At 37.9% G+C, this 288358-nt stretch overlaps 1 protein-coding gene and 1 pseudogene across 1 annotated transcript; one reads left to right on the forward strand and one right to left on the reverse strand.

The window, feature by feature from the left end:
- Positions 1 to 7001: 7001 nt before the first annotated feature.
- On the forward strand, positions 7002 to 7997 carry LOC122738147 (transforming protein RhoA-like). Its single transcript, XM_043980211.1, has 2 exons — positions 7002 to 7043; positions 7413 to 7997. The coding sequence occupies exons 1-2, from the start codon at positions 7002 to 7004 to the stop codon at positions 7995 to 7997; spliced, it is 627 nt and encodes a 208-aa protein (XP_043836146.1).
- Positions 7998 to 273183: 265186 nt separating this feature from the next.
- LOC122740393 lies at positions 273184 to 274407 on the reverse strand (annotated as a pseudogene).
- Positions 274408 to 288358: the final 13951 nt, after the last annotated feature.

Genomic DNA, 288358 nt, shown 5'->3' on the forward strand with positions numbered 1-288358 from the left:
TTAACTATTGTTATTATCATCTCAGATAAGTCCCATACATAATCTGACAGTATTCCCACAAACATCCTCCTTCAAGGCATCAGCCTGGCTGGGGATCTGTGACTCCGGGCTCTCACAGGAGATATTACGCAAGGGCCACACACACTTATTAAGCAACAACTATGTTTGAGGTGCCAGGGATATAAGGAAACATCAGCCATGGCTCTCAAGGAGCTGACATTCTGTCATGGAAGATAATGTGTATAGATCTTTCAGGCCAAGGAGGAGGTGGTAGCAGGGGCAGCAGTTCCCAGCCTCCTTAGCACCAGGTAAGAAAGGCCCTACTGCACTGTCCTCCCCAGATCCTGGGGTCTCTCACCCCCTCACCTTCTTACCTAGAGACCCACAGCAGTTCATGTTCCTCATTCAAACTCATCCAGGAAGGAAGCCAACCAAATTGCCCCTCAGGAGGCCTTCATATGCAAACCTAGTTCTGGCTCAGCAGCCAATCTTACCCTCAAAACCTGCCGGGGGGACTGCATCTGGCCAAATTTGCTGTGCATGCTCCTAAGGGTTTGGTTCTCATTGGCCAACTCTTTTTAAATATGCAAAAAAGATGCAAAATATATTCAAGGTAATATCAGGCAGAGGCTCCCTTGCCTTTCTGGGTTGAAACAACAGACTCTATTTTTATCTTCCAGGGAGCAGTGCCCAGGTTCCTATTAATGTGTTGGTCACTCTCAAAAGCCTGCTTCAGAGACTTGAAATGCAACCGCTATGGCAGGCTGGTACCATTCATCATGTAGCCTGTAAAAAGGAAAAACATTACCCACCTAGGAATTCTCTTGTCCTTGACATAGACACTAAAACACCTAAAAGTAAAAATAAAATTATCATGATTCTCATAATTGTATAAGTTATAAATTAAGTGTTTCCATTAAATGACAAAGCATTTCATTTTTCTCAATTTATTTCTGACCCTGTTCAACAACCTGGATAAAGCAGGGACCAATGGACCCCTGCACTGACCACCATACTCAGTATTTCTGAAGCATTGGTGGAATGAAACAAAAAATTGATTTGAACGTCCCTTTTTGTCTACATGAAAAATCTACTATCTTATCCTAGGCTCAGGAAAATTGATTGTGCTATTAATATGCAACTTATTGTGGAAACAGTATCTATGGCATTCCATTTTTACTTAGTTAAAAAAAAAACTTGGAAAAATTTAAACTAATGATTCAAAATGGTTTACCCAGTTTCCTGGAGAAAAAAATGTGTTGAGTAGGAAAGGAAAGGGAAGTAATCCTACTTTCCCCTAAGTTACCAAAAAAGGGATGAGATCTTGACCAAATAATTTACAGAAAGATAAATATTAAAATACATTCAATTAATGCACTAGTGGAAGTAATTAAACCAGACAGTAGTAATAAAAGAGTTAAAAATAAAAACAAATTTTCCCTAGAGCCAGACAATGCTACAAAATGCTATACAAAAATTCTCTTTTTTTTTTGGTGAGGCAATTGGGGTTAAGTGACTTTTCCAGGGTCACACAGCTAGTAAGTGTTAAGTGTCTAGGGCCAGATTTGAACTCAGGTCCTCCTGACTCCAGGGCCAGTGCTCTATCCACTGTGCCACCTGGCTGCCCCCAAAATTCTCCTTTTGTTGATGTAGATCAAAGATACTATAGGAATTAACCCTTGATCAATTTTACACCTATTCCAGGTGGCCCAGAATCATAGCCAAGCTCATAATCAACACATTCCCATCTGTGGTTTCCTGACCTTTAACCAGTGCTAGACCATGTAGATCCAGTTTTTTGAAGCATATTGTCAAACACAAATCCTTTTTCTGCAATTGACTGAATCACTGGGGCTCTATAGAGGTCTTGAGAACACAGAAGAGGGTTTCCTCATTGCCCTTCCAGCCAGTAAATCAATGATGTTATGGGTTTTCAATATCCAATTTTCAGTTACAGGAATATATAAATTTAACTAGCCTGGAATTCAATTACTATCAGCTAAAAATGTTGGAAAATTATAACAAATGATCTCCATTCTGGCAAACCTGTCAAAAGGGCTTTTTTTTTTTCTGCATGGGTTAAAGATTGATTACTAATTCTGGTCATCTGTCTTTTGTGTTGAAAAGGCATTTATTTTCCTTTTTTCTTTTCTTTTATTTTTCTGAGGGGCAATGAGGTTTAAGTGACTTGCCCAGGATCACACAGCTAGTAAGTGTCAAATGTCTGAAGCCAGATTTGAACTCAGGTCCTCCTGAATGCAAGGCCCCAGTGCTTTATCCACTGTGCCACCTAGCTGCCCTGAAAAGGCATTTATTTTCAAGGCCCACTCAGTTGCTATGAGAGATATTATTTCTGCATGGCCCAAAGTTTTCTTGCTTCTTGTATCCATCTAGCTAACTCCACAAATAACTTCCCTTGTAATCACTGTGTTTATGGGCTGGCTCCAGAGGCTTCCCACTCTGAACTGTTTCCTCTATCCACCTCCTCAGGATGATTCTACTTGGACAGTCTCTGGTCCCCTCAAACAAGCTGGCATAGACAGAGGTCCATACCTTCACCGTCCATGCCTTTCCTCTGTCAGTATCCCCACTAATGGAGGCAGCACCTCCCTATCTTTGAGGCTTCCAAGCTATCCCACCTCTGTCTTTCAAGACATAATAGTCAGCCATAAGCCAAGCTGACCCATTTCTTCACTATATCTGCACTACTCTTTCCTTTGCCACAGTGAAGTCAAAATCTACCCAAAGAGAAACTGGCTGGGAGTCACAAGACCTAGGATCCAATCCAGTCCTGATACAAAATGTTTGACTGTTCTTTAGTTAAGCCATTTCTCTAAGACTCAGTTTCTTCACCTGCTAAATGGGAAAGGCAATGCTATTATTCTCAGGGAATGGTTATTAGCTCCACATAAGCTAACCTTTCTAAATTACTTTAGACGATGTGAAGCTATGCACACCAAAAACTACAGTTCAATCCCATATATATTATGTGTTTACTACACTGCGCTAAGCACTAGGAATACACATAAGTAAAAGAGAGACAGTCCCTGACTTCCAGGACATTATAATGGGGAATAAAGAACCCAAACGAAGCTGAAAGGGCTGGGGAGCAACCACCATGGGGTCCCCACTGAAGGGGTTTGGAGAAGCCAAGCAGAGAGACAGAAAATTTACATTTCCCCTATAAACCAAAGCACTTGCCTTTCATTGCATTGTCATTGAAAAGGCTGTGGGATGGGGCAGCTAGGTGTCACAGTGGATAGAGCACCAGCCCTGGAGTCAGGAGTACCTGAGTTCAAATCCGGCCTCAGACACTTAACACTTACTAGCTGTGTGACCCTGGGCAAATTTCTTAACCCCAATTGCCTCACTAAAAAAAAAAAAAAAAGAAAAGAAAAGTCAATGGGCTGCGGTGGGCATTTCCTCATTACCTAATCCCCTCATTTCTTTTGAAGGCACCATGCATACAATAGATATGGTCTCTATTGTTAACAATCCGCCCTCCTAATGAACTATCAACATCTTTGCCCACTAGGCTTGGGTGAGATCTAAGCATTTATAATGGTCTAGATAAAGAGATTTGTTGGAACTTGTCAAAACTCTGTCCCCATTTCCTATTGTTTTCCCTCATCTCTAAGTATATATAACTTATTTGATTATATATTTATCCCGAGCCCAGCACAGTGCCTAGCACATAGTAAGGATTTAAAGAAATGTGCTTTTTTTGTTTCCTTCCTTCTTTCTTCTTTCCCCCCTTCCTTATTAGTTTTCTTCTTCCTTCCTTCTCTCTTCCCTATTATAAGCTCTGCTTTCTTTAAATTAGTCCAAACTTACGTAAGAATTTTTGGTTTCCACACCATACTATTGACCCCCAAATCTTTTGTTTTTCAAATATAATGGTATCTGTCTCTGTCTCCCTTGACATGTACTTGAGAAGTCCATTTATTTTTTAATCCAAGCACAAGACTTTATATTTATTTCTACTGACTTTTGTTCTATTTTATTCATCTTAAAGCTCCAGCCTGGGAAGAACTGTTTTGATCTTGACTCTGTCATCCCGTATGCTAACTCCCCCTTCCAAGTCTGCATCATAAACAAATTTAAAGACATGGCACCTAAGACTTTATGCAAGTAATTAAAAAAAAAGGCTAAATAGCTCCATTTCAAGTTCACTGTTCCTACACATCAAATTATTTACAGCTATTCTTTGAATCTGGCCATTCGATTATATTTTAATACATTTAATTATATTATGACTTCATCCATGTCTCTCAATCTTCTCTACATAAACAGCTCACTCTAATTTATAAAAAAAATTCCTAAAATCTAGGCAAATGAAGTCCACAGATTTCCTTTCACTACTAGTTTAATAATGCTATTAAAAAATAAAATGAGTTTTCCCCTGCATGATATGTTCTTGATGCTTGTCAATCATCCCTTTAACGATCTACTATGGAAGTTAGTAATTTATTAAGAGAGCTCATACTGCCCTTCTAAGAAAAGACTTTTTAGTCAGTATGCCTTCAGAGTTATGCTTCAATAACCTAGCAAGTGAGGCTGAAGATTCTTGAAGAGAAAAGGAAGGTGACCCCAAGAAAATGAGAGGTGCCCAGCAAAGATATTGTGATAAGCAAATGCTACAACTGGAAGAAGCAATGTGCAACACCAACAGAGGACATCGAGCACTTTGCTTCCTGAGAGGCGTCATTCACCAACTATACGGATTTTCTATGGCCAGAGGCATTCTTGGTGTGTGCCCCTTCATGTGTAGTCCATAGTCTACCACCTTCATTGCCATTCCCTCCATCAGAAGTGTTATGACTGACCCCAATTATATTTGTACATGGGGGGGGATTCTTGTCACCTGCTATAATGCTTTATTAAATATCTCATGTTTTGAGCCATTGTTTTCCTTTGCCTGCTTGGTAAAAGTAAAGACATATTTTTGGGGGATCACTAGCCACGATTTTGAATGAGTGCTGACCCATAGAGTCCCTCAAACTGGAGTTGACGTTCTTAGGAGCCTACATATATGGATGATCCTTTTTTATTTTTTACAAACAATGAAGTGTGCTAATGCAAACACATGGAATTCATCTTGTCCCTATCACTTCATATTCACATTCTTCCCTGGTCCAGTGCAGGGAGATTGATACATGGTACATACATATTGACAAAAGCACTGGAAGAAGAACATTCTTCTTTCAATTCAAGAGATGTGATGCCATTGGATCACAGCCCTTGAAAATAGCACATGATGGAATCCATGGAAGTGGGAATCGGAATGTGAAGTTTGAGCAACACCTAATTTGCCCAGCGCATGGCATGGATGAAGAAGAGTGTTGAACAAAATTAGAGACCATAATCAGAAGAGAATAGAGGAAACATAAGTCAGCCAACAGATATTTTCTGAGCACATCCAGTATCTTGTTGAGAACTGTGCAGGTATACATAATTGTGTCTTGGTGAATAACTGGTGCTTTAGAGGGGATCTTCTCTGGCCATATCCTGGCCAATCTTGAGGCTTTAAGATTTTGTGAAATAGAAAGAAGGTGAAATGGGTTTGTTATACAACACATTCAAAGGAAATGTCAAGAAGTAACATGGAATTCACAATGAATAATTTCCTCCAGAGGAATTGTTATGTGTTAGATTGGGTTTCAATGGGGCCATCATTGAAAAGTCACATTTTGAAATGTGTTCTGTTTTTTAACTATAAAGGGATTTTGAGTATAAATGAAAAAAAGAAGGATTTCTTTAAGTGGATATTGGAGGATTACTCTCTGAACCAGGATTGGAATGAGATTGGCTTTTGTTTGTTTGAACTTGACAGCTGCAGACATTCCATTTTGAAATGACAAGGTCTCAGCATGGATCTGTGCCTGTGTCCTGGGAAACTTCTGTTCTCCAGAGGAAAAATCGGTTTCTTACTTTAATTTCAGTGGGAGAAGACAGCCACATACCACAGTAATCATGTTGGACATTGATAGGCTTCCTTCCATAAATATGAGCCTTTTCTCTTGATACAGTGAGGAGGGTCAGCATCCAAAGAAACCTGGGGCACTAGCCTCTGTCAGTGGTCAGGGAAATGCAAGCACATTTGAATTTGAGGGGATGAAGATTATTTTCTTATTGATTAAATACCAAATTTCTTCAGTCACCTTACTTTCTGATGATCATTATTGATGGATACCCTATAGCCAATAACCAAGGCCTCTGAATCTTATTAAAAAAGTAATGCCAAATCATTGTTTTTAGAATAAAGACACTAATTCACAGCACACACACACACACACACACACACACACACACACACGCACGCACACATGCACGCACGCACACACCTACTTATGCATATTTTGTCATGGAGAACATTAGCAAACATGATACTTTTATTTTCATGACTCCAGCTGCTGAAGGGATTATTTAGTTTGCTTTATTTCATTAATGATTTAACAATACTTAGACTGAAAGATAAAAATATAACAGAGAATAGTTCTTTCATGGAATATAATGCTTTCTATTTCAAGACTCTTAGATTTTGAAGGCCCAGGAATAGGCATGTGTATGTGTGGGTGGAGGGAGGTTATATTTATTTCCAGAGGGAAAAATTTGACCATAGAACTGATAAGAATAGAGAGCCTTGTAGTAGCTCAGAAATTTTTGCAATCTGTTTGAGGGATCTGGGATCATCCTCATTTATCAAAAGTCGATGGTTACAGTAGGAAGTAGTTACATGTCTCCCATGTCCAACCTTATATGGGAAGTGACATAGGAGAGTGGAAAGAGGAAGGAGGGACTGACTTTTGTAAAGTGACATTTAAAGCAGAATCGAACATTGACATCATAAGGTGGAAGGTGAAGCCAAAAACACTGGAATCTGTGTGGAAGAAGTGATAGCTAGAAGGGTTACAGAAAAGCAGCAAGTGGTCATACCAAATCTAAAACTATACTGTAAAGTGGCAGTCATCAAACGTATTTGACACTGACTACCAGATAGAATGGTGGATCGGTGGAGTAGGTTAGGCACAGGAGACACCGTGGTAAGTTACTATAGTCATCTATTGTTTGCTAAACCCAAGGACTCCAGCTTCTGGGATAAGAACTTAGTATTTTACAAAAATTACTGGGAAAACTGGAAGATAGTATGGCAGAAAGTAGGCACAGACCAACATCTTACACTATATACCAAAATAAGGTCCAAATGGGTAGATGGGGCTGCCTGTGCTACTGCTCCCCACCTGTCTGCCCACTGGTTTCTTCTGTAGAATCTGCCTGAGTCCTAGAATGCATGGCTTACAGAACAGCTCGATGGGTGCAGAGGGATGTGAGAACTGCCTGAGTGCCTTTCCTCTAAGAAGTTCAAGACACCTGACAGAACCTATCTGCTATACAGGTTGTATTTCTCACAGCATCTCTGGGAGTTACGACCACCATCTGAAAAAAATTTGGTTACAGTTGGTGATGGTGCATGTGGGAAGACATGTTTGTCTATTGTATTTAGCAAAGACCAATTCGCTGAAGTTTATGTGCCCACAGTATTTGAAAATTATGTAGCAGATATTGAAGTGGATGGAAAACAGGTGGAGTTGGCTTTGTGGGACACAGCTGGTCAAGGTTATGATCACCTTAGACTGCTTTCCTACCCAGATACTGGTGTTATGTGTTTTTCCTGTTACCCTGTTAGTGTAGGAAACATCCCAGAGAAATGGACCCCAGAGGTGAAGCACTTCTGTCCCAATACACCCATTATCCTGGCTCTGAACAAGAAGGATCATCGAAATGATGAGCGCACCAGGCCAGAACTGGACAAGATGAAGCAAGAGCCAGAGAAACCTGAAGAAGGAAGAGATATGACAAATCAGATGGGTGCATTTGGTTATATGGAGTGTTCAGCAAAGACCAAAGTTGGTGTAAGGGAGGTTTTTGAAATGGCCAAAAAAGTGGCTTTGCAAGCCAGAAGTACAAAGAAAATATCTGGGTGCCTTGTCTTGTAAACACAGTGGAAAGCCCCAGCCCTCACTTGGTTAATTTGTGAAGTGCTGTTTATTAATCTTAGTGTATGGTGACTGGCCTTTTTTCATTTGTCTATAATTTAAGAGATTCACAAATCACAAATCATCTTGCTACCAGTATTTAGAAGCCAACCATGATTGTTTAATGATGATCTGTTTCCAACACATCTGTGCTCACAAGGGTCCCTCTGACATTACTCTTAATAACTTTCTTCATTCTCCCAACCAGCACATCTGGCACTAATTCAAGGGAATTCTTAACTTCTTGCCTCTTTCTAGAAAGAGGGAAAAACAAGGTGCTAACTTTTGTGAATCAAGCTTTAACTACTTTTATACCTAATATGTTCTGTTGCTATCAGCTACAGGGCCCTCTGGGGAATAAATATGGAGTCACTTCACAGCAGGACCTCTTATAAGTCTTTTATGGGTATAGCTCTGGGTATTAGTCAATTGTTTGAAAATGGGACCCATCCAGAGACAACAAGTCCCCTTGCAGCTGTGGCAAAGCCACAGTTCTGTGGTTCCATGTTAGTTACCTTATAGTTAGTGTGATCAGTGCTACTTAATGTAAGCTACTAAAAATAAATATACAGCTCAGATGTAGTATTTTTTGTATAATTGGATTTCCTAATACTGATGTAGTATCTCTACAGAAGGTCTCTCTGGGTTATTGTTTATGGGTTTTTTTCCGTGTGTGTGTGGGGGGGTGGGGGTGGGGGTGTGTTTTAAAGAAAGTACATCATTTTGGGCCAGCTAGGTGGTGCAGTGGATAGAGCACCAAAGCTGGATTCAGGAGGACCTGAGTTGAAATCCAGCCTCGGACACTTGACACTGCCTAGCTATGTGACCCCGGACAAGTCACTGAACCCTAATTGCCCCACAAAAAAAGGTAGTGTATTAGTTGTGATACTAATAATAATGACTGGTAAAAATAACAAAATAGATTTGATGGAGAATTTTAAGTTTTATAAAGCAATTTACACATTTTATCTCAGTTGATCCTTAAACAACATAGAAATATGGTGTTATTATTATTTCCATTTTATAGATGAAGTTGAGAAAGGCTATGAAGTTTGCCCAAGATCACACAGACAGCAAGTTTCTGAGTCAGTATTCAAACTCATGTTTTCTTGATTCTGAGTCCATCACTATATACTGATCTACTAGTCTACCATTAAATTCATCTTATAAAGCAAGTGATGCTGTATCCAAAGCAGATTTAAATTAAATGCTGGGATTTAAAGTCCTCCATTATTAGGGTCCCACTTTCCTTCCAGTCTCAATGATGGTATTCAATTTCATTCTCCATTCCAGACAAATTAACCTATTACTTACTTGTTATGCATGCTGCCCTTGTACTGGATGTCTCCCATGCCTGGAATTTTCACTTTCTGTATCTTTTCCTCATAAACTTGCTAGCTCCTTTCAAAGGAGAATTCAGGTGCTACCTCTGACATGTCATTTCTTGATCCTTTCAGATGTGCATATTCACTAACTCTTAAAGTTATTTTATGGGCACTTCATATTTCCTCCTCAGGACATGCTATGGGATGTGTTATACCAGCAAAGGAAGGACAATTTCTTGAGAGCACAGGCTTTTGCATAACCTCATATTTGCAGTACATATAATGGTAATATAAATACATACATACACACATCTATATGTACACAAATGTGTGCAGAAATGCATACACAAATGGATATGTTCCTATGTATTTTCATTGTTTTTATAAGATTTCTAGTTTCAAATTTTTCTCCCCCCCCCTCCCCTCCCTCCTTCCTCCCCAAGATAGCAAGCAATCTGATATAGGTAATATGTGTACAATCACACTAAACATATCTCCGCAATAGCCATGCTGTTAAAGAAGAATCAGAGCAAAAGGGAAAAACCTCAAAAAGGGAAAAAAGTAGAAATAGTATTGGTCAATCTGCATCTACATCCCCCAGCTCTCTCTCTCTCTCTTTTTTTGATTTGGAGAACATTTTCCATCATGAACTCTTTGGAAATATCTTGGACCACTGTATTGCTGAGAAGGGTTAAGTTTATCACAGTTGATCAACACACAATGTTGTTGATACTATGTACAATGTTCTCCTGGTTATGATCATCTCACTCAGCATCAGTTCAGTCCTTCCAGATTTCTCATCATTTCTTCACATTGATTGTTTTAAAACTTTGTGTTCTAAATTTTCTTCCCTCCTCGCTCCTCAACCCTCTCTATGGAATCAAGCAATTCAATATGTCATACACGGGCAGTTATGCCAAGCATCTTCATATTAGTCAAGTTGTGAAAGAAAATAGAATAACTTTAGAAAGAGGAACTAATAGAATTATACTTCAATCTGTATTCAAATACCATCAGTTCTTCCTCTGTTGATGGTTTGCATTTTTCATACGTCCTTCTGGTATCTTCCTGCTCATCATTTCTTTCACAGTTACTATTGCTAACTGTGTTACCCTCCATTTTATTCCCTCCCCTTGATATTTACTCAATTTTCTATCTTCTTTCACCCTATCCCTTCTCAAAAGTGCTTTGCTTTTTACTGCCCCCTGCCCCAATCTGATCTTTCTTCCTTCACCTCTCCCCCATCTTTTCCCTTCCCCTCACACTTTCCCTCAGAGGAAAATATATTACTATACCATTTGAGTGTTTATGTTATTCCCTCTTTGAACCAATTCTGATGAAAATAAGGCTCACTCACTCCCCCACTCCTTCCCCATTTTCCCCTTCAATCCATAAGCTTTATCTTGTTTCTTTGTGAGCTTCTACACACCCTTGCACCTGTCCCTTTCCCTTTCTTCCAGTGCTTTTCTCTTACTCCTTAACTTTATTTTAAAGATGTCACCATGGGTCTGCTAGGTGATACAGTGAACAAAGCACCAGCCCTTGATCCAGGAGGCCCTGCTCCCAAATCCAGCCCAGAGATAAGACACTCCATCCTGCCTGCCCCACAAAAAGCAAGGACAAATGCTTTACAGATACCATCCCTTCATATTCAGTTCACACCTGTGGCCTCTGTCTATGTATATTCCTTTCAGCTGCCCTAAAGAATGTAAACAGTTTAACCTTTTAATGTCCCTGATGATTTCTTTATCCTGTTTACCTTTTTATGCTTCTCTAGGGCCTTGTATTTTAAAGTCAAATTTTCTATTCAGTTCAGGTATTTTCATCACAAATGCCTGGAAGTCCTCTTTTTTATTGATGTCCCATTTTTCCCCTCAAACATTATACAAAGTTTTGCTGGGTAGGTTAATTTAGGTTGTAATCCCAGTTCCTTTGCCCTCCAGAATATCATATTCCATGTCCTCTGGTCCTTTAATGTAGAAGCTGCTAAATTCTGTGTTATCCTGACTGTGGCTCCACAGTATATGAATTCCTTTTTTCTAGCTGCTTCTAATATTTTCTCCTTGACCTGGGATCTCTGGAATGTGGCTATAATATTCCTGGAAGCTTTCCTTTTTGGATCTCCTTCCAGAGGTGATCAGTGCGTTCTTTCAATTTATATTTTACCCTCTGCATCTAGAATATCAAGGCAATTTTCCAAGACAATTTCTTAGAAGATGATGTCAATGTTCTTATGTTGGTCATGGTTTTCAGGTAGTCCAATGATTTTCAAATTATCTCTCCTGGATCTATTTTCTAGGTCAGTTCTTTTTCTAAGGAGATATTTCATATTGCCCTCTGTTTCATTCAATTGGATTTACTTTACTGTGTCTTGATTTCTCATAAAGTCACTAGCTTCCATTTGTTCAGTCCTAATTCTTAAGCAATTATTTTCTTCTATCTCCTTTTCCATTTGACTTTTCAAGCTGTTGACTTTTTTCTCATGATTCTTCTGCATTTCTCTCATTTATCTTTCTATTATTTCCTCCCTCTCCCTAAATCTTCCTTCTATCTCTCCTGCTTTCTCTTCAAAGTTTCTTTTGAGTGCTTCCAAGGCCTGAGACCAATTCATATTTTTCTTGTAAGCTTTGGATGTTGGAGCTTTGACTTTGTTATTATCTTCTTCTGAGGGTGTATTCTGGTCTACCCCAACCCCAAAGAAGCTGTCTATTGTCCACTGTTTTCTTTACTGACTCATCTCAAGTCAGAAGTAGATCTCTGATTAAAATCTGATTCTCTATGGTGGGAAGCTTGCTGTGCCTGTGCCCCTTCTCCACTGGGCCACCAACACTCAATTTGGTCCACTGGTTCAGAACCAGGGCATTTCTTCCTAACTCCAGCAGAGTCTGCAGCCACTTCACTCCAGCCAACCACCGAACCCCCTCTCCAGTATGTGCACGAGCCTCAGGAGAGGCCGCTGGCCCTGAAGACTTGGAGCCATCTGTTCTTGGATGGGTCCAATCCATGAGCTGAGTGCCTCTTTCTGCTTGATCAACAGGTGATCTCAATTGCCCTTTCTGGCTGGCAAATCTCGCTCTGTTCTTACTGCAAAAGTGGAATCAACTGGCCTTAGCACCAGCTTGGATATGGAGAAAGACAGACAGTGAGGAATCTAGAATGACTTCTAGTTTTTAAATCTAAGGAACTGGGATTATATTAGTGCCTTTTACAGGGTAGGAGGTAGAGAGGGTTTAGAGGGAAAGATAATGAGTTTTGTTTCGGCTATATTTATACTGGTGGGGGCAGCTAGGTGGCACAGTGGATAAAGCACTGTCCCTGGGTTCAGGAGGACTTAAGTTCAAATCTGGCCTCAGACACTTGACACTTCCTAGCAGTGTGACCCTGGGCAAGTCACTTAACCCCCATTGCCCCACAGAAAACAAAAACAAAAACAAAAACAAAACAAAAACAAGATTTCTACTGGACATCTAGTTTGAGATGTCTGAAAGACAGTTGGAATTGTTAGATTGGAGGTCAGCAAAAAGTTTACCACAGGGCAGGTAGTTTTGAGAATCATCAGGATAATGGTGGTAATTAAATCCATTGGAGTTGATGAGACCACAGTGAAGTACTATAGATGCAAAACAGACCTCTGAGGTACACCTGCAAACGAATTTGTGATCTGCATGAGTACTCAGCAAAAATGACTGTGGAGGAGCACTCAGAGAGGTAGAAGGAAAACCAGGAAAGAGTATAGTCCAAAAAACCTAGAAAGAACAGAGTAGAAAGCAAAGGGTGATCAAAGTCTCAAAGGTCAAGACTAAGGAGAATACAGATAGAGGGAAAGCCATTGGATTTGGCAACTAAGAGATCACCAATAAATTTGGAGAGAGAAGTTTCAACGAAGGGATAAGATTGGAAGCTGAACTATAAGGAGTTAAGAGGAGACAGAGAGGATAGAAAGTGGAGGTACCTATAGTAGATGGCCAGTGTGTGGGCTGCATGAAAATGGAAAGAAATTTATATTCCTTGTCCAGTAAGAACCATGGAAGTAGGTAAGGGATGAAGAGACATAGATTAACAATTAAAGGTATATGAATCAGAATACAACATCACACACATACACACACACACACACACACACACAAACACATGCAAATGCATTATCTTGTCAAGGATTCTATCTGCCAGACCAAGTTCTAGATATCAAATATTTCCTCTTGAGAGATTAAAACAGAACACAACATAATCTTCTAGTTTTTTGTGTGTTCTTTGATTTGCAAAAGGTAACTCCCAGGTTAAATGACATATACAGGGGTGTAGGAAATGCTCACTTTTAAAAGACTGACATGAAACACTTGCAGAACATCTATGTAAAAGAGTCCAGATGATCAGAGCCCCTTCATGGAGCTGACCAGAAGAACAACAAAAACTGAGGACAGTTTTCCCATGTGATGCTTAAAAATCTGTGATGTCTAATAATCTAATGAGTGGTCGCCTTAAATTAGAAATGCATAGCACCAATCTTTGGGCATTAAGTATCTATTAAAGTATATTAGGGGTTAGTAAAAAGAACATGTGGAGAAAGAAAGAAAAGACCCTCACTCCCTGCACCTGCAGCTGCTCCTCTCACAACCTCCAACAGACAGAGAGATCCCCTGTGGAAGCTCCCCGTGGGCCCACCCAGGCTTGGTCCCTACACACACAGCTCCAAGCTAATTGGCTGGTAGCGGTGATTGACATGATTTATAGGCATTTCTATGAAGAGATGTAACTGCTCAGATGATGGTCACATGCTTTTTCCTCAGGGTGGTGCTGCCCTGGTTCTCACAATGTCTTTCTCAGCAGATTCTCACAGCCAGCTATTCTATTTGAGAATGGTGCTGGGAGACCAGTGACCAGGTAGATCAGTAGAAAGGTAGTTGTGGGACCATGTGTTGTTGGTCCCTCTTGTTTAATAAAACTTGAAAATGAAAACTTTGGCTGATTGAGTGATAGCTGAGTGGCTCAGTATATATAAAAGTGCACCTAGAGTCAGGTGACCATAAGCAAATGATTGGACTTCTCTCTGCCTCAATTTCCTCATCTGTAAAATTGCAATTATGATAATACCTACCTTCCAGAGTTGTTGTGAGGATCAAACAAGGTATTTGGTTTTGTTTTTTGTTTTTTGTTTTTAATAAGGTATTTGTTATAAAGTGCTTTCCAAATCTTGAACAGCCACACAAATGCTGATTTTGGTCATTACGTAAATAAGCATGGCTAATATGACACCATAAGTAAAACATTATATGCACTATATGTAGAGGCTTTAAGTATATACGTTTATGCTGTGTGTATGGTTAAACTCTTAGTTTCCAATATTGCAGATTGGAATTTAATGAGGAAACTCAGGACTGTGTCCTGGGAAAATACAAAAAGCCAATAAAAAGAGGCCAAAGACCTAAGTTCAAATTCTGACTTTATCACTGGTTACCTGTGTAACCATTGACAAGTCACTTGCCTTCTCTAAGCCTCAGTTTCCTTATCTATACAATGAGGGTTGAGATTAAATGACCTTGGAGGGGTTTGGGAGGGGGGGGGCGGGAGAGAACCCAGAAGAATTTACTGAAAAACAATGACTTCTAAAGAAACATGTACTGTTTGTAATTTTGGCATGCCCTGAGAGCATTTCACAAATCCTACTCTTTAGCAATCATAATTCTTAGCTTCTTCATAAAGAAAAATTATTTTATCTTCATCTTTAATTTTCATAAGAGGAATTTCTCTACCATGAACAAGGTAAGAAAAAAACTGCATCCCAATTAGGTTTGGGAATAGATGCATTAAAAAGGCACTTACTTCATGTTCCTGAACTGAAATCTGTTGAATTCAATTCAAATATGTATGAAGCACGTTCTATGTGTAGGGCACTGTGACTCACCATAGGGACACAAAGATGAAACATGGCTGTCCTGCCTTTGTAAAGTCATGAGTGTCTAGGAACCTTACATGTGGTCTCATCTAATGGCCTTACTTTGAAGGTGAGGAAATCACCATCATGGCGTCAACAAACATTTTTTTTTCTTTTTTCTTTTAATATTTTTGTTTTTCCAGTTGTAAGTAACAAGTTTAACCTTAATTTTCCAAATGGTCAAATTCCCAATTCTCTCACTCCCACGTCATTGAGAAGGCAATTTGATAGAAAACATATTTCTGAATTGATCACACTGTGAAATAAAGCTTAGACAAAACACCCAAGAAAAATGAAATTTAAAAAACCCAGCATGCTTCAATTTGCATTCAGACTCCATAATTTCTTTATCCGGAGGTAGAGAGCACTTTGCACCATAAGTCTTGCAGAATTGTTTTGGCTCTTTGTATTGCTGAGAGTAGCTAAGTCCTTTACAATTAGTTTATCATTGTACAATATCACTCTTCCAGTATACAGTGTTATTCATGTTCTGCTCATTTCACTTTTCATTGGTTCATGTAAGACTTTCCCTGTTTTTCTGAAAGCATCTTGCTCATTATTTCTTTAAGTACAATAACATTCCATTGCAATCTTAAAGCACATCAATTGTACATATATATATATATATATATACATATATATATACATATATATATATATATATATTCTGTTAAGGCTAAAATTCTAGCTAGTCTGTCTAAAATATCTAATGAGTGGTCGCCAATAAATTATAAGCTTTAGCAAGAGTTAGGCTTTTAAGCATTTATTAAGGAGAATAAGAATTTGGTAAAGAGAGAGAGAAAGGCCTACATTCATCTATCTATTAAAGGGAGAGTGCATTTCTAGCTCTGCTCTCTGCCAGAGTCCTCAGGAAAAAGCCCCAGTCAGAGCACCAGGCTCCCCCCTTCTTCCTCTCAGAAGCAAACATCACTTCCTGATGCCATGGAAAAGACTCCTGGTCTTGCCCTCAAAGACCTCCAATTCATGGCAGAGCTTTCCCATAGTAAATCTCCAGTAGGTGGCATCATTTCAATCATTACAATATATAGTACAATTGATGAGAATCCCCTTAATTTCTAGTTCTTGGCCAACACAAAAAAGTTGCTATAGAGGGGTGGAGACAAGATGTTGGAGAAAATGCAGGGACCTGGGGCAGCTAGGTGGCCCAATGGATAGAGCACTGGCCCTGGAGTCAGGAGGATCTGAGTTCAAATCTGGCCTTAGAAACTTGACACTTACTAGCTGTGTGACCCTAGGCAAATCACTTAGCCCCAATTGCCTCATAAAAAAAAAGAAAGAAAAGAAAATGCAGGGACTCACCTCACATCTCCTAAATCCCCTAAAAAAAAACAAAACAAACAAAAACAAAAAACAAAGCTTAAAGCTTCAAAACAAATTGTGGAGGAGTAGTACCCACAAAAGTATTGCATGAAACAATTTTCAAGCCCAAGACAATGTAGATGGTAGGAAAGGTCTGTCCTACTGGTGTAAGAATGGAGCATTGTCCAATGCAGGCAATGCTCCAACAGCAGGTCATGGGGACAAATGAGTTAGCAGCAGCAAATTCTGGAGCTCTCAACTAACAAATAGTAAGGGCATCAGACAACTGACCAGAAGAGTATGACAGGAAATGCTTTTCTGGCACTCTATTCAGAACTCTGTTGCATGATCTATAACCAGATCCTACTTGTAGTTCTGGATCGTGGTTCCAGGATGAAGTGTAACACTAGCACAGAAGAGCTTGCAGCTGTAGGAGCAGAGACCCTGGTTACAATTTCAAAATGGAAAAGAATGCTTGGGGATCATACACAGACCAGATCCAAGGCCAATAGAGTAGTAAAAACACCTCTTTTTAGATCATACTACATTGAAAGAACTGAAAACTTGCAGAGAGTCCCCACTCCTCAAACTAGCTCTGAAAAAACTGCAAAAAATTCTTGAAGGTTGGGACAGTGCCTACTTTACTCCTAGAACAGAACCCAACTTTAACATAAAGTAAAAACCTCAAGAAATAGGCTTAGGGAAATAAACAAATAACAACAGCAGCAGCAGCAGCAGCAACAACAACAACAACACAAACAAAAACAAAAACCTGACCATAGAAATATACTATGGTGACTAGGAAGATCAAAACACAAACTTAGAAGAGAGGAAAGTTGAAGCCCTCCATTAGTATAGTTGCATTTTCTATTTCCTTATGTGACATTTAATTTTTCCTCTTAAAATTTAGATATTATGCCACTAGGTGTGTATTTTTTAGTATTGATATTACTTCATTATGCATGGTATCTTTTTGTAAAATGCAGTTCCTTCCTTATCTCTTTCAATTAGATCTATTTTTGCTTTTGCTTTTTCTGATATCATGATCACTACCTATACTTTTTTCTTCACCAGCTGAAGCATAATTGATTTTGCATTTTACTTTTACTCTGTGTGTCTCTTTGCTTCAAGTGTTTTGTTTGGGTTTTTTTGTAAACAACATATTGTAGGATTTTTTGTGTTCTTTTTTTTTAAATCCACTCTGCTTTCACTTCTGTTTTATGGGTGAGTTCATCTCATTCACATTTATGACAAACTGTGGATTTGACTCCTATTCTTTTCTTGTTTCCTTCTCTCTGTCCTTTCACCCTTTCCCTCCTCAAAAGTGTTTGTTTTTGACCACAGCTTCACTTATTCTACTATCCCTTCTAACCCCACACCATCAACACATGTTTATTAAGAACTTTCTATGCAACAGATTCTGTGCAAGGAATAGGAGGGGGACAAAAATTGTGGCAAAAAGTGTGGTTGTTGTCTTCAAAGACTTAATATTCAAATGAGGAAAACCACATGTAAATAACTATGTACTAACAAGATGTGTGATATAAATAGAAGCTCCTGTCAGAAGAAAGGAACCAGAAAAGGCCTATTGTCAAGGGTAAGATTTGAGCTTTACCCTGAAGAAAGCCAGAAAACCCAGAATGTAAAGGTGACTAGAGAAAATGGCAGGCATACAGGTAAGGGGAGGAGGAAGTCAATGAAAAGGCATGGACACAAAGCGTCCTGTATAAGAAATACAACATGGGGCAGCTAGGTGGTGCAGTGGATAGAGCACTGGCCCTGGAGTCAGGAGTACCTGAGTTCAAATCCGGCCTCAGACACTTAACACTTACTAGCTGTGTGACCCTGGGCAAGTCACTTAACCCCAATTGCCTCACTAAAAAAACAAAAAACAAAAAAAAACAAAAAAAAATAAGAAATACAACAAGGCAAGTGTCACTGAATCCTGTGTGAAAGGTTATAAAATATAAGAAGACTGTAAAGGTAGAAGGGACTTTACGTGCCAAGGAGAGGATTTTCTGTTTTATCTCATAGGTAATAAGAAGACACTGATGTTTAATGAGGTGTGTGTGTGTATGTGTGTGTGTGTGTGTGTGTATTCATGTATGTGTGAAATTATAAGATACATTATTCAAAGAAGTGACTTTGGCAGGTCAGTGTAAAATGGATTGGAGTCTGTAGAGAGACTTGAGTCAAGGGGAACACTCAGAAGGCTACTGCAATATACTCCTGATGTCAGTTGATTGGAAAGCATTGGTTAAGTGTCTTATGCTGTTGTAGGCTGGTACTAAGCAATGGATATAATACAAAGAAAGGTTTCTGTTGTTGTTTGTTTGATTTTATGTCAAATGTCCTTGCTCTTAAGGAACTCTCAGTCAAAAAAAAAGGTGCATATGCATATAATACATTGGGAATGATTTCAGAAAGATGACATGAAGATGAAAGAGGACCAGGAAAGGCTTCTTCTAGAAGGCAGGACTTTAACTGGGATTTGAAGGAAGGTGGACTGGGATGATAGGAGAGAAAGGGAGAGAATTCTAATTATGCGGGGCTCCTGGAAAAGTGTTCAGAGGATAGAGATGGAGTTTTGTTTTTTTAATTAATCTCTTCAATAATAAACATTTTTATTTAAAGTTTTGAGTTACAAATGTTGTCCCTCCTTCCCTTCCTCCTCCTTTGGGGCAGTAAGCAATCAGATAGAGGTTATACATGTACAATTATGTAAAGCATGACCATTTTAGTCATTTTAATAAGAAAACTTGAACAAAAGAAAAAATGAAAGAAAGTGAAAAACAGCAGGCTTCAGTCTGTGTTCCATCAACATCAGTTATTTCTTTGGAAATGGATAGTATGCTTCATCATGAGTCCTTTGGGATTGTCTTGGATCATTGTATTGCTGAGAATAGTTAAGTCATTCACAGTTCTTCATCAAATAAGATTGTTGTCACTGTGCACAACATTCTCTTGGTTCTACTCACTTCACTATACATCAGTTCATATAAATCTTTCCAGGCCTTTCTGAAGTAATCCTGTTCCTCATTTCTTATAGGACAATAATATTCCATCCTGATCTTAAGCCAAAGTTTGTTTAGCCATTCCTCAATGGATGGACATTCCTTTGACTTCCAACTCTTAGCCACCACAAAAAGAGCTGCTATAAATATTTTGTACCAATAGGTCTTTTTTCTCTTTTTAGGGATGTCTCTGGGATATAAACCTCACAGTATAATTGCTGGATAAAAGGGTATGTACAGTTTTATAGCCCTTTAGGCATAGTTCCAAAGTGCTCTCCAGAATGGTTGGGATGGAGTTTCTTATACATAGAACAGCAAGTATATCAAGATCATTGAATGGCAGAACACATAGAAGGGAGTAAGAGGTAAGAAAACAGGAAAAGTAAAGAGGGGTCAGGTTGTAAAAGGCTTTTAAAGCTAAAAAAAAAAAGATTTTATATTTAATCCTGGAGAGAGTCATTGGAATTCATTGAATGTTAGTAGGAGGGGTAATATGGTGATATCTGTGCTTCAGGATGATCAATTTGGTGGATGAGTGGCAGATGGGTTTGGAATTGGAAGAGATGAGGCAAAGAAACCAACCAGCATGATAAGGTCTTGCACCAAGGTGGTTGATGTACAAAAGGAGAGAAGGGGACATATACAAGAAATATGATGAAAGTATAATTAACAATCCTTGGCAACAGATACATTATGGAAGAGAGGGTGAGAGAGAGAGTGAGGAGTTGAGGATAGTGCCTACGTTGGGAGTCTTGGTGACAAGGAAGATGCTGATACCCTTACCAGTAATAGAGACACATGAGATTCTGGGAAGATGGGGGATTGGGTCAGAAAATTCCAGGATCACCAAATTTCCTCAAAAAAGAGACAGAGCATTGCTTCAAAGTGAACATACAATGAGAAAAATAAAGGGGTAAATACATTGTCTACTTAAGACAACTTGAGAGGACCTCAGCAAAGGTATGACCACTAGGGGCCGAGGTTTGGCCTGAGTAAAGGGCACTTCTATGCCAACTCCACTGAACCAACAAATAATAAGCCCTGGAAGCAGCTGAGTCAAGAAGTAGCAAAGGCCCAAAGAACTTTCACCTCATGTCCTGAGGAACTTTCACTTCAAGAACTTTCATCTAACAAACAGCACAAGGATTGGAAGGCTGAGTAGAGGAAGATTGAAGGATACTTTTCTGTCTCTGGATGTCAGGCCTAGCAGACATAAGCCTGGCCTGTGGCTGTAAGTGAGGAGGAGCTCATGGTGGGTAAAGTACCACAAGAAGCAGGAACATTTTTTTTTGACAATGTGACTGCAAACTTCAAAAGTCAAATAAGAGAGATCAAGGGAAAATTAGGGGAAAAAATAAAAGCAATCCAAAAAAAATTATGAAAAGAAAGTCAACCAATTGCAAAAAAAGATCCAAAATCTTAAGGAATAAAAGAACTTCTTAAACACTATAATTGGACAAAGAGAAGAGAATGATGTTATATGACACAAAGAAACAATAAAATCAAATCAAAAGAATCTTTAAAAAGAGAATATGAGACATCTCATAAAAAAACGAGTGATCTAAAAGAAAGATAGAGAAGAGATAAGATAAGAATTATTGGACTTCCTGAAAATTACCATAAAAAAAGCATCTTAATATAGTATTACTAAAGAAAATTGCCCTGAAGTTCTAGAATCAGAGGGTAAAGCAGAGTTCTAAATTCTTTCCCTCTCTTATTCTCTCCCTCCCTTCCCCCTCCCCAAGGTTGCAAGCAATCAGTAAAGGTTAAACATGTTCAATTATGTAAAACCTTACCATATTTGTCATTTTGCATGAAAATACTCAAGTTAAAAAAGAGAAAGCACAAAATAGCATGATTCAGTCTGTATTCAATCAATATCAGTTATTTCTCTAGAGGTGGATAGTATGCTTCATCATTAGTCCTTTGGGATTGTCTTGGATCATTATATAGCTGAGAGTTGTTAAGTCATTCACAATTGCACATAGAGCTACAATGCTGTCACTGTGCACAGTGTTCCCCTGCTTCTGCTCATTTTCCTATACATCAGTTCATATGAGTCTTTCCAGGTTTTTCTGGAATCATCCTACTTGTCATTTCTTATAGCACAATAATTTTCCATTACAATAATATACCACGACTTGTTCAGTCAAGGAGGGTAAAGTAGAAATAAATTTTAAAATCCACTTTTCCCTACCTGAAAGAGATACAAGGAGAAACATTTGTAGGAATGCCATACCCAAGTTATAAAACTCCCAGGTTAAGGAAAAAATATTACAAGCATAAAGAAAATGTACTGTGGAACTATAATCAGAATTTCACAATACCAAGGAACTTTTACACTAAAGATTATATTTCAAAAAGCAAAAGAGCTGGGGTTATGACCAAAAATATCTTACCCAACAAAGTTGAGAATAATCCTGAATGAAAAAGAAATGGACATTTAACAAACTGAAAGACTTTCTGATATTTGTGATAAAAAGCCAGAATTCAATGGAAATTTTGATATGTAAAATCCAGAAGAAATGTAAGGAAAACATTAAAAATCAATTGTAAGGGACTCATTAAGGTCAAATGGTTCACTTATATGTGAAAATGTTATCTGCATTCTTAAAACTGTCATCATTGCTTGAGCAGTTCAAAACAAAAAGGTTGGGGATGAATTAAATATGTTGAGGTAAATCTTTAAAAATGTGTAGGAAAAGGTAAAAGGGATGAGTTATCTCATACAAATGAGGTGTGAAAGGAAGATCTGATAGAGAGGAAGCAAGTGGGGGTGGAGGGCTGGTAGTGCTAGAAACTTTCATTGAATCTGGGTTAATGAGGGAACAGTATATACATCTAAAAGGGCATAAAAGTCTTCTACACTTATAAAGAAATAAGAGGATGAGGGGATAGGATAAGGAAATGACTTTTAGAAGAGGGTATACATTAGGATTAAGAAGGGTAGGGGAAAGGTTAAGGAAGGAACACTTAGAGGGGTAGTTAGAGGAAGAAATAGGAGGTTAAGGGGAGAAGATATGGAAGGGAACCTTTACAGCAGTGTGGAATAGGGAGGTAATGGTTAGAAGTAAACTAGACTTATGAGGAGGGATAGGGTAATAAAAGGCTGAGAAGGACAATATTGAGGGAAAATAGGATGGAGGAAAACACATAAATAGGAATTATAATTTTGATTGTGAATGGGATGAGCTCACCCCCCAAATTAAAAAAATAGCAGAATGTATTAAAAATGAAACCTGATAATGTGTTTTGTACAAGAAAAATTTAAAAATGAGATAGACACAGAATTAAACGAGTGGAATAGAATTTATTATAATTCAGCTGATGCAAAAAAATAAAAGCAATTCTACCAATAATGATTTCAAAGTTAAAGCTAAAATAGATTTAATTAAAAGAGATAAACAGGATAACTACATTTTGATAAAAGGTACCATAGACAATGAAGGAATAACAATATTAAATCCATATGTGTGAAATACTATAGCAACTATATTTTAAGAAAAAAGTTAAGTGAATAACAGATGGAAATAGATAGTACTATTATAATAGTAAGGAACTTTAATCTTCTCTTCTCAGAACTTGAGAAATCTAACAAAAAAAATGAGAAAGTAGTCAAAGAAGTTAAAAGAATTTTAGATTACTTGGATATGATTGATATATAGAAAGAATTACATGGTAATAAAAAGGAAGACACGTTTTATTTTTTCTCAGCTGTTCATCTTAGCTTTACAAAGACATATTAGGGCATATTTTTTGGTACTTAAAAGCTTTTGATAAATTACAATACTCATTTTAGTAAAACACTTGAAAGTATTGCTATAAATGGATTTTTCCTTAAATTGATAAGAAGCAATTATCTATTTGTAATGGAAATAAGTTAGAAGCCTTTCCAGTAAGATCACATGTGAAACAAGGATGCCTGTGGTCAAAAATATTTTTCAATATTGTATTGGAAATCTTAATAATAGCCATAAGAGAAGAAAATAAATAAAAGGAATCAGAACAGAAAATGAGATAATGAAACTACCTCTTTTTTAAAAATATGCTGATATACTTGGAAAATCCCAAAGACTCAACTAAAAAGGTAATTGAAACAATTAATAATTTTAGCAAAGTAGCATGACATAAAGTAAATCACAAAATCATTGGTATCCCTATATATCACTAACAAAACCCTGCAATAAGAAATGGTAAGAGATACCCCACTCAAAATAATTAGATAGTATAAAATACCTGGGAGTAAATCTGCCAAAACAAACCAGGAACTGTATGAGCAAAATTATTAAAAAAAAACTTTTATAGAAACAAAATTAAATTTAAATAACTGAATAAATAGTGTGTGGGACTAATATAATAAAAATAAATATTTTCCTAAATTAATTTATATATTCAACCCTATCCCAATTAAATTACCAAAAGTTATTTTTCTGAGTTAGAAAAAATGACAAAATCCATTTGGAAAAACAAAAGGTCAAGAATATCAAAGGAACTCATGAGAAAAATGTAAAAGAAAAGGGGTTAAGCAGTACCAGATCTTAAATTATATTATAGGGCAATAATTATTAAAACTACTTGGTAATGGCTAAGAAACAGAGAAGTTGATTGTGGAACAGAGTAGACATGCAATTTGTAGAAGTAAATGAGCACAGTAAACTTTTGTTTAAAAAGTGTAAGTTTTTGAGATAAGAATTAATTATTTGGTAAAATTGTTGGGAAAACTAAAAACAGTCTGGCAGAAATTAAGCATAAATGCATATGTTACATCATTTACCAAGATAAAGTTTAAAAAATGGATACATAACTTGGATATAAAAAGAGAGATTACAAGGATATTTGAAGAATATGGAACACATTACCTACCAGATTTATGGATAGGTTAAAAATGTATGAATAAAAAAGAGCAATATATGGTATAAAATGGATATTTTTGATTACATTAAATTAAAAAGATTTTGTAGAAATAAAACAAATGCAGCAAAGACCCGAAGGAAAGCAGAAAATTAGGGGGAAAATATAGACTGTTTCTTACATAAAGGTCCCTTATCTCAAATACATAAAGAACTTTGTCAAATCTATAATGATATGAATTATTCCTCAACTGATAAATGAAAAGATATGAACAGGCAGTTTTTCATGGAAGAAATCAAAATAATATATAGTCATGGGAAAATTCTCTAAATCATTATTGACTGGAAATTGATTTGAAATGCGAATTAAAACAATCTTGAGATATCATCATATACCTAGCACATTGGCTAAAATGATTCAAGGGAAAAGTGATAAGTGTTGGAGGGGATGTGGAAAATTTGGGATATTAATTCATTGTTGGTGGAACTGTGAACTGATCCACCCATTTTAGAGAGGAATCTTCAATAATTCCCAAACAGTTATTAAATTGCCTATATCCTTTGACCCAGTAATACCAGTACATGGTCTCTTTCCAAAGATGATTAAGGAAAAATGAAAAGATCCTATATATTCTAAAATACTTACAGGAGCTCCCTTTGTGGTGGCAAAGAATGGGAAATTGAAGAGATGCCCATCAATTGGGTATTGGCTAAACAAGTTGTAATATGTGATTGTGATGGAATATTACTCTGCTATAAGAAATTAACTCAATGATTTTAGAAAATCAAATGGATAGACTTGAATGAAATAATGAAGAGCAAAATGAGCAGCACCAAGACAACATTGTATACAGTAACACCAATATTGTATTAAGAATGACCTTGAGTAACTAAGTCATTGTGACTATTATGAGTACAACAATTAACTACAAATGACCTATAAGGAAAGACACTATCTGCATCTAGGGAAAGAAGTGATGCATAGAAATATCTATAGAGTGATTTTACGAACACACATATCTGTGTTTCAAGTGACCATCTCTAGGGCTGGGGTGGGGTGTGGAGGGAAAAAAAAAACAGGAGAAAAAGGTTATATAACTGTATTACCTATTTAAAAGGAATAGCAAGTTGTATATATCAACTTGCAGTTTGATGATCAATCATCTTTTTTTCTATTCTACTATGTTATGGAAATGCTTGTTTTATTTCTTAAGTTCAAAATAAAATACATATATGTGTAAAAAAGAAAAAAAACAGTCATAGGGAAGTTATGAAGGCAGGAGGGTTTTGGGGGGAAGATAATCAGTTCAGTTTGGGATGTGTTGAGGTTAGAATGTCTATGAGACATTCAGTTCAATGGACAGTTGACGGTGTGAGACTGGGGGCTGAGAGAGACTTGGCCTAGACATGTAGGTCTGAGTCTGAGATCATTGAAACCTTGGGAGCTGATGAGATCATCCAGCAGGATAGTATAGAGGAGGAAGGGAAGATGGCCCTGGATAAAGCTTTGAAAGACACTCCCAGTTATTGAAGATGATATGGGTGAAGATTCAGTAAAGGCAACAGAGTAGTAATGTTAAGACAAGTCAGTAGAGAAGTCAAGATGTATGAAGATTGAGAAATGATTACCAGATTTGACAATGAAGAAATCATTGGCAACTTTAGAGATCACAATTTCAGGTGAACACTAAGATCAAAAACCACAATTCATAGAATATAGAAAAAGACAGGGGACAGAAAATGGAGATACTACCATAGTTGACTTTCTTGTAGAGTTGATCGAGGGGAAAGCTGGAAAGGCTCAAGACGAGACAGCTGCTTGTCTTCCCTGGAATGGTACTGTCTGCTATCACATTATCTAGTAATGACCAGAGGAAGACATGAAGAGGAATGATACTTATGGATTCCCTATTTAAGAGACCCAAGGCAGCAATTTATAGGTGACTTATCCATTGTAATAATGGAGGTGTTGCCTGAGGGCCTATGGGATGTGGATGGAGATTAGATGGATTTCACTGATGTAAAGAACTCTCAGGGTAGAAGCTCCCTTTACTGATGAAGGTCATCACTAATCTGTAACATATAATTTCAGAGAATCTCCTAGACCCTGATAGGTTAAGTGACTTACTTGGGTAACATAGCCAGTATGTGCCAGAGGCAGCGCTTGAACCCATGTGATCCCCAGCTCCCGGGTCAGCTTTCTATCCACTATACTCTAGATACATATCAAAGGCATAATTGGAAAGTTCCAAAGACATGATAATTAACATAAATGATACTGTTGGAAAGAACATACATCTAGTCCTGAAGCTAATAAAGCCTCTGTCAAGAAACCAAAGATAATAAGAGCACAGTGGCTCACTGTGCTTTTCTCAGTCTTACCTTTTGTAAGGTAATAACAATGACTAACATTTATATAGGGCACTTTATTTGCCAGACACTGTGCACTTTACAAATATTATCTAATTTGACCCTCACAACAACTCAGAGAGGTGGCTACTATTATTATCTCCATTTTACAAATGAGGAAACTGAGGCAAAAATGGTAAATGACTAGCCCACAGTCACTCAGTAGCTAATAAAAGCCGACATAAAGTCCTTACTATGTGCCAGACATTCTGCCAAATGCTTTACAAGTTTAACCTCCTTTTATCGTCACAAAAATCCTGGGAGATAGATGTTATTGTTTTCTCCATTTTACAGATGAGGAAATTGAGGCAGAGAGCAGTTTTGTGACTTAACCAGGGTTACTCAGCTAGTAAGTGTGTGAGGTCAAATTTGAACTCAGATCTTTCTGACTCCAGGCCCAGCACTCTATCCACTGTGAGAAGTAGGGAAGATGTATCTAACTATCGAACTTGACTTTCTGAACCATAGGTTAAAACATAGAAATTACAGACTCAGGAAGAACAATTCCCCACTTGTCTTGCAAATCCCATTCAAAGAGACTTTTACCAAAAAGTTCAGGAGAAATAAAAAGAATTAAATTCATCAAAGTTTACACTATAAAATGGTCAAACTAATAGAAGAAAAATAGCAATTTGATGAAAAACTAGTATCATCATGTATGTTTGTTGGGTTACAACAAATTGAGGTTTCTTTGCATAAAACATCTACTTGGGAGCCATTGTTGGGGTATACAACCTGACAAAATAAAATTTAGACACCCTGTTTTCCAGAGGTAAGACCCAGTGGACAAGTTGTGTCCTGAGCTTGGCAGGACAATAATCCCTTGGGATCACCCTCTGGATTATCTCACCACCACCACCCCCCAGGCTAGTAACACAATTCACCAGGTATTCTTTGATCGAAGAGAAGCACTGGACAAACTCAGAATGTCTGTCAATGAATCAAACTTCTCATATGCTTGCTACTCCTTCATTGTCAGGGCCACTGCTCACTAGGAATCCAGTAGTATAAGCATTGTGTGGTAAAAAAATGAAAGCTTTTAACTAACATTTAAGAGTTGGCTAAATAATAACTGAAGGACGCCAGTTTTTGAAGGGTCACCCTTTTGGAGAGGAGACCGTGAAGAACAGCTGTGCACATGCTAATACTCGGGAGAGTGTGACTGAGCACTCCACTTCGGGCTGCGAGTTTAAAAGGAAGGAGAGAACAGAAGTGGACTCTCTCTCTCACTCTCTGGCTCTCACTCTCGCTCTGCACACACACACTGACTCAGGTTTGATGGCGTGGTCTGGTGATTGGCCTGGTCCTCGGTAACAGCACATGCTTGGCGCGGTTCTCAGCCTCAGAGGTGGCTTTGGGATTTGGTGTGTTTTATAAGGAATATAGACTAAGCTTAGATCTAAGACTATATATTTGTATTTCTACTTTCCTATTTCTCTAATCAGCATCGCCTTGTTTGTTGGCTAACTAATTCCCAAACAATAAAAGTTAAGTAATCCATCTCTAACTAAAGCTCAGAGGCTTCTTTCTCTTACTGGTCTGGGAGATATATAAGGGGAAGGTTAAAAGGGAGTTTAATGATCTTATATCCAATTTTAAATCTCACAGTTGTGATCTTTCCATACTACCTCGGGCATCCCCACTAGGGGCAGGCCCCCAGCACATGTGTCTATAGTTCTTCCTTGCTTGCAAGCCTTATTCCTCACTCTGAAAGTAAAGCTTCTCTTCCATTCCTGACTTACCTGTCTCTAGCCTGCTCTATTCAGCTCTGGCCATTCACAGGTTAGAAAGTGGGTCTGTTCAGTTGACATTTTGGTGTCAGAAGTGGGATTAGACATGAAACAGGACCAACTGGACCTTCTAGAACCAGAATCAGTGGACCAGGTGCCACTGGAGATTTAACCAGAGTCCAGTTCCTCCTTGTCTGGAGAGTCTTTGAGGCCTCTTGCTGCTCCAATCCATCCTGAGCCTTTGATTGAGCCTGCCTTTCTTTATGAGGAAAAACCCCTGTGGCTCTCCAGTGGTTCATCTCAGATCACTCTAGTAAGATGGATATCACTTCTAATAGTGCACCAACACATGTTTGGTTAAATTTACAAACCTAATGCCAGCACATTTCTGGTTAAATTTGCAAATTAAGTATCTCTGATGTCATCTGAAGTGTTGTTTCATGTTTTAAATACATGATACTATTTATATTATTATTACATCTCTAAATTTTCTTATATTGTGAAATTTGAGAGACTGCTGTTACAGGATTGCTGTTAGACAAAATAACATTTTTAATCTGGATACTGTTACACATCAATTAGGCTTTTAAAAGGATGTGATAAAATATAGATATTTGAAGACTGTTAAATATTTAAAATATAATAGTGAATTTTTATTTGAAAACTTTGGCTATTATGAAAGTGTATGAAGTAGTTTAAAGATGTAGCTTCAACATATTAATAAGTCAATTATAAGGTATTTGCTATGTCTGAAGCCCCAGTATATAGGTAGATTTAATTTATATGTAAAGGATAAATGAAATGTTAACTGTTAGGGAAATATGAGGAAAGATACTCAAGTCTAAGTTGTGGTTAGTAAAATTTTGCTATATAAGGTAATAATTGCTGGGACTGTAACTTACTATTATTTTGAGCTTTTATTACAGGGATAGTTGTATTGCCATGAAGTCAATAGTAGAAAATAGCAAGTGGGGGCAGCTAGGTGGCACAGTGGATAGAGCACCGGCTCTGGAGTCAGGAGGACCTGAGTTCAAATCCGGCCTCAGACACTTAACATTTACTAGCTGTGTGACCCTGGGCAAGTCACTTAACCCCAATTGCCTCACTAAAAGGAAAAAAAGAAAAAGAAAATAGCAAGCGCTGAAGTCTGGGAACTGCTAAAAGCGTATGGCATGTGATAGAATCTGTGGACTGCTAAAGGTGGGTATCTCTGGCTTGGAAAGGTTTTGAGGGTGACTTTGGCCTGACCCAAGGTAGGATGCACATGACTCTATTTTCCCATTGTGGTATTTCCTTTTTGTAAAGGAAAATTCCTACCTGGTTCATTCCAAGCCTTTCTTTTAACACCCTGTGAATACATGATTAGCTGTCAGCTCTGACTCATGCCTGGAATCAAAGAGAGCTAAGGACATTTTTCCCCATTGTGATACATTATTATAACTTTGTCCTTCTTTTTACTTTTATAGCAAATTTCTATAATCAAGGAGTTTTTCTTTTTAGTATAATACTAAATCTATTGAGTAAAGATTGATACTGGAACATCTCTGAGTTAATACTATAAGATACAAGTGTGAACATTTTCAAATTTTAATCTATATTTGTGGTCAAAGTATAATATAGGGATAACATAATCCTAAGGGGAAAATAATTAGGCAAAGTAATAAGATAAAGATGTAATGTAAAAGTTTTATAATTAAATGGAAGAATAAATTTTGAGAAAAGCAACAGGATTAGACTTTTTTCTAGAAACTATATACAGATGAATATGATTGGCTTCTAAATTTATCTGTCATGAAAATTCCAGCTTTGAATATGTTTTAGTAAGAGGTTCTCAAAATTGTATTGAGAATTTATTAATTGAGGATTAACTTGATTTTACACATATATTGTATTGATAATGGATAATAGTCAAGAAAGTAAAATTATTTTCCCATTTTTAAAGTATCTGATAATATTAAAAGACAGGAGAGTTCATTTTATACTTGGATCTTCATAAATTTTTTTAAAAGATTTTTATTTTAGGTACAGGACTTAGGTAAGGATAGAAACAGCAAGTGGAATATATAAGCTGAAATTCTTCTAAATTTCAAGAATGAGGAACCAGATTTAAGTGATTGTATCCAGGAACCTGTAGGTTTGGAAATGAAGAAGTAGAACCCCTTCACAGCTGTCCTGAGAATAAAACCTATTGTCCCAGAAAAGATATCTGAGGACCAGATAACTACATGAAACATCTGGATCTGAAAACGTGCTTATTAAATAGACATTGAGAATGGGTCACTAAGGTACAAGGAGATGATATTAGTTAATATTGGTGATGATTGTTGCCTTGTTCTGGTCTTTTCTTTCAAGATATTTTATGTTAAAGTTTTCTTGGTTACCTTGGTGACATGTAAATTTCCTTTCTTAACCAGTCCATCATGAGCCCTCTAAGTAGTTTGATCTGTAATCTGAAATTAATGTAATTATGCTTATGAATTGATGAAAAACCTTATTACATTATTTGAACCTATCCCTGTGTGACTAGGAAACTGAACCATCTCTGTATGCAATCAATCATTGTTTCTTAGGGCTCCCACCAGGTCCTTCCAAACTTGTGGGTGTATACCTCTGTTTCATCTAAAGAAAGTTCTGCTCCTGAATGAATAACAGAACCCTCCTGGGACCTCAGGGTTTGTCTAGTATGGACCCAGAGTCAGGTGACACCCAGATTAGACAGTTGGCCCAAAATTCCAAACAAGGGCTGAATATACCATCCTAGTTTTTTCTTCTTTTTGTTATGTTGCCCAGTTAGCAAGCCCCTGATTCTGGTGTTTTGGCATTTCCTCCCTTTACATTCTTGTCTCCTCCCCTTTTCTGCTTGCAAATGTGATGAAATAATGAGATTTAGCAGATACTCAAACACCCACCTGGAGATTAATCTAGACTGATTGAATCAACTTTCTGAACTCCTTGTAAATATCTGTATGCTTTAATAAATGTTTAATGTCCAAGGACTGGTGCTAAAGCTTCTAATGCAAGGCGACCACAATTTAGATTTTAAATATCACACCAGAAAACAACGGCTAGCAATGATCACTGGGACACACATCCCCAATAGGTCCACTCAAGGAACTGACTCCCTGGACACCATCTCATCTTGACCTAACTGGCCTCTTTTAGTTATTGACCAGAAGTATAGGGGTTCTTTCAGACCCCCTCCTTTTGGCCAAAAAGGGGAAATGACAAAATAAAACAGATGCTTCTGTTTTCCAGAGCTAAGGCCTAGCAGGCAAGCTACACCCTGAGCTTGGCAGGACAACAATCCCTAGCAATCAATCACCCTCTGGATGATCTCACCCCATGGGCTAGTCACATCATTCATCAGGTATTCTCTGATCAAACACAAGCACTGAGCAAATTTAGAAAATCCTGCAATGAATCAAACTTGTTGCATGTTTGCTGCTCCCTCATTGTCAGGGCTCCCACTCACTGAGCACTTATTGAGATTTCCCCCATACTCTCTTGGGCCCCCCCACTAGGGGCGGGGCCCCAGCACATGTGTCTATAGCTCCTTCTTGCTTCCAAGTCTTCCTCACTTTGAAAAGAAAACTTCTCTCTAATTTCTTACTCACCTGTCTCCAGCCTGCTCTGTGTAGCTCCAACCATCCACAAGTTAGAGACTAGTTTGGTCTGGTTGGCACACCTTTGTACGATTGGAAAGTGATTACTTTTGCTTTATAGCTGCTGATTCATTGGCCATTAGACTGACTTTGAACATCAGTCCAATGTGGTAGAGAAGTAAGAGAGAGAAAGCTGGGCCTAGAGGCTAGGGCCCACTTGGAAAGGATGAAAAGTCAAACACCAGCCTAAGATCTCTAAGCACCGTTTTCAGCAGTTGTTTTTGCTGCTCCAGCACTCTGTTCTCTGTCCCTGAAGGATGATTTATTGGGAAGGTAGCTTAGGATCAGGAATAGCCTTGTCGATCATCACAGAAGCAATCAAACTGCCCAGATACATGAGGTGCCTGGATTTCCATCTTCTAAATGTCAAAATGAATGGTTCTTTCTTTGGGAAGATGAAAAGGTTGAATCTAATTACCTCAATTTCATCTCAAGGGGCAGTTTCAGAAGGAAAAATGGAAGAGGCATGAGCCACTGGTGCACTCGTGGAAGGCACCATTTCTTTGTTCCTCCTGGTGGACCATTACTTTCTTCACAAGAACACTGCCCTACTTTGAATGCAAGTAAATTATCACTAAGCATGGAGTGTATGCTCTCCCCCCTCAGAAATCACATTGAAATCTTTCAAAAGACTTTGGGGTGGAGATGGGTGCCTTTAGTGCAAGGTAGAGGTAGATATCCATGGTTTTCTAGAAGTGAGCTCTAGGCTCACAATAAAAAGAGGAAAGACGGAATAAATATTTATGTAGTATACACACATATATATGTGTGTGTATAATAAACATACACGCATATACACATGCATGCATCTACACATGTATATATGCACATATACCTATATATGTGCACATACATGTGTATATGCATGTGTATACTCACATATGTGTGTGCGTGCCTCCTAGGTGGCACAGTGACCAGAGCACTGTATCTCATTTAATCTTCACAAAAATCCTGAGACATTCATTCTTTTACTCTCCCCACTTCACCACTGTGGAAACTGAGGCAGGCAGAGGGCAAGTGACTTGCCCAGGGTTCCACATCTAGGACTCGCATCTTCCTGACTCCAGCTGTAGGGTTCTATGCTCTGTGCTGTCACCTTGCTTCCATTAGGAATCCATTCCCTGCCTAGGATGCCTCCATTACAAGCTTCAGCACTCTTGGCAGCTTCTGGGCTCTTCTCAGGGGCAATCTCTCTCCGGGACGAGTACAGCCATTGTTTCCTGGGCCCATCTTGAGAAGGCGAGCAAAATGCTGTTGATGCGAAGTCATGCCAGACATATTTCCACATTTGTCATGTCGCAACCTCCCCACCCCTGACACACACATTCAAATAAAGAGAACAAAACCAGTCCTGGGCTCCTTTTTCCATGGATAAATGCCCCCTCGTATCCTCTTTCGCCATGACTGGAAAACCAGGAGCGTTGGTTAGCACAAAGCTCTTTCAGACAGGGCAAGGACCCAGCTTCATATGTAGACAAGGTTCTTTCCTTTGCCTCCTTCTCTCCTTTGCCTCCCTCTCTTACTTTTTCCCTCAGAGCTACAGGTTGAAGATGTTTTAAGTTCTGTCAGGAAGTGAGAGTAGGCTGGCTTTGACCATCCGTTTATCAAATTCTTCCTCTAAAAGTCTATCATATGGCACTGGGATGATTAGTTTCAGTTCAGCCATTTTCAACTCCAATACTCCTTTGGAAATGTTATGAAGATGAGGAACAAGGGACCTAGGTGGCCCGGGCCTGGAGATAAGCTCATGGTCTTGCAGTCTCTTCCTATGTAGTTAATATGTTCAAGCTTCCAACCTTCTCTAGGGTGGGGAATATCTGTATGCACAAAGTGATTTCCCTTTTGCCTTTCAATGCTTGTATTTTAGCAAATGCAAACCTGCATTTTCTGAGGGTCCTGCAGTGCCTTCCCTACACACACACACACACACACACACACACACACACACACACACACACACACATGCAAGTGTGTAAATTAATATACATAGATAGGAATTTACCAAGAATGGAAATCTGCATAAATGGGGCAGGGGCAAGGGGAGAACCAGAGGAGATCTCAGCTCAGAAGCAGCCCCAGGGCTGGGCTTTGAAGGAAGCCAACTGAGGAACGGGGGGCATTCTCCACAGGGGAGGTATCCTATGCAAACATGGAAGGCTTTCTGACTGATAATTGCAAGCCAGAGAACAAGCCCAGTTTAGGAGGCACAGAGGGGCTGTTTATAGTCTGGGGGAGTATTGCTCAAGCCCCACATGCTTTTTTGCATCCCAGCACATCTTTCCTGGAATGTGGGTCCGATTTTTCTAAGTCTTGACATTCTCACAACATGAAAGCCTTTCTACAGGCAGAGAGAAATCTATTCTGACAACTGATCTTTGCAGCACATGGTGCCTCAGATCTACTCCTTCAGGACTTCCAAAGCCACACAGAAGCTAAGTATGGTAGCCTGGGGCCTGGGGGGCCTCATGTTTGACTGCAATACCTTCTGGTATCATATGATTTAGTAAGAAGGAAAACAGCAACCCAGAACCGCCAGGTGGGCTGGAGCATAGAGAAGTGGGTGCCAAAGCAAACTCCCTCTGCCAGCTGCCAGCAGCAAGCAGTGCTTCTGGCTTTCATCCTCGCTGATTCTGCTTCCTGGCCCTGTGTTTTGCCATCACAGAAATGTTTTGGGCAACAGTCAAGAAGGAGCTGGAGGTAGGAAGAGGGGACAAAATAGAGAGGCAGAAAAAGTCAAAAGGTATGGCTGACAGGCAGGGAATCTGGGCCCAAGTTTAACTACTCTGCCAGTCCCTTGCCCTGAGATCTTGGGGAGGTCACTGAACTCCCCTGGTACTCTTGGGTCTGCACCTGTGACAGAAAAGAAGGAAAGAAGCAAGCAAGAAAGGAAAGAGAAAGGGAGGGAGGAAGGAAACACATTTATAAAGCCCCTACTTTGTGTCAGGCAGATGGAAAAATGCTGGACAAATATTCTCTCATTTGATCCACATAACCACACTGGGAGGCTGATTCTATTATTGTCCCAATTTTACAGTTGAGGGAACTGAGGCAGACAGAGGGTAAGTGACTTGCTCAGAGTCACACTGCTAGTAAGTATCTGAGGCTAAATTTGAACTTGAGTCTTTCTGACTGCAGGACAGGAGCTTTGTGTACTCATTGAACCACTGTGCTAACTCTATGAAGGAACAAGGTGATATGATCTGGAGCTTTCTCTCCTCATTTCCCACCATGCCACACTCCTCTGGACTTCTTCAAAAAGCCCTACAATGGGCACTTTCCCTTCCCCCTACCCACACTCCCTAGCTTCCTCTTTTGGGTTGTCTTCTTTATTAGACTGGGAGCTCTTTGAAGGCAGAGTCTGTCTTGTGACTTTCTATGTATCCTCAGAGTTTAACAAAGTACTTGACATATAATAGACACTAAAATGGTTTATTTTGTTTTACTTACTGCCTTACTACTTCTGAAGTTCAATATTTCAATTAAAAGAAGTCCATCATTATTCCAATCACAGTGGCTATTATGATGCAAGCAGCAATGGGATTTGGAAATTCTGTTCTTAGGATCAATGAGGGGAGAGAGGGGAAAATTCTCTTTTTATCTCTGGTTCAGACATTAGTGGGCTTCCAGCTGTGAAATGCCATTTACCAAAAGAGATTAGCATGTACTAAGGAAATTTTAGTCTTAGAGAAATGATGGATACTGAAAAGTTGGGGGACTTTTCCATGGTCAGTTAAGAAATATTGATTAAGCGCTTACCATGTGCCAGGCCATGGCTACATTACTGGAAAGTGCTACAGAGAGGACTCCAACCCAAGCCTTTTTGACTCTGAAACGATCTCTCTGTCCACTACACATACCGCTGTCAACTTCATCACCATCCTTATGACTTGGTAACATTCATGCCTCGGGTGCCTTCCTCAGAGTAAACAGAAGCAGATTTGAAAACCTCTTGGAGCTTTATAGGGCCTCATATTTCTTATCAGCATGCTACTAATAAAACCAGATTTTTAATGTCCCAGACAGGTTGCATGCTTTCTTCCATTTCTTGTGTCTAGTTGATGTGGGGAATGCTAAGCAGAAAATCTAAATCATTTTCATTTTCTAGGTCCAGCTTGGTTGATCAGTTGGTGACTAAGTATTTATTATTAGAAGGAGGTTCATGTCCAATACTGTTTAAAAAAATTTTCCCAACTTGCTTTCCTCTTTTCCTCTCTGACTCTTCCCCTCCCTCCTTACTTCCTTTCCTTTCCTTTCCTTTCCTTTCCTTTCCTTTCCTTTCCTTTCCTTTCCTTTCCTTTCCTTTCCTTTCCTTTCCTTTCCTTTCCTTTCCTTTCCTTTCCTTTCCTTTCCTTTCCTTTCCTTTCCTTTCCTTTCCTTTCCTTTCCTTTCCTTTCCTTTCCTTTCCTTTCCTTTCCTTTCCTTTCCTTTCCTTTCCTTTCCTTTCCTTTCCTTTCCTTTCCTTTCCTTTCCTTTCCTTTCCTTTCCTTTCCTTTCCTTCCTTCCTTCCTTCCTTCCTTCCTTCCTTCCTTCCTTCCTTCCTTCCTTCTTTCCTTCCTTCTTTTTTCCTGGGCTGGGGAGACAGGCAAAGATATACAGGTCTCCTCTGCTCCATCTCTTTTGGGATGATTGTTTGAAAGGCTTCATCTCATATTAGAGATCACACTACAACCTATCTATTTAATTTATAAAACAAATTTTGTTGCTTTGTTTTGTTTCAAAGCTAAGTCAATTTTGAAAAGAAAAATACTCCCATTCTCCCCTCCCTGTCACTGAAATGGGATATCCTCTTTTTACAAAGAAAAATATAAACAGAAACACGTAATAGTGGTACCTTGTGTGACCACATAAATAACACTTAATGTTCATTCGCATCTTCCCACCTCTGCTAAGCAGAATCTTTCTTTTCAACACCAGCATTCTCTCTCTGTTACCACATGAATTATAGAGTACTATGATGTCCCAAGAATCAGATATCAAGGTTCTTTCAGTTTAATAAGGAGAAGATCGATTGCTGAAGGAGAAGACAGTTGTAACCTACACTCAGGAAGTGACAGAAAAGACATTACCATGGAAAAGAAGACAACTACCATTAGAACCTCCAGTGACCTACAAGACTCTCAAAGCTTTGTCTTCTCCAAGGTCAACATTAATAGCTCCTACTAATGCCCATATCACCAGTCCTGGATGACTTTCCCTACCAGGAATGCTCTCCTCTGGATACTCTACAGTCTATAAATGACCTTAGAATTAATCTGCTTTTTAATTTCCATTTATCTATTTATTATTGGTTAATTTGTTCATCTATTTGGTCACCTATTTATCTATACCATTATCTATCTATCTATCTATCTATCTATCTATCTATCTATCTATCTATCTATCTATCTATCTATCTACCATCCATCCATCTATTATTTATCATCTATTGCCTATATTCTATCATCTATCTTTCTACTTATGTGTCATCTATTTATTGATCAATCATGCATCATCTATCTATCTATCTATCTATCTATCTGTCTGTCTGTCTGTCTGTCTGTCTGTCTATCCATCATCTATCTCAGGAATTTGACACCCCGCTGTAACATGTTCTCACCACACCAGCTTTAAGCTGGGTCATCATCTCCTTATTCCTCCAGCTTAGGCCTCTCCTATATCAGGCTAAGCTGGTCTTCAACTTTTGGGTGCCATGTGACACAGCTGAAGCAACAGATGTTTGCAATTCATAAACTCTGTTTTCAGATGGTTGTTCAGTTATGCTGCACCTATCATATGCATATAAGGATATTTGTTTATTTCTAGTAGGATATTTCAAACTAAGTTATATTAAATTGTTCTTATTAGAGGTGGCCCAATATTTTCTAATTGTTTGAGATACTTATGGTCATGCTCTCATAACTACCTCTCCCCACACCTAGCTGGGTATCATCTCCAAATTTAATCAATATGCTATATATGCATTTTTCCAATTCATTGATTAAATTGTAAAACAAAGCAAAACAAAATGAAAAGAAAACCAGGTTCAGGCACAAGTCCCCTGAATATTTCATTGGTGTTTCTTTGAAAGTGACATCACAGTTTTTAAAAATTAAATTTTCTTGGGGCAGGTAGGTAGTGCAGTGGATAAAGCACCGGCCCTGGAGTCAGGAGTACCTGAGTTCAAATCCAGTCTCAGACACTTAACACTTACTAGCTGTGTGACCCTGGGCACTTAACCCCAATTGCCTCACTAAAAAAAAAAAATTAAATTTTCTTGTTACATTTTAAATTCTCAATTATCTCCCTCCCTCTCTCCAAATCCCACATGAGAAAAGGCCCCTGTTTGATACAAATTTATAAGTAAATGCAAAATCATGCTACTCATACTCTTATTTAGCTGTTCTTTCTCTGCATGTGGATAACATCTTTCTTAAGTCCTTAATAGTTGATTTGAATATGTTTAGTGCTCAGAATAACTTGGTTGTTCACAATTATTCTTTGAATGATATTGATGTTACTGCGTACAATATTGTCTTAGTTCTACGCATTTCACTCTTCATTATTTCATGCAAGTCTTTCCCTGTTTTTTCTAAAATCAACCTGCTCATCATTTCTTAGAATACAGTAGTATTCCATCATGATCATACCACAACTTGTTTAGACATTCCGCAGTTGATGGGCATCCCTGAAATTTCCATTTCATTGCTATCACAAAGAGGGCTGTTATAAATACTTTAGAACATATAGGTTCTTTTTTCTTTTTCCCTGGTCACCTTGGGAAACAAAATTATTTAATAGGGGTATAACTGGGTCAAAAGGTATACACAATTTTCTAACTCTTTGTGAATGATTTCAGATTTCTTCCCAAAATGACTGATTAGTACACAGTTCACCAACAGTGAATTAACGTCTGAATTTTTTCTGTATCCCCTCCAACATTTGTCACTTTCTCTTCCAATCATTTTAGGCATTTTGATAGGTGTGAGACCATATCTCAAAGTTCTTTTAATTTGCATTTCTCTAATCAATAATGATTTAGAGCATTTTATATAAGTATGTATATATATATATGTGTATATATGTATGTATGTGTTGTGTGTATATAAGTATATACATATATATGCAATTTATTAATTGGGGAATGACTCATATTCTTATAACAAAATTCTCTATATTTGAGATATGAGACAAAGGGCTTTATCTGAGAAAATGTTGTGGTAAAATATGAAAGTTTTTAACAGTCGGTTAGGATAACTGAAAGACGCCAGTTTTTCAAGGACCACCCTTTTGGGGAGGAGACGAACAGTCCACCTGCTGCGCACGTCAGACTGCCTGCGGGACTCGACTTCTGGGGTGGAGAGAACGGAAGTGGGGCTTTTGCCTGCTTGGCGGGACTCCTGACGGCGCGGCACAGACTCTCTCTCTCCAAAGGTGGCCTTTTCGGTTTGGTGAGTTTTTATAAGGAATATAGACTAAGCTTAGACTTAAGACGATTTGTATTGTGTTTCTACTTTCCTATCCTTCTAATCAACATCACCTTGTGACTACCATAACAATAAATAAAAAGGTCTATCTAGAAAACCAAAAGCTTCTTCCATCTACTAGTTTGGGAGATAAATTAAGGGAAAGGTTAAGTAGGGGAGATTTATGATCTAATATCCAATTTTAAATCTCACAGTTTGGCGACCCCGAAGGGACCTTAAGGACCCTCCCACCCTCCCTAGTTTGGCCATAAGCCGGCTAATTCGGTGGATTTTCCAAATACCCCCCCCCCACGGACTTTCCCTTTGTCTAATCTCCCTTAAAGACTTTAAGCCTCTAAAAGCCTTGTTTTAAAGGAAAAAGCCAGCCCAGTTTAAAATATGATCAAATATGTCATTTTCCCTTTGGTTTTTTCGTTTTTTTGCATTGGAGCATGTTGGGGTACCATATTGTCCAAACTTAGACATCTAGTTTACTCGGTATTCCTTCATTGTGTTATAGGTCTCCTCCTCACTCACACAGCAAAATCTTTTTGGTATAATGGTATGAGTGTAACTGTCTCCACTGAAAATGTGTTTAATATTAGTAGGAATTTTATGCCTGCAGTTGAAATAAATTGTAATACCATACTCACGATAGTTCACATGACTATAACTCTCATTATGGGTATTACCATGGTTGTAATGTGGAAAGAGATTAAAGGTAGACCACGTGGCGAGGGAGACACTAAGATGGCTCCCTTTGCTGAAGGTAACCCAGCCTCACCACGTGGCGAGGGAGACGCTAAGATAGCTCCCCCTACTGGAGGTAACCCAGTTACAGAAATGGATCTTGGCCAGTCTTTAGAATCAAATCAGCTGAAACTACTTCCCTTGCAGGAAGATATAGAATTTAATAAAAAGGGAGTATCAGTTCAGGTTAGAAAATATCACCCCTTTATAGCAACTGACTTGAGCTCATGGAAAACAATCTTCCCTAGTTTTGAGAAACATCCAAATGGTGTAGTTTCACAGTTAAGGACTATATTTAATATATATCAACCCACTTTGGCTGATGTTACTTGCCTTATGGAAACTTTACTGTCCCCAACTGAGATGACAGATATTATCTCGGCAGGAAATGCCCTTGTTGCGAAGGGTAAGGCCGATGAGGAATGGCCTCTAAAGGATCCAGAGTGGAATTATAATAATGACAGGGATTTCCAAAGATTAAAGGATGCTAGGGAAACACTTCTGAAGGGAATGGAATTATGCTCTAGAAAACCTGAAAACTGGACGAAATTTATGAGCACATTTCAGGAGGCTAATGAAAGACCAAGCAGATTTTACGATAGGCTTTGTGAGACCGCCAGGCAATACACCAGATTAGATCCAATTGATTCAAAAGATTCTTATATTATTCTCAACATGTTTATTTGTAATTCACTGCCAGAAGTACGCAAATATTTTCTGACCCAATGTCCAGATTAGAGGAGCTTAACAGCTGATAGACTTAAGGAACTTGCAAATTATGTCTTTGACTCACGTGAGACAGGTCCAGATCACCCCAAACAGAGCATTATGGCACCGGTGATTCCTAGTCAGCCATGTGAACACCAGAACAAGGGCACTAAGGTGTGTTGTTCCTGTCAGCCATGTGAACACCGGAACAAGGACACTAAGGTGTGTTGTTACTGTCATAAGGAGGGGCATGAGTTGAGAGAATGTAGGACTTGGAGAAGAAATTCTAATTCTAATTACAGGCGAAATCAAAATAGGAATAGATCTTTTTGGAGGAATACAGAAAGGCAGTACCAGAATAATGGTGACCAAGGTCCCTCTCAGAGGAGGGCACAGGATTGATGGGGTCTTGGGGAGGAATGGAACATAGATAATGAAAGCCATATATTCCCAGATCCAGATTTTTTGAATGCCCTTGTACCAGTCCATTCACCTCCCCAGAGTAAAGAACCACATGTCACCCTAAAAGTGGGGGAGACTTATTATGATTGTCTGCTAGACACAGGAGCCTCTAAATCAGTGTTAGTAAGCAAACCAGATGCTGGGTGTAGACCTGTAGGATTTTTGAATGTAGTGGGAGTCTCAGGAAAGAGCCAGAGAGTGGCAAAATTGAATCCTCGCATGGTATCTATGGGGCCCTTAACAGTAGAACATTCATTTTTACTCATGCCTGATGCCCCTGTAAATTTATTAGGTCGTGATCTCCTTTGTAAGCTTAGAGCAACCATATCTTGTGCTCCAGATGGGGCTGTCTCCCTACAATTGCCAGAGGATACTGTTCATTTATTACCAATTTTACTTACAGAAGCTCAAGGAACAGCAGGGGAGGTATCCAAAATCCCCTCTGACATTCCTGAGTCTTTATGGGCCTCATCCCCTAATGAGGTGGGGCTCCTTAAGTCTGCCATGCCTGTTACCTTTAAAGTTAAGGGGGGGGGCACCCCCCTCCATTCCACAGTATCCATTGTCTAGGGAAGCAATAGAAGGGATCACCCCTATAATTGAGGCTTTGAAAAGCCAGGGTATTATTATTCCATGTCATCACTCTCCATGCAATACTCCCATTTTGCCAGTTAAAAAACCCAAGCTTGGGCCAGATGGTAAACCTGTTTATCGCTTTGTGCAAGATCTTAGAGCGATTAATAATTATGTTATTCCTAGACATTCTATAGTCGCAAACCCGGCTACGATAATTTCATCAATTCCCTATGAATCTACATGTTTCACAGTGGTAGACCTCTGCTCTGCCTTTTTCTCCATACCAGTACATGAGAACTTCCAATATTTATTTGCTTTTACCTGGAAAAATAGACAGTGGACCTGGACTAGACTCCCACAGGGATTTGTAGACAGTCCCACATTATTTTCCCAAATTTTACAGCAGGATCTGGCCTCTATTACCTTTAAAGGCTCCATACTAGTACAATATGTTGATGACTTACTTTTGGCCTCTCCTAATGCTGAAATTTGTCAGGAAGATAGCCATCACTTACTGCTGGAGCTGCACAAGAGAGGACACAAGGTTTCCAAGACAAAGGTACAATGGTGTTTGCCCCAGGTAAAATATTTAGGATTTATTTTGGCTGCTGGAACTCGCTCTGTCTCTTCTAAGCGAGTCTCACAATGTCCATGAAAAGTTTTTTCCCCTCAATTTTCTAATTTTCGTATTCTATGGCTATATTGGTTTTATTTGTACAAAACCTTTTAAATTTAATTTAATCAAAATTATTCAATTTACATCTCACAATGAAGTCTATCTCTTCTTGATTCATAAATTCTTCTCCTATCCATAAGTCTGATAGGTAATGTGTTTGTTCCATGTTCTAGTTTTTGTGTCTCTATCTTTATATGTAGGTCATGTGTCCATATTGTACCTTATCTTGGAAAATGGCATAAGATATTGATCTGTACCCAATATCTACCAGACTACTCTTTCCTATAATCCTCCCAACTTGTCTTAGGCAGACAATTGCTTTACTCCAACCTTTAATTATTTCTGCTGCTCAAAGTTCACTTTGAGACATTATTTTCTATTGTTTGTTGGTAGAAGAACCAAGTAATGTCCTGTCTTATTCTGCCATCTTCTCCAAATTCCTCCCCAACATCAAACTATTAATGATTCTTCTTTGATTCTACCTGTCCCACCAATATAAATCAACAATTTGTCCCAATCATTTAAAAAAGAATATAATAAAAGCCTATCTCCAAAGTTTGTTTTTCTGTTTTATTTCATTTTGTTTTTTTTTTTTTTGCAAATTCTAGGTAAATTATTTTCAGAATATCCTAAACTACCAGTGAAATACCATTGTCAAAAAGGGTAATGGGGTTATCCTGGCATTATCTGTTCTTGATCGAGCCATATGGGGTCTTTGTAATTCCTTTCTGATTCTTTATCTATATACTCATTGATCACCCTTTTAATAACATGCCTAGAACTGAGGCTGGAATTAAAGTCATGTTCACTCAGCTGGAGTTGGAATATGCCACACTCTTATAATTAACATTTATCCAGATAGCAATGTGGTTCCTGACAAGTCTTGGCATGATCTCTGCTCTACCTTGAAGAAATGCCCTGGTTGGATAGGAGCCCTCTCTGATGACCTCATCACACCATCAAAAAACTGCTTCTATCTTCCTAAGCAGGGAATCATCCCATACTTCTATGTAACTCTGCTCTTTCTGGACTTTGATGGACAATCTCTCACACAGCTGTATCTTCTGTGACTATGTAATATTGCCCCTTACAGGACTAGTGATGGCCTTCTCTCAGGAAGAGTCTTTTCCTTTGTTCTGAACTCCAAGTTGTCAGTGGTCTCTTTCCTTTCCTATTCTCTGCTCAGTGGAATTCTTCTACCCACTCACCTGCAGACACAGACCAGGATTGCCTTCTGACTACCTTCCCAGATACTTTTTATTCTTTGCTTGCACATGAAAAACATTTCATTTTTAAAGTATCCCCTTATTTCATCTAATAATCTGGACTGTGGAAGGCTATTCCTCAAATACCATCACCCTTTCATTCAGGAGGGAGATCACCCTGTACTTCGAGTATCACCAGAGTAATTTGGTAAAACCAAACCAAACCAAAGAAAAACAACAAAAGACAGGATTTATGCCAAAAATGACATTACAACATCCCCTTTTTTCCTCCATACTTACTACACATGAGAGTCTCCGTCCTTTTATATTTTTCTCAAGTTAACTACTGGTGGGAATCTTTACCTTGGGAGTGGGCACCCTCTTTCTCTGCCATTAAGAGTTCTTTCTTTGAGGAGATCTAGATGAGTGTTGAGGCTCTTCCTAATTTTTAGATTCTGTAATTCTTGTTTACCCAGTTGACAATTACATTCAACTCACTTTCCTTCTCTTACTAAATTCTTGCCTTACTTTTACAAATATATTCTCCCCTACAAGCTCCCCACTCCACTATCTTCTTGACTTTAACATCTTCTTCTTCTACTCCTTAAGTCCTTATCTTCTGTCCATTTCAGGCTTCTTCCTTCTTCAGTTTGAATAATTATTTCTCCTTTTCCTTTCATTTATTCTCAAGTTCTCCCCAATTGTTTCCCCTCCAAGACTAATCCCATTCCCCCATGCTCACAACTCAGCAGTCATCCTGGAATCCTCACTCTCTATTTCACCTCTGTAACACCTCTCAGATAGGCCTCCTTCTCTCCTCTGATGCTGTCCCCACCATAATTCAGACTCTCATCACCTCATGCTTAGACTATTGCAATAGCTGCCAATGGATCTGCCTACCTTAGGTTTCTCCCCACTCCAGTCCACCCTCCATTCACCTGTCAAAATGATCTTCCTATAGTTCAAGTATCTTCATGTCACCCCAATGTTTAATAAATTTCAGTGTCTCCCTATGATATTCATGATAAAAATAAAATCATCTATGGCATTCAATGCCATTCATAACCTCCCCCTCCATTTTCCAGTCTTCTTATCCCTTGCCTTCCATAATCTTGGATCCAGTGACAATGGCATGCTGCTTCTTATACAAAACAATCCATTGCCCAACTCCAACCCTTTTGACTGGCTGTTTCCCATTCCTGGAATTTTCCTCTTCCTCATCTCTATCTACTACCTTTCCTGGGTTCCTTCAAATCAAAGCTAAAATCACACCTCCTCCAGGAAACCTTTTCCAATCCTTCTTAATTCTAGTGCCTTCCCTCTATTGATTATTTCCAATGTGTTCTGACTATTACTTCTCTATATATAGCTATTTACCTGATGTTTCTCCCAGTAGATCATGAGTTCCTCAAAAGTAGGTACTTTTTCTTGCCTTTGTATTCTCAGCACTTAATACAGTCCCTGGCATGCAATAGATGATTAGTAAATATTTATCAACTGATTGTTCTTCACATACCCTAAAATCTACAAACATCTTCTCAAGAGCTGATGTGCTTCTCTTTTCTCCCATCACTTTTTTTTTTCTCAAGAAGTCTAGAACTAGGGTCTCACCATCAAAGGTATATAAAAATGTGAGCATATGTTACAAAGTTAATATGTAGCCCCAGGAAGAATGAGACTCTAGTTTTCTGTATTTCTAAAATGGATTCACTATTCAAATAGCTCCTTTCATTGCCTGAGGATATAGATTTCATTACAGATTTTAATTCTTCATGCTAAAGTCACAATTTTTTTCAAAGCATCTGTTGGTTTGTAATCTGTAGGAGTCTTCAGTGTTGAAAGCAAAATATTATGAAATCTTAACCATTCCTCTGATGTGTTTTTATTTTTTAAATTAATAACCTACTGGAAATTCATTGCCAATATTTGTGAAACACTAAAAGATGCTGTTTCCCAGTCACTGCTACACCTGTATTCATGAATATCTTTAATTGTAAGATAACTCAGCAGTTCAATTATTAAAATATATGAAATAATCCATGGGAAAAATAAAAATCTGCTGTTTTTTTTCTTTTTCGAAACTCAAGGAAAATAGACACCCCATGTTTTCTCTATATTTATTATGTTTGCCATTTAATTCAAGAAATGCAGAAAAGTAATAGAAAGTCTAACCCCTAAAAATACAACACAATGAAAACTGAGGCCAGGTGGCTGAACGCAATACGGTCTTTGGGTAGGCAGCACACGGTTTCTTCCTGAAAGGAGTTTCATTATCATCTCTGAATTCAGTCAATCAGTGATACTGAGGAAGTATCTAATACTGGCTGTAGCTGAATGCAATTCCATATACATTAAAGAGCCTCATCTGTGAAATGCACAGAGCTGGGTTCTGGATTTACATGGCAAAAACAAGCAAACAAACAATAACAATATAGCACTTGATATGGAAAATCTTACTGTCTAATATGCACAGATAATATACAGTAAAGAATGGTGAAGTGGAGTGGGGTATGTATAGGGAAGCTGTGATCAAGTGGGTTAAAGGACTTTATACTCATGCCACCCATTGTAGAGGAAGACTTGAGGAGAATTTCATGAGGACTCCGCACAAGAAGAAAAAGGACTTCCAGAAATCATTGCCACTTCCAGGTTCACTCCCTGCCACCATGATTCTTTACTTCCTCCTTTGAGGAACATGCTATTCATCTCTACCATCTAATCAAATGCCAGGTAGCCAAAGCAGGACTCATGATCTTTGCCCACAAATGTTCCTATCTCGTACCTACTGTAGAGGGCACCACCATTATCTCAGTTCCTCAGGTTTGCAATTTAGTCATCCTGGAATCCTCACTCTCTCACCCTATATACTGAAGCTCTCACTAAGTCCTGGTGATTTCATTTTCATAACATTCCTCAAATGAACCCTACCTTTCTCTGACACTGCCAAGGCCCTTCTGCTGTCCATCAACTAATCATTTTTGGACCATGACACTAGACTGCTGGTGGATACGCCTTATTCAAGTCTCTCTTCCAACTCTAATTCATTCTCCACTCAGTCACTATAATGACTTCTCTAAAGTGTAAGCCCAACCATGTCACTTCCCTACTCAATAGTTTATTTCTTCCATGATTCTCTCCTCTTCAAAGCCCTAACTGGAGCCCCTCCTATCTTATTAGTTTCCTTGGACTTACTTTCTGACATGTACTCTTCAATCCAGTAACACTGGTATCCTAGCTGCTCCACCAACAAGCCAATCTATCTTTTATCATTAAGCATTTTCTCTGGCTGCCCACGGTGCCCAGAGTGCTCTCCCTCTTTATATCCACCTACTGACATATGTTTGTTTATTTTTTAAGTCCTAAATGAAAGCCCACATTCTACAGTGTCTTTCAACTTCTCCTAATTCTAGTACTGTCCCAGTTAATTTCATTTTTATCCTGTATATAACATATTTATACATGCTTGCTTGCTTTTTGTCTCCTCTATTAGATTGGGAGCTCATTGAGTACAGGGATTGTCTTTGGCTTATTTTTGTGTCCCCAACACTTAGCATGAGAGTTAGTAAATAATATACATTTAATAAATAAATCCTTTTTGACTGATTATTTTCCAAGATGTCTTGTCCAATGCACAGCACTACAGGAGTAATCTCTCTGTCTCTCCATCTCTATCTGTCTCTCTCCTTGTGTCTGTCTCCCTCTCTCTCTCTCTCTCTCTCTCTCACACACACACACACACACACACACACACAAACACAGGGACACATCATACATATACACATATATACATATACAAAGATATAAACACATACATATATATTTATGAATAAGAAATCGAGTAAGAAATTTGCTGCCATCATGACAGATATCCAAACAATCTCAATAAAAAAAATACTTTGTATAGATGAAGATGGCCTCCAGATGAGATGATGTAGACTACATTAAATCTGGACACTCTCAAAAACCTCTGAAAAAATGATACATGACCACTGAAAAGAGTTCAATGCAGAATGCCTCTTATCTACCATTCAATATGCAACTAGATGGGAAAATCACTAAGTCTATTCACTGGGCTGCATGTATGTCCATATGTGTGTGTGCGTGTGTGTGGATTATTTTAAGCATGTGTATGTCAATCATTCAATAAGCAGGTATTTAGTTCCTCCTGTGTCTATCTCCTTTCACCTGGGGAAATTCAATAATGAATTTGCATGGTTTCAGAAGACCCCTTTCTCATGAGACATGGGATAGAAGGGGAGCTGTTTCTTCAAGCTTATTTTATAAAAGTGAAGGATTTCATCTGAGCTGAGTAAGTAAAGAAGGGATGCAGAAAGCATCACCTTAAAACTGAGAACCGGGGGCAGCTCGGCAGTGCAGTAAGTAGATAAAGCACTGACCCTGGACTCAGGAGGACCTGAGTTCAAATCCGGTCTCAGACACTTGATACTTACTAGCTGTGTGACCTTGGACAAGTCACTTAATGCTCATTGACCCTCAGGAAAAACAAATGAGAACTAAGAGAGCATATGACTGGTTTGTCCTGTCTGAGCTTCAGGGAGGTGACTTGTGGTGTGGAATGGGCAGCTGTCCCTCCTAATCAAGTACCTGCTATTCACCCCTTATTCAGTTATGTTTGGCCCAGTCTGGCGTGTGTGGGGATAAAGTCTCCCCTTCTCTTGCCATTTCTATTATTACCTGAGGTGACTGTATGCTTGCTATAATTATCTTATATTTCTCTATGGCACTTCCCGCATGTAATTTCATTCTCCTCTTAATATCACGCATGGATCTGCATCTGCATTCAGTTGCCTCGTCAATGTGGACTAGCCCTCACATAGGAGGTGAAGGTAAAAGTAAACCAGAAAAGAAGGTTTGTGCCTTTTGGGGTTAGAGTTTCAGTCTTTGGAGGCTAACATTTATAAAAGCAGAGCAAGGATTCCCATGCATCTGACTCTTCTAGAAGATTCATTTGATGTAAATGCATTCATACTCGCCTAAATGTTTTCCATCTTGCTAGACATCTTGGTCACTGAGTGAAGCAAGCTCTCCTGATTTCCTTGCCAAAGTCTCTCTCCTCTCCTAAGAGGATTGTCTAACCTTCATTATTCAATGTCACCTCTAGTGGTTGGTATGAAGTGACTACAGATCTATCCAGGAACATATGGGACATAGGTGCCTTGCTATAAATCGAGTATGTATGCAGTGATATCATGTTCACGGAGAAGACTTAAGCTAAAGAAAGAGTATGTCCAGAGAACTCTATTAAAAAGTTAACTCTGGGGCAGCTAGGTGGCACAATGCATAGAGCACCACCCCTGGCTTCAGGAGGACTTGAGTCCAAATCTGGCCTCAGACACTTAACACTTACTAGCTGTGTGACCCTGGGCAAGTCACTTAACCCCAATTGCCTCACCAAAAAAAAGTTAACTCTTAAAAAATGGTGGAGGAGGAGGGGAGCTAGTTGGCACAGTGGATAAAGCACTAGCCCTGGATTCAAGGGGACCAGAGTTCAAATCTGTCCTCAGACACTTGACACTGAATAACTGTGTGACCCTGGGCAAGTCACTCAACCTTCATTGCCCCACCAAAAAAAAAAAAAGAACTCAGTAGAATGTTTATTTTATTATTCAAAAAATATCCCTTTGGGCACAGTTCAATTAGCTAGTTGGGAGGCTAGAGAGACTTTTTTGTAAGATGGACAGCAAAGCCAGAGGTAATTGAATGGGGTGTCAGTTACTGTCCTGGTCTTCCTCATGCACTGACAATCATAGATTCTTAGAGGTGAAAACACAACTAGAAGGCCATTGAGCTGAAAATATGCCTAAACAGGGATGTATTCTACAAGGTTCCCAGAGAGTGCTCATCTGGCATGCTCTTGAATATTATCTTAGGAGAGATACTCCTCCAGAAGCAGCTCATTTCATTTTGGAATAGCTCTAATTCTGAAGAAATTCTTCATTCTATCAACCTCAGATCTGCAAATTCATAATTATGCCAACTGTGCCTTTATCCACGTCATTGATATGCACATTAAGCAAAAGAAAATCATGCAGATTCCTAAGGGACTTCACTAGGGGCCTCCCTTCAAATTCCTTTCAGCTCTTTGGGGCAGCTAGTTGGCATAGTGAATAGAGCAGTGTTCCTGAAGTTAGAGGACTTGAATTCAAATCTGACCTCAGATTCTTACTAGCAGTGTGACCCTGGGCAAGTCACTTCACCCCAATTGCCTTAAAACATCCAGAGCCATCACCAGTTGTCCTGATGTATATCTTGCTACTGGACCCAAATGGCTCTTGAGGAGAGAGTGAGGTTAATGACTTTGCAGAGCCCTCCCTCACTTAAATCCAATTTACTGTTAGTCATGTCCTCTTCAAGACTGAAAAAACAACAGAAACAACAACAGCTCTGTAATGACTGCTCCTTAAGTTCTCTCATTCAACTAGTTCTGAATGCAAGTTAATGTACTGCTTTATAGCCCACATTTTTCCATATTACCCAGGATCTTTGAAAGACTCTGTCAAATGTCTATGAAAATAATATCTATAGCATTTCTGAACAGGAGATAAAAAGGAAGGAAAGGAGGGAGGAGAAAAAAGTTGTTTTAATGATTCCATTAGTTCTGGCTATAGTCAATTGATAAAGGCTGCTCCCAACTATATTGAAGGCCAACACAAAATGTTCACACCTTCACCAGTCCTCTTTTCTCTGCTTCTCTTTCTTTTTGTTAATAAAACATTTATTTTGAATTTTATACAGAACTTGAAGTTTCCAACAGGACTTTTGACAATTACCAGGGATTCATAGATAGTGTATCCATCTCAACACCTTGGTTCTAGGGATAAGGAATCCACACAAACACATGCAGTATGAGAAAGGTTGGATGAAAGGACAACAATGAAAGGAGGTATCTGGCATTTCCACTTGGATGCCTCTGTTTTAGGTGTTCTTCCATATTCCAAACAATCCCATTATACATCCTTTTTTTCTATCCAGTCCTGAGAAACTTATCATCATATATAACATGATTTCTATAACAAAATGCACTGAGTCCTTAAAAATTGACTTGTTGGGGACTGGTCACAAGGTACAAAGGTAATTTCCTAATTACAGCATTGGTCCTGAGAAAAGGAAGACTTACAGTGAGATTCTGTACAATCTTAAAGCCCTCATGGAAGGAAGGTTAGCAAACAAGTCTTTACAATGATGAACAACAAGCATTCTCAAGAGGAGAGAAAGGCATGTAACACAGGAGGAGAATTGATGGGCAGAATCCAAAAATGGAATCCACAAATAGACTGATCTGAAAAGAATAGAAGCACTCTATTATGGAGTAACAAAAGAATATCTCAGAGAATCTGGATGTCACAATAGTATTGTGTGATTGTGGATGGGTGTAATTAGATTTGAAATGACCATCATCTTGAGCATCTCTTCTGTGTTTGTATGTGTGTGTGTTTGTGTGTGTATGTGTGTGTGACTTACAGGATAATAAGGCCAGAGGCAGCCTATTTTAGCTCAAGGAAAGATCTGAGGATAGGTGTGTGTGTGTGTGTGTGTGTGTGTGCATGAGCTGCAAAGTTTTCAGAATTTTGAAGATATCACAATGTCTGTGACTGAAAGGTGAGAAAAGAACAATTGAAAGTGATCTTTACTTTCAAGTTTTCTCCTAGTAAAAACTTCCTGCCTCATTCTCCAAGCACTTGATGCTTCGAGTAAAATAATGTTAGGGGGTGGGGTGGGAATTGGAACAGAACTTCTGTTTGATGTACAAATTCAGGTTAGACTGGGAACGACTTGGAGCAAAGAGGAGTTGGAAACATACTCACCATAATTTCCTTCATCACAGAACAGGGGACTGTTTTCTCTGAAACCAGTTCTTCCAAATGTTCCCTCCAAGAATATAGTAAGTCGAATGACTTAACATGGTAGGAAGGATGTATATATCTATGTGTGTGCATGTATCATATATGTGTATTTATGTATATATAGCATGTCTATATATGCATATACATACATGTGTGTATATATATTATATATATATATATATATATATATATATATATATATAGAGAGAGAGAGAGAGAGAGAGAGAGAGAGAGAGAGAGAGAGAGAGAGAGAAGGAATCCAAAATAAAACAAGAGACAACCATGGAATCAAGATGAAGACTTTAAACTTATGAAATCTAAAAGGCAGAGCCAAGATGGTGGAGTAAAGGAAGGTTCTTGTCTGAGGGCAGAACCAACAAAAGGACATTGTGAAATAATAGAAAGCATTACAAAACGTAAAATGGATTATTTTGATTAAGTAAAATTAAAAGTTTTTTTCCCCACAACCAAAACCAATGCAACACAAATAAGAAGTGAAGCAGAAATCTGGAGAAACATTTGACATTATTTCACTGATAAAGGATTCATTCTCAAATATATAGAGAACTAACTCAATTTTTTAAGAATGCAAATCATTACCCAATTAATAAATGGTAAAAGGATATGAATAGTCAGTTTTGTGATAAAGAAATTGAAAGACTCTAAAGTCATTTGAAAAAATGCTCTAAATCACTATTCATTAGAGAAATGCAAGTTAAAACAACTCTGAGGCACCACTCACATCCATGAAATTGGCTAATGTGACAGAAAAGAGAAAGAATGAATGTTGGAGGGGATGTGGGAAAACTGGCACACTAATGCACTTTTGGGGGAATGGTGAACTGATTCGACTATTCTGGAGAGCAACATGGAACTACATTCAAAGGACTATAAATCTTTGCATACTTTTGGCCCAGCAATACCTCTATTATGTCTGTATCCCAAAGAGACCTACCCCCCCCAAAAAAAAAAGGAGAGGACCTGTATGTGCAAAAATATTTGTCACTAGTCTTTTTGTAGTGGTAAGAAAGTAGAAGTTGAAGGGATGCACTTCAGTTGGGAAACTAGTTGTTGTATGTGGTTGTCATAGAATCCTATTGTGATTTAAGAAATGATGAGCAGAATGTTTTCAGAAAAACCTGGGAAGGCTTACAGGAACTGATGTAGGATGAAGTGAGCATAACCAAGAGAACATTTTCTACAGCAGCAGCAATATTGTACAATGATCACCTATGACTGACTTAGCCATTCTCAGAAATTCAAACTCTTAGGGACTTATAATGAAAGATGCTATCCATCTATAGAGAAAGAACAGATGGAATTTAAATGTAGATTGAAACAGACTTTTTTCAATTTTTGGTCTGTTTGTTTAGTTTTGTTTTTTGCAACATGCCTATTATAGAAATATGTTTTGCATGAGTCCATATGTGTAACCTATATAAAACTTTGTTTTTTCCTTCTCAGTGAGGAGGGAATGGAGGAAGGGAGAAAGAGAATTTGGAACTCAAATTTTTTTTAAAAATTGTCAAAAATTTCTTTGACATGTAATGGGGAAAATAAATTATTAAAACAATATTCCATGAAGGCTAATCCTTTTATTATACATATAGAGATACTGAGACCCAGTAAATTAAGTGACTTTCCCAAAGACAGCATTAATTATTGGCAAAGCCAAGATTAGAATAAATTCTAATTGCTTTGATTTTCTCCACTAGACCCTCTGTCACAGTAGGTCACCTCAAATCTAATTCGCAGACTGCATTGTAATAAAACCTGGTGGGGAGGCACAGGATGCATGGTTTCCATTACCGCTTAAGTCATCCTATTTTCTTTGCTGGTAGCAAACATGACTCTGTAAATATGTTGAGAAAGGCAAAAATAAAAATTCAGTTGACATTAACATTTATACATGAGTCTAAGTGGAATTGGCCTGACATTCAGTGATGAAAGATAACTCCTGACAGGTGAAGAAATGCATGATTTAAGCTGGAGGAGGTAGAGTTTCCATAACAGCTTCAACTCACAAGCTTATGACTATTATAAGACAGATCAATGAATGGAAAGGACAATTTTCTCAAGCTAGAAAAAAGAGTTATAATTTTTGGACTGTTCAAAAAATTTTAATTCTTTTTTGAGATTGAAAAAAACTGGGGTTTTTTTGTACATTTCTTGAACATTCTGAAAAGACCCATTTAACATCTTACTAAGGTTTTCTTTCCATTAACATGGAGTTTCAGAAGAAAGGGATCATTCTGTGGTAATCAATCAGTCTCTCAGTCACTTAACAGGCACTTATTAACCTCCAGTTATGAGCTAGGCATTGTCCCAGACACTGAAGATATAAATATGAAGGAGGAAATGATCTTTTTTTTTTTAAACAAGGATCACAGTGCCTGGTACATAATAAGAACTATATAAGTGTTAGCTCTTAATATTCATTATTATTATGATGCTTGGGGAACCATTTGTTCACTGATAACTTTGGGCAGAGGAGTGTCATTGGAGTGATGAAGCAACATCTTCTGGCAGGTCATATTGATGGGGTTGAGGAGTGAATGAGAGCAGAAGCTGAAGCAACAAGTATAGATGCTGTTTTATAGAAGTCTGGCTGAGATAGGACAAAGAGGCATTCGATAATAATTTGAGGGGTTAGAAGGTTGTTGTTGTTCATAGTAGTAGTAGTAGTAGTAGTAGTTGGAGGAGGAGGAGGAGGGAAGGAAGAGGTGGGGGAGGAGGGAGATGAGTAGAGGAATTGGTAGGAATAATCCAAGACTGAGATTTGGAAAGAAATAGTCAGATCAGGGCTAGAGAGTAATTTAGGAGAACTATCAGTTTGAAATTGGAAAGGGAAGCAAAGGAAGTCAGAGTAAAGGTGAGAGAAATCCCGAGAATAGGAGGGATACAAATTTACCAGGAGGCCAAAGAACAGGTGTAGAAGGGATGAAGCATATGAAAAGGTTAAATAATAGAAGGCTGAGGTCATATAGGATAATTTCAGAGTTTCTAATTAGGGGAGTAGAATGCTACTTAGGGTTTGTTTGATCCAGTGTGTGACTATCCCTATATTGGATTATAGTTAAATAGATTAAAAGTTTATGGGATTGAGGAACCTAGGTGGTGCAGTGGATTGAGTACCAGCCCTGGAGTCAGGAGGGCCTGAGTTCAAATCCGAAACTAAGACACTTAACACTTACTAGCTGTGTGACCCTAGGCAAGTCATTTAACCCCAATTGCCTCACCAAAAAAAAAAAAAAGAAAAAGAAAAAGAAAAAAGTTTATGAGATTGAAGGCATCTGAAGAATTGAGTTGTTGGAAAGTTTGAGGGAACATCTCTGGGAATAATGGTATTTTGAGGTCCACTAAACGAGCGTATTCAGGTATCTAATAGATTCCAAGAGAACTAAGCCGATATGTGAGGATACATACAAAAAAAAAAAGTGAAACAGCCTCTGACCTCTAGATGAATGGAATCTCCTGATGAAAATCACCTTTTACTATATATATATATATATATATATATATATATATATATATATATATATATATATATATGTACACTAATATAAAGAAATTTATTTGCTAAATAAACTGATGTTTGGTATTTAAATTACCTTCAGTCTTGAATATGTTGTTCTTCATTCATCCCCACCTGACCAAGCCCTTGATGGTAGGAAATAATAAAAAAAAAGGTGTGTGTGTGTGGGAGGGAGGGTTAGTATAACCTGCCAATATATCAACCAAAGCTGATAGTAGCAGGGTTTAGATCTGAGTCAAGTCATCAAGGGAGAGAGAGGGAGAGAGAAAGAGAGAGGCAGCTAGGTTTCTCAGTGGGATAAAGTACTGGACCTGGAGTCAGGAAGACCTGAGTGAAAATCTGGATTCACTTATTAGCGGTGTTACCCTGGGCAAATCACTTACCTTCTGTTTGCCTCATTTTCTTCATCTATAAAATGTGGATAATAATAGCACTTATTAGGGGCAGCTAGGTGGCACAGTGGATAAAGCACTGGCCTTGGATTCAGGAGGACTTGAGTTCAAATCCAGCCTCAGGCACTTGACAATTACTAGCTGTGTGACCCTGGGCAAGTCACTTAACCCCCATTGCACACACAAAAAAAAACAAAACCAAAACCAAAACCAAAAACCAAAAAAAAAAAATTGTACTTATTACTCAGGGTTGTTGTGAGTATTAAATGAAAGAAGAATTGTAAAGCCTTTAAGCTTGAAAGAATAGAAAGATAGGGGCAAAATTGTAATTGGGGGAAGGTTGGCAAAACAAGAAGTTTGTTCTCCAAGATCAGTATGAAAATAGAGAACACCTGATCTGAGGTAATTCCATTATTGGATACTAATAGAATTGACAGATGTAATTTTTCAATCACTGTCCATTCAAGTAAAAATCATGAACAATTTGAGGCATCTTGCAGAAATGAAAAGAGAAAATGCCTCACTTTTAAAAATAGTCACAGACTGAGTCACCAAATTCATTCATTAAACATGGCCTCCATATCTTACACAAGTCCAGAACATATTACTGAAGAGATACATAGTGAGCACCTAAAATAGAAGCAGTCATCTCACACACACACACACACACACACACACACAGACTTACTCAACAATATGGGTCTTTATAAAGAATAGGGGATGATACGTGACCACATTTTTTTTACTCTCAACAGGATTACTGGATTGTCAGATAGAGAAATATCATATATAGCATTTACTTACATGGTAGAGAAATATTTGACAGTATGTATCACACCATTCTCACAAAAAAAGAAATGTTGCTCAGCAAATAGTAGAGTTAGGTAGACTGAGAAGTGATTTACTGACTGAGTAAAAACTGGTTTGACCCACAGATTAATGCCAACTCTGAAAACTCTGTCTACCGATAGTCTTAGGCAAGTGTGCTTGGTCATATACTGTTTAATATTTGTATCAATATATTGAGTAAAAGTATGGATCGTGTGCTTACTAAGATTATAAATGACACAAAACTAGAGGGTGTGGGGTAGAGATAGAAACTTGACCAAGAGAGTCAAGATTCGAAAAAGGATTATCACAGACTAGAAATTTTTATTAAATTTTAAAAAAAATCAAATTTGCTAAGAATAAATGTAAAGTCTTATATTCAGGTCCCAAATGTCATCTTGATAATTTAGAAAAAGAGAGAGAGAAAATAGAAGCAATCCAAGAAAGTTATAAAAAGAAAGTTAACCAATTTACCAAATTGTAAAGAAAAAAAAATAAAAAGGAATTTAAAAATCAAAGAATGACTAAAAATAGAAAAAAATCTATCTGAAAAAATTATGAAAAGAAAGTTAATCAATTCTAAAAAGTAGATACAAAATCTTAAGAAAGAAAATAACTCGGAGGCAGCTAGGTGTCACAGTGGATAAAGCACAGGCCCTAGATTCAAGATGGCCTGAGTTCAAATCTGACCTCAAACACTTGACACTTACTAGCTGTGTGACCCTGGACAAGTCACTTAACCCTTATTGCCCCATGAAAAACAAAGAAAGAAAAAAGAAAGAAAAAGAAAGAAAGAAAGAAAGAAAGAAAGAAAGAAAGAAAGAAAGAAAGAAAGAAAGAAAGAAAGAAAGAAAGAAAGAAAGAAAGAAAATAACTCCTTGAAAACTAGAATTGAGCAAGTGGAATAGAATGAGGTTATGAAATACCAAAATATAATAAAAGTAGAAAAAATAGAAGAGAATTTGAAACATCTTATTGGAAAATCAACTGATCTGAAGAAGAGATTGAGGAGAGACAACTACCCAAACATTATTATAAAAAAAAATAAAAGAAATTATTAAGGAAAATTTCCCTGAAGTTCTAGAACAAGATAAAGTAGAAAGAGAAATAGATGATCGCCTGACTGACATCCTAGTAAGAAAAGTTACAGGAATGTCATACACAAGTTTCAAAATTCTCAGGTTAAAAGAAAATATTTCAAGCAATGAGGAAAAAGAAAATACTGAGAAAAACAATCAGGATTTCACAAGACCTAAAAGCTTCTACAATAAAAGGCCATAGGTCTTAGATCATTATATTTCAAAGAGCAAAAGATGTGGGTTTGCATCTAAGAATAACTTATCCAGAAAAGTTGATTATAATCATGAATGGGGAGGCAGGGGAGAAGGACATTCAATGAACTGAAAGACTTTCAGTTATTTGTAACCAAAAAAAATTTTTTTTTTAACTGTTACCCTTACTAAGGTACTTTGAAAGAAAGATTGGAACTCAGTTGTGTATATTGACATCATTCATAAAACAAAATTTTGTGGGAAATGGTTAAAAAGAGAAATTATATTATGAAGAAAATTTATGATTTTTGTCTTTCGTTCTAGAAGAGGAGCATGATATCTGGCAGTGAAGTCATGAGGTGTAGTGAATAGGATTTAAGTTAGGCAGGGTTTTGCAAAGTCACCAGCCTCACTCTCTCCATCAGAGCCATCTGGGTCCAGTGGCAATACATGTATCAAGATGAATGGAGATGGCCTCAGATGTTTGAGGCAATTGAGTAAGTGACTTGAACAAGGTCACACAGCTAGTATTGTCAATTTTCTGAGTCCTGCTTTGAACTTGGGTCTTTCTGACTCCAGGACTAATGTTATATCTACTGTGCCACCTAGCTGCCCCATCTCATGAAAATGGGGTGTGAAAGGGAGAAGTAATACAAAGGAAGCAAGTTGGAGTGGAGGGCTTGTAATATTGAAACCTTAACTCTCATCTAGGTTGAAGATGAAATAAATCTATACATCTGAAGAAATTTAGAAGTTTTCTGAACTATAGAGGTTTTACAAGAAATTTAGAACAGAAAATATTTTACTTATTGGACTTGTGGATAGGTGAACAATTTATCAACAAACAAGAAATAGCAAAGTACAGGTTAAATGGATAATTTTGATTACATGAAATTAAAAAGGTTTTGTATAAATAAAAGAAATACAACCAAGATGAGAAGGAAAGCAAAAAATTGTTAGGAAGGGAATATAAAAAGTTTTTCAAATAAATGTCCCTTATCTAAAATATATAAATAACTCTGTCAAATATCTAAGAATATAATTCATTCCTCAATTTATAAATAGTCAAAGGATATGGACAAGCAGTTTTCCAATGAAGAAATCAAAAGAATTTATAGTCATATTGGTGGAACAGGCTGAAAGGGGTTAATAGATAATCTATTAATTCTAACTAAAAGGGGTTGACAGGTAAACTGAGACTTGAGTCCTTATCAATAGTACCTAAAAGGGTTAATAGAGGAACTAAGGTTTGTTTTCTTACAGTAACCATAGAGTGTTCAATTCCCACCAACCCTCACCATCAACAGAAACAGTAACCAGGGACCATTAACCACTAATAGCCATTAATAGTAAATAAATAAAAATAAGTAGGCATAGACAAACAACTTACATCATTTACCAAGATAAGGTCAAAATGGATATTCACCTTTGACATATTTTCTATGTCAACCTGGGCAACTCAAGAATCTAGGAAATTCTAAGGACTTTAGAAAACTCTTTATGACTACAAATTTCAGAGAAGGAACCACAGTATAATGGCTGCTGGTTTCTTCAAATGGGAGTTCCTTACACCAATAAAACTTTATGCACAGGTGCAATCATTTATCCCTTATAAGGATGGCAAATCCCATTTGTATCAGAGGTGGGTAAAGGTAACTGAGGAACCTAATATGAACTGAATCTGCTTTAAAGACTCATTGTATTCCACACTAGAACATGGATGGTTTCATGACTTTCTACTCCATTTCGTTGTTGTTGTTTAGTCATTCAGTCACTTCTAACTCTTTGTGATTCCTGGATGTTCATGAGGTTTTCTTGGCACAGATACTGAAGTGCTTTGACATTTGTTCCTCCAGTGGATTAAGGCAAACAAAGGTTAAGTGACTTGCCAAGGGTCGCACAGCTGGTATGTATTTGAGGCCAGATTTGAACTACATCTTGACTAGAAGCCCAGTACTCTATACAGTGAGTCCCCTAGCTATGCCCTAGTCCACACAGTACACATACATAATATTGAATCTATAGGTTAGGGAAGCTATTGATAAGCTGAATAGCATACAGAGAAAGACAACAAAGTTAAGTAAGGGCCTTGAGTTTAATCCATTTGGTGATCAGTTGAAAGCAATAGATTTAGTGGAAACATAATAACTATTTTCAAATATTTGATATCCATATTTGAAGATATGGTGGAGAACTAAGCCTTTGATTGTTTTACTTGGTTACAGAGGGAATGATTAGGAGCAAAAGGTAGACTTTTCAGAGGCAAATTAGGTTGGGGAAAACTATGTAACAATTATGTAAAAAGTAATTTTAATTTCTACAAGAATTTCCTCAGTTTAGGTTAGAGTGAAGCTCCCATTGGTGACAATACTAAAAGCTGCACAGTGTGGGAACTCCCACAGTGTATAGCACAAAATGACTATAAATACCTCTTGTTGACTTAGTGACATTTTTTATAGCACTTAAAGGTTTTCAAAGTAATTCTGCTAGGAAGATTAAATGCATTCTTCTTAAATCATAATGCAATAAAAATGACATCAAATAAAGGTCTATGGAAAACTAGATTCCAAATTAATTCAAAAGTAAATGGTTGGTTCTTGTGCTTCATACTTGAAGAGGACCAAAAATGACATCACTATGTCTGCGTGAAGTTAAAATATTTCTAACTGTGGTTGACTAACCAATATGAGCTCAGAAGTCTCTATCACAGATCAAGCACAAACAGTTCATGTGAACTATTTGCATATCACAGTATTCAAAATTTCTCCATTTCCTGCAACTGATAGTTCCACATATGGATGTTGTGGGGCTGGCTGATGGAGAGTATGTGTGTTCTTGGTATTAATTTAAAGACATATTTTGTTGCATCTCAGTCTCAGAAGCTACATTAAACACACAATTATCTACAAACAAAAAGTCACTCACAAAATTTCCCTACACTTTAGTCTTGGCTTGTCATCTTTTCAAGTTAAATAATTATAATAAAATAAGGTCAAAATGGATATATGATTTAGACATAAGAGGTGATACCATAGGTAAATTAGGAGAGAAAGGAATAGTCTACCTATCAGATCTTTGGAAAGGAAAACAGTTTATGACCAAACAAGAGATAGAGAATATTATAAAATACAAAATGGATGATTTTGATTACATTAAATTAAAAAAAAAATTGTACAAACAGAAGCAATGCATCCAAAATTAGAAGGGAGGCAGAAAGCTGGGAAATAATTTTTATGGTCAGTACTTCTGATAAAGGCCTCATCTCTAAAATATATAGGGAACTAAATCAAATTTATAAGAATACAAGTCATTCCCCAATTGAGAAATGGTCAAAGGATCTGAACAGGCAGTTTTCTGATGAAGAAACCAAAGCTATCTATTCCCATAAGAAAAAATACTCTAAATCTCTAAGGATTAGAGAGATGCAAATTAAAACATCTCTGAGGTACCACCTGACACCTATCAGATTGGCTAAAATGACAAAAAAGGAAAATAATAAATGTGGAGAAGCTGTGGAAAAATTGGAACACTAATGCATTGTTGGTGGAGCTGTGAACTGATCCAACCATTCTGGAGAGCAATTTGGAATTATGCCCAAAGGGCGATAAAGCTGTGCATACCCTTTGACCCAGCAATACCACTTTTGGGTCTTTTTCCCAAAGAGATCATGGTATGGGGAGAGGGACCCACATGTACAAAAATATTTATAGCTGCTCTTTACGTGGTAGCAAGGAATTGGAAGTTGAGGGTATGCCCATCCAGTGCGGAATGGCTGGACAAGTTGTGGTATGTGAATACAATGGAATACTATTGTGCTGTAAGAAACGATGAGCAGGAGGAGTTCAGAGAAACCTGGAGGGTCTTGCGTGGGCTGATGATGAGTGAGATGAGCAGAACCAGAAGAACATTGTACACAGTATCATCAACATTGTGTGTTGATCTACTGTGATGGACTATATTCTTCTTCTTTTTTTTTAAATGAATAATTTTATTTTTATTTTTATTTATTTATTTATTTATTTATTTAGGCAATAGGGGTTAAGTGACTTGCCCAGGGTCACACAGCTAGTAAGTGTCAAGTGTCTGAGGCCAGATCTGAACTCAGGTACTCCTGAATCCAGGGCCGGTGTTTTAACCACTGTGCCATCTAGCTGCCCCGACTATATTCTTCTCACCAATGCAATGGTACAGAAGAGCTCCAGGGAACTCATGATAGAAGAGGATCTCCAAATCCAAGGAAAAAAAAAAAAAAGAACTGTGGAGTATAGATGCTGAATGAGCCATACTATTTCTTTTGTTTTGGGGGCTGTTGCTTTTCTATTTTGAGGTTTTTCATCATTGCTCTGATTTTTCTCTTATAACATGACTAATGCAGAAATATGTTGGGGCAGCTAGGTGGCTCAGTGAATAGAGCACCGGCCATGGAGTCAGGAGTACCTGAGTTCAAATCCGGCCTTAGACCCTTAACACTTACTAGCTGTGTGACCCTGGGCAAGTCACTTAACCCCAATTGCCTCACTAAAAAAAGAATAAAGAAAATAAAGAAATATGTTTAATGTTATTATGTGTGTGTATATATACAAAACCTATATCAGATTACCTGCTGTCTAGGGGAGGGGGGAGGGAGGGGAGGGAGGGAGAAAAATCTGAAATTGGAAAGCTTGTATAAATAAAAGTTGAGAACTATCTTTATATGTAATGGGAAAGAATACTTTATTAATTTAAAAAAAAAGTTAAATAATTTACCATCACTGTGGTAACTTACCTTGATGCCATTTTGATGCTCATTGAAGGTGTCTTACAACATTGCTGAAAACATTATGCTTAAAAAGCACAGGAGCAAGAGCACAGCCCTGATTTACTACATTGTTGACTAGAAAAGTATGAGAGGATCATTTATTTACCAGGAATAGATTTCCAGAAAGGAAGGCAATCCCCCCACCCCTTTCAGGATCTCAAAGAAAGAAAGTTGATGGTACCTTTAAAGGAATAAGTCCTGTGTAGCTTTAAGACTGTAGAAAAAAAAAAAAAGAATATCCATTTCAATTTGATATGGGGAGAGAGATAGGAGAAAGCACGTGGGTCCTTAGGATTCCTCTGTAAAGAATTACACTCTCGCACAAGACCTAATCAGGAATAAGAGAACAGGTTTATTGGGGTACAAGAGAAACCGGCCGGGAGGAAGGTTTTGCCAGAACAAAACGCTTCCCCCCAACTGACTTGTGGGGTGCCATTTTATAGGGTTTCGATGGGGGGTGGGTAAGAGTCTCTTATTGGGTGAGGGGCTGGTGGTCTTCCTGCGGTGCGCTGTGGTAGGAAGAATCCCTCGTGAGAGATCTGGTGGTGGGTGTCAACTTTGTCCTGATGGGTCTAAGCAGTCTGCTGATGGGCGGTTCCAGGTGGTCTTCTCCTGGATTACCTCATCCAGATGCTTAGGAGGACTGGAATGTGGGGTGATGGTCCTGGAGCATGCTCAGTTCAATCTGTGCCGCTTATCTCTGTTAGGTGAGTGTGTGTGTCCTTGATTGTGTTCAAGGAGAGGCCTACTTGATTTCAAGGGAAAACCCCTGAGGTTTCAAGGAAAAGGTTCCTTGAACCCCCCAGAGAATTGTTGGGGTGACCGGGGCCCATAATCCTCCCATGACAAATTGAATTGTCTCATTGTGCTTATGCACATACATGGAAATTCACACACTTACACATGTACTTAAGAGTGGGCTTCTACCTTCACTCCAATTAATGTAATTATAAGATCTGTTAGATGGTTATTCATAATGAAGTTTTAAGTGTGGGACCAGGATGGTTTACCACCCAGTAATCTTTGAGAAGTTTAACTCTTCTTTGAGTGAGTCAGGAAGAAAGCAGTAATTAGCAATCAAAATAGGCTAGCCACACTCCCTGGGGGTGGGGGTGGGGTGGGGTTTAGTTAGTGTGGGAATTTCACTAGTTAAATCAATTCAACTGTGAATCAGTCAAGTGGTTAACCAGAGGTGGAGTAAGACCTCCTTAGAGGGAATCACTTAAGGGTTGGGTACAGGGGGAATGAGAGGAGAGTTTCTCTGTCTCTTTATTTTTCCCATCATTGACCATGTCATTGGAGGGACAGAATCAGACAATGTATCCAGTCAGAATCAGCAAGAAACACATCAAGAACATACATAGACATAGGAAGCGAAGTCTTCATGGTAGAAAGAAGTTTTAGCTATTATTTGGAGCCATTAGAGAGCTAGAGAGAAGGGGAACCTCATGAGGATTGTAAAGAGTGAGAAGGATTTCCAGCAGAAGGAGCTATCAGTGGGCTTTTTTTTTCCTTATTTGTGTCAAAATATGAGGAGAGGACATGGCTCATCTTGTTCGCACCTGTTCTTGATCTCCTTTCCTAACTCTTCATTTTAAAAGGGTTTACCTATGGCTTGAACATTCTGAGGTACTTCATTTCTGATATGGCAACATCTATTAAATCCATGGTTCTTAATGATATTTCAAAATTCATTAATATTATACCATGGTGACATGGAGACATTACTTCTTCCATCATAATGCTCTAGTTGTAGTGTGTTTGATAGGCTGAGGTTAAGGGCCTTTTCGAGGCCTGTATTTTCAGAATGAGGATCAGTAGGTATTGCTGTGTGCCTTTACCATCCACTAGGCCCATCTTACTAGGCCTTCCAGAGCTCCTGACCATTTATAGCCTACAGGGAAGTAGGGAACAACTAACACTGGTCACCCATCCAGACTCCTTCAGGATGACTGTTCCATACTTCCTGGTGTCAATGACCTGAGACTGAGTCGCGGTCAAATCAAACACCATCATGTCACCAGTGTCCACACCTTCATCACCTGCACAGTATCTTTGGATTCCTCTCCTGGACCTTTGACATTTCATAAGTGCCATGCAGAGGTCAGTCAGTCAATGAAAATTTATGCAGTGCTAACGTCTGGGTGAGTCATCTTGTGTTACAGACAACACATCCAATAGCTTACACTAATTAGTAGCCTTTACTCTGCTTGGGGAAGTGATATTAGCTTATTACAAAAAAACATTTCAATAGAGATATTTGTCATATGTTCTAGGAGGCAGCTGGAGGTGCCACAGAGCCTAGAACACTGGACCTAAAATCAGGAAGACATGAGTTCAAATTTGGCCCCAGACACTTGTTACCTGTGCAAGTCATTTAACTTCTCTTTGACTTAGTTTCCTGATCCATAAAATGAAATTACAAATAGGCCTAGCCCACAGATTTAGGAGGATCAAATAAGACAATATTTGTAAAATGCTTGATTAACACAGTGCCTGGTACACATCTGGTGCTTAATAAATGTTTTCTTCCTTTTTTCTACCTAGAGGCTTAATAAACATTTTCTTCTTTTTGACACAGGAGGGTCCACCTTGATTTCGATATCCTGAGGAAATGGGCCCTGTGCTTTTTAATATTTTATAGGATGTTATTAAGGTGTTTGCTTAATGTGTTATGATTCTAAAAGTAAATATGAAGTCTGCTATCAAGCAGGTGTCAAGTGTTTAGAATATGTTAGTCTCATTTACCTTTGGTTTCTGAATGTTCATGGAGTCCAACTGTGCTTTGTGATTGGCTGTTGTTATCACCATCATTGCTCTTACAAAGCTGAAAAGGAGCCTGAGAATATCATTTTATCACCGGTTGGTGCTGTTCTTAGGTCTTCCAAGCCAGTGACTATATCAGAGCTTTAGCCAGTGAACCCAGCTTTGCTCAACAGCAATAATTTCCCTCATTGTTGAACAACTGACATGCCAAAGAATGCCTTTTTCCCATACCTCAACCTCTCTGTCTCTCTCTCTCTGTCTCTCTCTCTCTCTGTCTCTCTCTCTCTGTCTCTCTCTCTCTCTGTCTCTCTCTCTCTCTCTCTCACACACACACACACACACACACACACACACACACACATGAAATGGTGCTCTGTCCCCCAAAGTCCACTAGTCCACTGCTGCCTTTATCTGGAGCCAGGTTCTAGATTCATTGGTGGGTTTAGCTCAAAATATTCTCAAAATCACCCTAATATAGAATTTCTTCCTCTCTGGTTTGAGCTCTGTTCTACTTTGACACACACTCCCTCTTTCACTTTTAGAGACTTCCCTTGAATTCCTGGCCAGGAATTCACTCTGGGCCAGGATAGAGAGTACAGAGTGATGGCAGAGGTTATAAACAGAACCAGGAGAACAATTTGTGTGATTCATTTTTCAATGAAAATGTCTAGTTACATTTTAGCACCTCTTCTCCAAAACTTTGGTTAATAAAAATGACTGTTGAAATCTTAACTTCAATAACAAACTGAATGTAGAAATGCCAAAGTCCATCATACGTTCAAGTCAGGGCACAAAAGCCCAAGTGGATGTTTGCCTACCCAGGCTGTGGCAGGATGAGATGGTCTCTGGCAGCTGGACCTGGTCACATGCCAGTGGGAGCTCACAGAGTAGGGTCCAACTGCTGGCAAGAGTGGGTGGGGATGTCTTTCAGATCTCCTCTGTGATAGTTCAGGAAGGTTGCCTTAGATATGGGCACTTAGATTTTGTTTGAGGAAAGCAAAGAAGCAATGAAAGCTGCAAAGTGTCATAGAAATGATAGCAGATCCAGGAAGCCATTCATTGGCCACAGAGACCACATGAGAGAAGCCTTCTCTTCAGCCATTTCCCATTAGGGAAGCATTTTTCCCTTTGTTTCTGGACTCCTCAATCAGAGAGGAAGAATGAGGTATTGATGATTGAAATGATGGATAATCATCCTAGACACTAATTGAGGTTAAAGAAAAAAAGAGAGGTAGGGGATAAAAGAGGAACATTTCACATCAGAAAAAGTCTTTGAGAGGAAAAACTCCAGTGTTATGGATACCCTATTGTTCACCATCCTCTCCCCCACCCCCTACCTGCTTCTCAGACGCTACTTACCTCAGACTGCCTGAAACCAGCTGCATAACAAGTTCCCTTGATTGATCTGTGTTGATTTTGTTTCCTCCCACAGAGCATAAGCTTCTTGAGGGCAAGGACTATGGAATGAGTCTGAGATTCATGGAATTAACACCATAGGAAGGTTCTTAAAATGTGTCACATGAAGTTTTACACCTGAAAGGGAATTCCTCCTTTATCTTGTCTGTCTCTCTCCATTTACAGGTGACAAAGGACAGACTTCCCTGTGGTCTTCCCATGCTTTGGAGTCTATTGGCCAGAGTCTAGAAGGAAGGGAAAGAGAAGGGAAGAGGCTTAGAATTGTACCCAGGATCACAAAGCTACTTAATGTGGAAGAAAAAATTGGAACTCATTTCTCATTACTTAAATGCCTATCCACCCCTACCATGCACTGTAGAAAAATTCCATGCAGAACAAGAAGCCATCTTTGTACACATCTGATTGTATAAAGGCCTGAGTCTGTATCCAATTCTATCCATCTAATCTATCTATCTATCTATCTATCTATCTATCTATCTATCTATCTATCTATCTATCTTTCTTTCTTTCTTTCTTTCTTTCTTTCTTTCTTTCTTTCTTTCTTTCTATATCTGCTGCTCTCTAGGAGACTGACCATTAGATAATAATTCCTTTGATGCAAACAATGACCTGAGAGTGAGTAGGAAGGGGCACAATCATCAAAACTATTATTACAGGAAAGGGAAGGAAATCAGAATTTATATAAGACCCACTATGTTCTAGGTCCTGGTCTAAATGCTTTACAAATATTATCTCATTTGATTCCTGGGAGGTAGGTGCAATTATTATTCCCATTTTCCAGTTGAGGAAACTGAGGCAAACAGAAAATAAATGATTTGCCCATGGTCATACAGCTAGAAAGTGTCTAAGTCTTGATTTGAATTCAGGTCTCCCTGACTCCAGACCTAGCACTCTATCTAGCACTCTACCACATGGTCCTCCTCCTCCTTTTTTTTCTTCCTTCTCCTTCTCCTCCATATTTGTATTAGGATTTCATTCTATTCTTTCTCATTCACATTTTCTGATATTTCTGCTTCCCCAGACATCATGCTTTGGTAAACAAAGGCATGATGACCCTTTAATTGAGATGACAGTGTCTAGCACTTCTTGACAAATTTATTTCTCATTTCCTATACCTTTAGGCAAGGAAGCAAGCATATTTTCAAAATCATTGTGTGAGCATCTCACTTTGTCTTCCTCAATCCTATTCAATCTCGACATTTGCAAAAATGCAAACCCCAATAAACCAAGTTACAAAAATTGCTGACGACATTTAAAAGAAAACCATACTTTACATGAATGTGACATTTTGCAAATGTTCCTTCCCATTTAGAGCCAGCTTCCTTTGGCTTAGAGAGGCACACAGAGCAATGACATTGGATCAGTGACCTCTGCAAAGAAAGGAACATGGGGAGGCAGAAGAAAGAATCACAGAGTCTGACACCTCAGAGTCACATCATCATAGAGTATCAAACTTCAAAGAGGCCCCAGAGGCCATATGCTCCTTCCCAGACCTAGGCAAGGATCCCCTTTTTAATATCTCTAGCAAGGGTTTGGAAGATCTCCAATGAGTAGAACCCATTCAATTAATCAGTCAAAGAAAACTCATTTATTAATCATTTGTAATAAGCCATGATCTATGTTGGAAGGGGAAGAAACAAAGGCAAAAATGAAAGACATTTTCAGGGAGATGGTATTTTAGTAGGAAAATAAGTTGTCCGCAGATAATAATCACATGTGTACACACGTGTGTACATTCATGCTCACATGTATGTCCATATACATTGAATGCATGTGCGTGTATGCAATATTTCTACATGTATGGAGTGTCGGGTGTTTTCAGGAAAGATAGTCCTTCTGATTCGGAGGGCAGCTGAGCCCTTTTCAGGGCTGTTTTTCATGTTTGTTTTTTCAATTTAAAATTTTCTTTTTCCTTTTTTTTTTCACTTTTGATGTTCGCCTGATTCACCCAGCTCTCACCTGGGACTCCAAGAAGCTGTAGCCTGCACAGTGGCCACACCTCAGTAAAGTGTGTGAAGACTTCCCCTGGAAGAATAGGCAGAAGAGAACAATTTGTTCCATGGTGGCTGAAGCAGGCACAGTGTGCCCCTTAGAGCTTGGTCAGACATGCAAGACAACATGGTCACCCGCTACATCCCAAACCATCACCAGTCATTTTGACTGTCTTGCCATTGGACTTTGAGGAGGGAAAGTAGATGCATGATTTTTTGTTTGTTTGTTTGCATATTATTGTGTACTTGATGTAATTAGCTGAGATACAATAAAGTGGATTGATTCTCCATTGCTTATGCTAATTTTGGCCTATAAACACCATAAAAACAAGGATTCTATCCCAACAAGCACCACACCATCCATACATAGAGCCATCCATTGCAGTAAATGGATAAATTGTTCATATTGTGGAGAAGTTCACTCACCTTGGCAGTATACTTTCCAAGAATGTCCCTATAGATGATGAAGTTGATGCACACATTGCCAGAACTATCTCAGCATTTAAGGGGCAACGAAGGAAAGTATGGGAGGGAAAAACTATTAAACTGTTTACCAAGCTGAAGGGCTGCAACCCATTGTGCTTACCCCATTTTTGTATGCTTGTGAAACCTGCACAGTCTGCCAGAGCCATGCCAGAAAATTGAATTACTTCCACTAGAATTGCTTTAAGAAGAGTCTGAAGATCACCTGGCAAGATCAGGTACCAGAGACTGAGGTCCTATCTTGATCTGAACTACCAAGCATTACAGGTCTGCTGTAGAGAACACAACTCTCTTGGGCTGGCCATGTTGGTCAAATGCCAAACACGTTTGCCTAGAAGATGATTTTAGAGAGAACTCACCCAAGGCAAGTGCTTAGAGAGAACACAAAGAGAAAACTGAAATGATCCTCTCCTTCAGGGAGCTTATATTCAGTTGGAGGAAATGGCTTATACAGAGATAAGAATGGACAAAAAGGTCTGCAAAGTGAATCCAAAATAATTAAGGGTGATGGAGTCAGACAGACAAATAAAGAGGGGGTCAGAAAAGATCTCCCATTGAAGGCAGTGTTTGAGCTGAGCTGACCTTTGAAGGGTGGCAGATGCTTTTGTTTTGTTTTGTTTTGTTTTGTTTTCCAGATGTTTCTTAGTAACAGAGGTGAGGAGTGAGGGTTGATGCTGGGATCAGGGTGATCTTGGCTCCATCATTTCTTGAGCTCTTGATATTTGATGTTATTTTCCTCCTTTAAAGTCTGAACAAGGGGGCAGCTAGGTGTTGCAGTGAATAGAGCACTGGCCCTGGATTCAGGAGGACCTGAGTTCAAATCCAGGCTCAGACACTTGACACTTACTAGCTGTGTGACCCTGGGCAAGTCACTTAACCCTCATTTCCCTGCTAAAACAAAACAAACAAAACAAAAAACAAACAAAAAAAAACAAACAAAAAATCAAGTCTAAACAAATTGGTGGAGGGACGGTAAAAAGCAAAACACTTTTGATGAAGGATAGGGTGAAAGAAGATAGAAAATAGAGTAAATACCAAGGGAAGGGAATAAGATGGAGAGTAATATGGTTAGCAATATTAACTGAAAGAAATGATAAGCAGCATGCTATCAAAAGGAATCCTGAAAAATGCAATTCATCTACAGAGAAAGAACTTATAGTATCTTAATACAGATTGAAGTATAACTTTTTAAAAATTCCTCTTTCTAAAGTTATTTTGTCTGTTTTCTTTCACAACCTGACTAATGTGGAGATGTTTTGCATGACTGTAGATGTATATCATGTTGAATTGCTTGATTTCTTAGGGAACAGCAAGGAGGGCAGGAGGAAGAAAATTTGGAACACCAAGTTTTAAAAAATCAATGTGAAAAAAATTTGTTTTTTTACATGTAACTAGGGGAAAATCAAATATATATAACTCTGAACCAAGATATCTCTTTACTGTAGTAGGGAGAGCTTCCATCTTGGAATCAGAAAAACCGAAGTGAGGCTTGGCTTATATGACACATACTGATTGTTTGAGCCTGAAAAAGTCACTGAACCTCTTGATACCTAGACAACCTTTCTAAAGAATTAGCTACAGAATGGTTACTGATTTGTACCAGGGCTGGATTTCCCTGCACTTTGGAAATCATAGGTTTAGAATCTTGATCAGGCTTGAGCTCAGCTGTTTTTCCCTTATAGAGCAGGCAGGTAGGTGGTACAGTGGATAGAACATTGACCCTAGAGTCAAGAGAACCTGAATTCCAGACTCACCAAAGACCTGTACTAGCTGTGTAACTTGGGTCAAGTTACTTAACCCCTATTGCCTTAAAAAACATACTGGGCCATCTTCAGTCATCCTGATATATATCTTTTCACTGGACACAGATGGCTCTGGAGTAGAGAGTGAGGCTGGTGACCTTGCACAGCCATCCCTCACTTCAATTCATTCCAGTGGAAGTCATGACATCACCCCGCTGTCATGGTTCTCTTCTAGAACAAAGGACAAACAACAACAGGCGGCTCCGCCAATGCTCCTATGGAAACACCCTGTTCCAAATAGGGATACCAACTTTTTCAAAGGCTCTACAGGTACAGTCACTCATCAATAGGGAGTGTGCAGATGGAACTATATCCACTTAAGACTGTGAGGAATGGAATGGCATGAGATCTCCCCATTGACTAAGTCAAAGAATTGCCTAGAAAAGAATGCCAGGTTTGAAGTTAGACTCATCATTTTTCTGAGTTCAAATCTGGCCTCAGACACTTCCTAGGTATGTGACCCTGGGCAAGTCACTTAACCCTGTTTGCCTCAGCTTCTTCATTTATAAAATAAGCTGGGAAAGGAAATGGCAAACCACTCTAGTATTTTTGCCAAGAAAACCCCAAATTGAGTAACAAAGAATTGAACACAACTGAAAAACTATTGAATAACAAAAGTTGTGTTAGTGGGTGCTATTTATCTATTCTCTCTCCTCATCCCAAACCTGCTCCAACCCTGACTGTAGGTGGCTGCATGGTCAAGCTCCAAGCTCAGAGAAAAAACTCCTGAAAGAGGACTATCTAAGCCTTAGGACTATCAGGCAGGCCTGGCTAGATCTCAGATACACTACAATTCCTTCTTCTAAGTGGAACATTGATGAAGTTCAGTCCAAGAACTTTTTTTCTTTTTTTCTGAAACATCAAAACAGACTTAAATGAAGCAGACCTCTTTTTGGGGTGATTAAGAGTGATATCTTTCAGTTCTCACAGTACCTCTGAGCCTAGAATGTGGAGAAAGCTTTGGATGGCTTTGTGGGACATTTTCAATTCATCAGAGTTGGGTTGGATTTTCTGCCGAACACCATCAAGCCCATTACACGGATGTCTCACTGTTCTCTTCCAGCTGTCCTGTCCATATGCTCCTCCCAATCTCCAACAGCATTGGGTTTTGCATGAAAAGAAGTTATTTCCTAATGTTTCCATATTCTAATGCACAACTAAACCTGGAGCCTCCCAGGGAGAATAAGTATATTCAACTATTTATGGCTTAAGCTCCTGCTGGGAAAATCTACTTTGAAAGAAGAAAACCTAGAGTCTCTAACTAAAGTAGAGATTTTAAATTTGCACTGGGGAGTCTAGAGCAGTGCTCAAAAAGCCCTGAAGGCAGTTCCTTGGAATACCTCTTTGTTTCTGTCTGTCTTCCCGTTTTCTCTCTGTCTCAGTTGCTCGCTTTCTGCCTCTGTCTCTGCCATCTCTCTCTGTCTCTCTCTCATGTCTGTGTGTGTGTGTGTGTGTGTGTGTGTGTGTGTGTGTGTGGCTCTGCATCATCCTGTCTTTCTGACAAAAGCCTTTCTGGTTTCTATCAATAGCTGAAATCTGGCATTAAGACTAGCAAGGCTTTGCAATCAGTTTCCAATTTGACAGCACTTTTGATAGAAAATGGAGGGGATGCTGGGGCCACAGTCCTGCCATGTTCAAAGTGACTGAAGCTGGACATGGACTTATTTTATCCCAGGGATTTTCTGAGTCACTCATTGTTTGGATAAAATTATCCCCACCCAACCAGATGGGTACATGGCTGTGAAATACTTCAGTCACCATGCCTCTCACTTTGAAATTAATTGATATCACCAGGAACTCTTCTGCTGAACTCCTGCCAGACAAGGCTAGGGCTGGGGGGACTCCTGTAGGCTTCAGATGGAACAGATCAATGGGGTGAATTCCCGATAAACCATGGCTGTGCACGAGTGCAGGGTTTCAAGGAAAAATGCAGAGAAGGAAAAAAAAAAACTCCCCCCTCATAAAGCTCCTTTGAAAAGGTGATTAGATTCCCCACCTGTTCCTTTTTATATCCAGTTGCCCAAGGACCTTGATCTTCATGCCTAAAGAAAACTAATAAGTAGAAATACAGTCATCGTAATCCCAAACATATAGCCTGTGATTCTTTCAGTATAAACTAATAAATATTACTAAATACTAACATTAAAACTAATAATTAGAAGTATAGTCCTGTAATCTCACATGCAAGAAGTTTGACTTTGGAATCTAGAGTACCAAAGCAACTGGTAAAGTATTTCCATTATAACCAAGCTGTGTTGGCTAATAGAAAGGAATCTGTAAACTTATAATGAAGGACAAGAAGTGACAGAGGAGCTACATCCCTAGAAGATGAGGACCCTAAGTAACTAGGACTAACATGCCAGAAGCACAGAGAGGACAGTGCATATTCAACAGCTTGGGCCAAGTCAGATAATCAAAGGAAGCAGACTACTAATAATAGAGACCCTTGTGAAAGAGGTGACCTGAGATCATGCAGAAACTTGATTCACAACAGTGAGGGGGAAAGGTCTTTCCTACAAGCCTGTGCAGCATTCTGGCTTATTTCTGGAAGATGACAACAGGCAGGCATTTCTTGATTAGTTCTGCTAATGAGCAGAAGCAGATGTTGTTTATAAGGACCAGACACATTTCAAGATAAACAGAGACACAATTTACATCAACTTTCCCACTATTAATGATATTAACAATCACTTTCATTAATCACAATAATTACAGCTTTTCATATTCACAATTTATAGAGGGTTTTCCTCACAATGATCATGGGGGAAGGGTATGTTGCCCAAATATCTTCATTTGGCAAATGAGGAAACAGAAAGATGAGAGAATTTGCCCAGAACAAGTCAGCTGGACATTTTCAGAATCAACTAATCAATCAATAAACATTTCTGAAGCCCTTGCTATATTCTGGGGACTTTGCTAAGCTCTGGGGATAAAAAAGAGGCTAAAAAAAACCAGTCCTTGTATTCAAGAAGCTTACAATCTAATGGGGGAGACCACATGTAAACAAATATGTATAAAGCAAATTATATGCAAGATAAATAGAAAATAAGAGAGGGAACTAAAATTAGAAGGGACTGGGGGAAATCTTCCTGTCAAAAATAAGGGGGGGGGAATGTTAGCAAGGATTTAAAGGAAGTCAGGGAGATCAATAGATGATCAGGAAGGAGAATGTTCTAGACATGGGGGATAGTCAAAGAAAATGCCCAGAGACAAGAAACAGAATGTATTGTTTGGGATTAGCTAGGAGACATCTTCATCCCAGAGAAGAGAAGATGCAGGGAGAGAGGGAATATGACACCTATTTGCACATAGGAGAAGGCCTATCATATGGAGGGGTGATTCAATTTATTATGATTGGATCCAGAGAGCTGAAGCAGTAGAAATAGAAATGTACAAATGGGCACACTTAGTGTTGAAAAGCTTACTACAATTGGGGCCATCCAAAAGTAGAATTGTGTACATCAGGACACAGAGGGCTCCTCCTACCCAGGGGTGTTTAAATACCAGCCAGATGCCTCCATTTGGACTGTGTAGACAGAGAATTCTTATACAGACAAGGATTTGAACACAACCTTCTCAGATCCCATCAAAATATGTATGACTGTGGGTCTGTAAATCCACATTGTAACTCTGCAGACCTCCCTGGAGGACTTGTCAAATGCCATTCTATCTTTGTACACCTAGAACCTTGTAGTGTCCAGAATATAGCAGGTGTTCAATAAAAGATTGTTTGAGTTGAATTTAAATTTTTATGAACCCATTCATATCTTAAAATTAGCCACAGAGACAGATTGATTCTTTTTTTAAAGTAATAAACAGTCTGGGGGGTGGAGCCAAGATGGTGGAGAGAAAACAGGAAGTTGTCTGAACTTTCCTGTGTTTCCATCAAAAACAACATTAAATCAAGCCTCTAACAGATTCTGGAACTACGGAAACCACAAAAAGATAGTGAGACACAATCATCCTACTTGAGATAATTTATAAGACTTCAGGAAAGTTCTGTCACACCTGGGTGGAAGTGGAGGGTGGGGTAGCTAGGTGGTGCAGTGGATAGAGCAAAGGCCCTGGATTCAGAAGGACCTGAGTTCAAATCCAGCCTCAGACACTTAACACATACTAGCTGTGTGACCCTGGACAAGTCACTTGACTCCAGTTGCCTCGCCAAAAAAAAGAAAAAAAGAAAGTGGAGGGTGGCTTAGCACTGCTCATCTCAGCACAACTCATCTCACCTGGTAGCTCAGCTCAGCACCGCTCATCTCAGCTGGCAGCTTGACACTGCTGTAGTTCAACACAGCTGAGAGTAGGGCAGCTGAGAGTGGTAAGAAACTTGCAACAGTGACCCCTGTGCTCCAGGAGCAGAATTCAACTTTATAAGTTTAAAAATAGGCTACAACATAAGCGAGAAACAAAAAAAGGACCCTTAGCATTGACAGCTTCTATGGGGAAAGGGAAGACGAAAACTCAAACTCAGTTGAATTTGTCGAAATGCTTACAATTGAAGACTCAAGAGGAAAGATGATCTTGTCTCAAGATCAAAAATCCTTTGAAGAGCTCAAAAAGGCTTTTAAAAACCAAATGAGAGGGGCAGCTAGGTGGCACAGTGGATAGCACTGGCCCTGGATTCAGGAGGACCTGAGTTCAAATCCAGCCTCTGACACTTAACACTTACTAGTAGTGTGACCCTGGGCAAGTCACAACATCAATTGCCTCACCAAGAAAAACAAACAAACAAACAAACAAACAATAATAACAACAAATGAGAGAGATAGAATAAAAAATGGAAAAAGAAATGAGAGAAATGAGAGTTAAGCTGGAAAAAGAAGCACAAAAAATGACTGAGGAAAACAATTCCTCAAAAAATACAATTGGCTAAATGAGAGGAAAAATGGCCAAATAGGAGGAAAAAAATGGCCAAATGGAAAAAGAAGTGCAAAAGCTTACTGAGGAAAATAAGGCCTTAAAAATTAAAATTGAGCAGATGGAAGTTGATAATTCCATGAGACACCAAAAATCTGCCAACCAAAATCAAAAGACTGAAAAAATAGAAGAAAATGTGAAATACTTCATTGGAAAGCAACTGACCTGGAAAATAGATCCAGGAGACATAATCTGAGAATTATTGGACTACCTGAAAGCCATGATCAAGAAAAGAGTCTAGACACCATATTTGAGGAAATTATCAAGGAGAACTGCCCTGAAATTGTAGCATCAGAGGATAAAATCATCATTGAAAGAATCCAAAAATCACCTCCTGAAAAAGACACCAAAAGGAACACTTCAAGGAATATTGTACCCAAACTCCAGAATTCTCAGGTGAAGGAGAAAATATTCCAAGCAGCCAGAAAGAAACCACTTAAATATCATTGATCCACAGTCAGGATTTCACAGGACCTGGCAGCTTAAACATTAAAGGATTGAAGGGCTTGGAATAGGATATTCAGGAAAGCAAAGGAGCTTGGGTTACAAGCCATGATCAACTACTCAGCAAAACTGATCATTCTCTTTCAGAGGAAAAGATGGATATTTAATAAATTAGGGGACATCCAAGGCTTCCTGAGAAAAAGACAAGAACTGAACAGAAAATTTGATCTCCAAATACAAGACTCTAGAGAAATATAAACAGGTAAACAAGGTGGGGGGGGAGGGAGGGGGATGTTGTTCAATGATGTTAAACTGCTTGCATCCCTATGAGTGAGGATAATACTTTTAACTCTTGGGATCTGTATCTCTGTTAAGGTAATATTATTATTAATTCGACTTTAATGTGATGATATAAAGAAATTTAAGGGGCAGAATAAAAGAAGACTAGGGGAGGAGAGGAAGGGAGAGGTGGAATGGTGTTCATTACATCATATGGAGAGGCAGAAAAAGAATGCATTACAATAGAGGGAAATAAGGGAGGAGTGGGCATTGTTGCAACCTTACACTCATCAGATTTCGTTCAGGGAGGGAATAAAATACCCCCCCATTTGTATAAAGAAACTTAGCTTACTCTTTAAGGAAACAAAAGGGGAAGGGGGAAGGATGCTATTGATAGAAGGGAGGGCACAAGTGAGGGGTAAAGGGGCAAGAAAAAGAAGGGCAGTTGAAAAAAGGGAGGGCAGATTGAGGGAGGCAGTGGTCAGAAGCAAAACATGGGTCAAGAGGAATAGGGTGAAAGAAGTGAAAAAAGAGTACAAAGGGGAAAAGAATATGGAGGGAAATAAACAGTTAATAATTTTAACTGTGAATGTGAATGGGATGAACTCTACCATAAAATAGAAGTGAATAAAAGAGTGGATTAAAAATGAGAATCCTACATTATGCTGTTCACAAGAAATACATTTGAAGCAGAGTAATACACACAGAATAAAGGTAAAATGTTGGAACAAAATATATTGTGCTTCAGCTGATGTCAAAAAAGCAGAGGTAGCAATTCTGATCTAAGACAAAGCAAAAGTAAAAATAGATCTAATAAAAAGAGATAAGGAAAGAAACTACATCTTTCTAAAAGGTATGATAGATAATGAAGTAATATCAATACTAAACATGTATGCACCAAGTAGTATAGCATCTAAATTCTTAGGGTAGAAGTTAAATGAATTACAAGAGTAAATAGACAACAAAACTATACTAGTGAGGATATGAACCTTCCTGTTTCAGAATTAGATAAATCTAGCCACAAAACAAATAAGAAAGAAGTTAAAGAGGTGTATAGACTATTAGAAAAGGTAGATATTAGAGGTAGCTGGAGAAAACTGAATGGGGATAGAAAGGAATATACCTTCTTCTCAGAAGTACATGGCACTTACTCAAAAATTGACCATATATTAGGGCATAAAACCTCATAGTCAAATGTAGAAAGGCAGAAATAGCAAATGCATCCTTCTCAGACCAGGATGCAATAAAAATTACATGTAATAAAGAGCCAGGGAAAGGTAGACTGACAATTAATTGGAAACTAAACAGTCTCATCTTGAAGTATGAGTGGATCAAATAACAAATCATAGAAACAATCAATAACTTCATCCAAGAGAATGAAAATAATGATACAATATACCCAAATCCATGGGATGCAGCCAAAGCAGTGTTTAGGGGAAATTTTATATGGCTAACTGCTTACATCAATAAAAAAGAAAAAGAGGAGATCAATGAATTGGGCATGCAACTCAAAAAGCTAGAAAAAGAACAAATTAAATATCCCCAACTAAAAACTAAATTAGAAATCCTTAAAATCTAAGGAGAAATTAATAAAATTGAATGCAAGAAAACTGTAGAACTCATCAATAAAACTAAGAGCTGGTTCTATGAAAAAAAATAAATAAATAAACCTTTGGCTAATCTGATTTAAAAAGAAGAAAGAAGTAAACCAAATTACAAGTATCAAAAATGAAACTGGTGATTTCACCACCAATGAAGCGGAAATTAAAGGAATAATTAGGAGCTATTTTGCCCAACTGTATGCCAATAAATTTGATAATATAAATAAAATGGATGAATATTTACAAAAATAAAAATTTCCCAAGTTAACTGAAGAGGAAATACAATCCTTAAATAGGTGCATTTTAGAAAAAGAAATTGAACAAGTCAGTGAACTCCTTAAGAAAAAATCTCCAGGGTCAGATGGGTTTACAAGTGAATTCTACCAAATATCTAAAGAACAATTAATTCCAATACTATACAAAGTATTTGGAAAAATAGGTGAAGATGGAGTCCTACCATCCTCCTTTGGTGACAGAAATATGGTGCTGATATCTAAACCAGCCAGAGCCAAAACAGAGAAAGAAAATTACAGACCAATTTCCCTACTGAGTATCGATGCAAAAATCTCAAATAAAATATTCACAAAGAGATTGCAGAAAGTGATCACCAGGATAATACACTATGTCCAGGTGGGATTTATACCAGGAATGCAAGGCTGGTTCAACATTAGAAAAAACTATTATTATAATCAACTGCATCAATAAAAAAAAAAAAACTAACCAAAATCATTTGATTATTTCAATAGATGCAGAGAAAACATTTGAAAAAATAAAACCCTCATACCTATTAATACACTGGAGAGCATAGAAATCGGTGGAATTTTCCTTAAAATAATAAGCAGTACCGACCTAAAACCATCAGCAAACATTATATATAATGGGGATAAGTTATAGGACTTCCCAATAAGATCAGGGGTGAAAAAGATATGTCCATTATCACCACTATTATTTAATATTGTATTAGAAATGTTAGGGGCAGCTAGGTGGCACAGTGGATAGAGCACCGGCCCTGGAGTCAGGAGTACCTGAGTTCAAATCCGGCCTCAGACACTTAACACTTACTAGCTGTGTGACTCTGGGCAAGTCACTTAACTCCAACTGCCTCACTATAAACAAACAAACAAACAAATAAATAAATAAACAAACAAACAAATAAACAAACAAACAAATAAATAAATGAATGAATGAATGAATGAATGAATGAATAGATAGATAGATAGATAGATAAATGAATAAATAAATAAATAAATAAATAAATAAATAAATAAATAAATAAATAAATAAATAACTGTTAGCTATAGCCATGAGAGAAGATAAAAGAATGAAAGGAATTAGAATAGTCAAGGAGGAAACAAAACTTTCACTCTTTGCAGATGATATGATGGTATACTTAGAGAATTCTAAAGAATCAACTAAAAAACTGCTTGAAACAATGAACAACATTACCAAAGTTGCAGTATATAAATAAACCCACATAAATCATCAGCATTTCTATGCATGACCAACAAAGCTCAGCAGCAAGAGGTAGAAAGAGAAATTCCCTTTAAAGTAATAGTAGATGATACAACATACTTGGGAGTCTACCTGCCAAGACAAAGTCAGGAACTCTATGAACACAATTACAAAATACTTTTCAGACAAATAAAATCTAATCTATGTAATTGGAAAAATATCAATTGCTCATGGATAGGCTGAGTTAATATAATAAAAATGACAACTCTACCTAAATTAATTTAACTATTCAGTGCCATAACAATCACACAACCAAAAAAATTCTTTTATAGAGCTAGAAAAAATAATAAAATTCATCTTGACAAACAAGAGGTCAAGAATATCAAGGGAATTAATGAAAAAAATGCTCCGGAAGGTGGGATAACTGGACCATATTTGAAGTCATCAAAACTATGTGGTACTGTCTAAGAAATAGAGTGGTGGATCAATGAAATAGGTTAGGCATAGGAGACACAGTTGTAAATGACTATAGTAATCTACTGTTTGTTAAACCCAAAGACTCCTACTTCTGGGATAGGAAAAAAGTATTTGACAATAACTGCTGGGAAAACTGGACAATAGTATGGCAAAAACTAGGCATAGACCAACATCTTACACCTTATACCAAAATAAGGTCAAAATGGGCACAAGATTTAGACATAAAGGGTGATCCCATAGGTAAATTAGTAGAGGAAGGAACAGTTTACCTCTCAGACCTATGGAGAGGAAAACAATTTATGTCCAAACAAGATATAGTGAATATTATGAAATGCGAGATGGAAGACTTTGATAATATTAAATTAAAATTTTTTATACAAACTGATGTAATGCAGCCAAAATTAGAATGAAGGCAGAAAGCTGGGAAACAAATTTTACAGCCAGTACTTCTGATAAAGACCTCATTTCTAAAATATATGGGTAACTAAATCAAATTTATAAGAATGTAAGTCATTCCCCAATTGAGAAATGGTCAAAGGGTATGAAAAGGCAGTTTTCAGATGAAGAAATCAAAGTTATATATTTCCATATGAAAAAATGCTCTAGGGGGGTGGAACCAAGATGGCAGAGGAAAGACATTAAACACACAGAGCTAATGATACAATCACCCCCAAAACAACAATAAAAGAACCCCTGGAGCAGAAAAGCACACAACAATATGGGCTGAGATTATTCTCTATCTATAGATAGATTTCAGGGGGCTGTGCTGGACCATGAGTAAAGTATAATCCTGTGATTGAGCTGACAGACACACCAGTCACACTGCTGGAGGAATTTTCCCCAGAGCCTCTGAATTGGATACAGCACTGGCATCTTCTAGAGTTGAGCATGTGGTCTGGTGAGAGGGCATATCGGCTGGATGGGGGTGGGCAGAAACTGAAGGGATACCAGTGGGATGGGGAAGAATTCAGCTGTCCCACCCCAGCAGGGAACAAGGAAGAAATCCTGAGCAGCAGGAGGCTCAGGTTGGGGAGGTGCACAGACTCGTCAAAGCTAAGAACCACACCACAGAAAGATTTTCTGGTTGCTTGTTTAACAAGTAGGCTTGAGGTTATCTCCGGACCAGAGAATAGGCCAGGCAAGAGCAAAACCTGTCCTCCCTCAAACCAAAACACATGGGACCCTCTGAAACTGGAAACAGGAGTAGAGCCAAGAAGCAGTCCCCACATACACACACACACCCAGTGGAGAGTTTAAAATCAGTTAAAAGATGAGAAAACAAAGCAAGTTCAAAACTATGGAAAGCTTTTTTCTGTGACAAGGAAGGTCAACTTACAGCCTCAGATGAGGAAATCAACCACAGGGCCCCTACATCCAAAGGTTCCAAGAAAAAATATGAACTGGTCTCAGGCCATGGAAGCTCTCAAAAGAGATTTTGAAGAGAAAATAGGAGAGATAGAAGTAAGATATATAGATATATGAACATACATACATATATGTATGTATATACATGTATATATATGTATGTATATACATGTATATATATGTATGTATATACATGTATATATATGTGTGTATATGTGTATATATATATATATATAAAGAGAGAGAGAGAGGAAAGAATGGAAAGAGAAATGAGAGTGATGCAGCAGAGTCATGAGAAAAAGTCAACAGCTTGAAAAACCAAATGAAAAAGGAGATTAAAATACTGTCTGCTGAAAATAATTGTCTAAGAATTAGGATTGAATAAATGGAAGCTAGTGACCCTATGAGAAACCAAGACACAGTAAAGCAAATCCAACTGAATTAAAAAATAGAGGGCAATGTGAAATATCTCTTTGGAAAACCAGCTGACCTGGAAAATAAAATCAGGAGAGATAATTTGAAAATCATTGGATTACCTGAAAACCATAACCAAAACAAGAGGATAGACACCATCTTCCAAGAGATTGTGGGGGAAAATTGTCCTGATATTCTAGAAGCAGGAGCTAAAATAGAAATTGAAAGAATCCACCGGTCACCACCTGAAAGAGATCCCAAAAGGAAAACCTCCAGGAATATTAGAGCCAAATTCCAGAACTCCCAGGTCACGGAGAAAATATTGCAAGCAGCTAGAAAAAAAAAGGATTTCAAATACTGTGGAGCTCCAATAAGGATAAAGAAATATCTAGCAGCTTCTACAGTAAAGGACAGGAGGGCATGGAATATGATATTCCAGAGGGCAAAGGAACTGGGACTACAGTCCAAATCAAGTACCTAGCAAAACTTACATAATTTTCAGGGGAAAACATGGAATTTCAATGAAAAAGAGGACCTGCAGGCACTTGTGATGAAAAGACCTGAACTGAATATAAAATTTGACTTTCAAATACAAGACCCTGGAGAAGCATAAAAAGGTAAACAGGAAAAAGAAACCAGGAGGGACATTAAAAGATTAAACTGTTTACAGTCATACATGAGAAAATAATGCTTCCAACTCCTAAGAACTTTTTCAGCAAGGAACACACAGAGGACCCAGGTCTGAAACGAATATGAAGGGATGGTATTTGTAAAGAATATATTTTTTATATACCCTTGTTCTTTTTGGAGCAAGCAATATGGGTTTTTTGGTGTCTAGGGCCAGATTTGGACTCTGGGCCTCCTGGGCTCAGGGCTGGTTCTTTGTCCACTGTGCCATATAGCTAACCCATGATGATATCTTTTTTTTTTTTTAATTTTTTTTTTTTTTAGTGAGGCAATTGGGGTTAAGTGACTTGCCCAGGGTCACACAGCTAGTAAGTTTTAAGTGTCTGAGGCCGGATTTGAACTCAGGTACTCCTGACTCCAGGGTCGGTGCTCTATCCACTGTGCCACCTAGCTGCCCCCATGATGATATCTTTAAAATAATAGTGAGGGGTAGGAGGAATATACTGGAGGATGGGGGAGGGGAGAAGTGATATGGGGAAAAGTAGCTCATAGGAAGGAAACAAGAAAAAAGCCTATGGAGGGGAGGGGAAGAGGGGGAGTGAGTGAACTTCACTATCATCAGAATTGGCTCAAAGACAAATAACATATATACTCAAGTGGGTATAGTAACATATTTTTGTCCTGAGGAAAAGTGGGAGAAAGAGATGGGGGGGGAGAAGAGGGGAAAGAGGGAAGGGAAGTTTGGAGGAGGGAGCTGTAAAAAGCAAAACACTTTAGGGCAGCTAGGTGGCACAGTGGATAAAAGCACCGGCCCTGGATTTAGGAGGACCTGAGTTCAAATATGGCCTCAGACACTTGCTAGCTGTGTGACCCTGGGCAAGTCACTTAACCCTCATTGCCCCACAAAAAAAAAAAGAAAAAAAAAAGAAAAACACTTTAGAGGAAGGTGAAGATGTTCAGCATAACCCCACATATATGACATATATTGAATTGCTTGATTTCATAGGGAGAGTTGAGGAGGGAGGTAGGATGAAAAATTTAGAAAACAGAATTAACTCAAAGGCCTTAACCTCATCAGAGTGGGCTCAAGGAAGGAATAACACCCACACCCAATTGGGAAGAGTAAATAGAATTTAACGCTACAGGAAAGTAGGAGAGGAAGAGGATAAGGAGAGAAGGGTGAATGAAGGGAGGGTAGAGTGGGAGAGGGGACACTTAGGAGGATTAGGGCAAAATAAGGTGGACAATAATGGAATAAATATCATTGGAAGGGAATGGGATAGAGGGAAATATTTACGTTGATTGACTACAATGTCAAAATGTATGGTTCCTACTCTGCTGGGCTATTATGAAGAAAAGTCTCTGTCAAGTTCAAGGTACTATATAGAAATTGTGATGAACAAGATGCTATCAGAAAAACCTGGAAAGACACACATGAACTGAAGCAGAGAGAAATGTACTGTATACAAAATAACACATGATGATCTACTGGGAAGCATGTGGTTATTTTCAGCAAGGCAATGATCCAATATAACTCTGAAGAACCTAGGAAAATTGCAGTACATCTACAGAGAAAGAACTGATGGTATCTGAAAACAGACTGAAACACATTTTTTTGACAATTTCTTAATCTGAAATTTTGTTTTTATCTATTTCCACTCACAGCCTAGATAAGGTAGAAATATTTGCCATGACTATTCAAGTATAATTTATGTTTAATTGTTTGAGTTCTTGGGGTGGGAGTGGGAGGAGAGGGAGGAAGAGAAATTGGAACACAGAGTTTTAAAAAATTAGATGTCAAGGGGGAAGCTAGATGGCACAGTGGATAGAGCAAAAGCCCTGGAGTCAGGAGTACCTGAGTTCAAATCCGGCCTCAGACACTTAACACTTACTAGCTGTGTGACCCTGGGCAAGTCACTTAACCCCAGTTGCCTCACTTAAAAAAATGATATCAAAATTTACTTTTACATGTAATTTGGAAAATAAAACTCTAAAATAAAAAAAAAGAAAAAATGCTCTAAATCACTATTGATTAGGGAAAAGCAAGTAAAAACAACTCTCAGGTACCACCTGACACCTATCAAATTGGCTAATATGATAAAACAGGAAAATAAAAATGTTGGAGAAGCTGTGGAAAAATTGGAACACTAATGCATTGCTGGTGGAGCTGCAAATTGATCCAACCATTCTGGAGAGCAATTTGTAACTATGCCTAAAAGGCTTTGGGACTGTTCATACACTTCGATACAGTGGTACCACTCCTAGGTCTACATACCAAAGAGATCATAAAAGAGGGAAAAGGACCCACATGTACAAAAATATTTATAGCAGCTCTCTTTGTGGTGGCAAAAAGTTGTAAATTGAGAGAATGCCCGTCAATTGGGGATTGGCTAAACAAGTCTTGGTATATGTGCCATAAGAAACGATGACCAACAGGAAGGACTTACATGTATTGATGCTGAATGAGATGAGCAAGACCAGGGGAATATTGTACACAGTAACAGCAACATTGTGTGATGAACAATGGTGATAGACTTGGCTCCTCTCAGTAGTGCATTGACCCAAGACAATTTCAAAGAACTCATGATAGAAAGCGTTTTCAAAATCCAGAAAAAAGAACTGTGGATTATGAATGCACATTGAACTATACTGTTCTACTTTTAAGCTGCTTTTTTTCTTCTTTTTTGAGGTTTTTCCCTTGTGCTCTGATTCTTCTTTCACAGCACAACTAATGCAGAAATATGTTCAATATGATTGCACATATATAACCTATATCAGATTGCTTTCCATCTTGGAGAGAGGGGAGGGAAGGGAGGGTGGGCAAAAATTTGGAACTAACCATCCTATGAAAACAAATATTCAAAGCTATCCTTATATGTAACTGGATAATAATAAAATACTTAAAAATAAATAAAATAAAGCAATAAATATTTTTTCATTTATAGTTTCAGATTCCAATTTTTATCCCTTGTGCCCTCCCTCCCCTTTCTCCTCCCTGGGGTGGTAAGCAATCAGATATGGGTTTTACATGTACAATTATGTAAAATATTACCATATTAGTCCTTTTCTGTAAGAAAACTTAAATTAAAGAAAAATGAAAGAAAATAAAAAATAGTATTCTTCAGTTTATGTGCCCTTGATATCAGTCCTTTCTTTGGAGGTGGATAGTATTTTTCATTAATAGTCCTTTGGGATTGTCTTGGATCATTGTATTGCTCAGAATAGTTAAGTCATTCACAGTTCTTAATCAAACAATATTGCTGTCTCTGTGCACAAAGTTCTCTTGGTCACTATACAAGAGACAGATTGATTCTAATTCCAGAAATTGGAACTGAGGTACAGATGAGTTTTGCGTATATCAGGCTGTGATTACTATCCTGGTTCAGTGAGCACAATGTTCATGCTATCCCAGGTATGAGATCTTCCAGGGAACACTCTGTAACTGATCACACTGGCCTCAGGAAATCTCCTGCTATCTGAAGGTGGCATGAACAGAAATGTGTGGAAAGTGTGATGGATTCTCTACAAATATTGTAACCTCTCTTGTCCCTCCGAATCTCAATTCTTCCCTCCCTCCTCTTGGTATCTTAGAACTATTGCCAGAAGAAACTATTCATTGTCTCCTAATGTTTGCTATCACTTTACCATAGTGTACAAGGGAAGGAAACCCTGAGTTATTGATGTATATGCCAGGGCGAGCATGAAATTGGAAGGTCTTTTGTCACTTATAACTCTCCATGTGGTCTGCTTAAGGACAGCATGGCTGTCAATCAAGGAGCAGCAGCTAAACTAAGGTGGAGGAGGCTCATTATCAGAAATTTGCTCATAAAACCTTCCATTATTTTTGGTGGCTCCTTGTTGAGGATTGTCTTTTATAGAGATTCACTCCATAATTCACAGACAAAAGAATAAGAGGTTAAGAAAGCATGTTGTCCAAATGATGACCAAGCACATAGTCATGGTGGTGGTGGTCCATCAGAAATATGTCTTCAGTAGAAACTTCCAAAGAGCCTAGATTGGAATAGATAGAGGGCTGTGCATAAATTTGCATTTGTGGAGTACTGTGGGGCTTTTCTGTTGAATAAATTCTTCTCCTGGTTCTTTTAATAATTGAAAATTGGGAAATGAGCCTTCTCCCAAAAAGGAATGCAGGGAGGGAGGAAGGAAAGAGAAATGAAAACTAGGAGGCAGGGAGGGAGGGAGAGGGAAAAGAGGAAAGGGAGAAGGAAGTAAAGAAGGAAGAGAAGGGTGAAGAGACACAAAGGAAAGAGAAGAGGAGAGGGAAGGGGAGGGAAGAGGAGAGGAGAGAGGCACTGATTCTCAAAGTTAGAGGTGAACACAGCATTTCGAGCAAGGGCCATGGCTTGGGTGAATATACAGATTCAGGAGAAAAAATCGTGGAAAGTCATTCATAAGGGCCATTGATTAGGCAATTTTACCATGAATATACAGTGCCTGAAGAGGACAAATGAGTGATGATTTTGGAAAACTGGACTGAAGTTCTCTTGAAAAGAGCTTCAATCACATTAAAGAGGAGTTTCTATTTTCTCTTAGAGCCCATAAGAAGCCACTGGAACTTCTGGAAAATAATATGGGCATATTCATTCCTGTGCTTTAGATCTATTCGTTTGAGAGCTACATGGGGACTGTATGGGCAGGGGAAGATGGGAGGAATAAAGGAAGTAGATGTTTCATTAACCTCCACCCCATTGCTTTGATATTTTCCTGTTCTGTGATTTTACCACTAGAACTGGGGGCTCTACTTCCTAGATAGTTATATTATGAAACAAGAACCTTATTGCATAATATAGGTGCTGTAGAAATAAATGTAGCCCTTCTCGGTGGTGGTTTTAGTGTAAGAAAGGATCAGAAAACTGAGATTTAGGGATTGGCAGAGACAATGCACTTGCCACTTAGGAATAAATTACCTCAGTATGCGTTTTCTGCCTACTTATTACCTTAAAAGGATACAAGTTTAAAAATGGGGGTACAAACCCTGGTCGAGAGAGTTAAGAAAGGAGACAGCTGTGTGCCTTAAAGTGGAATACTACTGATTAGATGGCATACCCCAGAGCCTCAGTTTTTCTACTTGTATAATTGGGATAATAACCCCTCCCTTGACAATTCACAGGGTTGTTGTGAGAATAGCACTTTGTAAACCATAAATGGCTATAAAATGTATGAATATTATTCCCCTAGTCCTTTTCCTGGCTAGGCAGTTTCCTTCAATCCTCAAGTGTGTGCTAATGGGGTCTAAAATAAGTGAATCACTTTGCTACTTTGAGAAAATAATTTGTTAGCAAACACTCACCACCTCTGATTATCTGTCCCTTTCAGGTTTGCAGTCCCTGAAATATCAGACAAAACATGGGAAGAAGGATGGCATTGCCTCCGTGTTCTTGGCTTTAATTTCTAACATCACCAAGGAATTTTCTACTAGCACTAGAAGAATTATTAAGATGCTCAGGAAAATAAGCTGTTAAGAAAATGCATTTAGGGATAATAAAATGAAAAGGACATACTTATCTTTGCCAAAGGAATTATGTGCCTGCCTATAAAATATTATATTATGACCATAGCCTTCCAGCTACACATTTTCTGCTCAGCATTAGGGTAGAGGAATGATGATGCACTCAGAATCACTGAGGCTCCTTTGCTTCCACAGAGGTATTGAAAGGCTTGTCAAGTCGAGGGGCCATGGAATTGGTGCCCTTGGACATGGCTCTCATTGCTTTGTGTGCATGGAAACCTTCAGAGATACGCCAGGAGGATGGCAATTAGTCACGATTGACAAGGGGAATCTGTTAGTGACTTTGAAACCGTTGGGTCTGCAGTTTATTCCAAAGGCTGCTCCATGCTCTTTGTTTTGTACTTTGCAGGGGTGGAGAAGGTAGAGCATATATTGGTTTGCTGGCTTTCTGTGGAGCAAATTCAGCAGCTGCTTGTGGAGAAGGTTTTTAAAGCTGTGGAGGAGTAAATATTCAAGGCATTTTTAAAAGGCTCCCTGCTCAGGGCTAGTGATGTGAAGTTAGAAATAAACAAACAATTTGGCACCCTAGAAAAGCTTGGGAATTACTCCAGAGATATGAGAAATGCAGAGAGAGTCATTAGAAAAGGGAGCACTAAGATGAGGTGGGGGGATGGTTACCCAGACAAGTGATGCCATCTGAGAAGGCAGCCCCTGTACTGAACTTTGAATGAAGGTAAGAAATCTGAGAGAGGAAGTAAAGAAAAAGTTCGTGTATAATTTGTGAAACCCTGTGCAATAGCATTAAGAGGAGAGTCAAAATGAACAAGTTTGGAAGGCTAGTTTGGAGTAAGAAGCAGAAGACATAGAATGCCAGTAGAATTGGAATGCAGATACCTGTGGGTCCATCCTGACCACAAACTCCTCATTTCCTCATAAATAAAATGCAATTGTGTATTACCTACCTTAAGGAGATTTGGGAGAAATATAATGTAATGATGAATTTAAAATGCTTTATAAACCTTGAAATACTATGTAAAAGTACCAAATATTAAACTATTGTCATTATTAAAGCATACTGGATGTTAGGTATAAAGGAAATAGGATAATTTCTGAGTTTCTTCTCCAGAGATTAGAATAACAGAAGTCTTAGAAATAAAAGAAAGAGATCAAGGAAGGGAAAACATGAAGAAGGAGCATAAGGAAAGAAAGAAGGGGGAAGAAGGAAGCAAGGGACTTAGGAAGGAAGAAAGAAAAGAAGGAAGGAAGGAATGGTGGTGAGGTTCCTCACATGGGAAGGGTTTGTATTCCCATATAGATTATGGCAGTGTTACTGTGTGGCTTGAAAGGAGGCAAAATAGACATCTTTAGACTCTTCTCCCTGCATTTTTCTCCAAGGTGAATTTTAAACCTTTAATTCCTGCCAAGAGGGGAAACAGAAGGTTCGAACCAGAAGCTAGCCATCCCATGAGTTTATATGTATGCACACGAGTAGTATCTAGGTGGCTCAGTGGATAGAGCACTATGCTGAAGTTCAGGAAAACTCCTCTTCCTGAGTCCAGATCTGGTCTCAGATAATTATTAGTTATATGGACCTGGACAAGTCACTTAAATTTGTTTGCCTCAGTTCCTCATCTGTAAAATGAGCTGGAGAAAGAAATGGCAAACCACTTCAGTATCTTGACCTTTCTGCCACCAAATACATGTTCCATAATGAATATAAGTAAAATTTAACAAAGAAACACATTTATCCAAATCAGTAAAAAAACAGAAATAAGAGAAGATATATATAGGAAAATATATACTAGAGAGTATAGAGTGGAGTGAGATAACTCAACTCAAGCAACAGAGTCCCAGATCTCACCCACGGAGAAACTCCCAGCAGTCTCTAAAGTAGCAATCTGGGAATAGGGACATGATGGAAACTGCCTGCTCTTCTCATGTCTTCCCAGAACTTGAAGTAGGATTAGCCTCTTCCATCATTTTCTTTTGAAGCTCTAAGTCCACTCAGTGTTTGAAGAAAACATGAAGCTTGACCAGTCCCATGAGTGGACACTAGTCCTGAGGAGAGTCCCCAAAGGGGTTATCTGAGAACTGAAACTATAGCCTCTCCCCACCTCCACCCCACCCCTCGTGCAGGGCAAGACATTCATCTCCACCAATAAGGAGAACCCATACACATAGGCTTTGGGACAGGGGTTACATTTACATACAAATATATTCATATATGAATTTGCATACAAATGTATTATACAAGTGCATCTATTTGTCCACATATGTATACATACAAGCAAATGTGTGTATGTATTTAATAAAAATAAATCACTGATGTTGGTGATGGTAAATAGCTAACAGTGATACAGTGTCTACTGTATCCCAGGCACTGTGCTAAGTGCTTTAGAAACATCTCATTTGATCCTCACAACAAACCTAGGAGGTAGGTGCTATTTTTATCCCAATTTTATAGGTAAGGAAACTGAATCAAACAGAGGTGAAGTGACTTGCCCAGCATCACACAGATAGTTAGTGTCTAAGGCCAGATTTGAACTTATGTCTTCCTGACATAAGATTTAGTACTTTATACAATGTTTCTCTCTCTTTCTCTCTCTCTCTCTCTCTCTCTCTCTCTCTCTCTCTCTCTCTCTCTCTCTCTCTCTCTCTCTCTCTCTCTCCATTTCAGGTAGAGTGCCACTTCCTTCAATGTGCCATTTTTATTCCCCTGGTGTTGTGAATAACTCCTTCCTTTCCTGTTGAACCCTGACCTAGTTCTTTATTCTCCTTCCTCTGTTTTCACTCACTTCCTGAGTTTCTGCAGCCTCATTTTTGACCTCAGTCCAAAATGGACATTCTCAGTAAGCATATGATTCACAGATTAAGTCCAAGTTAGTAAAATATAGCCTGTAAATTCCCTTGCTTCATTTAATAGCATAGACACAAGCAAGAGACACATATAATATACTGCTATCATAACTTCCTATCAAGAAAGTCAGGGAAAGACATAGCAATGGCCTGCCCAGGATAATGGCTACATGTTCCCTCTGCATATTGCCTAAGAATAAGCCCTGTAATTTATAACCAACATCAAATATTTGATAAGGAGCCTAGTCATGGCATGCACTCTCTGTCATCAGTGTCATTACCACATTTCTTGCTGCATATCTGCATGAGCACCATTGTAGATATTGACTTCTGAAAGCTTCCCTCACTTCTCCCTTGACAGGGAGCAGAGACACTAATAATGACATGTGGGAGAGGATGCCTTCTTCTATCTGACTCCAGCCCAACCTCCAGACTGGGGTGACTATCAACTTCTTACTTACTGGGATAGTATCCCTATATAAGAGACTGAAAAACACCGACAGATTTCACAACCATTCTTTCTGTGTATCTTCTTTGACAGAGAAAATAACTTAGTTGTGAACTTCAAATATCTATCATCTATCTATCTATCATCTATCTTTATCTATAGATCTATCTATATAGCTATAGACCTATCTCTATATAGATATAGATCTATCTCTATCCATCCATCCATCCACCTATCTCTCTATAAATGTCACCCTGAATTTGTGATCTCAGAGATATGAAAGTTGTCTCCATTGATACACATTTCTCTCTATGTTTGCTCATACTATGGAACTACTGTCCAGGTTCTCCCACCAATGTTCCATATGGGGGACAGTAATATGTTGCACCTCTTCCTTTATTTCTCTTGACATACCAAGGAAACCAAGGAGCTCTAGAGCTAGCCATCAGTGATGTTTTGTTCTTAACATCTTTTTTTTTTTTTTTTTTTAGTGAGGCAATTGGGGTTAAGGGACTTGCCCAGGGTAACACAGCTAGTAAGTGTTAAGTGTCTGAGGCCGGATTTGAACTCAGGTCCTCCTGACTCCAGGACCAGTACTCTATCCACTGCACCACCTAGTTGCCCCTGTTCTGACATCTTAACAGAGATTTTTTCTTTTATTATAATGGGATTTTCTTAATTTTATAGTAACATTATAATCATTTAACCCAGCCTTTGCTTATATTAATTGTTTAGCGAATATACTTTGATCCCTTCATTTGTTACATCCTTGTTGATCATATTAATTTCTCTGATGAAGTAATCATTTTGCTGTATTTCTCCATTCTTAACTGGGGTTTATGTGTATAGGTATATATCAACATATGCATACATAATGCGTAGTTACATAGAGAGAGAGAGACATAGAGATAGAAAAATATACTGTAGAAAGATGGCCCACTTAGCCAATAGTCAGTGAGTTGGGTTCTACCTTGACTGAGTTATCAAGAAAGTCTGGGTTGCCTAAGAGAAACTCTAAAGTTCTTTTGTTGTCTCAACTTATCCCTGCAAGAAAGCTCTTTCTCTGGAATTCTAACATTTTGCTATTATTATTCTTGTATGACTATAAGTCAGGGAGCAAAGCTATCTTCAGAGAACTGAAAATTAATATCATAATGAGAGTCCTGGAAAGGAACTAAGTTAAATTCAATGGCTTCAATACATTTCTTTTTTTTATTTATTTAATAGGATTTAAGATATATCTTGTGTGTGTGTTTATTACCCCTGTATCCCTATCCTCACACCTAGAAAGGCATCATGTTTAACAATAGTTTTAAAAGAATAATAAAACCAGCAAAATTGATCTACATAATTGACATATCTACCAATATACAATATAGTCTACACCTATGGGCTTTGAATTCTTCAGAAGTACAAAAGGGGGGCAGCTAGGTGGCACAGTGGATAGACCACCGGCCCTGGAGTCAGGAGTACCTGAGTTCAAATCCAGCCTCAGACACTTAACACTTAACTAGCTCTGTGACCCTGGGCAAGTCACTTAACCCCAATTGCCTCACTTAAAAAAAAAAGTACAAAAGGATTGGTATTCTCATATCTCTTGTTTGGAACCAAGCTTCATTCATTCACTCACTCATTCACTCATTCATTTATTCATTCATTCATTCATTTATTTGCTTCTTCATTCATTCATTTATCTGATGGTTTATTTATTTATTTAGAGGCATTTAGTTTCAGTTGAGTTTTGGTAGTTATTCTTTCCAGTTACATTGTTGCAGTCATTATATTGTTTCTTTCCTCTGCTAATTTCACTTTGCATCAGTTCATCTGAATTCAATCTTCCATTGTTCTCTGTATTCACCATTGTAGAAATGGAATAAATAATGAGTTTACTAACCACCCTGATTTGCTTGAGCTCCCTTATTATCTAGAAGAAGCTGAAATAACCCAGGAATCAAAATCAGGCAATTATGAGGTGGAATGAGTGTGGTTCAGGTTTGACACCTCAATAACCCTTTGTAGTGTCCACTAGGTGAATCCAAAACACCTCTGTTTGCCAGCAACCATAGGGGTTGCTCAGACTGGTTCATATCAGCTCTAAATACGCAGAGCTTGCACAAATATTCTGACTCTGCATAGCTCCTTTTGTTGTAAAACCATATATACCACTCTCTAAACCCCCAATCTTTGGAGTAGCAGACTACATTCTACTATTTCTGCACACATGTGCTTTACTTGCCCAATAAATGCTTCTGGATTTTACAGTTGAACTGTGCCTCCCTCCCTGCCTGCTCAGGTGGATGTTCTACCCCAAATAATCATTCTGCCACAACTAATCAAAACATAGAATTTCTCAGAATTTTATAGAATATTTTCTTATATTTCATATACTCCATTTCTTTAGCCATTCCCCAATAAGTGGGCATATTCTTCTTTGTTGTCAGTTCTTTGCCACAACAAAAAGTGCTGCTACCATATTTTGATGCTTTAGTAGCTTTTATTTTTCTATATAATGTCCTTAGGTTTTATGCCTAGCAGTGAAATGTCTGGGCCAATTCCGAGGTCCACCAACAATTTATAAAAGTTTCTATCCCTATACAACCCCCAACTTTGAAAATACCTTTTTAGTCATCATGCTGGGTGTAAGGTGAAGGCTTAGGATTGTGTTGATTTGCTGTCCTCTTATTATTAGTGATTTGGAACATTATTTTATATGATTATTAATAGTTTGTAATTCTTTCAAAACTTCGCAAGATGCCTTCCCTAACCCTTCTTAACTTCAGTGCTTTCCCTCTTGTAATTATTTCCTATTTAGCTCATTTTCTCTCACATTAGCTTGTAATCTCCTTGAGGTCAGGAATTAAGTTATTTTGCCTCTTTGTCTATCTTTATCACTTAGCGTAGTTCCTGTCATATAATAGGCACTTAATAAATTTTGATTGGTTGATTCATCAATCCCTTTACCACTTTTCCATTGAGAAATGAATTTTGCCCTTAAAAACTTCCATTACTCTTCTATATGTTATGAATATAAAATCTCTAACAGAGATATTTCATAGAATTATTTCCCCATCTGATGGCTTACTTCCTTATTTAGCTAGATTAACATTTGTGCAAGAAATTAAAATTTTCATGTAATCAAAATTACATTTCACCCTCCTTAGGGTTTCCTTTTAGAATTATGGTGTCAGGGCAGCTAGGTGGTGCAGTGGAAAGAGCACTGGCCTTGGATTCAGGAGTACCTGAGTTCAAATCCGGCCTCAGACCCTTGACGGTACTAGCTGTGTGACCCTGAGCAAGTCACTTAACCCCAACTGCCTCACAAAAACAAAAAAAAAACCTTGGGGCAGCTAGGTGGAGCAGTGGTTAGAGCACCAGCCCTGGATTCAGGAGTACCTGAGTTCAAATCTGGCCTCAGACACTTGACACTTACTAGCTGTGTGACCCTGGGCAAGTCACTTAACCCCCATTGCCCCGCAAAAAAACAAAAAAACAAACAAACAAACAAAAAAAACCTTTATAGAATTATGGTGTCTCTGGATTAGGACATATAGGCTTTTCATGCAGTCAAGGTCCTGAGTCTCCCAGACTTATAAAGAATAAAAGAACTTACACAGGAAGCAGGAAGAATTATCATCAGCCAGGGGAAAAAAAGAATTTCTTCACATTAGGCTTTAAAACCAACAGTTATTCAAACGAAATATCTCCTATTTCCTCCTGCAACTGTCTTTATCTAAACCTCAACCAGACTTAATAAAAGATATTTAAGAAGCAAAAGGGAAAACAAATTAACTTTATGCAAATATCAGGCTTTTACTAATTTAAAATATCCAGGAGGAATTGGGGCTATGAACAAATCAAGGACAATGACCTTGTCAGAGGCCCTTAGAAATTAATCCTAAGAATAACTCACATGTAACTCTAATTTCTGATTCTTTTCTGAAAAAGAGAACAGGAAACTGGGAGGGGTGCCGCTTGGGAAACAAAATAATGTTGTCTCTAAGGAAAGTTTTCTTACTCTTTTTTTCAGTATTTTATTATTTTCCAGTTACATATAAGGATATTTTTCAACATTTGTTTTCATAGGATTTTCAGTTCCAAATTTTTCTCCCACCCTCCCCTCCCTCTCTCCTCCCCAGGACAGAAATCAATCTAATATAGGTTATGTATGTGCAATCACATTAAACATATTTCTGCATTAGTCATATTGTGACAGAAGAGTCAGAGCACAAGGGAAATACCTCACAAAACGAATTAAAAAAAAAAAAACCCAAAAGTAGAAACAGTATGGTTCAATCTGCATTCCTAAACCATAATTCTTTTTTCTGGATGTTGAGAACATTTTCTATTATGAAATTCTTTGACATTGTTTTGGACCATTGCATTGCTAAAAAGAGCCAAGTCTGTCACCATTGTTCATCACCCAATGCTGTTGTTACTGTATACAATGTTCTCCTGGTTCTGCTCCTCTCAGTCAGCATCAGCTCATTCATTTCTTTCCAGGTCTTCCCAAACTCCCCCTGCTCATCATTACTTTTCACATTGATTTTTTTAAACTTTGTGTTCTAAATTTTCTTCTTCCCTCCCTCCTCATCCCTCTCTATGAAATCCAGCAATTCAGTATAAGTAATACATGTATAGTTATGCAAATCATCTTCTCATTAGTCAGGTTGTGAAAGAAAATAGACAAAATATCTATAGAAAGAGGAGCTAACAAATAAAATTATACTTCAATCTGTATTCAAATACCATCAGTTCTATCTCAGTTTATAGTTTGCATTTTTCATACGTCCTTCTGATAGCATCCTGCTCATCATTACTTTCATGGTTACTATTGTTAATTGTATTACCCTCCATCTTAATTCCCCCCCTTGAAATTTACTCTATTATCTATCTTCTTTCACCCTATCCCTCCTTGAAAGTGTTTTTGCTTCTTACTTCCCCCTCCTCCAATCTGCTCTTCCTTCCATTGCCTCTCTGCCCATTCCTTATCCCCTTTCCCTCCCACTTTCCCACAGGGCAAGATATAATACTATCCCCTCTTGAGTGTGTAAATTATTCCCTCTTTGAGCCATTTCTGATGAGAGTTAGGCTCACTCACTCCCCTGCTTCTTCCCTATCTTCCCCTCTACTCCATAAGCTTTTTCTTATATTAATTATATTAATTACTTTTCCCCAATCTGCCTCTCCCTTTCCCTTTCTTCCAGTGCATTCCTCTTTACACCTTAACTTTATTTTGAAGATGTCTACATGGGGCAGCTAGGTGACACAGTGGGCAAAGCAACAGTCAGGCCCAGGAGGCCCTGAGCCCACATCTGTCCCCAGACATAAGTCCCCCCACCCTGCCTGCTCCACAAAAAAACAAGGATAAACAAAAAAATAAATAAATGCTTTACAGATATCATCTCTTCATATTCAATTCACACCCATGCCCTCTAAGTATATTCCTTTCAGCTGCCTTAATACTGAGAAACATCTTATGGGTTAGGAGTATTATCTTCCCAAGTAGGAATATAAACAAGTTTTCTTATTCTTAGTGAAATGATCAAATAAGGACAATATCTGACCTTTTCCCCCTCAGCTAGAATTTACTATCATTAATCAATTACATAAGTACCTCCTATGTGACAGGCGCTGCACTAAACACTTGAGATACAAAAACAAGAATAAAACAATCTTTGTTCTCAAGAAAATTATTTTCTAATAGAGGTAATTAATATGGAATTGACAAAGAACATTTAACATTTAGCTGACATTTGGTAAGATTTCCTCAGTTTCCTCATATGTAAAAAGAAGAGGAAGACAGAATAAATGACCTCAAAAGAATTTTCAGATCCAAATATCTTTTATCATCTATCTACAGAATAAATATCTGCAGAATAGATAGAGAGCCAGCCAGCCAGATGGATACAAGATAGACACATACATAGACAGAAAGAGATAGACAGATAGAATACAAGACATTTGAGGAGGGAGGATACCAGCAACTGGGGGAAGCAGGATCTGTATGCAGTGGGACATCTATGCTTTCCTACATCTATCACTATAAAACAGTAGTCTGAAACTAAACAAACTCTGGCCCCACCTGCTTTTTTTTTTGCTGGTGTTGGATTAGAAATTCCTTGATACCCTGTTACTCATTGTATCATACACCCATTTTTCTGCTCTGTCTCCTATTAGTCCAGGATCCAATAGGTGTCTAAGGAAGATTGGGATGTGGTTTCACTTTGTGTTACAGGGACTCTGTAACTGTACTCCAAAGCCTTAGGAGTAGGTCCAAATTCCGCAAGGGGTGGGTTTGGGGGAGTCTCATTCCTGGTACACACAGGAAGGAGCTTCCACTGAGAATGGGCAGTTGGCATGGGCTTTTTTCACGTTGTCAGAAAGGACAAAGGCTCATTCTGATAAAGTAGTTTACTGGGGTCTAAGCGTGTGGTAAAGAGCTTTAGAAACAGGGTCAACTGGTATTATCCTGGAAGGACAGAACAAGTTATGGAGTGGAGGAATGGCTCATTTCCATTCCTCAAGGGAAGACACAGGGCTTCCCAGATTTCCCAGATGATATCAGGAACACAAATACAAAACAAACAAACAAAAAATGGGATGATTTGTTGGAATGGTCCCACTAGGGATCACCAGGTAGGAGATCATGAGATGCAATCACTGATTGAAGAACTGAGGATGCTTTGTTTGAAGAAGATATGACTGGGCAAGGGTCTCATTACAGGGCTTGATACTTAATTAATGTTTCTTTATTGATCATTGTTTTTAAATATCTTTTCAAGTCTTTAGCATGGAAGAGGAAGTGGAAGAGGGAACAAAAGGAAGAGGGAAAGGAATAAGCATTTATACAAAGACAATAAAACCTACTATGTGTTAGGCACTGACAAGTGCTTTAAAAATATTATATGATCCTCAAAACAACCTTGAGAGGTAGGTGCTATTATCACTCTGGTTTATAGTTGGGAAAATTGAGGCAGACAGCAGTTAAGGGACTTGGCCATGTGTTCTTTCTTCTTTCCTTCCTTCCTTCCTTCCTTCCTTCCTTCCTTCCTTCCTTCCTTCCTTCCTTCCTTCCTTCCTTCCTTCCTTCCTTCCTTTCTTTTTGCAGGACAATGAGGGTTAAGTGACTTGCCCAGGTTCACACAGCTAGTAAGTGTCAAGTGTCTGAGGCCGGATTTGAACTCAGGTCCTCCTGAATCCAGGTCCAGTGCTTTATCCACTGCATCACCTAGCTGCCACTGGCCATGTGTTTTATAAAATTAATTGCTGTGGATATAGATATCAGTTTTGGGGGTTACCATATTATTATTTTATTAATGTTATATACCATAAGGGAATGACTGCATGTCTCCCTAGTTTCTCATGGTCTCAGGCCATGCGGTAGAGAAAACAGGGAGAGAGTTTCACCATTACAGTTGGCTTGAGGGGAGAAAAGCCCCAAATGACTAATGCTGTCCTTCAGAGACAGAACATATGGTCTCAAGGAGACCCAAGAGAGTTCAGAAGATGTACAAGCCAGAGAGCCAACTGAAAAACAGACAAATTGCTGGAGCCTCACAGAGACAAGAGCTTCCCAGTATTCAGCAGGAGCAAGGATTTATAAAAGCAGAACTGACCAAATGGGAAAGGAGGTACAGAAATTCACTGAAGAAAATAATTTCTTAAAAATTAGAATTGGGGGCTAGCTAGGTGGTGCAGTGGATAAAGCACCAGGCCTAGATTCAGGAGGACCTGAGTTCAAATCCGGCCTCAGACACTTGATACTTACTAGCTGTGTGACCCTGGGCAACTCACTTAACTCTCATTACCCCACAAAAAAAAAAAAAGAAAAGAAAAGAAAAGAAAGAACAACCAAGAAAAATGAGATGAGAATTGGGCAGGTGGAAACTAATGATTTTATGAGAAATCAAGAAACAGTAAACCAAACCAAAAGAATGACAAGATAAAAGATGATGTGAAATATCTCATTGGACAAACAAATGACCTGGAAAATAGAAGCAGAAGAGATCATTTTAAAATGATTGGACTATCTGAAAGCCACAATAAAAAAGAAAGAGCTTACACATCATTTTCCAAGAAATTGTCAGGGAAAATTGCCTTGATATTCTAGAACCAGAGGGGGAAAAAAACAGAAATTGAAGAAATCCACCTGAAAGAAATCTCAAAATGAAAACTCCCAGGAATATTATAGCCAAATTCAAGAGTGCCCAGGTCAAAGAGATGATCCTTGAAGCAGTCAGAAAAAAATAATTGAAGTATCATGGTACAGTGGGCGACTCTCTTGTGTCTGAGGCCAGGTTTTGATTGGGATCCCCCTGGGTCCAGGGATGATGCTTTGTCCACGGTGTCACCTAGCTAGGTGATGACATCTTTAGGGTTAAATTGAGGGGTGAGGGGAATTCACTGGGGGAGGGGGAAGGGCAGAGGTGAAATCCTACATGAAAGAAACAGGAAAAGGCTTATGGAGTGGGGTAGTAGATAGGAGAGGAGCAGGGCAGTAAATGAATTTTACACTCATCAGAAAAGGCTTGGGGGCAGGTAGGTGGCACAGTGAATAAAGCATTGGTCCTGGATTCAGGAGTACCTGAGTTCAAATTCAGCCTCAGACACTTGACACTTACTAGCTGTGTGACCCTGGGCAAGTCACTTAACCCCCATTGCCCGCACAAAAAAAAAAAAAAAAGAAAAGAAAAGAAAAATAAAGTAAAGTAAAAGAAAAGAAAAAGAAAAAGAAAAGAAAGAAAGGGCTCAAAGACCTTAAACTCATCAGAGTTGCCTCAAGGAGAGACACAACCAACTGGGTGGAGTAACCTATTTAATCTGGGCAGTAAATGAGCCTATTGCTCATCAGAATTGACTCAAAGACCTCAATCTCATTAGAATTGGCTCAAGGAGGGAATAATGTACACACTCAATTGAGTGGAGTAATCTCTCTAACCCTGCAGGAAAATAGGAAGGGAAGGGGATAAAGAGAGAGGGGCAAAAGAAGAAAAGGCAGAGTGGGGGAGGGGACAGACAGAAGCAAATCCCTTTTGAAGAGTGATAGGATGAAGGAAGATGGATAATAGAATAAATATCATGGGAATGGGAATAGGATGGAAGGGAAACAGTTAACAATAGTAATCATGAAAAAGAGAAAAGGGGGAAAAATTATACAAAAAGTATTTATAGCAACTCTTGGTGGAGGCTAAGAATTGAGAATCAAGGGAATGTCCATCAATTGAGGAATGATGGAAAAAGCTGTGTTATATGATTGTAGTGGAATGGTATTGTGCTACAGGAAATGACAAACAGAATGATCCCAGAAAAACCTGGAAAGACTAATGAACATCGATGTACAGTGAAGTGAGCAGAGCTAGGAGGACATTGTGCATAGTGACAGCAGTATTGTTCAATGAACAATTGTGAATGACTTAACTACTCTCAGCAATGCAATGGTCCAAGACAATCCCAAGGAACTAATGAGGAAACTTACTATGCACCCCTATAGAAAGAACTGATAAAAAGAACACTTGTGGATTGTACATATGTAACCTTGTTGAGATCTTGTGGAGGGGGGAGGAAAGGGAGGGAGGGAGGGAGGGAGAAAAATTTGGAACTCTAAATCTTATGAAAATGAATGTTGAAAACTACCCTTACATGTAACTGGAAAAAAATAAAATAAATAAAACAAATGTTTGTTGCTAAAAGAAAAAGAATGTTAAAATAGTTTTCACATGTAATTAGGGAAAAAGAAAACACTAAATAAACTTTAAAAAGCACGTTTATATTAAACTATTCTAATTCACTCCTTACTTTCTTAAAGGCTTTGTTAGTACCAAGTACTCCATTAGATGCTTCAAGAAAGTAGTTTTATCTCTAAAATCAAATAACTTCCTACTTTTTCTTTCAGCAATTTCACTGCCAACTTAAAATGCCAATAAATTGTCCTCCATGCACCACCATAATCTTTTCAGGACCCCACTTATGCCCAAGATAGAGCCTGATTCCCTACTGGGCCTTTACTCTTCACCTTTTCCTTTGATTCATGGAAAATAAACTGACCACTTGCAGCCTGAATGATGAATACAGATGATATAATTTAAAGACAGGTGTTAAAAGATGAGAAAATGTCTTAGCATCAATGTCTGCAGTTAATTCAAAAATCAAACATCATGGTTATTAGTCTCCCAGGGGAGGGCCAATGTGTCTGTGTCTCTCCTGGTACTACCCCCAACACAGTGCTTCGTGCGGGTGGGCATTCAGAAGCACTTAGTCATCATTTTATACAATGGGCATTTCAGCTCCAGTAGCAGAATGAGAAGCATAGAGCAAAGTGTGTATAAATGCTTCAGGAAGATTGCTCAACCTTTGGTGAACACTTAAGGCCCTGGCCCCTCCCTGATGTATGGTTCTGCAAACCTTCATTTATAAATAAGGCAGTCCTGACCCTTTAGCATCAGGACACATGTGGTGAGATGCTCTTTTATGTTGTTCCATCCAAGCTTTTCCCCAAGTTGGAATTGTGACCATAGCCAGATACTGGGCAGAATGGCACCGTCTGGGGCCTGGTGACAGAGCACTGCTCACTAGCCCATGAGGAGCCTAATCCCCAGCCTTGGCTCATTACTCTGGTGGTGCAGGCAGCTGAGCTAATTACACCAGGATCGGCAAGGTAAAATATCTTCGTGGGGCTGGGTCCTGCTGGGATGGAGCAAGCAGATTGTACACAACTGCCAAGTCACAGACGTGGAAGGGTGCGCAGTGACTCCCTAGGCCCAGCTATCTCATGTTAAAAGAGTCCCCTCTTGCTTGTCCCTGAGAAGGGGCCAACAGGCTCTTCTCTATGCCCTCTGCTGCCTCCTGCGGCACAGCATTTCCCTCCAAACAAGAACCAATTGGTAGCAGTTTGGACATTTTATAGGTTTTCCTCAAACTAAACCTAAAGGATTTTCTTTCCAACTCCTACCTTTTGCTCCTAGGTCAGCCTTCTGGGTCCCAACATAATGAGCCAATTTTTCTTCCATGTGATAGTCCTTCAGCCACTTAAAGGCAGCTACCCGGCCTTTCCTTTCTTCCCTTTCCTAGGATCAATGTTCCCAGCCCCTTCCTCCAGGCTTGCTGGGGTGTGCCTTCTATAGCCTCTCCTATTCTAGAGCTTCCTTGTCAGGAGAGTGCATTGCACCAATCAAATTGGATCTAACCAAGGAAGAACTGAGTGAGACTCTCCTCCTGCTAGACCATATAGCCCTGAAAACTCAGCTTCTTCTGTGTGTAAATAGGAGAGACAGGGAGAAGTGAAGGGAGATGGAGATGGAGAGGGAAAAAGAAAAGGAAAAGGAGATGGAGAGGGAGAGGGACAGAGAGAAGGAGAGGGAGAGGGAGAGGGAGAGGGAGAGGGAAAGGGAGAGGGAGAGGGAGAGGAGAGGGAGAGGGAAAGGGAGAGGGAGAGGGAGAGGGAGAGGGAAAGGGAGAGGGAGAGGGAGAGGAGAGGGAGAGGGAAAGGGAGAGGGAGAGGGAGAGGGAAAAAGAAAAGGAAAAGGAGATGGAGAGGGAGAGGGACAGAGAGAAGGAGAGGGAGAGGGAGAGGGAGAGGGAGAGGGAGAGGGAGAGGGAGAGGGAGAGGGAGAGGGAGAGGGAGAGGGAGAGGGAGAGGGAGAGGGAGAGGGAGAGGGAGAGGGAGAGGGAGAGGGAGAGGGAGAGGGAGAGGGAGAGGGAGAGGGAGAGGAGAGGGAGAGGGAGAGGGAGAGGGAGAGGGAGAGGGAAAAAGAAAAGGAAAAGGAGATGGAGAGGGAGAGGGACAGAGAGAAGGAGAGGGAGAGGGAGAGGGAGAGGGAGAGGGAGAGGGAGAGGGAGAGGGAGAGGGAGAGGGAGAGGGAGAGGGAGAGGGAGAGGGAGAGGGAGAGGGAGAGGGAGAGGGAGAGGGAGAGGGAGAGGGAGAGGGAGAGGGAGAGGGAGAGGAGAGGGAGATGGAGAGGGAGAGGGAGAGGGAGAGGGAGAGGGAGAGGGAGAGGGAGGAGTCCCTATTGACTCAGAGTCTATTTCCCTTCTAAAACAAATGCCAAAGCTACATGGAAGTGTATTATACACACATTAGCTAAAGAAATTGGGATATTTAGTTTGGAGGAAAGAAGAGTGAAAAGGAGGAGGGCGGCACTGCTTGCAGAGTACTCTTCCAAGAAGTCATAGCTAATTGGGAATACAATGTTAATGGGTGAACATTGAGCATCTTCTGTTCCTCTAAAACTGGACAAATGTCACCACCATCCGAGCCTTATCTCTGCGTGATAACTCAGGGCCCACAGGGAAGCACATTTTATAGGGAAGGAACTAAGGCACAGAGAAGTGAGTCCGGTAATGAGTCTCCATGCATTGATTAAGTACACGTTCTAAACACCGATTAATGCTGGGACTACAAATAGAAGCTGGGAGGTGGATGTGAGGTGTGGCGCTTACACCCTAATGGGGAAAGACAAACATAAAAGGAAGCCAAAGAGAGGGTGGAAAGGAGACTCTAAAGGGCATGATGGAGAAGTGCAGAGTGCAACCTGGTAAGAAATAAGGAAACACTGTCCTGGGAGCCCTCCTTAAATGGAAGTTCTGTCAAGAGCCAGGAAATCAGAGGAAGGGCCCCAGGGGTACAGAGAACTTTCAATGGAATTCCAGAGCTGAAGCAACTTTCGAGGATGAAGCGGCTTCTGGGACATGAAGGAAAGGCCCAGAGTCCAGCCTCCTGGTAAGTGAGTGGCTAACCTGTCCCAGATTCAAACCCAGATACTCTGATTCAAAATTTAATTGTCAAGACAGCTGGGTGGTGCAGTGAATAAAGCATTGGTCCTGGATTCAGGAGGACCTGAGTTCAAATCCAGCCGCAGACACTTGACACTTACTAGCTGTGTAACCCTCGGCAAGTCACTTAACCCTCATTGCCCTGACAAAAATAATTAATTAATTAATTAAAAATCAATTGTCTCCTCTTCATACTGTAGCCTATCCCAGAGTTGGCAAACCATCAGTGCCTCCCAAACCTATAGACCTAAACAGCTACCCAGGGTCCCGAGGAGTGATGGGATTTGTCAAACAGCCAGTTTGTGTCAGAAGTGGCACTTGAACCCCAGTCTTCCTGACTGAGGCCAGCTCTCCAGTCACCTCACTGTGACTCTCATCTAGTACACACCACTGAATACACATAGAGTCTGCCAAGAATGAAAAGTACACTGAATTTTCTGAACAAATTGCTCAGAATAACTTCCAACAAAAGTTCACTAAAAGAGGAAAACAAACTTTAGCATTCCCCCAGCCACCTGTGTGTTGGCAGAAGCCCAGTGTCACCTTTGCTGGACCCAGCCCCACAATGGGATATGTTTGCCAAGCTAGAATCCAGGAAACATCTGCTTTCCGTAAACAAACAACATAACTTACCCTTTCTGTACACTGGCACAATGTGGGTATTCCATTAAGCTTCTTACAAAAAGGCTTCTGCCTGTTTACACTGGCCAAAGTTCCCTAATGATGCATTCAGTAGGCGTTTAATAGAGGTTTGCTGAATAGAACACCAAAACATGTGAGCCCTCAGTGTCTCCCTTTGTACCAAGGCTTCCTACCTGTCATTCTTTCCACACCTGACACCTTCCCACATGCTCAGCAGTCCCTGATCCTGGCCTCTGAACGGCTCCTCAGGTGTGATGCCTCATCTCCCAACTCTGGGGATTTTCCCTGGTGCTCCCCATTGTTAGACTGCTCTCCCCCCTCATCTATACCTCCAAAGCTTCCTTGGCTTCCTTTAAATTTCTGCTCAGCACCCATGCATGCACGCATGTGCGCGTGCGCGTGTGCGCGCACACACACACACATACAAACACATACTAACACCATGATTTCTAGGAAATGTCATTGTTATGCTTTTTTTAAAATATGAAGTTGATGAGGTCCATCTGTTACATGGCCTCTCTTTGGAAGCTCTAAATAAATCACCTTTTTATTTTATTTATTTTTATTTTTCCTCAGTAAATTCTCCTTTATTTAAAATTTTGAATTCCAAATTTTATCCCTCCTTCCCTTCCTCCTCTGCCCCTCCCTAAGGAGGTAATAAATCACCTATTTTTAATTTGCTATTCTATGTTGAAACAAAGAAGAAATATTTCTTCCCCCTCCCCACCCCAGGCAAATCAAAGCCAGGAAAACAATCTCCCAAAGGTCATATGATCTCTTTTTTGTTAATTGAATGGAGTCTCCAAAGTCATTCTGTCAATACTTCAAGGGCAACAAAGGGTACCTCCTCAGTTATAATCACAGCCAATGTCTGGCTAAGTGGGTGTTGGTGTCACCATGAGTCAAGGCTAAGGGAAACCCATGCTTCTCATTATCCTAGAACAGCTTAAATCATTGGTGAGAGGGTTTTTTCTTAGATCCATGATTCCAGAGGTAGTCATCATTTAGAGAGGTGGGCAGTGGGAGGCAGAGATGGAGGAACAAAGAAAGAGGCAGGAGAGACAAGGAGACAGAGAGAAGAAAATGAGATGGAGTCATAAAGAGAAAAGTAGGGGACAAATGAGGAAGAGGGGAGTGAGAAAAGAGAGGAACGGAGAGAGGAAATCTTAGGAATCATCTTCAATTACATAGTTATGGACCTTCTTAGTGTCAGCGATGGGAGCATTCCCGCACTGCCATGCAAAAGAATCAGTGAAATGAAATGAGTCTAGTCTGCCTGCAATCAATGAACATTCATTAAGGGTCTTCTATGTGCCAGTCACTATGCTGGGGCCAAGGTGCTGGTGGGACACATGATGGCAAAAAAAAAAACCCAACAAATCTCTGCACTGAAGGAGCATATGCTCTATCAGAGGAGACAGCAAAATCCTCATTTTCCACCTGACTGCATGTGTCACTTTGGGTCTTCTCTGACTTCCCCATGCTCCGGGTAGCTCATCTTTGGAAAGAAGACCCTCCTTCAGAATTCAATCTGCCTCAGCACTCACACCTCATCAGTGCCTTCTGCATCCACAGTCAGAGGGCTAAGCCATGAATGCTAAGAGCTCCACTTAAGGACTACCCCCCACCCCCATTTGTATCCCTATGGGTCATACAGTAGCTGGCTACATGTGCTTAATAAATGCTTATTGACTATGTAAAATTATTTTTATAAAGTAATGTGAGATTTAAAATTGGATATTAGATCATAAATCTCCCCTCTTTAACCTTTCCCTTAATTTATCTCCCAGACTAGTAAATGGAAGAAGCTTCTGGTTTTCTAGTTAGAGCTTTTATTGTATGGTAGTCACAAGGTGATGTTGTTTAGAAGGATAGGAAAGTAGAAACACAATACAAATCTTCTTAAGTCTAAGCTTAGTCTATATTCCGTATAAAACTCACCAAAAACCGAAGGCCACCTTTGGGGAGAGAGACCGTGTCAAGAGAGTGCTGCTGCTAACAGCGAGCAGGGCCGAGTCAAACTCCTGTCAGCATCAGCCTGTGCAGTGCAGTCAGGAGACCAGCAGAGCAGGAAAAAGTCCCCACTTCCGTTCTCTCCTTGCCTTTTAAGCTCGAACCCCGGAAGTGGTGTGCTAGCAGGCAGTCTGAGGTGCGCAGCAGGCGGAATGGCGTGGGTAGCTCATGCCGTTGGTCTCCTCCCCGAAAGGGTGGTCCTTAAAAAACTGGAGTCGTTCAGTTATCCTAACCGACTGTTAAAAAACTTTCATTTTTTTTTTTTTTTTTACCACAGTAAAATGTTTGGAGGGAGGGCACAAGCAGATGGTGGAGGTCAGTAAAAGCTATGGAAATTGATACTTTGTTGTATATTTGAAAAGAATAGCAATTGTGGATAGGAATTTGTAGTTTCATGCCCAATCATTTTTTATTGCATTGTGCTATGGAAATGCTTGTTTTATTCCATAAATTAAAAATAAAATAAATGGTAAGATGAATAAAATAAGATAAAATACAATAAATGTTAAATAAAATAAATTGCAAAAAATGAAAGCAATGCCTAGACTTAAAAAAAAAAAAAACAACTTTACATGGAATATAGCACTTGAACATAGTTGTGAAGGATTCTAAGAGGTACAGATGAGGTACAATCCCAACACAGTGGAAAGGATGGAGCAGTGTATTCGAGGAAAAGGCAGAGGGCCATTTGGCTGTGTCATATATTATGGGCCAGTAATGTATGAGAATGTTGGCACGGATTCCTTGCCCTCACTTTTTTTAGCCTTTAAAAGCTAAAGAGTGGCTTAGATTTCATCTTAAAGCCAATAGGAGTCAATGGAATTTATTGAGTAAGGAAGTGACATGGTATTATTGGAACTTCAAGAAAATCCCTTGTAAAATGTGTAGAAGATAAATAGAAGAGGTGAGAAATTTGAGGCAGGGAGAACAGTGAGGAGGAGGCTGTTACAGTAGCTTCTCATTGGGGGAGAGGCTTAATGTGTGTGTGTGTGTATGTGTGTGTGTGTGTGTGTGTGTGTGTGTGTGTGAGAGAGAGAGAGAGAGAGAGAGGTTTAACAAGTTGACTATCTGGGCTGGAGAGCAGGGGAGTTGGGATAGGATGATCCTGGAGGACTAAGTTAGGGCCAGGTGGGGAAGGGTTTTTAATGTCCAGCAGAAGAGTTTGTGCTTAGCCATAGACACCAAAGGCAGACACTGGAAGTTATTGAGTAGAAGAGTAACATGATCAAAACTGAGCCTCGGCTGCCAAGTGACCTTGGGTTGGAGAAGGGACCAATGTTAGACAGGGAGGACACCTAAGAGAGAGTTGTCATAATAGTCCAGGTCGTGAAGGTCTGCATGAGATTTGGAGTCATGTGACTAGAGAGATGGGCATGGAGGCAAGAGATGACATGGAGGTAGACATAAAATTCACTACTGATCCAGCCACACTGAAGAGCAATTTGGAACTATGCCCACGGGTCTATAAAACCATTACTAGGTCTGTGTCCCAAAGAGATCATAGAGGAGGGAAAAGGACCCACATGTACAAAAATATGTAACGCAGCTCTTTCTGTGGTGGCAAAGCATTGAACACTGAGGGGAAGTCCATCTATTGGGGAGTGGCTGAACAAATCATGGTACATGAATGTGATGGAATACTATTGTGCTATAAGAAATGATGAGCAGGCAGATTTCAGGAAAACCTGGAAAGAATGATGTGAGCTGATGCTGAGTGAAGTGAGCAGAACCAGGAGAACAATGTACACAGTGACAGCAGCATTGTGTGATGATCAATTACGGGTTTTTTTGTTTTGTTTTGTTTTGTTTTTGCCTTTTTTCAGGGCAATGAGGGTTAAGTGACTTGCCCAGGGTCACACAGCTAGTATGTGTCAAGTGTCTGAGGCCGGATCTGAACTCAGGTCCTCCTGAATCCAGGGCTAGTGCTTCATCTACTGTGGGACCTAGCTGTCCCTGAGTAATGATCAATTGTGAAAGACTTAGCTTTTCTCAGAAATACAATGATCAAAGGCAATTTCAAAAGATTCATGATGGAAAATGCTCTCCACAGCCAGAGAAAGAACTATGGAATCTGAATGCCAATCAGAGCACATCATTTTCACTTGGAAAATAAAATTCATGGCTGGCAGGCCATCCTGTGGAACCAGCACAGATGCAAATTAGTCTTTCTACTACACCCCTTGGCAGTTGGGGACATCTCTATAAACATTAGCCCCTCCCCTTTTTCTTTTAGTATGATATGTGGCATAAATACCACTTTGCCATTCTGCCAACAAGGTAATGAAGGTTCAGCACACATCGGTGTTTGGCCTCCCAGTGCAGATTTACTTGTGTGCTTCGATGATACAATGAAGGTTATAGCAAGGCCTCTGATTCTGCCTTCCATGTCACCACTCTTCCCACTCTGGTAGCTAGGTGGCACAGTGGATAGAGCACTAGCCCTGAAGTTGAGAGGACCTGAGTTCAAATCTTACCTCAAACACTTTTAAAGCTGTGTGACCCTGGGCAAGTCACTTTACCCCAATCGTCTGAAACATTCAGGGCCATCTCCAGTCATCCTGATATATATCTTGTGGCTGTGGAAGAAAGACTGAGGTTGGTGATCTTGCACAGCCCTCCCTCACTTAAATCCAATCCAGTGCAGGTCATGACATCACCTCCCAATGTCATGGTCCTCTTTGGGAACAAAGGACAAACAATAACCTCCTTTCCCCTCTATGAGATATGGGAGTTGATTCCTCTGTAGGGGCATTTCTGTGGTACAGGCCTTCACTTAATAGGAATCTATATGTCATCCAATCATTCAGAATGTTGATGACACCCTTAATGGGGGCATCACTTCACTAATATCAATTCAGTCTTCCCCATATGAATAGGAGAAAATACAATGAGGTGCCATGAACTAGAGGAAAGTTTCATTGGGTGGGGCCATTTCCTGGGATGAATGCCCCCATACACTCTGGTCTGGATCACAGATAAAAGAAGAATGGCTACCCCTGTCCCAGAACATTGTAATATCAAGGAGCAGTAGATGGTCTAAGAGTCAGGAAGATGAAAGGACAAATTCTGCCTCAGATCCTTGGTATTATCTATGTGACCCCAGGAAAGCCACTTAACTAATCAACCTCTCTCTCTCTCTCTCTCTCTCTCTCTCTCTCTCTCTCTCTCTCTCTCTCTCTCTCTCTCTCTCTGTGTGTGTGTGTGTGAGCAAGAACTGATCAATAGAAATATGTATAGGATATTTTTACACACACACACACACACACACACACACACACACATCTTTCTGGGTTCAAATCTGGTTGCAGACATACTGAATCCTGTGCAAGCCACTTAACACTATTTGCCTTAGTTTCCTCATCTTTAAAACGAGCTAGAGAAGGAAATGGCAAACCAATCCTGAAACTTTGACAAGAAAATCACAAATGGGGTCACAGGGAGTCAGACATACCTAAGCACCAGGGACACAAACACACAGAAGAAAGATGATCCTTACTAATCGAATAGGGGATGATGGTACCCAAAAGGAAGCTGAGGAGCAGGGAGTGGAGGTGGAAGGAAGGCAGGGTCTTGGTGAAATCAGAAAAATCCTCAAGTGGGAAATGAAGAGAGGCTTGGCCTGGGAGTCCCCTCTGAAATCACATTTTTGGGATTCACAGCTTGACTTCCTGTCAGAAGAGTAGAGGGCAGTGATGAGGTGTGGGAATTTATAGATTTAACCTAGGGTGCTCTATTCTTATATTGTGGATTCAGTTCTAATTAAACTGTTTTGGGTACACAAGTCCTCTTTTTAGGATGTTAGTGTTTAATGGGGGCCTAGAGGAAGGTCTAGTCTGCCATCTTTTTTGGTACCGTGACCCTAATGACGTCCTCAGACTATTAATGAGTAGGCTTGAGTAGATGATGCCTTAGGGTCCTTCTCTTTTCAAATTTGTGATCCTACAAAATGGGGACTGTGGACAAGCAAGGAAACAGTAGAAAACATGCATCTATGTACATGATCCTGGCATTGGGTTAGGTGGTGTGGATTCAAAGGCCAAAAACATCTGCCATTTGCTGTGTTCAAAAAGTATACAATCTAGTAGAGGCAATAATCAATATATTGACAAAACATTTTCAAATATTCAAAATAAATTTAAAAACAAACCTCAATTGTAGAGTAGTGAGTTTAACCATTGGAGAAATTATAAAAGGTCTGGTGAAGAATGTGGCAGAATCCTCCCTCTTGAAGAAAGAACATTCTAGGCTTCTGGGAGAATCGAAGGCGACACGTAGAAAAGATGGCACATCTTGAAGAAAGAAAAGCATGCATATCGATCTGACTGGAAGCCAGAATGTAGGAAGGTGTGTCATGTGGAAATAGCCTTCAGGTACACACCACCAGATAAAGAAAGGCTCTCTGGGTGTCAGGGGCAGGCACATCTCCTTCAGAAAAGGCTTTGACTTGCCTTCATTAAGCTGATCCATGTTCCTAAAGACAGTGATGAAAAGCATTGTTCCATTGCCCAGGTACCAGCTGACAACCAGCAAAATGGAGGCCAAGTAGATCTATTTTTAACTTTGTCCATGGTGTCATTTCAAGGAAGTAAACAGGATGCTGCACTGGTGACCAAGGCATCAACGGTTTTAAGGATGGACAAGACCAATCTACATAGTTAGTTTTCAAGAGGAGAAAGCAAAAAACCCAGGGAGGGAAAGAGTCACACTATCACTTGATGCTGAGACCAGAATGAGGACCCAACTCTATACTAAAAAAGTCTGACTGGAGTAGCAAATGACAGTGGCTAATAATGTTTTGTTTGTTTTTTTTGTTTGTTTTTTAAGTAAAGACATAAAACAAAATTATGAAAATAGCCTTTCCCAATGGGGATGGGAAGACTATAGGCTCACCACAAGCCTTCAAGGGTAGGGAAGAAATATAAGATCACTTCTGGGGGGTTTCATCAGTCCAGTGCCCTGATGCACCTCGATCCAATCTGCCCTGCCTTTGTCTTTACATAGCCTCTCCCTTCACTTTTGGCCTCCATGAGTTTCAACTTTCCCTTGTGAATTCCTTTAGACCCATCAAAATCTGGCTTCCTTTTCCAGTCTCTTTCCTCAACACACTGACTGACTTTCAAAGAGCCCTCACATAGTGGTCTCTCATTCTTCATCCTATATTCTTGCTTCCTCCCTGATTAATCCAAGGGCCTAATTTGCAGTGCATCAAGGGATCACCTGGTGTGGCCACATTTTACCGGTATTTTAACAACTCATTACCCAACCATATTTCTTCAATTATGTCTGTAGAAACCTAACTTCTTTTCACTTGAATTTCATTATGATCACTGCCTTATCTACCCAGCAGGGACTGGCACATGCCCTGTGTCTATTTGGGCACCCAGGGTTAGTTAAATGGCTCATAGTTCAAACTTTGTAGACACCATTTTACTTAGTTTTATGAATCCTCATCCACTAAGTAGAAAATAAAGGTTGCTGCAGATTTCCTTGCCTGGGGTTGAAAAAGATCTGTAAGTACTGAGCACAGCACCTTGGAAGGAAACAGAGACAGCGCTGACCTTCCCTTGCTTAAAGCACACCAGGCCCAGCAATTCAGGGGCAAATATCTATTGTCTTTTCCAGCCTCATTTTGCTAAATTCCTTGGGCAAGTCTCTGCTTCTCCTTGGCTCATGTCTTTCCTTTCACACAGTGAGCAAGCATAGCACCTACAGAGAAAGTTTTGTTCAAGGCCTAAAACATGAGGAAGGGGATAAGCAAGGAAAGGCTCCTCTGTGTGGGAACCTTCTGGATACAGCTTACCTGCCTCTGGGCTCTACAGGCTCCCCATATTCAGAGGAGTCACCGTGAGTGACTGAGTTCTCTGCTTGATAATGCTAACATTGCTTATAACAATGGTTGGTGCTTCAACTCTGTATATGTGTGACTTCTAAAGGTCTTTGGGGAAGCTGATGTTTGGGGACGACGCCATTATGAGTTGACAGTATGTGGTAATGACAAGTGAATTATGTTTTGAGTCAAAGGACATTGGTTAGAATTCAGCATCTGTTGCTTCTTAGATGTGTGACTTTGGTTAAGTCTCTTCTCCTCTATGGGCTTCAGTTTTCTCTGAGATCCCTTCCAGTTTGAAATGTAGGCTATTTTGTCAGGGAGATGGATGGGATAGTTATCCTTTCAATCTTACTCATTTTTAAGTATCAGAATACAATCACATATTGGAAAGGCTATGATATAAAAGGAACAGAGGTGGCTGGGTACCTCTGAAGTACAAAAAACAAAATAAGAGGCAGAAGGAAAATGGTATGGGAGAGGCCAACTTCAGGTCTATATAAGGAAGAACTTACCAGAAATTAAAGCTGACCTATAACTAAATGAGTGGCCTTACTTAGGAGGGAGCTCATGGAGGTTTTCTTTCTTTCCTTCTATCTTTCTTTTTTCCTTTTTTTCCCAGGGTAATGAGGGTTAAGTGACTTGCCCAAGGTCACACGGCTATCAAGCGTCAAGTGTATGAGCTCAGATTTGAACTCAGGTCCTCCTGAATCCAGGGCCAGTGCTTTATCCACTGTACCACCCAGCTGCCCCCAATCATGGAGTTTTGAAGGTAGTTGGGATGTTGTTGAAGGAATAGACAAGCTCTCTCTGATTGCATATTTGACTTCATACTCACTCAGAACACCTTTCTTCTCTATGTCTAAGGTTCTATTTTTCTTGCTGAGTGATCATTCCTGTGGCCAGTTTAAAATTGTAGAAAAGGCTGGTCTAGTTTCCAGTGAGCTCCTTTCTTTTCTGGATTTTACTAGGCTGGCCTCAACTCCTAGTGAGAGGATGATTGATTTTGATGAAAGGTAGACCTTGTTCATGCATAGCAATAGGGCAAGTTTCTAGAAAGCTTAAGCAGAGAACCAGATTACTCATGACTCCTAGCTGCCCAACTCCTAGGACACTGTATCCCTGATACTAGTCTATATTTAGAAAAAGGAAAAGGTATAGAGTCAAGAGAAAAGAGAGCACTTACCTTCTCCCCCATATTATTGGTCCAGGTTGCTAAAGGAGCCCAGTGCCTTCCTTTCATATCCTCAATACCACCATCTCAGACTGGCCCGAAATGGGAAGTGCCCAAGATTCATGGTCAAGGACAAGGCTTCTGATGCTTAATACTCATATAATCTTAGCCATATCCTTACCAGGTTTGGACCCCAGTCTACCCATCTACAAAATGAGGGGTTCTAATAAGTTCCTGCTAAAACCATTTCAGCTCTAAATTCTCTGACCTGAGGACCTAGGCAGGGGATTTTGGGGGATAAGCACTGTTTAATTTAGTTTTATCTGTGTCAAGCTGTTAGACATGAGTAAGTTTAAAGGGCTCTATGATGGTTCCTAGCCTCTTCTGGATTAATTATGCACTTAAACAATATGCATATGTGTGCCCTCTATTGGAATCTTCAATGATCTCTGCTCAGAACTAATTGAATTTTTTGCTTTAAAAAATGAGGATGTTCTGATGAATCTAAAATTCAGATATCTCCCACTCCCCAGTCCTACCCTCCAGTCTAGTCTAAGGTAGCCTAGTGCCTCCCAGAGCATGGCTGTTAGTGCCTGGCAACTTGATCTGGGAAGTGACAAAGTGTGCCCAGCCCAACACTATCAACATTAAAGCTGAGCTGCTAATTAAACTAATTATACAAATGAGTCAGGCAAATTGCTGGAGCCTTGCAGCGAAAAGAGCCTCCCAGTGTTCAGCAGGAGCAAGGATTATTTTTATGAATAAAATGATTAGAAAAATTGATGTAAATGGAATGTAATAATCCATTAGCAAAAATTATACCCTTCCTTGTTCTAATCCAAGTGGGGGATAGCCAATGTAAGAGTGTCACTTAGAACAGATTTGGTGCTCCAGCATTGAGAAATGTGGCCAACACAGAGCACATTGTGTTTCTGATCTTGGATCAAGTCTTGGAACTTCCACAGGGGTTTTCTGTATTGTGTCAGGGAGATACCTGGGACTGATCTGGGAACTGGGAGGCAAGGCCTCTGGTCCTACTTCTCTTCATAACCACCCATCCGCTCTGATATGTCTCTTCCCTTTGTTCACCTGTAAAATGGGTCTAGGATAAGTGCCCCTAGATATGGCCTCAGTGGTTCCTGATAGGGTTGCTTACCATGGACAATGAGCACTTCCCCTCATGTCACTCAGCATCCATGTTAGTCAGGTGGGGGCTGGGGTAGGTGTTACTCCTGGGAATAAATTGGCCTCTTTGGGAACTGCAGTAACTTGTCCAGGCAGTGTGCTGCAATTAGATGCTTGGAGGCTAATAGAGTTCCCTGAATGATGGGTGCCTTCCAGATTCAGCCTGAGCAGGATGCTGTCCATAAATATGTTCAATCCAGGGAACAAGGCCTTCCCAACCTGCGGACACAGGCTCAGCAGTCAATGCCTAGCATGACAGATTATTCCTTGGATCATAGGGCCAACGTCAAAGAGACAGTATAGGGAGATATCCTAGAAAGCAGGTTACCCTTAGAATCAGTGAAGACTTATGGTTCACTCTAGTCTATGACATTCTTTGTTTATCCATGAGATAGTCACTTCTCCACTCTGTGCCTCAGTTCCCCCACCAGTAAAATTGAGATAAAATCAGTTGTATCACTGACTTCTCTGACTAGAGAAGCTGCTCAGTAATTAGAGACTGGCAAGTGAGATATAAATGCTGATAAGTATTTTTAGAGGACCTTGAAGGTGCTGGGATCCAGGTGAACTTTCTCTCCCTTATTTCACATTTGACTTATATACATATTCAATTCATAAAACAAACACTTATTCAGGGCTGACACTGTGCAGAGCCTGGTCCTAGATATTAGGAAAGCTAAAACATTTTTTAAAAATCCAGTCCCTTGTGGATAGAGCACCAGCCCTGGATTCAGGAGGCCCTGAGTTAAAAATCGTCCTCAGACACTTAACAATTACTAGCTGTGTGACCATAGGCAAGTCACTTAACCTCAATTGCCTCATCAAAAAAAAAATCCAGTCCCTGCCCTCATGAAGCTAAGAGTCAAGTGAGAAATACAGCAAGACTCAACACAGATGATTCAAACTATGACATAAAGAGTGCATCAGAGAGGGGAAAACACAGTACTTAGCATTGTTATGAGGGAAAGGACATTACTAATTAGGAAGGTTATCAAAGGCCTAGTGGAGGAAACTATCTTTGAGTTGAGTTTTAAGGATAAGGAAACATTGGTAAGGGAAAAAGGCTGGGAGAAGCATTTTGTTCACAGGGGACTACTATGAGTGAGACCCTGGGGTAAAAACACATGAGTTACCTTTGCAGACAAGAGAAGCAACTATGAGTCTTGAATATGGAATGAATGGAGAACATAAAAAGACTGGGAAGAAAGGGTGGAACCAGAATGGGAATGGCATTGAATGCAAAAAATGGCATTTGAATCTATTGCACAAGAATAAATAGGAACTCTACAGAATTTTTTTGAGCAGATAGTTGCCATAATCTAATCTTTTATAATCAATCAATAAACATTTATTAAGCTCTTACTATTGCCAGGTACTGTGTTTAGCACTGTGGTATACAAAAATAGTCAAAAGACTATATCTGACCACAAGGAGTTTACAATGTAATGGAGGAAGCAATATTCAAACAAATATATGCGAAGTTATATACAGGATAAATAGGAAGAAATTAACAAACAGAAAACACTGGAACTAAGAGGAGTCAGGGATAAAAAATAATAATAAATAAAGGATAATAAAGAATGATAAAAAATGATATGCTGGTAGTTGTTTTTTTCAAAGAATTGGGGGAAAAGGGGATGGAAGCAATAACTATTAGGAATCTTTTGCAACATTTCAGGAACATGGGAACCAGAGGGTGATGAATGTAGTAAAGGAGATGAAGGGGCAGACGCTGAAGATGTTGTAGGGATGAGATTAGCAGAGCTTAGTAACTATTTTGATATGAAAAGTAAGAAAGAAGGAAGATTAAAAAAATATTCTAAGATTATAAACAGTGGAAACTATTGTCAGCCACTCAATAAACATTTATTTAATACCTACTATGTGCCAGGCACTGTATTAAGCAAGTAGGATCCAAAGAAAGTCTAAATGGCAATCTCTGCTCACAAGAAATTCATAGTCTAACTGGGGAGACAATATGCAAACAACTATGTTTCTTTGGGATACAGAGCTAGCTGTATTGCTGGGTCAATGGGTATGCACAGATTTAGAGACCTGTGTATATACCAAATTGTTTTCCAGAATGATTGAATAAGTTCACAACTCCATGAACAGTACATTAGTGTTCTTATTTAACTACATCTTCTCCAACATTTATAATTTTCCTTTTTTGTCATATAAGCAAATCTGTTATGTGCAAGGTGGTACCTCAGAATTATTTTAATTTGCATTTCTCTAGTCAATAATGATTTAGAACATTTTTATATGATTATAGGTAGTTTTAATTTGTTCATCTCAAAACGGCCTGTTCATATCCTTTGATTATTTCTCATTTGGGGAATGACTTGTACTCTTATAAATTTGATACAGTTCTCCATATATTTGAGAAATGAGGAATTTATCAGAAACTGGCTATAAAAACATATTTCCCAGCTTTTGCTTTCCTTCTAATTTTGGTTGCATTGTTTTTGTTTGTGTAATCAAAATGATCCATTTTGCATTTCATAATATTCTCTATCTCATCTTTTGTCATAAATTCTTCTCCTCTCCATAGGTCTGACAGATAAATTATTCCTTCCTCTTCTAATTAGTCTATGCTATCACTCTTCATCTCTAAATCATGTACCCATTTGACCTAATTTTGGTACATGGTGTGAGATGTTGGTCTATGCCTAGTTTCTGCCATACGATTTTCCAGTTTTCCTAGCAGTTTTTGTCAAATAGTGAGTTCTTATCCCAGAAGGTGGAGTCTTTGGGTTTATCAAACAGTAGATCACTATAGTCATTCACTACTCTTTTGTGAACCTAAACTATTCTACTGATTCACCACTCTATTTATTAGCTAGTACCATATAGTTTGATGACTGCTGCTTTATAATATAGTGTTAGATGCTATATGACTAAGCCACCTTCCCTCGCATTTTTCCCATTAATTCCCTTGATAATCTTCATATTTTATTCTTCCAGATGAATTTTGTTATTATTTTGTCTAGCTCTATAAAATATTATTTGGTAGTTTGATTAGTATGTCACAGAATAAGTAAACTAATTTATGTAGAATTGTCATTTTTGTTATATTAGTTCAGCCTACCCATGAATAATTGATATTTTTCCAAATAACTATGTCTAAACAAGCTTTTACAAAGCATAAATTTGGAATAGTTTAAGAAAGAAGGTGGTTTGATTACAGAAGACAGGTTTCTTGCATAACATGAAATTTTAGCTGATTCTTGAAGGAAGTTAGGGAAGGCAGGAAGTAGAAATGAGAATGGAGAAAGTTCCAGAGTGGTGGACAGCCAATGAAAATTCATAGGATTTGGTAGATGGAGTTTTGAGTGTAAGCACATTAAGGAGCTTACTCTGAGTAATGTCTTGGAGATCACAATGAGAAGTCCAAGTGGAGAAACCCAATGGGAGTTGGAGATATATAAATTGTGGCTTATAAAAGAGGCAATTTATGATCATGCAACTTACATTATCATTAACTGTGTTTCTGATTTATCATTCCTTCTTGATTCCAAGCATCTTAAGCTTAGGAATCTCCTTGTCTTATTTTCTTTGTACCTATGGATGTTACACTTAATAATTATTATTGCATTATTGATAGATTGAATGAATGGATGGATTTTATATGATTAAATACCTTTTACTTATAAATATTTACTCCACTGACCAAATTACCTAAAATTACTAAAAGTAAAAATTAAATTGTTGTTTTAAGGCATCACGTACATATATAATTTTTAGGGCTAATACAATCCCTGGAAAGACTCCCTTGACCATCAGATTAGATGAAGCAGGGTTTCTGAAGGTGTTAGACTACATTAGAAATGGGTAAAGTGGACATTAGCCAAGGAGGTCTAAATTTACAGCAATAGCATTTATATTTTACCAAGACATTTCTGACACCAACTATTGTTAAGGTGTTACAAATATCCCTAATTCACATCCCTATTTTATAGATGAGGGAACTGAGATGCAAAAAGAGGAAGTAAATGGTCCAGTCACTTACTAAGGAAATGTTCACGCCAGGACTTATAAGAGATCTCCTAGCTTCAAGTCCATTGTTCTTGGATTGAGTGGGTGGAGAGAGGAGGGGAATGTCTAGAGCTGGTAATGTTAAGTAGGTGTAATGGATTCAGCTTTATATGGCCATTGGCCATGACAAAGGGTGCTAGTACTTCTGTACATGGATTGGAGGCTGACATGTCAAAAGGAAAATATTTGTCCTCGGAGGGAATGGATGGAGGAGTGGGTGGAGGACAGAGTGAATGCTAAAGATAAAATTGCCTCCAGAATTTTCTCAAAGCAAACTCATATTGGACAATTTGGGGACTCCATTTTTCATGTTTCTTAGGGTCATTTCCCTTATAGCCAAGGGATAGATAGCCTGGGGCAGGGCAATGAACACCCAGAACAATGTAAGCAGAGTGGGCATTCCCATGCACATGGTTGATTAAGGTTATTGTCCCCTGCTCCAATCAACAATCATTCTGTGACTCAGGAAGAAAAGAACCTGCCACCTGGCTGACCTCAAATCACAGCACCATTTACCCCCTGAAAGGCTGTGCTTTCTGGGACATCTTGGGAAACCACACAGTCCATCAGTGTTAGAGGTCATGCTTACCTTGTTCATTTACACAAATTTCTGGAAAAGTCATTCTTTGGGTTAGTCAAATAAACCCCACACCAAATCCCATGTGTAAGCAGTGATTCCTTCACTCAGCAATCTGGATCTCAGCCCAGAAAAGCTGCCCTCCAAGGGAGAGAAAACCAAAGAGCCTTTGGCATATTTGGGATCAGACACTTTTTTTCAGAAAAAAATTCACAAAAAGCTGACTCTACTGTTTTTGAAAGAGAAAAAGTTTATTCTTTTTGGGAGCCTTATTCCCAACATAGATCTTTTATTAGGGTGATGAAGGAGTCTGAGTCCAGAATCCTTCATCTGTTGAGGGTGAGCAGTGTCAGGATTTCAACAAGCTTAGTGTAAGCCACTATGTAGATCCTTTGTAAAAAAATATTTTCAGTTTCTTCAGTTTGCCTGAAGCTAAATCAGGATGATAAATAGAGAGTGACAAATCGCCCTAATTACCAAACATCCAAATGGAGGAGTCCTTATTCTAAAAAAACTCAAGTTCCCTCATTAGCATCCCATGCCAAGGAAGGGCTTGCCAAGCACTGGCCTCCATTAAGTACAAAGAGCGGGGGAGCAGGGATCTTGTCACATAAAAGTTGCATTTGGATCCTCAAAAATTTGTTGGGAGGTATGCCTATAGACCTATGAGTAAGGTTCAGGCCTCATGAAGATCTAGACATTAAATTAATGCCTCCATTTCAATTATGAGCCAGAAAAATAGTTGAGTTAGGCACTGTGCTGTGTCTCCAGGGACCAGTAATTATTTCCCTAGGAACTTAGACTTTGACAGCAGTAAGAATAGCATTGCATTTTGTCTTACTAATAAACGAATACCTTGCATAAACCAATGATGTTTTAATGTGTTATCTTCATGTGCATTTCCTTATGTACCTTATTTCATTAAAACCCACCTGTCCATCTGACCATCTCAGAAGAAGTCAAAAAGCATAAAGAAGACAAATCCTTCTCTTCTGTTCTAGGGATGGCCAGCTTCTGGTGCACTATGGAGAATGTAATAAGCAAACCAAGTTCATTAGCCAGGCATGCTCAGAGACTGAAGGCTACAGTGACCGTAGCTTGGAATTTCCCTGTCATGGTCTTGGAATCAATGTTCTCTCGTTCACCTCTGAGCATACAGGGGGTGGAGCTTGTGAGGCCTGAATGTAATCATGTGTGAACAGTGCTTTTGAAGGCTGATAGTTCTATACACATATTAGCATCATTAGTATTACCAGGTCTATTAGTATTGCCAGGTCCTGTAAGAAAATAATTCTTGATAATGGCTTTCTTGGGGGACACAGTCTTAGTTAGCTCTCTCTTCACCCCCACTTGCCCTTTTGGGACCAGCCCAGGTCCATGGGTGGATCAATAGAAATGGCGATTAAAACCACACCTATCTGGAAATGCCTTTGCCCTCAGAGCGTTTGTCTTTGCAGTAGGCCCTAATATCAGGGCAGTATAGCTTATTTTAATATGGATGACCCTCAGTTCACATCAACCAAAGGAATTGAATGATTCTAGCCAATTAGCTTTGAGCAGTGTGTAACAGCCGCTTCTGTTGAAGGAGGAAGGTGTCTGGACCACAAGAGGTTTGTTTTCTCTTGTGCCTGGGACCCTTGTGAATGAGCCATGTGTTCTCTCCCACTTGGCAAAATGTACTGGGTATGTAACAAGTGGGGAAGTTAGTCAGACATGCAGTCAACACTTTAGCAATATGTGATCTTAATAATAAATGCTTAGTACTCAAACTGGTGTAATAGCTATTAATTTATACGTACCAATATTTTAGAAAACCATAGCCTAGGTCCCCATAATTAAGACAGAAACAGGCTAGCACCCCAATATTTCATTTTTTGGTGAGGTAATTTGGGTTAAGTGGCTTGCCCAGGGTCACACAGCTAGTAAGTGTCAAGTGTCTGAGTTTGAATTTGAACTCAGTTCCTACGAATTCTAAGGCCAAGGCCAAGGTACATTCCATTGTGCCACCTAGCTTCCCCTGGAAATATTTTTTTGCATGTATAATTGACATTTCTGACCTTAACAATTGGGGGAGGGGAAAAAGGGGGGAGAGAATTCAGAGCTAATTTTTTTTAAAAGTTCAGTGTAAAAAATAAAGAAATAAGTATATTTTCAAAAGAAAAAATAGACAAGAAAAAAAATGTAAACTCTTTGAGGGTGGGAACTGTCTTGGCTTCCTATTTGTATCTTTACTGGTGAAGCATGGTGTTTGTCACTAGGTACTTAGTAAATATTTTATTTTTCAATCAATCAAAAAAAATTTCAACTAAAATTTAGGTAAATTCTAGACACAACACTCCACTCATCACAATTTAGTAGCACTCTCCTCCCATCTCATTGCTTGCTTTCATAAATGACCTCATGGCTGAAATCAACTATATCCCTCCCCCAACCTTGGTGAATCCTCAGTTGTTGTTTTGTTTGTTTGTTTTTAAAGCACAATTCAAATGGCTCCAATTCAGGAGCCCTCTTCTGCTCACTGAACTCCCCCCGCCCCCCCCCCAAATTAATGAGACTATTTCCTTGTAATGACATTGTGTATGCTTTATATTTACTTATTGGTATAAATTAAATGTCCCTTTGTAGAATGGAATCTCCTTGAGGGGAAAGGTTGTCTCATTTGTATCTATGATCCATCTATCCATCCATCCATCCATCCATCCATCCATCCATCCATCCATCCTATCTATTTTTCTATCTACATATATATTTATATACATATAATGTATGTATGTATATATATACAGATATGTGTATATATACATGTATATATATACATGTATATATATTAGAGAAATTTCTATTGAATTTAAGAATTTTTTTTTCTCACTGGATTTCAACTAAGCTTCAATAAATGCCTTTATTTCCAGACTCAGGAAGGATCTTTTAGATTTTTGTTATTGTTGTTTTCCTTTCAAACAAATGCCTCAGCCAACTTATTAACTTTGGGCATAACAGTCATTGAATGGAAATGGTGACTATCCTCTCAAATAAAATAAAATAGTACTGTATTTATTTTCATGATCAGTAACTTTTTCCTATAGTGAGAAAGTAATATTTTGGGCTTTCTGAATCACTAGTGTATATGAATTCCTTTTATATAAACTTGTCTGTTTTTCCCAGATCTAAAGAGAAAAAAATTCAGAGCTGTAGAGATAGGATTCGAGCCTTCATTTTAATCCTGGGAGGGTTCAGATGACTTTCAGGCTTGTAAGATATTTTTCAGTTGTACTTTCAAGGGGAATTGACCTGATAGCCATGAATTTCTCTTTTAGTCATTCCTCCTAAGGCCTAGGATTGGCTATGGAGCCATTGCTCTTCTTAACTGCTACAGACTTGTAGTTTCTGTTTCTGATAATTTAATTAATTTTCACTTTCCAATACCTTTCCTCAACAGATAGATGCTTCATTTAAAAAGGGTTACAGTCAGTATCCAATGAAGCATATTCTGTGTCTGATGCTTCTTTCATTGCTCAAAGAAAACCCAAGTGTGATTTAGAACTACTATTCCTTCCAACACCTTTTTATTTTTCTTTTCCAATGGTATATGTTTTGGGTACTGAAAATTCACCATCAATATTTTATATTCTGCTCATTCAATTTTTCTAGTGTGAGCTGAAACTCCAAATCTCATTATATTTTATAAAAAATAGGGATGTATTGATGGCACCTATTTCTGAGCTCAACAGAATCCCATCTCCTGGAAAAAGTCTCTCCTTGTGCCACTGTGGTTTCCTCTAAGAGACTCTGACACTGATTCATGAGTTAATAGCAGTAGGAAAAGTCAGCTTTGGCCTCTAGGTAAATGAAAGAATATTCCCTAGGCCAAGCCAGCTGGGCAAAGTTTGAGCAGAAAAGGCCTGCTTAGTGCTATAAACTAGGACATAGCTACTTGTGATGACATTCTAGCCATAAATAAAAAACTTCCCAGGTTGATACATTAGGGCAAATGGTGCATATCAACCAGCTTCTATGTTCCTAAGTCTTTAAGCAGTAATTATACAAAATAGGTGATAATGGAGAAATGTGTATTTAAGAACCTTAGAATCACTGGATTCCAATTGTCTAATAAGAATGCACAGACTATCTCTAGTGTGTTTTTTCAATGATTTGTGTTAAACTGTGTTTTTTTAAATTATTGCTATTTATATATTAATGGCTATTGCCCCCATTTTGGCAGTAAGCATTTATTATTAATGAATATATTTATATATAAATTCTAAAATATTAGTAAACTATTGACCTCATTTCTCCTGAACTTCTCCTAGTCTTAGGCCTTCAGGCCTACATACCTAAGAGCATGCACCAAGCAATAGCATTCAGAGCCAAGGGAACAGGTCCAGGAAGCCAAGAGAGCCAAAAGCAAAAGCCAAGATAGGGGCAAAGAGCTAGCTAAGATGGAGACGCTCCAAGGATTTTTATCCTCTTTTGATAGAGGTGGGTCATTATACATTGATCAAAGTTAATTGGTTAGCATCATTCAATTTCATTGGTTGATGTGACTGGAGGGTGGTTCAAGTTAAAATGAGCTCTATCAGATGACATCATGGAAAAGAATGCAAAAGACACTCACTTAAATGGCTCAAGGCAAAGTCCATTATCTAGGACTTTTAATTTCATTAGTCCTTCAAGGAGAATCTATCTCCATTTATCTTGTTCACCTGGACTCATCCCAGGTATGGGCTGAACTTTATGGGGCAAGGGGAAAAGAGAGCAACTAAACTAATCTCTGGGTCTCCCCTAGAAATTCATTATTAATAACTATTTTCTCATATTATGTCTCAATAATAAAACAGTTCTCATTACAGTCATAAATAGAAGGAAACATTTGGGTAGCTAATTCAAAGCATGAGATAATTCAAAATTACTTAAATTAGGTAGTTTACTGGATGGCATAGTGGAGAGTCAGGAAAACCCAAATTCAAATCCAGTTTTGGACACCAACTAGCTATGTGACTCTGGGCAAATCACTTAACTCTATTTTCCTCAGTTTTCTCATCTGTAAAATGATATGGAGAATGAAATGGCACAGCACTCCAGTATCTCTGCCAAGAAAACCCCAAATAGGGTCATGAAGTATTGGACATGACTGAAAGTATTTAATAACATCAAGTTTACTATAACCTATCTTTTTTAACCTTCATCATTTACTCAACAAACATTTATTGAAGGTCTATAATATCCAACCTCCACTAAAATACTATTTTAAAATGTCTCTGTGGAATAGAGGTGATCTTGGTTCATTGAAGGCTATTGCAGATTCTACTATGATGAAAAAGCTTCCAGTAGGGTACTTCTTGGTTATCCTCACATGACATCTCATCTCCCACCTCCATATCTTTATACTGTCTATGCCCCATTCCTAGAAAACTCTTCTCGCTTTGCCTCTCCCTTGTAGAATCCTTGATCTCATTCAAGATGCATCTTAAGCTCAATTTTGACATGAGGCCTTTCCTGCTTCCCTCAATTGCTGGTGCCTTTGTCCTCAAAATTACAGTGTATCTGCTCGGTATGGGCTTTATAGATACGTACAGGTATATATTCTCTCCAATTTTTTTTTTTTTTTTGTATTTCCAGGATAGGAACATGGGGTGAAGATGTCCAGGGAGCTGCATGCCGATGGATCACGTATCTTTTCTGGAAGAATAGTATGGGCCGTGTATGTCAGGTATTACATAAAAGCACACTGCATGGATTCCCCTCCCTAAAATGAAATGAGCACTATCATGATAAATATAAAAAGGCTGCTGCTTATGGAAATGGGGCTCATTTCAAAATCACCTGCCTTCGTTCAGTCAGTCCAACCATTGACTTCTTTTTTTTTTTTTTTTTTTTTTTTTTTTTTTTTTTTTTTTTTTTTAGATATTTTATTTTTTCCGTTACATGTAAAGATAGTTCTCAACTTTTGTTTATACATGCTTTACAATTTCAGATTTTTCTCCCTCCCTCCCTCCCCTCCCTCCCCCCTCCCCTAGACAGCAGGTAATCTGATATAGGTTATATCTATATATATCTATACATATACATATAGATATATATATACACACACATATATATACACATAATAACATTAATCCTATTTCTGCATTAATCCTGTTACAAGAGAAAGAATCAGAGCAGTGATGCAAAACCTCCAAATAGAAAAAGAAAAGAACAGCACCCAAAACAAAAGAAATAATATGGTTCAATCAGCATCTATACTCCACAGTTCTTTCTTTCTTTTTTTTTCTTGGATTTGGAGATCCTCTTCTATCATGAGTTCCCTGGAACTCTTCTGTACCATTGCATTGGTGAGAAGAATATAGTCCATCACAGTAGGTCAACACTCAATGTTGATGATACTGTGTACAATGTTCTTCTGGTTCTGCTCATCTCACTCATCATCAGCTCACGTAAGACCCTCCAGGTTTCTCTGAACTCTTCCTGCTCATCATTTCTTACAGCACAATAGTATTCCATTGTATTCATATACCACAACTTGTCCAGCCATTCCCCAATTGATGGGCACCCCCTCAACTTCCAATTCCTTGCTACCACGTAAAGAGCAGCTATAAATATTTTTGTACATGTGGGTCCCTTTCCCCCTTCCATGATTTCTTTGGGCAAAAGACCTAAAAGTGGGATTGCTGGGTCAAAGGGTATGCACAGCTTTATCACCCTTTGGGCATAATTCCAAATTGCTCTCCAGAATGGTTGGATCAGCTCACAGCTCCACCAACAATGCATTAGTGTTCCAATTTTCCCACAGCCTCTCCAACATTTATTATCTTCCTTTTTTGTCATTTTAGCCAATCTGATAGGTGTCAGGTGGTACCTCAGAGTTGTTTTAATTTGCATCTCTCTAATCATTAGAGATTTAGAGCATTTTTTCATATGGGAATAGATAGCTTTGCTTTCTTCATCAGAAAACTGCCTGTTCATATCCTTTGACCATTTCTCAATTGGGGAATGACTTGGATTCTTATAAATTTGATTTAATTCCCTATATATTTTAGAGATGAGGCCTTTATCAGAAGCACTGGCCTCAAAAATTGTTTCCCAGCTTTCTGCCTCCCTTCTAATTTTGGATGCATTGCTTCTGTTTGTACAAAAATTTTTTAATTTAATATAATCAAAATCATCCACTTTGCATTTTATAATATACTCTATCTCATGTTTGGTCAAAAACTGTTCTCCTTTCCAAAGATCTGATAGGTACACTATTCCTTTCTCTCCTAATTTACCTATGGTATCACCTCTTATGTCTAAATCATGTATCCATTTTGACCTTATTTTAGTATAAGGTGTAAGATGTTGGTCTAAGCCTAATTTCTGCCATACTATCTTCCAGTTTTCCCAGCAGTTTTTGTCAAATACTGAGTTCCTATCCCAGAAGCTGGAGTCTTTGGGTTTATCAAACACTACATTACTAGTGTCATTTACTACTGCATTTCCTGAGCCTAGCCTATTCCATTGATCTACCACTCTATTTTTTAGCCAGTACCAGATAGTTTTGATGACTGCCGCTTTATAGTAAAGCTCCAGGTTTGGTACCGCTAACCCACCTTCCTGTGAATTTTTTTTCATTATTTCCCTGGATAATCTTGATTTTTTGTTTTTCCAGATGAATTTTGTTATTATTTTTTCTAGCTGTATAAAATAATTTTTAGGTACCCTGATTGGTATGGCACTGAATAAGTAAATTAATTTAGGCAGTATTGTCATTTTTACTATATTAGCTCTGCCTATCCATGAGCAATTGATATCTTTCCAATTATTTAGATCTGATTTGATTTGTGTGAAGAGTGTTTGGTAGTTGTGTTCATAGAGTTCCTGGGTTTGTCTTGGCAAGTAGACTCCCAAGTATTTTATATTACCTACCGTTACTTTAAATGGAATTTCTCTTTCTATCTCTTGCTGCTGGACTTTGTTGGTCATGTATAGAAATGCTGATGATTTATGTGGATTTATTTTATATCCTGCTACTTTGCTAAAGTTGTTAATTGTTTCAAGTAATTTTTGACTTGATTCTCGAGGATTCCTTAAGTATACCATCATATCATCTGCAAAGAGTGATAGTTTTGTTTCCTCCTTGCCTATTCTAATTCCTTTAATTCCTTTCTCTTCTCTGATTGCTAAAGCTAACATTTCTAGGACAATATTAAATAATAGGGGTGATAATGGACATCCCTGTTTCACCCCTGATCTTATTGGGAAGGCCTCTAATTTATCTCCATTGCATATAATACTTGCTGATGGCTTTAGGTAGATACTGTTTATTATTCTAAGGAAAGCTCCCCCTATTCCTAAACTCTCTAGTGTTTTTATTAGGAATGGGTGCTGTACTTTGTCAAAAGCTTTCTCTGCATCTATTGAGATAATCATATGATTTTGGTTGGTTTTCTTATTGATGTGGTTGATTATGTTAATAGTTTTCCTAATGTTGAACCAGCCCTGCATTCCTGGTATAAATCCCACCTGGTCATAGTGTATTATCCTGGTGATCACTTGCTGTAATCTCCTTGCTAATATCTTATTTAAGATTTTAGCATCAATATTCATTAGGGAGATTGGTCTATAATTTTCTTTCTCTGTTTTTGCTTTGCCTGGTTTTGGTATCACCACCATATTTGTGTCATAAAACGAATTTGGTAGAACTCCTTCTTCACCTATTTTTCCAAATAATTTGTATAATATTGGAATTAATTGTTCTTTAAATGTTTGGTAAAATTCACCCGTAAACCCATCTGGCCCTGGGGATTTTTTCTTAGGGAGTTCATTAATAGCTTGTTCAATTTCTTTTTCTAATATGGGTTTATTTAAGGATTTTATTTCCTCTTCAGTTAACCTGGGCAGTTTGTATTTTTGTAAATATTCATCCATTTCATTTAGATTGTCAAATTTATTGGCATACAGTTGGGCAAAATATTTCCTAATTATTGCTTTAATTTCCACTTCATTGGTGGTAACATCACCCTTTTCATTTTTGATACTGGTAATTTGGTTTTCTTCTTTCTTTTTTTTAATCAAATTAACCAGTATTTTATCTATTTTATTGGTTTTTTCATAAAACCAGCTCTTAGTTTTATTGATTAGTTCTATAGTTTTTTTGCTTTCAATCTTATTGATTTCTCCTTTAATTTTCAGGATCTCTAATTTAGTGTCTAATTGGGGATTTCTAATTTGTTCTTTTTCTAGCTTTTTAAGTTGCATGCCCAATTCATTAATCTCCTCTTTCTCTTTTTTATTCATGTAAGCATTTAGAGCTATAAATTTTCCCCTAAGCACTGCTTTGGCTGCATCCCATAGATTTTGGTATGTTGTCTCATTATTGTCATTCTCTTGGATAAAGTTATTGATTGTTTCTATGATTTCTTGTTTGGCCCATTCATTCTTTAGAATGAAATTATTTAGTTTCCAATTGATTTTCATTCTACTTTTCCCTGGCTCTTTCTTACATGTAATTTTTATTGCATCATGATCTGAGAAGGATGCATTTACTATTTCTGCCTTTCTACATTTGACTATGATGTTTTTGTGCCCTAATACATGGTCAATTTTTGAAAATGTGCCATGTACTGCTGAGAAAAAGGTATATTCCTTTCTATCCCCATTCAATTTTCTCCAGACATCTATCATGTCTAACTTTTCTAGTAATCTATTCACCTCTTTCACTTCTTTCTTATTTATTTTTTGGCTAGATTTATCTAATTCTGAGAGGGGGAGATTCAGATCCCCCACTAGTATAGTATTACTATCTAATTCCTCTTGTAACTCATTTAACTTCTCCTCTAAGAACTTGGATGCTATACCACTTGGCGCATACATATTCAATATTGATATTACTTCATTATCTATAGTACCTTTAAGTAAGATGTAATTTCCTTCCTTATCTCTTTTAATGAGATCTATTTTTGCCTGCACTTTGTCTGAGATAAGGATTGCTACCCCTGCCTTTTTTACTTTAGCTGAGGCATAATATATTCTGCTCCAGCCTTTTACCTTTACTCTGTGTGTATCTCTCTGCTTCAAATGTGTTTCTTGTAAACAGCATATTGTAGGGTTCTGGTTTTTAATCCACTCTGCAATTCGCTTCCGTTTTATAGCAGAGTTCATCCCATTCACATTCACAGTTATTATTACTGACTGTCTATTCCCCTCCATTCTATTTACCCCCTTTGTACTTTTCCCCCCTTCTTTCACCCTATTCCTCCTCACCGACGTTTTACTTCTTACCCCTGCCTCCCCCAATCTGCCCTCCCTTTTTATCACCCCCCTCTCTTTTCTTTACCCTTTTCTCCCTTGCTTTTGTCCTCCCTTCTCAGTCCCCCCCTTTCCCTTCCCCTTTTGTTTCCCTAAAGAGTGAGTTAAGTTTCTTTATCCCAATGAACGTATATGTTATTCCCTCTTTGAGTCAAATCTAATGAGAATAGGGTTGAAACCATGTTCCCCCCTCCTTTCTTTCCCTCTATTATAATAGGTTTTTTTCCACCTCTTCATATGATATAATTCATCCCATTCCACCTCCCCTTTCCTCTCCTCCCCATAGACTCCCTTTTTATCTCCTTAATTCTTTTGTATCATCACATCAAAGACAATTTATATTTATACCCTCTATATAAAGTCCTTCTCTCTGCCCAAATACATTTACAGTTCTTAAGAGTTATGAGTATTATCTTCCTGTGTAGGGATATAAACAGTTTAACCTAATAGAGTAACTTTTTTTTTCCCCCCTCTGTTTACCTTTTTAAACTTCTCTTGAGTCTTGTATGTTGAGATCAAATTTTCTATTCAGTTCTGGTCTTTTCACCAGGAAAGATTGAAAGTCCCCAATGTCATTAAATGTCCATCTTTTCCCCTGAAAGAAAATGCACATTTTTGCTGGGTAATAGATTCTCGGCTGCAATCCAATCTCCTTTGCCTTCCGGAATATCATATTCCAAGCCTTGCGGTCCTTTAATGTTGAAGCTGCCAGGTCCTGAGCAATCCTGACTGTGGCTCCATGATATTTAAATTGCTTCTTTCTGGCTGCTTGGAGTATTTTCTCCTTCACCTGATAATTCTGGAATTTGGCTACAATATTCCTTGGAGTTTTCCTTTTGGGGTCTCTTTCAGGAGGTGATCGATGGATTCTTTCAATGATGATTTTATCCTCTGATTCTATGATATCAGGGCAGTTCTCCTTAATAATTTCCTGGAATATGGTATCTAGATTCTTTTTCTGGTCATGGCTTTCAGGCAGTCCAATGATTCTCAAATTGTCTCTCCTCGATCTGTTTTCCAGATCAGTTGTCTTTCCAATGAGGTATTTCACATTTTCTTCTATTTTTTCATTTTTTTTATTCTGCTTGACCGATTCTTGGTGTCTCATGGATTCCTTTTCTTCCAACTGTCCCACTTTAATTTTTAAGGCATTGTTTTCTTCAGTGAGATTATGCACCTTTTTTTCCATTTGGCTAAGTGAATTTTTTAAGGTATTGTTTTCTTCAGTGAGATTATGTACCTTTTTTTCCGTTTGGCTAAGTGAATTTTTTAAGGTATTGTTTTCTTCAGTGAGATTATGCAGCTTTTTTTCCATTTGGCCAAGTGAATTTTTTAAGGCTTTGTTTTCTTCAGCTTCCTTTTCTAAGCTGCTGATTCTTTTTTCATAGTTTTTTTGTGTTGCTTTCATTTCTCTCCCCATTTTTTCTTCTACCTCTTGCAATTGATTTTTAAAATCCTTTTTGAGCTCTTCCAGGAAGGCTTTTTGTTCTTGCGACCAATTCACCTTCCCTTGTGAGGCTTCAGATGTAGACAATTTGAGGCTATTGTCCTCATCTGAGTTTGTGTTGGCTTCTTCCCTATTGATACAGAAGCTCTCAATGGAGAGGGCTCTTTTTTGCTTCTTACTCATTATTGCAGCTTATTTATTTATTCTTTAAGTTGAGGTCTGCTCTGGGGGCACCAGGGTCCCTGTTTTGGGCTTCTTGTGCAGGTGTATAGGTGCTGTGTGACCGGGCTTTTACTCTGAGGCCTTTATGGTGTGTGGAGATCCCCTGTCCTGCACTTCCTGTCTGATTGTGCTCGGCCAGCCAGGCGCCAGACCCCGGCGTCTGAACCCGCCGTTCGTGGCCCTCTCGGCCGGTGCAGGTAAGTTTTTCCACTGTCCTTCTTGGCCACCAGATTTTTGAACCAGGTTCCGGGAGCCTCAGTTGTTCGGCTGTGACCCGCAGCTCCTGCTGATTTGCCCCGACCCCCTCGGCGCTGGGTTGCTGCCCTGCGCTGGGCCTCCCTTTTGCCCGAGTCAGACCGACCTTTTCCTGAAGTCTTCTAAATTATCTCTGGTTGGAGGACTGTGTCTCTCTGTCTCTTTGCAGGTTCTGTAGTTTCAGAATCCGTCCAGAGGCTTGATTTAATGTTCGTTTTGAGGGAACAGAAGGAGAGCTCAGGCAGCTTGCTGCTTCCTCTCCGCCATCTTGGCTCCGCCCCCCCATTGACTTCTTTAATATGACATCGACATCCAAACCAAATGAGTCAATAAAACAGCTCCAACTTGACATGGTAAGACAAGACAATGGTGCCAAGTGGATAAAATAAGAGCATTTATGAAATGCCTGCAATGTGCACTGGGCTAACTGCTGGGGATACAAGGAAAGACACAGAAAAGCAATGCATCAAGGAGCTCACAATCTAACTTGGGACATAACACATAATTATCGACAAAAAATACAGTTATGATAAATTGAAGGTAATAACAGAGTAACGGCACTAGCAATGAGGAGGCTTAGGAAAAGCTTTTTTGTAGAAGGTTTTTTTTCCGCTATAAACTGAAGAAAGTAGAGATGAGGAAGAAGAGCATTGCAGTCTGGGAGACAGCCAACCAAACCTTCTGGATCTCCAGATGGAGGTCCTGACATGAGAAACAACCAGAGAACCAGAGTCACTTGATTACAGAGCATAGGGGTGGGGAGAAAGGAGTAAAAGACTGGGAAGGTAAGAAAAGGCGAGGTGATAAAGGGCTGTGAAAGCCAAAGAGTGATCATCAGTGCAGCCTTGTCTGTTCTAGCCTGGCTTCTCTAGCTCAGTCATGGATACTTTGAAACTGATCACACGGCTCAAGGCACACTTTTGGTCAGCATCGACCCATGGTTCACATGTGGCAAGAACAAATATATGAAGTTTGTTGGGCCATAAATCTAGATTTCAAAAAGACCTCAAAGTTCATCTAGACTAAACCCCTCAACACAGAGATTAAAAAATGAGGCCTAAGAATGTTCAGCGACTTAATTGAGATCATCTGAGTAGTCAGGAGTAGAGGAAGAATTTGGACCCACATCTTCTGACTCCTGAGCCAGAAATGTTTACACTGTCAGTGAGTTAAGACACATTTATTAAATGGCTAGTATTTGCCAGGCACTGCGCTGAGCTCTGTTTTGTGGGTAGGGGAAAAGGTATGACATGGGCAATATTACAGATTAGCTCTGATCATACAAGTCTCAAATCTTATGCTCTCTCCTATGCTTCTCTGTACCGTCTGAATGGACTATTATCTGTTTTCTTTTTCTTTTTTTCTATTTTTTGTGGGGCAATGGGGGTTAAGTGACTTCCCCAGGGTCACACAGCTAGTAAGCGTCAAGTGTCTGAGGCTGGATTTGAACTCAGGTCCTCCTGAATCCAGGGCCGGTGCTTTATCCACTGTGCCACCTTGCTGCCCCTATTATCTGTTTTTAGTTGCCAGATCCCAGGATTGACTCAGAGGGGAAGCAACCATCTACCCCTCCTACCATTTCTCCAGATTAACTGTTCTCTCCCCATGTCACTGTGTGAACCTGATTCTTCAAGCCCTATGTAAATATAACCCTTATCCCAAGGCCCAGTAGTGTAGGAATCTCCCCTTATTGGTGGAGATGAAGGCCCTTCCTTGCATGAGGAACAGAGACTTTGATTTCTTAGAAGTGCCTCATTTGGGCTCTTCAAACAGGAGTCCCCACTATCACCTCTGGACTCTCTAAGTCAGAGTCTTCTCTGAGTATACCACCAAATAGATTTTCAGATCCAAATGAGAAGGGGGAAGGGACCAACACCACTTCAGGTGATGAAGGCTAAGACTCTGGAAAGATGTCCAAGGAGTGGGCAGCCTTTCTTATGTCCCTCCCCCTAGTTTGCTATTCTAGAGACTGTGGGAAGTTTCCCCTTGGGTGAGATCTTGGAAACTCTCTTGGTTGAGCTGAGTTATCTCACTCCCAAGGGGAGAGCTCCTTCATTCTCTGTTTTCTGGTGTATATTCTCCCAAGTATAATTTCTCTGATTTCTGTTTTGCTATGATTTGAGTAAAGTGGCTTCTTTGATATTCTATATGTGTGCTCATTATGGAACTGGTATTAGGCGGCAAAGGGGTCAAGTCTTGGATATAGAGTATGGGGGTCCCCTTCTAGCCAATTACAAAAAAATCAAAAGTTACATAGAACCACCCCTCAACTAATAATAATTAAGGGGAATAGATTGGCATACTTAATTAAGGGGAGTAAATTGTTATCATTAGAATCATATGTACCATCACTCTGAGAACAGAGTGGTGGACTTCATCCCCAATCTCCTGCTTCCCCTCCTGGCAGAAATGGAAGTATCCCTAAGAGATGGATGGGGGAAGAATAGGTTAGAGAGATCTATTCTACCTCCCTTTGAGCCATACACAAGAACACGCCCTTGCTACACTTGGGCTCCTCTACACATGGAGTTTGTTCCACTCCGTATCACTGCATAAGGTAAATTGATTTGAGAGGTGGTAGAAAGTTAAGTAAAGAAATGTATGAGTGAAAGCAAACAAATAAATAGGTAAGAAAAATGAGATGATAACAATAATACGTGGCATGCTTGTAGCACACTCAGCTTTGCAAAGCAGGCCATTGGGGCAGCTAGATGGCACAGTGGATAGAGCACCGGCCCTGGAGTCATGAGTACCTGAGTTCAAATCCGGCCTCAGACACTTAATACTTAACTAGCTGTGTGACCCTGGGCAAGTCACTTAACCCCAATAGCCTCACTAAAAAAAAAAAAAAAAGCAGGCCATTGACATGGCCTCACTTAATCATCACAACATATGAAAAACAAATACAGGAGACATCATAATCTCCATTTTACAGATGAGCAAATGAAGGCCCATGAAGTCACTTACACCAGGTCAGGAAGGTGTGAGGTGATATTAGAGAAGTGGTTTTTGATCCAAACATGATTTATATACCCATGCCAAATGCTCTTTTAATGAGATTCTATGACATAGAAAAGCTTAATCAACACTGTAGGATAGAATTAGTATCACTACTCACTAGAATCATCAAAACAATGCTCTTTTCTACTGTCCACAAACCCATGGTGCTTTTGTTTCTCTAGCATACATTATCACTCCAGTTGGCATAGCTGGATTTCAATATTGATTGGCAAAATGATGCCCAAGAATGTGACAGCAAGTATAGCAAAGTATTATTCCTATTCTCCTACAGTGGGATCAAAAAGAAAGATTTTTCACACAACAAAAGAAAGAGGTGAAATGAAAATAAGAATCGGGCAGCAAAATAACTTTAAATTTTATTTAGTTTTCCACTTTGAAACAACGGTAAGGCATCTTTGCTTACCCAGAAGCACCCTGCACTATGTTTTAAATCAATTATATTCTGAGAACAGTGCGAGAGGGTAATAGGTAATTAGACTGGAGGATTTTTTTTAGCTGAAAGGTTCCTTTGTGATTAGGGAATACCCATTTCATCCTACCCCTAATTTCCAGATGAACTGAAGCCAAGGAAGGCCAAAGCTTAAGAATTAAGATACCAAGCAAGAGATAGAAAGAGAAATTCCATTTAAAGTAACAGTAGACAATATAAAATACTTGGGAGTCAAACTTGCCAAGACAAAACCAGGAACTATATGAAAACAATCACTAAACACTTTTCACACAAATAAAATTAGATCTAAATAACTGGAAAAATATCAATTGCTCATGAATAGGCAGAGCTAATACAATAATGACAATTCTACCTAAATTAATTTACTTATTCAGTGCCATACCAATCAGATTACCTAAAAATTATTTTATAGAGCTAGAAAAAATAATAACAAAATTCATCTGGAAGAACAAAAGGTCAAGAATAGCAAGTGAACTAATAAAAAAGAAATGCACAGGAAGGTGGGCTAACTGTACCAAATCTGAAATTTCACTATAAAGTGGCAAACATCAAAACTATTTGGTACTGGCTTAAAAATAGAGTGGTGGATCAATGCAATAGGTTAGGCATAGGAGACACAGTAGTAAATGACTTTGGTAATGTACTGTTTGATAAACCCAAAGACTCCAGTTTCTGGGATAAGAACTCAATATTTGACAAAAACTGCTGGGGAAACTGGAAGATAGTATGGCAGAAATTAGGCCTATACCAACATCTTACACCTTATATTAAAATAAGGTCAAAATGGGTACATGATTTAGACATAAAAGGAAATTCCATAGGTAAATTAGGAGAGGAAGGAATAGTTTACCTCTGAGGTTTATGGAACTGCAAAAAAGTTTATAACAAAACAAGAGATAGAAAATATTATGAAATGCAAAATGGATGATTTTGATTACATTAAATTTAAAAAAATGTACAAACAGAAGCAATGCAGCCAAAATTAGAAGGGAGGAAGAAAGCTGGAAAATAATTTTTATGGCTAGTATTTCTGATAAAAGCCTCATTTCTAAAATATATCAGGAATTAAATCAAATTTGTAAGAATCCAAGCCATTCCCCAATTGAGAAAAGGCCAGAGGATATGAACAGGCAGTTTTCTGATGAAGAAATCAAAACTATCTATTGCCATATGAAAAAATGCTCTAAATCACTATTGATCAGAGAAATGAAAATCAAAACAACTTTGAGGTACCACCTGACATCCATCAAATTGGTTAATATAACAAAAAAGGAAAATAATAAATGTTGGAGAAGCTGTGGGAAAATTGGAACACTAATGCATCGTTGGTGGAGCTGTGAACTGATCCAACCATTCTGGAGAGCAATTTGGAACTATGCCCAAAGGGCTATAAAGCTGTGCATACCCTTTGATCCAGCAATACCACTATTAGGTCTTTTTTCCCAAATAGACCATAAAAAAGGGAAAAGGACCCATATGTACAAAAATATTTATAGCTGTTCTTTTTGTGCTGAGGAATTGGAAGTTCAGGGGATGCCCATCAATTGGGGAATGGTTGAAGAAGTTGTGGTATATAAATGTAATGGAATACTATTGTACTGTAAGAAATGATGAGCAGGTAGATTTCAGAAAAACCTTGAAGGACTTATATGAACTGATGTTGATTGAGATGAGCAGAACCAGGAGAACATTGTACACAGTATCAACAACATTATGTGTTGATCAACTATGGTAGACTTGACTCTTCTCAGCAATACAATGGTCCATGAGAGTTCCAAAGGGTTCATGATAGAAAATGCTCTCCACATCCAGAAAAAAAGAACTATGGAATCTAGATGCAGATTGAACCATACTATTTCTACTTTTTTTTTCTTTTTTGACATTTTTCGCTTTTTCTCTGATTCTTCTTTCACAGCATGACTAATGTAGAAATGTGTTTAATGTTATTGCACGTATATAACCTTTATCATATTGGTTGTTGTCTTGGGGAAGGGGTAAGGAGGGGAGGGAGGGAGAAAATTTTGAAACTAGAAATTTTATAAAAACAAATGTTAAAAATTATCTCTACAAGCAACTAGAAAATAATAAAATATTTTTTATTTTAAAATCCAGGATGGTAAAAAAATAATAATTTATATGGCACTGAGACATGGTATGTCCAACCACTGGAGAGTCACAACAGGTTGGCTCTAAATAAGTTAAGATGGATTTAAATGTTCAGGTTCATAGTGTGAGAAAATAATTTTTAATAGTGGATTTTGGGGGTAATCCAGGGACCCCACGTCATAAAGTATAGTTCTTAGAAACTAGCTAATCTCTTTTGAGACCAACCCAGGAGCCCAAGGTTGGATCCATAGAAGTGGAAATTGACTAGATGAGATTAGCCACACCTGGACTTCACCTGCCTTGCCCTTGACATATAGTCCTTTTGCATACTTACCCTTTAGGTCATAGATAAAACTCATTTTAAAAAACATAATGAACTTTTTTATTTATAGTTTGGGGTTTGAAATTGTATCTTTCTTTTCTGCCCTCCCCTCCCCATTCCTGAGGTGGCAAACAATCATATGTGGGTTCTACATGTATTATTATGTAAAACATCACCATATTTGTCATTTTGTACAAGAAAGTTTGATTAAAAGAAAAAAATGAAAGAAAGTGAAAAATAGCATGCCTCAGTCTGTTTGATCAATATCAGTTCTTTCTTTGGAAGTGGATCATATGTTTCATCAAAAGTCATTTGGGATTGTCTTTGATCATTATATTGTTGAGGGCAGTCAAGTCATTCACAGTTCTTCATCAAACATCATTACTGTCTCTGTGTATAATGTTCTCTTGGTTCTGCTCACTTCGCAATACATCACTTCATACATGTCTTTCTAGGTCTTTCTGAAGTCATCCTGCTTGTCACTTCTTAAAGCACAATAATATTCCATCACCATCATATACCACAGTGTGCTTAGCTATTCCACAATGGATGGACATTCCTTTGATTTCCAATTCTTAGCCACCACAAAAAGAGCTGCTATAAATATTTTTCTACAAATAGGTCTTTTTTCTCTTTGGGGGCATGTCTTTGGGACATAAACCTAGCAGTGTTATTGTTAGATCAAAGGGCATGCACAGTTCTATAGCCCTTTGGATAGAGTTCCAAATTGCTCTCAAGAATGGTGGGATCTTTTCACAACTCCACCAACAGTCGATTATCATCCCAGCTTTCCCACATCCCCTCCAACATCCAAAATTTTCTATTTCTGTTATATTTGCCACTCTGATATGTGTGAGGTGATACCTCAGAGTTGTTTTAATTTGCATTTCTCTGATTAGTAATGATCTAGAGAATTTTTCATATGATTATTGATAGCTTTGATTTCTTTGTCTGAAAACTACCTATTCATATTTTTTGATCATTTATCAATTGGGAAATGACTTATATTTTCACAAATGCTCTATATATTTGAGAGATTAGGTCTTTATCAGAGACATTTGTTTCAACAATTCTTTCCCAGTTTTCGACTTCCCTTGTAATCTTGGTTACCTTAGTTTAATATGGGTCACCCTCAAATATATCAATCAATTGGAATTGAATGACACTGACCAATTAGGTTTGATCAGTGTGTAGTGACACATCTCTATGAAAAGAGGATAAAAGTCAGGAGCAGAAGAGGCTCCAGGCCAGCACCATCTTGGAACTCACCTTTGGTCTGGACCCGAGGTTGGTTGCTATGTGCTCTCCTCATTAGGTAATGTAGGGCTTGAGGCCATATGCTCTCTCTCTTAGAAATATGACAATGTGTGGGGGCAGCTAGGTGGTGCAGTGGATAGAACACCGGCCCTGGAGTCAGGAGTACCTGAGTTCAAATCCAGCCTCAGATACTTAACACTTACTAGCTGTGTGACCCTGGGCAAGTCACTTAACCCCAATTGTCTCACTAAAAAAAAAAAAAAAGAAATATGACACCGGAGAGGGGGTCAGTTTGGGTTATATGCCATGTGATCAACTCTTTACTAACATTTAATATGATTTCATTATAATAAATGCTTAAGGCCAAAAAACTGGTGCAATGGACATTAATTTACAAGTAGTAATAATTTAGCTAACCCTCAGCCTAGTTCCCCAATAATTTAGCCAGAAATAGTTGGCCCCTAATAATTTATAAAATACAAGAGTAATTCTGCCCTTGGAAGTGTAGCCATGAGGCATATGGATGACCTATGATGAAGTTTCTGGTTAAAGGTAGAATGGCTCTCTACTGAGGTGGCTGGAGGAGTGAGGATTGGGGTCCTAGCCCCAGATTATATTGTGTGGTTCCCAAATATGCCCTTTGCCATCATACCATGAACAAGGGACAAAAGGAAATTAACAGGACAGATATTGGCAGGAAATCAGATTAGATGTATCAGAGGTGTTTTTCTTTCAAATGGCTCAGCCTAGAAATGAATGCCACTTGGACTTGTCTTAAGTAAGGCTAAGAAAGAGCAGAAGGACTGATAGTTCCTGTTTATCAGTTTTTTTTTATTTTTTATTTTGATTTTAATTTTGCTTCCTAGCCTCTAACCGAAAACGAAAACAGGTTCACACCTCCCCACTTTGATTTTGGCCTCTCCTACCTCCCAGGAGAAAGCATAAGTGAGGCTACCAGGGCAGCTGGCACAGGGTCTCTAATGGTCCACAAACCTGAGATGCTCTGCCACCCCCCCCCTTCTCCCTATAGTTTATCTCCTCTCTTAAGAGAAATCCTTAAGAATTCTGCTGTAGGGGGAATAGACAAAGAAACAAACAAAAAAACAAAACAAAACAAAACAAAAAACCCTCATCAATCCCTATCTCAGTTGTTTAGCTTCTTCTTTTCCCATTTGAGGAAGAAATTCAACTCCCAGCTATTTAGCACCCTAAATCTTCTTAGAAAGTAACCAGTCCAAAGCTTGACAGAAGAACTGATACCCAAGACCATAAGAAAATGCATGAACTCATGAATGAGAGCTCAAATCCTGGCTCTTCGCCTGGTTATCTCAGTGGCTGTGAACAAGTCATTTAACCTTCCAATTATTTTGCTTTCTTCTCAGGAAAATACAGCACTGATAGAAGGAATCTTTGAATACATTAAAGTGATATAGAAATTTGAGTTTTTTCTGTAATTAATGACACATTACATTAGTGTCACATGGGCACTAGGGCTTACAAAAACCAAATTAAATTTTGGAGGGATCTTGTAACTCACTCTCTTCAATTTATGGCCCCACTTAACCTTTATGCAGGGCAATAGAAGAATTTGCTTGAAGACTGGAGCTCCAAGGGGCAGCTAGGTGATGCAGTGGATAAAACACTGGCCCTAGATTCAGGAGGACCTGAGTTCAAATTCGACCTCAGACATTTGACACTTACTAGCTGTGTGACCCTGGGCAAGTCACTTAATCCACATTGCCCCCCCCCCAAAAAAAAAGACTGGCGTTCCAAGAAAAAGAAAAACAAAACAATGAATCAATGAACAAACAAAAGGAGAGAGATAGGGAGGGAGTAAGGGGGGAAGAGAGATCAATCTATGCAAGTGAGATAAAACAATATACTTAACCCCACTAAAAAACAAAAACAAAAAACAAAACAAAAACCACCTGTCTTTTTTTGTTTTGTTTTGCTTTTTTTTTTTTTTTGTGGGGCAATGGAGGTTAAGTGACTTGCCCAAGATAACACAGCTAGTGTCAAGTGTCTGAGGCCATATTTGAACTCAGGTCCTTCTGAATCAGGGCTGGTGCTTTATTCACTGTGCCACTTGGCTCCACCCCCCCCCCCAAAAAAAAAAACAACAACAACTTTCAAAGAATTTTTCCTATTCTTCTCTCTCCAGTGGAATGCTGTGGGAGGGAGCTGTATTACCCTATTCTTTTCACAAAAAATCCAACAAAAACCTAAGGAGACTGCCAGACCAGGTAGTAATGGTGAAATCTCAGGAGAAACCACAATGGGCTATTTTCCCAGCCCAAAATCATAAATTTCACCAAGGACAGGAAATGTGAAACAGAAGATGGGTCTCAATCTCTGTCTTTCTGACCTCAGACTATTATTATGAACTCAGAACATGGCTAGACCTACAGCATTCTTTTTCTGTGTCTCTGCCTCTCTCTCTATGTCTCTGTCAGTTTCTGTCTCTCTCTGTATATGTCTCTCTGTTTCTTTCTCTGTATCTCTGTCTTCCTTTGTTCCTCTGTCTCTGTGTTTCTCTGTCTGTCTCTCTCAGTTTCACTCTATATATCTTTGTGTGTCCCTGTTTCTCTTTTTTTGTCTCTCTGTCTCTCTCTCTCTGTCTCTGTTTCTCTGTCTATATCTCTGTCTCCATCTATCTTTCTCCCTCTGACTATCTCTCTTTCTCTCTCTCTCCCTCTACACAGAGTCCTCTAAGTAGCAGACAATGGCTTGGGCTAGCAAATCTCTACCAGAACTCCACCAAGGGGCCAATCTGGTTGTGTTCCTTAGGGCAAAACTAGTTTGTGAATCTTGGAAATGCAGGAGGCCAGAGAAAAAAGACTGTGCCCTAAATCATATTGCATAAGAGCTGGAAAAAAAAAAAAAGTTTGCGATCACCTCGACTGAACCACTCTTGTAATTGAAGAACACAATATGCAATTTCTAGAGGATTTAGTGTTGGGATACTAACTAACACAAACAAGGGCCATATAAGGCCATAGCAGTCCCTCCAGACGTGTGCTGAGCCTGGACCCAGCACAGAATCCCAATGTTGGAAAATAGGCTGAAAGAAAGAGTAATTTGAAAAAAAAGAAAGAGTCCCACCAAAAGCTAGCTATTTTGTCCACAAGGATGCCCAATATTCAAGTCCATAAAGAAAGAATAAATCCCAGTCCTCTACGAGTTAAGCTTCAAGGAAAAATATAGCTTGTCCACAAAGTCAACTAGAATTCCTAGAAGAAATGAAGTACAATTAAACTGTGAGATGCTAAATCAAACAAGAAAGGAGTTGGGATGACAGTTTGGGGTAAAAGGTCTGAAATGATAGCTAACAGCTTAACCAAACATAAAATATCTAAAAAATTAAAACAGATGAAACAAAAGTTAATAACTCAAAGAACTCTTCAAACAAATTTCAAAGATTAAAAAGTAGAAGAAAACGTAAGGTCTATCATAGCAGATTCATTCTATCAAGTTGAATATGCTTGCCCGTCACAACAGTGTTATTAGGGAAATAAGCAACCACTTCTATGGTGAACCCCTACCTTTCTCAGAAGCCTGTATAGTCATTGAATATTTAGAAAAGTGAGACCCCTCAAGCATAGTGTAACGACTGGAATGACGCCACCTGCTGGAGACTTACTGTAGGAAAGCTCTGCCATGAGGAGAAGGCACCTGAGGGCAAGACATGTGGCTTTTCTTTGGTGTCAGGAAGTGATGTTTGCTTGTGGGAGGAAGGGGGGCAAGGCTAGCCCTCTTGCTCTCTTTTGTCGGGACTCTGGTGGAGAGCAGAGCTAGAAATGCGCTCTCCCTTTAATAGATAGATGAATCTAGGCCTTTCTCATTCTCTTCACCAAATTCTTATTCTCCTTAATAAATGCTTAAAAGTCTAAATTCTTACTAAAGCTTATAATTTATTGGTGACCACTCATTAGATATTTTAGACAGACCAGCTAGAATTTTAGCCCCTTACAATAGGTAGTGGATGGTGGGGAACTCCAGACAGTCCACATTTCTGGACTTTCACAGTTCACAAGGCTCATTGTAGCATCCAAGGGCGACATCTTGGTGTGATTATCTTCATGGTCCTTTGACACATTAGCTATTGATTCTGAGCATAGCAGCAATCAGAGGAAAATACTATGTTTTGTTTGTTCAGGGATTCCTACATCACTCCACAACTATAGACTCACATTGTTGTGGTGTCCTGCTCAAGCTAGCAACTCCTAATCAGTCCACATTTGTTTCCATTAATAACAAACCATGATCCAGAGATTTTGTGTACAAATCTTCTCTGTGTACAAAGAGAAAGAAAAAGGAAGGAAGGAAGCATGGGAGGGAGGGGAAAAGGGAGGGAGGGAGAAAAAGAAGAGAATCAATCAAACTAAGGGATAAACCCTACTTTATCAGGAACTTTCAACTTTCTGTGTGACCTTGAGGATGGCAACTTAACATCTGGGCCCTCCATTCCTGCATCCCTAAAATTAGAAGATTAGACCAGATGATTGATCTATAGAGTCCATTCTAACTTCTCTCTCTCTCTCATATATATATGTATATGTATGTCTATACATGTATATATGTATATATGATATTTATGTGTATATATCTTTGAGTATATATATATATTGTATATATGTGTGTGTATATACACACATATATACATACACATACACACACTATTTTAATGAAGAGAGCAGAGAATATGACTAAGGCAGCAGGCATAGATCATATGGAAAGAATTTTAGGTACCTTTGAAGAAGGAAATATTTACATTTTCCTTCAGCTGGCTTCCATCTGCTACCTCCTATTTGGCTAGTAATCAAGGGTTGTTTTTTTGTTTGTTTGTTTTTTAAAAGCTGGTAAATACTGGGGCATTGAAGCAAAGCAGTTGTATGATTTTTTTTGTAAATTTGGGAGGCAATCTTTTCTAGACAGTATAGGTACCACAGTGTTTTATGCCTGGCAATTAGACCAGAGGACTGACTGATATCCCTCTCTACCTAATCTTCAGTTTGAATGTAATTTTTGGAATTATTAGTAATAACATTAAGGATAACAATAACACTTCTAAAGTACTTTAGGCTTTACCTACCTTTATAATAGTTCTTTGAAGTAGTCAGCCCAAGGAATGTTTTCCCCATTTTGCAGATGAGGGAAATGAGGCTTATAGTGATTACCAAACTTGCCCAGACATCTAGTAAAAGTTATAACCAGTACTATAAAAATGTGTCATGTGATAATTTTTTTTTAAATAGAATACATAAGTTTTCTATCAAAGACTTTTTCTTTAACCTGGTAAATCATAGAATCCCATCTGTTTTAAGTCTATCCTAAAACTGCAGATTTTCTTGAATTATAAGATTGGGAACTAAGAAAGCCCAAAGATCATTTTATCCAAATCTCAGAACAGCTTAGTCCCTGGCCAAGGACATACAGGTAGTAAAATGCAGAAAGAGGACTTAAGGCAAGATGTTTTGCTTCCAGTCCAGTGTGCTTTCCATCAGACAAGAGTGGATTTTGAAGATTCATTAAGGAGAAGACAGGTTCTTAGTTCTTATGGAACAATCCAGATGGATGAAGCTGAGGATACAACCCTCAATGCTAGAATGAAAGAATTAACCTGAGTCCAGAAGGGAAAGCCACTGAACATGCTGAAACTGCCTTTCAATTAGAAATGGCATGATAATTCTGTAGCTGAAGTAAAAAAAAAGAATAGAAATGGCATGCCAACACTTGACTAGGTATTTGTCACTGAATACTCAGTTAAGTACTGAAAGTACCTCACTGCCCCCCCCCCCATCCATGGAGGATGATCTTAATTATATGGTAGCTCTAAGATATGGCTGAAGACAAAATGTCCTGTATAAATGGGAAATTTGTTTTACTTATTATGTTCTTTTTACATTGTTCATTTACAGATTATTCTCACTTCATGATATGTCTCTCATAACAAAGTAAAACTAATGATACAGTGACCTCTGAAAGCATATGTAACATTTCACCTGTAGCTATCCCCTCACTTCTCTATTTTTTAATTAACAGAAATTTATTTTCTCTTTCCCCTATCCTTATCTCACTAAAAATAATTTTCTTGTAACAAATATGCAGTTAAGGAAAACAAATTTCCTCGATTTTATGTATATATATATATATTCATGTCTCATGCTGTACCCTAAATCCATCACCTCCCTGTCAACGATAGGATATATTATTATTGGTATTTTAGAGCCATGAATGGTCCTTGCATTGATCATAGTTCTTAGAGCTTTCACAATTGTTTGTTTTCACGGTGTTGCTACTATTATATAAATTGTAGAGGTAAGTAACACGTAGCACTCTCAGCCCAGGCTCCTCTGACTAAAACCCAGAGTGTCCTTTTTTCATGCTATCCTGGATGTCATGGAAAAGTCTATCAATGTTTCTCTTTGTGTTTCATGATTAGTTGCCCATTTGGCAGCCTGACTAATTTGTTTGGGTGTCTGTATGAGAATAGGCTCCTCTTGGATTGTCTGTTTCCTACCTCGAAATCCCAAAGATGCATCATTTTTTTCCTACCATTTTTTTCCCATTGTCATAATACTATGAGTCATGAAACACGCCAGTTGTAGAAAAAGTGAAATTCATGATACACAAAGGGTAAGTGGACAGCTAGCTGGTGCAGTAAACAGAGTGTCAGGCCTGGAAGAAGACTCATCTTTCTGAATTCAAATCTGGTCTCAGATATTAATTGGTTGTGTGACCCTGGGCAAGTCACTTACTCCTGTTTGCCTCAGTTATGGCTAAATGAGGCCATAACAAGTTAGACACTACTGAACAATAACAACAGTGACAAAAGGATATGTTGTTTCATTGTCATTCTCTTTAATTAAATGGCTTATCATCGCTATGATTTGTTCTTTGACTCACTTATTCTTTAGGAGTAGATTATTTAGTTTCCAATAAATTTTAATCTATGTTTCCATGACCTATTATTAAATGCTATTTTTATTACATTATGGTCTGAAAAGGACACATTTACTATTTCTCCTTTTCTGCATTTCATTATAAGGTTTTTATGCTCCCATAGATGGTCAATTTTTGTGCAGATGCCACATATGGCTGAAAAAAGGTGTACTTTTTTCCTATTCCTATTCAATTTTCTCCAGAGGTATACCATACTTAACTTTTCTAAAATTCTATTCACCTCCTTCACTTCTTTTTTGTTTAATTTTTGGTTAGATTTATCTAATCCTGGTAGGGGAAATCTGAGGCCCCCCACTAATAAAATTTTACAGTCTATTAACTCCTGAAACTCATTTAACTTTTCCTTTAAGAATTTGGATGTTGTGCCATTTGGTACATATATGTTTAGTATTGATATTACTTCATTGTCAGTGGTATCTTTTAACAAAATGTAGTTTCCCTACTTATGTCTTTTATTAGGTTTATTTTTTTATTTTGTTTGGTCTTAGATTATGATTGTTTTCCTCCCTTTTTTGCCTCAGCTGAAGCATAATAGATTCTGCCTTAGCCCCTTATTTTAACACTTTCTGTGTATCTCAGTTTCCAAATGTCTTTCTTGCAAACAACATATTGTTGGGTTCTTCATTCTAATTCATTCTTCTATCTGCTTCTGTTTTATGAGTGAGTTTATCCCATTCTCTCTCTGTCTCTCTTTTTCTGTCTCTGTCCCTCTCTGTCTCCATCTCTCTGTCTCTCTGTGTGTCTCTGTGTCTCTGTCTCTGTCTCTGTCTCTCTGTGTGTGTCTCTCTCCCCTGACCTCTGCTTTCTTTAATGATCTCTCTTCCATGGACCCCTTGATTTTTTTCCCCTTCCCCTCCTACTTCCCTGTTGGATAAAATGAATTTCTATACCTAATTTAGTATGCCTGTTGTTTACACATTGAGCCAATTTGAATGGGACTAAGATTAGAATGTTTCCCATCACTCCCCATTCTCTTCTCAAAAGTCAAAGTTCTTCCTTGCATGCCTCTTTTATGTAAGACATTTCCCCCTATTTTTCCTCTTCCTTGTTCCTTCTCTCAATGCATTCCTTTTTCTCATCACTTAATTTTTATTGAAGCCATCCTATCATATTCAACTCACACTCATGTCCTCTGTCTCTGTATGTTCCCTTTAAATGCCTTGATAATTTTAAAACTCTTAGGAGTTATAAATATACAAATGCAATTAGTTTTTTGAGTCCTTTATAATTTCTCTTTCTTGTTTACCTGTTTATGCTTGTTTTGAATCGTGTATTTGAAAGTCATATTTTTTTTTATTAGGAATATTTGAAAGTCCTCTGTTTTCTCAAATATCCATTATTTACCCTGAATAATTTACCCAGTTTTCTTGAGTAGGTTATACTTACTTTTAATCCTAGTTCCTTTACCTTCTGGAATATCATGTTCTTCTATGCCCTTCACTCTTTGACCATGGAAGATACTAAGTATTGTGTGATCCTGACTTTGGGTCCATTATATGCAAATGACTTCTTTCTGGTGGTTTGCAATATTTTCTCTTTGGCCTAGGAGCATGTAATTTGCCTATAATATTTCTGGGAGTTTTCATTTGGGGATCACTTTCAAGAGGTGATCAGCAGATTCTTTCAATGTCAAGTTTATTCTCTGTTTCTAGGATATAAGGGACATTTCCTTCATAATTTCTTGAAATATAATGTCTAGACTTTTTTATTATCATTATGGCTTTCAGATAAATATTTCCTAGACTATCTCTTCTCAATATATTTCCCAGGTCTCCTGTTTTTCTGATGAGATAATTTCACATTTTCTTTAACTTTTTTTGCACTTAAAATATTTTTTTTGTTGTTTCTTGGTATCTCATAGAGTCATTAGTTTTCACTTGCCCAGTTCTAAATTTTAAGGAAGTCTGTTCTTTAGTGAGATTCTGTACTTCCTTTTCCATTTGGGCAATACTGCTTTTTATAAAGTTATATTCTTTACTGAATCTTATGCCTTTTTTTCATTTGTCTAATTCTTATTTTTAAGGAATTATCTTCAGTGCATTTTTATACCTTTTTTTTTTCCATTTCAGCAATTCTGTTTTTAAGGTGTTATTCTGTTTGGTGGTTTTTTATGTTTCTTTTACCAATCTGTTCACTCTCTTTTCATAATTTTCTTGCAGCACTCTCATTTACTTTCTCATTTTTCCTCTATGTCTCTTATTTGATGTTTTTGTGGGGCAATGAGGGTTAAGTGACTTGCCCAGAGTGACACAGGTAGTGTCAAGTGTCTAAGACCAGATTTGAACTCAGGTCCATCTGAATTCAGAACCGATGCTTTATCCACTGCACCACCTACCTGCCCATTCTCTTATGTGATTTTTAACATCCTTTGTTAACATCCTTTTTAACATCCTTTGTTAAGAGAGCAAAAGGTAAGGTCAGCAGCTTCTCTAATATCATAGAACCAGGATGTAACAGATGTAAGATTTGAACCCAGGTACTCTTGAATACATGACTGATCCCCTAGCCTTTGTGGCATCATGCAATTCTGCCTACTTGAGCATACTAGGTGCTTAATAAATGTGTGATCAATTTGATTGGATTTAGAAATGAAAATATATTTCAGACAGTTTCAAGCTTGTCAGCACTGAGAGCAATACATCCCTAAAAGATATCGACTAATCTGATGGAAGTCAATTTAATTTCATACCTTGTTTTCACTCAGACATGAAATGGGGCATTTTAAATTGGGGACCATCATGAGGTTTCTCATTTTAATCTTTGAGAAAATGATATTTCATGATAGCACATGATTTGCAGTGGCCACAATCACATAAAGAAAAGACTTCATTAGAAGAAGTGTGGCAATAGTCAACAATAAAATCAGAATCACTGACAATAACAAGAGTCCACAAAAGGCATCTTTCTGTTCATGTCCCCAAACCTGGCTTCCTGATAGAAATTTTAGTGAGGATGTTGATGAACTAGCAAATCAGAGTCTAACTCTCTGACCTGCATCTGGAACAAGCATAAACATGAGTAACGATGACTGGGTTGTTCACCTATACTCCATTTTAATTGAAAATTATGCCTGAAATTCCTGCCGATCCAGGCTGTTCCTGTCTCTCCTTTCCCATTGCTTGGATTTATGCACTTCTTCATACTAAAGGATGGGCCATTTCCCATAAATATGAACAGTTTTCTATTTGTGCATTCAATGAATACTATAAAGATCACAAGGAAATTAACTTGGTGCCTGAAGCTGTCTGTCTTTGGTGATATATGACATATGAATAATGTCTTAAACACTATTATCCCCCAACACCATGATTCTTATATAAATAATTTGCTTCTTACAGGTTCTGAATTATAGGGAGGAACACTTCTAATGGATTTGAGGTTTATCAGTTAGTTTCAGTGGTTGTAGGTAGATATTGTCCATCCACTACCATATTCATTCAAAAGCAATTGACTATAGTACAATTGTATAGTTTATTTATTTAGGGAAACAGAAACACTAAGTATCATTCATATGATTTGTTGTCTTTTTTTAAGGAGAAACATACTTTGCATGATCCTGAGCACAGGCATATATGTGAATCATACCTATCCTTATAGATCTTGAGAAACATCCTGAAGGTAAAAATCATAATATTTTTCATAAACTAGAAATTCTCCCTCAAGGTTGAGGGTCCATATATTTAAATATACAGATGTAAATAAAATTTGATTCATATCACAAGCTCAATGCATTTGAAGTAGAAACATCACTCAGGGATTATTTTAAAATTGAACAACAAAATAGCATTCTCAGCTTGATCCACCGCAAAAAGTGACTGCATTGAAGTTCTTTGAAGGGTGGCAACTTTGACAGCAGAAGAGATTGCTTCAAATAACTCAAATTTGTACTTGAACCACAAATGGAGCTGTATCAACCAGCCACATTAAACTGAATGAGATTAAGGAAGGTGATTTTGATTTTGAAATATCTCTAACATTTATTTGCTAATTTTCCAATGATCTCAAGTTCTATGCTTCCAACAAAACCCATATTTTCCTAGTGATGCTACACAACTGTAAGTCATAGAAACCCCTAGTATCAGAAGAATAATCATTGAAGGGAACACTGGTACATTTAAGCAGGATGTACCATATTCCCAATTATGACTACAGGCAATAAGTAACATCAAGGACATCACCAGTGCTTTACATGACTAGATGAGGCTGTAAGTAATTAATATGATGAGAGTAAGAATACAAGGTAGTTCATCAAGGTGCTGTGCTCATATTTAAAATATATTAAAGGTCTAGAGTCAGGAAGCTGGTGTGTTGGGCAGATCGTTCTGAAAGACAAGTAGATCTATGGACAAGCATTACTTGGGAGAAGTCTGCATGTGTTGCTGTAGAAAGAGTGCCCATATGGTTAAAACTGGCTCCATTAACATACTTAGAACAGTTGGATGAAAATCATAGGAAGTGAGTGTTGACTATCATTAAATTGTTCTAATCACACTAAATGTATAATGCTACCTATTGAGAATCTATATTCCATGGAATTAGTTTTCACCCCTCTAGCCAAGTCACTGATTGTAAAACTCATAAAATTATGTAACTTCCAACGACCACCTAAGGACCACATGAACAAATGGACAATCAACCTCCTCTACTCACAAATACATTAGCCCAATATATTCGTCATTCAGTACCTGAGTTTTAATTATAACATGTAGGAACCAATTACATGAGAAACTTCTTATGTAAGAGAACAAATCTACAGAAATGAGGTTTGGAACAGCAGCTCATTGCCTAGGACATGATTAATGCAGGTACAGGTATAGCATTGACAGTTTTCATCAATCAATCAACAATTGTGTACTAAACAATTAAAATGTGTCAGGCACTTTTGCCAAACATGTAGAAAACAAAGACAATAGTAAAATGTCCCTACCCTCAATGAGCCTAAATTTGAATGCAAGAGACAAGACATACATATATAGTCAGATTCTAAATTCATGCAAAGCTTATAAAAAGTAACTGTATAGGAAAAGACCCTAGTAGCTGAAGGGGCCAGGAAAGGCTGTCCTCATCTGTTCATTCAGAGAAAAGGAGTTACTTCCCAAATAAAGACATACTGATAATGAATTCAGCCACCACTACTACCCCTGATTTCTCTCACCTAAAGAACTGATGTCATGCAATGAAACGTCCCTTTTCTCCCTGGTTCTAAATTTCAAATGTCCTTTGCAAATCCTGCACTCTCTACTCCTTTACTCTACACATGATGGAAGAAAATAGCCCCTCTCCTTGAGAAAATCAACCCTGCTAATTGTGCCTTCAAGCTCATCCTCTACTTTCTCCAGCATAAACACGTCCCTCAGCTCTCTACTTAATTTTCAATCTCCTCTTGTTTCCAAAGGTTCCTTCCCTATGACATACAAATATTCCCACATTCTCTTTTCATCCTTATTTTTTAAAGCTTATTATATTATTCCCTCAAACTATGGCTCTTCATGCCACCCTCTCCCTTTCACAGCCAAATTCTGGAAAAGGCTATCTATTCTCATTGCTTCTATTTTCTCACCTCCATTTACTTCTCAGACACTTAAAATTTGGCTACCATTCTTGTCATTTTATGGAAACAGCCCTTGACAAGGTTATCAGTATGAAATTCATTACCAAATCTTAAGGCCTTTACTCATTCTTAAACTACTTGGCCTCTGCAGCATTGAATACTGTTCACAATCCTCAACACTCTCTTTTCCCTGAGATTTTGTTACATCGTTATCTTTTGTGTTTCCTTCTATTAATTTGGGTATTCCCATTAGTCAACTTTACCATATCCTCATCTATTCTCTCTTCCCTTATTTCTGGGAGGGCCACAGGGCTCTATCTGCAACCCTCTGCTCTTTTCTTCTCCTTTTACATTCCATTTAAATGATTTTGTCATTTCCAATGAGTCCAAATTTTATCTCAACAACATCAATATTTAGATAATGCTCTAGGTTTCATGAAGCATAATATGTAAATATGCATTACATAATATTTATGCATATACGTTCACCCCTACATATACATATAAAGGTTATGTTATATCTTTTGATCCTTACAACAGAATCACAAATGTAGTAAATGTCTGAGTCAGGACATGGCTCCATGTCTAACAGTCTGTTACTATACCATCTAGTTGCTATGCAAATATATATATATATATATATATATATATATATACACACACACATAATACATATACATATAATAGATAGATAGATAGATAGATAGATAGATAGATAGATAGATAGATGGATAGATAGATAGAAACACACATATACATATAAACAAGTATTCACTATCCAACCATTGGATAGCTTCAACTGGATGTTCCATGGAAATGTCAAACTCAAAATTTCTAAGTTATTATTTATAATCTTTCTACCAAATCCTTGCCACTTCTAAATTGACACATAAATATTGAGGGTAGCACCATTTTTCTAATCTTCCAAGTTTAGAGCCTTCCAGACTATTGTTTATAGCCATTCCTGGCCAAACTGCTTCTTCTATGGAAGCATCTAAATAGTCAATAGTCAGTGTAATGGATAATACAAATGGCTCTCTTACTTCTCCCCTCCAGAAACAGTTCATCATCCTTTTATGCGTGAGCCAGAGAGGCAACCATGGGACCCCATCCCCTGCTTCACATGACAATGTGGCAATTGTTTTGCAAGCATCCCTATGCAGATTTATGAACAGCTTCAGCTTCCCATGGGCCCAGAAGCCAACTACTGCCACCACCACCACCACCACCACCACCACCACCATCATCATTGTTGTCATCGGCATCATCATCACAGAGAAAGACACAGTAGAGTATATGAGCACTGTAACTAATGTCAAAAGTTTTTCAATATATTGTTATTTTTGCTGTACTTTTGAGAATAATGAAAAGGTATTTGGGAGGAGAGATTACAGTAGGAAAAGTAAATGATGTAAAACCAAAAAAATGAAATATATATTCCAATTTGAGAAGGAAAATGATTTTGATAAGTAACCTTGCAAAGGAGTGTCAGTGCCATTTGGCATTAATACGTCATTTTGTTTAAGAAGATAGAACAATGCTGTAAAAGTCATTGTCTTCTGCTGCCTCAGGGGAGATTGCCTTCAATTTTGTCTCTAAGGTTTCATGGAACATCTGTTCTTCACTCACTAATTAGGAGTACAAAGAAATTGCACAGCCCCCCCCCCCAACCCAAGTGAATAAATGGGAGCTTGGAAAGAGTCAGGTATCAGATTCTCATTTTATCCCAAAGAGGCACAACTACAAGATGGAGTTTGGTACTTAAGAGAAGGTAGGGATGACATTTTCAAAGTAGTCAGAGGGGAATGCAGGCAGAAGTGATTGCAAGTAAATATCTCCTTTATTATCCCTTTGTTTCTCTTCATGGTTTTTCTCTTTTTCATTCAATTGATGTAATTATGTTTTTTTTATTTTATTCATCCCCCCATATTCACGTGTTGAGGTAGCTGAGCCCATGCCACCCCTCCTTTATAACAAAGAGAAATAGTGACACAAAAATGAGTTGGAAGTGATTGTACCCAGGCACATATGAAATATTCTGCCCCCATAATTGCTTTTCCTCTCTAGCAAGAGGGAGGAGGTGTTATTCATTCTCTATTCTTTGGGACCAAGAATGGTCATAGCTCTTCATGTAAGCAAAGAATTTAGAGCTAGCCATTTCATAGTGTCAATCTATTCCAACCCAGATCTGAAACATAATCCTTACCAGTAATGTGTCTTCCAAATGGTCATTTATACTTCTATTCAAAGACCTGCAATGAAGGAAAGTTCACTAAACTCCAAGATATGCCATTCTACCTTTGAACAGTCTTCCTAATTTTTTTTCATGACATTCAGCCTAAATCTGCCTCTTTGCTTCATCCACCCATTGCTCTTGATTTTTTTTCCTCTAGGGAGAATCAGACTTAGCCTAATCTCTCTTCCACAGAACAGCCCTTCCAAATACTTGAAGAATAGTTTCTTCTTTCTGAGTCTTCTCTTCCCTAGGTTAATCGTGCTCAGTTACTTCAACTGATCAAATCCCCTTAATATGTATCTGGCTCTTTGCAGGGTTTCTTCAGTTCTCCTGATATTTTTATAGCTAAGAAAGAATGTGTGGTATATTTACCTAGTTCTTCCCTCAAAGAGTTCACAATCTAATGGGGAAGATAACAAGCAAACACATATATTTTGACACACCAATGAAGTGTGTCAAAATAACATCATTGAGCAGAACCAAAATCCAGCAAAGGAGACTGAGGAGAAAGAAGTCATACAGACAGGAGGAAAACCAGGAGAGAGTCATGTCACAGAAACCCAGAGAGAAGAGAGGATCAAGGAGCAAAGGGGGCTTGGCATTGTCCAAAGCTATAGAGATGTCAACAGAGGATAAGGACAGAGAAAAGGCTTCACAATCAGTCTTCCCTATGTTGACAAGTGTCATGCACTTTACTCCCTTACATTTGTTCTATTGCACCAGCCTTACTGCCCTTCCCCACACAAAGCAGCACTCTGTCACCTCGCTTGGAGCCTCTGCTCTGACTGGCTCCTATACCTGAAGCACTTTCCCTCCTAAACTCTGCCCTTTAACATCCCTGTGATGATTCAAGACTTAACTCAATGGCTGTTTCCTACAGGAGGGATTTTGCAATGCCCTCTTTGGGTAGTACCTTCCCTCCAAGGTTAATTTCCATCTTCTCTTTAGGTATGTTCTCCTTGTCTATGCAGTTACATATGAGCTCTACCATTAGAACATATATTGATTAAGGGTAAAGATGGATGATTTTGCTTATTCTTTTTTTTAACCATAGTTGATGTATCTTCTTTTGTTGTTACATGTATTGTGTCAAATGAGCCCCATTCCATGAGAGTTGTCATATAACAAAATAAAAATAATTAATTGCATTAAGTTAAACATAATACAATAATTTCATCTTTCTCCACATCTGTAATACCTCTCCAATCTTGCTATTTAGTTTCTTCAAATGATAATAGATCCATTTTCTTTTTTCACTCAACTGTTAAAGAACAAAAAAGAAAAAAATCTTTGAAACAAATAGTCAAGCAAAAGAAATTCTTTCATGATTTGTGTGCAAAAATACATTTATTGTGCACCCCAAATCCATCACTTCTCTGTTGGGAGGTGGATAAATATTCTGCAAACATGACTGGTTATTGCATTGATCAACATTTTTAAAGTTTTCAAAGTGGTATTTACAGTGTTGTTAACTATTTAAGGTTGTTTTCAGGCCTTATTCATTTTGTTTTTCAACAACTTATAAAAGTCCTCAAAACTGTTCATATTTATAACATTGACATTATAAATTAATTTCATTCTGCTTATTTTATTCTGCATTAGGTCATGTAAATCCATGTCTTTTTGAAATGATCAATTTCTTTATTTCTGTTTTTTTTTTTAATTTCCTTATTTCTTACAATAAAAAGCATATGCCATCACTTCCATATGCCACAATGTATTCAGCCATTACACAATTGATGGCTGTCCCCTTAATGTTCCAGGTATTTGTCACCCCTAGAAGAGGTGCTAGTATCTTTTTTCCCCATTTCTTTGATCCCTTTGGGGTACAGGTCTAGCAGTATTATAGCTGGGTGAAAGGACATGCACTCTTTTTTTTTTTTTTTTTGGTGAGGCAATTGGGTTAAGTGACTTGCCCAGGGTCACACAGCTAGTAAATGCCAAGTGTCTGAGGCTGGATTTGAACTCAGGTCCTCCTGAATCCAGGGCCAGTGCACTATCCACTGTAAAACCTAGCTGCCCCTTGACATGCACTCTTTTTTTGTTATTTTGTTTTTGTTTTTGTTTTTTTGCAGGGCAATGAGGGTTAAGTGACTTGCCAAGGGTCACATAGCTAGTTAAGTGTCAAGTGTCTGAGGCTGGATTTGAACTCAGGTCCTCCTGAATCCAAGGCCAGTGCTTTATCCACTGTGCCATCTATCTGCCCCCAACATGCACTCTTAAGTAACTTTTTAATCTGTAAAGGCAAATTGCTTTCTAGAATGGTTGTATCCATTCATGAGTGCACCAAAAGTACATCATGTGTGTATTTTCCTACAATCTTTTCTACATTTTTCATTTTCCTTCTTAAGGAAAAAAAAATAATGAGTCCCTATCCTAGTTGCTGAGGTCTTTGTGTTTATCAAACACTGGGGTACTAGATATATTTATTTATGTTTTGTAGCTACTCTCATTTACTCATTAATTTTTCTTTTTTAACAAGTATCAAATCATTTTAAGAATTATAATTTTCTAGCATCAGGCACTATAAGCCCCCTTTGTTTCTATTTCTTTTTTTTCAATTATAACACTCATCTGTATTTTATTTCTCTTTTTACAGAGTAACGATTGAAGCCTGATTTGTCTGTGTATAGCAGGGCTAGCTGATCTGCCAAAAAATGGTAATGTCAGAATGGGCATCTCAAAAATAGTCATGTGTCTTATCTATAGCAAACCAGAAAATACTTTTCCATCTGATTGCCAAATATGATAAAACCTGAGAATGTTACATACATTATCATAATGGATACTTACCGTATAATTGTCTTTTTTGAGAAATGGTCTTTTTTAAAAGTGGTAAGAGGTACAAATTGTTCAAGTATTAAAAAGGGGGTGTGTTCTTTTTAACCAAGAGTTAAACAAATGTATTTGGTGAGTTTCAGGAAAGCAGTTAATGAGGCTAAACTGTTCAATGATTTCCAGTAAATTGGGGTTCTCCATTGCAGCTGCTAATCTTCCTGTGTCATTGATTTGTTTATTTATATCTTCTTCCATGAAATGGGTTCCTTCAGCAATGCAGATTTTCAATATATGTTTAAAAGGTAAACACCTCTGAAGTTTTACTCATAAGAAAATCCCAATAAGAACCTGATAATAACCAGATAATCTTTTTCATGTAACTACTTAACTTCCAGTCAACTTTCCTTTACCACTTCCAGTGCTTTTCAAGTATTGGGCTTCTATAGGTCCTGGATGGTTCAAAGTTGGTAAACCTCAAGTGCTTTCTCTTCCATGATACAGGGCTGCCAGGCGGCTCCCTGTTCATAGTGACCAAAAAATCACAGGACTCTCTCTCCACTCTGGAAAGGAGTCCTGACATTTGTTCCAACTTCCCACTCCACCATTCCTGATGTGTGTCATTTTGTTTCCACTTCTTTTTATTAGTTCCTTGAAATTCTTATTCTTTGTTATTGCTGTTCCTTGTGAATTCTACATCTGAAAATTTGGTTATGGCATTGAATCAATAAATTACTTTTTCAGTGCTTTTGACATAAATGGGTGTTGTATTTCATCAAAAAAGCCATCTCTGCACTCATAGATGCAATTATAATATTTGCTGTTTTTGTTATTTATGTGGTTAGTTGAGGTTGTATTTTTCCTACTATTCAATCAATTCTACAAGCTTAATATAAATCCAACTTGGGTGTGTCTAATCTTTGAGATATGTTGCTAAAGCAACTCTTTGTTCTTTGATAATGTTTAATTAATTTGCATTTATGTTCAATGGTGATATGAATTTATAATTTCTTTGGGGGGGTTTAGCTCTCTCAGGTTTATGTATCAAGATAAAATTTGAGTTAATAGAACTTAGTAGAATTGTTTCTTTTGTAATATTGTAATTAAAAGTTCATTGAATGTTGGAGAAGATTCACATGTAAATGCACCCAATCCTGTAGTTTATTTATTTGGAAATTGATTTATAACTTGCTCAATTTCTAACTGTGAAATTAAGTTGTTTAAGTTCTCTAATTCTTGTTCTGTATTTTGCTATTTTATTTTTTAAATAATCATTTATTGAAGTTAGATATATTATCATATAATATTGTAAAATAGCTTCTAATTATATTCTTAATTACTTCTTTTATTGTGAATTATTATTTTATTCATTTTTAATTATTTATTTGCTTGTTTTAACATTCTTTGCTTTATAAAATTTTGAGTTCCAAATTATCTTCCTCCCTTTCATGTGTTCCTCCTCACACTGAGAAGGCAAATAATATAATATCAAATAGATATGTGAAATCATGCAAAACATATTTCTATGTTATCCGTATTTTTAAAAATGCAAAAACACCCCAACAAAGTGGGAAATTACACTTCAATTTACACTCAGAATTCATCAGGTATATCTTTGGAGGTGGAGAGCATTTTTTTTTTTCATCAAAAGTCTTTTGGAACTGTCTTGGGTCATTAAATTGATCAGAGTAGCCAAATCTTTGAAAGCTGATCATCATTACAACATTGCAGTTACCATGTGTAATGATCTTCTGGCCCTTTTTACATTACTTTAAATCAGTTAATACAGGTCTTGCCACATTTTTCAGAAACCATTCTTCTCATCACTTCACATATTACAATAATACTCCATCACAATCATATCTCACAATTTGTCCTGTCATTCTACAATGAATGAGTGTCCCCATAAATGTCAATTTCTTGCTACCACAAAATGAGCTGCTATAACTATTTTTGTACAGGGCATTTTCATTGTTTTTTTTTTCTTTTATCTCTTTGGTCTACAGAATTAATAGTGTTATTGCTGGGACAAAAGGTATGCATAGTTTTACAACATTTGGGGCATAGTTCCAAATTGTTTTCCAAAATGATTGACCCAGTTTATAACTCCACCAAAGGTTCATTAGTGAATCTATTTTCCCTCATCCCCTACAGCATTTTTTCATTTATGATAGGAGTAAAGTGGTATCTCATTGTTTTAATTTGTCTTTTTTTAATCAATGATGATTTTGAGCACTTTTTCACATCAGTATAGATAGCTTATTTTCTTTTTCTGAAAGCCTGGTCATATCCTTTGTCTATTTATGAATTGGGGAATGGCTCTTTTTTTTTAATATAAAATTGAATCAAATCTATACTGATATACATGAAAAAGAAGATCTTTATCAGAAAAAAATGTGTTATATTTCCTACATTATCTATGGTACCTTTTAGCATAATAGTTTCCTCAATTATCTCTTATAATTTTGTTTGAGTTGAAATCATGATTGCTCCCCTTCCCTTTTTACTTCAACTGAAGCATAATAGATTCTGTTCCAACCCTTTATTTTAATTGTGTGTGTGTGTGTGTATCTTTCTGTTTCAAGTCTGTGTCTCAAAATAGAATATTGTTGAATTCTTGTTCCTAATCCGTTGTGCTATCTTCTTTCATTTTATGGCTGTGCTCATGCCATTCACATTCACATTTATGATTATTAAATGTATTCCTCTAACCCATTATCTTTTGCTTCTCTCTCTCTCTCTCTCTCTCTCTCTCTCTCTCTCTCTCTCTCTCTCTCTCTCTCTCTTCTTCCTGGCCCTTCTCCAAAGTCTGTTTTGCTTCTAATCATTGACTCCATTAATCCTCCCTCCAATTTTTCTCTATCCCCTTCCCCTCCTATTTCCCTATTGAATGACTTGCATTTCTATACAAAACTTATTGTGTGTGTATTCTTCCATTTTTGAACCAATTCAGATGAGCCTGGGGTTCAAACTTTGCCTGCCACCACCACCACCACCATTTCCCCTTCCATTATAAATGCTTTTTATTATACACCTATTTTATGTGAGAAAATTTTCTCTATTCTATCTCCCCTTCCCTTCCCCCTTCTACAAGTACATATCTCTTTCTCCCACCATCATTTTTTTAGATCATTTCAACATAATTGATTCATACCCATGTCTTCTGGCTATATAAACTCCTTTTAACTGCCCTAATAAAAAGGTTCTTAGGAATTATATGCATCATCTTCCCATATAGAAATCCAAACAGTTTTATTTTATTTAGTTCCTTATGATAACTCTTTCATGTTTACCTCTTCTTGTTTCTCTTGAGTCTTGCATTTAAATTTCATGTGTTATAGTCAGCTCTGGTGTTTTCATCAGGAGTACTTGAAAGACCTCTATTTCATTAAATATCTATTTTTCACAAAAAGGATTATACTCAGTTTTATTGGATACGTGATTCTTGATTGTAATCCTAGATCCTTTGCCTTCCAGAATATCATACTCCTAGGTCTATATTCCTTTAAAATGGGCACCATCAAATCTTGTGCCATCCTGATAGTGATTGCATGATATTTGGATTTTTTTTCTAAATGCTTGAAAATTTTCCTTCTTTTTCTGGGAGCTCTGAAATTTGACTATCATATTTCTGGGAATTTCCATTTTTGGCATCTCTTTCATGAGGTGATTCTATAAATTTCTAGTTTACCTTCTGGAATCTAAGGTAATGGGATAGTTTTCCTTGATAATTTCTTGAAATGTGATATTTTATTGTCATTATTGTTGTTTTTAATTTTGTTAATCTCCTCCTTAATTTTCTAGGTTGCTATTCTGTTACTTTTTAAAAATTTGTTGGTTTTTCTGGTATATTGGTGATGTTAACAGTTTGCTGATATGTTCTTTCTCTCATTAATAAAAGGATTCAGAGTAAAAAAAAACTCCCTATTTTTGCGGCATCCAAAAAATAGTTGTATTTTTTTTCACTGTTGTCATTATCATTAGTGAAGTTTTCTTCATTAATATTATTTGTTTGTTGGACCATCAATTATTTAGGATAAAGTTGTTTTATCTTTACTTGACTTTAATACTTTTTCAGTAGCCATTTACTTGATATTACTTTATTACCTTGTAATCAGTAGGGATTGCCTAATATTTCTGTTTTTCAGCATTTGTTTGTGAGGTTTTCATACCATGTCATGATTGATTTTTGTATAAATGCCATGAACAACTTAGAAATATAGCTATATCTATTTGTGTATGTATCTTAAATTCTATCAATTTTTTTTCCTAAAATTTCATCTAGGTCTTTAATTTATTTCTTAATTATTTTTGTTAGATTTATCTAGGGCTCATAAAGGTAAATTGAGATCCCCTAAATTATTGTTTCACTGACTATTTTCCTTATTATTATTATTATTTTAGCTTTTCCTAAAAGTATTTAGAAGCTATGTCAAGTTATTGTTGTCAAACATTGAAATCAATTCACTGTTATCTTTTAACAAAATGTGATTTTCATCCTTATTTTTAATTATATTTATTCTTACTATCATCTTTTCTGAATATATAGTGATGAATGTGAGTGAGATGAACTCACATTTGCTTATTCTTTAGTGCTGAGAGTGATCCTAAGGCCAAGTCTTTGCTCTAATACTTCCTGCATAGCCTTGGGGATATCACTTACCTACCCAGTGCTAAGGCAGTTCTCTAAAAATAGAAGCTGAATCCAATGTCCCAACCCACATCATGAGAGTGAGTATAGCACCTTGGAATTTCCAAGAGCAGGGAAATCACAGATTCAGTCTCTAGCCTTATCTCTCATCCCCAATGAGTAGAACATGTGCTTAACAAGGCTCATTGATTGATTAGACTTAGAATCAGAAAGATCTTATTTTGAATCCTTTCCAAACCTGAAATTCTCAAAGTCAGGGAATCTTTTATGGGCTGTATGCCTATCAGCAGGTCACATAATCACTCTCATTCTCACTGTCCTTAACTGTAAAATGGAAACAATACCTGTCAGTAGGAGTCACCTCACAGGTTTACAGTGAGAGTCAAAGATGATGTCTGTAAAATACTTTGCAAACTTGTAAGCATTGTATAGATTTCAGTTCTGTATACATAAGGAATATACAACAAAAGATACATTATCACTGGTCTGTATAATGCCAAGTGTTTGTAAATATCTAGTAATTTCTAACTTTTGTTATGGAAGGTCAGTGTTTTTTGTTTTGTTTTGCTTTTTTTGTTTTTGTTTGTTTGTTTGTTTGTTTGTTTGTTTGTTTTATCCTGCCTGATTAAGGATGCATTCTCTTACTCAGCCTTGCCTTGCTGGTTCGAGGGTGTGCATTGATACATTTTTACATTTCTCTTTGTGTGGGGACTGTTTCCTTGTGAGCTCTGTTTTAAAATGAAGACCAGCTTGAATGAGTCATCACTGTTTAATGTTGCCCTGAGGCTGGGTGAAATGCAGGTTTAGTTTCAAGGCATCTGCTGACAGTCAGAGGGTGATCTTAATGCTGTTTCTTGAGCCTTTCGGGTGGAACATAGTTCTTGCATTGGATGGTATCATGGTGGTATCATGGTGTGTCTTTAGCTCTAGCTCAGCAGGTGTGAGATAGCAGTTAGTGATCAATTGCATTGATGCTCACTCAGCAGCAGGTAGTAATGCCCCATAATTGGTACTGTGTGCTTAAATGATTGTTTGTGCCCCTGCAAGAGGGATTTTCTTTGCACACATTACAGTGCTGTCAATAGCCCATGAAGCAATCTTCCTGAGCTTCAGCAAGGCTTCAAGAGAAATAATTGGCAGCCTACTTAAAAAGCTATGGTGTGCTGAAGAAAAAGCCCGGGATTTGGAGTCAGGAGGATCTGGGTTCATAGCCTTTCTTGGAAACATAGTCAATGTGTGACTGTGGACAAGGCCATCCATGAAACCAAGACCTAGTTTTTTCCTCTTCAAGATGAGGCCAATGATATCTCTATCACAGGCATCATAGTGGTATTATGGTGAAGGAAATTTTTAAACCTTAAAAGACTTTAAAAATGAAATTAGAAGAAGAGTTCTTGGGTGCTGAGGCCAGGGTGGCAGCTTCTCCAATGTGAATTAATAAAGTCAAATATAATCTGTTTAAGAAAAAAAGGAATATGAATATACATCTATTAAATATAATAAAGTAGCCTCTCAGGGCTCCCTAAGACTGGGAGCTGCCTGAAGGTATACAGTGTGAAGGACTTGCATTAATGGGTGGAATTTCCACCTAGGAAGTTGTCTGTATCAATGAAATCCCAAGCTCAGGATTTGTCTATTGATCTATTTGTTGTTGTTGTTGTTGAGAACAGAATCATGAGAAGAGTTGATACAGTAACTAATAATTTACAGGAAAAAAAGAGTGAATGCCCATGTACCAGGGAAATGGAGGAAAGTATTTATATCGACTCTCTCAAAGACAGACCAAGATTGGTTATTGCATTGAATTTAAACTGAGATACCATTGTAGATTAATTCCCTCATTCTCTATTATTGAAAGGGCAAATAGTAACTTTGGAGTATGTCAATGAAGTGTGTCTTTCTTCTTTGTGGGCATCATGGTCATTATGTTTATAAGCCAGTTTCTATATTTGGGGAGGTAAGATGAGCCATTCTCACTTAGCTGGGCTAGTCCTTGGATAACAGTCTGTTCCTGGGCCTGTCTGTATGGGTAGGAGGTACAGACCTTCTTTCCTGACTGGCATCATCTTAAAGAGGACAGTTCCACACCCTTGCCATAATAAAGCATCAGGTGACTTCAGTAGAGGAACTCATACAATTACAGAATCTCAATATTGAAGGAGACTTTGGACTCCAAGAATCTATACACCTATTAGCCAAGAAGGGTCAATATGCCTTTACTTGAAGGAAGCACCAATGAAGAGGAACCTAGCACCTCCACAAGGAGCTCATTCTAACTTGGGGTGGCTTTTATTCTTAGAGAGGGTTTTCTTGATATTGAATCTAATTTCACTTCTATAAAATATATTGTTATTATTTACAAATATCTGCACATACAATGTAGACAAATTACATACAAAGTTTTATCTCTCTCCCCCAATGCCTTCCTTTACAGAAGGCAGAAACTGACCTCATAAATCACCCCACTTTGCATCAACAGCTTTGCTTTGTTTCAACTCAATGAAATCTGATACTCCCTTTCTGTGTTGTCTCTTCCTTTAGATTGTAAGCTCCTTTTGGGCAGGGCTTTTCTTGCTTTTATTAATTTTAGCCCCAGCACTTAACACAATGTCTGGCACATAGTAGATGCTTAATCAATGGTTATTGGATTGGAATGGATCACCCACAAATGTTTTACTTCCACATTTATGTACTCTGAAATTCCCTTGTTTGATCACAATCTGTTATACTTGTACCTTTCCCTATGCCTTAACATAGCAAATCCTGTTCTTTTTCCTCACCATCACTTTCAATCCCTAATCCATTATCTTTCCCAGGCCATCACTGCTATACTGACTACATTCACCTTCCTTCCACTTCTTTAACCCTGAGTGCACTAGTTGAGCTCTGTGCTATCCTCTCTTGCGTCCTTTGTTTCTTTGTGCTCCCACTGAACTTTTTTTTTTCTGAGCTTCAGCCCTGAGTCACCTGCCCCTATCTACAAACTTTGTGCCTACTCACCTACTACCGAATCAATCTGGAGAAAATAACAAAGCTATCTTTACCAGATCCACTATAAAGATATATTTATAATCTCAACTAGGTCCTCACTGCTGCAAGGCAATTCTTTACACCCCTCCAATTGACTTATTTCACTCACCACAGCAATGTTTCTGCATCTTTTCATCTCTCTCCCTGCTCCAGTGTCTCCCCTCCCCTTTATGCCTCTTCTCTGCTGAGAATCTGGACTCATATTTTACTGAAAAAAATGAGTTCATTAACCTTGAGCTTCCTCTTTTCCCCTCCTCAACTCACATTTCTCATATGCCTTTTGCCAGTGTTACCACTTTCACTCCTTTTTCATATAATAATCTGACCTTTCTTCTTCTAGAGGCAAACTCCTCTATATGTGCAAATTATCTTATTTCATCATAGTTTCTCTGAGATTGACCTCTCGATCATCCTCACTCACTTGTTTTTAGCCTCTCCATATCTATTTACCCGGGCCTACAAACATGCCCATATCTATTCAGTCCTTAAAAACAAAAAACCTCTCACTTGATCCATGTATCCTTTCTAACTAGTAGCTAATATTTACCCACCTTTTCATTACTAAACTCCGTAAGAAGGGTGTATATAATAGTGGTAACCATTTTCTTTTCTCCCTCATTTACTTCTTAACCCTACAGTCTGGTTTTTGATCTCATCATTTAGCTCTGAATGTTATCTCCAGAGTTACCAATCATCTCTTAATTGTTAAATCTAATGACCTTTCCTCAGTCCTCATTTTTCTTGACCTCTCTGAATCTTTGGACATAGTTGATCTTCTTCTAGATACTTCCTTTTTTCCAGTTTTCTGGGACACCACTCTATCTGTCTACTCCCAAGTCTCTTTTGTTGTATCTTCATGCAACTTATACTTGCTGACTAGGGGTGTTATTTATTGTTCTATCCTAGGCCCTCATCTCTTTTTCCTCTAAGTTATTTCACTTGGTGATTTCATCAACTCCTCTGGATTCAATTACCATGTGTATATTGATTTTAAAATCTAATTGTCCAACATTAACCTCTCTGCTGATCTCCAATCTCACATCTCCAAATGCCTCAAACTGTCCCACAGACACCTTAAACTCAACATTTCCAAAACTGAACTCACCCCTCTCCCAATTCTCCCCTCTTCCTGACTTCCTTGTTACTATCTAGGATACCATCATCTTCTCAATCAACCAGGCTTATGAACTAGGTGCCATCCAAAGCTCCTCTCTATCTCTCACCGCTCCCACCTCCATATCCAATATATTGCCAAATCCTGTTGATTTCATTTTTGTAACATTTCTTGAATAAGCATATTTATCTCCTTGCCCCTGACACTGCCCACCCCCCAGTATAGACCCTCATCACTCCTGGACTATTGTAATATTGTCTGCCTGCCTCAAGTCTCTCCCCACTCTGGTCCATCCACCGTTCAGTCACCAAAGTAATTTTACTAAAGCACAGATTTAATCATGTCACTCCCCTACTCAATAAACACTAGTGGCTCCCTATTGCCTCCAGAATCAAATGCAATATGCTCTGTTTGCATTCACAGCTCTTTATAATCTTCCCCCACAAACATTTGCAGTCTTCTTACATATTACATCCCCACACTTTCTCTGCAGTACAATGACATTGGCTTCCTTTCTGTTTCTCATAGAAGACACTCTGTCTTCTGACTGCAGGCATTCTTATTGGCTGTTCCCATGCCCAGAATTCTCTTTCTCCTCTTCTCTGCCTCATGGATTTCTTCAATTCTCAACTAAAGTCCCATCTTTTGGGCAGTTGTGTGTCACAGTGGATGGAGCACTGGCTCTGAAGTCAAGAGGACCTGAGTTCAAATCTTACCTCAGACACGTAATAAATGCGTGACCCTGAGCAAGTCATTTAACCCCAATTGACTTTAAAAAAAAAACATCCTGGGGGCAGCTAGGTGGCGCAGTGGATAGAGCACCAGCCCTGGAGTCAGGAGTACCTGAGTCCAAATCTGGCCTTAGACACTTAACACTTACTAGCTGTGTGACCCTGGGCAAGTCACTTAACCCCAATTGCCTCACTAAAAAAAATGAAAACAAAAAAACAACAAAAAACAAACATCCTGGCCCATTTCCAGTTGTCCTGATATATATCTTGCCAATGGACCCAGATGGGCCCTGGAGGAGACAGTAAGGTTTGTGACCTTGCACAGTCCTCCCTTGCTTAAATCCAATTAAGTGCTAGTCATGATCCTCTTTGAGAATGAAGGACAAACAACAACAATAATTACAAAGTCCCATCTTCTAAAGGAATCATTTCCTTAACCCTCCTTCCTTCTAGTCCTTTCCCTATGTTGATTAGCTCTCATTTATCCTGCCCACTGCTTGTTTGTACACAGTTGCTCACATGTGATCTCCCCTATTAGCCTGTGAACTCCTTAAGAAAAAAGAACCGTTTTTGCCTTTCTTTGTATCTCAATCACTTAACACAGTGCATGGCACATAGTGGCCATCTAGTGTTTATTGACTGACGGCCTTTGCAGTGCAAGACTCTGTCCTGGTGCTAAGGAGTTAATTACTGAAATAAATAATCCTTGAACTCAAGGCAATTATATTCTATAAAACAGAAACAAATGGGCACGTCACTGTCTTCATGCCATGAACACAGCCAGGCTTGCTCTCTCCTAGGTACCTGAGGAAATCCACCTTTTCACCCCTTTCTGTGTTTCCATGTGCCATGTGGACAAACAATGGATACACATAACCTGAGTGTGCTGACTAAGGAGCTTAGTATCTAATAAGCCCCATTCTGTGTCTGTGTGGCCTCATTACCACCTGCAGAGCCACGGGCCCCAGCACGTATGCTTTTAGCCCCCTTTCACAGGCACTCAGAGATGTGTGTTAAGAACAGCTAATTTCTTCTAATGCTTTTCCCAAGTTGACTGTTTCTACCCAGCTTCCTGCTGGGCTCACAGCACTCAGCAATGATGCTGCCTGCTCCCACCCGCCCGGGCTGCACTCTGGAGACTCAGACAGTATTGTCAACAAGGGGCCTTGGTGAATTGGTAATGTCAAACATTTTTATGTAACAGGAAATAAAGTAAAGCAAGGGAAAATCAAGTGAGAAGCCAACAAGTATCCCAGATAGGCAACAGAGCATGGGTCTGCGGGATGAAAAGATGCAATTATAGAAAATATTCTTTATTTTCCAGGAATATTAGTAAAAAACAAACTATACTAAGCCACAGTCTAATAATCCTGGGTGTTCTGAATGGATGGAATGGTGGAGAATAAATACATTAGGATTTGTATCTTAATCATTATATTGAGAGCAGTGTAGTCATGATTTCCCCAAGGTTTTGAGCATCCCTATGGCAAAAGGAGCCAGCTACAACATAGAGGTAGGGTGTGTTTGTATCCTTTCTCACCTTGGGGGTAGGAGGTGTGATTGTCATGTTTATATATTCTTTGGACGTTTATAGTTGCATTCACTGGAAGAAGGCTGCTGTGAGCTTCAGCTTAGTAGAACTAACAGAGTGAAACCTGCTGGGAGAAAGTGAAGGCCTCCCTTTTGATAGGTCAAATTTGTCATGACAGCATGGATGTAAAAGGAACAGGGAGTCCTGAGAATACAAAGGAAAAAAGACCAACTTTGAGCACCACCACCCCACTACCAGAGGGCACCATCTCTGACATAAACTCATAGGTCACTTTGTCCTCTCTGTTTATGTAGGAGAAAGAGGATGTGATGTCTCCCCTATCCCCAATTCCCTGCCAAGAGTATAGGCCTGAAATTTCCCCATTTACAAGTGAACCTCCATCTTCCTTAAAGCAGTCTCTTATATGTACCCCACTTCTCTGATAGTTCAGTCCTGATTTCCTGTGACTAGACTACTATAATAGTTTGATAACTTGTCCTCTGTTCCCCAGTCTCTCCTTCCTCCTACATAGTTATCATACCATTGCCAAAATTACTTTTGTAGTGTTCACCATATCATTCCCCTATCCATGAAGCTTCACTGGTTCCCTATTGCCTTTAGGGTAAAATATAAACTTCTTGTTTTCCTTTAAAGCCTTCCACAACCCATCATTTCTCTACAGGAACTATACATTCAAGCTAACCAGAAATTAGGCATTTACTGACCTCCAGCTCCTCTCCTACCAATAAGAATCATCACAAGTCATCCCATTTGCCCAGGAGATATCATTTCCCCATATTCTTCCCCAGAAATCCTTACTTTCCTTCAAGTTCCAGCCCACATGTCATCTTCTCCGTGAAGTCTTCCCTTAATCTCTCAGGAGTCAATACTCTCTCTGAAACATTTTTTAGAATTTCTTGTCTGTGCTTCCTTTGCTCCAATCCCATAAGACTTAATACATGCTGATTTGTGTGTATAATCTATCTAGTACATTTGACTGAAACCCCCTCCAGAGAAAGGATAGTGTCATAATGCATCCAGTTCACCCAGAGCTCATCCCAATGTGGGATGCATAATGGGTGTTTGGGAAATTTTTATTCCATTGTATTTTTGAATGATATGTCACCAGTCTATGAATATGGACCAATGCACTGAGACACATTGATCTTGATACCAGTCTCTTTCTCCCTCAAACCACCTGTTGGTGGCCTAGGTCTTTCAAAAGCTGGAAAATCAACAAAAACACATGTACAAAGAAATAAGTGAGGATGTGAACAGCCCTCCTCCATGCTCCCCAATCCACAGACACTATTTACAGAATCCCTAAGACCTAGGCACATACTTCTCGATTCTCATAGGATTCCAGAAAGAAAGGCCAGTTTTCTTTTTGGGGATGACTTTGTTTTGGTATGCCTTTCATGTCTGCATCAGTAATGCCAAGCAGTCCCTATTACACAATGAGAGTATTAGCTTATCTTTTGGTACCTAGGTCTATAGGGGAATTAACCTCAATATCCTTCTTGGAAGGAAGTTGATGAGTAGAAATTCCCCATGATGAGAGGGCTACCTGTGATGCAGCTTCTCTCTTCATTCTTCTGATTAGTTCCTTTCCTCCCAAACACTGAAGGGTTCTTCGCCTAGACTTCTAACAACCTTCATCATTCATTTGAAAGTTTTGAAGGATAATATAACCGGTTTGAGAAGACAGATGCAACAGTGGCCGTGTGAATTATTAATACATATCCTTCTCCCAGGGTTGTCCCCAGATATTTGCTGTCTGTTTTATGTAAGAATAGGGAAGGCACTGAAAAGGTGATTTCTCAGGTTGATGTAATGAACTAACAGTGAAAAGAATCTTTCTTTGGGATTTTCTGTGTTTCTTCCTTAGGCAGGTGTGAAAATGTTCATTGGCAACCTGTTGAGAGTCCTGAGGGATATCTATTGGTTGTAAGGAGTAAAGGATATGTGGGATATTCAGGGAGGACAAGCAGCTCTAGCGTGAGAGTTTGTATAGCCCTTTTCAGGGATGCTCATTTATTTTTGGTGTCCACCTGACTCACCCAACTATCACCTATAGTTCCAAAAAGCTGTAGAGCAGCCACACTCTGGTAAAACTATCTCATCAGATGGGTTAACCAGGTTGAGGGTAACAAACAACCCTCAAACCTGTAGGTTAAGGGTGATGTCTACCCTGAGAATGTGAAGATGTCCCCCAGAAGAATGGGAAAAGGAGAATAATTTGCCCCAATTGACATGAAGACAGGTGCTGTGGAGCTTGACTGGACATCAAAGATGCCAAGGTCATCTACTGCATCCTTGGCCACACCAGTCATCTTGACTTTCATCTTGCTATTTGACTTCAATGACATTGGCTTGAGTAAATCAGATTCATGTGCAAGTCAAGACATAACCCCATGATGTCATTGGTCCTCTTCAAAAATAAAGGTTGGATTACAACAATAAGCTGTAAGAATTCAGTAAGGCTGAGAGCCATTTGGGGAGTCTCCTTTAATGTTATTAGGCATGAATGGGTTGGTTTATAATATAGAAGGCAAGAAATATACCTTTATATCTGATCTATTAGAGGCCATCTCCCTCCCTGTCTCCTTCCCTCCCTCCCTCTCCTGCTTACCTTCTTTTCTTCACAAAAGACTAAAGAAGTATGCAGGAGCATCACTTGATATCATATTTTAATACTAGAATTAATACTGATTATTTGATTAGTAGGCAACTTTTTTAACCTGGCATTTCCTTTGCTGCAATGAATTAATTCTGTCTAGGGAATTGGGCAGAACAGAATTATATAGCAATTGCATTACAGACAAACATTCAGTTATTAAAACCTTGGATTATGTTTAATTGTGAATGGGGCCATGCCCTAGTTCTCCTATGGTTCTGTGGCTATGTTGGGGAAGAGGAGAGAAATGGGGAAAAGAACTGAGCCAGTAATCCTTATTCCAAGCACTCACAACCAAACATAAAAAAGAAAAATATAGTTCCTGAAAGCTCTGTCACAGACATGGGACATGTGGTGCATTTTGTAAGCTGTTATGAAAGTGAAAAATAATTATGGATGGGAAAAATGCCAGTAGAAGAGCTGAAGTTGTCATCCTTACTCACCTGGCACTGTCTGTACTTATAATTTCCAATGAGGCTTGTTCTTGGTCCTTTTCTGTACTATCACTGACAAGTTTGCTTATGTCTTTGCATCTGAGGAATAATCTGTACACTCTCAAGCAGCTCCCTACAGTCCTCTCTTTCATGCTGCTGCTGCTGCTCTAAGATATTGTGTAAATGAAATTCTGAGGATCTGGGAAGGAAAACACTTCACAAATTTCTCATACAACTTTTCTTGTCTAATACGCAGCAATCTACCCAGGCCCATCCCTTGCTTCATTCAGTTCAGATTGTTATATGAAAGAAACATCTATATCCTAGTTGTTCTTGCTGTTGATGTTATTAATGTCAAATAATAATTTTTAGGATACACACACTATTAAGCTCATTCTACAAAAGGAGAAAAATAAAGCCCCCAAGCTTTATGCCTCTAGCATCACAAAACCTTTTACTTAGGTCTCTGAATTTCAAGTGTGTTTGTCTCTTGATGTAATGTAGGTTTCAAGGCACATTTTTGAGACTATCAAATTATCAGTACACAGGCAGGGTTATTGGTTGGGTGAGGGGCTAAACAGACCAGCTGAGTTCAGTGTGGCACAGGGTCAATCTGGAAGCTGTAAAAGTTACAACAACAGGTAGGCTACATAGGATAACCAGAACAACTTGTAGATGGGAGATGAAAGTAGCCTGCCTGTACTGGCCTCCTCTCAAAGAAGTAGTGGGGAACTGCTGGTACTAAATCTATACACACTGTCATATATAGTTGTTAGTCTGGTTAATGTTGGTTGCCCACCTTTCTTTAGTCTAATAGAGGGTCTTATGGGTATAATAAAGTAAAGCAGCATAGGAAAATATTGTGTTGTGAAATATAAAGGGAAAGAGTTGAGTGAAGGGGAAATGGAAGAAGAGGAGGAGGAAGGGAGGGGGAGAATAAGGAGGAGGAGAATAAGAAAGAGAAAGAGAAGAAGAAAGGAGTAGGAGGAGGGAGGGAGGGAGGGAAAGAGAATTGTCATGTTCTACAAGGGAATGATTGAAAATCAAAGTTCCCTGGATAAGAAATGATAGGACACAGGAAAGAATACATAGATTGCCCTTAATAAGGAAAAAAGCCAGCTTTTCACTAGAGGATGAAACAAAAGAACAGAGAAGAGGAAATGATGGAGAAGAGGTTTGAGATATGGAAAAATGGTAAAAGGGGAAACACAACAAATAAGTTATTTTTTCTAAATTACTTAGGAAGCAAAGCTTTCTACTGAAAGAGTAAATGGGTGAGAGAGGGAGTGATTAAGAATTTCCTTATTTCTTATGTCTGATATCTTTCTCTTCACATCCCTGTCAGATGAAATTCTTTCTTTCCTTTAGCATTCCAGGTAAATGTCACTTTTCCATTGATCTTTCTCTCAAAGAAATAGTTCCTTCTTGCTTCAAATTTTCATAATGATTGATCCTCATTTTATGCTGGTACTGGGGTCTTAAAGGAGGACTAGCAGCTCTGGTGTGAGGGTTTACTGAGCTCCTTTCAGGACTACTCATCCACATTTGGTGTCCACTTGATTTATCTGTGGCTCCAAGAAGCCATAACATGGATAGTGGCCATGCCCGGGTAAAACTGTCTTGGAAGATGTACTAAACTATGCTGAGTGTACCCATCAGGCCTTAAAGTGGTCAGTGAGTTGGGGGATATATGCCCCAAACATAAGAATACTTCCCCTTGCCCCACCCCAGCAGAATGGGAAGATGAGAACAATTTGTTCCAGTCTCCATGAAGGCAGCTGAAGCAGATACGGTAGACCATTTAGAGCTTGCTTAGACCACAATGATATCAGGTCAATCACTGCTTCCTGGGCCATTGACAGTTGTCCTGACACTGTCTTAACACTGGACATTAATGACTGTGAGAAAGTGTAAAGCTGATAATTTTGTGCAACTTTGCTTTACCTCAAATCAAGTTAAGGTATTTCACTATAATATTATTGGTCCTCTTTGAAGATGAAGAAGAGACAAAATACTTATACCATATTTTCTTTGGGTTTAGAGGGATTTCTAAAAAAAAATTCTCAACTCCCAAACAAATTATAAATTCTTTGATGATCATGGGAAGTTTATCTTTCTCTCCTTTAGCAACCAGTACATTTTCCCCACATAGTAGTTGTTCAAAGAATGCTTGGTGGATATTCCTTTTTGTATAGATTTGTGACAATATTGTACATTTGTACAAAATATTAAAAATACAAGTAACAGAGTACAATGATTGTTTATTTCAAAACTTTTAATTTTCTGTAGTCATTATTGTATTGATGTTTTTTTCTAGATTTTAGTAAAGATACCCATCTTAACTCTTCCTTAGATTAATTCTCAAATGCATATAATGCTTCAGAATTCATAATAGCACACCATCAAAAACCTTTTATGGCTGTGTTTCTTTTCCCATTGGCCATCTCTTCCTATAGGCAGAACTGTTTATCTGAAGGAAATTTCTTCTTAGCCTACACCAAACAATTCCTTGAATGTTCCTCTTCCCTTCTTTATGCCAAATCAAAGAGAGAAATAGCAACCTGTAAAATGATATTCACCTGTGTGAAAAGCTCCTGATGAAATTTCCTGACAAAGAAAGTCACCCAAAGAGAAGTGATCAAGGGCTATTTACCTGCATTAAATAACCTGTTACTCTTATGCTTATTGTCTAACCCATAGTAATGGAGGAGAATGAAACCTGTTGTGCAAATTTCAGGATAAGAATGAATTTCTTTTTTAAAATGGTATTTTATTTTAGTTTTACCAATTACATATATAGTTTTTACCACTCATTTTTGTAAGATTTTGAGTTCCAAATTTTTCTCCCTCCTTCTCTTCCTTCAGCCCTCTGAAAGCCAGCAAGCAATCTGATATAGATTATACATTACAATCATGTTAGACATATTTCCACATAAGTAATGTTGTGAGGAGAGAATCAGAACAAATGGGAGAAACCACAAGGAAGAAGAAACAAATAAACAATAACAAAAGTGAAAATAATTTGCTTCAATTTGTATTCAGACTCTAGAGTTCTCTTTCTGGATGTGGAGAGTGTTTTCCATCACCACTCTTTTGGAATTATCTTGTTTCATTGTATAGTTGAGAAGAGCGAAGTCTATCACAGTTGATCATCACACATTGTTGTTGATACTGTGTACAATGTTCTCTTGGTTCTGCTCATTTCTCTCAGAATCAGCACTCTTAAGTCTTTCCAGATTGTTGTTGTTTATTTTTTCTGAAATCTGTCTGCTCTTCATTTCTTATAGCACAATGAAATTCCATTACATTGTTTAATTGATGCGCATTCTCTCACTTTCCAATTCTTTTCCACCACAAAAAGAGCAGCTATAAATATTTTTGTACATGTGTATCCAAGAATGAATTTCTAAAGTTAATTGGACTTTTAGATTCAATCATCCAAGAAAATTCCCTGAAATCCATTTCAAAATGACACTTCTCTGTGTATCCCCATTGAGATATACATAGGGTTATCCATTAAGGCAAGAAGAGTCACTGGAACATGGCACATTGCACAGGACACTGGTCTTAGCCAAAGATATTGTTAAATCACCTGCATGATAGAGTATAGGAAAACTACCCTCTACTAATAGAATGATGCATGCCTCTTCATCCCTCATGCACACTTTTCCATTCCCTAGTTCTGCCCCTTTTAAGAGACTTTCCCCCATACCTGAATATTCTCCATTCTTCATCTCCAAGTCCTAACATCCCTAGCTTCGTTCAAAGCAAATGTCAGGTGTCATCACCTACAAGAGACCGTTCCTAACCCCCTTCCTCTCCCCTCCCTCATCTTGTTGGTTTCTTCCCATTAAAATTGCTTTGGGCTTATCTCATATGTATTTCATATAGGATTAGAATTAGCTAGGTAATGCAGTGGATAGAGTATTGGAATTGGAATCAGGAAGGTAAGGATGAGAATTCTGCTTACTAGCTATGTGGCTCTGAACAAATCACCGTCTTTTTCAGTCCAGGTTTCATGGTGTATAACACAGGGATGGCAATACAAACATGCCAGGGCTGTGGTGAGAATCAAATGGGATAAAATATGTAAAACACTCTGCTAAACTTAAGTGCCTTAGAAATACCAGCTTGAAGAAGAAAAAAAAAACACCCTCTTATGTGTGTATTCTTTCTCCTCAGGAGAATCAAACTCCTTAGGTCAGGTACTGTTCCCCTTTTTGTCTCTGGCTCCTCAATGCCTGGCAATGTGCCTGGTGAAGCATGTTCTTCAGAAATGCATCTTGAATTGGCATTTTAAAAGTTATATATGGAAAGTGAGCCTAATGCAAAACAAACAGAAAAGAGAAAGGATTTGTGAGCCCACACTAATTTCTAACTGAAAATTGCTCCTACCTTCCCTCCCAATTTTTCTCTTGAAACTGAGATCCATGCTGTATATATAGAACAATAAAGTGTTCAGGGCAGCACTTAAAATGATTTTCCTTTGTTCTGGCTCAGAAACCTTTCCATTCCTCTCCCAAGCATCGACCGAAGAAATCCACCCCAAAAGTCATTTTTAAATCGGTTTTGATTGCACTTCTATCTGAAACCCATTTTCTTTCAGCTCATATAAGAAAACTAACCTTTCAAAAAAGAAAAGATAAAAAAAGAATCTCTGTGTGTTGGGCTGCTGTGAGGGTGCTGTTGGGCAGAGTCTTCTCTCTTTTCTGTTTATTAGATGCCTTATAGGCTGATAAAAATAAATGAATCAATCAATCAATAAATATAATTTGTCCATCCTTCTTCAAATTCCCTCTTGAGCCATAGTGATTTATGATAGTGGAGGAGGGAGGAAATATAAAAGCTCCCAATTTTCATCTCAATCATTTCATTTCTGTCTTTGAGATATTCTTACAGCTATGGCTAGAAAGTAATTCTCAGAAGTTTATTTTGAAATTAACTCTTTTATTTCTGAAAATCATCTAAGGCAGCATCAGATTATGCCTCAGGTTTGCTGTCTTTCTGTGAACCTCTGCTCTAACTTCTACTCATTGATGAGGGGGCAATCAAGGATTGAATGGGTCCAGTTCCACCAGGTACAATGTGGAAACCACAGGAAAATGGAGTCCTAGTAAGCAAGTAGACAAGGGAAGTCCTGAACTTTGAATCATTAGGATAATTAATGGTGAACCTGACCCAAGACTCCTTGTGCTTTTGTGTAAGATTTTCCAATCTGTAAAGCACCTCTCAATTTGGGGACACTAGCTCCTTATATAGTCTGGCTGGGGGTTGTTGTAATTCCTTCCCAATCAGAAGCCCTGCTGTGCTGAAGATATGCAGATTTCTGGATTCCTCCAGTCCATTAGTCCAGAATACAAACTGCCTATGGCCATGTAGCCCCCCTTCTGTTCCTCCTTCAGCTTTGAGATTTCTCCCTTTCTAAAGCAGATTGGTATTTTAGAAGGAGCACAAACTGAGAATGAGGGAAGGCTGCCTTTGAAGCATGGCTCTGATGCTTGCTAACTACACAAACTTGGACAAATCCCTTAGTCTCTTTCATTGGATTGTTTCCACCCATAAAATGGGGCTAAGAATATTTGCAGTCCTACCTCTCAGAGTGGTTAGGATCAAACAGAGTAATGAGAGTAAATTACTTTCCAAACCCTAAAGAGATACAGCAGCATCAGCTATTTATAATTACCCTGGCATCAATGCTTTTTCAGGGCTTTGGGAATATTAGTGGGGATAGAATCCCCATAGCATTCTCTTTATTTCATACAAAATGAGCAGCTCAATAAAATGACAACTGATTCAAGAAAAAAATACAGGATGATAAAATCCATTTGGCAGCCTCAAGCACCTCTGTGTTTTTTTACTACCTCAAATCATCAAAACACAATGTTTCATCCCATTGTTCATGGAACTGAAAAATAAGAGTTAAAAGTTATAAAGCATTTTAATATCCATTAGGTATTTTACATATGTTTTCTCATTTAATGTTATTCTTAAAACACTTTGAAGTAGACAATACCATATAATTCCCATTTGACAGAAAGAGAAACTGAAACTGATAAGAAATTAACCTAGCATCCTATAGTTATTAAGTGTGAGACAAGATTCAAACTCAGTTCTTTGTGACTCAGCAAACCCACTATGTCCTGCACAGGTTAATTTCCTACAACAATGCATAATAAATAGCATTTATGATAATATTGAAAAATGTCTAGGTCACAAGATATCCATGGATTGGGAAATCACTCAACATGTCCACATGAATGTAACAGCATATAACTCTTCTCTAAGAAACAAGAAACACTGTGAATACAGAGAAGCCTGGAAAACATTCCACAAAGAAAAGTGATGTAAGCAGAACCTGGACAACAATAGCCATGATGAACAGAACCATATTTGTGTTTAAGAACAGAAACAACAAGAAAACGATCCCACTGAATGGCATGAATGATGATGTGATAAGGATTGGCTCTGAATCACAGATATGAGAAAGGATCTTCCCTTCCATCTTTGCAAAAGTGGTGGAGTATGAAAGTAGAATAATGTATATCATGCCAGATTTGTTGTATGTTTTGGTTGCTTTGGATGAACTTATTTTTCATTTTGCCTCTTTATTTTTTTAAACTTTAAAGTATTTTATTTTTTCCAGTTACATATAAAGATAGTTTTCAGCATTTGTTTTTTAAGATTTTTAGTTCCAAATTTTTCTCTCTGCCTCCCTTCCCTCCCCCCCACGACAGAAAGCAGTCCTATAGAGGTTGTATATGTACAATCACATTAAACATATTTCTGCATTATTCATTTTGTAAAAGAAGAATCAGAAGAAAAAAGAAAACACTCAAAAATAGAGTAGAAATAGTATGGTCCAATATGCAATCAGATTCCACAGTTCTTTTTCTGGATGTGAAGAGCATTTTTCATCATGAGTCTTTTGGAATTGTCTTGGATCATTGTATTGCTGAGAGGAGCTAAGTCTATCACAGGTGATCATTGTACAATGTTGCTGTTACTGGGCACAATGTTCTCTTGGTTCTGCTCACTTCACTCAGCATCATTCCATGTAAGTCTTTGTAGGTTTTACTGAAACTGTCCTACTCATCATTTCTTATATCAAAATAGTATTCATATATCACAACTAGGGTCAGCTAGGTGGCACACTGGCCCTTGATTCAGGAGGACCTGAGTTCATATCCAGCCTCAGACACTTGACACTTACTAGCTCTGTGACCCTGGGCAAGTCACTTAACCCTGATTGCCTCATCCCCCCCAAAAGAAAAAACCCATATACCTCAAGTTGTTCGACCATTCCCCAATTTATGGTCATCCCCTAGATTTCCAGTTCTTTGCCACCACAAAGAGAGGTGCTATAAATACTTTTGTACATGTGGGTCCTTTTCCCTTTTTTATGATCTCTTTGGGATATAGAACCAATAGTGATATTTCTGGATCAAAGGGTATTCGCAGCCCCATAGCCCTTTGGGCATAGTTCTAAGTTGCTCTCCAGAAAGGCTGGATTAGTTCACAACTCCACCAACAATGCTAGTGTTTCATTTTTTCCACAGCTTCTACAGCATTTATTATTATCCTTTTTTTTTAAGCCAATCTGATAGGTGTGAGGTGGTACCTAAGAGTTGTTTTAATTTGCATTTCTCTAATCAATAGTGATTTAGTGCATTTTTTTCCTGAGGCAGTTGGGGTTAAGTGACTCGCCCAGGGTCACACAGCTAGTAAGTGTCAAGTGTCTGAGGCCAGATTTGAACTCAGATCCTCCTGAATCTAGGGCCAGTGCTTTATCCACTGCGCCACCTAGCTGCCCTAGTGCATTTTTTATATGGCAATAGATAGCTTTGATTTTTTCATCTGAAAACTGCCTGTTCATACCTTTGACCATTTCTCAGTTGGGGAATGACTTGCATTCTTATAAATTTGATTTAGTTTTCTATATATTTTAGAAATAAGGCATTTGTCAGAAACACTGGATGTAAAAATTGTTTCCCTGATTTCTACTTCCTTTTTAATCTTTTCTGTATTGCTTCTATTTGTATAAAAGCTTTTTAATTTAATGGAATAAAAATGATTCTTTTTCATTTCATAATATTCTCTATCTCTTCTTTGGACATAAATTGTTCTCCTCTCTATAGATCTAAGAGGTAAACTATTCCTTTCTCTCCTTATTTGCCTTTGGTGTCACCCTTTATTTCTAAATCTTTTACCCATTTTAACCTTATTTTGGTATACAGTGTAAGATATTGGTCTATGCCTAGTTTCTGCCAGTTTTCCCAGCAGTTTTTGTCAAATAGTGAGTTCTTATCCCAGGAGCTGTAGTCTTTAGGTTTATGAAACAATAGATTGTTATAGTCACTTACTATTATATCTCCTGTGCTTAACCTATTCCACTGATTCACTACTCTATTTCTTAGCCAGAACCAAATAGTTTTGATGACTGCTACTTTATAGTATAGATTTAGATTTGGTACAATTGGCTTACCTTTCTGTGCATTTTTTTCATTAGTTCCCTTGATATCTTGACCAATTCATCTACATGAATTTTGTTATTGTTTTTTCTAGATGTATGAAATAATTAAGTAGTCTGATATGACACTTGTGACATGTAAAATTTAATGTGCTTACCTTATTTCTGTCCCATGTTTGGGGAAAATTAGCTGGTGTTTCTAATATATTTATTACTTATAAATTAGAAGCTTTAGCACCAGTTTGGGAGCATTAAGCATTTATTAAAGCATACCAAGTATTAGTAAAAAGAGAACACCTGGGTCAGAAAGTTAAGGAAATGCCTATCTAGCCTAGATCTCTAGCCTGGCCTGCTTCTTCCTCCAATTCCTCTACCATGAGGCTGTCTGAGAGCCAAACTGAGAGTGGAAGCTTTCTGTGTGTCCAGAGGAGAGGCAGTCCCTACACACTGTTTCAAGCTAATTGGCTGGCATCACCCAAATCCATTGGTTCACTGGACTTGAGGGCGATCCCATATTGAGGTCAGAGTTCATACCCTCTGAGAACACACCCTCTTGATGGTCAGGCAGGTATGGTTTTAATTGAATTAACTTTAAGTGAGTTAATCAGTGAAGTCAATCAATCCAAACAATATTAATCCAATCAATCCTCTCAAGCTGGGGTCTTTGGGCATTCCAAAACCCATTATTCTCTCACATACTAAATAAGTCAAATAATTTAGGTATAATTGTCATTTTTTATTATATTAACTTGGCCTCTCTATGAGCAATTGATATTTTCCCCAAAATTTAGATCTGATTTAATTTGTGTGAAAAGTGTTTTGCAATTGTGTTCATAACGTTCTTGGGTTTTTCTAGGCAGATAGACTCCCAAATATTTGATATAGTCTATAGTTATTTTAAATGGAATTTCTTTTTTTATCTCTTGCTGTTGAGCTTTGTTGGTGATATATATATATATGATGATTCATGTGTATTTATTTTATATCCTGCCACTTTGCTAAAGTTGTTAATTGTTTCAAGCAGTTTTCTAGTTGATTTTATAGGATTCTCTAAGTATACTATTGTGGGGACCAACTTTTAATTGGGGAGTGCTAGCTAAGCAGCTTGCTGCAATATTGGGGCAAGGAAGGAAACTGGCAGCCTCCCTCAAAAAAGAACAAGATTTATTTTAACAAGAACGAACTTAAAAAAAAAAACAAACAAACAACACACACACAAACAGGATCAGTAGGATCAAGGGAAAGGAAATAAAAATGGGGAAAGGGAAATTCTAATACCTGAAAAATACCACTGCCCAGGAATCAGCTGAAAATATGCAGCAGAATGCCTGTCGCTTTCCAGCTTCTACCTAGAATGCCCAATCCTCCTCCCCCCAAACCTAGAAACACCCCACACAGTCCCAGATAATGGGATGTATGCTCTGAAAGTCACATGACTGCCCTCACTAGGCTTCCAATAATTGTAATTTTGCCAGGCCCATATAGGCCTCGGTGAGTGGTGATGACATGAGGTGTCAGAACCCTGGCAACAGCTACGATCAGTGGGTAGAACACTGTGTGTTTTGCGGAGCCCCAGGCCAGTGCTTACCCAGGCATAAAAACCTCAAATAACAATTAATTCTTTACACTCCCCCCTTTGTTTCATCAAGAAACACGGGGTGTTTCCTTGATGGAACAATAAACAATAAATACATTTTTAAAAATAACAGAATATCATAACCAATGCTAATAAACAATATACTAATAACAATATAGGAAAGGGAAAATACATATTACAGATGATGTATGGAGTAACAGGCATAGCAGATTTAAGGAGCCCCACTTCAGTAGTGGATGAGGCCCATAGGGACTCAGGAATATCAGAGGGGATTTGGATGTATCCTGTACTGCTCCTTGAGCATCTGCAATCAAAATTGGTAATACATGATAAGTATCCTCTGGCAATCACAGAGAGACAGCCCCATCTAGAGCAAAAGATATGGTTACTCTTAGTTTACAAAGGAGATCACGACCTAATAAATTTACAGGGGCATCGGGCATCAGTAAAAATGAATGTTCTACAGTAAAAGGCCCCATAGATACCATGCAAGGGGTTAATTCTGCCACTCTTTGGGCCTTACCTGAGAATCCTACCACATTGAAAGATCCAATAGCATTGCATCTATGGCCTGGTTTACTCACTAAGACTGATTTAGAGGCTCCTGTATCTAACAGACAATCATAATATGTTTCCCCCACTTTGAGGGTCACATGGGGTTCGTTACTCTGGGCAGGTGAATGGATTGGTCTAAGGGGGTTCAAATATTCAGGATCTGGAAAAGTAAAGCTTTCTGTATTTATTTTTCACTCCTCCCCTGGACACTGTCAGTCCTGTGTCTCTCTCTGAGGGATTCTAGAGTTACCCCAATTCTGATTCTGTCCTTCTGTACTTCTCTGATAGGGTCTACGATTATACTGATTCTGGTTGTAATAAGGTCTGTAATTATCTTGGTTGTTTCCTTTCTGGTAAAAATTTCCATAATTATTCTGGTTTCTCCTGAAAAAATATTCCAGATCCTCAGTTACTGCCCACCTGAGTTCTTGCTTTCTAATTCTACATTCTCTCAATGAGTGTCCTTGTTTTTCACAGTACTGACACACCTTAGGGGTTTTGTCCTGACCTTTAAATGCCTGACCTGAAAGTGCTGGTGCCAGAATGCTTTGCTTAGCCGTGTTGTCTTCATTAGCCTCAAAGATATAGGTGGCAATTTCTTTAAGCCTTTCTACAGCCATATCTTTCCAGCCTGGACACTGTGTCATAAAAAATTTACATATTTCTGGCAATGATTGATATATGAATGTATTCCTTACAATATAGGAATCTTTCGAGTCTAGTGGGTCCAGTCTTGTAAATTGCCTAGCAGCTTCACGAAGTCTATCATAAAATCTATTAGGTTGTTCATTAGGCTCCTGAGCAAGTTTTAAAAACTTTTGCCAGTTGTCAGATTTCTTAGAACAGGATTCCATTCCTTCCAGTAGTGTTTCCCTAGCATTTTTTAATTCTTAGAATTGCTGTGGATCATTATAATCCCAGTTTGGCTCCTGGAGAGGCCACTCTGTTAATGCTTCCCCAGAGGCCACCAAGGAATTTCCTGCTGTGACAATATCTGCAATTTCACTTGGGGATAGTATAATTTCCATAAGACAAGTGACATCGGCCCAAATGGGTTGATATGTATTAAATATAGACCTTAACTGCAAAATTACTGACTTCAGATTCTGATCAAACCTAGGTATAAGTTTCTTCCATACACACAGATGCTTTGGACTGAATGGGCTATATATTTTACGCTGTGCTCCTCTGCAGGCTGTAACATTCTGTAGGGGGAGAAGTTTCGATTCTAAAGACAGGTCTAAATCTGTTTCTGAACTCAGGTCATCTCCAATAGGGGGACCTGTACTGGTATCCCTCTGAACACGTGGTCTACTATGATCATATCCCTTCCTCTCTTTACAGCTTTTTTGGAAAAAATACCACATTGCAATAATGGCAATAACAAGAATAAAATTTATAACCATTTGAGTTATAATGATAGTGGTATAGTAAAATTCGAATTTAGTGGTAATGCTTCCAGTAAAATTGTAAATATGCTCAGTGGGAAAGATAAACTCTCCCATACCATTGTTCCAAAGATTTTTTACTGTGTTTGTGAGGAGGTAACCAGCAATGCCATGAAAAAGTATTGAGCAGGCCAACAGTTTAAATCAGGACAATATGCTGTCCCAAAATATGCCAATTAGAATATACAAGGGGGGAGCCAAATATTCAATCATGGTGCAGCTCAAAATGAACTGGCTTTTCTCTGACCAGCAAGATAAATGCTAAGTTTTTTCTTTTTCTTTTTTTTTTTTAAGAGCAAGGGAGATTACCTAAGGGGGCAGTGGGGGAGGGGCAAGAAGGTCCCCCAGGTTAGTTGGCTCCTGGCCAAATAAGGGGGAGGGGGGCAGTTAAAGAAATTCACTAGGTTAATCAACTCCTGGTTGACTGGCCAAAAAACTGTGGGGACCAATTTTTAATTGGGACGTGCTAGCTAAGTGGCTTGCTGCAATATTGGGGCAAGGAAGGAAACCGGCAGCCTCCCTCAAAACAGAACAAGATTTATTTTAATAAGAATAAACAAAAAACACACACACAGAGAGAAACAGGAGCAGTAAGATCAAGGGAAAGGAAATAAAATGGGGAAAGGGAAATTATAATACCTGAAAAATACCACTGCCCAGGAATCAGCTGAAAATACGCAGCAGAACGGCTGTCGTTTTCCAGCTTCCACCTAGAATGCCCAATCCTCCTCCCCCCAAACCTAGAAACACCCCACACAGCCCCAGCCAATGGGATGGCCACTCTGACAGTCACATGACTGTCCTCACTAGGCTTCCAATCATTATAATTTTGCCAGGCCCATGTAGGCATCTGTGAATGGTGATGACTTGAGGTGCCAGAGCCCTGGCAACGGCTATAGTGGGTGGAGCATCGTGGGGTTTGCAGAGCCCTGGGCCAATGCTCGCCCAGGCATAAAAACCTCAAATAACAATTAATTCTTTACACTATCATATAATCAGCAAAGAGTGATAGTTTTGTTTCTTCCTTGCCTGTTCTAATTCCTTCAATTCCTTTTTTTTTTATGTTATTGCTAAAGCTAACATTTCTAGTACAATAGTAAATAATAGAGGTGATAATGAACACCCCTGTTTCACCCCTGATCTTATTGGGAATGCCTCTAACCTATCCCAATCTCTTTGCCTCTTTAATACTTCATTATGAAAGATGTCTCTTTGAGGGGAACAGGCTTATATTGGAAAATGTAAGTAATGTGGAAACAAAAAGCACCAATGAAGCTTATTTTTAAAACAATACCCTGCTGTGCTCTCTCCCCAGTCCCTCCCAGAACTGGTCCTAACAGGACCCTATCCTGGGCAGTACTTAGAAGTCCTTAGGAATGATTCTTGATTGCATCCACAGGTAGCATGCTGCTCTTTGTGGAGATGAGTGAATGTGAGGTCAATCTCAGCTTCAAAGGAGAACCAGCAGCAAAACTCCTGCTTGAGTTTTGGGGAACCTTACTGGTTCATTTTTTCTCATACTGTAACCTGCCCCCAGTTGTGTTTTTGCTAGGACTGAAATGTAATTCGCTGTTTGCTTACAGTACCTAGAAAATGATGGGGTTTTAGAATCTAAAAGATCCCCAATTATAGGGCTTTATCATTGATTTCCTCTTCAACACCAGAGAACATTGTAATCTAGAGACCCTGGGTGCTCCACATGGGCCCTTCAGTGAATCCCTGGGAAAGATGTGAGGGTGTCTCAGTGAGGCTCTCAGTCAGCCAGAGAAAGGAAGAATGGAAGGGGAGAAGGCTTTGATCTCTAAGTAAATTTACTGCTGGAAATATATCAAGTGTCAGTTATCAATCCTGTTTTTTTCTAAGAGAAATAGAAGTTTACCTTAGAAGCTGAGATTTTGTTCATTCAACCTTTGTTTATGGAGATGATTCTCTAACCTCCCAGTGCATGAGCCCAGACTTTCTTTTGAGTAGAGGGAATAGTTTTTAACTGTCCCATCCACTCCTGTGATCCTTGGAACCAGTGGCACAGGAAGAAAAGTAGGGGAAAGGGAGTAGAAGTTCTTATCTGGAAAGACAAATAAATCACAAGATATGTGATCAGCTACAAAGATGGGGGCACTGGAGGTCTCTAAGAGATCCATCCATCTCTGGGGCAGTTGCTCTGCTTCAGAGCTGTACTTTTTCCAGACCCCCCTCATCCTCCTATTCTGGGGAGACTTCTATGCAGATCAGAAATGACTCCTTTTAAACACATGCTTAGTGTCCTTAATGAGATTAGATGTGGTCTCAGAGAGTGACAGGAAGCAAAGAGTACCCAGTTACAATTCAAATCACAACCTTTGTGGTATGGGACACTTATTTTTTTTTCTCATGGCTATTAGGCCACACAAGGTTAAAATCATCTTTGGTAGTAGTATTGCTCCAAAAGAGATTCACACCTAACAGAGATCCAAGACCTAGGACACCAGAAACATGACAAAGCTGTGACTTCCAGAGATTCCCAGGTTAGATGCTAGACACCTGCTCTATTTGTAAGATGTGCCTCATTTTCTGCTAGTTAAGGAAAAGGTGACAGAACTGGCACTGAGTCTGACTTCAGTTTGACTTAGAAAGTACAAACCAATTATTTACTGGAACAGATACCTGTACAAACTCTATCCTCAATAATCCTGTGTTTGAAGGGGCCATATTTGGCATCTCACCTTACAATGACCCTAACTCCTTTTTCACTGAAACCTAAAGGCTCATGCTACCAATTAGCCAGTACTTCCCCTGCACCATAGTGCAAACAGCCATACCTATGCTACCTCCACAAACTTCCCCTCTCTGACTATAATCTTCTATTGTTTTATCTCTCCCTCTGCATCACTTCTCTTACAATTATCATTCCTCCTTCTTATGACCTCTAGATCCTCTCATGTTCTCCAAGTCCACGACTCCTTTTCAGACCTCACTTTCCTCCCTTCATAGTCTTAATCCTATGATCAGTTAGTTCAACTATATAGCCAGTTCTCTTACCCCCAAACACTTGCCACCTTACAGTATCAATCTTTGTAACCTGATAACACTTAATGCTGAGTAATTTTTATTACATGGTGGGTAACGGGCATAGTTTCTATTAATATGTTTGGAGAAAATAACACAATTGGATTGATTAGATTCATTACAGGTTTAAACTGTGCTCAGCTTGCCCTTCACTATTGCATAGCAATCCTTTTCCCCTGTGATTGTATCTTAATCACCAACACACACACACACACACACACACACACACACACACACACACACCCCACGGCAGTAATTAATTCTGATTCTTCTCTTATCTTCTTAAATCCATAGAACCATCCCATTTCTTCCCATCCAAGCATAGGATCTTGACTTCTGTTTTGCTGAGAAAAACTGGAGATTATCCATGAGGAGTTCCTTTTCTCATTCTGCAGTTCCAAAACCTTCAAGATTATCTTCTCTTCCTTTTCTGTAGCCTATGAGAAAGGTGACTATTCTTGGCCATGGGTAAGCCTTCCACTTTTGCCTCTGATATCTCCCTTCCACTTTTCTCTATGAACTTGATAGTGTGACAATTCCCTCTCCTTCCTCTTCTATCCCATTCTACCAACTGGATCCTTCTTGAATTTGAACAAATATGTCCAGATATCCCACATCCTTAAATATTTTGTCCTTGATTCTACTACCCCAGCAATATATCTTCTTCTCATCTCCCTTTTAGAGCTAGACATTAAAAATGTATTACTTCTCATACAGTCTCCATTTCCTCATTTCTCACTTCTTAAATTCTTGTTTCCCACTCTACCGTATTAGTAACACTATGCCATGCAAATACAAAAGGTCTACTAATTGCTAAACTCAATAACATTTTCACAGTCTTTGATATTATTTACATGTTTAGACATAGTTGTCCTATCCCTCATCAAAGACATTCTCTCTTTCCTTGGCTCTCCCTTTCTACTCTTTCTATCTCTATAATCATTCCTTTCTCAAGTTCCTTTAATAAATTATCATTCAAAAAAGTACAGAAAATAAATTATCATTCATCTTGCGTGATCAGGGCAACTAGGTGGCACAATGCATAGGGAACTGACCCTGGAATCAGGAGGACCTGAGTTCAAATCTGGCCTCAGGCACTTGACACTACTACCTCTGTGACCCTGGGCAATCACTTAACCCAATTACTTCAAAAATCCAGGACCATATCCAGTTATCCTGATGTATATCTTGCCACTGAACCCAAATGACTTTGGAGGAATGATTTACAGTATTCAGATCCTAGAATCCTAGAAATGAAGATATGATATGATTTCTTAGTGCTTGATTGGTGAGTAAAGACAGCTGTGAATGATTTTTGTTTTGTTTTGTTTTTCCATTTCTTTAGAATTTTATTTTCCTCCAATTATATGTAAAAACTATTTTAACATCCATTTTCAAAATTTTGTATTCCAAATTCTCTTCCTCCCTCCCTCCCTAGCCCCCTTAAGAATGAAAGGAATTTTATATGTTATACAAACATTTCCAAATTAGTCAGGTTGCAAAAGAAAAGAAAACAGACAAAAAAAAAACTTAAGACAAAGAACTCTCTCTCTCTCTCTCTCTCTCTCTCTCTCTCTCTCTCTCTCTCTCTCTCTCTCTCTCTCTCTCTATATATATATATATATATATATATATATATATATATATATATATATATATATATATATATATATATATGCTTCAATCTGTATTCTGGCACCATTAGGTACTTTCAACCTTTCCCTCATCAAAGGTGTTTTGCTTCTGACTGCCCTCTCCTCAAATCTGCTCTCCCTTCTATCACCTCCCTCCCTCCTTATTTCTTCCCCCTTCTACAGGGTAAGGTAGATTACTATACTCAATTGAATATGTTATTCCCCCTTTGAGCCAATTATGATGAGATTAAGGTTCACTCACTGCCCATCACCTACCCCATCTTCCCCTCTACTGTATAAGCTTTTTTTTTTTTTTTTTTAGTGAGGCATTTGGGGTTAAGTGACTTGCCCAGGGTCACACAGCTAGTAAGTGTTAAGTGTCTGAGGCTGGATTTGAACTCAGGTACTCCTGACTCCAGGGCCGGTGCTCTATCCATTGCGCCACCTAGCTGCCCCTTACTGTATAAGCTTTTACTTCCTTCTTTTATGTGAGATACTTTACCCCATTCCACCTCTCACTTTCCCTTTCTCCCAGTGCATTCCTCTCTCACCTCTTAATTTTAATTTTTTCAGGATATTATCCCTTCATATTCAACTCACACCTGTGCCCTCTGTCTAACTATACTCCACCTACCTGCCCTAATATTGAAAAAGTTCTTATGAGTTACAAGTATCATCTTCCCATGTAGGAATGTAAACAGTTTAAGTTTTTAACATCCCTTATGGTTTCTTTTTCCTATTTACCTTTTTATATTTCTCTAGAGTCTTGTATTTGAAAGTCAAATTTTCCATTCAAATCAGGTCTTTTCATCAAGAATGCCTGAAAGTCCTCTCTTTCATTGAATTTCTATTTTTCCCCTGATGGATTATACACAGTTTTTTCTGGGTAGGTGATTCTTTGTTTTAATGCCAGTTCCTTTGCCCTCTGGAATATCATATTGTAAGCCCTCCAATCCTTTAATGTAGAAGCTGCTAAATCTTGTGTTATTCTGACTGTAGCTCCACAATATTTGAATTGTTTCTTTCTGGATGCTTGCAAAATTTTCTCATTGTTCTGGAAGCTCTAGAATTTGGCTACAATATTCCTGGATGTTTTCATTTTAGGATCTCTTTCAGAAGGTGATTGGTGGATTCTTTGAATTGCTATTTTACCTTATGATTCTAGAATATCAGGGCAATTTCTCTTGTCCATTTCTTGGAAAATGATGACTAGGCTCTTTTTTTGATCATGGATTTCATGTAGTTCAATAATTTTCAAATTATCTCTACTGGATTTATTTTCCAAGTCAGTTGTTTTTCCAGTGAGATATTTCACACTGCCTTCTATTTTTTCATTCTTTAGGTTGTGCTTTATTGTTTCTTGATTTCTCATAATGTCATTAGTTTCCACTTGCCCAATATTAATTTTTAAGGAGTTATTTTCTTCAGAGACCTTGTGTACCTCCTTTTTCATTTAGCCAATTTGGTTTTTCAATATTTTGTTCCTCTTTGGCTTTTTGTACCTCTTTTACCATTTGGCCTAGTCTGTTTTTAAGGTGGTATTTTCTTCAGTATTTTTTTGTGTCTCCTCTACCAAGCTTTTGACTTTTTTTCATTATTTTCATCACTCTCAATTCTCTTTTCATTTTTTCCTCTACCTATCTTCCTTTATTTTCAAAGTCCTTTTTGAGCATTTCTATGGCCTGAGACTATTTCCTATTTTTCTTGGAAGCTTTGGATGTAGGAGCTTTGACTTTGTTATGTTCTTTTGAGGGTATATTTTGATGTTCCTTGTCACCATAGAAACCTTCTAGGGTCAGCATTTTTTTCTGTTTGCTCATTTCCCAGTCTATCTCTTGACTTTTAACTCTTTGTTAAAGTGGTCCATTGCTTCCAGGGTGGAGGGCACACTGTTCCGAACTTTTTTTGGGGGGGGGGGCACTCTGTGCAGCTGTTTTCAGCAATACTTCTAAGTGTTTATAAATTTTTAGTTCTTCCAAGGTGGTATGATTTAAGGAGTGGTATGTTTACCATTATCCTGACCTGTACTCTTGTCTGCAAGCAACCACAGGCCTGCTTTTCAGCCCTGGAACTATGAACACATTTTTGCTCCAACATGGCTACAAGCTCTTGTGTGTTTATGCCACCATCCAAGACTGTGACCTGGATCCAGTATGGGCAAAACAACAGAGTCCTGCCTCAGTGCTAGCAAAGATATCCCTGTAATCACCTTCTGGCCAATTATTCCTGAAATTTCTGAATAAGTTGCTGCTTCAACTGTTTCAGAGGCTCCCAAGATCTGCTCCTGGCTTGCTGTGGCTGTGGCTGTGGCTCGATCTGCACTGGACTTGGGTCTGTGACAGTGTGGCCTGAACTGGACTCCCACTCTCCACTCCCATACTCCACTCTTACCCCAGTAAAACAGACCTTTCCTGCCAACCATCTAAGCTGTCTTTGGCTGTAGAGTCTTTTGTGGGTTCTACTACTCCATGAATTATCTTAGGACATCATTTGAAGTTATTTGGAGTGGTCTTGGGGAAGTTCAGGCAAGTTGCTGCCTTTCTTCCACCATCTTGAATCCTGAATGAATTCATTTCTGATAGCTTTCTCCATAAAGAATTTCCCCCAAGGCTGGAGTCAGATTTTTTTTAATCACCATTATATAATCCCTATATAAACTCTATAGGTTTTCTGCAGAAGAGGAAGAATAATCCAAAGAACATATGTGAAACTGGGAGGTAAGAAACTGAGTTCAAATACCAGTTCTGTCAATGAATAGCTATGTGACCCTGGGCAAGTCTCCTCCTCCCTCTGGCTCCTATATCTTCATGGATACATATGAGTATATTGTTGGGGTTGGAGTAAGATGATCTCTAATGTAACAGCTAATTTACATTGGATGACTATAAATCATGAGACTTGTGCTTTATTTTTTTGACACTAATGTACTATGTGACTTCCCCATCATGGGCTTCCCTGGAAAATTAGAAGGTTGGATGAGACCATTTCCAAGCCTTCTTCTACCCATTATACAATGGTGAAGCACAGTTCCTCATTTAGACAAAGAATATTCTATCCATCTAGCTCTATCACTTCCCAACTGGCTTTACAATAGGAGTGTTATTTGGTCCAAAGAACAGCATTGCATCAGCTTCTAAAAATCTACACTTTTTAGAGTCTTAATATAAAGTTGAAAACATGTGGTTTGGTTTTCCAACATCTAGAAATTATTTGGAGGCTCAGTTTCTTCACTTGTAAAAATAAGAGGGTTGGACTGGTTCAACTACAAATCCTATCATTTTTACTTGACCTTGGGGCCATAAATCCAACTGTCCATTCCTAAACTACTATTTTGATTCCTCAAAACATTTCAAAAGAGAGGATTAGAGAAGCCATTGCCTTTTACAAGGTTCAAAAATCCTCAAACAACAAAATCTTTCTTTGTCTTCTCATGCATGATTCATTGGACTCCTTTTGCACTCCAGTCATATTTGAAAGGATTTTATGTGTGAGTGTAAAAGCTAATTGATTTTATATTCTGAGAAATCAGCATGGCTCTGATGGGCTTGAAAGAGAGTATAGTAATGGCTATGTCCATGCCAAGTTCAAATGCCCATTTTCCTTGAAAATCCAAAGCATGCATTTCTGAGCATTCGCCTGTTGGAGCTAAAGGGAAGAGCCAAGTGAATATTTACATCTCCCTTGGTGAGATCATTTGTATATTTATTGCTGGAACTCAAACCCATGTCGGCTGTTTTGTAAGTGCTTGAAACTTGAAAAGTCAACTGTTTTCTACAGATTTCCTTTTATTGTTTGTAGAAGTAAAGTGTGTCCTCTAGAGATAACGAAAGTTCTGAAGAGCAACGCACTACCATATGTCAGTTTCCTCCCTGAGAATCCTGAAGCCAAACGAGCTTTGTTTATGAGCCATCCAGAAATGCAGCAAGCTTCCTGCTGACACACCATGGGAATGAACTGCCTTTGCTTAAGGATCCCCATCCAAATATTATTTGAGGAGAAAGGAAGACAGAAGGATAGTGGCCAGGCCAGGGCCCTGGCCCGAGGCTATGGGTAGTAAAGTCTCTCTCTAGGTCTCTTCTGGGGGAGCATCCAGCTCTGGAGCAAATACTGCTAGAGGCTTGCCATCACAATGCCTTGAGCTGGGTAAGAAAGCTAGCCTTGTTGGGCAAAGGCAGACACTTCCCTGGCTTCCAGCTAAACAGAATTTCAAGCAGCTTGGTGGGGTATTGCTAGGAACAGAAAGCCATTCTGATGCCCCATAGACTTCAAAAACAGATGTAGTTTTCCTTCTAAGACACAGTTTTGTTCTAGCCAAGTAGAGTCAAACAGCTGCAGGGAGAAATGAGCTGTTTGGGGCCCCAGAAGCCAAGCGCTCATCCCAGGCCTCTCACAGTTAACAAGATGACTGCCTAACACCTCACCAGCTGCAGAGGGAAGAACAATGGCTAAGAGTCAGTGGACCTGGCTTCAAATTCTCCTTCTTACACTTACAACTTGTATGAGTGTCATCAAGACAGTTAATGTCCTTTGGGCCTCAGTTTTCTCATCTTACAAATGAGGAAGAGGTGCTAGATGGCCTCCAGGGATCTGATTCCATCTAAGTTTGAGACACTGTGCACCTCTCTGTCCTCCTTTGAGAAGTGGGAACATAAGGCAGTTGGGGGGTCAACATCATTAGAAAGCCCAAAGCACTTTCTTTAGAAAATGACTGTATGTAGCCTCATTTCATCCTGCTTCCTCTCATTCCCTGTGTTGTCAGGTGTTTCCTGATCTCCTCCTCTGCACGTGTGCATAGGACACACCTCAATCCATTACCATCTCTTCTCTGCCTCAAGAAAATGTCTGGGTCAACTACAATCCATTTTTCTTTGCCTTCAAGGCCAGCACAGGTGATATCTTCTCCAGGATCTTCTATTGATCATGCTAATGGTAAGCATTGCTTCCCTATTCTGACCACCCTACAACACTCTATCTGGGTCTCCCCTGTGCCCCTTAACACCAGACTTTGTACCATTATATATTCTAACTATCCCTATCGATTGTAAACTCCCTGAGAGCTGGGACCCAGTCTCAGTACAGAGCATGTAACAGGCATGTCACAAATGTTAGTTGAAATCACATCTAATTCATTCCAATTCTATAAGAGTGGGCTCAGATTTACCAGCCCCATGCACTTGGGAACAACTTGGCTTTGAAAATCCTAGCTGCAGCTCTGCAAATCCTGAGCTGAATCCTGACAAAAACAATACAACAAAACCTTTTGTCTTGCACTTCCAGCTAGAGTTATGTGTACAAACATCAGGTTATGTCAAAGATCTATGACTTTACAAGTATGAAAGCTCTCAAGCCGGCTAACAATTACCATCAAATTCAGAAAAATCTTTATTCCCACCCTACCCTAATTTACAAACAAAGAAAGCAAAACCAAAATGAAATAGCAGCAGCAACAACAAAACACACTTTTTTGTTTTGTAAATTTCCATAAGGATTTTTGGGTGGTAGATAGAATGAATTTTTTTTTGCTCCAAGGAAGAATTCCCACAGTTGACCATATGAAGAATAATGACAAGATGTTGATCTTGTTGAAAGAATGGCTAAGCAATAGTTATTGTGGACCTCCTAGGAACCAAATGGGATTTCTGAATTACGTTGAAAATACCAAAAGATTGTTGCCATAACTTTAAAATAAAATTTTTAAAAAAGATTCATAAAAGCCCATAAATAAACAAGGCAGTTTCCTTCTTACCCCCAGTAGATCCCATGAGGCACCCTCCCACCTCACCCCAAGTATCTCCATATATCACCAGGCTTGCAGTGCCAATCTCACAGGCCAGGTAATGTATAGTATTGATTGGTTAACTGGTACAGTGAGGCATCCCTGTATTCTTCTGAACTAGTTCCTTTCCCAGAGGTCCCCAAAGAGTTATCTACATTTAAGATAAAATGCTAAAGTTTGGAGCTCCCTAACAATTGTTTGTTACACTCGGTCAAACAATGCAATTCTCTTTCCTCCTGAAGCTTCAGATGCAACATCATGGTAATGAGGGAGGCAGGCTGGAGGTTTGCTCATGCCCATCATAGCTCAGTTCTTTGATGTCCCTTTTGCTCTGGAACCTCCTTTTTCTGAAGAAAGCTGGGGCCTTAAATGAGGATTGTTCAGAACAAATCCAAAGCCCACCTCCTCTCTGGGTGTCAAGGCCATCTGCCATCAAAGTGCCATAGGGTAGTGAGGAAGGGACGGTGCCTTCTCACGTGGCTAAGACAGGACATCAACCTGCTGCTACTTCCAATGCAGTTCAGATGTCTTGCCTGTTCCCTTTCAGGCTCACAGTAATCACTGCCTAGCCATCCCTTCTCCAAGAAAGACCAACATCTTGACATTGCCTCCCATAGATCATCTGTGAGGGGTAAATAGTCTTCCTTATAGAAAAACTATTCTCCTCTAACAGCCCCAAAACCCTAGGAAATTTCAGAGCAGATCACAGGGCTTTGTTGTTGTTGTTTTATTTTCTTTATTTTTTAAGGAGAGTACTGTGGGGAAGTTATGGAGGATAAGCTAAAAAAAACAAAACAACAACAAAAATCCACATTTCAAATCTGTTACCAGCTCTGCTTAGGTTCCAGAATGACTGGTTTTCAAAATTTCTGCACACAGGGGCTGTTTAACAGCCACTGGGCATCATAAGGGTGTCAGAAGGATTCACTGGATCAAGAGTATGGTGGCTTATATAACTGACTATTTGGGGATACTACTGAACTATTGCTCTAAATAACTGTTTGGTGGATTTTAAGTTATTAAGCCTAGAAGGGCACTTATAGGCCATAGTAGAATCCCGATTGTTAGCCCCTGGAGTGTGTATGTGTGGGGGGTAATATCCTTTTCCCCCTCTTTTTCCCCAACCAATGGTGAATACAGGGCTCAGCCCCACTAGGCCCTTGCTAAATATTTGTTGACTTAAATCTCAGTACAAAGCCCACATTTTATAGATGGAGAAACTGACACATGAAACAGGGAAATGGCAGCCCCAAACATGGACATAATAAGAAGCAGCGATAGAACTAGACATCAACTCTTCCAAGCCACAATGCATTATTCTTTCCACTGTATTATGGACAATCAGTTAAATGCTTATGGACACAATACCCATAGCTACATAATGTACAAATTCAGAAGAACTAGAAGGGCCATCAGAGATAATAGAGTTCAATTTCCTGACTGTACATACATAGGAAACAAGACTTAAGGTGGGGAAGTGACTAAACCAAGGGTGAAGAAAAATTGTGTCAGGACTGAGACTCAAGCTCATGTCTCAGGGGTCCAACTATTTCATTCTACTTGGCCATCTTAACCCTAAGATTTGAAGCATATCACTTTTACTAATAAGTATGGTTCACCAGTTAAGTGTCTCTAGTGTTTCCCCACATTAGGACTTAGAAGTTATTCTCCTTGTCACCAGGTACAATGGATGAGCCCAAAGTCAGGAAGTCATGAGTTCAATTATGATTTCAGAAACTGACTAGCTGTGAATCTCTGGACAAATGATTCAACTTCTGCCTGTCTCAGTTTGCTCAATGGTAAAATAGAGATAATAACACTGACTTCACAGGCTTTTGTAAGAATCAAATGAAGGGCAGCTAGGTGGCACAGTGGATAGAGCACCGGCACTGGAATCAGGAGGACCTGAGTTCAAATCTGGCCTCAGACACTTAACACTTACTAGCTGTGTGACCCTGGGCAAGTCACTTAACCCCAATTGCCTCACTTAAAAAAAAAGAATCAAATGAGATATGTTGAAGAAGAGGAGAAGGAGAAGTAATAGGAGTGCTTAGCACAGTGTGAGAAAGGGAAGATTCTTCCCTTCTCTTGTGTTCCCTTCCCTTTTTTCAGTATTTTATTATTTTCCAGTTATGTATAAGGATAGTTTTCAACATTTGTTTTCATAGGATTTTTAGTTCCAAATTTTTCTCCCAATCTGCCTTCCTTCCCTCCTCTACAAGACAGAAAGCAATCTAATATAGCTTATATATCTGCAATCACATGAAACATATTTCTGCATTAGTCATATTGTGAAAGAAGAGTCAGAGCACAACGGGAAAACCTCAAAAAAGAAGGAAAAAAAAAACAGCACAAAAGTAGAAACAGTATGGTTCAATCTGCATTCATAAACTACAGTTTTTTCTTTTTGGTTTTTTTGGATGTTGACAGCATTTTCTATCACGAAGTTCTCTGAAATTAATTTGGACCATGGTATTGCTAAAAGGAGCCAAGTCTGTCACCATTTTTCATCACACAATATTGTTGTTACTGTATACAATGTTCTCCTAGTTCTGCTTCTCTCAGTCAGCATCAGTTCATGTAAGTCCTTCCAGGTTTCTCTGAACTCATCCTGTTCATCATTACTTTTCACATTATTTTTTTTTAAATTGTGTTCTAGATTTTCTTCTTCCCTCCCTATGAAACCCAGCAATTCAATAAAATCAAGTATGTGCAGTTATACAAAACATCTTCTCATTAGTCAGGCTGTGAAAGAAAATAGACAGAATAGCTATAGAAAGAGGAGCTAACAAAAAAAATTATACTTCAATCTGTATTCAGATACCATCAGTTCTTCCTCTGTTGATAATTTGCATTTTTCATATGTCCTCATGATAGCATCCTGTTAATCCTTTCTTTTGCAGTTACTATTGTTAACTGTATTACCCTCCATCTTATTCCCTCCCCTTGATATTTCCTCTATTTTTTTATTTTTCTCCACCATATCCCTCCTCAAAAGTGTTTTGCTTTTTACTGCCCCTCCCCCAATCTGTGCTTCCTTCCATTGCTTCCCCCCCCCCTTATCCCCTACCCCACCCACTTTCCCACAAGGCAATATATATTACTATACCCACTTGAGTGTGTATGGTATTTGCTCTTTGAGCCAATTCTGAGAAGAGTAAGGCTTATTCACTTCCCCACTCCTTCCCCATCTTCCCCCACTCCATAAGCTTTTTCTTGTTTCTTTTATGTGAACTACTTTTCCTTAATCCACCTCTCCCTTTCCCTTTATTCCAGAGCCTTCCTCTTACCCCTTAACTTTATTTTGAAGATGTCATCATGGGGCAGCTAGGTGACACAGTGTACAAAGCACCAGCCCTGGATCCAGGAGGCACTGATCCCACATCCTGCCCCAGACATAAGACAGCCCACCCTGCCTGCCCCACAAAAATCAAGGATAACAAAAAAAATGCTTTACAGATATCATCCCTTCATATTCACTTCACACCTGTACCTTCTGTCTAAGTATATTCCTTTCAGCTACTCTAATACTGAGAAAGTTCTTATGAGTTGGAAGAATTATCTTTCCATGTAGGAATTACGCAATTTAATATTTTAATATTCCTCATGATTTCTTTTTACTGTTTACCTTTTTATGCTTCTCTAGTGTCTTGTATTTGAAAGTCAAATTTGCTATTTAGTTCACGTCTTTTCATTAGGAATTCCTGAAAGTCCTCTTTTTCATTGAAGTACCATATTGTCCCCTGAAAGATGATACACAGTTTTGCTGGGTAGGTAATTTTTGGCTGTAGTCCCAATTCCTTTGCCTTCCTGATTATCATATTCCATCCCGTCCAGTCCTTAATGTAGTTGCTGCTATATCTTGTGTTATCCTTACTGTGGCTCCACATATTTGAATTCTTTTTTTTTTCTACCTGCTTGCAATATTTTCTCCTTGATATGGGATCTCTAGAATTTGGCTATAGCATTCCTGGAAGTTTTCCTTTTGGGATCTCTTACAGGAGGTGATTGGTGGATTTTTTCAATATCTATTTTACCTTCTGCTTCTAGAACATCAGCACAATTCTTCCTGACAATTTCTTGGAAGATGATGTGTAGGTTATTTTTTGATCATGGTTTTCAGGTAGTCCAATTATTTTCAAAGTATTTCTCCTGGATCTATTTTCCAGGTCAGCTTTTTTTCCAAGGAGATATTTCATATCATCCTCTTATTTTTTTTTTTAATTTCACTTGGATGTGCTTTCCTGTGTCTTGGTTTCTCATAAAGTCACTAGCTTACATTTGTGCAATCCTTATCCGTAGGCAATTATTTTCTTAAGAGAGCTTTTGTATCTACTTTCCCATTTGGCTTTTCAAGCTGTTGACTTTTTTCTCATGACTCTCCTGCATTGTTCTCATTTCTCTTTCCATTCTTTCCTCCATCTCTCTAAATCTTCCCTCTATCACTCCTACTTTCTCTTCAAAGTCCCTTTGGGGCACTTCCATATCCTCAGACTAATTCATATTTTTTCTTGGCAGGCTTTGGATGTTGGATCTTTGACTTTGTTATTATGTTCTTCTGAGGATATATTCTGGTCTACCTTTCCCCCAAAGAAGCTGTCTATTGTCCACTGTTTTCTTTGCCTACTCATCTCAAACTGGAAGCAGATGTCTGATTCAAGTCTGATCCTCTATGGTCAGAAACTCGGTGTGTCTATGCCCCTCCCCCACTCTGCCCACTGGTTCAGAACCAGGGCATTTCACCCCAACTCCAGCAGAGACTACAGCCACTTTACCCTGACCAATGACTGAATCCCCTCACCAGTTTGCTAGGTGAGCCTCAGAAGAAGCCTCTGATGCTGAAGACTCAGAGGAGCTGAAGTCTTGGTTTGTTCCTGGTTGGGTCCATGCCACATGCTGAACTTCTCTCTCAGCCTGATCAACAGGTGATCCCAGTTGCCAAATAGTCTCACTATGTTGGAAAATAGTCTCACTCTGTTCTTATGTAAGTTAGGCTGCTCTTTTGTGTGTGTGTATGTGTTTTTGTTGTTTGCTTTGTTTTGTTTTGTTTTTTATGGCATTATTTGGGAGTGAGTGGATGGTTTTATTGAGAGTTTGTGGGAGTCACAGCCTCTCCTCTGCCATGTTGGCTCCACCTACCCTTCCCTTTTTAAGGGAATCCCTTAAATTGTCCAGAATAATTGGTAGCACAACTCCAAAATATTTAAGGTGAGAACTCTGGCCAAAAAAAAAAAAAAAAAAAGAGCGAAGTGGGAAAAATAAGCTCCCTGAGCTTAGTAATTTATAGCTTTGTGTAGCACATTTTAAAATTCAATAAATATTTAATCGGAGACTTTATTCTATTGCAGAAATGATTGATAAATTACACTGAAAATAGAGGACAAAGCCATAAATACCATGTTTAATCTATTGGTTTGTGAGCTATGAAGCAAACCAAAACAGAATAAATGGAATAATGTCTTGGAAAGTAAAACAGAGGGCATCTGGGTAAACCTTTTAAAATATAACTACAATGAAAATACAAGAATTCTGAAAGGTGCTTTATATGCCAGCTTGTTCATGGAATCTCTAACTCATCTAATATGACAATTTCATTGCTATAAGTAATGGGGAGATAGACCTTTTCCCCCTACGACACTAATGAAGATTCTAAAGGTAGGCCTGACCATGAAATCCTGTGACTGCAAAACAAGTCAAATAGAATTTTGGAGGAGAAATTAGTCAGATGTGAGAGCTAAGACAGAGTTACTATAAACAATGTTAAGACCATGGTGGAGGGAATGAGTAAAGGGACACATGTATATTGACTACAACGTGTCAGTCACTGTGATGTGTTTTACAAATATCAACTCATTCAATCTTCACAAAAGCCCTGGGAAGTGGGTGCTTATTATCTCCATTGTACAGAGGAGGAAAATAAGGTAGACAGATATTAAATAACTTGCCCAAGGTAACACAGCTGTTGTGTCTGAAGCTGAACTTGAACGTTGGTCTTCCTAACCCCAGGGCCAGAGCTCTATCCATTGTATTACTTAGATGTCTTAGAAATCCAGTGGATCAACACTGTTTAGTCTCTTCTTATCCCTGACTAGACCTTGACTATGCTCTGTATGTATACTTATGCCAAACTATTCAAGGTAAAAAGCAGCTAGAAATCACTACAAGTGATTTCCACAAGAGTGGAAAGGTTTTGTATACCATCTGAGTTTCTATCTACATTGAAGTCTATATCTATACCCTACAAGAAGGAGTTGAGACCTAGATTCAGAGTTCCTAAACTCATGTAGTGAATGTCTCCAATTCTATGTCACAGAACTGAACTTCTGGTGGGAAGTCTATTGAATTTTGTGCCAAAATTTATGTATTTGTAGGACTGAATATGCAGAGATCAATAAAGGGAACTGTATGTGTGTGTGTGTGTGTGTTTTACCATGGAATTCATGGATTTGCAACAGCCTTTTTACCATTTAGGGTTAAACTTTGTCTAGAAGAATCTGGGAACATACCATAGATTTTCTATGATGTATTTCTTATTCTTTTTATTGATTCAAGGCAAAATAAATAAACTATTAAATGTTATTAAACATACTTATCTGTTCACATGAAAAGAAATTTCTATTATGTTTAAGTCACATGATTAAGTTTCAGTGCAATATAGTCTTGGATGGGGTGGTTTTGGTAGCTGGGGGCTTAGAGCTATTCTGATTATGTATATCTATAGTCAACATATCTCTTAGATAAAAGAGACAGTGCAGATAGCAACATAGAGGTGAAGATGAAGAATAGAAAATATACTCTCTGAAAATCATTGCAACTTTGCTTAACAGTTGCAAATACATATTCTAGGGGGAGAATTGGCCTTCCTGGGACAAAGTTAGGTCACTGGATAGAAGCAACTCATGTTTGTATAAAGCAAATCTATCACTCAGAGAAATAAAGGGCCCTACAAATAAACTGCAAAGTGAAAAATATGCATACATGTATTTTTAATAAATACCTCTAAATTATGTGGTTTATGTGACAGATACAATACGAGACCTCAGCTTTTTCTGTCACTTCTGCTACTACCACTGAAAAGTAGCATCTATTCTTGGATAGAGAAGCCCACTCCCACCTTGTTCATATTTCATTTCTATACACTTCCTCAAGAGTTGCATGCAGCCAGAAGCCCTCTCATGAGCTACTTAACTGTATAGAGGGCACAAATAATCTCTGACTAAAGAGTGATGATTGATCGGGATGTAGCCCTAATACTGTTATTGTAGGAACAGTGGTTCAATAGAGTCTGGATATAACCATCTTAATGGAGAGATGCGTACACAATACCTTAAATTTTCATAGCACATCACAACTTTCAATGGCAGTTGGGCCAAGAGTATCTTCCTGGCAACCCTAAGGAAGGAATCTCTGTCTATACTTTAAAATGACACTGCTTGTAGCATCAGCTCAAAATGTCATGTTATGGATCAAACTATTTGGAAAGCTAAGTAAAATGTTGTCCTCATGGTGGTATTTATCATCCTGAATGCCCTCATGAATGACTTCCTCCCCTCTGTAGCCATTAATATCACGAGATTCTGATTACTTGCATCCTCTAACAAAGCATATCTCTTTGGCATGCCTCTTAGTGATGTATGAATATCCAGCAACTGTGTAGAATTGCGTGGCAGATGACTCCACAAACAGCATCTGTGTCCAGGTACAATTTTGCTGTGGAACCATTAATAGATTAATTAAGTCATATTTTTCTCTCCAAATATCCATATAAACACATCGACCTTAATGCACCAGAGTTGGGCTGGGTGTTCAGAGGATTTGATACTTTTCAGTTGAGGAATCTGACCATTTCAAGAGCTTAAAAATGGCTCTGATGGTAAATATCTATGTCTATCTCACTCCTCATGCCTATGATAATATGTCTGTTGTTGTTATTTAAAGAGACATAACAGCTGTTTATCCATAGAAGGGTGCAAGGTGAGTTATATGTCAGAATATAAATGTAGCTCTTCTTAAATAAATTCATTTATTATAGGAGGAAGAAAAATAGCATTGCCAACAAGTTAGCACAAAAGGACCCATTAAGTCTTATTGGGACTGAGGGTGTCCCCTCTAGCAAGCAGATGTTATTAGTCTGACAAATGTCAAGTGATAATCTAGAACTAATGGGATTTAATTTTATGAATTGTTTTCATAAATATTCCAAAATGTCTGGAGAAAGACATCCTGTATTCCATATTCTGACACTTGGAAGTGCATTCAAAAATAGTGGCTTCATATATGAATAATTCATCAGCATCATTTTATTTACATAGTGAAGTTATGCTTGATTTCTCTGGATGATCTTAAGCTATAGGATCTGCTAGCTGGAGAGCAGCAAAGAGCTCAGACCTGCGGGAGGTGTCATTTTGAATCGGTGGACACCCAGCCTCCTATCTCCTGGAATTTCCCTGATTCTTTAGAAAATATTATTGATGTTTGTTTTAGCCCCCCTTCACAAATGTCTCAACTATGCAAAGCTGCTTTCATAACTGCTTCCTAACTAAATTTTCCCTTTTATTGTAGCTCTTTCATTTCATTTACAAGAAACCTCAAACAAGATCTATTTTTCATTTTCCTCCTGCTTTTCTTCATGCCATTATAGTTGGAGAGGAAGAAAATCCAAAGTTAAAAGGATGAGCAGAAAAATGTTCTCTGTACCCCCAACAGAGATTCAGAAAATTCCCCAAAGTTTTGCCTTTTCTAGAGAACTCTACACCTCCTTTCCCTGATGACCCCTCTGGTGGGGAATACTATGGACAAGGAGAAATGTGGGTGCACTCAGACCATCTGCTTTACCACTCATCTAACCAGTACTACATTCATATATTACGAAGAAAATGACTTTTCAAAATTTGGTCTCCAATGTCAGCTCTTCATGCCCATGCATTTGAAGGAGGGAAGTGTCCCATGTTTCTGAAGAAGCAACAGATGTTAGTAGGCCTTCCAATAATCTCCAGCGTCCTTTGACTATATTTGCAGCCTTCACACCAGGAGCTGATTGTAATAAAGCAGTAAGAGCTAGTATGACATAGCCACTACCAATGGACTCAGAAGGCATTCTGCAAAGGGAGACTTGAGGCATAATGCAGTTTTTTCCAGATTTCTTTGTGATAAGTGGCCAAGAACCTTGGGCATTTACAAAGAAGTTAGGATTCTGGATGCCCCAATTTAATGGTTACCTCCAAATATTTTCATCACTGACTCAGAGAAACACACACACACACACACACAGATATCTTCATAATAGAAGCCTATGTGTCCAAATGGGATCTATGGGATCATACATACTCCTTTATTTAGGGCTTTACAAAAGTATTTTATTATCACTGTGTTCAATGTCCTCCTGGTTCTGCTCCTCTCACTCAACATTAGTTCATGTAAGTCCTTCCAGGTTTCTCTCAATTCTTCCTGCTCATCATTTCTTACAACACAGTAGTAGTCTTTTACATTCATACATACAGCTTGTTCAGCCATTCCCCAACTGATAATCATTCCTTCAGTTTCCAATTCTTTGCCACCACAAGAGAGCTGCTATAAATATTTTTGTACATGTGGGTCCTTTTACCACTTCTATGATCTCTTTGGGATACAGACCTAGCAGTGGTACCACTGTGTCAAAGGGTATGAACAATCCCATAGACATTTGGGCATAATTCCAAACTATTCTCCAGAATGGTTGGATCACTTCACAACTCCACCAACAATGCATTAGTGTTCCAATTTTTCCACAGCTTAGCCAACATTTATTATTTTCCTTTTTTTTGTCATAGTAGCTTGTCTTATAGGTGTGAGGTAGTACCTCACAGTTGTTTGAATTTGCATTTCTCTAATCAATAGTGATTTAGAACATTTTTTCATATGGCAATAGATAGCTTTGATTTCTTCATCTGAAAACTGCCTGTTCATTATCCTTTGACTATTTTTCAATTGGGGAATGAGTTACATTCCTTTACATTGATTTAGTTCCTGATATATTTTAGAAATGAGAACTTTATCAGAAATATAGGCTGTAAAATTTTTTCCCCAGCTTTCTGCCTCCCTTCTAATTTTGGCTGCATTGTTTCTGTTTGTTCAAAATCTTTTTAACTTAATGTAATGAAAGTTATCCATTTTCATTTCATATTATTCTCTATCTCTTGTTCAGACATAAATTGTTTTCCTCTCCATAGATCTGAGAGGTAAACTACTCCTTCCTCCCCTAATTTATCTATGGTATCACCCTTTATGTCTAAATATTGTACCCATTTTGGCCTTATTTTGGCATACAGTGTAAGATGTTGGTCTAGCCCTAGTTTATGCCATGCTATCTTCCAGTTTTCCCAGCAGTTTCTGTAAAATACTGAGTTCCTATCCCAGAAGTTGGAGTCATTGGGTTTCTCAAACAGTAGAGCACCATACTAATTTACTACTGTGTTTCCTGTGCCTAACCCATTCCATTGATCAACCATTCTATTTTTTATCCAGTACCAAATAGTTTTGATGATTACTACTTTATAGTATAGCTTCAGATTTGGTACAGATAGCTCACCATGCTGTGCATTTTTTTCATTAGTTTCCTTGACATTCTTGACTTTTTATTCTTCCAGATGAATTTTGTTATTATTTTTTTCTAACTCTGTAAAATAATTTTAGGTAGACTGATTGGTAGGACAATGAATAAGTAAATTAATTTAGGTAGAATTGTCATTTTATTATATTAGTTCAGCCTATCCATGAGCAATTGATATTCTTCCAATTATTTAAATCTGATTTTATTTGCGTGAAAAGTGTTTTGTAATTGTGTTCATAGAGTTCCTGGGTTTGTCTTGGCAGGTAGACTCCGAAGTATTTTATATTGTATACTTACTTTAAATGGAATTTCTCTTTCTTTTGCTTTCTCCTGAGCTTTGTTGGTCATGTATAGAAGTATTGATGATTTATGTGGCTTTATTTTATATCCTGCAACTTTGCTAATGTTAATTGTTTCAAGTAGTTTTTTTAGTTGATTCTTTAGGATTCTCTAAGTATACCATCATATAATCTGCAAAGAATTAAAGTTTTTTTTCTTCCTTGTCTCTTCTAATTTTTTTAATTCCTTTTTCTTCCCTTACTGCTAAAGCTGAACTTTCTAGTACAATATTGAATAAGAGAGGTTATAAGGGACATACCTGTTTCACCCTTGATCTTATTGGGTATGCCTCTGACTTATGCATGTTACATATAATGTTTGCTGATGATTCTTGGTAAATACTGTTTATTATTTTAAGGAAAGCTTCACCTATCCCTATGGTCTGTAGTGTTTATTTGTTTTCCTCCCCCACCCCCCACCCTGGGCAATTGGGGTTAAGTGACTTGCCCAGGGTCACACAGCTAGTAAGTGTTAAGTGTCTGAGGTCAAATTTGAACTCAGGTCATCCTGAATCCAAGGCTGGTGCTTCATCCACTGTGCCTCCTAGCTGCCCCCCCCCAGTGTGTTTTTTTTTCTCTCTAGTGTTTTTAATAGGAATGAGAGTTATATTTTTTCAAATGCTTTCTCTGCATATTTTGAGATAATCATATAATTTCAGTGTGGTTATGTTCATAGTTTTCCTAATGTTGAACCAGCCCTGCATTCCTGGTATAAATCCTACCTGATCAGAGTGGATTATCCTGGTGATCACTTGCTGTAATCTCTTTCCTAATATTTCACTTAAGATGTTTGCATCAATATTCATTAGTGAAATTGGTCTATAGTTTTCTTTCTCTGTTTTGTCTCTGTTTTCATATCAACACCATATTTGTGTCATGAAAGGAATGATTAAAGCTCTTCTTCACATATTTTCCAAATAATTTGTATAGTATTGGAATTAATTGTTCTTTAAATGTTTGGTAGAATTCACTTGTAAACTCATCTGGCCCTAGAGATTTTTTTCTTAGGGAGTTCGTTGATGGCTTCTTCAATTTTGTTTTCTAAAATGGGCCTATTTAAGGATTTTATTTCCTCTTCAGTTAACCTGGGCAATTTGTATTTTTGTAAACATTTATCCATTTCATTTAGATTGTCAAATTTATTGTCATACAGTTGGGCAAGGTAGCTCCTAATTATTGCTATAATTTCCACTTCATTGGTGGTGAATTGACCCCTTTCATTTTTATTCTGGTAATTGCATTTTTTCTTTCTTTTTTAATCAAATTAACCTGTCATTTATCTATTTTATTGTTTTTTCATAATACCAGCTCTTAGTTTTATTGATTAATTCTATAGTTTTCTTTCTTTGAATTTTAATAATTTCTCCTTTGATTTTCAGGATTTCTAGTTAGGGATTTTATATTTGGGTTTTTTTGTTTGTTTGTTTTTTGTTTGTTTTTGGTGAGGCAATTGGAGTTAAGTGACTTGCCCAGGATCACACAGCTAATATGTGTTAAGTGTCTGAGGCCAGATTTGAACTCAGGTACTCCTGACTCTAAGATCGATGCTCTATCCACTGCACCACCTAGCTGCCCCAATTTGTTCTTTTTCTAGCATTTTTAGTTGCATGCCCAATTCATTGATCTCTTCTTTCTCTTTTTTATTCATTTAAGCATTTAGAGATTTAAATTTCCCCTAAGCACTATTTTGGCTGCATCTCATAGGTTTCAGTATGTTGTCTCATTATTGTCATTCTCTTGGATGAATTTATTAATTCTTTCTATGATTTGTTGTTTGACCCACTTATTCTTTATTATGAGATTGTTTAGTTTCCAATTAATTTTCATTCCCCCTTTCCATGGCTTTTTATTACATGTAATTTTTATTATATCATGATCTGAGAAGGATGCATTTACTATTTCTGCCTTTTTACATTTGACTGCAGTTTTTATGTCCTAATACCTGGTCAATTTTTGCATATGTGCCATAGACCATTGAGAAAAAGGTATATTCCTTTCTATACCCATTCAATTTTCTCCAGATATTTATCATATTTAACTTTTCTAAAATCCTATTCACCTCTAACTTCTTTCTTGTTTATTTTGTGGTTAGATTAATCTAATTCTGAGAGGGGAAGGTTTGGATCCTCACTAGTATAACTTTGCTGTCTATTTCTTCTTGTAACTTGTTTAACTTCTATAAGAATTTGGATGCTATACCACCTGGTGCATATATGCTTAATATTGATATTACTTCATTATCTATTTTAGCAATATGTGGTTTGCTTCCTTATCTCTTTTAATTAGATCTATTTTTGCTTTTGCCTTGTCTGAAATAAGGATTGCCCCTGTTTTTTTTTTTTTACTTCAGTTTAAGCATAATATATTCTGCTCCAACCTTTTACCTTTATTCTGTGTGTAATCTCTCTGCATCAAATGTATTCCTTCTAAACAACATATTGTAGGATTTGATTTTTAATTCACTCTGCTATTCACTTCTGTTTTATGGGACAGTTCATACTATTCACATTCAGTTAAGATTACTAACTTTTCATTTTCCTCCATCCTCTTTTCTACTTTGTTTGTACTCTTTTTCCCTTCTTTCACCCTATTTCTCCTGACTAGTGTTTTGCTTCTGAGAACTGGCTCACTCAATCTGTCCTCCATTTTATCAGCTGCCCTTCCTTTTCTTTCTCCTTTATTCCTCTCCTTCTGACCACTGCCTCCCTCAATCTGTCTTCCCTTTTCTCAGCTGCCCTTCCTTATTTTCCCTTTTTTTCCCCTACTCTTGCATTCCCTTTTATCAATACCACCCTTTTCCCCTTTTGCTTCCTTAGAGAGTAAGCTAAGTTTCTTTATACAAATGGGAGTGTATGTTATTCTCTTCCTGAACCAAATCTGATGAGAATAAGGTTGAAAAGATGCTCACCTCTCCTTTCTTCCCTCTTTTTTAATGGGTTCTTTTTGTTACTCTTCACATAATGTAATTAACCCCATTCCACCTCCACCTTCCTTTCCTCCCCCTAGTCTCTGCCCCTTAAGTTTCTTTATATAATCACATCAAAAAAATTAATAACCATACCTTAATAGAGATACAGATTCCAACAGTTAAAAGTAATATCCTCCCTCATACAGATGTAAACAGTTTAACCTCATTTAACAACCTTCCTTCCCCCACCCCCTACCCCATTTACTTTTTTATACTTCTCTTGAGTGTTGTATTTGGAGGTTTCTGTTCAGTTCTTGTCTTTTTGTCAGGAAACCTTGGAAGTTCCCTATTTCATTGAATGTCCACCTTTTACTCTGATATATAATGATCAGTTTTTCTGGGTAGTTGATTCTTGGTTGTAATCCAAGCTCCTTTGCCTTCTGCAACATTATATTCCAAGCCCTGCAATCTTTTCATGTTGAAGCTGCCAGGTCCTGTGAATTCCTGACTGTGACTCTATGATATTTAAATTACTTCTTTCTGGCTGCTTGCAGTATTTTCTCTTTCACCTGATAATTCTGGAGTTTGGCTACAATATTCCTTGAAGTTTTTCTTTTAGGGTTTCTTTCAGGAGGTGATGGGTAGATTCTTTCAATTATGATTTTATCCTCTGATTCTATAATATCAGAGCAGTTCTCCTTGATAATTAACTGGAATATGGTGTCTGGACTCTTTTCTTGATTATAGCTTTCAGGTAGTCCAATAATTCTTAGATTATCTCTCGTAGATCTAGATCTATTTTACAGGGCAGTTGTTTTGCCAATGAGGTATTTAATTTTTTTTCTATTTTTTCAGTGTTTTGATTCTGATTGGCAGATTCTTGGTGTCTCATGGAGTCATTAGCTTCCATCTGCCCAATTTTAATTTTTAAGGCATTATTTTCCTCAGTAAGCTTTTGAACCTCCTTTTCCATTTGGCCATTTTTTCCCCATTTGGTCAATTGTATTTTTTTTAAGGAATTGCTTTCTTCAGTAAATACTTGTGCTTATTTTTTTCCACCATAACTCTCATTTCTTTTTCCATTTTTTTTCTTCTACTCTCTTATTTGTTTTTTCGGTTTTTTGTTTTGTTTTGTCTTCTTTTCTTTTTTGGGCATGGCTATGAGGGTTAAATGACTTGCTCAGAGTAACACAGCTAGTAAGTGTCAAGTGTTTGATGGAAGATTTGAACTCAGGTCCCCCCTAATCCAGGATTTGTGCTTTATCCACTGCACCACCTGGCTGCTCTTCTTATTTTGTTTTTAAAAGGCTTTTTGAGCTCTTCAAAGAAGGTTTTTTTTAGTCAAGAAAATATCATCTTCCCACTTGAGTCTTCATTTGTAGACATTTTGACAAACTCATCTGACTGTGTTTTGGTCTTCCCTTTCACCTGAGAATCCGTCAATGGTAAGGGTCCTTTGTTGTTTCTTACTCATATTGTAGCCTATTTGTAAAGTTATAATGTTGAAGTCTGATCCTGGGGCACAGGAGTCACTGTTATAGTTTCTTACCACTCTTAGCTGCACCACTCTCAACTGTGTTGAGCTGCAGCTGTGTTGATCTGTGCTGAGCCACCCTCCCCTTTTGCCCAGGTGAGACAGGACTTTCCTGAAGTCTTCTAAATTATCTCGAGTAGGAGGAATGTGTCTCTCTGTCTTTTTGTACTTTCTGTAGTTCCAGAATCTGTTTAGAGGCTTGATTTAATGTTTTTGAGGGAAACACAGGAAAGCTCAAGCAACTTCCTGGCATCTCTCTGTGATCTTGGCTCCCCATATATACTCTTTTTTTTTCCTTTTTTTCTTTTTCTTTCTTTTTTTTTTTTGCAGGGCAATGGGGGTTAACTGACTTGCCCAGGGTCACACTGCTAGTAAGTGTCAAGTGTCTGAGGCCAATATTTGAACTCAGGTACTACTGAATCAGGGACCAGTGCTTTATCCATTGTGCCATCTAGCTGCCCTGCCCCATACATACTCTTAATCTGAATACTTAGGAATCTCTGCTTCTGAAATGAAAGATACCTGTAGATTACTTTTCACTTTATTCTCTTTCCATATGATAAACTATAAGGTAGAGTGGTCCATTCCCCATTGTTACAATGTGTACCCAGAAAACAGTTGCTCTGTGTTAGCAAGTATCATATCCAGAATAGTATTTATACCTTTTGGTTCCTCAAGGTTTTGAAGAATGAACTATTCATTAATTAATTTATTTTAAAAAATATTAGCTTCTCTGCTTTTAATACAAGGTAATGAATAGTCATATTTGTACAATTAAAATTCATCATTGCTTACTCATGCTCCTATGCTAGGTCTATGAACTATTTTATGAAAACTCATCCATTTCTTCTTTCTGTCATGGGGGTCTATAATTTTCTTTGAAAATATAATTTTCTTCATTTCCTCCCTTGTTTTATCTTCTCCCAATGTTCTTCCCCATGCTTCCCTTTTCTGGAACTTTTTTTTTCCTCACATGAGTATATCTTCTCAATATACAAAGTTTTGTTGCCACACCCCTTTTACTTTTCTTGTTTTTTTGTTTTGTTTTCTGACAGGTACTGTTTGATGGAGTTTGTGAAGTAAAGGCAAATAGTTTGTAGAGATTTCAGAGGGTTGGGAAGGGGGAAGGATGCTCATTGGTTTGTAATAACACTTTCTATGGATTGTGGAGTGATTCCTTTGTATTGAAAATAAAATTTTTGTATCTGGGCCTCTGGGAACTAATGTACTAGAAAGAAGAGCTAGTGATGACTCTTTTCTTAGGACTATGTATTGAAGTTTTCAAGTCATCTGGATGAGAACAATAGTCAAAATAATTAAACAAAGCACCATAACCATCCCAAAATGTTTCCATATGCTATGTGTCTCAACACATAGTTATGTTATATGTGTATGTGTCTCAAAAAAAATGAACAAAAACTGACTAGTAGTAACCATCACAGCAATAGTTTTAATAGATTTGTTGGGACAGAAGCCATACTATAAGGTGTTAAGAGGGAAAATTGGAATTGAACAAGTGGAAGAATAAGATATGGGTTATATTTTCAAAAATGTGGCAGTGACTGGCTAGATAGGAATAAGTTAGATAGGAGAATATTTGGATAAAGTAAACAGATGATAGGAGAACTATTTTTATGACCTTATTTTTATACATGTAAGGAAAGGAAAGAATGGAAATATATAAAAGAAAGGGGGTGATCATCAGCACAGGATCCTGGAGAAACTGGAAGAATATAGTTTCAAGGGTAGAGGTAGGATGATCTGTCTTAATGGGGGAAATTTTCCAGAGACAGATGAGAATGAAAAACAGCTGATTATGGTAAAAAAGTTTTGGCCAACAGAGGAGAGAAGATGAAGAAATCTCAATTCTTTTCAGTTAAATAGGAGACAAAGCATTTTTTGTTAACTTCTGCTCTGGGGACTTCATTGGTTTCTGAGGAGAAAAGAAATGTTTAAGACAAATTTAGTGAAAATAATTTGCTGCATATTTTCTTGGGGTCACAGTAACTAGTTCTGATTAAGATTTTGGGGAGACTCAATGATTCCATCATATTATTAGATATAAAACATATTTTTGTAAGGAAGTTCCAAGAGAATGTCAAATAAAAGCATCATAGATTTAGAGCTAGAAGAGAAATTAAAGGTCATCTAAACCAATGCTTTTACTCTCCCGGGGCGGGGTAGGGGGGGGAGGGTAACTGAATCCAAGAGAAGTGAAAGAACTTGTCCAAGGTCACAGAGTGGGTAGGTGCAGCCTACGGCAGCAGCTCAGCAACGACAGGATCCAGAAGTCAGTGGGAAGCTGTGGGCCAGAGCAGAGCAACTGAGGCCCCTGGATCCTGGTTGAAAAATTTGGTAGCATACCACGACAGTGGTGAAACCCACTTGCATCAGCCGAGAGGGCAGGTTGCTAGATGGAGGACCATGCACAGGTCAGGCTCGCGACTAGGCCTGCAGATTCCAGTGCACTCTGACAGGAAGTCCAGGGTGGGGAAAAATCCACAAGCCATAGAGGCCTCAGAGTAGAAAGCTGTTGACACAGCCCTTATACCCAGGACAAGAAGCTTGAAACAGGGACCCTGGTGCCCCCAGAGCAGACCTCAACTTATTTTTTTTTTAAATTAAGCTGCAGTATGAGTAAGAAACAAAAAAGAGCTCTCACCATTGAGAGCTTCTGTATCAACAGGGAAGATGCAAACCAAACTCAAATGAGGACAATACTCTCAAATTGCCTACATGTGAAGCCTCAAGAGGGAAGATGAATTGTTCTCAAGAACAAAAAGCCTTCTTGGAAGAGCTCAAAAAGGATTTTAAAAATCAATTGAGGGGGGCAGCTAGATGGCATACTGGATAAAGCACCAGCCCTGGATTCAGGAGTACCTGAGTTCAAATCCAGCCTCAGACACTTGGCACTTACTAGCTGTGTGACCCTGGGACAGTCACTTGACCCCCACTGCCTAACAAAAAAACAAACCAAAAACCAAAACAAAACCAAAAAAAAAAATCAATTGAGAGGGGTAGGAGAAAAATGGGGAGAGAAATGAAAGCAAAACAATAAAATTATGAAAACAGAATCAGCAGCTTGGAAAAGGAAGCACAAAGATTGACTGAAGAAAAGAGTTCCTTAAAAAAGTCATCTGGCCAAATGGAAAAAAAAAAAGGTGCATAATCTCACTGAAGAAAGCAATGCCTGAAAAATTAAAATTTAACAGTTGGAAGATAATGTCTCCATGAGACACCAAGAATCAGTCAAACTGAATAAAAAAAATGAAAAAATAGAACAAAATGTTAAATACCACATTGGAAAGACAACTGACCTAGAAAACAGATCTAGAAGATTTAATTTGAAAATTATTGGACTGCCTGAAAGTCATGATCAGAAAAATAGTCTAGACATCATATTCCAGGAAATTATACTGGAGAACTCCCCTGATATTATAGAATCAGAAGATAAAATTGTCATTGAAAGAATCCACCGATCACCTCCTGAAAGAGAACACAAAAGGAAAACTCCAAGGAATATTGTAGCCAAATCTCAGAATTATCAGGTGAAGGAGAAAATACTCCAAGCAGCCAGAAAAAGCAATTTAAATATCATGGAGTTACAGTCAGGATTGCTCAGGACCAGACAGCTTCAACATTAAAGAATCACAAAGCTTGGAATATGATATTCCAGAAGGCAAAAGATCTTGGATTACAGGCAAGAATCTATTACCCAGCAAAACTGAGGATTCTCTTTCAGGGGAAAAGATGGACATTCAATGACATTGGGGACTTTCAAGGTTTCCTGATGAAAAGACAAGAACTGAATAGAAAAGTTGATCTTAACATGCAGGCCTCAAGAGAAGTCTAAAAAGGTAAACAGGGGGAAAAGTTACTCAGTTCAGTTAAACTGTTTACATCCCTACACAGGAAGATAATCATAACTCTTGAGAACTGTATATGTATTTGGGCAGAAAGAAGTATTATACACAGAGGGTGTAAATATAAATTTTCTTTGATGTGATGATATAAAAAAATTAAGGGGTTAAAAAGGGAGTCTAGGGGAGAAGAGGAAAGAGGAGGTGGAATGGGGTGAATTACATCACATGAAGAGGTGAAAAAAACCTATTACAATAGAGGGAAAGAAGGGAGGGGTGTACATTGTTTCAACCCTACTCTCATTAGATTTGATTCAACAAGGGAAGAAAATATAAATTCATTTTGATAAAGAAACGTAGCTTATTCTTTAGGGAAGTAAAAGGGGAAGGGGAAGGGGGGGCTGATAGAAGGGAGGGCAAAAGCAAGGGAGAAAAGGGTAAAGAAAAGGGAGGGGTGTGATAAAAAGGGAGGGCAGATTGGGAGGCAGGAAAAAGAAGCAAAACATTGGTGAGGAGGAATAGGGTGAAAGAAGTGGGAGAAAGTACAAAAGGGGTAAATAAAATGGAGGGGAATAGACAGTTAGTAATAATAACTGAATGTGAATGGGATGAACTCTGCTATAAAATGGAAGCAAATTGCAGAGTGGATTAAAAACCAGAATCCTAAAATATAAAGTTTACAAGAAACACATTTGAAACAGAGAGTGCACACAGAGAAAAGGTAAAAGGCTGCAGCAGAATATATTCTGCTTCAGCTAAAGTAAAAACAAAAAAGCGGAGGTAGCAATCGTTATCTAAGACAAAGCACAGGCAAAAATAGATCTCATTCAAAGAGATAAGGAAGGAAACTACATTTTGCTAAAAGATACTGTAGAGAATGAAGTAATATCAATATTAAATATGTATGTGCCAAGTGGTATAGCATCCAAATTCTTACAGGAGAAGTTAAATGAGTTACAAGAGGAATTAGACAGTAATACTATACTAGTGGGGAATCTGAATCTTCCCCGCTCAGAATTAGATAAATCTAGCCAAAAAATAAATAATAAAGAAGTGAAAGAGGTGAATAGAATACTAGAAAAGTTAGAAATAACAGATGTCAGGAGAAAACTGAATGGGGATAGAAAGAAATATACCTTTTTTTTCAGCAGTACAAGGCACATTTTCAAAAATTGACAATGTACTAAGGCAGAAAAACATCATAATCAAATGTAGAAAGGCAGAAATAGTAAATGCATCCTTCTCAGATCATGATGCAATAAAAATTACATGTAAGAAAGGGCCATGAAAAAGTAGACTGAAAATCAATTGGAAACTAAATAATTTCATTCTAAAGAATGAATGAGTCAAACAACAAATCATAGAAACAATCAATAACTTTATCCAAGAGAATGACAATAATGAGATGCAACCAAAGCAGTGCTTAGGGGAAAATCTAAAGCTCTAACTGCTTACGTGAATAAAAAGAGAAAGAGGAGATCAATGAATTGGGCATGCAACTTAAAAAGCTAGAAAAAGAATGATTTAGAAATCCCCAATTAGATACTAAACTAGAAATCCTGAAAATTAAAGGAGAAATTAATGAAATTGAAAGCAAGAAAACTATGGAATTAATCAATAAAACTGAGCTGGTTTTATGAAAAAAAACAATAAAATAGATAAAATATTGGCTAATTTGATTAAAAAAAAAGAAGAAAAACAAATTACCAGTATCAAATATGAAAGGGGTGATACCATCAATGGAGTCGAAATTAAATCACTTATTAGGAATTATTTTGCCCAGCTGTATGCCAATAAATTTGACAATCTAAATGAAATGGATGAATGTTTACAAAAATACAAACTGCCCAGGTTAACTGAAGGGGAAATAAAATCCTTAAATAAGCCCATATTAGAAAAAGAAATTGAACAAGCCATTAATCAACTCCCTAAGAAAAAATCCCCAGGGCCAGATGGGTTTACAGGTGAATTATACTAAACATTTAAAGAACAATTAATTCCAATATTATACAAATTATTTGGAAAAATAGGTGAAGAAGGAGTTCTACCAAATTTGTTTTATGACACAAATATGGTGGTGATACAAAAACCAGGCAAAGCAAAAACAGAGAAAGAAAATTTTAGACCAATTTCCCTAATGAATATTGATGCTAAAATCTTATATAAGATATCAGCAAGGAGATTACAGCAAGTGATCACCAGGATAATACACTATGACCAGGTAGTATTTATACCAGGAATGCAGGGTTGGTTCAACATTAGGAAAACTATTAACATAATCAACCACATCAATAAGAAAACTAACCAAAATCATATGATTACCTCAGTAGATGCAGAGAAAGTTTTTGAAAAAATACAGCACCCATTCCTAATAAAAACACTAGAGAGCTTCAGAATAGGTGGAGCTTTCCTTCAAATAATAAGCAGTATCTAACTAAAACCATGCACAAGCATTATATGTAATGGAGATAAGTTAGAGGCCTTCCCAATAAGATCAGGGTGAAACAGGGATGTCTATTATCACCCCTATTATTTAATATTGTTCTAGAAATGTTAGCTTTAGCAATCAGAGAAGAGAAGGGAATTAAAGGAATTAGAATAGACAAGGAGGAAACAAAACTGTCACTCTGCAGATGATATGATGGTATACTTAAAGAATCCTAGAGAATCAACTCAAAAATTACTTGAAACAATTAAAAACTTTAGCAGAGTAGCAGGATATAAAATAAATCCACATAAATCATCAGCATTTCTATACATGACCAACAAAGTCCAGCAGGAAGAGATAGAAAGAGAAATTCCATTTAAAGTAATGGTAGACAATATAAAATACTTGGGAGTCTACTTGCCAAGACAAACCCAGGAACTATATGAACACAATTACAAAACACTTTTCACACAAATCAAATCAGATCTAAAAAATTGGAAAGATATCAATTGCTCATGGATAGGCAGAGCTAATATAGTAAAAATGACAATTCTACCTAAATTAATTTACTTATTCAGTTCCATACCAATCAGACTATTTAAAAATTATTTTATAGAGCTAGAAAAAATAACAACAAAATTCATCTCAAAAACAAAAAGTCAATAATATCAAGATAAATAATGAAAAAAATGCACAGGAAGTTCAGTTAGCTGTACCAGATCTGGAGCTTTACTATAAAGCGGCAGTCATCAAAACTATCTGGTAGTGGTTAAAAAAGAGAGTGGAGGATCAATGGAATAGGCTAGGCACAGGAGACATAGTAGTAAATGACATTAGTAATGTAATGTTTGATAAACCCAAAGACTCCAGCTTCTGGGATAGGAACTCAGTATTTGACAAAAACTGCTGGGAAAACTGGAAGATAGTATGGCAGAAATTAGGCATAGACCAACATCTGACTCCTTATACTAAAATAAGGTTAAAATGGGTACATGATTTAGACATAAGAGGTGATACCATATGTAAATTAGGAGAGGAAGGAATAGTCTACCTTTCAGATCCTTGGAAAGGGGAATAGTTTATGACCAAACAAGTGATATAGAATATTGTGAAATGCAAAATGGATGATTTTGATTACATTAAATTAAAAAGGTTTTGTACAAAGAGAAGCAATGCATCCAAAATTAGAAGGGTTGCAGAAAGCTGGGAAACAATTTTTATGGCCAGTACTTCTGATAAAGGCCTCATTTCTAAAATATATAGGGAACTAAATCAAATTTATAAGAATCCAAGTCATTCCCCAATTGAGAAATGGTCAAAGGATATGAACAGGCAGTTTTCTCATGAAGAAATCAAAGCTATCTATTCCCATATGAAAAAATGCTCTAAATCTCTAATGATTAGAGAGATGCAAACCAAAACTCTGAGGTACCACCTGATACCTATCAGATTGGCTAAAATGACAAAAAAAGGAAAATAATAAATGTTGGAGAAGCTGTGGAAAAATTGGAACACTAATGCATTATTGTTGGAGCTGTGAACTGATCCAACTGTTCTGGAGAGCAGTTTGGAATTATGCCCAAAGGGCTGTAAAGCTGTGTATACCCTTTGACCCAGCAATACCATTTTTGAGTCTTTTTCCCAAGGAGATCATAGAAGGGGAAAAGGACATACATGTTCAAAAATATTTATAGCTTCTCTTTTTGTGGTGGCAAGGAATTGGAAATTGAGGGGTTGCCCATCATTTGGGGAATGGGTGAACAAGTTGTGGTATATTAATATAATGGAATTCTATTGTGCTGTAAGAAACAATTAGCAGGAGGAGTTCAGAGAAACCTGGAAGGACTTGTATGAACTGACAATGAGTGAGATGAGCAGAACCAGAAGAACATTATACACAGTATCATCCACATTATGTGTTGATCAACTGTGATAGACTAGATTCTTCTCACGAATACAATGGTACAAGGAAGTTCCAAAGGACTCATGATGGAAAAGGCTCTCCAAATCCAGGGGAAAAAAGAACTGTGGAATATGGATGCTGATTGAATAATACTATTTCTTTTGCTTTTGGTGCTGTTGTTTTTCTATTTTGAGGTTTTTTCTTATTGCTCTGATTCTTCTTTTATAGCATGACTGATGCAGAAATATGTTTAATGTTCATATGTGTGTGTGTGTGTGTGTGTGTGTGTGTGTGTGTGTGTGTGTGTGTATAGACCCTATATCGGATTGCCTGCTGTCTAGGGGAGGGTGAGGGAGGGGAGGGAGGGAGAAAAATTTGAAATTGGAAATCTTATATAAAGAAATGCTGAAAACTATCTCTACATGTAACTGGAAAATAATAAAATACTTTTATTTTTAAAAAAAGAAAAAAACTGTTTTGAGGCCTTTGACAGAAAAAAGCCCTCTATGGAAACACAAGAGGGTTATAATCCTCTCTATAGGAGGATCCAGGATGGCTTTTCCTCTAAGCCTCTCACATGAAAATGAGCTACCAACAAGAACTACTCAGTGTCATAATCATTTCAATAATGTAATAACTGGGCTTCCATCCACTCCAGGAGAGAGACCATTCTCAATGACAAATGTTGTCATATGTTCCCTCAGGAAATCAACTCAGGAAAAGATGAACAAATAATCAGAGGAAAAAAGTAGGAAAAAATCTATCTCTACTATGTTTAAAAGTCCGGCTAGCTTTTAATGAAAATGACTGTGCCAGCTACAGGTGATGTGAAAATACCTCCCTCTTCTCTTTTGATGCATGAAACCCTTATGCTTTCAAAGAGTAGCCTTGATAAAGACTTAAATGGTTGAGCACTCCTGCAGCCAGAGATATTGCTTCTGCCTATCACAGGAGAAGCCTGTCCAACAGAATTTCCTCTCTGTCAAATAGATGCTGGTGAAAATTGATCCAGGATGTGCTGGCTATTGGCCTCAGAGGAAAAGGGAGAGCATTCACACTGGGAAATGATTTGTATAGATTGTTGGTTTTTAATGATAAGTGTAAAGTATCATCACCTTCAGAGGAAGCCAGAAATAAATCTCCAACCTTACACAGCCTCCTCAGGAAGCAATCAAGGCTGCAATTATGTAATAGCTGGGTATGTGTCCCAAGAAAAGGAGGTGAAGCCATTTGTTTGTAACTACAAATGTATCAGTCCTCCAGTCCTCTCCCCAGCTCTCAAGGAACAAGGCTGCTGAAGGAACACCCTTCTCTTTTTCTGATCTGTGGCATTCATATATATATATGAATATATATGTATATATATATATATATATATATATTTCCAAGGGAGCATCTTGATATAGTTAAATAGGGGTATTTCATTGGGAAGAGTAGAAGCTGGTCATTAGACATTGCCTACTCCAAAATTCTCATTTTTATAAGAAAAATGAAACTCAGAGTGGAAAAAAGTTCTTACAATGCTACATTTTAGAAATTTCTTTGAGAAAAAAGCATATGTATATGTGTGCATTTGTGTGTGTTAAAGATAATCAATTAAATAATAAATACAGTGAGTTCTTAAAATAATTATATCTTTTAATCCACATTGTGATCATGGGGGTGTGATTTGTTATTATTGCTTCATGACAAAAAAGTGTACCTTTAAGGTGGATTTTCCCATTCCTCTCACAAATGTGTCAAAATAATACAAGTTTCCTTGAGAGTTGTAACAACAAAGATATGGACATGTATTTGAGATATCTAAGGGGCATCCAGTTCAAATTGTCTTAGAGGCAAGTGGTGATATGTGACCAAAGATCAAGAGAAACATTAAGTTTGGATACATCAATCTGAGAAACATTGGCCTAGAAATTATAATTGGATCCAAGGGAACTAATGAGATCGTCAAGTGAGATAATATATATACAGAAGAATGCCAAAGGCAGAACTTTGGAGGAGACCCACGCATGTTAGTATCCATGAACTGTAGGAAGATCCATCAAAATATACTTAGAAAGATCTGAGAGAAAGGTAGAAGCATGAGGAGAGAACACTATCAAAAACACATAAAAAGAGGACACAGGAGAAGAAAGTGATTGATAAGGGCAAAGACAAGGTGAGGACCCAAAAGGGAATTAAAATTATCAAAATCATTACTAATTATTGAAATGGAAAATAAAACAACCTTAAGATGTCATTTTATAACTACTAGATTGAGTACAGTTATAGAAATGGAAAGTGACAAATGTTGGGGAGGACGTGGACACTAGTTCATTGTTGGTGGAATTGTTAACTGATCCAACCATTTTGGAGAGCAATCTGAAATTATGCCAAAAAAGTTATTAAGACACTTATACCCTTTGACCCAGCAATATTACTAGTAGGTCTATTTCTAAAAATAATTAGGGGAAAAGGAAAAAGAACTTGTATGTTTTGAAATGTTTTGAGTAGCTCTCTTTGAGGTGACAAAGAACTAGAAATTTTAGGAATGCCCATCATTTGGGGAATAACTAAACAAATTATGGTCTTCATTCATGATGGAATACTACTATGCTATAAGAAATGATGAACTCAATGATTTTAGAAAAATATGGATAGACTTGCATGAAATAAAGAAGAGGAAAATGAGCAGAACCAAGAGAACATTGTATATAGAGATAGCAAAATTGTTGTAGGAATTACTTTGAGTGAAGTTATTTTGATTATTATAAATACATAAATTATCTATAAAGGATATATGAAGAAGGATGATGTCTACCTACAGAGAAAGAACTGATGAATAGAAGTATGCATAGAATAAATTGACATATATGTGTGTCTATATATAGACCTATTTGTGTCTAATGGTAGCTATCTTTGGAGCAGGGGGAGGGAAGAAAAAATTTTGTTGTATATTTGAAAGGAATAGCAAGTTGTTCAATTGATTTGATTCCCCAGCAGGTGATATGGGGAAGCAAAGAAAGTCCATCCAGTACAGGGGTGATAACTTGGGAGGGAACTAATGGGTGGATAGGCAAGAAGTCATGATGAGGATGAAGAAAAATATTAGGTGGTGTTAGGTAGGAGGAACTAGAAAGGTAGAAATATATTCAGTGAAAGGAATTTGGGGGATCATGAACATGGAAATAAAGTAGTAGACAATGGCAAAATAAAGGACATTAGGCTGTGTGATTTGTGGGACATGGCAAAGACCTTTTGGCAACCCCAAATTTTATCCTGGAAAGAAAATCAATCCTTTAACTCCAATACTCTTCTGGTGATGCTGTATGACTATGAGTTATGGACTACTAGTGCCTTTGAAGAACTGAAATTGAGAATCATCCAGAGAAAAATGCAGAGGAATTAAATAATAATAGAGATGAAGAGTAACAGAGACTTCCCACGTCCTGAAAGCTAGGTGTGCTATAAATAATGTCACATGTGAGCCAAATAACCAATGAACTGGCATACAAGTGAAAGTGAAAGTGAAACATGAGGAAGAAGAGCTGCCTAGGCTGGGCTAAGTCTCCACAACCCTGAAGGGATCACCCACATTTGTAACATTAATTAAAGGATATTGTCATATTTCTGAATGTATTGCATGTTTAAGCCTTGGTTTAACAATATTGATTAAATAGAGCAGTAGTCCACAGTTACTATTTTGTTAATTCATACGTTGTCATTAAATTACAATATTATGCATATGGAAAATCATGAAAATATGAGAATTTCATATTTATATCATGTGGCTTCAATAAGCAGAAATGGTTGCAAACTTTTTGAGAGACCTGGCATGAAAGAATCTTCATAACCTGGCTCCAGAGCACTTTCTTAGTTTTGTTTCTTATAGTTCCTCTTGGCATATTCTAATTTTATTGAGTCTGGCTTGTCAACTAGCTGAGAACCTTGTCATGTGTTCGCCATACTCAGTGAACGTGAATAGACTCTCACCCACTGCTGGAATGCCCTAGATAATCATCAATACTTTTCATTGCTATATTTTTCATTCTTCCCATAATAATTGCTTTACTTTCTTTTCCATTTCCCACAAATTTTTTTCTTGATTTATTCCTGTTACTTAGATGCTGCCTTTTATTTTCTTTGTGGAATTCCTTTGCCTTCTTCAATTACAATATGCTCTTTGTCTTAATCTCACCTATGCATCACGTGATAACATATATTTGAGTAACAGGATTGATACATCAATTAATGGGCATGATTGATAAACAAGACTTTTTCACCTTGAATTGTGAGTTTCACACCTTTATGAACTTTACAGAGCAGAAGAATTTTTTTTTTGGTGAGGCAATTCTGGTTAAGTGACTTGCCCAGGGTCACACAGCTAGTAAGTATCAAGGGTCTGAGGCTGGATTTAAACTCTGGTCCTCCTGAATCCAGGGCTGGTGCTTTATCCACTGCACCACCTAGCTGCCCCAAGAGCAGAAGAATTTGATCAGCTCCACTGTTCAGAGGGATTCAGTCAAGCAGCAGAAGTTTTTAATTCAAGAGCTAAAGATTCCAGTTTGATTTGACACTAAGAAGATTTCCTTGTCTTTCATAGAGAGGATTTTCAGTGTATGTCTGTCTCTGTTTCCATCTATCTAACTCTATCTCTTATTCCCTTCCTTCCTCTGCTTCTCCCCTTATACTGACCATGTCATCAGAGATAACCAAAATATGAGACATATCCAAAAAAGAAATAAAAAAGACAAACAAATGGAAATAAGGGAACAGTCATGCAAGATAAATAAAACGTTCAGGAATCACGTTCTTTTTTGATAGGAGAATACATGATAAACACTCTAGAAAAGACACCAAATCTTGAAGACCATCAGAGATTTATAACTTTGGAGGACTTCATGAATTATCTTAAAACAGATAAAGGACTCCCAGTTCTAGGAGATGTGAAGCACTCTTTTTATATTTCTATAAATTACTATAAGGGTATTTGAATACATTTGTAATTTAATATTAATATCTCCAGAGAACTTGTGTGTGCAAGAACACTGTGTGTATCTTTGGCTTAGAGTGTAGATATATATGATTTCTAAGTACTTGCATTGTTGTACAATCATAACAAAGGAAAATTTATATGAGTTACAGGAGGAAGTAGACAATAAAACTATGCTAGTGGGGGAATCACAACTTTCCCCTTTCAGAACTATATAAATCTAAGAAAAAATAATCAGGAAAGAAGTTAAGGAGATGAATAGAATTTTTAAAGTTAGATATGGTAGACTTCTAGGTGGGAAATGAATGGGAAGAAAAAGGAATATACTTTTTTTAAAGGGTACATTGCACTTAAAAACAAATTGACCATGTTAATAAAAACAACAGAGTGGCTGAAAAGAAGAAATATTAAACAGATCCTTTGCAGAATATAATGCAATAAATTACATTCAACAAAGGATTTCAGAAGCATAGATTATAATTTACTTGGAAACTAATAATTTAATCCTAAAGAATGAGTATATCAAAAATTTCATTTGGGAGAATGAAAATAATGAGCCAAGGGGCAGCTAGGTGGTGCAGTAGATGGAGCACTTGCCCTGGATTCAGGAGGTCCTGAGTTCAAATCCAGCCTCAGACACTTGGCACTTACTATCTGTGTGACCCTGGGCAAGTCACTTAACCTCAATTGTGCCACCAAAAAAAAGAGAAAAGAATGAGCCCAAAATACCCAAATATAAGGGATGCAATAAAAAATTTAATTTGGGAGAATGAAAATAATGAGCCCAAAATACCCAAATTTAAGGGATGCAATCAAAACAGTACTTAGGGGAAAATTATATCTCTAAATACTCACAGCCAAAAAGTAGAGAAAGAGTAGATCAATGCACTGGGCAAGCAAATTAAAAAAAAAACTAGAAAAAGAGTAAAATAAAACTCACTAAATTGGAAATCCTGAATCTCATTAGAAAGAATAATAAAATTGAAAATAATAAAACCACCCAAGAGATAGAAAGAGAAATTCCATTTAAAGTACTGGTAGATAATATAAAATACTTGGGAGTCTACTTGCCAAGACAAACCCAGGAACTCTAAGAACACAACTACCAAACACTCTTCACACAAATCAAATCAGATCTAAATAATTGAAAAGATATCAATTGTTTATGGATAGGCAGAGCTAATATAGTAAAAATGACAATACTGCCTAAATTAATTTACTTATTCAGTGCCATATCAATCAGACTACCTAAAAATTATTTTACAGAGCTAGAAAAAATAATAACAAAATTCATCTGGAAAAACAAAAATTCAAGAATATCCGGGGAAATAATGAAAAAAAATTCAAAGGAAGGTGGGTTAGCGGTACCAAACCTGGAGCTTTACTATAAAGCGCCAGTCATCAAAACTATCTGGTACTGGCAAAAAAATAGAGTGGTAGATCAATGGAATAGGCTAGGCACTGGAAATACAGTAGTAAATGACACTAGTAATGTAGAGTTTGATAAACCCTAAGACTCCAGCTTCTGGGATAGGAACTCAGTATTTGACAAAAACTGCTGGGAAAACTGGAAGAGAGTATGGCAGAAATTAGGAATAGACCAACATCTTACACCTTATACTAAAATAAGGTCAAAATGGGTACATGATTTAGATATAAGAGGTGATACCATACGTAAATTAGGAGAGAAAGGAATAGTTTACTTATCAGATCTTTGGAAAGGAAAATAGTTTATGACCAAACAAGAGATAGAGTATATTATAAAATGCAAAATGGATGATTTTGATTACATTAAATTAAAAAAAAATTTGTACAAAGAGAAGCAATGCATCCAAAATTAGAAGGGAGGCAGAAAGCTGGGAAACAATTTTTGTGGCCAGTACTTCTGATAAAGGCCTCATCTCTAAAATATATAGGGAACTAAATCAAATTTATAAGAATCCAAGTCATTCCCCAATTGAGAAATGGTCAAAGGATCTGAACAGGCAGTTTTCTGATGAAGAAACCAAAGCTATCTATTCCCATAAGAAAAAATACTCTAAATCTCTAATGATTAGAGAGATGCAAATTAAAACAACTCTGAGGTACCACCTGACACCTATCAGATTGGCTAAAATGACAAAAAAGGAAAATAATAAATGTGGAGAAGCTGTGGAAAAATTGGAACACTAATGCATTGTTGGTGGAGCTGTGAACTGATCCAACCATTCTGGAGAGCAATTTGGAATTATGCCCAAAGGGTGATAAAGCTGTGCATACCCTTTGACCCAGCAATACCACTTTTGGGTCTTTTTCCCAAAGAGATCATGGTAAGGGGAGAGGGACCCACATGTACAAAAATATTTATAGCTGCTCTTTATGTGGTGGCAAGGAATTGGAAGTTGAGGGAATGCCCATCAGTTGGGGAATGGCTGGACAAGTTATGGTATATGAATACAATGGAATACTATTGTGCTGTAAGAAACGATGAGCAGGAGGAGTTCAGAGAAACCTGGAGGGTCTTGCGTGGGCTGATGATGAGTGAGATGAGCAGAATCAGAAGAACATTGTACACAGTGTCATCAACATTGAGTGTTGATCTACTGTGATGGACTATATTCTTCTCACCAATGCAATGGTACAGAAGAGTTCCAGGGAACTCATGATAGAAGAGGATCTCCAAATCTAAGAAAAAAAAAATGAACTGTGGAGAATAGATGCTGAATGAACCATACTATTTCTTTTGTTTTTGGTGCTATTGTTTTTTTCTATTTTGAGGTTTTTCATCATTGCTCTGATTTTTCTCTTATAACATGACTAATGCAGAAATAGGATTAATGTTATTATGTGTATGTATGTTTATATATATATATATATATATATATATATATATATATATATGTATATATATAAAACCTATATCAGATTACCTGCTGTCTAGGGGAGGGGGGAGGGAGGGGGGAGGGAGGGGAGGGAGGGGAGGGAGGGAGAAAAATCTGAAATTGAAAAGTTTGTATAAACAAAAGTTGAGAACTATCTTTACATGTAACGGAAATAAATAAATAAATTTTTAAAAAAAGAAATAAAACCACCAAACTACTAAATACAACAGGGAGCTAGCTTGTTGCATGGATTAAGTGACTTGCCCAAGACCACACAACTAGTAAGTGTCAAGTGTCTGAGGCCAGATTTGAACTCAGGTTCTCATGAATCCAGGGCTGATGATTTATCCACTGCACCACCTAGCTTCCTCTAACTTGTGTGGGGAAATGAAATTTATAAACTATTGGTCAATTTGATTAAAAAAAAAAAGAAAGAAGAAAACCAAATTACCAGTATCAAAAATGAAAAGGGTAAATTCACCAACAATGAAGATGAAAAAATAGCAATTATTAGGAGCTATTTTGCCAATTATATGCCAATACATCTGACAATCTAAATAAAATGCATGAATACTTAAAAAATATAAACGTCCCAGATTAACATGACTGAAAATATAATATGTAACTAACCCTTTGTTAGAAAAAAATTGAATAAACCATCAATCAGCTCCCTAATTAAAAATTCCCAGGACCAGATGGATTCAGAAGTGAATTCTACCAAATATTTAAATAGTAATTAATTCTGATAATATATAAACTATTTGGGAAAACAATGGGCAAAAAAGAGGGTTTCCTAAGTCGTTTTATAGCAGAAAATTGATACTGATAACCAAACCAGGAAGAACAAAAACAGAAAAAAACTATTAATCAATTATTCTAATGAATATTGATGCAAAATATTAAAATAAACTACTAGCAAGGATATTATGGCAATATATAGCAAAGCTCATACATTATGACTAGATAAGATGTATGCCAGTAATGTAGGATAGTATAACATCAGGAAAACTATTAGCATGATTGACCCATGTCAAAAATAAAGCAACAAAATTAATGTAATTATCTCAATAGATTCAGAAATGGAAAGCATAGGAAAAATGAAACATTGAAATGATAATTAGCATTTGTTTAAAACTATTATCACCATTGTCTATAATGGTGATAAGGTACAAAGCCATCCCAATAAGATCAGTGATGAAAAAGGATGCATTATTACTATTAATGTTCAACGTTGTACTAGCAATGCTAGCAATATCAATAAGCAAATAAAAAGAAATTTAAGAAATTAAAATAGAAAACAAGGAAATAAAACTAACACTCTTTGCACATGATATGATAAATAACTTCTAAAATCCTAGAGAATTAAATAAAGAGGGGGCAGCTAGCAGTGGATAAAGCATTGGTCCTGGATTGAGAAGCTCCTCAGTTCAAATCTAGCCTCAGACACTTGGCAGTTGCTAGCTGTGTGACCCTGGACAAGTCACCTAACCCTCACTGCCCAACCAAAAAAAAAATAGAGAGAGAGGGAGAGGGAGAGAGAGAGAGAGAGAGAGAGAGAGAGAGAGAGAGAGAGAGAGAGAGAGAGAGAGAATTCATTAAATAACTAGTTGAAATAAAGCAAAGATGCAGAATATATAATAAACCCACATAAATTATTAGTATTTCCATATTTTATGAATAAAATCTAACTGCAAGAAATATAAAGAAAAATTCCATCTAAAATAACTGTAGACAATATACAATATTTGGGAGTCTACCCTACCAAGACAAACCCAGGAAATATATGAACATAATTAAAAAATATAAAATTACAATGACAAAATCTAAATAAATGGAAAAAAAATTAAATTGTTCATGGGTACACTGTCAATATAATTTTTGTTTGCTTGTTTGATTGCAGGCAATGAGGGATAAGTGACTTACCCAGGTTCACACAGCTAGTAAGTGTCAAGTGTCTGAGGCCAGATTTGAACTCAGGTACTCCTGAATGCAGAGGTGGTGGTTTAACCAGCACACCATCTAGCTGCCCCCCCAATATAATTTTTTTAATTAAAATGCTCCCTAAATTCATATACTCATTCAGTGTCATACTAAACTACCAAAACTATTTTATTCATTTAGAAAAAATAAAAATGAAATTAATCTGGAAAAACAAAAAGGTCAAGAGTATTAAGGCAATCAATGAATAAAATGAAGAATGGTGTCTTAGCCATAGCAGAGCAAAAAATGTATTACAAAATGATAATCATAAAGACAATCTGGTACTGACTAAAAAACTGAGTGGTGAAAGAATAGAGTAGATTAGGTATACAAAACACAGTAGTAAATTACCATAGTAATCTAATATTTGATAAACCCAAACATCCAAGGTGTTTGGACAAGAACTCATTATTTGACAAAAACTTCTGGGAAAACCTCAAAGAAGCTTGGCAGAAACTATGGATAGACCAACATCCCCCACCAAATTCCAAGATATGGTAAAAATGGGTATATATTTTAGAGCAGTGTCCAACCCCGAAATTGTGCCAACACAGACCCCAGGCATGCTGTGCCAGAGGAACTTACCATTAAGCCTCTGAATCAGCTGCAGCACCAGCGTCTTCTGGAACTAAGCTTATGGTTGGGTGAGAGGGCTGAACAACTGACTGGGGAGACTATAAAGGGGAGCCTGCAGGATGTAAGGAGGAATTCATCCATTCTACCCTGTGGGAAACCAGGAAGAAATCTTGAGTGGCAGCAGGCCCAGGTTGGGGAGGGACACAGGCTTATCTGAGCTAAGAACCACAGCACAAAAAGTTTTACTGGCTGGTTAATTAGCAAGTTGACTTGAAGTCAACAGAACAGGCCAGGTGAGAGAAAAACCTGCCCTCCCTCAAACTGAAACACCTGCAACCCTCTGAAGCTTGGGACAGTGTAGCTTGGAAGTAGGGCCCCACTGTAGGAGGGAATTAAACATCAAGTAAAAGATGGCCAGATTTACAAGCAAAGAAAGTTGAGAACTATCAAAAGTTTCTTTAACAACAAGGAAGATTGGGGTATACCGTCAGAATAAGATAACAACCTCAGGGTCCCTACATCCAAAACTTCCAAGAAAAGTATGAATCGGTCTCAGATCATGGAATGAATCCAAAGGCATTTTTGAAGAGAAAGTATGGGAAATAGAAGGAATTTAGAGAGGTGGAGGAAAGAATGGAAAGATAAATGAGAGCAATACAGGGAGTCATGAGAAAAAAGTCAACAGTTTGAAAAGCCAAATAGAAAAGGAGATTAAAAAGCTATCTGAAGAAAATTATTGCCTAAGAACTAGGATTGAACAAATGGAAGCTAGTGACATTATGCGACCTCAAGACAGTAAAGCAAAGCCAAATTGCGGTGGGGGCGGGGAGGGGCGGGGAATAGAAGGCAATATGAAATATCTCCTTGGAAAAACTGGAAAATAGATCCAGGAGATATAATTTGAAAATCATTGGACTATCTGAAAACCATGATCAAAATAAGAGTTTAGACAGCATCTTCCTTAAGGTTGTAAGGCAAAATTCCCCTGATATTCTAGAAGCATAAGTTAAAAATAGAAATTGAAAGAATCCACCAATCACCTCCTGAAAAAGAGCCCTAAGGAAAACTTCCAGGAATATTATACCCAAATTTCAGAGAACCCAAGTCAAGGAGAAAATATTGGAAGCAGCTAGAGAAAAGGAATTCAAATACTGTGGAACTACAATAAGGATAAAATAAGATCTAATCAGGGGTAAAACAGGGATGTCCATTATTGCCTTAATTATTTAATGTTGTAATAGAAATGTTAGCTTTAGAAATTAGAGAAGAAAAAGGAATTAAAGAAATTAGAATAGGCAAGGAGGAAACAAAACTATCACTCTTTGCAGTTGATATGATTGTATACTTACAGAATCCTCGAGAATCAACTAACAACTTTAGCAAAGTTGGAGGATATAAAATAAATCCCCATAAATCATCAGCATTTATATACATGACCAAAAAAGTCCAGCAGAAAGATATAGAAAGGGAAATTCCATTTAAAGTAATGGTAGACAATATAAAATATTTGGGAGTCTACTTGCCAAGACAAACCCAGGAACTCTATGAACACAATTACAAAACACTTTTCACACAAATCAAATAAGATATAAATAATTGGAAGAACATCAATTGCTCATGGATAGGCCTAGCTAATATAATAAAAATGGCAATACTACATAAATTATTTTACATATTCAGGGCAACACCAATCAGATTACTTAAAAATTGTTTTATAGAACTAGAAAAAATAATAACAAAGTTCATCTGGAAAAACAAAAGTTCAAGAATATCAAGGGAAATAATGAAAAAAAATGCACAGGAGGGTGGGCTAGCTATACCAAATCTGAAGCTTTACTATAAAATAGCAGTCATCAAAACTATTTGGTACTGGCTAAGAAATAGAGTGGAAGATTAATGGAATAGATTAGGCACAGGAGACACAGTAGGAAATGACTTTAATAATGTAGTATTTGATAAACCCAAAGACTCCAGCTTCTGGGATAGAAACTCAGTATTTGACAAAAACTGCTGGGAAAACTAAAATATAGTATGGCAGAAAGTAGGCATAGACCAACATCTTACAACTTATACTAAAATAAGGTCAAAATGGATACATGATTTAGTCATAAAAGGTGATACCATAGGTAGATTAGGAGAGGAAGGAATAGTTTATCTTTCAGATCTTTGGAAAGGAAAACAGTTTATGACCAAACAAGAGATAGAGAATATTGTGAAATGCTAAATGGATGACTTTGATTACATTAAATTAAAAAGTTTTGTACAAACAGAAGTAATGCTTCCAAAATTAGAAGGTAGACAGAGAGGCGGGAAGCAATTTTATAGCCAGTACTTCTGATAAAGTCCTAATTTCTAAAATATATCAGGAACTAAATCAAATTTATGAGAATCCAAGTCATTTCCCAATTGAGAAATGGTCAAAGGATATGAACAGGCAGTTTGCTCATGAAGAAATCAAAGTTATCTATTGCCATATGAAAAAATGTTCTAAATCACTATTGATTAGAGAAATGCAAATTAAAACAACTCTGAGGTACAAACTGACACCTATCAGGTTGGCCAATATGACAAAAAAAAGAAAATAATACATCTTGGAGAAGTTGTTGAAAAATTGGAACACTAATACATTGTTGTTGGAGCTGTGAACTGATTCAACCGTTCTGAAGAGCAGTTTGGAACTATGCCCAAAGGTTTATAAAGCTGTGCATACCCTTTGACCCAGGAATACCACTATTCGGTGGTACATATGGCTAAAATGTGGTATAGATAATGAAGTAATATCAATACTATGCCAGAAAACAGACACCACCACCACCACCAACAACAACAACAACAACAAAAAACAAGCTTTGGTGGGCCCTGAAATTCTTGACAGCCTTTCCATCTGGATCCACAACTAGGTCCTTGAAATTCAATATGTATAACAGGATTTCAGTGCTTGAGATGTTCTCCCTCCTGTATGCTTCACAGAGCCCTTCACCTCCAAAATTCAGGTCAAGTGCCACATTTAAAATAGACCTTTTCTGATTTCCTCAAATGGCAAGGTCCCCCTTATACCCAAATTATATATGGATATTTGACATATAAATATACCTATATAATTGGAAGGACCAAGTCAACTTCCCCACCCCCTGCCATTTTAACATTGACTTGAGATGATAGACTTCATGATATATCACATCAACCTCATATCACCCTTCAAGCAAAATTATCCTTTAGCTCAAGAAGTTCTTCCCCCACTGGAGTCATTATAATGGTCCATGAGTGTATCTGTACATGCATATGTCTGTATGAATGTATATTCATGCCTGTGCATCCACATATATGTACAGCTCTTTTACATAAGAATGTATCTCCTGTCCCTTGCTCTTTGTTGCTCAACCTGTTGAACACAGAAAGCTTCTGCCATCAATCAAGGGTCATTCTGTGCACATTTGGGCAAACTTATTTGAAATACTAATGTGTTACAATCTTCTCAATTTAATCATTAGATTAAATGGATATGATTCAAAAATAATTTCAATGTCCCTGCCTGTGGGTTTCTGTTTGAAAGCCATACAATTCTCCTCCTGCATTAGGTGACCCACTAACTGATGAGTTACAAGTAAGGTCACAGCTGTCAGGCTCTGATGAATGCACATTTTTAATGGAAGTAATGCTTTTTTATTTACACATGATATTCCCTGGCTGTCATACAAAATGCATCTGGTAAATATCCCAACTGGAGGGAGGTGGGAAAAAATACTTCTAAACCACACATTGTCCTGGACTTGGAAGCACAGAATAAATAATAGATAGCAACCCATAATGTGTATGCTAACATATTTTTTTGTCTTTCTCTTAAATTGATTTTAACTCAGCAAATATTTTAGAAACCACTACTATGTATAAGTTTCAGAAGGTCTTACACTAATAGCACAAAGGAATAAAACCCTTAAAATTGAGTTGCTGGTCCTAGGAGACAATGTGTTCAATGACACCCCAAGATCAGATACCTTCAGAACCCCTCTGGGATCCTGACATCCTTCCCTCTATTTTCATGTTAAATGGAATAGTCAACTACAGAAGAAGATGGTATGTACATTGGAGTAGGAGGCAACTAAAGTGTTATTTGTATTTTTTCTCTTTTCTTTTCTTTTCTTTTTTTTTTGCAGGCAATTGGGGTTAAGTGACTTGCCCAGGGTCACACAGCTATTTAGTGTCAAGTGTCTGAGGCCGGATTTGAACTCAGTTACTCCTGAATCCCGGGCCGGTGCTTTATCCACTGTGCCACCTAGCTGCCCCAGTGTCATTTATATTTATGCAAAGATGTATAAAGTGATTTTAGTGACAATATTTCATGTAATCCTGCTGAATTTGGGAGTTGAGTAGTCCAACGGTTTTCACATGGAAGAGAAGTGAGGACCAGAGAAGTGAGGGCAGTGTAGAGGAGGGAAAGGAACACCAGTCTTGCATTCCTAAGACCTAGGAACTCAACTCGTGATTCAAATATTTTTTTTTTTGGCAATGAGGGTTAAGTGACTTGCCCAGGGTCACACAGCTAGTAAGTGTCAAGTGTCCGAGGCTAGATTTGAACTCAGGTCCTCCTGAATCCAGGGCTGGTGCTCTATCCACTGTACCACTTAGCTGCCCCGATTCAAATACTTATTAACTGTGTGAGCTGGGTGAGTCCCACCTTCACTGAATCTCACTTTCCTCAACTACAAGATGGAGATAGGCAAAATTGCATGGCCTATGAAAATACTGCTTCCAAAGTTCATCATGGTGGAAAAGGGATTGTGGATAGCCTTGATGTAAATGTCAGAAAACAAACAAACAAACAACAACAACAACAACAACAAAATCAAGCTTTGGTGGGCCCTGAAATTCTTGACAGCCTTTCCATCTGGATCCACATCTAGGTCCTTGAAATTCAATATGTATAACAGGATTTCAATGCTTGAGATGTTCTCCCTCCTGTATGCTTCTCAGAGCCCTTCACCTCTAAAATTCAGGTCAAGTGGCACATTTAAAATAGACCTTTTCTGATTTCCTCAAATGGCAAGGTCCCCCTTATACCCAAATTATATATGGATATTTGGCATATAAATATGCCTATATAATTGTAAAGGCCAAGTCAACATCACCACACCCCTGCCATTTTAAAATTGACTTGAGATGATAGACTTTAAGCTAAGTGAGAACAATTTCTTTCAACTAGAGTGACATTGCACAAAAATTGTCCAGGAAATGACTACGCACTAGTGATCGTCTATGGATAATCAATCAATTATCCCTTCTGTCATGTCCAATTTCACTAATTATCAATTACTATCTATTGGCAACCTCCCTGGTGCCCCCAAAACACACACATACACACACACACACATACACACACACACACACACACACACACACACACACACATACAAACTTCTTAAATCTTGAAAACAAAATAAAACCAAATGACCTCACATGATCCTGCCACTCCCACTTGTTACCCTCCTATAGTCCTCTTTCATGGCTAAATAGCTCAAGAAATCTGCCTGCAACCAATGCTGCCACTTTCTCTCTTATCACTCTCCTTACACTTCTTAAAGTCTAATCTCTGGCCTTATCATTCAGGTGTCACTTCTCCTTTCAAATTACCAATAATTGTAATCATCAAACCTAAGTTGTTTTTTTTTTAATTTAATTTATGGAATAAAATAAGCATTTCCATAATAGTACAATAAAAAAAGATATCAAGGAAATGGCTACACTGTAGTGACCATATATGTATTATCAATCAAGTTAGAATTGTATCATTTTAAAAGGTTGAAGATATCATGGTGTTCAGATAAAACACATACGAGCTGATGATGAGTGAGATGAGCAGAACCAGAAGAACATTGTACACAGTATCATCAACATTGAGTGTTGACCTACTGTGATGGACTATATTCTTCTCACCAATGCAATGGTACAGAAGAGTTCCAGGGAACTCATGATAGAAGAGGATCTCCAAATCCAAGAAAAAGAAAGAAAGAAAGAACTGTGGAGTATAGATGCTGATTGAACCATATTATTTCTTTTGTTTTGGGTGCTGTTGGTTTTTTTTTTTCTTTCTATTTTGAGGTTTTGCATCACTGCCCTGATTCTTTCTCTTGTAACAGGATTAATGCAGAAATAGGATTAATGTTATTATGTGTATATGTATATGTGTGTGTATATATATATATATATGTATAGAGATATATAGATATAACCTATATCAGATTACCTGCTGTCTAGGGGAGGGGGGAAGGAGGGATGGGAGGGAGAAAAATCTGAAATTGTAAAGCATGTATAAACAAAAGTTGAGAACTAAAAAAAAATAAATTAAATTAAATTAAAAAAAACAGATAAAACACATACACAGACACACACACACACTTTGGTCAAAGGAGGACCTTTAGAGTTTCAATGGGTCCAGAGAATTGTGGACTTCCATTTTCCCATCTATATCCTAGGTTCATCCCTAGATTAACTGATGACAATATAAACCTCAAGAGTGAAGGGTAGATAGACACAGATTTATTGTGCTCAAAATCAACTTCTGGAGCTCATTATGAATGGGAGAAAAGGACTTTCAGCAATTAGGATTTATGTTGTACCCCTTTGCCACATGTGCATTCTAAGCTGAGATCTGGAGAGGCATGTGGAAGAGTGTGATATAGACACTGGGGGAAATATTTTGTACCAAAAGATTTTATGTGTACCACCTTTATTAAATAGGTTGTATCTAGCAGAGTCTTCAAACTGGCTAACAAAATGATTATCTAGGAGGGGCCAGTGGCGTCTTGAGCCAGGGATACTGGAGAATCACCTCTGAACCTTCAGGGATATTGTAGAACCCAGAGGGGGAGATGCAGTTAAACTCTAAGGAGCCGAGACTTATCTGTGATAAAGGGAGGTGGGATAAGGATGCTCAAAACTTCATTGAACTAGAGAAGTATATTTTGTCACCTCAAATAGGATATAAGTTCCACAAGGACAAAGGCTTTTGTCTTTGCATTCTCAGCACCTAGTACCATGCTTGGCACATAAAAAATGCTTAACAAATGCTTCTTAATTGATTGGTTAATTTTTTGAAAATGCTGTTGTTGTTGTTCTTTAACTGAATGTCTCAGAAAGACTTCTTAAGAGAAAAATTAAGGAGGATAAATGAAAAACAAAAAGAACCCTCTTACCTCTCCTCTCTTTTCTATAGTGACTGAAGAGCCAAAGAGAAAGTAGGGAAAGGAACTAGGGATGCAGGTAGAGAGGTCAGTCTTGATATTGAGAGAGGCTGCCTCTTCTTTTTAAGACTAAAAAAAGAGAAGAGAATGGGAAATTATAGATCCAGTGAGTAGGACAAAGGACACTAACATGCCCCAGTGCCAGGTAACCTTGGCTCTATTCCCTACTTCTCAGCCAAGGCAGTATGCTGAAAAGCACAAGGAAAAAGCCATGGAACGACAATATTCAGGTTGTTCTCTTGAAAGCGTCTGGATGTGGGGGCAGGCCGCATCAGGGATTTCCTCTCTCTTCACTGTGCTAAGGCTCTTTGACTGATATTCTCCTTTAAACTTTGTGCTCTGCCTTGCATCAGTATTTTGGAGATTTAAGAGAGGGGATGCTATGACTTTCTATCCAATAACATGAAATATCATTGACTCAATGCCAAGAGATTTGCATGAACTGCTACAGAGTGAAGTTAACAGAAAACAGAATGATTTATTCAATGACTACAATTGTAACGTAGGGGGTAAATAACTTCACAAGACTAGAATGTTGACTAAATCAATGACCAATCGTAGCTTCAAAAGGCTAACGGTGAAACAGACCTGGCCTCTTTTGGCCAAGAAGTATGGGAAAAAGCAGACAGGCGTTCTTCCATATGATCTAGATGAGGAATTGTTTTGCAGGATGCACATAGACATGCAGGGCTCGGATATACTAAATATCCCAAGAGGTTGCAGGAAGCCTTCACATTTTATGCACTTGATTTTCTCAAACAGAATTGATTGATTGCACAGTAACTCAGGGAAGAGAAGAAAGATATAGTATCACAGTCAGCAAGCTAGACTTGGGTATGACCTAAGAAGACATCTATTCCAATCTACTCATTTTACACATTAGGAGACTGAGGTCCAGACAGTTTAAAGTGCCATGAAATATTTCACACTATCAAAAGTCAAATCTTTATCCCACCACTTGTGGAAGCATGGGAGAGTTGCCATCTTTCATATCCTCATTTCTTTATCTCTAAAATGAGAGGATAGCAAAAATCTAACCCTCTTAAAGTTTTCCTTCAGTGGTAAACCCTATTTCTAGAGGTCACATCCTTAGAAAAAGCAAGAAAATGTTTACATTCTTTCTGGTTTTCTAAAATTAAACATTATATAGAAAAATTAATAATTCATATCAAAGCCCCTCTAAACTTGTCTGGCAATAATTTTCATTGAATTAATTAATGTCAATGAATACAATATCATACCTCTTTTTATCTGCCCCCTTCCTAAGTATATTACTATCCATTAGGGACATATAGGTGGTGCAATGCATTGAACATTGGTCCTCAGGTCAGGATGACCTGAGTTCAGATCTCACCTCAGATACTTAGTAGCTGTGTGACCCTGGGCAAGTCACTTAACTCCAATTGCCTTAAATATCTGGGGCCATCTCCAGTCAACCTGATGTATATCTTGCTGCTGGACCCATAGGTTGGTGACCTTGTACAGCTCTCCCTCACTTAAATCCAATTCACTCAAGTCATGATATCACTATGATGCCAGGGTCCTCTTGGAGAAGGAAGGACAAACAATAACAAAAACAACAGCAACAGCAGCTATCCATAAAAGCCACCCACCTCTGCTCTGCATTGTTGTGTAACCAGAAAAACAAATCATCTTCTTGGTCATATTCAGGAATAAATGTTTGCTGTTGTGTACTTCTGGGTCAAGTGGACAATTCTATTTCATTAAGACCTTTGAAGCCATACTTCATCACTGATTTAACGAATGTTCACAGGTCTTCTAAAGGTTTTTCTTCATATATAGCTGTAGTCATTACACTAAATTATTGCCATTCTGCTAATGAGTGAAGACTCAATATCAGTTTATGCAAGTCTCTCCATGTTTATCTGAAGCTGTCATAATTCTCATCCCTAATGATACAATAAAATCACATTACATTCTAATACCACATACTATTCAGTCAACCTCCAAGTTGATGGAAACCAATTTCACTTCTAGATCTTTGTTACAATAACTAAAAAAAGAAACCACTGCTGACAGAAATATTTGGATAAATTCAGATGCTTTACTCCTGCTCTTAGTCTCATCGGAGGTCCATAGATAACAGTAGTTTCAATGACTCAAAGAGTATATGTCATTCAATAACTTTGGCAGGGGATAGCTTCAAATTATTTCCCAGAATGGCTGAACAAATTCATAGCTCACCTAAGTGTGCATTCTAGCACTCATCTTTCCGCATCCACTCTGAAGGAGGCTCTTGATATCTTTCATCTTTGTAAATCTGGTGAGTGTGAGGTGAGAGCTCAAAGCATTTTTTCTAATATGAGTTTTATACACTGAATGTCTTCATTTGAGAATTTCCTGCTCATATTCTTTGACCACTTATTTCTGTGGAATCTCAGTCAGACAGTTAACAAACATGTAGGAGCTATTCTGTACCAGACATTGTGCTAACTATGGTGATTTTTTCTCCTGTATCAATTCCTTATAAATCTTAGATATTATATTATGAGAATGTTTCTGGGAAGATTCCCCACACATACAAACTAATGGTTTCTCATCTAAACTAATGGCATTATTTTTTCTTGTGCATATTTTGAAATTTTTATATAATCAAAATTCTTCATTTTGACTTTTATAATCATCTCTAACCTATATGTAGGCTAGAATTTACTCCTAGTTGGGGAAGGTATCTTCTTTCTATGTCTTCTAATTTTTATATGCCTTTTTGAATTTAGATCCTATATCAATTTGGACTCTTTGTTGCGGCATATAGGGCAAGCTCTTGTTCTTTTTGCCATACCACAGTGATTTTCAGTTGGCCCTGTAAAGGGTTTGTTTGTTTCCTAGATGGGAACATGACACAGGCAGTCTTTACCCTAGTATGTATTGTCAGGTTTATAGATGACAGTACAGCAACATTTGATTAGTTCTGTCTTGTTTTGTTAATCTGCTCCATTGATCAACTTTGTGATTTTTTTTCTTTTATAGGTCTGAATGATTTTGATGATTCTTGCATTATAATACAGTGTGAAGTCTGTCATTGGTAGTACTTAATTCCTCCTTTTTTTATTATTTTCCTTTAAATTTAGTACTTCCAATCCATAACTGTAAAATAACCCTCATAGTTTGGTTGTTATAAAATAAATATGTAGATTAAATTAGGTGATATTGAGATTTTTGTTGCATTACCATGTCATCATGAATAATTAATGAATGTTAAATTATTTAAATTGTCTTTTTTTCCTGCAAAAAAAGTATTTTTGTAGTTGACATATATCAGACTAGAGTGTTTCAGTAGATGAACTCTAGGATCCTCTTTTACATTATGTAGTTAGCTTGACAATATTTTGTCTCTGTGTTGGATTTTGCAGTAAATCTGATGAATTATTTTACACTATTATTTTAATTTACCCTCTTTGGCATTCCTAAATGATTTTCCTGTTCATAAGTAAGAATGGAGAATGTAGGATATCTCAAATGTGAGATGTATGAATGAATAGCTATGGGATGAAGAAGTAAGAAATTATAGGTATTTTACAATGAACAATTAAACTGGTGAGACATGGGGTCAAGTTCTTCAGGTAAAGAACTTTAGGTTAAAAAAAATCTGGGGTGGGGCGGCTAGGTGGCGCAGTGGATAAAGCACTGGACCAGGATTCAGGAGTATCTGAGTTCAAATCTGGCCTCAGACACTTGACACTTACTAACTGTGTGACCCTGGGCAAGTCACATAACCCCCATTGCCCCGCAAAAAAAAACCAAAACAAAACAAAAAAAATCTGGGGCAGCTAGGTGGTGCAGTGTATAAAGCACTGGACCAGGATTCAGGAGGACCTGAGTTCAAATCTGGCCTCAGACACTTGACACTTACTAGCTGGGCAACTCTGGGCAAGTCACTTCATCCTCATTGTCCCACAAAACCAAAACCAAAACAACAACAAGAAAAAAAAACTGGAAAAGTGATTACTTTGCTTCTTCTTTGCTTGTGCTTTTATCATTTTTTCCATCTAAATTAAATAATAGTAGTGGCAGTGGGCAACATTGCTTTACCTCTTCTTTTATTAGAAAGGCTGCCAGTATTTCCACATTAATGATAATGCTGAATCTTGTTTGTTTGTTTTTATAGATATCACTTACTATATTTAAGAAAAGTCCCTTGATTAGCATGGTTTCTTGTGTTGTTTTAAACACAACTGAATGTTATATTTTGTCCAAAGCTTTTCTTGCATCTATTTATATAACCCAGTAATTTTAATGTTATTTTTATTAATATGATATGTTACATTTATATCATCCTGATATTGAATATTCCCTGCATTTCTCTTATAAATCCAACGTGATTACCACAGATAATATAGTAACTTGGTTTATACTGTGTTCATTTCTTTTTTGCATCAATATTCAATGGTTATACATGGGTACAGTTTTCTTTTTCAGACCTATTTCTCTCCAGTCCAATGATTTGGACCACTTTGTTTCATAAAAGTAATTTTGCAGGATACATTCCTGCTTTATTGTTCCATACAACTTGTACTACTTACTTGGGGTGTTTTGTTGTTTGTTTGTTTGTTTTTATTTTTTTTAATGTTTGATTGAATCCACTTGAAAATTTATCTGCTTCTACATTTCCCCCTGTCCCTTTGACATTTCAATTACAGTTTATTTAAGTACTAATATTGGATTAAGTTTGTTTGTTTGTTTGTTTTTGTGGGGCAATGAGGGTTGGGTGACTTGCCCAGGCTCACACAGCCAGTGTCAACTGTTTGAGACTGGATTTGAACTCAAGTACTCTTGAATTCAGGGCTGGTGCTTTATCCACTGTACCACCTAGCAACCCCAGATTAAGTTTTTTGTTTCTGTTTGTTTTTGTTTGTTTTTTAAGTCTTGCTGTCTTAACTTAAACATTTTATAGTTTGTAGGCATTAATCTACTTCTCTTTAAGGTTTCAGTTTTGTTGCCATATATTTGGATAAAATAGTTTGTAACAATTCCCTTTCTTCTTCATCTGTTGTTATTTTTCATTTCCTTTTAATATTGGGTTATGTTTCTTAAATTATCTTTCCCTACACTGTTTTCTATATTAGTAGGTATTCCTAGTTTACATATCACTTCATTGTTTATCTTTTATCTTTGTTCCAATATATCATATTGTCTCATCAGATTCTTGAGTTCTCTATGCTCCATTCACTTTCAGTGTATCAACTGCTTAGAAGAGGTTGGGCTCTGAGACATAATTCCTATTCTATGTTTTCTCATTTATTTTTTTCAAATTTTTCAACTCTTCCCTTATTTCTTCTACCCATTCTTCGAGTTTTATGGCCAAGCCATTCTTTTTTCACCCTATTTCTCTTTTTGTGATTACTACAGAATAATCTTCCTTTGTCTTGAGATTCTCTCAGATTTTTTAACTTCATTATTATAGTAGGAGTTGTTTATTTGTTCTGTTTGCTGTACTGATAACTTGAATTCTTGAATTGGGACTTTATGCTATGTCTAGGGTCTGACCCTTCATGCCTTTTTGGATAGAATGACTGGGTTTGTGTCTTTTCTCCTATATTGCAATAAGGTTTTGCTTGGCCTAGGTCCCTCCTTTGTTACAGTAACAAAGTTGTGACTCTGGAGACTCTGAGGGCAAATCTAATGACTATGATCTGTGGAGGGGAAATGTCAGTGTTAGCAAGCTCTTCTCTCTCCCTTGATCCTCAGCATCAGAGAAGGAAGAATTAGGGGAGATTGTGAGGTCAAATAAGAGGAAAATCAAGAGGGGAAGAGTGTCTTAGAAGCCAAGATTAGGAGAATGTCCAGGAGAAAGGGTTAGTCAACAGTGGAAATATCTCTGGAGAGAACAAGAAAAATAAGGATTGAGAAAATGCCATGAGATTCCATAGTGAATTAATTGATCACCACTAACATCAGGAAGAATAGTTTCAGATGAGTGGTACAATAGAAAGGCAAATTACAAGGTACTGAGAAATGAATAGGAAGCAACTAAATACATAGGAGTGCAAATACTCTTTGTAGGACTTTGTGAATATGATGAGATAAAGGATTCTTGATGTAATCTCAGGGTCAAGTAAAGCTATTTTAATGTCTGGCGAGTGTTTTGTATATTGTTACATGAAAATGGAGTGAGTGGATAAGAGGTGATTAAACATAAAGGAAAGATAGAGAATGATTTGCGGAGTGTGATACTTCCAAATGGCATGGAAGGAGAAGAGAAGAAGGAAACAAATTGTGAAGGGGGGACTTTTGCGAAGAAGGGACCATTTCTACATCACAAAATTGGACAAAGAAGGGGAGAATGGCAAATAAGGAAAAATTCTTGTGCTGTAACAAAGAAGAGGATAAAAATAACATACCAGATGCCAGTATTTTCTCTTTAATGTAGATGGCCTCTGTTGAAGTTTGAGGGACTGTGTGTTGTTTAGAAAGTCTGATGAGAGAGGTGCACCTTTGGGAAAATCATTGTGGAGAATGTGCTAAGGTCAATCAGGAAAAATAAATAAATAAAAGCATTGTAACACAACTGCAAGTACCCAAATAGGATTAAATAACAAAATTGTATTGACCTCTAGTGGAATTGTTGGATGATTTCCTTCCTCGTGCTGAGTAGAACATAAGTAGGATTAGAGAATAAGGGGTATATCAAAGGCATGGAATTTGAATTTCAATATTATAGCTAGCAATTGCTTGAAGGGATGAAGACCTTTAGCACAACTGACAATGAACAATTGGGCTGATCATCTCCATCACTTCAAGGTTGCAAAGATGGGAGACTATAATATGAGTGTTTGATTCAGACAAAATAACAGAATGCATGGACTGATTAACATGGTAAGAAATAGTCAATAAAAATGTATCGAGTACCTACTATGCAATAGGCACTGTTCTAAGCAAGGGGATACAAATAATATGAAATGCTATTAAGGAGCTGCATCAAAATGACTATGTATAAACAAGATACATAGAGGGTAAATTGAGGATAATCAACTGATGAAAGGTACTAACAGTAAGGGAGATCATAAAAGACTTCGTGGAAAAGGTGGGATTTTAGATGAAACTTAAAGAAAGTGAAGGAAGCAAAGAGGAACAATTAGGGATGAAGAAAAGTTCATGCATAGGAAAATGCCCAGAACTGAGAGATGGACTTTCTTGTTTGAGAAACAGCTGGGAGACTAATGTCACTGGATGGAAGAGAAAGAATGTATGCTGGTGGGAGGGGAGTAAGGTGCAAGAAGACTGGAAATATGGAAAGGGCAAGTTCTAAAGGGCCTTGAACACCAAACAGAAGAGTTTATATTTGATTCTGGAAGTTTTAGGGGACCTCTTGCTTACATTAATTAGAAGAGTGACATGGTAAGATGTAAGCTTTAGGTCACTTTGGCAACTGAATGGAAGATGGGGACTATAGAGAGAGTTTTGAAAAAAGAACAAGTAGCAGGCTACTGAAATATTTCAAGTGTGATACGATGTCAGGAGATGGTCATGTCAGAATAGAAAAGAGGATTATTCAACAGCTGTTACAAAGGTAAAATTAACAGGCCAAAAAATTGGATATAGGGGGAGATGGAAAGTGAAGAGTGGGTGATAATATGTAGGTTGTGAGCTGGTATGATTGGAAGAAAAGCAATACTCTTTTTTTTTTTTTAATTTTTTAGTGAGGCAATTGGGGTTAAGTGACTTTCCCAGGGTCACACAGCCAGTAAGTGTCAAGTGTCCGAGGCCAGATTTGAACTCAGGTACTCCTGACTCCAGGGCCGGTGCTCCATCCACTGCGCCACCTAGCTGCCCCAAAAGCAATACTCTTAACAGTACTAGGGAAGTTGGGAATAGGGGAGGGAGGAAAAATAAGTTTGGGGCATGTTAAGATTAAGATGACTATGGGACATAGAGTTCAAAATGTCTGTTAGGCTTTGAATATTTGAAATAGGAAATTGAAAGAGAAGTTAGAACTGGATAAGTAAATTTAAGAATCATTTGCATAGAGATGATAATTGAGTCCATAAGAGTTTATCTTTCTTGCCTTTTCAATAAATAGGGGAAGAATGGGAGGGCAAGAGAGAATTTGGAAGATAATTTTTAAATAAATAAAATGAGATAGAATTTATAGGAATTCATGAGATTACTAGGTGCAACAGTATAGAAAGAAAAGAAAAGAGGTTCCAAGACAGAATTCTATGGGACAGTCATGATTAGCAGGCATGATCTGGATGAAATTCCAGTGAAGAATACTAAGAAGGATTTGTCAGAGGAGTAAAAGAACCAGGAGAGAGTGGTATCCTGAAAACCTCAAAAGAAAAGAGAATGAAGAAGAAGATGATCAACCACATCAAAGGCTGCATACACAGAGATCAAGAGAATGAGAATTGAGATGGGGCTATAAGACCTGGCAATGAAGAGATCCTTAGCAACTTTGTAGAGGGCATTGTTTTTTAAGGAATGCATAGGTAGAAGGATAGATTAAAGGCTCAGAGGACATGAACAAGGAAAGGCACCTCAGAGTTCTGGATATGAAAGTAGAAGAATCAGACAAAGTTCATGATTATCCCTATTGTTGGCTGAGTGAGAGTGACTACAGATTTCACGTATATTCAAGCAGGTAATTAGCTGTGACCAAAGCATATTGATGAAACAATAACATATATATTGAATTCACCAATATTAGGGAAAAGACTAGGTTTGGGGTGGGGGTAGGGAGGAAGACTGAACCAAATATGGAATTCCTGGGAAAAAGGAGGGAGAATGACATAGCTATCAGTTGATAGCAATGAGAGAATTGGCTTGGTTGACAGAAATGGATAGGGATGCAAATCAGCAAAAATGACAAAATATGGGAATAATCAGTATTAGAATTATTATGAGAGGGGCAGCTAGATGGCGCAGTGGTAAAGCACCAGCCCTGGATTCAGGAGTACCTGAGTTCAAGTCTGGCTTCAGACACTTGACACTTACTAGCTGTGTGACCCTGAGCAAGTCACTTAAGCCTCATTGCCCTGCAAAAAAAAAAAAAAAAAGAATTATTATGGAATTATAGGCACATTGGTGCCTTCTTGGTGGGGCTAAGAACTGGTACAATAATTTTAGAAAGTATTTTGAAATAAAGTGGTTAAAATAAAGCAAATAAAGTGGCTAAAATGCCTATACACATTGAGTTTGATATTCCAACGCTAAGTTTATACCCCAAGGAGGTCATTGATAAGAAATTCCTTATATATTAAAGCATTTATAGCAACACTTCCTCTAACACCAAAGAATTGGAAACAAAGCAGATGCCCTTCAGTTGGGAAATGGATAAACAAATTGTTGTAGACAGATGTGATTTCTGTATTGTAATATTGAATACAATTAATACAAAGAAGCATGGATAGAGCTACATGAACTATTGCAGAGTAAGGGAAGTGGAGCCAAAGATAACATACATAATAACTACAATAATGTAGATAAAAAGAACAACCATAAACAAATCAAAGGAAAATGGTGCTAAATCATAACGCACACACACACACACAAGCACACACACACACACACACACACACACACACACACACACACACACCAGAGATATGGAAAGAAACTATCATTCCACACCTTTATACAAGTGGGAAACCTACAAGTGTTGCACATGGTACATATTTCTGGGCTTTTAAAAATCTATTGATGGAGTAGCTAGGTGGCACAGTGGATAAAGCACCAACCCTAGATTCAGGAGGACCTGAGTTCAAATGCAGACTCAGACCCTTGACACTTACTAGCTGTGTGACCCTGGGCAAGTCACTTAACCCCAATTGCCTCACCAAAAAGAAAAATCTATTGATGAGTTCTGTTGATTTTCCCTACTTATTTGTCTTTTTCATGATTAAAAATTATATTTGTGATATGGGAGGGCTTTCTAGGAAGGAGAATAAGAAAGATATGAAGGGTAACTATGGGGATGTGAAAAAAAAATCTATCAATAAAACTTTTTAATTAAAAAAAGTACTTCCAAGGCAGAGTGGTTGCCAAGTGATGGCGGCAAAGGAGCAATTTGGAAATGGAATCATGAAGCCTGGAGAAATCCGTCTCTTCCTTGTGGTGCAGGGCTTTGGTTGTTAAGAAAGAAGAGGCACCTGGAACTGGGAATAGTAACAAGGGATTCTGAGCCTTCTGGGGACCACTAGGCTTCCAATAAATAGCAAGCATGAAATGAAGAGATCCAAGATCAATGGCACTTTGTTAACAAGCAAGCAAGGGGTATAGAATGCTTGCCCTTCACATTTACTTTACTTACACTATTTAGACAGGTTATCTAATAATTGATGTTACCTAGTCCAGTTGCTGAATGACAGTCAATAGATCTCATTCTTTGGAATGTGAAATCACAGTAGTTGGTTAGGAGTCTCTGAATTTGTGAAGTATAGCCATGGGAATGGAATTTAAATCTTTTCTTTTCATTGATATGTTTATTGAAAATAGTTTTATATTGTCACATGAAGTAAAACTCTAAAGTTTATGCTGGGCCTACTATTGTCTATTAACCAGAAAGCCACATGTTTGGTGACTTGTTATTAAGTTGTAAGTCTCAGAACTCAAACTAAGGAAATGATAAGAGCTATCATAAAGAGCAGGCATACGATTTGGAGCAGAGTATTGACAGATGGGCTACTTCAGAACTTAATGTATTCACTTTGGAATATCTAGAGTAATGTATCTATCACAAAGCACTGAGTTCTGTACAGAATACTGCTAAATCAGAGACATTAAGATAAGCTGTAAAGCTAGATTATTAACAAAGCAAAATGCCCTGGAGGTAGTAGCAGTTACACAGTGGGGCCCAGGGAAAGACTGGAAAATGAAACACCTCTGTTATCTTGCTAAATTCACTGTGATTTAGTTGACTTACAGATCACCTCGGGATTCATTTTTAGTCTTGAAAAAAATTAGAAAGCAAGGAAATGAAAGAGGATATTTTGACTTCATCGATCTTAGAAGAACATGCATCAGTGGTCCTAGAGTTACCAGTCCAGTGGGTAATAACAACTCCTGTTTCTGTAGAGTTTTACAGTTTATCAAGTGCTTTTAACCTAATAGCCCCGGGATACTTCCCAGAATACAAGTATTAACACCCAATTTTTGCAGAGGAGGAAACTGAGACTGAAATAAGGAAAATAACTCATCTATAGCTGGCATGGCTGAATGTAATATAACCCGGACATTAATCCAGATTTGCTGCAACTGATTCTAGCTACTCTTTCCAAATTTTATAATGCCTTGCATGATTTATTATTATCTTGACATTATATGGGGCCTTTTTTTGCAACCCTAATTGTTTAAAGCACTATAACCATTATTCTCTTCTCCTCTCCAGTGCTATAATGTATGGTATTTATATGTATAAATTGTAGATGTAAAATACATACATTTATAGACATACCCTACTTCCCAGCAGAATGATATGTAAATAAATATGAATTGAATAATTGAATTTTAATCTGTTAAAATTCCCACAATTCTTTCTTTATTTCATTTTTTATCTTTTTTTTCTTTCTTTCTCCTTCTATTACTATATTCCTTCATTCCATGCCTCTCCCCTTTCTATTCTTCTTTTCAAATTTTCTCTCCTTTCTATTACTTACTTTTTTGTTTCTTCCTCCCTTTCTCTAGTTCTCAATTCTTTGCTCCTTCATTTATTCATTCATTGGCTTTTTTTCTTTCCTCCTTTTCCATGTCCTAGGGAATTCATCATTCTAACACTATGTTTTCCAGATCATGCTATGTTAGTGTTCTCATCCTTCTTTACCCACTCTTTCTTCCATCTTCTCTCTCTGTCTCTCGCTGTGTATGTCTTTCTGTCACTCTATTTCTCTATCTCTCTATCTGTCTCTGTCTCACTCTATCTTTCTCTGTCTCTCTCTATGTCTGTCTCTGTTTTACTCTCTGTCTCTGTCTGTGTGTGTGTGTCCCTGTCTCTCCCTCTGTTTCTCTGTGTCTCTCTGTCTCTCTCTCTGTCTCTCTCTCTTTGTCTGCCTCTCTGTTTCCATGTCTCTCTGTCTCTGTCTCTCTTTGTCTTTGTCTCTCTGTCTCTGTTTCTCTGTGTGAGTCTCTCCCCTCCGCTTCTTTCCTCTCTTTCTATCTCTCTGTCTTTGTCTCTGTCTCTGTCTATAGTTTAACATGGATAGACATTCAGGGGGAAAAAAAGATGGCTGATGAGTTTTATTTCTGTGTGAGAGTGTATATAATACATTCCTTTCCTTCCTCATTGCTACTGTTTCTCTTTGTATTTTCAATACTTTTCTTGCTTAAAATTTCCATCCCTCCTGGAATGTTGGTCCCTATAAAATTTTAATTCATATAAATTTATCATAATTTCATTTCATTTAATTAATTTCATTTCATTCAAATAATTCATTTTCTTTTCTAATTTTTTATAAACATTTTTATTTATAGTTTTGGATTCCAAATTTTATCCCTCTTTCCCTCCCTCCTCTTCCTCCTTCCTTTCCCTGAGGCAGCAAACAATCTACAATGATACAGTCCATTTTCTACCTTGAGCTCTTTGAAATCTGATCTCCTCAAATCATATTTAGCTAAGTCCAACTTGACTTTCTTGAGTCCAAACTCGAGGAAGGCATGACACTTGTATCCCAAGCTTCCCATCATTTCCACCAATGAAATGGTAGAAAGTTCCTTCTTGTTAGTGAGAATAATATTGAAAATAAAATTTACCCTTGCTATCTCCTCTACCTATTTATGGTTGATATTAGAATTAAACCAAGGGGAAAAGTCATTATACATTCTAGTTTGGACAGAGAAATCTCTATCAGACACCTAGGTGATTGAAGTCCCCATCTGTAATTACCCATGCTTCTTTTTGATGGTCTAACACCAGTATATAAACTATATAGTGTACATTATACACACAGCATATAAACTAGCATGCCCTGGGGAGAAGGTAGAGATAGCTGTGCTAAGCTAGTTGGGATGTTACTATTCCTAATGTAGTGGAGCATGGGGACAAGAGGGGGAAAAGCACAGAATATAAATGACAAAGTTGCAGAACTTTATGGAAGATGGGAAAGAGGAATTTGGAGCCAATGACAGACAAGTAGCATCAAGTACTAATGTCACTCACTGTAAGCTGTTGAGAGGGAACAACTAAACTGGATGAGACAGAGGAAAAGAAAAGTGGATGTAGAAGGTCCTGGATTAAAATCATAAGGATGGGGGAAGCTGAGTGGTGCAATGGATAGAGAACTGGCACTGGAGTCAGGAGGACCTGAGTTGAGATCTTGCCTCAGACACTTTATATTTACTAGCTGTGTGACCCTGGGCAAATCATTTAACCCTAATTGCCTCACCAAAAAAAAAAAACCCAAAAACCCAACAAACCATGAGGATGCCAGTTGATGCCAATTACAATGGCTACCCAACAACATGAGCAGTAATAACAAAGTTGTGGAGTTTATCTTGGCTCCCAGACTAGGTCTCTCTGTGCCTAGATCCTGATCACATTCCAAGCCTCAAAAATAAAATTATTCAATTTTCTGTTCACCACAATAAGTACGTTCTTGCTCCTATTTTATAGCATGAGATAGAGCTGTTCTTTCAACAGGAGACCTGTAACAAACATGGTACCAGGCATACTTCCTAGTGATTGGAGAGTCATTCTAAAATTTACCACTAGAATGTTTTTTCAAAGAGGGCAGAAGCCTCATTTCTAAAATATATGGAGGAATGAATCAAATTTATAAGCATACAATTCATTCCCCAATTGAGAAATGATCAAGTGATATGAACAAGCAGTCTTAAGATGAAGAAATTACAGCTATCTATTGTCATATGAAAAAATGTTCCAAATCACCATTGATTAGAGAAATGAAAATTAAAATAACTCTAAGGTACCACCTCACACCTATCATATTGACTAATAATAAAAAAAGAAAGTGATAAATGTTGGAGAAGATGTAGAAAATTGGAACACTGGTACATTTTTGGAGTTGTGAATTGATCCAACCATTCTGGAGAGCAATTTTGAATTATGACCAAATGACTATCAAACTATGCATACCCTTTGACCCAGCAATACTACTACTAGGTCTGTGTTCCAAAGATTTCATAGAAAAGGGGAAAGGACCCACATGGACAAAAAATATTTCTAGCAACACTTTTGTGGTGGCAAAGAATTGGAAACTGAGGAGATACCCATCAATTGTGGAACGGCTGAACAAGTTGTGGTATATGAATGTAATGGAATACTATTGTACTATGAAAAATGATGAGCAGGCAGATTTCAGAAGAAAACCTGGAAAGACATGAACTGATGCTGCTTGAAGTGAGTAGAACCAGGAGATTATTATACACAATAACAGCAATATTGTGCAATGATCAACTGTGATAGGCTTAGCTCTTCTCAGTAATACAACAATCCAAGGCAATTGCAAAAGACTCATGATGAAAAATGCTCTCCACATCCAGAAAAAAAGAATTGTGGAATGTGAATGCAGATTGAAGCATACTATTATAACTATTTTTTTTTCTTTCTTGAGGTTTTTACCATTTGTTCTGACTCTTCTTCTATAATATGACTAATGTGAATATATTTTTAATATGATAGTAAATATATAAGCTATATGAGATTGTTTGCTATCTCAGGGATGGGGAAGGGAAGGGAAGGGAGGAAAAGGAGGGAGGGTGAAAAACTTGGGACTCAAAATCATAAAAATGAATATCAAAAATTTTCTTTACATGTAACTGGAAAAAATAAAATACTACTGAGATTTTTTAAAAAAGAAGAAAAACAAAGAGGGCAGAAGCTGACATGATTCAACTTGGTCATTTAATTTAAATAATTTTAAAAATGTAGCAATCTTCCATGTGCAACTGGAGCCATTATTTATACTTGTTCAGTATTTTTGGAAAGGGTTCATGGTCTCATGAATTTTGTTCAAGAATGATTCAATAAATCAGAGAATTAGATCTAGAAAGTTCCTCAAAGATTATCTAGTATATCACCTTCATTTTACAGGTGTAGAAATTGAGCCTCAGAAATATTAAATTACTTTCACAACACATAAAAGCAGGAAATGATGAAAATTAAATTTGGACTGAGTACCTTTGACTTCAGATCCATTGTTCTTTCTGCTGAACCAAATGTATTACCTGGTGCCATCTTCATCATAAGCGTTCTATGCTATTTTTAGTTAGAAACTGAATTCTGGTGTCTGCTTCACTACAACCACCACCACTACCACTACTACTATTACTACTACGATGATGACAACAACTAATAAAAATAATAACACTAATGTATATGGAATTTAAGGACTGGCAAATTGCTTTATGCTTAAAGATTGCTGATGAAAAAATACCAAGGTAACAAAAATTAAAATGACTTATCCAGAGTTACATGATCAGTAACCTTGACTTAAAATGCTATTTTGTGAGTACCAGACTAATGCTCATTCTTGTTAACCATGTTGATTTTGAAGAAAAGACACCTCTTGATTGCAAAAGATGATTCTCAAAAGATGGACATCCGGATGAATGACCAACATTTAGCATGATACATGACAAATATGAGGTTCTTAATTACTATTTGTTGACTTGACTTGTTTGCTTTCTGCTTAAAATATAAAAGCTGAATCAATTATTGACAAATAAGAATTATGCAGCCCCTTCATTTGTTTTGTGAATAATCTAGAATAGTTGTGACACATAGTAGGTATTTGATAAAACTTTGAGAACTGACTGATTTAGCAGCTGCAATAGAGAAAATCCAGTGCTGTGATTCCTATCTGCTCTAAAACCAAACTAGATAACCTCCTTATAAATAACCTTAGACTACTTAATTAAATGAGATATTCTGTTCCTCTCTTTGGGGCTGATATAGGTAAGGTCACTATAGATCTCTTTTAATGTGCTGAGGTTCCAATTTCTAGAATTTCATAGCAAACGTGAAAACAATATATCCAAAGATATGCACTTAGACAATATACTTGGGTATTTGTAGCTTGGTCAAAGAGCAAAAATAATACTGTTTTTATGGGGAATTTGATTTGAGATGTCAGGATGTAAAGTTCCAAGGGAAAACTTCATTGAGATCTTCTAAAAAAGTGATATGTATTGTAATTTTAAGTGAAAGGGGGAAAAGTTGGTATATGTAGCTTCTCAAAAAAATATAAAAAATCAATTTCTTTGATTTTTCTTTTTAATTAAGTACATTATGTACTTAATTAAGTACTATGTGCCAATACTGTGTAAGGATACAAAAAGATTCAAGACAGTCCCTGCCTTAACAAAGTTTATGATCTAATTAGAATGCAAGAAAATATATTAAAAGTAAGCTAAATGCAAGGTAAATAGGAGATAATTAAGGGAAAGCACTGGACATAAGAGGAATTAAACAAGGTATTCTCATCAATGAAAAAAAAATATGAAAGAAAGTGGTCTAGCAGTACCAGATATCAAACTGTATTATAAAGAGGTAATAAGAAAAACAATCTGGTACTGACTAAAAAATAAAGAAATAGATCAATGGAATAGAATAGATACAAATTATACTATAGTGAATGACTATAGTAATCTAATATATGATAAACCCAAAGATTCAAGTTTTTAGAAAAAGAACTCATTATTTGACAAAACTGAGAAAACTGGAAAACAATATGGCAGAAATTAGGTATGGACCAATATCTCACACCGTTTACTAAAATAAGGTCAAAATGGGTACATGATTTACATATAAAGAGTGAAACCATAAGCAAATTAAGAGAGCATGGACTAGTTTATTTGTCAGATTTGTGGAAAGAAGAAGAATTTAGAACCAAAGAAGATATAGAGAGTAGCACAAAATATAAAATAGATAATTTTGATTACATAAAGTCAAAATGTTTTGCATAAACAAAAATAATGTAAAGAAGATTATAAGGGAAGCAGAAAACAAAAAGGATTAAAGAGAAAAGTATCTCTGATAAAGGCCTCTTTTCTCAAATATATAGAGAAGTCAGTCAAATTTATAAAAATACAAGTCATTCCCCAATTGATAAATAGTTGAAGGATCTGAACAGGCCGTTTTCAGACAAATAAATAAAAGCTATCTATAATCATATGAAAAAATACTCTAGATCACTTTTGATCAGAGAAATGAAAATTAAAAATAACTCAGGTATCACCTCAAAACTATCAGAGTGGTAAATATAACAAAAAAGGAAAATATTGGATGTTGGAGGGGATGTGGGAAAATTGGGACATTAATCCACCTGTTGGTGGAATTATGGAAAAGATTCAACCATTCTGAAGAGAAATTTGGAACTATGCCCAAAGGTCTATAGAACTGTGCATATCCTTTGATCCAGAAATACCACTGCTAGGTTTATATCCAAAACGCAGCACCTGAAAGAGAAAAAAAAAGATCTATTTGTACAAAAATATTTATATCAGCTCTTTTTGTAGTGGCTAAGAAATGGAAATCAAAGGAATACCCATCAATTAGGGAATGGCTAAACAAACTGTGGTATATGATAGTGATGCAATATTATTGTGATATAAGAAATGATGAGCAGGTGGAAAAATTGGAACACTAATGCATTGTTGGTGGAGCTGTGAAATGATCCAACCATTTTGGAGAGCAGTTTGGAACTATGCCCAAAAGGCTATAAAGTTTTGCAAACCCTTTGACCCAGCAATACCACTATTAGGTCTTTTTCCCAAAGAGATCATAAAAAAGGGAAAAGGACCCACATATACAAAAATATAGCTGCTCTTTTTGTATGGTGGCAAGGAATTGGAAATTGAGGGGTTGCCCATCAATTGGGGAATGGCTGAACAAGCTGTGGTATATGAATGTAACTGAATACTATTGTGCTGTAAGAAACAATGATCAGGTGGATTTCAGAGAAACCTGGAAGGACTTGCATGAACTGATGATGAGTGAGATGAGCAGAACCAGGAGAACATTGTACACAGTATCAACAACATTGTGTGTTGATTAACTGTTATAGAATTGATTCTTCTCAGCAATACAATGATCCAAGATAGTTCCAAAGGACTCATGAGGGAAAAGGCTTTCCAAATTCAGAAAAAAAATGAAGAGCTGTTGAATCGGGATGCAGATCAAACCATACTATTTCTATAGTTTTGTTGTTGTTGTTTTACTTTTTGCTCTGATTCTTCTCTCATTACATGACTAATGCAGAAATATGTTTAATTTGATTGTACATATATAACCTATATCAGATTAATTGCTGTCTTGGGGAGGGGGGAGAGAGGGGAGTGATGGAGAAAAATTTGATACTAGAAATCTTATAAGAACAAATGTTGAAAATTATCTCAAAATGTAACTGGAAAATAATAAAATATTTATATTTTAAAAAAAAGAAATGATGAGCAGGATGACTTCAGAAAGGCCTGGAAAGGCTTGTATGAACCGATGTATAGTTAAGTGAGCAGAATCAGGAGAATGTTGTGCACAGTGACAGGAATATTATTTGATGAATACCTGTGAATGACTTAACTGTTCTCAGCAAAACAATGACCCATAGGACTTATTATGAAGCATACTATTCACCTTCAAAGAAAGAACTAATATTGATTGCATACAGACAGAAGCAGGCTATTTTTCACTTCCTGTCATTTATTTTCCTTATTCAAGTTTTCTGGTACAAATTGACTAATATGGCAATGTTTTACATAATTGCATATGAACAACCACTATTGAGTTCTTACCACCTCAAGAAGGAGGAAGTGGAGGGAGTGAAAAAATTTGGAACTCAAAACTATAAGTAAAGAATTGTTTACTGAGAAAAAAAAATAAATTTAAAAAAGGAGAAGGCTTTCTGTAGAAGGTGGGATTTTAGCTGAGTCTTAAAGTTAGCCAGGGAGGTCAGTAGTCAGACCAAAGAAGGAGCAGTTTCCAGGTATCAGAGACAGCCAGATAAAATACCTGGAACTGAGAGACAGTCTTGTTCCTGAAATAGCCAGGAATCTTTTGTCATTGAATCAAATAGTACATGTTGGGGAGTAAGATCTAAGAAGACTGGAAAGGGAAGAGGGTGCTAAATTAGGAAGGGCTTTGAATGACAAACAGAGCATTTTGCATTTGCTCCTGGGGGCAATAGAGAGTCAATTAAATTTATTGAGTTAGGGAGGTACAGAGGACATGATCAGGCCTACTTGGAAAAAAATCACTTTAGTGGCTAAATGTAGAATGGATTAGATTGGAGGGAGATGGAGGCAAGCAGACCTACCAATAGCTACTGCACTAATGCAGGCTTGAGGTGATGAGGGCCTTAAACAGTGTCAAGGCAGCATTAGAAGAGAGAAGGAGGCATGTTTGAGAGATACTGCAAAGGTGACATTATCAGGCTTTAGCAACAGATTGGATGTGAGGGGTGGTGAGAAATAGTGAGGAATTCAATATGATTCCCAGTTTGTAAGCCTGAGAAATTGGAAGGATGGTACTTTCCTCTACAGTAACAGGGAAGGTAAGAGGGGAAAGAGGCTTTAGGGGGAAAGATAATAAATTCTGTTTTGGACATTTTGAGTTTAGGATATCCACTGTACATCTGGTTCAAGATGTCTGAAAGCCAGTTGAAAATGCCAGATTGGGAGCTTGAAGAGACATTAAGGCAGGAAAGGTAGATTTCAGAATCATATTTTTTATTTCTTTGAAGAACTGAAAGCATTGCTTTAGATGAGCAATTTATGACCCCTTGCAACTACAAATCTTATGATTCTAAGACTTTGTGTTTCTCTTATGTATATTCTTTCTATTAAATGTCCACCCAACCATCCATAAGTACTTGTAAAGCAAGCACATTTCTAAAAAGAATTATGGAACATTTCAGAGGCAACATGGTATAATAGAACACTCAACAGAGTTGGGAAGATTTGGCTTTAAAATCTAAATAAATTAAACAGAACCACGATAATAACTTATGCCATAACAAAAACAGTGTAAATTCAAACTTTGAAAGTGGTAAGAACTTTGAGCAATACAATGACCACTTTGACTTCCATAGGACTAAAGATGGAACATGCTATCCTTTGTATAGAGGTGACTGATTTAAGGGGCAGAAGGAAAAAGATATTTTTCTATATAGCAATTGAGCAAATTCATTTTACTAGACAATATGTTTTACAATTAATTTCTGTTATTATTCTTATTCCAATGGAATGGGAAGAAAGAATAAATAGATATTTGCTATTTTATTTTACAGAGAGTTGTGTATATGTGGGTGAAGGTGCTACAGATGTAGACTGTTGTGTGCACTTTCAGCTGAGGTGCCTGTATTATTTCTTGGTTTTATTTAGCTTATATTGTTATAAGACTTCTTGCCAAGTAGGACTAATATATAAATGTTAGTTATGTAAAAATAAATCCATAAACTTTTTTTTAGAAAAGTCTATCTTATAATTATTAGTTGTGTGAATCTTTGCAAGCCACTCATATGAATGACATGTTTCCTCTATATCCTCTAAGACTCCTTCCTTTCAAAATCCACAAGACTTTGACCTATTCCATAAGTAAAGGAATCTGTAGTTCTGAGAAGAACACCTTGAGCACCTATGTTAACCTCTTGTTTCTAATATTTTCTGCCTGTGTGACCTTAAGCAAGTCACACACTCCTTGGCTTCATTTTTCTCATCTGGAAAAATGAGCTTCTGAAGTCCCTTCCAGATTTCAATCAATGAGTCTGTTTCTATGAACTCAAGTTTCACCAGGTAGGTATTAGTGAATATTGCTTTCAGTCCAATATTCAAGCATAGTTTTCAATAGATTCATTGGGATAAAAACACATAAATCCCATTTGTGGGTATAACATCTGATTTTGATTTGTCATCATTGAATAAACTTATGTTCAATTGACCCCAATGGATAGTTCTTGTGAAATATGGGCCAAAAACAAATACAAAAAAAGGAAAATATTGGATGTTGGAGGGAACATGGGAAAATTGGGATGCTAATCCACTGTTGGTAGAGTAGTGAATGGATCCAACCATTCTGGAGAAAAACTTGGAACTATTCCTAAAGGGCATATTGTGCCTACTCTTTGATCCAGAAATACTGTTGCTAAGTTTACATTCCAAAGACATCCCCCAAAAGAGAAAAATACCTATTTGTACAAAAATATAGCAGCTCTTGTTGTGGGTGACTAAGAATTGGAAATCAAAGGAAAACCCATCAATTGGGGAATGGCTGTGTTATATGATGGTGATGGAATATTATTGTGCTATAAGAAATGATAAGCAGGACAATTTCAGAAAGACCTAGAAATATTTATATGACATATAGTGAAGTGAACAGAATCAAGAGAATATTGTGCACAGTGACAGCAGTTTTGTTTGATGAAGAGGTGTGAATGACTTGACTATTCTCAGCAATACAATGATCCAAGACAGTCCCAGAGAACTAATGATGAAATATACTATCCACCTCTAAAGACAGAACTGCTATTGACTGAACACAGACTGAAGTATGCTATCTTTCACTTTTTAATTTTTTTCCCTTTTATTCAAGTTTTCTTAAATGAAATGACTAAAATGGTAATGTTTTACATAATTGCACATGTATAACCTCCATCTGATTGCTTACCATAGCTCAGGAAGAGGGGAGGGGAGGGAGAAAATAATGGATAAAATCTGGAATTCAAAACTTTAAATAAAAATGTTTATTACTGGAAAAAAGAAATATGGACCAAATAGAAAACCATAAAAAATCAGAAATGACCAGAATGGCTGTGGCTACCATGGAGGCCCAGCAGAGGCAAAGCCCTCAAAAACTCTTTGTGTTGGTTGGTAGTTTTCCAGGGTGGCATTTTCTGGAATCAACATATTTATAAATAAATATAGAGATCAACTTGGAATCAGTCTCTTCATCATGACTGGTTAAGGAGGCCTGTGTTGCTTGGCCTTGTCAGCTGTTATTCTCTAACTGTGCTGACTAATGGCAGGCACAAGATGTGTTCACATCTCTGTGTTTGGGGGTCTCAGAAATGGCTGTTTTCAATAAGCAGCCGGACTGCATTTGGCTTTCTTTTCTCACCCCTCTCTTTATCTTTTTTGTTTCATTTTCCTTTCATATACAGTCTGCTAGATGGGATGTCTCACCCTGAGTCCTCAAATATGTTTTCTGTGTTTATCGAAAGGAGAAAGAACATGTTGACTGTAAAGTTTTGACTTAGCATAAATATTGGTTTGTTAAATCAAGTACAGTCTTCCTCCCTCCAAGCCATGGAAAAGGACAAAGGCCCAGAAAGCTTTATTGAAAAGAAAAAAAAAATTGAATTGTAGGCTTGGGATACCCTTAGGGCAGCATCCAATCAGAAAGAGTACTTTCATTGTAGATGATAAGGAAACAGGGTTCAAAAGTCCATCTTTAAGAGAGAGAGGGAAAAAGCCCAGAGTCAGATAGAAATCTCCAATATACAATTCAGATAACAAGTCCAAGTAGGGATAAGCATAAAGGAAAAGCACAGTAATGCCTTATCTTTTCCATAACAACTCTGCTCAGTTTTCATGATTCTTCTAAAATTGAGAATTGATGGGCTGGCCAGGTTCCTTTGAAAGCATTGTCTAGCAGAAGTTTGTCTGACTCTAGCCAGGCAACCTATGCCTAACTGCCTAACTTCTGCAGATCCACAAGTGACAATGTCACTCTGCAGCTCTCTGTGCCTCCTGCAATTGAGTGACCAAAGATATTACATACCCAGCCCAAACAAACAGCATACCACTCAGGCAACATCCATGCCCAATTCTTTCCTTCCTCTTGAAACTGTAATGATTGGAATGATGCCACCTGCTGGAGATTTACTGTAGAAAAGCTCCACCATGAGGAGAAGGCCTCTGAGGGCAAGCCATGTGGTCAAGGTCCTTAGCATCAGGAAGTGACCTTTGCTCGTGGGTACCATCTATCAAAGCTACCCACCAATCAACTTGAGGAGCCTCCCATTTCTGGGAGAAGAACACGAAGTAGGAAGCAGATGCTGGTGGAGGGGTTCTCTCTCTTTTGGTTCCTGACCTGGCCATGGTGGGTCGGATGATAGAGTCTCTTAGAAATAGATTTTTAGCTTTCTCTCTGATCCTAATGCTCTGTAATAAATACTTAAACACTTAAATATTCTTGCTAAAGCTTATAATTTATTGGCAACCACTCATTAGATTTTAGATAGTATAGGTAGAATTTTAGCCCCTTACAAAATCATCCTCTAAGCAAATTCTATATATTCTGTGTTCCATGCAGTTTCATGAACTAATATTTATTGAGTGTAGTATACTAAGTGCAAGGCGTTGTGCTGAGCTCCTGAAATGCCAAGTCAAATAGGAGATTGTCCTTGTAATTCTAGCCTTTGAATACTATTCAGAAGAATCAAACAGTGAAGTCCCGAAACACCTCAAAGTCTATCCAGCTTCTCTATTTTGCAGATGGGAAATCTAAATTCTTAGGGGAAGTAAGCCAAGAAACCAATACAAATAAAGGTAGCACTTACAGATTTGGGTTTTCATATGTGCAAAAAGAAATTTATTTCAGCATCTAAATATAAATCCACCAATGAACAGAAAATTATTTGGTTTTTAAAGGTGCATAAGCACTGGGAATATAGGGCCAAATGAAAAAGTCTCCTTAATAAAGATGACTTTCCAGAACAATGACTTCAGTTCTGACATCAGTAGAGTATATTGACCAGATTTTGAGATATAGGGTTGCTAAAGGCATAGCAGGACAGGGAGCTGCAGGTGGTGGCTATCATAATCAGTGATGGCAGCTCTGCCCACAGCTGTTTGTGTGGTGGACAACTGGTGGGATATTGGTGAAATGGCCTAGATGCCTGTCAAGCAAACCCATCCTACACTCAGAGACAAGGACCAGGAGCCTCTGTTACCTGAAAGTGAACAAGAGCAGTATGAAAAGGAGTTATTGATAAAGCAGCTACACACATGCAAGCACCCCTGTGTGCACATGCACACACCACAGGTGTTTCAGGAAATCACTAATGCTGGACAAAGGCCATCTCTGCAGAGGCCTTGTGCTGAAATAAACACAGGACAGCTGCCAGATCCTGCTCATTGTTACTGATCATCTTTCAGTATTAGGGCTCCTAGGGTATAGTATTTCAACCTGAAGGGATCTCAGGGATCAGTTGTTGGGAAGAATCAACCATCCCTGAGAATATTAGGATGAAAAGTGGACATTGCTTCCCTGGAGATCACTGGAGTGGGAAAGGATAGGGAGGAGGGATACTAGTAATGGTACATAGTCTTGTCCTTCATGTACTCGCTGGTCACAGAATGGAAGTGACAGCTTTGGATAACTGCTTTGATTCAAAATGGACTTGGCCTTTTAAAAGATGAGAAGGGTCATTACTACTGACCATTCTATATTCTGTTTCAATCAATTCAACATTTAATGCACAGTCACAATGTACAAATGGATAAGCTAGGCACAGGTAATGAAATGAAAAGACTGGGGTAGACATTAAAGAGTGAGAGAGAAAAAAGTCAAAGATGACTCAGAGGTTGGGAACCTGGGCTCAAGGAAGAATTGAGGACCATTAGGGTAAATAGAAGTGTCTGGAAGTCAGAATATTAATGTCTGTGATGAGTAAAATCTAATGTGTGTATCCTTACCTGCCCCCCACCACCCCAGCGTGGGAGGGCAACTAGCTCGGATTTACTTATAAATTAGAAACTTCAGCAACAGTGTTTGGGCCTTAAGCATTTATTAAAGTATATTAGAAGTTAGTAAATATAGAACATGTAGAGTTCAGAATCAACTCCTTCTTCCCTCAGCCACCAACCTGAGGTTCTAAAAGGAAAGAGCCAGAGCCAGGGAGCCAGCCTCCCTTCCTACTTTCTGTCTCCCTCCCTCAGAAGAGAAGGTCCTTCAAGCTGATTGGTTGAGGGTTGTCTCATGTTGATACAGTAGTCCACAGCCTCTGAGAACAACATTAAGTAGGTTCTCAGTCAGTCTCACCCAATTCAATCAGTTCTAAATCTCAATCCAGGGGAGGCCTTTGGGCATTTTCTCACATGACAATGACAATAATGACAACAATGAGGATGTTAATGATGAGGAGGAGGAAAGCCCTGACAATGAACACATTTTTAATGTATATTTTATATTACCAGAATCTCTTTGCTTCTCTCTTCTAGACTACCATAATATATAACAAATAATAATTCAAACAAAATAAAAAGAGGGGAAAAATCAAGAAAACCTCTCAGTATATCAAAAAGTTTAATGATTTGTGCAATGTAGCATACTTGACCTCCCGACTCTAGAAAGGAGTGGAGTGGAGGTGTTTTCTCATGTCTCTTGCTTGGAGCCACTCGTTCTTTGTGATTTCATGACATTGACTTCAGATTGTTTGATGGTTGTTTCCCATTTACATTGTTGTAACCATTGTCTATATTGATTTCTTGATTTGGCCTTAAATCATGCCAGTCTATCTCTACTTTTTTGTATTTGCCATATCCATTATTACTTATAGCACACTAATTTGCCATTATATTCATATAGCACAATATTGAGCCATTCTCCAAGTGATAGATTTTCTTTATATCTAATTCATTGTTATCACAAAAGGAATGTTATGAATATTTTTGTGTATTTTTTCTTTGAAATGACTTCCTTGGGTATAACCTAGCAGTGGAATTAATTGCTTTCTAAAATGGTTATACTGATTCACAGCTCCACCAATAATGTACTAATATGACAATTCCCCACAATACCTCTGACAATGCCTGTTTCCATAGCTTATCAATCTTTAACAATTTTTTGAATGTGAAGTGAAAACATAGCATTGCTTTGATTTGTGTTTCTTTTATTCTCATTTGTGATTTGTAGCATATATACATACATACACATAAAGCTGTTGTTATAGTTGTTCGTCCTTCATTCTCAAAGAGGACCATAACACCAGGAGGTGATGTCATGACTTGCATTGAATTGAATTTAAGTGAGCTATGCAAGGGGCTATGAAAGCACACCAAGCTCATTCTCTCCTCCAGAGCCATCTGGGTCCAGTGGCAAGATATACATCAGGACAGCTGGAGATGGCTTCTAATTTTTAAGGCAATTTGAATTAAATGACTTGCCGAGAGTCAAAAAGCTAGTAAGTATATGAGGTGAGATTTGAACTCAGGTCCTCCCAAATACAGGGCTAGTGTTCTATCTACTGTACCACACATACAGCTAGATGATACAATGAATAGAATACCAGGCCCGGAGTCAGGAAGACTTCTTACTGACTAAAGATCTGGCCTCAGACACAGACTACCTACATAATCCTGGGCAAGTCACTTAACACTATCTGTAAAATGAGTAGAAAATGGCCAACCATTTCAATAACTTTTTATTTTTTGGTGAGGCAATTAGGGTTAAGTGATTTGCCCAGGGTCACACAGCTAGTAAGTGTCAAGTGTCTGAGGCTGGATTTGAACTTATGTCCTCCTGAATCCAGGGCTGATGCTCTATCCACTGTGCCACCTATCTGCACCAATATCTTTGCCAAGAAAACCACATATATGTGTATATACACATACACACACATAATATATATTATATATATGTATATATGCACATTTACTACAGATACATATACATATAAATGTATGCATGTATGTATGTACATATATAGTTATTGATAATATATTATGTAAATACACTATATAATGCATGTGTGCATTAGTTATATATGTATTTTGGATATTGAACCCTTATCTCAGAAATTTGATGCAAAGATTTTTTTCCCCTATTCAGTCACTTCTCTTTTTATCCTAGCTGCACTGATGTGTGTGTACAAGATTTTTTTGATGTCATTCAGTGAAGATTATCTTTTATTTATTTATTTTTGTTTTGCAATTGTCTCCATCTCTTGTTCAGTTAAGGACCCGTCCCTTTCCCTTAACTGTGTGAGGCAAATGGTCTGCTTCTCATCTAATATTTTTATGGTATGGTCTTTAGTATTAAGGTCACATGTCCATCTAGAATTCATTGTGAAACATGGCATAAGGTTTTGGTCTTAGCCTAATTTCTGCTAGATTGCTCTCCAGTTTTCTCAGCAGTTTTTTTTTAATCAAATAGGGAATCATTTCCTAAATTATTTTTATTTTCCTTTCCAGTTATCAAACACTAGGTTATTGAGTTCTATTGTTTCTGACAATGAAAATATTCAAGAGAGTGAATGAGTATGAATGAATGAAAAAAAAAAGATTAGGTAAGAACTCTTGAAAGTGAAATAGGTAACTACGTGCAGAAATTCACATGTTACTAGAAGGAGAGCACACGGAGAGCCTGGTTAGCATTCAGGGTCAGTCCATGGGCAGTTCAATGGTCCAGGGGGGCAGCGCATGGCATATGTTGGCACTGGGGACAGGGTGGAGGGGGAAGAGACCTTTAAACTTCCGAGAATGTATTGCTTCCATTATCTTATGTAGCTTCACAATATCTAAGTGAAAAAAATGTATAGGTATTAGACCTCCAGTTTTAGTTTAGGAAACTTTGGTTAGGAAACGTTACATAACAGGCCTCTGGATCAGAGGATTTGTGAATTAGAGGTGAAAGGACATTCAGCAGTTATCTAGTTTACCTCTCTCATTTGACAGATGAATGAGTTCAGGCACAGTGAGGTTAATTGACTTGCCTAAAATCATGCAGACAGTAAATGGCAGAGTCCAGATTTGAACCTATTTTCTAGATGCTTTGATTCTTAATCCATAGTCTTTTCACTGCTTCACAACAACTACTAAATGTCAGAGACAAGATTTAAACTCAGCTCTTCTTAGATCCCTATCCATCAGTCTCAGATAAGACGTGATGTCTTTCCCTCTTAAGAAGAAACAGAAGAAAAGGCACAGGAACTAGCATGCAACAAGTCTGGAGACCACCCACAGTAAGTTGTCTTCAAGACTCTCATCTCTTCTCTTTATTCACCCCCCCCTTCCTTCTTGTTTGGCTTTGTGAGGAGTATTCATGTCTGTCACAAGTCCCTACTCTTCTGGAGGATGGATCAGTAGGGACCATCCTGGCTCCTTACCTTTTCTGCAGCAGTGATGGATGGTAGGTCACAATCTATTTTTTCTTATTCTGTATCTTTTCTAGGAGATCAGACGTCAACATAGCCCTGAGAGGGGTGCTCATTGCTTCCATTCATTGAGAAATAACTATGACATAATTTTTTGGATTTTTATTAATGACTCTATTTTCATTGTATTTTTAAAATACCTTCTTGTGATTCTACTTGGTGGTGTTTTCCATAACAGTTCTTGTGCTTGGTGGCATCTATTAATGTTCCTTCCCAATCTTATTTGACTTATTCTTAGACAGTTGGAGGCACAGAAGTGATTAATTCCCTTCTCCTCTTTCAATCTCTGTAACACATTTTTGGTGAAATAGTTTGGTGCTCTTATGTCCAACCTCCTTGTTCTCTGATGCTCATAAAACTAGTCCAATCTTTTCTTTTTCACAGTCTTGGAAATTGAAGGCTAGAGAAAGTAGATAATTTGCCCAAGGTTATACCGTAACTGACATTTAAAGTCATATTTCCTGACTCCATGCCTAATACTCTTTCCATCGTAATAAGTTCTTTCAAAAATACAACCTTTGATTATAGTCCAGGCCCTCATAGTATAACATATGGAGATTATGCTGTTTCTGCACAGGCAAAGGCTTGTCTTAGTCATTCCCTTCTGAGCAGTGCTACCCAAGAAAGGACCCAAATGAAGTAGCTCCTTCTGATGATGTTGCTGGCCCAAAGCACACATGGGAGAGACTGGAAGAAGGGTTTTTTATTTGGAAATAATCCTGAGGAAGGCCATGGTATGAGAAACGACAAGACAGCCACAGAAGCCCAAGCAAGGACTTAAGGACTGAACAGTCAATCTAGGGACTGTAAAAGTCCTAGGGAATCTGGCAATGCCATTCAAAGAGCCAACCCCTCCCATGACCCCCAGAAGGCAATCAGATCGATGCTAAATGGGCTCCATGGAGCTCCCCACCTTCTCTTATGTTGCCTCCACTGTCCCATTGGTGTTGAATGTATATCTGATTCCAAACACCTAAACCACAAGGATGGTGATGGACTTTCCCATTGGAGACTAGGAAAAGAAACAGCACTTTTCCCCCTGGCTAACAGCCAGATTCCAAATTCTTTTTCTGTTATTTATGCACATTTCAATAAAACAATTTCTTTGTTTCATCCATAGTTAGCTGGCTGTTTGCAAGACAATCCCTAGTTGAGATCTCAGAGTGAGCCATATTTGTATGTTCCCTGGGAACTTTTGACTGGAGCAAAATGAACTATTGTTATAATTAAGAATCCTCCCAGAATGGAAATTCAGCTGCAAGGGCTTTGTTAATGGGCCTCCAGTTACAATGTGTTCTATAGGGACCCACAGCAATAAGCTCAGGGACCAATCACTAAATTAAAATCAAGTTTCTCTACTGAAAGTATTCATTTTACCCTCATTCCAACATGAGTGGGAGATTGGGGGAAGGTCCAGTCTTCCCATTAAGGCAAGTGCTCAGCTGTCTATCTAAAATGGTTTGATTTGTGGGGCTGTGGGGAAAAACCAAGCCAAACCATCACTGCCTACCTGTTTTGTAAATACACTCCTGTAGCTTTCTTCATCTCTAAATATTCTCCAATGATATTCTAGGACCTCTGTAAATATTCAAGGGATCAGAACTTGAAATCAAGACCTTTGGGACTGAGATAAAGGATAGGTGACAGAGGGGAGAAAGTTCAATTTCAAGTATAGGGTAGAGAGCTAGAGAGGTGAATTGAAAGAAGCAACTTTAATATTTTATTTTTTTTTACTTCTGAAATTTTGTCTGTGACAGAATCTAAATGAAAGGACCCTGGGCCAAGTGTCAGTAGACTTCAATTCCAGCCCCTGTTCTACCCAACTAGGAGGTCTTGGGTGACTCACTTGCCTATTGCGGGAATCAGTCTTTATATATAAAATCAAGGATGATAATTGAATAAGATGATCTCTTCATTCCTCCCTATATCTAAAAAGCCAATTATCTGTGAACCAAAATGGGATCCCTCAGAAAACTTTAAATGGCGATTCTTGTGTGACACTCTTCTTTTTTTCATGTTTACAATTTTGTTTTCCAAATTACACGTAAAAACAAATTTTGACATTCATTTTTTAAAACTGTGTTCCAACTTCTCTTCCATCCTCCCTTCCTATCCCCCCCACCCCCAAGAACTCAAGCAATTCAATATAATTTATACATGAGGACTCATGGAAAACATATCCACATTAGCTAGGCTATGAGAGAAAACAGATAAAAACAAAACTTCAGATTAAGCAACTGTCAAAAAAAAAGTTCCAATCTGTTTTCAGACAGCATCAGTTCTTTCTCTGTAGATGGATTGCAATTTTCATAAGTCCATCAGAGTTAAATTGGATCATTGCATTGCTGAAAATAACCACATGCTTTCCAACAGTTCATCTTACACTATTTCTGTTATTTTATATACAGTTCATTTCACTCTGCTTCAGTTCATGTAGGTCTCTCCAGGTTTTGCTGATAACATCCTGCTTGTCATAACTTTTATATAGTACCTTAAACTTGACAAAGAATTTTCTTCACAATAGCCCAACAAAGTAGGTACCATATATTTTGCCATTATAATCAATTATCATAACTGTTTCCTTCCATCCTATTCCCCTCCTATGATATTTACGCTATTTCCAATCTTCTATTACCCTATTCCTCCTCAAAAGTGTTTTGCTTCTGACTTTCGCTTCTCCTGCTCTGCCCTCTCTTCTTTCACCCTTCCCTCCTTTTGCTGAAAAATAGTCTCACTCTGTTCTTATGTGCATTAGGCTACTCTGTTTTTTTGTTTGTGGGGGGTTTTCATGTTTTGTTTTTGGTTTTGTTTTACCACATTATTTGGGCGGGAATGGACGGGTTTATCTGGAGCTTGTGGGAGTCACAGCCTCTCCTTCACAATCTTGGCTCTGCCTCCCACCCTTCCCTCCTTATCCTCTTCCCTTCCTACTTTCCTTTGGAGTTATAGAGATCACTTCTCCCAATTAGGTATGCATGTTGTTCCCTCCTTGAACCAACTCTGATGAGATTGTGATCTTTGAGCTTATTCTGTGTTCTAAATGTTCTTCCTTCCTCCTCAACCCTCCTTATGAAATCAAGGAATTCAACAAAAGTCACACATGTGAAGTTATGCAGAACATCTTCACCTTCCTCAAAAGTGTTTTGCTTTTTACTGCTCCCTCCCTCAATCTGCCCTTTCTTCCTTCACCTCTTCTTCCCCCCTTGCTTATCTTCTTCCCCCCTTGCTTATCTCCTTCCCCTCCCACTTTCCCTCAGAGCAAAATATATTACTATACCCACTTGGATATGTATGTTATTCCATCTTTGAGCCAATTCTGATGAAAGTAAGGTTCACTCACTCCCCCAATCCTTCCCCCTCTTCCCTTCCCCCCTTAAAGTTTTTCTTGATTCTTTCATGTGAGCTACTTTTCCCAAATCTACCTCTCCCTTTCCCTTTCTTCCAGTGTATTCCTCTTGCCCCTTAACTTTATTTTAAAGATGGCATCATGGGTTAGCTAGGTGGCAGAGTGGACAAAGCACCAGTCCTGGACCCAGGAGGTGCTGAGTCCAAATCCAGCACCAGACATAAGCCACCTCATCCCACCTGCCCCACAAAAAACAGGAATAAACAAAAAAAAATGCTTTATGGATATCATCCCTTCATATTCAGTTCAGACCCATGTCTTCTGTCTGAATATTTTCATTTAAGCTGCCCTAATACTGAGAAAGTTCTTATGAGTTAGAAGTATTATCTTCCCATTTAGGAATGTAGAGAAGTTAATCTGTTAATACCCATCATTATTTCTTTTTCCTGTTTACCTTTTTATGTTTCTCTAGGGTCTTGTATTTGAAAGTCAAATTTTCTATCCAGTTCAGGTCTTTTCATCACAAATGCCTAAAAGTCCTCTTTTTCAGTAAAGTCCCATTTTCCCCCTGAAAGTTTATACACAGTTTTTCTGGGTAGGTGGGTTTTGGCTATAGTCCCAATTAATTTGCCCTCCAGAATATCATATTCCTTGCCCTCCAGTCGTTTGATGTAGATGCTGCTAGATCCTGTATTATCCTTATTGTAACTCCACAGTATTTGCATTCCTTTTATCTAGCTGCTTGCAATATTTTCTCCTTGACCTAGGAGCTCTGTAATTTGGCTATAATATTCTGAGAAGTTATCATTTTGGGATCTCTTTCAGGAGGTGATTGGTGGATTCTTTCAATTTCTATTTTACCTTCTTCTAGAATATCAGGGAAATTTTCCCTGACAATTTCTTGGCTGATACTCTCTAAACTCTTATTTTGGTAATGGTTTTCAGGTAGTTCAATGATTCTCAAATTATCTCTCCTGGATCTTTTTTCAGGTCAGCTGTTTTTCCAAAGAGATATTTCATATTGCCCTCTCCCAAGGCTCAAGATTTCTTCCTGATTTTCTTCTGGGGTGGGATAGTCTAATTCTTCCCTAGGTCCTGCAGATACCCCTTTATCCCCACCCCACCCCCCAGCCAGCCGTTCAGCCCTTTCACCTGACTGTGAGCTTAGTTCCAGAAGATGTCAGTGCTGCAGCTGATTTGAAGGCTATGGGGTAAGTTCCTCTGGTGTAGCATGCTTGGGGTCTGTGTCAACATGATTGGGAGGTTTGACTTTTCTCACAGCCCAGTACAATCCCCTCTAATCTGTCTTTGCTGGAAAATAATCACAGCATGTATTTTTGTGGGTTTTGCTGCTCCATGGGTTGTTTTATTGCTGTTTTGGGGGTAATTGTGTCAGGAGCTCTATGGGTTTTATGTCTTTCCTCCTCCATCTTGGCCCCACCCCTGGAATCTCAATGGCTTTTTAATGAAGCCTTTTGGTGATGTGACTTTAATGTGTCCACTAAATAAGAATGTTTACCTTTCAATCCCCAGCCAAATTATGAATTTATTCTATTTGCCACTCCTTAGTAGTTGTGTGTGCACATTTCAAGTATTGGCCTCTCTAGGAAAGTACTAGCATGAAGAGCAAACCTGAGCAATCAGCATGGAGTTATACTAAGCAATCTGCATGCCTTTGGTCATAAGTATGAGACATAGGGGCTGCTTTGGTAGTGAATACAGCATCAAACTGGGCTAGAAAATATTCTTGGAGAATTGTGATCAGAGCAACATGAAGAAGTCTAGCACAGGTATGCCTCCCTTTCACATCCCCCACCCTGCCTTCTCCCTTCAGCCATACAGTGCAGAGAATTCTTTCTGGAATCAGATTATTATCAAAGCCTTGTGGTCTCCTGGTGTCCTTGCTGGTGACCCAACCCACTTAGTAGCTGAGCCCTAGACAATCAGACACCAGAGGTTTCCCACCCCAACATGCTAGCGTCCACAACTCCATTTAATGAAAACATTAGGGCATCCATAGATTAAAGGCAGGATGCCTTTTATGAGTGGTGCCTGCACATTTGGTCTCTTGTCTTAAAGCTTTATTTTCCCTTGAAGTGTAATAATCCTCCCAGAGATTTCTTTATGAATAGATTCTGAGATTCTGTTGGCAGAGTGAGAGACCATCTTCCCAAGCAGTAGGGGTTCCCAAACCAATTAAATTTGTTTACTATCTGATCACAATAAAACAACCTGAAGATCAAGGAGTCACCCTCATAGAGACCCATTACTGCTCCTTCCTAGAATAAAGGCAAATATAGGAGTGTTCTTTCTATGAACCCAAGAATTTCTATAGGCATCTTTGATGGCAATCTGTGACTTTAATTTCATGGAACGATGGATTGAAAAATGATCCTACAATTTGGGTACTTCAGTATGCCTGCATGTTTGTGGAATAACTACATTCTCCAAGAAGAACATCCTTTTTATGAAATATTATTACAAGTAAGCATTAGGGAATATTGAATTATTGTCATTGCCTCTGCCCTGTATGCTGGGTCACATGAGTATGGACATGATCTATCCAGTGTACACACTAACTGAAGAGCAGCATAAATAGGAACTTAGGCTGTGATGTCCAAGAAGATGTGAATGCCAAAGTGCAAGCTGTAAGCTAGATTGAAGCTCTACCACACTACCAAAGGAGGACAATGCATTAGATTGATGGTTTGGTATCAATTGGGCTGACTTTGGAATCAAAGGATCTGAAGCTTAGATCAATTGTGCCCAAGCTATGTGTTCTTACACAAGTCATTTCCCTTCTCTAGGCCTCTGTTTCATCTCCTACAAAAGAGAGATTACTGGATGAAATGTTCCTCCAAGGAGAACGTCTATCATTTCAAATGCTACCACAGAATATCACAGCAATAGAGACCATCTGGTCTGATCCATACTTGGTGGCTCAACCTATGCCCTATGGTCCTACAATAAGAACTTTTACTGATAACAAAGGTCAAGCATTTTCCATAGTGTTCAAACAACTCACCCTGAAAAGAGCCATTCTGATTACAAATATTCTCTGGGAAATGCAAAGTGGAACAAATTGATAATATACTTGAGGACAAGGACATATATTTCTTCATTAAAAAAAAAATCCAAGCTACATTTGGCCTGGGTTGGGTCGACATGCCATTGTATGTGGAGGGGGTGTATATTGCCCATTTGATTTGTTTGATCATTTTTTCCTAATATTTCCGGGAAAGGGATCATGTCCTAGTTTTGCATTGTGTAAATTGGGTCACCTTGGTCAAGGAATTCATGGAGTGTAGTTCTAGAATCTTGTTTTAATGAGCTCTTCCCCCTTCATCACTAGTGACCATAGGGTGCACTAAAATAGTAGCAATCATGCTTAGACTAGCAATGAAGCTAAGGGGCAGCTCAAATAAACTTGAAACAAAAGGACAATGAACATTGGAATACTGAAAATTGCATTCAAAACACTGTGGTCTTTTTTTTTAACACTTTGCTCCCATCTCTTCCTAAGAGGCTCTTAAAAAGAGGATGATGAGGTAAAAGATGGGAGCCCAGTGGGAATGGACTGAGCAAGCATTAGGAATTCATATATGGTCTTAGAACTAGTTCAGCAGGTGAATTAATTGGTGCCCAGTCACTGGGGCAACAAATTAGGCTCACCTTGAGGTTCTCCCCATGAGAGCTGAGGAAAGGTTCTTCTGGCTTGTTTTAATGCAAAAAAGTATTTACCCTTCAGAGCTTGACTCATGACTGTCTCAAAGAGGTCTAAACTCCTCAGCTAGCACTCAAGTTAACAAGATGAGATGTAAGGAACTTTGCATTTAGTCTGTCAAAATATATATATATATATATATATATATATATATATATATATATATATATAGGCTAGTCTTCTATCTGAGTTCATTGGAAGTCAGAGAAATTATGCTCCCTTTTCTTGATAGCATCACACAACACTCCCCACTAACAATACCCCGCTTCCTCCTGCTAGATTTTGAAATCCCACATGATTCAAGGAATTAGCAAAATAGTACAGTAGGCCTTCCTTATTCCTCAGGACATGTGGCTTCCAGGTAGGATGATATTGTTTCCCCTTTTAGGTTATAGAGATGGTATGGACTGAAGGAGCCTTAGAATCTCATCTCTCACCTTCTGGGTCAAGTGTTTGAATCATGAATGCCTTTTATCTCTTCTCTATTTCTCTCTATATAGAGATTAAGTATTGTTTCTGTGCCCCCCTCTACTATCACTATCTCTGTCCCTCTGTCTTTTTATCTTTGTCTGTCACTGTCTGTATCCCTGTCTCTCTGTCTCTCTGTCTTTGTCTCCGTCTCTCTTTCTTCCTCTGTCTGTGTCTGTCTCTTTCTCTCTGTCTCTCTTTCTCCCTTTCTCTGTCTCTCTCTGTCTCTGTGTCTGTGTCTGTCTGTCTCTCTCTCTTCCTCCCTCCCTCCCTCCCGCTTTCTCTATGTTTCCCCCCTCTCTTATTAACATCTTAGCAGAGTGGTGCTAGGGATAGAATAAATGCTTACTTCACACATTTCTACTAAACAGCTAATTAATCAATCCATGCCGGACTAAAGATTACAGTGTTAAGTCGTGTTTCACAATCATCTATATAAATCACCAACTCTATACCTGGATGCTCAGGTGTCTCTCCAAATTCAGGTGCAGCCCAGTATCTTTGTGTCCTTTTCCCTTCTGAGGTTCTGTACCTCCCTCTTCAATATCTGTCTCAGTGTGAATGTATTTGAGTGTGTATGCATGTATATCCTTTACATTGCCAATTCCAAGGGCCAGGTCAATTTTGTGAGCTCTGGGATCACTTGATGATTCCCTCTCCTGCAGACTTAACAAAATCCATGACAATCTAAAGCAAGGATCCTTCATCTCTTTTCTAGAAGGTAGTAGAAAGTAAAAGAGATTACACTTGGGCATGCCCAGAGCAACTCTAAAGTAACCAACTAATTAGACATTCTATGGACAACCAAACAGCATAATAAAATTATAACATGTACAAGAAATGAGGAGGAAATGGAACATGATATTTCAGGTAGTAAAACTTTGTTGTGGAGCCTCTCTCCTAAATTCCCACATCCTGCAAACTTAAGCCTAAATGACAAAGAAAATCCCTGGCCATTCAGCAAAAGGCATGGATTCAAATTATTGTTCAAAAGGACCAGAAGCCGAACAGGATGACCAAGCAGAAGAAAGTCCAACAATTTCAAAGAGCAAGGACCAAGAAAGAAATTGTCTTCATGTGCCCAAGGCCAGAGAGTGTTGGGTTATGGAGGGGGGGGGCATTATTTGGTGGTAGGTTTTCACTTGTTAAAAACACATGTCTGAGAGATACTGAGAAAGCAAAGCCAGCATTACTGGATTAGCAAATTGAAGGCAGAAAAGATGCACAGTTAGACATTATTCAAGAGGCATGTCATTGACTTGAGTATTCCTTTCAGGGCTAGGGATCACAACTTATCCATAACAGCCCAAGCTTCGAGACTCACATCCCATCTCATTTTGAGCTCTCCACTGGGAAACCACCCAGTCCACTGGACACCCCCTTGTTTTCTCCTCCCATTTCCATAGCACACCTAGAGGACAAGGCTTATTCATCCCTCAGCCTTGCCCTAGCCTTTTCCCTAGCCACACCATACATTTTCTTCATAATATGTTGGACTCCTTTTATTCTTTCAAGTACCCTTTTCATATCTATTATTTTTTTCAGCCTGCTCACAGGAACAAAAGCTATGACTAGTGGGGATGGGTGGAGGGGGAATCAGATGGCTTGTAGAAAGAAGAAGTGAAGATATTAGGAAATGAAAGTCATTGAGAGTGTCAAGGAGGGACTTGGAAAAGAACTGGCTAAGGATTAAGAGGAGACATAGCCAGAAAGCTCTCCATATTTCCTTCTGCCTTTTTGGGGTTGGTGGAAAGTAAAGTGAGACCACTAGAGCATATCAAATGGGCCATGGTGATAGCTCACAGAGAAAGAGGTGGGAGGGGTGGGAGTCCTCCCTTTTTCCCACTGAAGATATGAAAGAAGCCTCTGGACACATGGTAGCTTCATAAGCAATCCCACAGAGGCAGGAGGAAGAAAGATAAGAGTCTTGGACAGCTCCCCCAAATGAGGGCATGCTTCTCCAGACTACCTACCACTGGGGAAAGGAAAGGGATTCTCTTCTGTTTTCTCTGCCAAGGAGAATGACCATTGGACTGGAAATGATTGACCCAATATAGCTAATAGTGAGTTGATTTCCAAGAGAAATAAGAAGACAATAAGGCAGCTCTTAACTGCTCTTAAAGAATTCAAAACAGGGAGATTCTGAGTTAAGATTATTCATTTCCTTTTTAATATTTCTGAGCCTCTAATAGTTTTATCATCCATAATGTCATGATGAGCAGAAGATGAGGGATCACAATTTTAGAGCATAAAGAGAAGTTGGAAAGTATGCCATCTAATCACCTCATTTCACAAATCAAGAAATCGAGGCAGACAAGTTCAAATAATGAATAATTCATCAAACAGAGATGAGAACCCAGTCTACTGGCCTCCAAGACTGTCATCTTTATTCTTTGGTATGGAGCCTTCTTTCTTATATGTTAGAAATGTGCTAGAGGGCCATGGAGTAGAAAGGTCACTGAATTTATGATAGAATTGAAACTGTGTGTCACACCTGTGAGACCTTGGAAAAGTCACTTTCCTTCTTTAGGGACTTATTTCCCCACCTTAGTAAAATGAACAAGGTGACCTATATTATCTCTAAGTTTCCTTCTGTCTCTAAATAATGAGTTTTCCTTTTCTTTTTTGAATTACTGAATACTTTTATTGTGCACATAGAAGCCACTAAGGATCTGGCCTGTGGGCTCATTGGTTCTGCATTACAAATATAAATCTCCACACATCAACACAGGGGTTGGGGGTGAGAACAGGATATTGGAGCTAGTCACAATATGATAGGGTATTTCCAACAGAGCACCAGATGGTCAAGTATAGTCTCTGATAAGACAGTTCTAATGAAGCATTGAGAACATCACAAAAAGGTGGAGGGAAGAGGGAGAGTTGAACAGCAAATGCCCCTAACCCCAAACAAAAGTCAGTACTCAGAGCTGCCCATTCTTAGGACAGGAGCTGACTTCTATGCAGGAGACTCATGCCTGCTGGCTCTGAGTCTTCCTGGCCAGTTTACTTGTCCTGGGGGTTTCTGAAGGTCCTTCCAACAAATTAAGCCTTGCTGCCCAGGTCTTCCTCAATTCTGAGAAGCTAGTTATACTTGACCAGATGTTCAGATCGGCAGGGGCACCAGTCTTGATCTGCCCAGTGCAGAGACTCACCACCAGGTCTGCAGTGAAGGTAGCTTCAGTTTCCCCACCCACTGCACTGGGCCAGCTGGCACGTCTGGTAAGACTCAGTCACAGAGCCAATCTGTTTCACTTTGAGTAGGAGGTAGTTGCACGCTTTCTCACTCACATCCCTTTCAATACACTTGGGATTGGTCATGGTGAGATTATGCCCTATCACCTGGATATCAGCAGTAGCAGTGAAATTCTTCCAAGATTCCCAATCATCCTGATCAAAGGATCTTCAATAGACACCATTGGATAGTCCTTGATGGAGCTCTTATAGAGGTCACCAAACTAAGAAGGGGAGATGCATCTGCTGGCATCATCAGGTGACTAAAAGTCCAAGTCATATTTCCCAGATCAGAAGAATTCTGAGGCAATTACAACCTTATCAGTATAGCCAGTCTTAGCAATAGCATTCTTTAGCAGCTCCAGAGCTTCCTTATTCTCCAGGATGTTAGAAGCAAAGCCACCCTCATCTCGTAAGTTGATGATTTCCAATCTGTATTTCTGTATAATGACACTTTTCACATTCTGGTGGACCTCAGCTTCAATGCACATGGCCTCCTTGAAATTTGCTGCACCAACTGGGAGGATCATTAACTCCTGCATGGGAACCCCCATTGGTCATGTTGAAAGCTGGAACTGGTAGGATGATTTGATCATTGCCTGAAGAGGGAGACACCTTTCTTAGCAGATCCAGCCTTATAAATAGCCAGAGACACTCCCAAGATGGCATTTGCAAGAAATTTAGATTTATTCTTGGTGCTGTCCATCACAATCATCAAGTTGTCCATCTTCTCCTGCTCCACAATATTCAGTTTCTTGCTAACCAGGGTAGAGACAATACTTTATTGATATGCTCAAGGACTTTTGAGACACTTTTCTCCACATAGTAGAAAAAAGTCTTATTGTCTCAGATCTCCAGGGCTTCAGGGATGCCAGTAGAAGCACCACTGGGCACAGCAGCTCGGAAGAGACCTTTTGTAGTGTGGAGTTTAACTTCAACAGTGGGGTTTCCATGAGAGTTGAAGATCTCTCTTGTTTGGATATTGAGAATAGACATGTTGAGTTTCTGGATGGGGTTTCATCTGCAGGGTTCAGAGAACAGAGGCCAATAGGGAAATTATGAGTTTTCTATCCAAAGAATTCCATTTAAAACAAGCTTCTTCCTTAACAATAATAACAATCATAATAATAGCTATTATTATTATAAATAACATTTATGTGGCATTTTAAGGTTTACAAAATAATTACAACATATTATCTCATCTGACCCTCACCAGCCCTAAGAGGTAAGTACCATTTTTTCCCCATTTTACAGGTGAGGAAACTGAGAGAAGGTAGTGACTTAATGGCCCAGAGACATACAAATATTAATTGTCAGAGGCAAGATTTGACTAAAGCCTTCCTGCCTCCAAGCCTCATTCTCTTCCCACACCAACTATCATCTCCATTTTACCGTGTGTCTTCATTTTATTGAAAAACGATCTAATGGTATTCAATTTTCTGGCATATTTCCCCTTCTTAGAAGCATTTCAGGTGAAGTCTTTTTTCATAGTGAAAGATTTTCACTCAAGATGGCAGAACCGACAGATTATAAATTTTCTTCTCCAACTTCACCTATTTAAGATCTTCCAAAGCAGAAAATAAAATGATGCTGATGAATGGTTTGGGGGCATGGACCTTTAGAGCTGCATGTCACAGAGATTATTTTGTAGTCCAAGTTGTCAGAGGTAAAGAGACTTGGCCAAGCTTATGCCAGACCAAGGTTGAAACTCATCTCCCAGTGCTTGCCTTAGTGATAATTTCCACTAAACCAGAACTGGGTCTGCATCCCAGAGGGGAAAGTTAGCATCTGATTGGAGGAATGCTGGTACCTCCTCTGGTCCAGGGGAAGAAGGAGGCCTGGAGGAAATACCAGTCAGTATAGAGTCATCTCAACCAAAATTCAAATGATGCAGATTCTGTGACTTGATCATGACCTAGCCTTGGGCAAATCACTTCTTCCTTCTAAGCCTTGGCTTTCATCACTGCCAAATGTCAGGAATGAAGCACGTGAGCTCTAATGTACCCACTGCTTCAAAATCTTAAGTGACAGAAAGAACTAGGTTGATGTTCACACACAATAACTTCCCTCAGAGTTTGACTGCCAGTGAGCTCTCTCAACCCTCTCCAAATTTTCCCAATACTCTCAATATTCAAGGTTTCAAACATCAGACAAAAGTTGGCATGTCCAAAGCTTCCTCCTCCTTGGCAAGTACCACAGTGGACTGCTGCTAAACTAGATGCTCCCCCAATCCTGCTGTAATTCTTAGTGGAAGCAGGAAAGTAATACTAAATAAGAAGGGAATGTGCAATGCTTGAGATTGGTCTACATCAATATAATATTAATTGTGATAGCATCAAAAGTAATTAACAAATCTTTATTGTATTATTCAAATTACCACAAAGGTAATATTCTGAGACTAGACAAAATAATAATGAAATTTACTTTGGGGAGCAAAAAGCATAGATTCTCAAGGAAATGTTTAAAAAAAATATGTGAATTATGAAGGTATAACAGTCCTGTATCTCAAACTCTATCATGTAATAGTCATTGCTAAAGTAAACTGGATGAGTGGAACAGAGGTAATCAAAAACTAGAAGGCATTAAACATCTTCCTATGATTTTCCTCCCAGAATTTCTTGTATTAGAATGGCAGGAGAGAATTATTACGTTTTTTAATCTCTGAATTTTATTACAAGCAACTAATAGTGGTTGAGTTTAGAAGAGTGCTTGGAGCATAATCTGTGCTTAATTAATGCTTATTGATTATTCCCCAATAAATAGGTATTCAAATGATATGAACAGTTTTTGAAAGAATTGGAAAATAGTCAAAACTACATGAAAGTTTCAAATCACTCATAATTGCTAATCCAAACAAAGAATCCAAAAAAATTTTTAAAAATTCTAATCCAAACAACCCTGAGGTTTGCCTCCAGAGGCTTGAAATTGGCAAAAAAGGCAAAAGACAAAGTAAGTATTAGAGGAGTTTTGTGATGATATGCACACTAATACATTCATGGTGGAGTTGTAAAATGGTACAGCTATTTTGGAAAGCAATTTGACATTATATAAACAGTGGCTAAAATGACCATACCCTTTGAACATGAGACTCCATTTCTAGGTTTATAAATAAAGGAAGTTATTGATGAGAAAATTCCTCCATATATGAAATGTTTGCAGTAGCATTTTTATTGAAAAAAGTGTGATAATTGTAAACTTTATATTTTTGAGGTCCTGATTACTGTTTATTGTCATAAATGTTATTTGATTTTATATTTAGAAGGATCGGAGTCACTTAGGCTAAGTAGCCCTGATGCTCAAAGAGACACAGAGACCAAAGAGACAGTTGTCCTTTTCCACTGTTAATTGAATGTCAAGCAGATAAAGCTTAAAGCATTTTTTTCTTTTTTCTTTCTTTTTTTCTTTTTTTTTTTTTTGCACAACAATGAGGGTTAAGTGACTTGCCCAGGGTCACACAACTAATGTGTCCAGTTTCTGAGACCAAATTTGAACTCAGGTCCTCCTGAATCCATGGCCAGTGCTTTATCCACTGTACCACCTAGCTGCCCTTGCCAATGAACTCTTGATCTAGTTAGTGCAGGGTGCTTGAGTCATTCATTCTCCTTCTTCCACCTAAGGTAACTTTAGATGATTTATCATTAGATCCTTCCACAAGTTTGAGGTGCCAATAAAGAAACTTCTTATCCACAGCTTTACTCATGCCTGGTATCAATAAGGGATCCTGAAAATGTCCTTACCATATCTGGCTCTGATTTAAAATGCCTCTTCTACATCTGGCACTGATTATCTGATCTAAACAAAGCACATAATCTTGCCACCTGAACCCCAATTTTGAGTACTTCACCTTTGACACATCTCACTCACCCTCAGACTGTCATGAATTTCTTGCATGTGGAGACAAATTCCTATCTGTATATATTGTTACAACGTGTATATGCTTTGTTTGTATGCATGCTTCTTTGCATAAAAATAAAGCTCATGACTGTATCATTTCCAAGTACCAATTTTCTAAAAATCCTGAATCTAGATATTTGTTTTAACCCAAGCACCTGAGGCCAAATCACAAAGAAATAGAAACAAAGTAGAATTCCAGTGATTGGAGATTGACTAAACAATAATAAATAAATGTCATGGAATAATACTATGTCATAAATGTCATGGAATAATACTATGCTATAAGAAATGATGTGTAATAAATACAGAATAGCATGTAAAGTTATATATGAACTCATGCAAAGTAAAGTAAACAGAGCCAAGAAATCAATATACACAATCATTAGAGCAATACAAATGGATAGAAGAATGACACACCAAAAAAAAATGAATAAAATAAAATTGTAAAGATCCAACAGAGAGATGAAGCCAAGATGATGGAACAAAGTCAGGAAACTCACATGAGCTCTCCCAAATTCCCCTACAAGCAATTCTAAAATAACACTTCAAAATGAATTCTAGTGTGGCAGAACCAAGAAAAGTACACAAAACAATTTTCAAGCCCAGGAGTAGCAAGTTGCACATAAGTGATTTGCATAGGCAATCATGTGTAATTTCTTGTGCAATCATCTTTTTATTATGCTATGTTATAGAAAAGCTTGTTTTATTCCCTAAATTAAAAATAAAATAAATTTTAAAAGAGCCACATACCAGTGGATACTGCAGGTTACTCCTCACTCCAATACATCATCCATACAGCACCAAAATGACTTTCCTAAAGAGCAACTCTGACCATGTCACCCCACCCAACTACTCAATAAACTCCAATGGCTCATTATCACCTCTAGGATCAAATATCAAATCCTCTGATTGGCATTGAAAGTTTTTCTAACTTAGCCCCCTCCTGCATCCCTGCCATGAACTCTTTGATTCAATGACACTAGTCTCCTGGCTGTTCCACAAACAAGACACTCTGTCACCTTAGAGAAGTATGATAGTAGAAGAGGAAAGGGCAAACTTTCTATAGTTGGAGGAGCTACATTCAAATCCAGCCTCTGACACTTAGCAATTATGGAACCTAGAACAAGTCACTTAATCTCTCTATGTCTCAGTTACCTCATCTGTAAACAGAAGAGATTGGACTAACTGGACTTTGAGACCATTTCCAGCTATAGAGCTATGATAATATGGATATAAATTATATTACAAATTCAACATAAAAAAGAAACACAAATTAACTCTAGAATTCTTATTATCTTTCTAATAACAGCAATGTAAATTAAAACAACTTTCAGGTTTCACTTCACACCCTACAAATTGACAATGAGAATGACAAATTGAAACTGTCAGTGGTGAAGGAGCTGAGAGGAGATGAGAATGCTAACTTACTGGAGATGGAACTGGCAATTGGTCTCATCTTTTGGGAAGACAATTCCAAATTTTTCAAGAAAAGTGTGACTCAACTGGCCATAATCCTTGACCAGGTCGTCACACAACTAAGCATATACTCCAAGAAAAAAAAATTATAATAAATAGCAGTGGATGTGGGTGTTCATTCATTTAAGAATGAGTGAATAAACAATGCTATAGCAATGTAATACAATATCACTGAACAGGAAGAAATTAGGATATGATAAATTTAGAGAAATGGTAGGAGAGTTGTAGAAATTGATTTAGATGGAAGAAACAGAGGCAGAATGGAAATGGACATCTAATATAACAGTGTAAAGGAAAGACAAATTAAAAGAAAGTTGAACTCTGAATGATTGTTCTACCCACCCTTGGTATCAGAGAAGAAGCAATGAAACTTATTTCCCTCCTATTGGTAGAGAGGGGAAGGAAATGGAGGTAGAATTCTGAAATTATCATCGGACCCACTCAGTTTTTGTTGTTGCTCAATTGTTTTTCTTAGTGGTAAGGAAGGGTTCAGTCCCAGAGGGCTAGATGTAGGGTACATTCAGAAATGACAGTGATAAAACACAGAATAAGTAAAATTTATTTTTAAAATAACAACTGTTGTTGTCCAGAAAATCTATTTAAGTAAACTCCATTAAATCTACAGCTCCATCCGGAAATGACTTAGAAATCAACCAGAATGAAATGACATTCACTTTCCAGTCTGATTATTAGTGCTACTTATTGTAATAGATACAAGATTATAGATTCTACTAGTACAAAATGGTCAGAGCTTTCAGCTCTCTCAGTAGTTAGAATGGGCTGCAAATCTTTTTTCCTTCATTGTCAATGTTATCTTCACACCATATCATGTGATGACCACTTCAAACTGTGCTTGTATTTCATAAGACCATGAGTTCAGAGTTGGAAAAGACCTTAGAAGCCATCAAGACCAATGGGTTTATTGTTCAGATAAAGGAAACTGAAGGCCAGGAAGGCAAAGGGAATTACCCAGGGCCATCGAGCTAGGGAGACATTTTAATACAGGTCGTTCTGCCTCCAGCTATGTTGCCTCTCTCAGTCTGAGTCAAGGATTAGTGATGGAACTTTGAAAATTCTGACAGGCTCTTGACCCAATGTACCACATTATTTTCACTTCTTTCTTTCAAATTTGATGCAAATATGTCAATGTCACTCCATTCTTTTCACATATGTAATTTCCAGATTGGAAGAACCTGAGCAGCCAGTGAGCCCAAATGCTATAGGTAAAATAGTCTAATGTACAGTAATTAGTGAGCCTCCCCTAGTAAAGGGGTAGCCTCTTACCTCTCAGGGCAGTTTATTCTTCTTTGAGAGGTCAAACAATTTTAGGAACTTGTTTCCTACAACTTCAGACCTAAATTGGCCTCATTTCAATTTTTGTCCATTGCTTAGAGTTCTTTCTGTGGCTAAAGAGAATAAGTCTAATTCCTATTCCCAGTAAAAGCTCTTTAAGTAATTCAGGACAGCTATCATGCCTTCCTGAATCTTCTTAGAGGCTAATATGCCCAAGTAAAAAAAAACCTTCCAAATACATGAAGTTCTGGCCCTTCACTCTGTTTTTTTATCCTCTGTATTCTTTCTAGATTGTCAGTGCTTCTTAAATCATGGTTTCAAAGAACGGAAAACAATTCTCTAGATGAGGTCTGATGAGGTTAAAATCCAAGAGCCTGTCTTTCCCTATTCCAAGAATCTACCTATCCAGAGGTAACATTAATCCTTTTCACTGTATAACACTTTAGAAAGTCATGGGTTTCCTGAGATTTGTAGTTTGGATAGACAAGAATACTGTCTCACCCCCAAGAGTGATTTCAGATTGTCATAATCTTTAAGCGAGAAGGTAGATGAGCCCTGACCTGAGGTTCTTAAAAGACCATACACATATGATCTGAAAGAGAATAGAATGATTGAAAGGAGTGATGCTACAAGAGCTGAGCCAATGAAGCAGCTGTGGAGAAAATATTCAGCCCTTCATAGGACTTAACAAGCAGAAATGGAAAGAACTGGAGGCACAGCGGCATCAAGCAAAAAGAGAGACAAAGAGGAAGGTGGAACTGTGATAGAGAAGGCTAAGACTGAGGATGTAGACTGATCTTATAGACTGTACTCATGTTATCAATTACTGAGGCAAGTTCCCTACAAAAGGCTAATCTTTCCTCAACTCCTCTCTATTCCTGACCAATAACAGTAACTGTAATATATGCCATTTCCTTATTTAACATAAACAACCCCATTATTATCATGGTTTGTCTCAAACAGGCAAGGTGAAGGGTTAACTAGAGATGTGTCAATCCATCAATAAACACTTATGAAGCATATATTATGTGTCAGGCACTGTGATAAGTGCTGGTAACTATAAATAAAAGTAATATAAATAATATACATAATATATAAACATTAGATTTATAAATCATGTCTAAGTAATACATCTAAATAATTTCTAGGACACTGTCCTAAATGATGATAAATATAGATTTACATTAGACAAGAGTGGAAAACCTTTTCCTAAATGTTAGGAATTTTCTTACCTGGGGGCTTTGAGATATGATGATTATAGCTATGACTTTTCATCATAAATATATGTGTGTGTGTGTTCTGTAAAAAGAATATGAGATCATGTGGCGCTGAGGGCCATTATATTTCACATAGGTTAAAAAAAGGAGCTAGTTATTGTAACAGGATGTGGCTGACTAAATCTTCAGGAAAAAAGAAAAACAAGGTATAGGAAGGAGAAGGTATGGATCAGAAAGGAGAGCACACTATAAACCACCTCTTATGGAGTAATGAGAAAGACCCAGGAAGGATTCAGCTCTGAGTCACTTCTCCAGGTTGGTGAAAACAGAAAGAATTGAGTAGCAGCCAGCCAACTTTATCATTCACAATGACATCCACCAGAATCACAATTGCTTCCATCTCCAATATTATGCATTCATGGCAATCCAAGATTTTTCCAAAGATCCACTTTGCAAGGAGTCAGTTTACCAAGTGTATGTTTTCTCAGGACCCCGATAGGGAAGGGAATGGAATCTCTCTCTTTAGAAATGAGCTCTGCAGTCCACCTTTTTTTTTCATCTTTGACCACAGTAGAATTTTAGATTCCTTTATTTGAGGTATGCCCAAGAAAGAAATATGTGTCTATTACAATCCACTTCTTAGCATCTTATATTTCTTCTTTCTGACTACAAGCTGATTCAAGTGATAATCACTCATCATCATTTTCCTGATAACACACTTGCAAAGTTCTTTTGTCTTATTCTCTTATCTTTCTGTTGGGTCTTCCTTGTACTGAAACCAGGTCTGTATGTGACCTTTCTTCTTTGTCTATCCTCTGATGTGTTAGAAGAGATTAGTCGGGGTGGCTAGGTGGTGCAGTGGATAAAGCACCAGCCCTGGATTCAGGAGTACCTGAGTTCAAATCCAGCCTCAGACACTTGACACTTACTAGCTGTGTGACCCTGGGCGAGTCACTTAACCCCCATTGCCCCTCAAAAACAAAAACAATAAAATAAAAATAAAAAGAGAGATTAGTCACTGAATAAGGTAGATGGATTTCTCTAGTTCTCTAATTATTTTGTCATTCCCAAGTATTGATCCCACTGGTCAGTATTCCCTGTGAAACCATATTCTTTCAAAAGGTCTCATCTCTGTCCATATTTCAAAAACAATAGCTGTCAGTGAATTGTATCTTCTCATATCTGGACATTAATCACAGAAATACTTTCAGCCCAGTGAGCATATAGTCAATTTTCTCTTAGAATTTAGTAAATATTTTGGAAACTATCAATCAGTTCCTCTATGTCATCTACTACTGTTTCACTGAACATCATTGTTTCTTCCATGAAATAAAAAATATTTACTGAGAACAGAAAAACACTGTGCCTGGTAATTCAGGAGACCCAAAATTTATTAAGAAAAGGTCTCTTTTGGGGGCAGCTAGGTATAGCAGAGGTTGGAGCATTGGCCCTAGAGTCAGGAGGACCTGAGTTCAGATCTGGCCTCAGACACTTGATGGTGGCTGTGTGACCCTGGGCAAGTCACTTAACCCAAATTGCCTTACCAAAAAAAAAAAGTCTCTTCCCTTATGGATCTTAGAAAGTTTTGTAAGTAAATACAGTATTTCTTCAAAATAATTCACATGCTTCAGAGCGAAAACCCTGGTCATAGAGTCAAAGGACATTATTTTAAATCCTCCTCACTACCTATGGGGACTTGGAGCTAATTATTTAACTTTTGGGGCACTGGGCTTCCTCAACCTTAAAATAACGAAGACTGAACCTGTGAATTGTAAAAACCAACATTATGTGAGAATTGCAAAAGAAAGTAGATGATGAGGTCACAGGAAGAAGATTCATATTGAAAAGAAAAAGAAGGAGAGGTCTGCTGGAGAAGATAGTATTTGAGTGGATCTGCAGAGTGGGGCTACTTTTTCATAAAAGTATTTTATTACTTTCCAGTTACATGTCGAGATAGTTTTCAACATTTGTTTTTATAAGATTTTTAGTTTCAAATTTTTCTCCCTCCCTCCCCAAGACAGCAAGTAAGCTGATATAGGTTATATATGTACAATCACATTCACCATATTTCTGCATTGGTCATGCTGTGAGAGAAGAATCAGAACAAAAAGGAAAAACCTCAAAAAAGAAAAAAACAACAATAACAACAATAGAAATAGTACGGTTCAATCTGCGTCTAGATTCCACCGTTTTTTGTTTGTTTTTCTGGATTTGGAGACCATTTTCCTTCATGGGTTCTTTGGAACTCTCTTGGACCACTGTATTGCTGAAAAGAATCAAGTCTATCACATTTGATCAACACACAATGTTGTTAATACTGTGTACAATGTTCCCCTGGTTCTGCTCATCTCACCCAGCATCAGTTCATGTAAGTCCTTCCAGGTTTCTCTGAAATCTGTCTGCACATTGTTTCTTACAGCATAATAGTATTCCATTACATTCATATTCCACAACTTCTTCAGCCATTCCCCAATTGATGGGAACCCCTCAATTTCCAATTCCATGAAAAGAGCAAGTATAAATATTTTTGTACATGTGAGTCCTTTTCCCTTTTTTTATGATCTGTTTGGGAAAAATCCTGATAGTGGTATTGCTGGGGAAAAAGGGTATGTACAGCTTTATAGCCCTTTGGAAATAATTCTAAATTGCTCCCTAGAATGGTTGGATCATTTCACGGCTCCACCAACAATGCATTAGTGTTCAAATTTTTCCCTTATTAACTAATCTTATGGGTATCAGGTGGTACCTCAGAGTTGTTTTAATTTGAATTTCTTTAACCAATAGTGATTTAGCACACTTTTTCATATGGGAATAGATAGCTTTGATTTCTTCATCAGAAAACTGCCTGTTCATATCCTTTGACTATTTCTCAATTGGGGAATGACTTGGATTCTTATAAATTTGATTTAGTTCCCTATATATTTTAGAAATGAGGCCTTTATCAGAAATACTGGCTATAAAAATTGTTTCCCAACTTTCTGTCTCCCTATTAATTTTGGATGCATTGCTCCTCTTTGTATGAGAACTTTTTAATTTAATGTAATCAAAATCATCCATTTTGCATTTCGTAATATTCTCTATCTCTTGTTTGCTCATAAGCTATTCTCCTTTTCATAAATCTGAAAGGTAAACTATTCCTTCCTCTCCTAATTTACCTATAGTATTACCTTTTATGTCTAAATCATGTACTCATTTTGACCTCATTTTTGTATATGGTGTAAGATGTTGGTCTATTCCTAGTTTCTGCTATACTATCTTCCAGTTTTCCCAGCAGTTTTTGTCAAATACTGAGTTCCTATCCCAGAAGCTGGAATCTTTGGGTTTATCAAATAGTACATTACTAAAGTCGTTTATTACAGTGTCTCCTGTGACTAATCTATTCCATTGATCCTCCACTCTATTTCTTAGCCTGTACCAAATAGTTTTGATGACTGCCACTTTATAGTAAAGCTTCAGATTTAGTATTCTTGATCTTTTTTCCAGATAAATTTTGTTATTATTTTTCTAGCTCTATAAAATAACTTTTAGGTAGTCTAATTGGTATGGCACTGAATAAATAAATTAGTTTAGGTAGAATTTTCATTTTTATTATATTAGCTTGGCCTATCCATGAGCAATTTATATTTTCCAATTATTTAGATCTGAATTGATTTGTGTGAAAAGTGTTTTGTAACTGTGTTCATAGAGTTCCTGGGTTTGTCTTGGCAAGTAGACTCCCAAATATTTTATATTGTCTGCTGTTACTTTAAATGGAATTTCCCTTTCTATCTCTTGCTGCTGGGCTATATTGGTAATGTATAGAAATGCTGATGATTTATGTGGATTTATTTTATATCCTGCTACTTTGCTAAAATCGTTAGTTGATTCTCTAGGATTCTCTAAGTATACAATCATATCATCTGCAAATGATAGTTTTGTTTCCTCCTTGCCTATTCTAATTCCTTTAATTCCTTTTTCTTCTCTTATTGCTAAAGCTAACATTTCTAGTACAATATTAAATAATAGAGGTGATAATGGAAATCCCTGTTTCACCACGATCTTATTGGGAAGGCCTCTAACTTGTATCCATTACATATAATGCTTGCTGGTGGTTTTAGGTAGATACTGTTTATTATTATTTTGGGGGGGGCAGTGGGGGTTAAGTGACTTGCCCAGGGTCACACAACTAGTGTCAAGTGTCTGACACCGGATTTGAACTCATATACTCCTGAATCCAGGGCTGGTGATTTATCCACTTTGCCACCTAGCCACCCACCCCATACTGTTTATTATTCTAAGGAAAGCTCCAACTATTCCTAAGCACTCTGGTGTTATTAGGAATGGGTGCTGTATTTTGTCAAAAGCTTTCTCTGCATCTATTGAGATAATCAGATGATTTTGCTTAGTTTTCTTATTGATGTGGTTGAGTATGTTGAAAGTTTTCCTAATGTTGAACCAACCCTGCATTCATGATATAAATCCCACCTGGTAATAGTGCATTATGCTGGTGATCTAGAGTGGACTTCTTAAAATTTTCCACTCATGACTCCTTTTCACCAGAGAAATTTTTACTTGACCCCAGGTATAAAGGTATATAAAATAGGTATAAATAACCTTTTACTGTTGCCAAATTTTTCACACCCTTCACATTCAGTTATGTGACCCCATTTGGATTTGTGACCCACAATTTAAGAATCTAGGCTCTAAAAGACACTTATGATTTTAACAGTCAGAGAGAAGTAGCAGAACTATCTCAGGCCCAGGGAACAAAATGAACCAAGATAGTGTCAAAAAAAGGCAGTGCATTTGGAGAATATCAAAAAATAGAAAAGTGCAATATGTCATCACACTGCCAAGGTACATGGCAATGCTAGATTAAAGAAGCTTTGAAGTACCAGGGGGCAAATGATCTCTGTTTGGCAGGTAGAAGGGAGCCTCTGAATTTTTTTGGAGCAGAGGAGCAACATGGCAAGATCTATTCCTAATAATGATGATTCTGTCAGAAATATGAAGAATTCTGAGGTGAATATGACCTCATATCTTACATTAGCTTCATTTGCATCACAGAATTGAAGACTTTTAAGGGACCCAAGCATCTTGCTTGGCCCATACTCAGAAGGAATCACAACTCTAACATATTCAACAATTTTCCTTTCCAGATATGCTTGATGAGATCCCGGGTGGGGAACCAGCCCCTAGAGAAGCAGAGCTTTTCATTGGAACAGCTCTCATGACTAGGATGTTGTTTGAGTTTGTTTTCTGAGCCTAAACCCAAACTTGCCACTTCTCCCCTTATAGCTAATTCTTAGTCCTGCCCATGGAGGCCAAAGAGAATGAGTCTAATCTCTTCTCCCTTTTAAATACTTGAAAATCGTTAGCATCTCCCTCCCCTGCCCCACCCCCACCCCCAGTCTTCTCTTCACAAGGCTGAGTTCCCAGGTGCCCAAATCCTTCAGCTGATCTTCCTGTGACATGGACTCATGAACCTTCACTATTCAAATTTTTCTTCTCTGGACATTTTCCAGCTTACCAATGCCCTTCTTAAATCTTAGTGCCTAGAACTAAGCAAGGTCAAAGTATAGTAGGAATATAATTTCCCTATTCTGGGAAGCAACATGAGTCTGCTCTTGTCAATGGTGACTCTGTCTCAGGATCATCATTTTAGTAAGTACTCTGGTCTTGCTTCTCTTCTATCTCATCCTCTCTCTCTCTCCCTCTGTGTTCCAAATAGCTATAACTACCTATAACTATAACTACAACTATAACTTTATATATAAATGATAAATGTAAACATAGATATGTATGTATATACATACATACATATATACACATACTTATATACATACACACACACACTCGTTCTTGAGTGTAGAAGTTAGCTTGCTTGCTTGTGTTTGTTATTTCTAGTACTTAGCACAGTGCTTAACATATAGCATGCCCCCAAATAAGTTTTTATCTTTCTTCTCATCTATCTATGCCTGCTTAATTCAGCTTAAGTTCTTGTTTACTTTTTTGGCTGCCACATAAAACTGTTGGTGCATATTGAGTTTGTGCTCCACTAAAAACTCCAGACCCCTCCCCCCTTAGAACAGCTACCCAAACATGTTTCCTTCATCTTTTATTGTTGAATTTGTTTGTTTGTTTTTACTCAAGTGAGAATTTACATTCATGCTATTTACCTCATTATATTCATTCCAGTGTTCTGGCCTGTTAAGATCTTCTTGGATTCTGATTCTACCATCCACTGTGTTAGCTATCTCTCCCAGCTTCATGCCACCTGTGAATTTGATGAATATGTTAAATATTCTTTCATCTAAGTATCTGACAAAATGTGAAATATCACAGATCCAAGTACAGATCATAAGGGTATATCCCTAGAGACTTCTAAGAAATTGACATTGAATCATTGACTTATTCTTTGAGTTGGCCACACAAACTCTGAATCTATTGAATAGCATGATTGTCTAGTGCGCATATCTCTCTCTCCCACCTCAATAGTATTAGATACTTTGTCTAAAACTTTCAGAAAATCTAGCTAATGAGAACCCCCATATTTTTACTAGTTTACTAATGCTCATTGACTTATTGATAGATAACCATGAATAATCTGTGTTTGGGATCATTTACAATATCAGTATTGCCTGAAAACTCTATAGACAAAGCCTCCTTCTGATGCTCCCCACAACACTGATTTCTACAGGTCCAAAGGCCAAAAACTAGATTGACTTGAATATCGGACTGAGCTGGACAGCAGCTCAGTACATCCTCCTTTTTTCTACCCATTCACTGGCTTAGCATAATACCATTAGGAGAATGTGGCAGTGAAATGAATTGTTCCAGAAAGAACATTAATTAGGGTTCACTTCCTAGACTGCAGCCTACTGTATTACAATCAAAATGCATGACAATGTGGCTGGCCCTGATGAAGTGTTATGTACATGGCTGTGTTCTCCTTTGAAGCTGCAGAGCAGCAATTAATTGTCAAGGAGGAATCATGCAGATTAGATCCCTTGTAAGCCTATGCATTGTTGGAGATGCGCATATCACCAATATTAGACAGTTTCTTCTTGAGTCAGCTCCTTCACTCT

Source organism: Dromiciops gliroides, chromosome 2 (assembly GCF_019393635.1).
Source record: "Dromiciops gliroides isolate mDroGli1 chromosome 2, mDroGli1.pri, whole genome shotgun sequence".
Taxonomy (NCBI): Eukaryota; Metazoa; Chordata; class Mammalia; order Microbiotheria; family Microbiotheriidae; genus Dromiciops; species Dromiciops gliroides.

Excerpts from the sequence above, each read along its gene's own strand:
- LOC122738147 (XM_043980211.1), top strand. The coding sequence starts at position 7,002 with ATGGTGGATCGGTGGAGTAGGTTAGGCACAGGAGACACCGTG. Across the intron at positions 7,044-7,412 it reads TAGGCACAGGAGACACCGTG|CATCTCTGGGAGTTACGACC; the intron begins GTAAGTTACTAT and ends TATTTCTCACAG.